The 283,128-nt window shown below is 40.8% G+C and overlaps 19 protein-coding genes and 1 non-coding gene across 32 annotated transcripts in view; 6 read left to right on the plus strand and 14 right to left on the minus strand.

Moving 5' to 3' along the window:
* Positions 1-1,335: 1,335 nt before the first annotated feature.
* LOC117543650 (very-long-chain enoyl-CoA reductase) lies at positions 1,336-10,294 on the plus strand. The gene is made up of 13 exons (XM_034212062.1): positions 1,336-1,846; positions 3,567-3,617; positions 3,859-3,910; positions 4,487-4,531; positions 7,365-7,468; positions 7,762-7,877; positions 8,428-8,533; positions 8,706-8,778; positions 9,015-9,058; positions 9,148-9,205; positions 9,435-9,523; positions 9,620-9,665; positions 9,754-10,294. Exons 1-13 carry the CDS (start codon positions 1,823-1,825, stop codon positions 9,879-9,881), a joined length of 936 nt encoding a protein of 311 aa, XP_034067953.1. The 5' UTR covers positions 1,336-1,822; the 3' UTR covers positions 9,882-10,294.
* A 240-nt stretch (positions 10,295-10,534) lies between these two features.
* Positions 10,535-38,181, minus strand: LOC117543675 (retinal-specific phospholipid-transporting ATPase ABCA4-like). Its single transcript, XM_034212116.1, has 50 exons — positions 38,116-38,181; positions 37,768-37,861; positions 37,477-37,618; positions 37,145-37,284; positions 35,580-35,707; positions 34,413-34,610; positions 31,661-31,750; positions 30,569-30,803; positions 30,165-30,304; positions 28,192-28,308; positions 27,783-27,980; positions 25,919-26,124; positions 25,659-25,835; positions 25,295-25,517; positions 23,375-23,596; positions 23,047-23,251; positions 22,884-22,955; positions 22,540-22,725; positions 21,761-21,938; positions 21,509-21,640; positions 20,765-20,904; positions 20,515-20,652; positions 20,150-20,328; positions 19,820-19,922; positions 19,503-19,708; positions 19,064-19,112; positions 18,834-18,911; positions 18,393-18,568; positions 18,104-18,228; positions 17,891-17,989; positions 17,619-17,808; positions 17,439-17,533; positions 17,156-17,188; positions 15,769-15,874; positions 15,590-15,664; positions 15,238-15,407; positions 14,875-15,052; positions 14,592-14,707; positions 14,268-14,415; positions 14,064-14,187; positions 13,625-13,754; positions 13,403-13,523; positions 13,263-13,325; positions 13,066-13,172; positions 12,837-12,978; positions 12,239-12,373; positions 12,038-12,141; positions 11,861-11,953; positions 11,484-11,733; positions 10,535-11,362 (listed from the first exon to the last, which is right to left on the minus strand). Exons 1-50 carry the CDS (start codon positions 38,179-38,181, stop codon positions 11,243-11,245), a joined length of 6,942 nt encoding a protein of 2,313 aa, XP_034068007.1. The 3' UTR covers positions 10,535-11,242.
* Positions 38,182-39,122: 941 nt separating this feature from the next.
* Positions 39,123-71,484, minus strand: arhgap29a (Rho GTPase activating protein 29a). 3 transcript variants are annotated; one of them, XM_034212027.1, is made up of 23 exons: positions 71,295-71,483; positions 69,791-70,207; positions 56,240-56,383; positions 52,976-53,072; positions 52,674-52,746; positions 52,139-52,199; positions 51,566-51,712; positions 50,489-50,553; positions 50,290-50,400; positions 50,098-50,178; positions 49,352-49,534; positions 48,708-48,845; positions 48,399-48,589; positions 46,205-46,374; positions 45,534-45,662; positions 44,366-44,464; positions 43,972-44,135; positions 43,171-43,359; positions 42,711-42,848; positions 42,207-42,442; positions 41,801-42,104; positions 41,126-41,234; positions 39,123-40,972 (listed from the first exon to the last, which is right to left on the minus strand). In XM_034212027.1, the coding sequence occupies exons 2-23, from the start codon at positions 70,107-70,109 to the stop codon at positions 40,026-40,028; spliced, it is 4,095 nt and encodes a 1,364-aa protein (XP_034067918.1). In that variant the 5' UTR covers positions 70,110-70,207; positions 71,295-71,483; the 3' UTR covers positions 39,123-40,025. The 3 variants fall into 3 exon arrangements, with proteins under 3 accessions (XP_034067918.1, XP_034067919.1, XP_034067920.1); XM_034212028.1 differs by lacking the exon at positions 45,534-45,662 and having other exon boundaries at positions 71,295-71,484; XM_034212029.1 differs by lacking the exons at positions 56,240-56,383; positions 69,791-70,207; positions 71,295-71,483 and adding an exon at positions 54,005-54,300.
* A 6,261-nt stretch (positions 71,485-77,745) lies between these two features.
* On the plus strand, positions 77,746-105,837 carry prkdc (protein kinase, DNA-activated, catalytic subunit). The gene is given in 88 exon segments (XM_034212011.1): positions 77,746-78,025; positions 78,818-78,894; positions 78,971-79,075; positions 79,176-79,250; positions 79,372-79,480; positions 79,588-79,700; positions 79,836-79,935; positions 80,036-80,091; positions 80,220-80,250; positions 80,326-80,483; positions 80,581-80,727; positions 80,836-81,000; positions 81,609-81,777; positions 81,956-82,005; positions 82,109-82,225; positions 82,434-82,583; positions 82,682-82,791; positions 82,879-83,038; positions 83,238-83,324; positions 83,436-83,555; positions 83,640-83,799; positions 83,927-84,036; positions 84,410-84,497; positions 84,655-84,818; positions 84,925-85,077; positions 85,334-85,441; positions 85,557-85,783; positions 85,872-85,966; positions 86,318-86,420; positions 86,507-86,640; positions 86,733-86,963; positions 87,099-87,325; positions 87,419-87,627; positions 87,766-87,898; positions 88,092-88,250; positions 88,369-88,572; positions 88,685-88,873; positions 89,026-89,130; positions 89,258-89,425; positions 89,581-89,708; positions 89,852-90,059; positions 90,675-90,853; positions 90,952-91,120; positions 91,232-91,297; positions 91,378-91,441; positions 91,520-91,668; positions 91,821-91,979; positions 92,109-92,228; positions 92,377-92,520; positions 92,709-92,860; positions 93,174-93,305; positions 93,514-93,625; positions 93,788-93,912; positions 94,079-94,228; positions 94,654-94,827; positions 95,260-95,358; positions 95,499-95,709; positions 95,809-95,983; positions 96,074-96,277; positions 96,454-96,569; positions 96,691-96,822; positions 96,918-97,097; positions 97,367-97,486; positions 97,488-97,579; positions 97,650-97,690; positions 97,693-97,787; positions 97,925-98,113; positions 98,495-98,719; positions 98,855-98,963; positions 99,149-99,251; positions 99,323-99,476; positions 99,563-99,737; positions 100,523-100,716; positions 100,826-101,009; positions 101,145-101,305; positions 101,477-101,688; positions 102,173-102,260; positions 102,340-102,483; positions 102,573-102,783; positions 102,875-102,942; positions 103,031-103,251; positions 103,504-103,596; positions 103,818-103,898; positions 104,001-104,072; positions 104,160-104,361; positions 104,462-104,650; positions 104,915-105,054; positions 105,238-105,837. Coding segments are annotated over 88 exon segments (12,342 nt in total). The 5' UTR covers positions 77,746-77,865; the 3' UTR covers positions 105,443-105,837.
* Positions 105,838-108,492: 2,655 nt separating this feature from the next.
* garem (GRB2 associated, regulator of MAPK1) lies at positions 108,493-115,702 on the minus strand. Of its 2 annotated transcripts, none has more exons than XM_034212071.1 (6): positions 115,334-115,702; positions 114,131-114,271; positions 113,767-113,897; positions 112,424-113,602; positions 112,115-112,269; positions 108,493-111,850 (listed from the first exon to the last, which is right to left on the minus strand). In XM_034212071.1, the coding sequence occupies exons 1-6, from the start codon at positions 115,452-115,454 to the stop codon at positions 110,995-110,997; spliced, it is 2,583 nt and encodes an 860-aa protein (XP_034067962.1). In that variant the 5' UTR covers positions 115,455-115,702; the 3' UTR covers positions 108,493-110,994. The 2 variants fall into 2 exon arrangements, with proteins under 2 accessions (XP_034067962.1, XP_034067961.1); XM_034212070.1 differs by having other exon boundaries at positions 108,493-111,853.
* A 602-nt stretch (positions 115,703-116,304) lies between these two features.
* Positions 116,305-120,673, plus strand: ncf2 (neutrophil cytosolic factor 2). Of its 2 annotated transcripts, XM_034212090.1 has the most exons (16): positions 116,305-116,570; positions 116,800-116,882; positions 117,065-117,173; positions 117,273-117,407; positions 117,546-117,653; positions 117,824-117,883; positions 118,076-118,119; positions 118,468-118,609; positions 118,756-118,818; positions 118,942-118,996; positions 119,135-119,175; positions 119,297-119,445; positions 119,542-119,653; positions 119,757-119,874; positions 119,970-120,072; positions 120,418-120,673. In XM_034212090.1, the coding sequence occupies exons 1-15, from the start codon at positions 116,397-116,399 to the stop codon at positions 120,059-120,061; spliced, it is 1,485 nt and encodes a 494-aa protein (XP_034067981.1). In that variant the 5' UTR covers positions 116,305-116,396; the 3' UTR covers positions 120,062-120,072; positions 120,418-120,673. The 2 variants fall into 2 exon arrangements, with proteins under 2 accessions (XP_034067981.1, XP_034067980.1); XM_034212089.1 differs by lacking the exon at positions 120,418-120,673 and having other exon boundaries at positions 119,970-120,233.
* On the minus strand, positions 120,275-123,122 carry dph2 (diphthamide biosynthesis 2). The gene is made up of 7 exons (XM_034212091.1): positions 123,006-123,122; positions 122,417-122,593; positions 122,163-122,275; positions 121,800-122,020; positions 120,989-121,678; positions 120,704-120,886; positions 120,275-120,517 (listed from the first exon to the last, which is right to left on the minus strand). Exons 2-7 carry the CDS (start codon positions 122,564-122,566, stop codon positions 120,399-120,401), a joined length of 1,476 nt encoding a protein of 491 aa, XP_034067982.1. The 5' UTR covers positions 122,567-122,593; positions 123,006-123,122; the 3' UTR covers positions 120,275-120,398.
* A 150-nt stretch (positions 123,123-123,272) lies between these two features.
* Positions 123,273-127,929, minus strand: mcur1 (mitochondrial calcium uniporter regulator 1). 2 transcript variants are annotated; one of them, XM_034211946.1, is made up of 9 exons: positions 127,512-127,929; positions 126,689-126,802; positions 126,458-126,579; positions 126,070-126,171; positions 124,823-124,864; positions 124,629-124,700; positions 124,407-124,460; positions 124,044-124,158; positions 123,273-123,941 (listed from the first exon to the last, which is right to left on the minus strand). In XM_034211946.1, the coding sequence occupies exons 1-9, from the start codon at positions 127,783-127,785 to the stop codon at positions 123,886-123,888; spliced, it is 951 nt and encodes a 316-aa protein (XP_034067837.1). In that variant the 5' UTR covers positions 127,786-127,929; the 3' UTR covers positions 123,273-123,885. The 2 variants fall into 2 exon arrangements, with proteins under 2 accessions (XP_034067837.1, XP_034067840.1); XM_034211949.1 differs by having other exon boundaries at positions 126,476-126,579; positions 127,512-127,785.
* A 673-nt stretch (positions 127,930-128,602) lies between these two features.
* Positions 128,603-131,454, minus strand: rgs9bp (regulator of G protein signaling 9 binding protein). The gene is made up of 3 exons (XM_034211936.1): positions 131,359-131,454; positions 129,622-129,928; positions 128,603-129,292 (listed from the first exon to the last, which is right to left on the minus strand). The coding sequence occupies exons 1-3, from the start codon at positions 131,452-131,454 to the stop codon at positions 128,922-128,924; spliced, it is 774 nt and encodes a 257-aa protein (XP_034067827.1). The 3' UTR covers positions 128,603-128,921.
* Positions 131,455-132,400: 946 nt separating this feature from the next.
* On the minus strand, positions 132,401-139,246 carry zgc:56231 (uncharacterized protein LOC406257 homolog). Of its 2 annotated transcripts, XM_034212127.1 has the most exons (18): positions 137,754-139,246; positions 137,572-137,667; positions 137,049-137,168; positions 136,825-136,963; positions 136,556-136,740; positions 136,393-136,435; positions 135,985-136,161; positions 135,742-135,853; positions 135,603-135,665; positions 135,324-135,470; positions 135,072-135,237; positions 134,809-134,988; positions 134,242-134,381; positions 133,564-133,729; positions 133,286-133,406; positions 133,064-133,134; positions 132,864-132,983; positions 132,401-132,712 (listed from the first exon to the last, which is right to left on the minus strand). In XM_034212127.1, exons 1-18 carry the CDS (start codon positions 137,841-137,843, stop codon positions 132,506-132,508), a joined length of 2,343 nt encoding a protein of 780 aa, XP_034068018.1. In that variant the 5' UTR covers positions 137,844-139,246; the 3' UTR covers positions 132,401-132,505. The 2 variants fall into 2 exon arrangements, with proteins under 2 accessions (XP_034068018.1, XP_034068019.1); XM_034212128.1 differs by lacking the exons at positions 137,572-137,667; positions 137,754-139,246 and having other exon boundaries at positions 132,506-132,712; positions 136,556-136,726.
* Positions 139,247-139,388: 142 nt separating this feature from the next.
* rps20 (ribosomal protein S20) lies at positions 139,389-140,921 on the minus strand. Its single transcript, XM_034212129.1, has 4 exons — positions 140,774-140,921; positions 139,975-140,074; positions 139,723-139,796; positions 139,389-139,611 (listed from the first exon to the last, which is right to left on the minus strand). The coding sequence occupies exons 1-4, from the start codon at positions 140,774-140,776 to the stop codon at positions 139,429-139,431; spliced, it is 360 nt and encodes a 119-aa protein (XP_034068020.1). The 5' UTR covers positions 140,777-140,921; the 3' UTR covers positions 139,389-139,428.
* On the minus strand, positions 139,863-139,930 carry LOC117543683. Its single transcript, XR_004568586.1, has one exon. It is a non-coding gene; the product is annotated as a small nucleolar RNA U54 (small nucleolar RNA).
* A 5,602-nt stretch (positions 140,922-146,523) lies between the features above and the next one.
* On the minus strand, positions 146,524-147,572 carry LOC117543617 (protein SPT2 homolog). The gene is made up of 3 exons (XM_034211989.1): positions 147,546-147,572; positions 147,413-147,471; positions 146,524-147,338 (listed from the first exon to the last, which is right to left on the minus strand). Coding segments are annotated over exons 1-3 (876 nt in total). The 5' UTR covers positions 147,548-147,572.
* Positions 147,573-156,596: 9,024 nt separating this feature from the next.
* LOC117543679 lies at positions 156,597-158,422 on the minus strand. The gene is made up of 6 exons (XM_034212126.1): positions 158,351-158,422; positions 158,192-158,254; positions 158,059-158,117; positions 157,550-157,984; positions 156,750-157,365; positions 156,597-156,670 (listed from the first exon to the last, which is right to left on the minus strand). Coding segments are annotated over exons 2-5 (1,101 nt in total). The 5' UTR covers positions 158,194-158,254; positions 158,351-158,422; the 3' UTR covers positions 156,597-156,670; positions 156,750-156,760.
* Positions 158,423-166,282: 7,860 nt separating this feature from the next.
* Positions 166,283-168,247, minus strand: LOC117543678. 2 transcript variants are annotated; one of them, XM_034212125.1, is made up of 6 exons: positions 168,219-168,247; positions 168,060-168,122; positions 167,927-167,985; positions 167,235-167,852; positions 166,436-167,051; positions 166,283-166,356 (listed from the first exon to the last, which is right to left on the minus strand). In XM_034212125.1, coding segments are annotated over exons 2-5 (1,284 nt in total). In that variant the 5' UTR covers positions 168,062-168,122; positions 168,219-168,247; the 3' UTR covers positions 166,283-166,356; positions 166,436-166,446. The 2 variants fall into 2 exon arrangements, with proteins under 2 accessions (XP_034068016.1, XP_034068015.1); XM_034212124.1 differs by having other exon boundaries at positions 166,436-167,852.
* Positions 168,248-169,049: 802 nt separating this feature from the next.
* Positions 169,050-177,051, plus strand: LOC117543586 (ankyrin repeat and SAM domain-containing protein 6-like). 2 transcript variants are annotated; one of them, XM_034211937.1, is made up of 18 exons: positions 169,050-169,647; positions 170,388-170,606; positions 170,738-170,939; positions 171,022-171,172; positions 171,859-171,903; positions 171,993-172,197; positions 172,312-172,418; positions 172,736-172,887; positions 172,985-173,222; positions 173,527-173,576; positions 173,687-173,881; positions 173,973-174,135; positions 174,213-174,433; positions 174,525-174,717; positions 175,017-175,084; positions 175,316-175,432; positions 175,609-175,705; positions 175,841-177,051. In XM_034211937.1, the coding sequence occupies exons 1-18, from the start codon at positions 169,319-169,321 to the stop codon at positions 175,888-175,890; spliced, it is 2,802 nt and encodes a 933-aa protein (XP_034067828.1). In that variant the 5' UTR covers positions 169,050-169,318; the 3' UTR covers positions 175,891-177,051. The 2 variants fall into 2 exon arrangements, with proteins under 2 accessions (XP_034067828.1, XP_034067829.1); XM_034211938.1 differs by having other exon boundaries at positions 175,609-175,693.
* A 24,528-nt stretch (positions 177,052-201,579) lies between these two features.
* On the plus strand, positions 201,580-255,711 carry ahrra (aryl-hydrocarbon receptor repressor a). Its single transcript, XM_034211935.1, has 9 exons — positions 201,580-201,841; positions 202,168-202,260; positions 204,196-204,377; positions 242,567-242,685; positions 246,638-246,727; positions 249,788-249,935; positions 250,176-250,309; positions 251,339-251,520; positions 252,794-255,711. Exons 2-9 carry the CDS (start codon positions 202,199-202,201, stop codon positions 253,935-253,937), a joined length of 2,061 nt encoding a protein of 686 aa, XP_034067826.1. The 5' UTR covers positions 201,580-201,841; positions 202,168-202,198; the 3' UTR covers positions 253,938-255,711.
* Positions 255,712-261,934: 6,223 nt separating this feature from the next.
* Positions 261,935-265,127, minus strand: pigm (phosphatidylinositol glycan anchor biosynthesis, class M). Its single transcript, XM_034212063.1, has 8 exons — positions 264,710-265,127; positions 264,009-264,182; positions 263,775-263,895; positions 263,413-263,653; positions 263,030-263,133; positions 262,769-262,923; positions 262,386-262,487; positions 261,935-262,168 (listed from the first exon to the last, which is right to left on the minus strand). Exons 1-8 carry the CDS (start codon positions 264,878-264,880, stop codon positions 262,001-262,003), a joined length of 1,236 nt encoding a protein of 411 aa, XP_034067954.1. The 5' UTR covers positions 264,881-265,127; the 3' UTR covers positions 261,935-262,000.
* Positions 265,128-266,236: 1,109 nt separating this feature from the next.
* LOC117543646 (leukocyte elastase inhibitor-like) lies at positions 266,237-272,888 on the minus strand. 2 transcript variants are annotated; one of them, XM_034212050.1, is made up of 10 exons: positions 272,704-272,888; positions 271,965-272,146; positions 269,798-269,914; positions 268,681-268,821; positions 268,314-268,431; positions 268,060-268,202; positions 267,878-267,955; positions 267,615-267,704; positions 267,355-267,535; positions 266,237-267,202 (listed from the first exon to the last, which is right to left on the minus strand). In XM_034212050.1, exons 2-10 carry the CDS (start codon positions 272,139-272,141, stop codon positions 266,973-266,975), a joined length of 1,275 nt encoding a protein of 424 aa, XP_034067941.1. In that variant the 5' UTR covers positions 272,142-272,146; positions 272,704-272,888; the 3' UTR covers positions 266,237-266,972. The 2 variants fall into 2 exon arrangements, with proteins under 2 accessions (XP_034067941.1, XP_034067942.1); XM_034212051.1 differs by lacking the exon at positions 269,798-269,914.
* Positions 269,547-283,128, plus strand: part of LOC117543645 — a 22,490-nt gene continuing 8,908 nt past the window's right edge. For 3 of the 4 annotated variants that reach the window (XM_034212046.1, XM_034212047.1, XM_034212043.1), the window contains exon 1: positions 281,918-282,027. The gene's annotated coding sequence lies outside the window, so the exon portion shown is untranslated. Of the gene's footprint in view, positions 269,740-281,917; positions 282,028-283,128 lie in introns of those variants that run through there. The other variant, XM_034212044.1, reaches the window with a different exon arrangement.

Consider the following 283,128-nt stretch of genomic DNA (forward strand, 5'->3'; position numbering starts at 1 on the left):
CGAGCGGCTTGTCTGCGTTTGCTTGGCATCGTCAAAAAACTTAAACTCTGTGGAGGAACGGGGGTCTATTTGCAAACTTTCTGGAGAGGCTCTGTGATGTCACCGATGATGTCATCACATTCCGCATGACATCATGGCTGATAACGTTGTCACTGATGAAGACATCCCATTCTGCATGATGTCATTTGATCCTCAGTGAGCAAAGGCTCTATGACATCACCGATGCAGACTGTGATGACATCCTCGGCAATGACATCATCGGCAACGTCATGCGTTATCAGCCATGATGTCATGCGGAATGTGATGACATCATCGGTGACATCACAGAGCCTCTCCAGAAAGTTTGCAAATAGACCCCCGTTCCTCCACAGAGTTTAAGTTTTTTGACGATGCCAAGCAAACGCAGACAAGCCGCTCGCCCCGTGCGCAGACGCAGGAGACCTCAGAAGTCCCACGCTGCTCGCAGACGCAAGAGAGTGAGTGGTCCGACGCAGACGCTAAGCAACGACAGGAAACGCAAACATTTTTAAATAAATCTTTTTTTTTTTGGATTTTTTTTTTTTTTGGATTTTTTTAATTTTTTAAAATGTGTGGAAAAGGGGGCAAAATGGCTCCTTTGGTCAAAAAGGTTGCAGCCATAGAGCCTCTCCTGAAAGTTTGCAATAGTCATAAAGACCATTAAAAATGTAGCACAAGCTTATAAAAAGGCACAACCTTTTTAAAAGCTTGTACTACATGTTTCCTGTCGTTGCTTAGCGTCTGCGTCGGACCACTCTCTTGCGTCTGTGAGCAGCGAGGGACTTCTGAGGTCTCCTGCGTCTGCGCACGGGGCGAGCGGCTTGTCTGCGTTTGCTTGGCATCGTCAAAAAACGTAAACTCTGTGGAGTAACGGGGGTCTATTTGCAAGCTTTCTGGAGAGGCTCTGTGATGTCACCGATGATGGTCTGCAACCTTTTTGACCAAAGGAGCCATTTTGCCCCCTTTTCCACACATTTTTTTGAAAAATAAAAAGTCTCGGAAGTTTAAAAGCCATTTTAGATGTATTAAAGCACCACAAAGCTACCGTTAAGTAAAACTCACAGGATTTAACGTGCCGTGGTGTGTTTGTGTGTGTTTCTCTCCCTCTCCACCCATGATTCTCTCCCTCTCCACCCATGATTCTCTCCCTCTCTACTCATGATTCTCTCCCTCCAGGTGCTGCCTCTCCCTCAGTTGTTCTCAATCCCCAGTCAGGGCCTGCCTAAGGCCTGAGGAAGGCTGGAGCACTCGCACTTCGTTCTCCTCTGAGCTGCATGTGGGACCAGTGCAGCCTGTGGGACGTGTTTAATAGTTGTTGCTAGTTTTTGGAGATGTGCTCCAGTGTATCTTTTTGCATTGTTTACGTTTATCACATTGACTTTTGGTTACGTAGATCAGTTTCCTCTATCTTTTTTTCTCCTGGTTATTTTATATGTTGTCACTTCCCTTTTACCCTAGACTATTAGGGAACGTAACAAAGGGAACAACAGGAGGAAGGAAAGAGACATGGGGGGGTGCAGGGCTTCAGGAGTGTCTCATGTGATTCTGTGTCCCAGCACCATCTCTGAGGAGAGAGAGAGAGAAAGAGAGAGAGAGAGAGAGAGAGAGAGAGAGAGAGAGAGAGAGAGAGAAAAGTAGGCTGTAAAGGATAAAGGGGTCAGTCCAGGGATTGTCCTCGAAAGGAGAGGAACTACTTCTGTATGTGTGTGAGGGTGATGAGTGTGCATGTTGTGTTTGCCTTCTCTGATGTTTGAGGTCGTTTGCTTCCCCCTGTACACAGAGGACATATTAATATTTCACCGCCATGAGTCGGACCACCTTTTTTGAGGTAAGCATAAATGTATGTAATTAAGGTACGTGCCAGAAATGTTGATTAACTGAAACTTGTCATGTCCACTTTGACAAATAATTTTAAATTGGTTTATTTGACAAGGCCTCAAGAGACTGACTTTAATGTTGCAGTGGTCAAGCAGAACTGGAGAAATCATGAGTAATGTTGCAAAGAAGTTTAAAGAGTCAGTGTTTGTGTCAATGTAAACTGAGGTGGATTTTCCTTTTGTATTCAGTGTCCTGTCTCAAGTTCATCAGCTTTTACTAAGTAGAGAAATGAATGCTAAGAGACGGATTTATAGACACCGTGAAGGGAGAAACTAGATAACCTTTGATGTTGAATGTCGGAAAAAATACCACTTTGAATATAAAGAGTTCATTTGAAAACCACTTTACCCCTCACCTACACAAATCCCTCTCAATCACGCATGCACATGTTCTGTATGACCTGTGCTGTCAGCAAAGCCTTCGGTTCCCATGAGAGGACAGGGGCGTCTGATAATCTGATTTACAAGGACACAGCACAACTGAGTGCACACGGTTCTACAACACACCACCCTAATGACATCCTTAGTCTCTCTGTGAACACGCAGATGCATCAACATGTGCTCCTAGAATGCATTTGGGAAAGGTATACCAGATGGAAAGCAAAACAAAGCCGTCTCCCAGGGTGCCCTTTACTGAAACATCAGCATGGCTTGTGCTCTGCTCACACCCTGCAAAGCATGAACACACTGCAAAGGCTTAGATACAAATGTGCAATACTCTAGGTGAGTGTCATTTCTATTTAAAGAGTGCAAGTCAATTTCTTTTTTGAAGATGTACAAATGAAGGGGAGGTTGCTACTGATACAAATCAAGAAAGAATCAATGACTAGGTTACGGTAAATTAGCATGGCAACAAGATTAAAAGACTTGCGAACATGTGTTATTTTTGCAATGCACATAGCAGATTGCATAACGCTCTCTCTTTACCTCATCTGTGCACTCAGCAGATCTTGAGGTATCCATTAGTGGGTTGTTACACTGTGCAATAAGGGAACCTATTTAGCTAGGACAGCTCTGCTGAGCAGCACAGTAGGGAGTGCTTTCAGAGCAAATTGTGGGATGCCACCCACCACCCTCCTAGCAAATGCTGTACATCACCACTGACATGGTTTAATTAAGAGGAAAAAGATGTGAGCAAGAGAGCAGCAGGACAACACTCATCCTTTTCCCTCTATCAGACTCCACCGGCCTTATTATTCAGATTGAGATGTTGTACTTGATCAGGAAAACTGGACACTTGGCAGCATACTCTAGGTCCCCTGATGAGAAGCAATATTGTAGTATTTTCATAGATATTTCTATGGTTGACTCAATCATACAAAGGTATATCAAATCATGCATGCTGCAAAGTACAAAGCTGATATGTATTGCAGTATATGTGTCAATAACATGAATGTTTTAAAGAGGCTGACATATAGATCCTTTGTATAAGAAGAAAAGTTCTACGTGGCTTATGAGAAAAACGTAACTACATAAATCAGCAGAAGGTGTTTGAAAACAATCTTTTATGGAGATACTTATTGTTATTACCGATTGAGTTGACTTTTAGGGTTACATCTCATTGCAATAAATACATCTAAGAAAAAAATGGAAATCTGTCAACAATTTGTGTGAAACTTACTACCTTGTTGTTGTGCATTTTAAAGGTGGTACATCTTGTGTTTCTCTTAGGTGAGGGTCCTGAATGGCAAGACCAAAGAGCATCTTTGTTTTTTAGATAAGGTATGATAACATATTGGCATGTATTCACTTTTTCCCCCCTCATGTAGATGTAAAGTAACAACTCTTTAATAAAACTACTTAAATATTCCATTTATATTCTATTTTTTTTAATTGAGCATACATTTGACACTTTGCGCACAATTCAGCCTGTGATCATGTCTGTGTCATCTTCTCTTCGGATGAAACTTTAAATAAGCTCATTGGTGTAATAAAATACTTTGTGTTTTTATATTCCATTCAGGTTGAGCCTTATTCAACAATAGGAGACATTAAAAGCCTCTTCCACAAATCATGTAAGTGTTCATATGCCGTTTTTGGTTTTAAACTATCATTTGTTTGTGTTATTTACTGGCGTTTATGTTTTAGCTGAGTCCTGGACAGGGAAATTCCCATTTGTTGTGTAGAGTATAGTGCAATTTCATTAACCCAGTAAGATTTGTAAAGATGCTTGTTATCCAAGAATTTAATTTCAATTGATTTTGTATTATTGCATTATTTGTGTATTTTATTGCACAAAACGGTTAACTACTAGTTGAATTCAATCGAGTAGCTTGCCGAGCTATTGATTGACATATTTACAGTGCATAATGTCCAACCACTTCCCCAAACAGATGTTTTGTTAAAAAGCTATTCCTTCTTTACTCCTCTAACGCCCACATTGGTAACATTGTTTACCCTCACTGTGCATCTGGTCAAAAACGTTACCAAATATTTGCCGAACCTGATGCAAACAAAATCTATCAGCAGTGCTCAATGAGACTCCTTTGTGATCCATTATTGTTGGGCTTGAGGCCAACAAATCTGTGAGTGCCAGTTATGTGCAATCCTGTGTATCTGTGTATGTGAGTGTGTGTGTTTGATCCTCTCAGATCCTCACTGGTATCCAGCAAGACAAGCCCTGAGCCTTGACCCCAGTAAGTAGCCATATTGTGTCATTTTCATTTTTCATTCTTAATATTACAATAGCTCTTTACTGTTTTAATGCTGTTCACAATCTGAACTTCATCAACCACAATAATTCAAAGTATGTTATCTTTAACATGAATTATATATTATGTCGAACGATATGGAAAAAAGTAATCGTATAGTATGTCTGAAATATGATGAAAACATAAAATGTGAAAAGAATACTTGTTATATTATATCCAAAACATTGAGAACATATATACTAGAGACTCTTGAACAAATCACAATATAGAATGTTGATGATTTTAAAGATCCTGAATTAATAATAATGAAAAAAGTCATAGTATAATGTGTCAGTTAATGTGTAAAAGTCGTAGTACTGTGTCGGAAAAAATATATTAAAAAAAGTACAGTTTGTCAAAATATAATGGATTAATTAAAATGTAAAAAAAGTTATAGTCTGTAGAAAATATATTTAAAAAACAACGTAGTATAGTCTGTAGAAAATATATTTAAAAAACAACGTAGTATAGTCTGTAGAAAATATATTTAAAAAACAACGTAGTATAGTCTGTAGAAAATATATTTAAAAAACAACGTAGTATAGTCTGTAGAAAATATATTTAAAAAACAACGTAGTATAGTCTGTAGAAAATATATTTAAAAAACAACGTAGTATATCTGTAGAAAATATGCAAAAAAACGGCATGTCAAACATTTTTGAAAAATAGAAAAAGCATTCTATTTTAATGCAAATTATTTTAATGCAATAATTTAACGACATACTATACCACGCCTGGTTTCTACACACTATACCGTGCCTTATTTAGACATAAAATACCATGTTTATTTTTTGCATTTTTTCGACATACTATGCCATGCATTTTTTCTACATAGTATATTATGTCGTTTTTTGCCATTTTTATTGACATACTATACTACGCCTTATTTCGACCATGCCTTATTTCGATTTTTGTTTTATTATAACATTTACAAATTAACTTTGCTTTGCATATGGAGGTGAATGAAAGCCTCAAAAAGCGCCCCTCATCTTTACCGTCACAGTCATGTTTCCTATCATCAAACCTACATTTTAAAAAGGACCTACCGTGAGTTGTGATATTGTAGAGCAGGGGTCCTCAAACTTTTTCCTGTGAGGGCCACATAACTTTTCCCTTCTCTGATGGGGGCCGGCTCAGTTTGTAACAGAACAAGTGTGATGATCGCATGGGTGTCTAAACGTAAACACTTATTGTTTTCTAGAAAGCCACACATAACCAAATATTAATAACCCTCTCTGGGTTCTTCACAGAAAAAAAGTCAGGAAATAAATAATAACACTATTAATGAAATAAATAACACTATTTATGAAATAAATAATAACTAAATAACCCTCTCTGGGTTCTTCACAGAAAAAAAGTCCATTGAAAATGACTGTAACTTTCTGTTGTGCCGTGCACAATCTTAACAGGTGAAAGTTTAGCTTAGTTGTCAGAGCAGAATCTCTCAAAAATAAACGTGGATTTACGTAAAAAACACTATTTTTTCGGTGTTCGGGTGTTTTGTTTGATTTTAAACAAACAAAGTCTTGGCTTTCAGAATATGAAACTTTTATTTCCAATTTATTTCTCACTCGCAATCTGCTCTTCCGCAGCGCCGCCCCCCCCCCCCCCCCTCACTCCGCTGAAATTATGAATGTAAGAGTAATCATAGATAACACGGCAGGGTCCGTTACAGTTTGTTTTCATCTGATTTCAATTAAACAAAGTCTTGGCTTTCAGAATATTAAACTTGTTTCGGCAAATTCAGATGATAAATACAACTTTGAAGCTTCGGCATAATTACAAGCGGAGAACGGAGTAAGTTAACGTCACAGCAGGCATAACAACAGCCGGTGTTTCTCGTGAGTGTTTTCCCCGGGAAACAAACACAATACACACAAACGCAAAATTACACAAGCACACACACTCACACACGTATACACACACACTCGCGAGCTTCCCCTCCAAACGAAAATATCTTCCCTCGGTAGTATTTTGATAATTTGCTAATAACCAATCAGATCGATGGATTCCAGAGAAGAGACAACTTTGAAGGCCTTTTTCTCAAAATGATGACTCGGTGACAGTCATTATATAATGTGACATATTTCGCTTCATATTTTAAGTACAAAAACAATCCTGATATCATTAGAAAGCTAGGAATATCCTCTTTCCAACAGTGTATACAACTCAAAAGGTGTCTTCGGGTCAATGCGACTGATTTCGATAGAGCAGGTCACAACATTTGGACAGGGGCTAGTCTAGGATTCGCGTGGCCAGACTGAAAAAAAAATTGTTTTACATTTAAAAAAAAAAAAAAAAAAGATCATAATGCGTCTCTGGTATTGTTCAGGGGGCCGGGCCAAATGTGGAGGCGGGGCGTACCCGGCCCGCGGGCCTTACTTTGGGGACCACTGTTGTAGAGCTTTAATTAAATGAGGGCTATCTTGTTACTAAAAATAACAGGGTGGAGACGTTGGTTTGAAAGCAATCTGGGCCAGTTCCCCTAATGGTATTCTAAAAATGTCATCCAATTAGAGCAACATATTATCTGTGGCCATGCCCCCTGTGAGCTTCCAGGTAGAGGGAATGTGTGCTGGAAATCTGAACCGACACTCTGAAACCTCAGTTTAAGCCACACAACTTCTTAGATGTACTTCGTAATAATTTATTTCAATGTGATTGTTATTGGTAATTCTGTCAATATGGTCATTCCAGATAAAGATGTTTTCAGATAAAGTTGAATTTGTGTGCATAAAATATAAAAAATGTTTTGTTCTTCTTCCTTTTGTTCTTATAGAGGACAAATCACTCAGAGATGAAGACATTTTACAGAATCTACCAGTCGGGACTACTGCTACCATGTACTTCAGAGATCTTGGTCCACAGATAGGTTGGACTATGGTAAGAAGAGCACACTCATATATTACTGAAAGTTGAAATATGTCAGTGTCTGACCTTTCAAGTTCAAATCGATAATTAAGGCCGACAAAGATATAATTCATTTCATTCAACTTCATGTATACAGCACATTTCACACAGGATAACATGCAACAACAATTTATTCAAATGAAAATGACAGCATAACAATAAAACGTGCAGGATATCCAAGTTCCAAATCATATAACTCACACTTACTCAGGCAAGTTCAATTTATTTTTGCATATTACCTTTGTTAATACTTGTTTTGTTTCCAGGTGTTTCTGGCAGAGTGCATCGGGCCCCTTCTCACCTACCTCCTCTTCTATTTTCGTGTGCCGTACATTTACTCTCACAGATATGCCTTAACCTCTAGTCCTCATCAGGTTGTCAGGTAGGTTGTGGGTTTGCCTTGGGCAGCCGTTATCTCCCTTAAGGAGGGGCTGCCCTAGCATTTTGTTGTTGTTACCAGTTTATGACCGGGCAACTCTCTGTCAGAAATAGTTATTGTTATGGGACACCTGGAACACATCCTTCTTGGGGTGTAGATGACCCCGAGCCATAAGCGACAACAAATGTGATTCAGTGTCCCTCAGCTGTGTAGTCTATCTATTGAAGAATGTTGATTATTACACTCTGAACTAGTTAAAACGTCGAACCACAGAACGGTTCTTCAGAATTGATTTGGCATCTCAACCGTGTGGTCAGATCGTGGCCCGTGACATGTCTTGTCAGTTCTCCGGCCGAAGCTCCAAATAAACCCTCAGTGTTTGCCATCAAAGCCATCGTGTCTCTCTGAGTCCTGTTTCCAATTGCTTCAGAAGTTTCCCCCACAATTCCTAGTCATGGTGTTTCATCCAATGATGTATGTTTGGCACTTAGGGCAATTATAATCTCAAATGATACTGGTACTTCTGACATCCTCCCACCTCTCTCTCCCCCAGACTAGCCTGTGCCTGTCACACCTGCCACTATATGAAGAAATTGATAGAGACTATCTTTGTGCATCGTTTCTCACATGGGACCATGCCTCTCAGGACGATAGTCAGGGTGAGGACATGACCACACATGAAAAGATGAGCCTCTGACCGCATAATGACAACCTCTGATACAGAATGTCATTATTATCGGTCTTTTTTTAGGTGTGTTTAGTAGTTAAACATTTGAATTGTAAGTACATTTTAATTTACATCGACCAGTTCAAAATTGTTTCCTCTCTTAGAACTGTTCCTATTACTGGGGTTGCTCTGCTTGGTTGGCCTACTATATCAACCATCCACTTTATACACCTCCATGTAAGTCAGCCTACACACACACACACACACACACACACACACACACACACACACACACACACACACACACACACACACACACACACACACACACACACACACACACACACACACACACACACACACACACACACACACACACACACACACACACACACACACACACACACACACACACACACACACACACACTTTGCAAGCAGCACCAATCAACACCAGCTTATATTTCTTCACAGCATATGGAGAACTACAAGTCAACTATGCATTATTCATATTTATGGTAAGTACAGTACACTGAAATTCCACATAAACTCAATAACATTTACAATGTGTTTGTCAGTAAGGGTGCAAAATGCTTTTCTCTGTTAGATGTGTGAACTGGGAAACTTCTCCATTCACTTGACTCTAAATAATGTCAGAGCAGAGGGTGAGTTGTTGCATTATTCTGTTGACGGTGTCTAATCCATCGATTTAGAATGTGTTTGTGATAAATATATTAAAACCATTAATTGTCCCTGTTTGAATAGTTGCTTACTTCATGCTGAAAATATGTTTGGTTGATTCACCATTAAAACATGCTGGTGTCTAGAGTATTTTTTAAATGCTTACATTTTAAATGGTAACAAAATATGTTTTTGTCACAAACTATTTCTCAGGATCCAGGTGCAGAAGATTTCCAGCACCAACAAAGAACCCCTTCACATGGCTATTTTTCTTTGTTTCCTGTCCAAATTACACATATGAGGTAATCAAGAGCCTTTCAAGTCGTTCATCATTGCAGATAGTATTGCCCAGGCTTGTGTGTTTACCTCTCTGCCTGTATTTTTGACACATACTCTAGGTTGGATCTTGGATGAGCTTTTCCATCATGACCCAGTGTCTGCCAGGTATGTTCAGTAGTATTGCAGCAGTACATTATGTTTTATTGGCCGAAATCCACTTGTGTATTCTCTACTTGTATGTTTTGTTTTCCAGTGGCATTGTACACATTACTGGGGTTCCTTCAGATGGCCATCTGGGCCAAAGGGAAGCACAGAGCCTACAGCAGGGAGTTCAAGGACTATCCCAGCGTCCGGATGGCCATTATCCCCCTGGTTCTCTGATTTTGATCAAAACGAACTATTGTAGCATACAGTAATGTATTTTCACAGTCCTCAAGGGTTTTGCACTAAAACGATGTTTGCTGCTGCTAAGGAAAATACTATGCAATATATTTTATATATCTATGTACTGAAAGGGGTAGGAATGTAAGCAATAATATTATAGCAATATACTGGAACATTGAAAAAATATAATATGTTCATTTTTTGTTAGTTTTTCCCAGTGAGTATTTATCATTACAAGCTGACTTATTAACCCACAGGTTGAGACACTTATTTTCAATGATACATGCTTGAAGCACTAAAAGCAGTTCAAACCGGAGAGATGTGATGTAAGGAATACATATTTATTGTTTACACGTCATATGAATGAAATGATTGCCATGATAATACAACAGGAGAATGTAATGGTGTTTGGCGATTAGGCCCCGGTTTGCAGGATAATCATTCAGGAGGGAAAGAACCGCTCCGATGAAATCCCCGGGGTCTAGACACTGGTGGTGGTGATGAGTTGGTGAGACCGGTCTGAAGAAGGAAGGTTTAGCTTTGTCCTGGAGGAGACGGGAGGCGAGAGGGGTGGAGGCGGGTTGCGTGTGGTCATCTGCAATGACCACATGTGCGTGTGGTCATCTACCATAGCAACAAGAGGATTGTAAGAAAAAAAAAAGAAAGCATTAGCTGTATTTCACTAGCAGAACATCTTGAAAATAATTGTGATGCTTCAATAAAAGCTGCATCAATAAAGTGCTAAGAATATTTAGTGCTTATTCTGCAAATCTGTAGAAGGCAAAACAAATATGGCGTCTGAAAGCAAATGAAAAAGAAACACGGAACCTTCATGCTTTCTCCACATTCCCATCACAACATGATATTGAACTTTTTTGTACACGTAAGCAATCAAAGTCACGGACCCTGTTATATAAATCAAGTTCTGTGTTTTAGTTTGCAAGGCCTACAAGGTGAGCAAGACTTGGAACATAAAGCACGCACATGCGCCACACTTTCCAAATTCCAAAGCCCATTTACTGCATTACTGGAAAATAAAAGTATTGCAACATGTCAAATCAACAGTCAAATATGACATATATGATCATGTCCTACATAGGGCTGCTTCAATCACAAACTGCATTTCAAGATCCAACCAGTACAGTAATGGATCAACAAGGACTGCCCCACTCAAAAGGCTCCTCCAATGATGTGATATACACCCTTTTTTTGCTCAAATATGAAGGCATAAGTCACTTGTCTCCAACAGACCCTGGCAGGAATGTAGAGATTCTTCTTTTGACTGTTTTATTTGAAAAGGAGGTTCAACTTTCATTCTTCCAAAGCATCGTCCTCTAGTTGAACTCATGAAAGTAAGTTCACTTCTTCAAAGGCTTGAAGGGTATTGCTTCAATATATCGCTGTGCCCCAGCAGCTTTTGGATGCAACACGATGGCTTCGTCCTCTCTAGACTGTTGCTTGGCGAAATTCACAAAAACCTACAGGGAAATACATAGAAAAAATATGATGAACCTATTTCCCTAAGACAAATAAACAGCTGCTGTGGGTTTTGGCAAATTTCCATTTCATAATTGATCATGTTTCAATATGCTCATTTACCTGGTCGAGAGTGGTTTGGGACACTGAGTAGTCCTCTATGTTGAGCTTGTCTTTGTTAGCTAGGACCATTTGAAAGATCTTAGCCAGGGAGGAGAAGGACATCTTGTACTGCAGAGTGTTGTGGTGTTTCTCTCTCTGTATGCAGCCGGGGAAGGTGCTCTCCATGAAGGCTTCAGCGGGGGTCAGGTCTGGGGAACAACCAGGTTTAGCTGCCCTTATCTTCATGGTCACCACGTAGCCGTCACCAAACCTACAGTAACATTGATGTAAAGAAACGAAAAAATCAAAACACTTTCCGAAAATTCTAATTGGTTCATTAATGTTTCAGGAATATAATTAGAAATGTTGATACATGATATGGAAGTATAATGACTAACTTGTATTTCAGATGCTGAATAGTTCCCAAACACTTAAAGGATCCATTAACCATAATTGCTAAGCGGGTACATAGCGCCTCACATTCCTCCATACTGTAAAGAAAGATGGTGGAATTAGAATTCAATGAAATGCATTCACACACACACACAGTCAGTTAGCCACACTAGATAGATTACCTATGTGAGGTGAGGACCACAGCACGTCCGTCTTGAATAACACTCATGATGGAGTTCCACAGGAAGCGTCTGGAGAGAGGGTCCATGCCTGTAGTGGGCTCATCCTTATGTGATTACAAAAAATACATTAACACACACATAGCATATTAACTACCACATCTCTTCGAATCCAAACAAAACAATGGCGAGCGTTGGTCTTACCAGTAGCACCAGCGCAGGGCAGCCTATCATGGCGATCGCTGTGGAGAGTTTTCTCTTGTTACCCCCGCTGTAGGTCCCAGCACTTTGGCTGGCATACTCTGACAGACCCAGTTTCTGAATGGCCCACTCTGCAACCTGCGCATGTGGAGGATACTATTAGTACCTTATTTTACAATTAGGTCAAGGACTACTTGTCAGGTTTAAATATTGAAAAGACATTATTCATACTTTGTAGTTTCTAATAACACAGGGTTTCTAACCTATCTTTCATTCTTTAAAACACTATAACATTATGATGATGATATTTAAATGCTTTATATAAGGGTAGCACAAGCTTGACAACACATATGTTCATATCTGTGGATCTATTTAGGCATTACTCAAAATATATACTCTAGCTTCTTTAATGCCCCACTACTGGTCTAATTCTTTCTCAAAATAGATGTACCTTTTTTGGTTTATCTTCATTATTTTAATAGTCTCTATTATAAGATATCGCTCTTTTTTTTTACTCATCATATTTCTCCTTTGCAGTGCTGCCTACAACTGTCAGGTGCAGCTTTAAATGATTTATTTCGTGGCAATAGCTGCGCCTCACCCTGCTTATCTCAGACTCTGGAACTCCACGCAGGCGAGCGTAGAGGTGGAGATGTTCTCTGCCTGTTAGCAGCTCATCTATGGCATCAAACTGTGGGCAGTACCCCATGTTCTGGTGGACATCCAGGATGTTGGTCAGAATGCTACAGATTTAGGAAGAAACACTTTGGGTGAAATGTTTGTTAAATTAAAATGTGTTCTTTCTATTTGTAAAAACAATTATTACAGACCTGTGACCAGCAACTGAGGCCTTTCCTGAGGTGACATCAATGTCTCCAGTCAACATTTTAAAGGTTGTTGTCTTCCCTGCTCCATTTACCCCAAGTAGACCAAAGCACTGGAGGAAAAAACATGAAAGATAAACAATGAATATACAGAATGCTTCCTCTGTGAAGTAAATTGCCTCAGTGTGTTTTATCACACAAACCTGTCCAGGTGACACTGCGACACAGATTCGATCCACTGCAGGGATGATTGTTCCTGTGTATGTCTGGCAAGGCAAAATGAAAACTTTTTAGACATAAATCCTTCGTTTAACATACATTTTAGCAACCAAACAAGTCTTACCTTGGACAGGTCTCGTACGCATAAGATGTCATTTGTTTTTTCACACTTATAGAGTCGATCTCGTTCCTCTGCCACATCTAGATCTTCATCCACAATAGGAGGCCTGGTGCAATCTGACATCCTGCCAATGGAAGAAGTGTTTTGTTATCACACTCAATGTAATATCAAAGAACAATTATCTTTGCTCTATCAGTTCCCCAATTTAAGCTCTACTACGCTTACCAGTGATCCAGGCGGAAGCGATACTGAAACAGAAGGTTCAAGATGAAATATAGAAATCCTTCAACAGCCATGCAGAATAGGTTCTTCCCCAAGAAGTCCCAGTTATAGGGGTCCGGCCTGTAGTCCTCACCTGAGGAAATACAAACCACATGCACACTTTTCAGTCATATTTTCTGCCATTCTGTTAACAAAAGTTACAATGCAAGGTAAAAAGAGGGATTGTATTTGTATTGGTATATTTCATATGTTGTCCTATTTGGTGCAAACGGAGGGTTTACGACTGCAGTTTGCTGGTCCTTGATGGCACATGTAAACTATCAGATTTGTTATGCAGCCATTTAGCCAGAATACATTCAGACTGTCGAACATTGGGAGGTTTTTGTTGCTATAAGTATTTGATGGATGTAACATGTACGTATGAGCATGTGTGTGTCCTTACCAAAGCGAGCATAGATATCAGTCACAGCCTGGTTCATGGCCATGTCTATGAGACCTCGGCCCAGGCAGTAATGTGGGAAGATGAGCAGCACAGTCTTTAACATCTGGTTGAACCTGTACAAGGCCTGTAAAAGAAATCCAAATTAGGGTGCTATGGAAGATGCATGCAAGATGGCATTTACAGTAACATGCCCTGTGTTCTTACTGTGGTGCCCTCAAAGAGGTCCAGGATGAAGGTGATGGCACTGCTGTTGATGCCAATGAAGAGGTTGATACATGACAAAGAGACGTATGCTGTGCTGGGGACGCTGAATGCAAAGGACATGGGGTACATCATGGGCGTCACAGACCAGCTGAGAGAGAAAGAGAGAGAGAGAGAGAGAGAGAGAGAGAGAGAGAGAGAGAGAGAGAGGAAAAAAGCATTAGGTAAGCCCAAAGAATGTCGCAAAAAGCAAAGCTACTAAGATTGAGATTTTAAAATGAGCCATTATTTTACATTCTTTGTTGTCAAAAGAATTCAAACACTTACCCATAAAGCATTAGCAAGGAAATAAGTGGCTGGATGTTGGTTGGTGAGGTGTAGCACTTCTTATCAAAAAATATGAATATTTCAACCACCAACGCTGCACTAATGGAGTAATTCAACTGTAAAAAACAATAAAACAATAAGGATATGCATGCTCCAGAAGATGGGTCAACAAAGTTCTCTTATGAGCAAACTGCAAAAAGCCAATTTACATTTGGGTGTCTTTAAATGTGTTGTTCTTAAAAAACATGATTGCACATCTTACAAGGTAAAAGGGTCACTGTACCATGTCCCAGAGGAAGTTGGCCATCCAGTACACCAATGGACTGACACCACTGACAAACTGCAGGTGTTTGGCCTGGGTAACCCTCTCCTGGATTAAATAGAGCACGAAGCTGGCAGGAACGAAGGACATGGCAAAGATGACACAGATGGCCACCACTGCATCCACTGAGGTGGTCAGGCTAGGGAAAGAAGAGAGGAAAGTTATTAGAGACACTTAAAGAAAACGGAATACTTGACCTGCTTCACAAGTATTACAACCTGGTGACACTATTTCTTAGAATAGTTTTTAGTTTTCCTAGCAAATACCCAGAAAGGTTTTACATTTTGAAATGTAATCTGATCTGTCCAGCCATTGGTGACTCACACAGTGATTTCAGACAGCTGTTCTTTGGTGAGGTTCAGAGGGTGGTTGATGGCAGTGATTCCATATGTATCCAGGTTAGCTCCTTTCGGCAGGTTTGCACGAAGGATGGCGTTGTTAGCCACATTCATAAAGGAAACCATGGCATGCCAGCCTTTATTGTTGTACCACACCTGTCGGAAGACAATGTACTTGAGCAGTGACGATTTATAATGTTTGACATGTCCCAAACTACATAATTTACTTGGTCTGTGAGACAATTATGTAAAGTCTATTAAATGTTTTTCCACAATGAGACAAGATGGTCACATTAAAGAAGGTTGTATGCTGCTGAAGAGGCATTATTGGAACTCACCTTGACATTGTTTTGAGTTTCCATAAATTTGAGGAAGGTTCCTATGTCCTTTAGCGTTTGCTTGGAGTATTTTCCCTGCAAACAAAAATTACAGTGGAGCAAATTAAGGTTAACAAAGAAACAATCGTAAAAGTGCGAAAGAAATAAGCAAGCACATAATGTTGAGTTTTAAAGCCTACCCCAGTGACATTGAGCAGTCGTCCCATCTGTGCTGCTACATCCTGGATGGTCTTTGGCTGCAGCTCTAAAAGAGGAAGCTGCCCTCCCACTGATATACCTCCATACCTGGACACAGAGCAAACCCTGCTGACATCTACAAAGCCTTAGACCCCGGCCACACGAGGACGAAAACGGCTAAACGCATAGGATTAACGCAAACGCAATCGCAAACAAGCTTCCGTCCACACGCAATAGTTATCCGGATAGTGTCCGTCCACACGAGACAGCTCCGTTTAGCTCCAACCGCTGGAGAAGCTGCAGTACATATGCAGGAGCCTGTACGTGGCGCTGTAACTTCCTCCACAAAAGCAGCGAAGAAGCATGGTTGTCATGGTTGCCCTTCTGTTTATTCTCCGCGGTGGGGGCCGAGGGAACCGGGCAGAGTTTTTCGCCAGTCAACGTGTATTAAAGTTTAAACCTTCCGACAAAATTATAAAAGTGCCGGTCAAAGGTCTTCTTTGTTATTTATTGAGCTTTAAAACAAATGAATAATGACTCTATATAATATAATAATAAAATACACGGAGCCTCTCTTTTTCCACCCTCTCTTCGGACAGTGCCAGTGTCTGTTTCATGCAGCAGCTGATCCAGTAATGAGCGACCCGGCCGACAGTAAAAATAAACATATTTATAACTAGGTAGTTTGAGAGGTGTCTCCGTCCTGTCAGATTAGACTTCACTCGCGTTTATGTCCATATCGAGAGAAAGATAAATAATCTGAATTCAGTGTGCAGTTTACTTTGACGCGGGGGTGAGCAGCAGAGGTGGGGAGAGGCGGGGCTATTGCGCAATCATTATCAGAAAATGATCGCTGAAGCTGCAGTACATATCCACAAAAGCAGCGAGTAAGATCCCCCCGGATGTGTAAGTCTGCTGTAGATGTTGCACAAAGAACTGTAGCATGGTCAGTAGCGTCCGGAGCACGATAGCAACTCTGCGATCCGCCATTGTTGTTGTTGTTGTTGGTGGCGAAACACATCAGCAATGGCGCGGGGTACGCGGAGGTGAGCAGCAGAGGTGGGGAGAGGCGGGGCTATTGCGCAATCATTATCAGAAAATGATCGTATAGGGCGTACACACGGAGCTGTTTGACCCCCCAGAGCGTTGCGTATGCCGTTCTATCCACCTTGGGACCCGTTATCGTTTCCTCAGTCGTTTAGTGCCGTATGCGGTCGTCCTCGTGTGGCCGAATGGTCTATATGACACTAAACAGTAACGCAAACGGCCGTTTTTGTCCTCGTGTGGCTGCAGCCTTACTCTACCTGGAACTACTGCAGCCCAAAAACATTATTGCACCACTAGATGGAGAACTGCATTACCAAGCATTTAGTCAAGTAATGAAATTACCTTTGTTCATTCACCCAATATTTGCTCTTCAAGCTGAAAGAGATGAAACATTTTGCACTTTAACATTAACATTACATAACATTAATATAATGTACTTTTTAAATTGAGGGTCACGCACACATCTTAAATCTTTTTGATTTAATACAGTAACGGTGTTTTGCTTTCTAAGTTTAGGTCAATCTAGAGGAGAGAAAATATATATATATATATTTTATAAGTACAGATAATGAATGCATTAAATAAGAAAGCTCTTCCTTTGGAAAGGGTGTACAGGGTCTTATACCTGGTTCTGATGAGGCTGGGGTAGGTCTTCACCAGGTAGTCAGAGATGCTCCTGCCTGTTAGGTCCATGAGAACATCTCCTGTTGACTGGATCCTCTGGTGCAAAAGATAAACAAAGACTTTATATTTAATATGATCAGCAATAGAAGTCATTTTTAACATAAATGACCCAACTCCATACCTGTGGAGGTGGCAGGCCTCCAGCTCCAGCAGGACACACAGGGAGCATGGTGAGTTTACTGGGAGTGCTGCACTGACAGTCAGGAGACGGTCTGAGGGAGGTCCATTCTGGGCCGGCCAGCATTTCTATCAGGACGGGGTTAATCAGGGGCATCTCCCACTCTGTAGTGATGTTGTGACATGGGAAATCTCTACCAGTGGAATACATTTAGTTAGTGAGAAAAACAAACAGTATAGAGGGAAAAATGATCAATATATGTGTAGGTGACTTACTCCAGTGGCTCATCCACCATGCAACGTGTCCCAAAGCCAGGCTTGTTCAACAGCACCTCACCAAAGTATCTCATCTGAGCATCCATAGGACGCTCATTGCTGCAATGGTAAAATCAGAAAATGACAATGAGCATTTTAAGTCAATAAGTATTGTTCTGATCTGATTGATTTGGCGAATCTTCTCTTTGGTGACATTGTGTCCATTTTGCCCACCGGAAGAAGGTGTACTGTCTCCCATACATCCAGGGACTGAGGGTCAGACTTGGATACTCTCCGAAAGGTGGAACGATCAGAGTGAACGTCAGTGCCACAAAAACAAAACTGGCTGGCAGCACAATCTACCAAAGACATAAACACATATGTCATGTAAAAAAACAGACACAATATGTAATGCTCTAATTAAGATGAAGGCCCTAGAACATATTGGGGTAACACCTAAAACATACAATTATATTTAGATTACTGCATTGAAATGTGGTTTGCTAGATGATGGTAAGGTTACCTGGGCGAAGAAGTCTTTGTAAGATCGCGTTGCATGATGCAATCTCTTGATCAGAAGTGCGAATAACTGTTTGATGGTGAGACGCACCCCTCTGACCTGGTAGGACCCCCGGCCTGCAGTGCCGTCCGAGACATCACACGGGCCCCGGCCATTGGTTTTCAAAGGCCCATCTGAATCTAGAATATAGAGCTCAAGTCAAGTTGCATGTGCGTTGCAAATTCTAAATTAAAAAGGATAGCCAGCAAGCAAAGCATTTGTAGAAACAAATATTTAACTGCACACTGAACTAGCCTAAGGGATATAGTTAATCTTCTTAACATGATACTGGTTTGTCATTAGGAACCAAAATAAAATCTAACCCTTCATAAATTATATTTATTTATATTTATGTTCGGCAACAGCAGCATTTGTCCAGAGCCGTCAACTAAAAACCATTGTCACCTTTCGGTGGTTCCATATCAACTGCCACTCTGTTGAATCCACAGAGTCTACGACAGATCTGTTGCAATGATTTCTTGTCTGAGGGAGTTAGAGAATTGAATACAAAGGATAAAGTACACACAATGAGTGGGCTACGAGAAATACAGCTACACATTCAGACTCACAACAACTCAACATGACAGGAAACAGAGGTTGGGGAATAGGCTACAAATATTATTTTATGTATTTACCTGGAATACATTTCCTGTTGGTCCCACTAGCAGTGACCTTTAGGAAGATCTACAAACAAATAGCTTGTTATTGTTAGAATCCAAGATGAACAGATGCTCTTTGTTAGATAGCGTAATCACTGTAAAGGTGAATGTCAGGCAGCGTCTGTATGACTGTATGTTTCAATAAAACACTCGTTTTTTTAATATTGGCATTACATTAAATTTAGCACTGGAAATGAAAACACCATTTGCATTTCAATGACTAAAATTAGGTTTGATTCAGCGGGCAGACATTGTCATGTTGATCTATAGTCTAATTTGATTTGATATAGTCTAAGTCCTGAGACTACAATGTAAATGTGTTAATGTAAATAACTTTTTTTATTTGACCAATAAATCACAACTGCATTCTCAAGATGACAACTGCTTCATTTTGTTTCCTATTATTTTCACACACCTCCTCGAGCGATGTGTCGGAGACCCCAAAGCTGCTCAGGCCGCTGTCCACCAGGGTTTCCTCCAGCTCTCTGAACAGGCTGGCGTACGCTCTGTGCTGGAAGTTTTGGTTTGGCAGCAGGTAGGTCAGCTCCTGGCCAATGGCCTCGATGAGCCGAGCCTGGGGCACGTGATGCTTGATCAGGGCTGTGATGCTTTCCATGTTACCTGGGGACAAGATTATTATTGCCTTATTTCAAAATCCTGCACAAGTTATTGGTCTGTTTGTTACACACAGACATCAGAAATAACAACACAAACACATTATTTGGAACTTACCATCCAGCTGTCTGTCTGAAGTCTGAATCTCCTCCTGGTCCACTTTAAACTTTGAACACATTGAACAGTTACAGGAGCAATCCTCTGTTAAGTGACAGCTGGCCTGCAGGACAACATTTACTTTATATCTCTCCTACATATATTGCTCACCCTCAGTCTCAGAGAGACTCGTTCAAATCACAAATGCTCTTTCATATGCTGTTCTAGCCAGACAAGAAATGTGGCAGTATATTTCAATCCACCTTCTTATTCATCATTTCACTTTTAAATCTACCCCTTTGTGCCATGCAAACAAAACACAAACAAGGCTTCATTCTCATTTGTTCTCACCTTTTGAGTATCATCTTTCATTTTTCTTACAAGAGTGAGGTAGAAACCTGCGCCAAAACAGTTCTTGAGGAAGATAGGGGAACCGGAGCAGCAGAGGCGGCCCTGAGAGATGATCGCCACCCTGTCACTCAGCAGGTCCGCCTCGTCCATGTGGTGGGTGGACATGATCACTGTGCGCCCTGTGACATGTGACAAAGAGGGGCAACATAGAAGGGGTAAATAAAGAGATATGAAAGAATGTTTGATGATTCTGTGGGGAAAGCCTTTTAGAAAATGTCCTCCAGTGGTGCCGGTGCAGACAACCTCCACAGCACCATCACATTAAGACTCTATCCCCTTTTCTAGCCACCAGGGGTTAGACTTACCTGCACGATATTTGAGCAGCAGGTCCCAAATGGAGCGTCTGGAGTAGGGGTCTACCCCTGAAGTGGGCTCATCCAGGATCACCACCTTGGCCCCACCAACAAACGCCAAAGCTACTGATAACTTCCTCTGCATTCCACCTGGATGAAAAAATAAAGTACACGACTCAGATGTGTGTTTGGCTTGTATGGTCCGTTTGTACAAGGATACTAAATGGGGACCATCTTTTTTGTTGTAAGTATCCAGACAGACCTGAGAGGTTCTGGGTCAGTTCATTTCTCTTGTGTGGAAGACCCAGATCCTGCAGCATGTTCTCCACCTCCTGCTCGGCCTCTGCTATTGAACGGCCTTTCAACTGCGAGTAGAAGAGGATATGTTCCGCTACAGTCATACTGAAAGAGGGGAAAGCAATAATCTAGTTACAACTTACAACTTACACTGAATCCATGTTTTTATTTGTATTACATTAAATTACATTACATTGCATTTAGCTGACGCTTTTATCCAAAGCGACCTACAATAAGTACATTCAACCAGGAAGACACAACCTTGAAGAAAACAGAATCATATAAGTACATCAGGTTTCATAGAGCCAAACATTTCAAGTGCTACTCAACTGGCTTTAGGTAAGCCAGTCCTTTATTAGTATATAAGTGCTTTGTTAATAGTTCTATCGCTCGAAGTGGAGTCGAAAGAGATGAGTTTTCAGTTTGCGCCGGAAGATGTGCAAGCTATCTGCTGTCCTGATGTCAATGGGGAGCTCATTCCACCATCTTGGAGCCAGGACAGCAAACCCACGTGTTTTTGCCGATGGGAACTTGGGTCCCCCTCGCAGCGAGGGCGCAACGAGTCGTTTGGCTGATGCAGAGCGTAGTGCACGCGCTGCACGCGCTGGGGTGTACGGTTTAACCATGTCCTGGATGTACGATGTACATTTTAATGTGGTACTATAAACCATGCAATCTATCAAAACTACTATCATGAAGAGTTACATACTGCTGAAAAAGAATGTTGTGTTGAGGGCACATTCCCAGAGACAGGCGGATGGTGTCCATGTCTGTGCGGATGTCCTTGCCGTAGATGGTGGCTGTCCCTGAGGTGGGAGGGAACATACCAGTCAAGATGGACCTGGGAAGAAGAGACAGAGAGAGAGAGAACAATCAGTAGGGTGGAACATTTTGTCCCCTGGCTACATAAGCCTTTTGGTTTATGTTTTTTTGTGTGTGAGAATGCATCGGTGTGACATACATGGTGGTGGTCTTCCCAGCCCCATTCTGTCCCAGAAAGGCAGTAATCTGGCTCTCATAAAAGCTGATGCTAAGTCCATCCACTGCTGGCGTAGGGTTACCACTGAACACCTTGACCAGGTCCTGAATACAAACACCCTTCACCAGGTCAGCTGGCTCTGCTTCAAAGAATGACTGACCTTCATACAACAAAGAGAACCACATGTATATTACAAATGTGTCTGGAAGTTAACCAAATCGTACAAAGTGACAATCACAACAACATATCATTTCCCTTTGACTTTTAGTAAACAAAAAAAAGGCTATTTTATTTCCAAATATGAGATCAGTGGTCTGGTATTCCAAACTGTGTGAAGAGAACAGTGTCCCTCACTCATTAACTAAGCAGGAAGCTGAGAAGCTAACAGTATGTTCACATATGCCAGCAAATGCAAACAAACACAAGGGCACTGAGTTCCCACACAATGAATGTGATAGGAAGAAAGAGAAAATGTGTGCAAATAGAGAAATGGCTCTAATCCTATAAAGAGATCATCTAGTTGGAGAAATATTGCATAATAACATAATCATTAAGCACTGTATTATGTGGAATTATGCTGTAATTTGCTCATGTGATCAGTCTTGAAAGACAAATGCAGGCAGCTGTAATGTGTAATAATAGAATGATAGATGATAATATGATAGAACTGTATCCTTAATACCCTGTGGTAGAATATGAGGAACAGTTATTTCAGGAAGGAATATCTCTCTGTGTAAGAAAACCAGTTTTGCACACATAACATGTAACTAGTATACCTTCTTTCTCCTGGTCCCCCTCTGCCTCAGCCTGGTTCTCCTGGTGTTCACATGAGGTCGTCTCCTCCTGAGTCTTGGCCTCCTCTTGACTTTGGTTTTCATTTTCCTCTTGCTTCTGCAGCTCTCCTTGCTCTTTGTTGGCCATGTTATCAAAGCTTTTTTTATCCAAATGTAGTTTGTCGTCACCTTTGAAGACAAAAGAAAGGATTTTTAAAATGGCTATGATTTACACATTATGTCGCTGAATGAATGTCTCTCCCGTAAGTATAACACTTTTCTTATGCACAATAATGAACAGGGTAAATGTAAGAAAGTAAGCTTACCTAAATCCGGCGACACACTGTTAAACCAATAACAGCGCAGGAAGGGGAAGTAAAACGGACGACTAATTCCATACTGGCCTATAATGAAAACAAAATACATATTACTTCAGCTACAGTTAACCTAGAAAAAGTTGTAACCTAAGCATTCATGTATTCCTGTTACACTGACCAGGGAAGACATTGTCCAGGTACCAGGCCAACACAGCATAAAGCACAGTGTCCAGGCCCATCATAGTGATGGAAGTAAGAAAGGAGAACTCATCCCCCTCCAAAGGGCTGGTTTGGATGTTGTCCCACTGCAGACCCAGGCCCTGCTCCTCATATCGCGACAGGTACTCTGTTCCAAAGCCAAACGCCACTTGGGACAGCAGACTCTAAGGGAAGAGACAATAATAAAATGGTATTTGTTCTACTTTATTAAACGTAACATTTAACCATGTAGTTAATTTAACATAGACTTTGTGAATGTGTGATGGGCATCTGAATGTGACACCAACCAGCAACAGCTTCGTGTCCTTTGTGATGCGGTCTTGCCATGCGAAGCAGAAGATATGCGGGAGGTAAAGGGTAAAGTAAACGATCCCACAGCAGGCTGCTGCTAGATTGGCCTGGTTGAAGAAGACGCTGAGGAGGAAGCATTGCATGATGGTAGCCATAGTGAAGCTGAGCAAAAAAAGGAAGAGGATGATGCCGTTGCTGTAGTTCAGGACCCTTCCTCCCTATGGAAACACAAAGAGGGATTTGTATTACATGCAATGCACTGAATCAGCATAGGACCATCAAACACACATACTGTGGATCCAAGAGACATAGTGATTCCTTTTCTCAATAACAGGGAGTAAGTTAAGGGGAAATCATTTTTATCATATCTGATTTAATTTAAATATATTTTGTATTGGCATTGCTATAAATATAATGCTTTAATTGAGCAAAAATATTAAAGGACACAGTGTTTTTACAATCAAATTGGAATAATTTGCATGTTTTTTGCATTGTCATTTGAACTTGTTTGTTTATTTGAGTTTGAAATATTTAGAAACCTTAAGATGTTAAACATAATCAAAAGGTATATTTAGCCAATTTTCCATGTTATGGGCTTATAAATACCATATTAATGACATGGATATTTTTTGGGTTAGTTTGGTATTAAAAATCTAATTACATATATCGTCCACTAGAGGTCACAACAGCACATCTTAAAAGAAGATGTTAGCTGACTACATGGGATGACTTGTGATTTTTACAACATAGATAAATTAATCATTGACCAGCCCATTCCTTGAAAGTTGTTGACAGAAATTCCCATGATGTCATGGTATTCACAGTTCTTTCATCAATGATTTATAGGTCTGCAATCAGCGAGGCCCTATTGGTAATTCATTTTGTCAAGGAAAAATAACTGTTAACTATTAGGCGCGTTCACACCGGAGTACTTTTCCCGTTTAGTCCCGTTAGTACCCCTTATGTCGCGTTCACACCAAAAAGAGTACTTAGTGCCGGGAACTTTTACCCCCATTTTTAGTGCCTGCTAGAGAGGTGGTACCAAAAAAGTACCAATTTCTATTGGCTGGGCGAATTGCAAACCACGCCCCGTAAAACAGTTTTACGGCACGTTTTTATTTTTTTGACTTGCAAAATTATCTTTTAAATTGACAAACATCATATGTGTAATTCGTTGCACAATTCAAACGGGATCAAAAGATAATCTTTCTCTCTCCATTGACTTCAATACATACTTTTTCCGAAATAAGGTCCCATGGAGATCCCCCGGAATGGGAGGGACTTCGCCACTCTATTTCGGAAAAAGTATGAATTGAAGTCAATGGAGAGAGAAACATTATCTTTTGATCCCGTGTGAAGCGCTCAATGAACTACAACTCTGGTCTTGCATACGTCACCAACACCAAGATGGCCGTCACGTTAGCACATTTCCCCTCTTTCCTTCAGAATGAAGCGAAAAGTATTAAAAGAGGTGAAAATCACTAAAAGTCTGGCCATGTTGAGAACTGTACATACACAAAAGGGGAGTTAGTCGGTTCCAGCATGCGGGACCGGCTTTACAAGGTTTCGGTGAGTAACACGAGTGTAATGTGTAACGTTAATGTCAGCTAGCTAAATTCACTTACGCGACTCTGGGATTTGTAGTCTTTCTAGTTGCGTATTTTTCATAGTCGTATATTTCAACAGTTTTAAGACTAACTGTGACTTTTTTGACATGGAAATGATTTTTTAAGATTGACAAACATCATATTCGTGGCACAATTGGCACAACGTGGCACAATTCAAACGGGATCGAAAGATACGTGTTCTCTCTCCATTGACTTCAATACATAATTTTTCAGAAATAAGGTCACATGGGGCGGAAGTAGATGGGCGTGACTTCGCCACTCTATTGTATTTCGAAAATCCATCCTCACCATGATGATGGCGGTTAGGAGCGCCGTGCTAGTGCCCATCATGAGGAAGCTGTCAATAAACCAAGTGGACCAGATGACTCCATTAGTGACCCCCATGGCCTTCATGGTCTCCTTCAGGCGTAGTTCCTTCTCCAGGACAATACTCTTGACAATCATGGACACAGAGTAGACCCAGGCCAGTACCATGAAGATTGGGAAACAGCGATTCAATGCGAGCATGAAGCTAAATAAAGGGGAGGAAGGAGAACAAGATAGAGGGGAATGACACAGTTACTGAACCAGTACACCATCATTTTGTGATTCTGGGAATATATAAGTTACACTGTTTTAAAAAAGTAGATGTGTTTTGATGTTTTTTACTCACAGGTCGTCCACATAACAAGGGTAGGGCATCTGCTGTAGGTAAATACCCATTGGCCACTCCTTTCCTGTCTGAGTCTTGATGATTCCATGCTCTATGATGTCCTGAAGGTAAGCAAAGCCTCCCCAAACATAGCGGAAGTCATCCATAGGATCAGCTCTGGGGCCCGGGTCCCAATACCTAAGCATTACAAATATATTTATTTGGCAAGTTTATTATTAATATACTAAACTCATAACTTCCACTTAACTGTTTGTTTATACCTGTCTTTGACCTTATTGGTACGCTCCACTGCATCAATATCCATCCGAATCTTGAACTTAACATGAGGTGGGACATCGGTGGTCCAAGAGTGCATATTAACAAAGACGAGGCCTGCCCAGAACTTGTTGTCCTCTAACAGGTCCAAGGCTCGATGAGTGATGATGTTCTCATCAGGCACAGCCACAAACTTATCCAGCAGTACACACTGAAGGAGGGAGAATAATCCATTTAAAAAGGTATACTGTTTGCCATATCATACACCATCTTATGCCATAACCACAATCTTAGATCTTAGTCATGGTACCGTTTTCTAAATAGCTCTAAAACAGTATAGCTTAGGCTGATGGGGATGACACTTGTTTTTCAGGTAAAAGTGTTGCTGTTCCGAGAGTGAAGTCAAATTATTTTACTGGACACGTGGAACGTGAATGGAAATGTTAAACCTACTGGCTTCAATCAGAGTAATCATGGATTCGTCCTCTGGAGAATGTTTATAGAATTTGTAATTCTATTATTGGTGAAAATGTACAGTCTGGACAAAAATGGTGAATCTACAGCACCTACTAACAGAGAATAACATTTGTAGAACCTGGTTGCTAACCTGGCCAAAAAATGTAAAGTCTGGAATTGCGAATGTTGGCTTTAATCCAAAATATCTGCCCCTATTTGCAGAGAAACTTCAGCAGTGGTTGCCTCTTCCATTCAAAGCGTGTCTAACAGAGCCATTCACTGTAAGCTAAAGCAAATAGGGACAGCGATGTTCCAAAAGAAACCCTAGAAAACAACAATCTACTCCTGAGATCCTATGCACAGTTACAACCCAAACACACATTGGCTACACACAATTTGCCATGCATCCAAATGTACGCATTTATACACTTAGAGACACAATGTACACCAAACACACCCAACTAATTATTTAAATCTCAAAGGCCGTCCCTTAATTGCCAAAGCATTCAGCTACTAACACTGCAGCCCTACTGTGTGATGTGATATGCCTGCATACCACCAACGTGCAGCCAACCAGCCTTCAAGCCCACGGTCATTGTTGGCCCTTTATAAAGGATGGTGGATGGAGTGACAGCTGTATCTAATCGGCCTCAATCGTTCCTTCTCTCCCTGTCACACTCAAGTGCTGTAAGCTTCAACTTGGACAAAAACAAAGAGCACCAACCATGCATCCAGCCAGGCTTCAAGGTGCCCCCCATGTCACCCCCCAGTGTGATAGGCCTCTCATCCCGATTAGCCTCCGTACGGAAAGGGGTGTTTTTAACTTTGTTCTAAAATGCATTCCTCAGTTAAATGTGGAGAGCTCACACAAGAGAAGGTTTGAGATGTTTTTCTGTTTTTTTTATTTTACCCTCCACTCCATCAACAGTAAACAAAAGGGACTCGACAGCTAGTTTGTTGCTTTGGCCCTCGCCCACCTGGGTAGATTTCAATGTCTTTGGATTGGCGGACAAATTGCAGAGCCCAAAGACAGCTTATCTAAATGCCCACATCACATCAACAGTGGTATTGAGCACATAATGGTTATCCAACCAGAGTATTGAAATCAACAAGTGACAACACCTGCGCTTGATTGGATTATACCATGAATAGGCCTGTCCTAGAACTTGACATCTCAGGTGGAGTGAAAGAAAACAGTCCACATTCTTGCCGTCAGAACCCAATGGGAGAAGTTAGCAAAAACAATCCTGGCACCTTAGTTTCATCTTGAAATGTGGATCCCCCTTTGACTGGTCAGTATAATTCTCCACGCTTACACATTTACCTCCAGGCTGTGGTATTTTAGATTCAAGTAAGGGCCAAAACAAAACAAAGGAAATGCTAGAAAGATAGATCAAAGTGATGTCCACTCACATCACCATATTGGTTTAGCATCTGAATGACCCGGTCAGTGATGTTGAAGATGTCTCGCCAGTCAAATTCAGGGGCGTCAGCTGGACGGTCCTCAGGTGGACCGTTGTACAGGAAGTTGAGGATGTGTTTGGAGGAGAGCGGAGACTCCTCTAGACTCCTGTCAATGAAATCCATCACTGATGGATTGTTGATGGTGTCCTGAAACGAAAGGCAGCTAGTATGTTGTCATTTATAACCACAATTAGGGTATTCAATTTAGTATTAAAGATTTTTGCTATATTTGGTTGCATAAAAAAGGAGTTTCCACTACAAACACATGATTTGACGAAACATCTTTAAAGGTTTTTTCATAACTTGTAGTTTGATGGTGTAAACGTAATTTTTCAGTCAGACTATATTGCTGTCCTACCCGGATCATCTTGACTTGGACGCCATCTTGGAAAAAAGCCCAGATCTGAGGAGCCACTTCCTCCCATGCCTTCCCCATCGTCCTCAGCCTCTCCAGCTCCTCAAATGTAGTGTTTGCCTACGGTAGGGATGTAAATGTGTGTGTGCATGTGAACGTGACAAAGTGGTTGGTGTTTCAGGAAATTGTTTTCAAAAATAAACATCTATTTTCACAAATGCCAATATCTAAGTGCACACCATACAGAAATATGGGAACACGTGCAAATACAGACATTTGGGGAAAACTTCAAATAACTCATGTACAGGATACACGTGCACATGTGTAAGACATTCAGAAACTCAAATGCAAACATTGTCACTGTTCTCCTAATCTCCTGCATACCATTCCCACATCAAACTCTCTGTGAAAACTGGCTTTGCAAAGACAACACACACATTCTCACAAAACGAATTCCCGCGGGCCAGTTCAGATAACCAGCAACTGTGAAACAAATGCACTCTCTGCCAAATTGTCAAATATTTACTGCACGCTTATCGTGAAAACCATGGATGTGTGTGGGTACAGTGCTTTGTGTGGCAAATACCAAAGACTGGCTATTTCAGTATGCAGTCATGTGCAGTGGGGGATGAAAGCGCTCAAGAGTACACCCAATTAAACGCCTTCCTCTTGTGTGTGTCTGATTTTGGGTGACAATGGGGACAATGGAGCTGGGGTGACAATGGAGGCTGTTGGTGACAACTGGCCGAATGCATTCAGCCTGCCCAGTGAATCCCAGTCAGGTTCCCACAAGTGAGTGCTTCCTCAATTCCCCGGGGCTGTTTAAAACAGAAAGGGGACTGGGGGATGTCTTGAGTTGATTTCTTCAAGATGGCAGTGGAGGAATGTTGTAACGTTCCTAGATGGTATGTTGTGCCTAACTCAGCATAAACCTTCAGTCAGCAAGCTTAGTTAAAAAGAATAGGGTCAACACCATCGCAAACATGGCGCCTACCAGTTATGCTTGACTTACTGATGTTGTTTGAGTTGACCTTAAGTGAAATTAAGTCATTACCATTTGCATATAGAAAAATTACAAAAATTAAATGAGGTAGTAAGAGTAAACAAGTTCAATCGTATTTTAAGTCGGATACAGATAAGACTTGCATAGTTTACCATTACACAAGAGCAGTCACATAAAGCGTAGAAACACATGTTTAAATGCATGGTGCCTCACTTGGGGTTTCTTCTGAAACAAACTGATGCATGACAGAGTTAAGAGGACGGAATCAAAGACCCTGTAGAGGCCATGTTATGGTCTCGTAAAGTAATGGATTAACCCCATAATCATTACTTTCTAAGTGCAATTAAGATACCAATCTGAAGGAAGAGGAAAACAAAGAGGGCATTAAAGGTCAGGAAAGAGGAAACATGATTGTGGGTGTCTCTTTGTGTGAATGATCACAAGACTTTAAGGACGAACTCTTACTGCTTACATAACATTGAAAAAGCTGTGGCGCCAGTAGACTCTGTGGTAGTCACCACAGCCGATCATTGCAACCAAGCCATCCATGACTGCCGCCCCTGAAGGGCTTTGACCAACACGTATCTACATCTAGATACAAAGGGCTGGACATGACATGAGGGAAGCTGATCCCCTTTGGAGGGAAAATGCATTGTCCCCTGCAGAAGGCTTGCTTGCTCCAAAGACAACGATATGGATGTCACTAGAAGGTGGTAATCTGGAAATAGTCTTTACTTTATTTCCAGACATTTTTCAATATCTCTTGTCTTAGTTTGTCTTGGTCAATGCCATACTTTCTTTTTAGTTTAATGATCCTGCCAACAACCCAGTGCTCCTGTTATCTATTCAAATTAAGCACAATGCATCAGGTGTTTCCACTGATTTCCTACAATATTGTATTAACAGTGTTCATAGTTACACTTCCACTCTCCACATTGATAAATCTATCCACTAAGTGGCCAATGGTGCTTACATTTTTTATGATCTGCCTGACAGCCGGCGAATCGGGTGCATAGAGGAGTTGTCCCATCACCATGGGCTTCACAGAGTTCCACACAATCCTGGTGACAGGGTTGGACTCCAGTTCTTCCATCAGTTCATTGCAGAAAGGAGCTGCAGGGAATGTGTTGTATAATTGTAACATTCTATGAAACGTAGATAATGAAATTAACGTTTTTTTATGGGTATAAAAAAAAAATGGATATAGAAAGAACCTAGTTACTCTGACAAAAAAAAAAGAGATCTGATGATATTCGACACAAATTAGAGTATGGTTACTCCAAGAACAAGGCCCGTGTTCTGTAGTAAAAACCAAAAGCTTGTGACTGTACCAATGCCTACTCTAATATCTGCCATAATGATATATGGTCTACTCACTGGTGCTGTTGTCGTATGTGTAGTGGCTCCGTGATTTGCCGCTGCCGATGCCTAGGAAGGCTTTGTAGTTATTGTCCTCATACCAATTAAAGGAGGTAACGCGGGAGAAAGCACCTTCACTGTAGCCACATACCAGGCTGGAGGCAGCAGCCATCGCCTGCCTGAAAGACAGATTGTTCTGGAAGAGAGGAGTCATGACCTGAAGAAGCTCCCTGGAGCTATTCCTCTGGGACAACTGTTGAAATATAAGAAAGAAGGAGCTTAAATTAGAACAGTTTTTACATGTTACTTAATACAAATCATAATAGCTCTTAAATATTAAAGATATGTTGAGCAACAATACCATTGGTCAATCAGTGCAGACAATGAGCAACTGCATGGACAAAAATCCTGTGCATTGATTCTGTTTTTTTAGTCTTGCTTGTTTGAAAAGAACATTCAAGGTTGTGCTTTCACGTCGTCTGTCTGGACTCTAGACTCTTGTGGTTTGAGACAAAGACAAGTGTCTTGCCAACAGGATGACAAATTGTCAGCTACTCTGAATATCCCATGGAAACTTCCACAACAAACAATAAAACATTTCCACACACCCATGACAGGTACACCACAAATTGAAACAGTTGCACAAATTCAGTATTTATCATATCATGAAAGTCAACATTTCTATGGACACTGAACCACGTCCATACAACATCTAATAGTGACCAAAATACAACCACGCAATGAGACACTTCACAGAGGTAAAAACACTGCTTAAAGTAATCCAAGCAAAATAAGTTGATTGTGCACAGACTCTATTTTAGGGAGAGAAAGACATAATCAAACAAAAACAGATCATTCAATCATCCCTGGTGTTTAACCTTTTCCATTTCTAAGGGGCTTCAGGTTTTCTTGCAGCCTCAGTGTTTCCATTGGGATGATCCCATAATGATGATATATCTGTTTTTGAGGCTGGATTTAGCCTTCCTCATACGCACTAAATGATATCCCCCTACTGTCTGTGTTTGTGTAAAAGCTCAGGCAAGAGGAAGCAACTGTTTCCTGGCAGCTAAAAAAAGCAAGCGGTGAACTTTTGGATGGAGCTAGACTTACCTCTCGCAGTTTTTCCGAGACAGCGGAGACGACCCGTACCCAGAGCTGAATTTCAATGCCCTTTGAGTGATTGTCCAGCACCATAGGAAGCTGGAGGGGGAAATAAATGTATTTTTTAATTAAACACATAAACCCAATTTCTTCCTAGCCCAGAGGAAGTTACTAATCCCTGGATCTTCTTTGTTTGTTTTGATCAGGAAGAGGAATAAGATGATACCTGTCCTTGATAACAGCCAGTCTGACGAGTTAGCATAATATGAAGTTAAAAGTATTTGGATACATGATATACTCAAATAAGTGTCTGTGGCAGACACAATAAAACTTTATTTTGTGCCATGAGGAAAATGTGTTTTTGTGCTATAAAGAAATCTAAGCTTATGCAGTGACATAAACACGTCTTAATGGACCAGAGATGAATACTTGGCTTTGCTATTAATAGGCCTATATAATATATTGTGAGCATTGCCTTCTCTTGAGGATCTGCTGCTGAGCCTAAAGATCCTCCAGGCAGCTTACAACACAATAGACTATAGATTCCAGGCAGCAACACAAGCCTAAGACACAAAATTGCCAGAGCAGACATCCTTCCCTGTCACATATTTAGATTCATCCTGTCAGAGATATGTCCGCACAGACAGACAATCCCCACTTCCTCAGAGTTAGCTTTTCAACTGTTTACAATCCTGCAACAACACAAACAATAAATATATCATTGGCACATCATACAACATTTTTGAGGGATATCTCTTCAGAACACCCGTTTACTTAATTCAGATGGGCAAAAGGTCATTTTGTCCATTCTTAAAAATGTATTAATTTAATCATTGGATTTAAAAAAAAAATATTCCAGTAATTTATAATCTGTGGTAGCATTGTCATTATGTATATCCCCCAGGGAAGGGGGTATTGCAAATAACTATTTTCCACACAGTGAGATTGGATTTTTACATGGAATTTATTTCAACCCTAAGAAAGTAAATAATTCATCTTGGGAAACAATGGTCCCAAAAAGCATTTTAGTTTATCGCTGCTATAGCACAAGGCAGACTCAGACAGACAGCTAAACACACTTGGCCCGGTCTTATGGGATTGTTCGGGATGAGGCAGAGGTCAGCCAGTGTTGCTGTCTATCTTATTGTAGCCTGTGTTGACTCTAAGTGCACTGTGGTTACTAAAGAGAGGAGTGTCTGTTCACTAAGCTAATTACAGACCAAGGCCACGTCTGCATGCTTAGCTAATGCCCATGGCTGTTTCACATCAGCCGTACCTATTTGGAGCATGTTCAGAGTGCTGCAACACACTCTAAATTAAGTGTGGCAGGTAAAAAAGAGCCCTGCTTATGTGTAATACGGAGGTAGTTTCTTCAGCCAATTATTTCAATAATTTTTAGAGGTAATTCTGTTGTTTGCTATATTTATAAAATTGGATTCAAACTACTTATACAGTAAATCCTGTGTTAACAACTTGAGTTTGACCTGCATTCTTTATCTAAATGCAATAACATGATCCATTATATTATATATTGTTTTTATAATTATATTTTTATAATTATTTCTATACATGATATTAATTTTGTAAGTATTCCAGCCTTTCAAAAATATTAATAAAATGTTACTTGAAATGTATCTTATATGCATACCTGTTGTACATTGTATATTGTGGCAGTTCTTTAACAGTCCTGGGTAATTGTGTACTGTAGTAGACTTTATTTACCCAACACAAAACCAACCTGCATTTCTTTAAGGAACATTTGTTCCACCCTGTGAGTCAGCCCTGTAAAAATACTACCAACTGTTTATCCATTGCTGCTCCTGACCTGAAATGCTGAATGCTATGCCTGTGTTGGCTTGTTAAGTTTTGCTCTGCCTCAACCATGAGATAATACAATTTGCAAAATACACAGTACATCTTACTGGAACAGAGCTGAAGCTGTGTGATGATGCAATTAGGGATATCATTACGTTTTGATGACTCTGAAATAGTTGAGTAAAATAAAAATGGCTATAAACTGCAGATCATAAAAAAGTATGATATCATTTAAGAACCTAAAAAGGTTTTCTATCATATACAGTATGTTTCTTTTTTTATTTCAAAAAAGGGAAAAACAAAAGCTCTTGATTAATTAACTTGTCAACAAGACTAATTCATTAATCAGACGCATACTGTGGTTAAAATTAAGCATTTACATGACAATGCTTGATTGATATTTTTCAAATGTCTCATCTTGCCAAAAACGTTATTGGCCTATGACAGATTAGCATCACGTCTTTCAGCCAGCAGTTGGCTCAGTCTTCTGTGAATAGCCATTGAAAATGTTTGCATATAAGCTAATAAACATGGCATCATCCCAGATGGGAGTCATCCAACCACAGCTCTATACAGGCCTTTTACTATGCCTAAAATGGAGCCAAATCCTGTTAAATGTATGCATATCCTTCGTTAAAAGGATTTTTATAGGAGCTTTATACAGTCTGACCACAATGGATTGGTCACTGGTGGTAAACAGTGTGTTAATGTATAGAAAGTACTGGGATTAATTATTGAAGATTGGTGTTTTGATTAAACAGCTTTCTTTTTAAAGTAAGTCAAATGTGTTTTAAAAATTAAATTAAATTAAAAGTTGTAGCTCTTAATGAGCCATGGCACATATCCACAACCTACTGAGGGTACAATTAAATGTATTATTTATCAATAATAGTTTTCAACAGTTCCTTGATATGTGCTGCTACTGTAACATTACAAAAGCACTGACCGTCCGAAAGAGCTTGAAAAAGTCGACATTTGCGTATAATTTGTCCTCAATGATCTGTAGCCGTTGAGGAGTAAGGATGCACATGGCGTTGCGAACAGCGTGGAGTCCTCTTTTGCTGGGGAAGATGAGGAATCTCTCCAGCAGGTTCAGACTGCATGCAATATCCTTTAAATGGAAGGCTGGAACCCCAGAAGCAAACTGGAGAAATCCAAAGATAGGTTAGGTTGGTTTTAAATTTGAACATTCACATTCTGATATTATTAATGTCTATTACTGAACTTCACAGGTCAATATGTTGTCTTCCTTACCTTAATCAAAATAGCTTTCAAATCAAAGCTTTAAACATTGAATTATAATGTAAAGCACCCCCTGAAACGAGGAATACTAAGCTAAAAATGTAGTATATGTGTTGATTTATATATAATGCATATTGCCTATGTATATTGACTTACTTTCAAATTAACAAGATATGTCAAGTGTAAACTCCAAACAGCCCATTTGTGTATCTATGGATGTGAATGTATACTCTGTGATATGTTCAGCTGTTCAGCTTCTTCTCTCTTGTGAAATGCATGTCGGTAAAGGAGCCCCCAATAATTAAAATAGGGGATTGATTAATGGATGAAATGTAACAACTAAGTCGCCGTAATTGTAAAGCCTGCATCACTACAGAAGTAAACACATATTATACGATCTTCAAATGCTTTTTTAAAGTTAGTGATTCATTTGTATTGTACATTGCCGTCAAGCAAGCAATGAATCAGTGAACGAAACCAAAGTAGGAGGAATCCAGATGGCCTCATGTGTCTGGACAAAGTGGCATATATGGATATATGTGTGTTTTCCTGTTTGTAGGTTGCCAAAGGGAGCTTTCTTCCAGCTGTTGTTCAGCCAGAACTACTGATACCAATGAATCACATTGTGAATGTTCCCAGACACACTAAAGCAAGTCTTTACTTGTAGAATATGTCCTCAACAAAAGCCTTGTTAACATCATCTTACACATGTTGCGCAAGGCTTTCATATGATAAGAGTCTTTACGTCAATGGTTGTGTTTCTGGCATTACATGAATATTTCAAAATTAATGATGAATTGAGGATGAAATGCTAAACATTATATCCTTAACTGTTCAACCCTATTATGTATGTGCATGTGTGCCTGTGTACCTGTTCAGGCCTGATTTGGGCATTTACTAGTTGATACACCACAGCCTGTGTCAGAGGAATGTCTCTCAGCAGGAATGATGTCAGCAGCTCATCGTCCTTTAGGATAGCCTCCACCTTTATTCCTCGGCCTACAAAGAGAGATCAGTAAAAAGAGGATAAACCCAAGCTATTGTAATCTGTGCTCCATTAACCCAGTGGATACCAGATAAGTAAAATAAAACTTCTTTGGCAAGTTGTGACAACTGTTTCATTAAAACAATAGGAACACAGGATGTAGACACTTCAACTCTGCACTGTCTCAGTATTTGTAGTGGCTTGTCTGTGCATGAATAAAGTGTGCTCTGCCAAATGAATTGTCACTGTGGCCTGCATCCAGATTCCGCCCTAAAGTGACTCGCCTTGTGTCCTCATGCACCACTAGAAACCACAAAGAGAACTGAAAGCAAGAAGGGGAGAAGAACTGGACGAAGGTATTCATTCGAAAAATCTAAATATACACTTTCATCCTATAGATTTTACAAATGAGATAAAACGTTAATTGCTGAATTTCACAAGTGGCGGTAGGCTAGCTATAACCCCTTGCTTTGGTCTTTGTGCTAAGCTAAGCTAACCAGCTGCTGGTTAAAGCTTTATGTAAACTGGACTAATAGGAGTGGACATAGATCTCGTCATCTCATTCTCCTTCATTAAGCAAATAAATATATTCCCAAAGTCCAACTATTTCTTATGTGTCTAATTATTAGTATCAAACACCTTTGTAAGGGTCTTGCACATGAAACATACGTGTCCACTCAAACGTTTTATGCTCTCTTTTTTAACAATTACATAACTTGGTTCTCAAAATGATTCAATTTTCTTTTCTAGGCCTCATGGGAAATTGTGTGGAATGTGGATCCATATCTGTGTTAGCCCATATACATGTTTCTCCCTGAGAGTGGCAGCACAAAAAGAACCAGGATGTAATCATTCACAGGCTGGAATGCACTTAGCTTCAGTCAGCTCCCCTCAGAAAGGTTTCTGTAGATTTAGCTGGGAAACCTACTGTTTGTATGTAGACAGTATAGCTGTACATATGTTGACATGAAGAGAGAATTGTTTGCATTGTGTCCCTTGAGATGGGATCAGTGTTTCTATGTTCTCTCATGGAGAGGAACATGGATGAAAGTTGTGTAAAATGCTTTCCCATCAAATAAACAACACACTGATGAAAGTAAGCAGCTTATGTGAAGAGCCTTCCATAAACCCTCGTGAAGTAAGCCTTTTAGCCTGCACAGGTACACAGAGGGATGGGAAATGAATGTGTGAGATATGATTTAGACCAAGGTATTTTTGAGTCAGAGGACATTGAGCTAAGAAGGACACTAAGAATATATTGCAATGCTAAGGCTGTATGTCAACATTTATATCACTTCTAACTGAAAACCGGTAAATCCAGAAAGATTATTTATTTTTCTGCCAGCTATAATTGCTCCCGTGAAACAAGCAACCAGAATGCCCGAACTGACGTTTGAACTGCTCCGACAGACAATTTCAGAGTATTTTTGATCTCCGGATGAAGCACTGACCTGAAATGTGTTCTGGATGTGTGCGCAGGGTGTCCATGAAGTTACTCATAGCATTCAGTTCCCCCCAGAGGCGGCCTAGCTGCAGGAACTCTGGGTCGCTAAAAAGAAGCTCCTGGGCATCCGTGTAGAACCGAGCAAATCTAAGGAAGTCAATGTTAAATCACACACAGTTATTCTTTTTACATACAATACAACTTCAAACATACACACAATGAGTTGATATTTCGATTTTTTTTTTAGTCCAATACATTCTGTTCTTTTATCTTAGATCAAACGTGGATATAATTTGATTCCCCTTATGACCTCCCCCTAAATCCCAGGGTGATACCAACATGGAGTTGTTGTAGTTGGAGACCACTCCAGGAGATTCACCACGGGTAGGGTCTTGAAAACAAGGGTTGTTGGCATTACAGAAGATTCCTTGAATCCATGGCAGGACCCCTGAAGACGGCATGGCCTTGTTGGGGAAGTGGCCTGAGGAAGAGGAGATACTGTTGTCTTCAGTTATTTACACAAGTCACCAATGAGGTATGTTTAAGGATGTCACACGACATTATATATTTGTCTCTGTGAAATGTGGATTTAAATGTTTGATATTTTTTAGTAAACAGTTCTTTGCTTACATTCATGTTGACGATAAAGTGGATTCACTCGTCTAAGCCACACCAGTCCCATGCACAGCATAACAGGCCACATGATCTCCATGAAGAAACGCATCTGGTATGAATTATAATATAAACTTTGTAAATCTGCAAGAATTCTAAACTAGTGCAGTTTCATAGTGTGCGTGTCTGGGCGACAACTTGGCCCATTTTTATGTAATAAACATATTGCAGTAGCTAGAAGAATACATAATGATTAGAAAAAACGTCAAATATTTGCTCAAATCTACAGACCTGAAGAAATTGTAGCTAACTACAACTCTCACAGGGATAAATGCAGTGTGTAAATGATGGATGGGGGGATTTTACCCTCTGCCTCCTGCGGATTGTCCAGTTCTTCCACAGCAGGAGTCTGACCTGTCTTCCTGCCCCCATGGTTTCTCCTTTTCAGCCCTGCAGGGGTTGGCACCAGCCCACAAACCTGCAATCAACCCGTCCACAGTGATCTTTTTAGCTAAGCCATTTCATGTTTTCTTAAAAACATTTCTGATTCAACAAATTAATTAGCATTTAGAAAAGCTACATATTTTTTGTTTCCATCACAGAGGTGTCTATCCTGAGTAACCCATACATGGCTGGAAACAGCTCTGTAATGAGGTTAATGAACTCAATACGCTTCACATGGTCATCATTACAGTAGCGCACGTTCTACAGCTCGTAACTCCTTCAGCACTGTCAATACCTCAAAACAATGAATTGCATATTCAAAGTGCATGTAATAAAAGTAACTTTAACTTATGTGAGTCGTTGCTATTGTGCAATTGTATTGCTACCAGATCACAAATTACAGATATATCAGCTAAATTCCAAAGCATGGTTATAGTCCAGAAGGACAAATAACTTACCTCAGGAGAACACTCGTACTGTAGAGTGAGAGTGAGACCCAATACATGAAGCATAACAGCACATTTTCTACCGAGCGCTCCTTAGGTTTGCTAGCACAGCTAGAATCCAGACCGTGTGAATACTTAAGCAGATTGATTTAATCTCCTTTCTGAAGGCTGTGAGACTGCTAACGCTCTCACCGATTTGTAGAGGCATATGACCTAACCACCTGCCCAAATTATACAGTGTAATCCTATTTATGTTATAATCCTACTTCTGTTTAAAACAAATGTATAAATGCACTTTTAAAAGATATAAGCAACTCTAAACCATGCTCTAAACACGCGTCATGCTACTTTTAGTAGGCTAATACAGATTTTTACTGTGTAATATTTAAAAAAACGTTTCATAACGGAACAGGTATAGGAATACTTCTTTAAATAAATAAAGATGCAGCAAGTTGTTAAGAAAAACATAAACAGACCACCATGTCAATTGGAAGTTGTCAAATATATTTTAATAAGTTACAAAAGGGTTTGTTTTCATGTACCTGTTCTTTTACACTGAACTTTTGAACATGCTGTCAACCTTATACATTACCATGCAAAACAGATACCATTTAAATAAATGATGCACTTCCTATTACTTACAAAAAACTTGTAAGATCTGGGTTATTGATAAAACTAATGCAGTTGTAAAAAGAGTAACAGCTTTGGCTATTAGAAAAAGTCATGTTATATCAAAAATAAGAAAGACAATGCCACCATACAATCCATTGGCATTTCCAAAAGCTTTTCAGGTCAGTGTAAGTTGACACCTTACAAGTTCAACGGTATAAAAACAAGTGGATGTATGCCCTTGCAACTGGTGCTTCATAACATTAGCAAATGACAATGCAGATACCCAGTACAGCATGTAACAAAAGCTCATTATATACATACATTTTTAGCAAAATGATTAATTTTAACCTAAATGTAACAGTTTAACACATTCTGACTCACAGTAGGTCGAAACACAACGAGTATTGATAAGTGCATCAAACTTTTTTTTCAGTGTTCTGGCTACATGCACTATTGTAACGATTCAAACATATTTTTTTGGTATAACATACATAGTGATCCTGTAAGAATGTGGTACAAAATATTCAAATAAACATGGAATTGCACAGTTTAAAAAAAAATAATTATAAATATTCTGACCAGGTGCCAGAGTGTACTGAACAAGTGATTGGTAAATGAAATATTGGTGAATCAAATATACAGCATTTTAAGTGCATCTCGTTTGTCTTTTAAGGACCAACAGCACTTTGAATTCAAACCGTGCTCACAATCATGTGGAAATTGTCATTTGAGCACTTTTGTTTAGATCTCTGCCAGCCCCTGACTCTAAGATGATCACACGAAATGAGCCTCTCGATGTTCTACCTCTTGGAGGCGTCTTGGCCTTAGTCTCTGGTATACTGGTTTGGCCTGGTTTGAGCCCAGTTCCTCAGGGCTAGAGCTGGGAGACATGGCTGCCTGCTCTGCCTCATCGTCTTCCTCAAGAGGCTCATCCACAGAAACCTCTATCTCAATGCCCAACTCCTCCTCCTCCTCCTCCTCTTCATCATCCTCCTCCTCCTCCTCATCTTCTTCCTCTGCGCTGTTGGCTAGTGTACAGTTCTTCAGCTCTTTAGATTTGCTCCCTGATGGGGGCTTGTAGAAAGTCCCTGGGGGAGGCTGCAGAGTTCTTGGAGCCCTGAAAGTTGTTGCGACAGGGTTAAACTTGATTACATTGTCCTCCCTTCTTAAAATCCTATTGGCTCGCACTGCAACAGTGAAAGGTCTATCAGAGAAAACAGTGCTGATAGTGCTCCCAAGGGATAAAGATGAGTTGGGCACAGAAGCTGATAAGTTGCTGGCATCCAGTGCTGTACCCTCTGTGGGCAAACTGGCCACAATTCTGACAGTTTTGGAGGCGACATCATGTTTGTACTGCTTGTCCCATGTCCTGCGTAACGTCTGGGTGTCAATAAATGTACTCCGGTAGTGTGTGCCAACCCGCAATTTTGTGTTCTCGGTTTCGTCAACCTCTTCGATGGACTGGTCAAAACGTCCTCCTTTCCTGTCCTCGTGGTCAGTGCTGTTCCGGGTGTTTTTCTCATCTACTTGGCCTCGGTTGAGTATCCGTTCAGCTGGCAGGCTCACTGGCCGTGAGGAGAGTTTGTTGCGAGGCTGTCGGAGCTGGACCCTGGCCACGGCGACGTGCTGAGAACGACAGAGGCCTCTCTCGCCGAGTTTCGGGGTCTCTGGGGAACTCGGAGACAAACCCTCACTGAAGCCCTCAAAATCCACTTCATCAACTTTAAACAGAGAGAATGACAAGAAGTTAAACATTGATCAACTAATATGTAGTGGACTGAAGAAAAGGCAGCCACAGCCCAGAGAAAGATTTTAACTCTGCAGTAATATGGGCAGAACAGTAATGCTTTCTATTGGTTTGTAACAACACTTACCAGGTTCAAAGTTGCTTCCATTGATGCTTGGCGTGTTCTCCTCAACCTCAGCCAGTAGGTGAGAAGAAGGAATGATGGAAGAATGCCTCTTATACACCTTCAAGCTCTGCTATAATAGCGAAATAGACAAGAATGAGTTTAGAAAACAAAAGAGTTAGCTGAATAGAATAGAATAGTTTAATGTCATTATACATGTGAGATAAATGCTTCTCCCTTTCAAGGGTGCCATCAAAACAAAAACATCACAACATAAGACAACAAAATACACGTAGCATACATACTTAGGAATAAGGGATAAAGGAATAAAGAGTAAAGTGCAGTAATTATTTCCAGGAGTATAAAATAAAATCTGTAATGTAATAAATAATAATAATAGTGTGTATTTATAATAATAATAATAGTAATGATATGTATGTATATGTATGTACAGAGTCACATTGATTCACATGATTTCAGGTGTTAAGAGCAATGATGGCTCTTGGGAAAAAACTGTCTTTGAGTCTGTTTGTTTTGGATGGGATACACCTGTAGCGCCTGCCGGAGGGCAGCAGGTTGAACAGGTGAAAGCCGGGGTGTGAGCTGTCCTTGATAATGTTTTTGGCTCTACTGAGGCAGCGGGAGGTGTGTGATATTGATACAATCTTAATACATGCTGTACGACTGTTTCCTAATTACCTCCTTAATGTCTCCCAGCGACTTTGAGTGCCTGCTCAGCTGCTGCTCCTTCTCCTGGTGCGTGAGGCGGTTTGGGCCATCAATTTCTATAGGCGAGGTCCGACTCAGTGGACTGAGGGGGGTGTCAAAGATCATCTGGTAGTGTCTGATCAGGAGCTCCACAATGAGCGCCTGATACGGATAATCCACCAGAGAGGAAAGGGAAACTTCGGCATCGGCTTGCCTTGGTTTGATGAGTGTTGGGCCAAAGATGATGCCCAGGTTACTTGCTGTCATCTTATTCTCATCCGACTGCTCTGTGACCCTGGAGAGAGGAAAGAGTATTGCTTAGAGTCACATCTCTACTTGTAAAATCACCAATTTAATAATGCAGAAATGTATATTATTGGTTATTTGAACGCCATACCGGTGCAGATGTTCTATGAGGAACTGCAGTGTCTTGTAATGAGCTGGTGGCAGATGCCTCAGCAGGTCTTTGATCTTGAAGAGGATCCGGTTCAGGTCCACGCTGACCTGGGGCTGGGTCACCGGGGTTGGACTCAGCCGAAAAGCCTCCAGTTCCTCCACAATAATACCCTGGCTCTCCTTGGCCAAACCGATAAAGTCATTATAATAGCGGAACAGGATGAGAGGCTCTGGGAGCTGCATAGGGAAGGGAAAAAAGAACCATAAAAACAAATGAAAGCAGGAAGTTAATAATAAACATAGGCAACTGAAAAATGGAGGTCAATAGGGACAGAATTAGAAATGAGATAAGCACCAAAGGGAAGTGGGAGTTGTACCAAAAAATAAACTAAGATAAATAAATAGCACAGCAGTGGTTTTGTTATGCAGAGCACACTTTTAGCAACATAATGAACAATACCCATTTACTAGTAAGTCAAGAACAAGTGTTTTAAAAGCAGCCAACCTGTCTCAGGTAGAGTTTGAGTACGTTGCTAATGTCGTGGGGATAAAGTTCCGAGAGCTCCACCAGGTCCTTGCCATTCTCAAATGCCTGGCAAAGCTTCTCTACCCGGGACTTGGCACCATTCACTCTGTAGATACCCTTCGCAGCACAAAACCAAAATACATTTAACACATGAAAATTAGATGCATGATCAACAGGGTAATCACTGCCGCAGAATATCAACAGGATACACCAGTAATCTAAACATCATGCAGTAAATACATGCAAAGTGTAGGTCAACAAATGTAATGGGGGTCATAGAATTTACAAAATGACTTGCAATGAGGTTAAATGATATTTACGACAGATTTTCTCTTAAATCTGAATATTTTGAGTGGAAATATAAAAGCATTAAAGCCTAAAAGGTTTTAAATGTGAGCAATAGCATGAACTCTTCTCTCTCATATTTGACTGAAAGTACCTTAATGTTGAGTGCTCTGTTCTCGATTTCGGATGTACACTTCCGTAAGATAAAGGGGACTCCATCTTGACTGTTCATGGCTGCCTGTGTGAAGTCGATGCCAAAGAGGTGGAGCTTCCCCTGGAGCTTCTTATGGCCACACTGGATGGCCAGGGTTTCCAGGCATTTCTTATGGCAGGCTAGCGAACACTGAAACAATGTTGAGAAGTATGTCAGTTTTTTTTACACACAAACAAATGTAAAGACAGGGATCAACATAGGATAGTTTTGGCTACTTCTTTAAAAAAACTAGGAAGGAATGCTTCATGTTTTGTAACCCTTGGAACCAATGCCATGGAAAGATGCAGAGGTAAATCCTACATTCTTGTCAATGTGTTTACTGCCATCATTACATAACTTTAAAAAAAAAAAACTTAAAACGTTGTGTTATTGTTTTTGTACGACTGTTGGATCTAATAAATATGGAAAGAAACTGGATCTAAAATAAACAGTGCGCAGGCGACTGTGTGAAGACGAACAAAAGGTCTTCAGTTTCCACAGTCCGTTCCCCACTGAGACCAGTTGATGGATTTGGTCTGTGAGGAGAGGGAAGCTGAGGTCTTTCTTTTTTTGTTAGATTTTTTGCTCACCATGAGTGACAAAGATGCCGTTGTGAAACGTTGGCAATGTTAATATAGAACTTGTAATACTCTGAATGTTGTGGAATCACTACAATTAGTGAAGGTCCAAATAGAGGCTCTTCGTTGGCATTTTGTTCCATTAGTTCTTAAACTAAATGTGAAGAAAAGAAACCAGGGTTACCTCCTCACACTCGGCTCCTTGAAACACCACCAGGCTGTCACACTCGCGACACTTGGATGGCGCTCTAAGCTTCCTCAGCTTGTGACTTTGGGCAGCTTTGGACATCTGGGTGTTTCTGAAGGGACCTGGGGAGCTGGCTGTTTCGATTATCATCTCACTTAAACCTGCAGAGTGGAGGGACAGAAAGAAGGAATTAATGGAAAATACAACAAAAACAAAATGTACGCTAATACTGTTGGAAAAAGGTAAACATATGTAGTATAATTTTGAAGATTTTCTCAAGAATTAGATTAGATCATTTCCCAAAATGTAATCTAATCAAATAATTAACAAAGAGACAAAAATATAGAGAATCAGTGGATGATTGTATCTAATGTTCAAGTAGTTGACTCACCATTATCAGAGGGTGAAGGAGGCTCCCTCTCATCCAGGTCATCAGCAGACGACATAGTGCCGGTGGAGGGGGTTCTGGGTAATCTCCTCTTGAAGTCTCCTGAGCAGTAAGGCATCACACACCAGTAAGTCCACATCTTCTAATCAAGTCAATTCTATTACATTCTCCTTGTTGTGTCTCCTGTGAGGTGTGTTACAGTGGTGGGACTGAGCAGAACTGAACCGGACAACTTCCTGAATTCAAAGCGCCACATAAAAAGGTGTGGCCAACTTCATGTCATTGATAATCAGATACCAGTAGGGGATTGTGGGTGATTAGCGCCTCCATCGACTCTTGAGTTGTTTTTAAAAAGGTCCCATCGTTAAAATAATTTTGTCGATTTTTTGATGGTCCAAATAAATAGGCTCATCAGGGATTAACTGTGACACCATTTACACTCTGGGGGTTGTATGTATGGTTGGTGAGTAGGGGTACTTTAGATTAACATGATTCATTTTCACAATCTTGATTGTATTGCTATTATGGTATTGACAACATACCATCCACCCCTAGCCAAGGATAGCACTGATCTTCCTGGTAAACTGTCCATCAGTGGCACACATTAATAGGAGAAAGGATAAACAGGGTTTGTTTGAATGTCGGAGGAGATCTGCCACATCCTTATGTTTAGGAAGAACATTTTGGAAAATTACACTACAACACATATGTATTGTTAGAGTAACAGAAGAAAAATAAACCTGCACCAACACTAATGTGTTTGTTTGTCTTGTAAACCCATAGAGTTGCATAATGTTCAACAAGAGGCACCAGTGTCAGAGGTTGCTAGGCCACTTGATTCTACGATAACACAACAATAAAGTTGGTTGAACATCAAGTCCATACAAAATAAAGGTCTGCAAGCCCCGCAGGCAGTTAAGATAGTCAGCGCTGAGGAATGCCTCTCCTTATACCTTCTGCAAGGTGTCTTTGTCATTGACAGAAGACTGGTACACCTGAACAAGGTGTTGCGAAACATCTTGGCTTTCTTGGCTGGGTAGCAATCATAACAGCCTGACAGTAAATGTCTTGTAATTTCATGATAACACGAAACCAAATTAGTTAATTCATTAAATGACTGGGTGTGGGTAATGAACTCTTGAACTGGGGATGGTTTCCTGACGGGCCGTACCTGGGCTTGCAGTGGGGGAGTCCATGGACCGGGACTCGCTGCTCCCTCCAGCACTCTCTGAGTCACTGCACATCCCTCCACCCTGACTGGCTGAGGCCCAAGGACGAAATGAGGCCTGAATCCGCAGAGCTGGATAAAAACATATTACAATTTGAAGTTGCTCATGAACTGTTCGCCGGGGACTCGCAGCGGAGTTACTGCGGAGTGCATGAAGCAGACGCTTTCACGCGATAGCGGAGCGAACAGGTACAGGAGGGGTAGTTAATCGATCGCAGATGGCGTCGTGCTCGCGGACGGATAACAAAAGATTAAACCTAAATGGGTCGCGCTATATATTTTGGCGGACGTTAATATACCTGGGCGGCCCGCCCAAGTAAAGTCTATGTGTGGGAAACCCTGCAATACATTTACATACAAATACAACAAGACTGTAGAGTGTAAAAGCCAATTGACACTCATCAACCTTTATTTGATTTTTGTTTTCAAAAACAAAGGGGGATATCACAAAGCTAGCTGTCTTTTATATTTGCTCCCCAACATTTTGTAGTGCTGAGTAGTGATAATGTAGGAGTTATTATCTTGGTCTGCTGCACAATGAAATCTTTCGCCCAAATCACAACATAAACTAAAAAAGTATTAAAAACCTGTAGGCTTAATGTTAACCTGCGTACCTTGGATATCAGTGCTGCTGTTGGAGCGCTTTTCTGTAATCTTGGCATGTTGGGAAGAGATGGGACTTTCTACTTCATCTGCGCCAATGATGTCAGAGGTCACAGATACCTGAGACAGGTTACTGTGGGACGAATGGCTGCCACTCAGCGAGCGCTTGGTGAAAAGCATCCTAGGGAGAAAAATTACAGAATAAAAATAATGAAGTTGTAACTGAAGGTTTTCCAGAGTAACATCATTGATCAGAATACATTATTAAGCAGTTTCATATCATCCTAAACCCGTTGTTCTTCATGTTCAATTGGATTATTACTCATAATAAAAGTCCACTCTATCTACACAGCCCAAAACTTATCTTTAAATACTACATTTGGATAAGGGTACACTCAATAAAATAACATAAATTAGCAAGAATAAGGAGAACCCTCAATAAGATTGGATTTCTTCCTGTTTTCCGTTAAACAGTGAGATGTATGTCTAACAATAACATTTGTTTTTAAATGATATCTATATCTGTACTTCAACATGATAAGAATATCTCCCAATTCCATCAGGACTTAACAGATACTTGAATAACCATGAGATCAGCCCAACCAACATCACCATCAAAGAGAGCAAATCATTTTAGTTTAACGATGATTAACTGAAAGACTAGTAAATGGCCTAATTGCAACTCGTGCCAACCATTGTTAACAAAAGTATCCTTACGATCTCACAATATAAAGTATGGGGCTCAGCAGGCTATATTTAACCTTTTGAAAGCCAATGCTGAGGATGTATCTGAGCATGTGTGTGTCCCTGAGTTTAATTTCCTGTCTCCCAAGCTGAATTATTTTGATCAGAGGAATCAGGGTTGAGGTTGGGGGGGGGGGTCTGAAGAAGAACAAAGCACTCTCTTATTTCCATCTGTCTGCGTGGGTGCGTGTGAGTGCAAATCTGTGTCAACAAAACCAGCTTTTTCTGACCAAAGCATTCCCAAGAACTTACTAAAGATGACTCAAATTTGAAATCACAGCAGTGTTTTTCATGTTAGTCGGAAACACTATAGATTTCTATTAAATCCTTCCCAGAGGTGAAGTGTAAGTGGTTGTAAGCCCACAGACCCAGCTCCTCTCTCCCGTGACCACAGTCATTTCCGCAGGAAGCCACCGCCAACCCAATTGTTTTAAGCTTTCCAAAACAAGCTTTCTCACTCAATCACTCCGTCGCTCACCACTGAGGTCCAACAGTAGCAAAGACTATTACAGTTACTCAATGTCCCTGCATCAACAACTATTTGTTTACCATAAATACAAAAACATGTTCCAACAGACCCATGAAGCAAGCTTTAGACTAGAAAAACTAATGCTGTAAAAATTATCGCGTTAACAGCGGTAATTCATTTTTTGAATTAATTGCGTTAAAATATTTAACGCATGTGCAGAATGGCCCGCCCCATACATCCCACCAGTGGCAGCGCCAGGGTATGGCTGGGGTAGGCTACACCCATACCAAGAAATGGCTTAGCCCCACCATGAAAAATGATGTTAAAGTAAGCTAAATAAAGTGCGCCAACTCGCGTCGAGTAAATTGCACAGACAGCAGTTAGTAGTAAGATTGATTTCAGTAGCCACTTGTCTGGAAATACCGAAGACCAGAAACGGTTTTGAAAACTTTTGTCACGTAGTGATCGTCTTCTCAATAGAACATCTTTGATAATGTCTTCTGGCCAATCAGAATCACGCGGCAACAATCTGAAATGCTTACCGTCACTTGTGTCACAAAGCGCATTTGCGTACCGACGTACTTGTGAAGCTTTTCCAGAAGGCGGTTAGATCACCGTGTTGATATAAATCAACACGTAATGAAATAAGACCCCACGGTTTGATGATAGGTGTGTGGGCCGACTTTCATTTTGACACACAGAACAATGTTATAATAAACATACATACATAGGCTACTGTATGTTAAATGGATATATCCGCCTTCTTTCATTTATCTTTCCATTCCCACAACAATATACATAAAGAAATGGCATTTTTGGACATAGTTCGAATGGTGATTAATCATGATTAATTCATCTTTAAGCTGTGATTAATCTGATTAAAAATGTTAATCGTTTGACAGCCCTAAAAAAAACAGTACATGTGGAGGGACTGAAATCTTTTCAAATTGATGAGAAATATAAATGTAATGGCAAAGAAATAGATGTCTCACCCTGTGTTTTGTGTGCCAGCTGAATCAAACGAGTGGGACTCCAGGCGAGGCCCATCAGTGGGTAGACTCCTGACAAAGTCGATATAGCGTTGGCCAGGCTCGTAAAGTTTGGCGTTCTCACACAGACTCTGGTGGTTAACAGGCAGCGATACCACCTGGGCTTGCTGAAGCTGGAACCAATTGACCGTCATCTGAAACAAGGAACAAGCGACATGAAGCTGGGAATCCTGATCAGTTTAAGACACAATACTTTATTTCTGTTATTTAAGTGGGTCCACATTTTAAATTAACGAGTAGAATGGAACTTACAGCCTTGAGGGTGAGGTCGCACTGGGAGACCACCTCTCGTATCTGAGTGATGATCTCACTCTTGTTGTTCGCCAGGTCGACTCTCTTGTCCCCGACATCAATCTGACACGCTTTGCAGTGCTCCCTTGCTTCCTCCGCCTGAAGAAAAAAAGGGAGAAAATAAATGTCTATCTGATTGATCACAATAACATGATTTAAACCTGGATTAACTTTAGTTACAACTGCTTCCAGCCACTTGGTCTGATGTTGACGAACCAAGATTGAAGCGCAAGAGATGATCTGCCATCCCTTATGTTTATTTATTTGCTGAACATAATGATTGCCATTTGTGTTCACTGGATTCCTGTGTTGTTTTTTGGCATTTATAAAAAGCAAGTTACAGTTTCATTGACAGTGTGCACGTTGAATAGGGCAACTAGGGAGCCTGCTTTGTGGCCATGGTATACATTTTTGATTCTGGCCCAGAATACTATTTATGCCTCTCCGCTTTCTCTGTCTTTCAAAGTCCAATAAATGTCCACAAAGTATAGGAACCCAGGAGTGTTTAGTACTTGAAAAAAGAAACACCTAATATGAGGGCCAACAGATATATATGATGCACTACTAAAAAAAGCGCTACAGGCCCAACAGCAGAGGGGACGTACCTTCTGCAGGGCCTCCTCCTCCAGCCTGCGCCTCTTCTCCAGCGGTTTGGCTGTTGCTGCTCCTCCTCCTCCTAAGATGTGCTCCTCCTCCAGGCGGCTGGTGGACACCTTGGCCTTCTCGTACTCTTCATGCCGCTGGGCCTGCAGCAGCCGAGCCTTCCTCAGAGCACTGTCTGCCTCATTCTGTAGACACGCACACATTTAGTTCATAGTACACAGACAAACATACATAATACCATGAATACCACACATACAGTATGTACAAGACAAACACTGATTACAGTGTACGAGTGGCTGACCTTGTAATTTTTATTTTATTTTTATTTTTCACAATGCATCTGAACACTGCTATCAGTCCAACAATGCTAACACAAATTATTCAATCCTCTTACAAATTAAAAACTAATATGAAATAATTACTTTATAACCATTGTAGTAGAATATTCCAAGATATGGAAGCTTAACTATTGGAACTTAACATAAACAAATTAATTATGAATTGATTTAAAAATTACGTATAATTTTCTTTTGGGGTGTTTCGTGTTATTAGCTTCGTTAAACATTCTTTTTCTGTCAAAATGTCAAAAATAATGATTATTCTGGTGCCAAAAAAAGCATTTGTTTTACTTTGCATGCTTAGACATTTCAAGAGCACCCTTGAACCGAGGCCCCAGGTCAGTAAAACATCTTTAGATTCTGTGTGCATGGCCCTCTACAGAATGCAGCCTTTCTGGCAATAGACTCACCATTTTCTTTTGCTCTCTTTGCCACTGCTCCTTGACCTCTTTTCGTAGTTTGTCCAGCTCGTTCTTTCTGGCTTGGAGAGGCTGGAAAGAAATGAATAATCCCCACACCACACACAGTCAGTGAGTCCTCTTGTCTCCATTATTCAAGGAAAGTCTCAGTAAAGAAGTGCATCTTTTGCTGAGTTGCATTACCTGTATGAATTTGTTGCTTTGGAGTACTGCTGCGGTGTGAAGTACCAGCTGGCTGTATTCAATATCATTTTTGAAAGCGGTCGTGTAGATCTCACGGAAGGGCATGAATTCCTTAAATGAGAAGGAGAACGTGTTATTGTCAATCCCTTACAGCCAAAATGTGGCAGCACATTTTTTGTGAGCTGCAACATCTACTCACCTGTTGACTCGCAAGCGTCTTGGCAGATTCGGCCATTTTGGCACAACTCTTTGCACACTCAATATCTGAAAATAGACAAAACCTCGGTTAAATATACTACATACAGTGCTCTCAGTGTATCAGCTGTTCAATCTTAAATAAAAACAACAGTAACTAAAAACAATTTAAGCATTTTCTGATGAAATCACACAATGTCCTTGAGTCATGGGAGAAATCTATCAGATTAATCAGTAGATAAAGTATTAACCAAAGTAAATGTGTTAAACAAATGTACTGTACAGCTTGACTGAGTGCTTTGTGTCACTGTGTTGACTGGAACCATTCATTAACCAGATCGCCAAACAAAAGCTTTCACACCGCACACTCAACCTTGAGCCTGTATAAGACTTCATTGTTTTAAGTCCAGATCAGGTGTTGAGAACAAAATGTTCAGGAAACAGGCGCTCTAATTAATCCTAAGCACAGCATTTTAGACTTATTTAGGAAATGTTTAGCCACCCTCTATCCCAGGTCAGCTATGTTTACATAAATTAACCATGAAAAGAATCAAATAAATCCTATTTCAACCTGAACAAAGCTTCAAAAAAAATTCTAAAACTAGAACTGGTCAACGAAGCCAAAAGAAAATACATAAGGGAACTAAATGTAAACTAAATTAAATTGTACTTTACATCAATTCGAAAGTTGTTGTTCAATAAGTGTACATAAGGACTACATGGAAACAGTAAAAACATTTGATTGTCTTATTTACAAATCATTTTTGACTGATTTTGATTTAAGCCTTTCAAAATATCTGGAGGACATCATTAAAACAATCTAACAATCATTGTTTCAATTAGTCATAAGAATAAACAACCTTAGTTGCTTTTTAAGACAAACAATGTGCATGACCAGTATAACAAAACGTCTCATTAGGATTCCTCGACATGACTAACCAGAAGTATGTAATGAAGTACTCAAGTTAAGTACATGGTCTATGACACTTAAGACCTGACAGCTGACTTTTGTCAGTGTGATAGGTGCTAATAATGTGCTTCCTCCCCTACATGTCAGAAATGCTGCTGTACCACAACTCACCCATACTGAGGCGCTTCTCCACCCACGCCAGCAGCTCTTTGGTGTACTTGGACCAGGCCTTGGCGTAGAGCAGCGCTGACTCCACCCCGCTGTCCTGTCGTTGCAGTGTCCTGTCCACTTCTTCTGCCCGGACTGGCGGAGACAGCCCTGTAAAAAATGTTAATTAAATATGACTGCCAGCGATCAAACAACCCCCAAGCATCAGGCTAATCACCCCTGTTGGACGTGCTACAAACGTAAGCTAACATCTGTGCCTGTGAGTCAGGAGAAAAGCCCACGCTGACCCTTGGGTGTTAGCTAATACCATTTGAGGATAGGTAATACTGACAGTAATTGCTGGATGTATTAATAAGTTGTTGAGGTGGGATGACTGGTAATCAAAGCTTTAAAGCAAGTTATGCTCTTACCTAAGATAACCCTACAATGGCAGTAGCACAGCAACACAGTAGATCAGCTGAGATTGATTTGTAAATTAGTTTTTTCCCCACAATCCTGGCAGGATAACGTTCCCCTCACACTTTCACCGAGCAGCACCAGAGTACAGTAGCTGTGTGTTAGAGAGAACCGTCTTACCTGGCGGATCATCTTTCTCAGGACCGGATCCTCCAGATTCCACGGAGAGGTTCTCAAAAGACTGAAAAACAGACATTTGAAAAATAATCCACAATGGGAAGGAGGAATTTCCTACTTAAAGCACAGTAGGCATTGCTACTTGAAGCATGCCTTATCGGATCCTTGACTTCCTCTTTAAAGCTGTTTTGAAATATTCTACCGGAAAACAGCAAATCATAGCATCAATTAATCATTTGCAGGAACCATTTTGGGAACATGCGTCAACCAGCAAGCACTCACTTAACCCCTGAACTCTGCTGGGTAATGTTGAACATATCGCTTTCAGGGGATGAAGGCCACATCCTGAAGCTTATGGTATGGTACAGACTAACAATACATTTATTTTTAAAGTATGGTGGCTACATAAATAATACCAATACCAGCCCTTTGATTTGTGATGCCTAGTGGAGTTCTCAAAGGTGGTTAGTGCCATTTTGATGCCATTTGTTTGGGGCCGGTGTCACAAAACACAACATGGATATTGTACTTTTCTTACCCTGCTTCTTTTAGTTAGGGGGAGCCCCAACACTGATCCATTCTCTACATCTCCCATAAGGAAGTCAGACACTCTGCAGGAAAACAGAAACACAAATGAATAAACTGGATTGGAAAAAGTGGAAATTGATCAGAGAAAACATCAAGGAATATGTTAATGTTACTAACTAGCAAAAGACAGATAACTTCAATAATGCAGCAAAGGCCAAGATGTACAAAGTTCTATTCTCCAGCATGGGTCAAGCTTTTTGGTAAGCCGTGTGTGTAAGATAGTGGACACATCAGTTATAACATTATACTTACACATTGCCAAATGTGAACGCCAATGTGTCAATAGCAGTGTAGATCTCTCCGAAAAGCTTCTGTTTGTTCTCGTCGTTCACCTCCTTAAAGTTCACCCCTGTCAAGAAGTGAATAAGTAGGATTGAGTAGGAGCAAACCTAAACCCATTATTGTGGAGACATCCTGCACTAGCACCACTGATGTAGCTGTAATTAAGGAATGATCTGCATGGTATGACTCATCATCCTGTGTGTATGAGTCAAGTATTGAGTCAGTGTCTCCTGAGTCATGCTGTGCTCTTCAAAACACTGGGAGCTAAGTCAATTCTCAAATTTAAAAAGTCCCTTGCAGACATCCAAAAACAACTTTGTAACTTAAAATCAGAACAGATAAGCAAAGACTGCAAGTGTATATATTTGGCTGTAATCGGCAAAGGCAGTAGTTTCCTGCTTTAAGTCTAAACACAGTAATGAGTGAGGACAGAAAGGGGGAAAACACCAGTGTAAATACGGCTGTAATCAGTCTTCACAATAAACTTCCTGTCCTGACTGAGCAAAGAGAAAATAAACTCGGAGAGAGATGCTCAGAAAATGAGCCTAAACACCAAGCCATAAATCAGTGATGTCACAGACCATTCCGCTGCCTCCATGATTTCCTCAGTCTTTCCTTTCCATTAGAACAATGGGGATTTCTCAAGTTCAAAGACTCACAGGGCAGACATTTTAAATCTGCTGTCTTAAGCTATTTTCATCAAGCTAAGCATAGACTATTTTTCAAATGTTTCTTTTTGTGAATCTTAAAAACCTCAAGCTGGGAAGAGTAAACCTTCAACTTGTCTTGAATACTTTCTTAAATCTTTGATGTACACTTTAAACAGTATCTGCGCTTACAACCATACATCTTTAGCCAAGTACTTGAAAGTTGAAATGCACTCAACAACCAACGCCTAACAAATACGAAGATTCTTCCTCAGTGGCTTTCAGATGTCGAGGAATGAGTTTTCTTGAAAAGTATACTGTGGCAAAAATTGACAAACTACCAATTACCCACCTCACAACTTCCTAATTTCTTCTGTTAAAGCTTAGCTGTCTTGTTAACTCAACAGTAGACCCTACTGTGAGGTGACTTTTCTGTCCAAACACCCAAAAGATGCCACCAGTAAAAAGGTAACTCGGCAAAAAGAAGTCCAACGTAAACGTATTCTTCTCTCAGTCACGGGCATAGGAAGTGTTAGGATTCTGTCAGAAAGATGTCAAAAAAGGGATCCAAAAAGGGGTCCAATGTCCATGGGGCCCTGGGAGCCTCTTTCAATCCCAGGACAGCTACTGTAGCGACCACTATTCAAAGCACAGAGCTCTCTTGTGTTGGTGCATCTCCCCTTCTGTCCAACCCCTACCCCCAACAGGACATCCTGAGGCTTGCTGGAATACAATGCCACTACTCGCTCAGGCCCCAACCAGTGGTCCAATCGTGGAAGTTACATCATCGTGGAAAAATGGTATTGTTTCAATGGAAAAGCACAACACTCTTGAAACACTCGTCAGCAGCAAGGTCCATGAAGAACTCAGGTATAGGAGGAACTTTTCCTCAGATAAAGAATAATTCTAGGATGTACCAACTACACTTACAAATTGATAGGAAGTGTCCCAGGGTGGAGGAAGTGACAAAACTCTGTATGAACAACTATTTAATCAAGTGTTTATGAGTCAGATGATTCAACATTTTTAGCATTAAAATCACCGTCAGAACAAAACAAAACCTCCTGATCAAATGACTGTCCTTCATTGATGACAGCATAACAACATTTTACATCTTCATGTTGTATCAAATCAGCAGCTTTGATATATGGCAGTGACTATTTATGGTGTGCACAGCTGATATCACATTGTCACTATGTGAGGGTCAAGAATAGAAGTGAGCAATTCTGGCCATCTAGTGGACAGTAACATTGCTTCACTGCACATTATCATAAGAAGACACTTCTTTAGATATAGCACTTTCACGGGTGTCCTTAAACCAGTCAATTAATAAGACTATTTAAAAAAGGCTGAAAACCTTGAATCTTAATTTCTGAGAATGTTTTCACCAAATCAAAGGCATCGATAGAACCACTATTGCATCGAAGACATCCTAATAAAAAAACCGTCTTCCTCTGTTTCTCTATTTTACAACAACATGTTAGAATGACACAAATGTTCACGTTCATGCACAAATGATATTGAAGTGTCTGTTATTATTCATTGTTGTGGGGCTTTTTATCTTAATGTGTGGATATGTGTAAATGTTTCTGTTGATTGTGTATATAGGATATACATATTTTTCATACATATCTGTATTACTGTATAATTTTACATTCGGGATTGTTGGAAACGTCATATCGATTTCTCTGTCTGTAAACACAAACTGACATTGACAAAGTCGGGATTTGCTTTCACACAATAGTTGTTTATGCCATACATGTCTGCACACAGCCATGTGTTTAAGGACTTATTTCCATTTTTACCTTGAAGGTGTACATTCATACAGTACACACAGCATCTTCAGGCATTCTTTCTTCAACATGTCACTGTTCCTTCTTAAGGGAAAGCTTTTCAAAGAACTAGGGAGCCCCTCTGTGCCCCTCTTTGCAATGCAAATTGAGACGAGGTATACTCAGGGGATTCTTGTGTGGCGGCCAAGTTAAGAATTGACCTGCATGCCAGATCATAATCTCAGAAAATGAGATTGAATAGGATTCCTCTGTGTAGTTCCCTCTGGACTGGCAGACAAAGCACAAAGGACACCCTTCTTGAATCATGTATCTGACTCCCAAATATTATTTTCTTACTCTCTGTATGGGGTTCGAAAACACATGCTGCTGCTTTCTAAGCCTTTGAGTGACTTCTGAAGGACTGCATTGCTTTGAAGCTTTAAGAAAAAGATTCACTAACACTCCCTGGGAAGTTCTTTTAAAGACTTGGAAAAGACAGTGTGAGAGAGAGGACATGGTAATACTGCATGGCCAGGAGAGAAAAAACGTCCACGGAAAAGGGGGGAATAGATAAGAAGAGACAGAAAACAGACCGAAGGAAGAGTGGAGGAGTGGCTGGTATGTTTTACAGGAAAGCTGTGTGTGTGTGTGTGTGTGTGTGTGTGTGTGTGTGTGTGTGTGTGTGTGTGTGTGTGTGTGTGTGTGTGTGTGTGTGTGTGTGTGTGTGTGTGTGTGTGTGTGTGTGTGTGTGTGTGTGTGTGTGTGTGTGTGTGTGTGTGTGTGTGTGTGTGTGAGATCTGTTCATCATCGCTCACCTTTGACCGTGGCGATGACGGTTCCAGCTGTACTGAGGATGTCCACTGAGTTGAGGCTCTGGTGTTTGCTGATAATAGCCTTCAGGACTCGCAGCAGCTCCCCGAGACGCTCGTGCGCCGCATGATGGAGGCAGTCCTGGTGCTCTGAAAAGTTATATACATTACAAACATACAATACACCAGTTGATGTATAATCAACTTCTGAGTAATAATGCTAATGATTTTCATTTATGTTGCATTTATTCCATGTTTTAATAAGCACAGTGTGGATGTATTGTGGAGGCAAATAATCTCAGAGGACCATTAACAACATTAAGTCACAATGTAATAATAGATCATTTGAGTGAAGGCTCATACTTTTGACTCATGTTGATGTAATTTACAACTCAGGTCAAGCCCCTACATGCAAACCATTGGGGAAATAAATGCTAGATGTAGTTTTAGGGTTACACCACAACTTCCAAACAAAAAGGACTCTGGTCACTTATTGTTTAAGATAGTCAGACACAACAACTGCATACAGTATCAAACACTGAAAGCTCATTGCCAGCTCCTAAATGATCCGTTAGCTTTGTTAACCTTTGAACAATAAGATTATAAACGATCAATTGTACAGTATTTCTATGCAACAGGTCATTGTTTAATAAGCTATACAACATGCTATTTAAAATGTCCAAATACTATTTGATGCTATGAATTGTGTCTTCAGTCTGATTAAACATATTAGGGGACTTGTACAGTGTTTCAACACTGAAGCACAGCAATGTATCTTGTGCTTTTAAACCTGAGCAAAATGGATTTAAAACCAACCATTTTTTTAAATCTTCCTGCTTTACATGAATCATGCAACATCACTGGAAACAAAATGATTACTCTATACATTCCAGCCTTGTTGGTTGAAAGAGTGACCATGGCAGCCATGTCAGTCTACTGTCTGTCTATGCAACTGCACCATAAAGCAGAGACGCTGAAGGGATTGCACACAACTCAGCAAACCTACACATAAAAGAGTGCTGACCTGAAAGCCCAGTGCAAAAAATAAACATAATTTACCATGGCTTGTTCTACAATTAGCAGTAAGTTAACCAGAGAAAACATGGCATGTCAGGAATGTGGTCTTGTGTACAAGAGGTGACTTTACTAACATTGAGTCACGGCCATTTCAAAAGGGACAAAATGCACTTTGCTATCAGGTAACATCTTGACATTGTTGAGGAATGAGGTAATGAAAAGGAAAATATAAATGATTACCTGAGATAAGGTGAAGGTGTTTTCTTTACTACGTATGGAAACATTTTTAGTGCTACAAGATATTGTGAAATGGTTCTGACAAAGCAAGAATGACTCGCTTAACAAAGATGACTAATAAAAGAGGAAAAGGGGACATACTCAAGAAATACACAAACAGACACACAATATTGACTAAAATATGTTCCTGTCCTAAACTGTAAGCACACTAATTACATAGTAGGCTGCTTGGCAGGTTGTTTTATTTGTGATTATTATATTCACATTTAAAAAGTATCACCTTCTAACTTCTGAGTAATGGTTGAATAACAAAGATACACACAAACACACACACACACATATATATATATACACACATACACACACACAAAGAATGGAACAGGCAGTCAAAGCCACATTTTGTGCTGACGATCACCCCTGGATTACCCCTTCATGAAAGGGGGATCAGAAAGACTAGCTGTCTCCCATTTTTCCTTTTATTCATTAGGCCTCTTTTTGGAGTGGGACAAATAGTGCCGCCAGTGGGGCTAATAATGGTGGGACTGTGTGACAATGCTTTTCTGAGTCCTGACCCGGAAATCCAGCCAACTGACCACAGAGTGACATGTTGACGTTGCCCAACAGGTCACAACAATAATCAAACAACATGGTATGAAGAACTGAAGAAAATTCACTCAGTAACTGTAAAGAAGAAGTTATAGAATGCCCAAGTCTCCATTGGAGTCTGGCCGACTCTGTTTTTCTTAATGAATGAGACACAACATTCATTATGTGCCAAATGGCCTTACTTTACTGACAACTACAATGCAGCCAATCAGCACACCCTGCAAATCAACAATGAACCACTTAACATAAACCCTGAGAGCTTGAGCGATTGACTAAGGGGCAATTCCGGGAAACAACACTGCAAGTAAAGTCACAAGGCAATTCCAGGTGAATATCAAGCACTTGTGAAATCTCCACAAACAAACCTGGTAAAACTGACTGCTTGGAATCCCAGGACACACCTTAATGATTACATAAAACAAGCACCAAATCCCAGCCAATCCCACTACCACATGAACTACTCCATGCCAACATGCCCTGTTGCTTCTAGCGTGCCAAACGCTTCAGGACCTGGAGAGTTCTATCCTTCACCATAGCAACCCTTTTAATCCATCTTCATCAAATGGCAGGCACAGTTCCTTCTATTGCCAAGAACCTAGTGGTTTTTGATGATGAAAGCTTCTCTGCCTTTTATTTCAGCTGCCCAAGTCCCCACGAGGCAGGAAAAGGGCCAGCGGTGTGCTCTTGGCGGAACATACCACAAACAGACTCAATACTTCTGTATAATCAATGCACATGGGTAAAGAGAAGGTCATTTCTTTGTTGGTCGTCTGGATTATTATGCAAGATTTGTTTTATATGGCTGTATTCATACTACCCTGAGTTTACCCGTAAAAGAGAAAGATTGAGCTTGAAAGTAATTGTGGTCATATCATCCATATGGAGTTAATGCAAACAAATCAGATCACCTTTATTCGTCCCACAGAGGGGACATTTACATTTGTTACAATAGAAAAGAGCAGCTTAATGTTTAACAAGAAGTATGCATAAAAAACTAAAACAAAATTAAATATAAAAAACCCCGGTACTTTAGATTTAAAATGTTAAAAAAAATCTATAAAACATAAATTCTGCGTTAACTATAGGTCTGCAATATGTTTGCATTAACTGTTTGTAGAACCAGTCCCCCTAAAGATATCTCTCTCTCTCTCTCATGAACCCTGACCCACAATAATTTGATAAGGGTCAAAGTTTACAATGAGCTGCTTCAATTAACTTAATCCCCTAATTGGTCCTGGTCAGTTTAGATCCCATTTATGGCCATAATCCTAATGACAAAATACACACATTGGCCTAAATCATCCCTACACAGGCTATACACCCCATTCATTAACAGAGTAACTGAATCAGGACTTTTGGATGCATCAAGCTTGGGCAAGCTAGAGGTTTATTAAGGACAAGCCTAAACCATGAATGCCCACGAGACAGAGGGTCTTCCTTTGCAAAGCTCCACGGGCTTCAATCTTCAATGGCAGTTGTGTGGCCTATTGGACCGTCCTAAACGGAGGCTAATTAGCAAGACATTATGGTTGCGTCCACCAGCCCAGCAGGACCAAGGGTAATGTACAGAAACGGATTATTTAACCCCTCAACTGCCATTCTGCGAGAGACACAGGAAGACTCGTTCCCACCAGGGAGGGGTGTTTAAAGGAACATCTGACTAGTGCATTTGGTTTCAGCTGTGGTATTGTCCTGTTTACGACGTGGGAAAATAAAATGAAACTTTAAAAAAAGGTTGTAATAACAGAAGATGTCTCATTTTCCAAATATTGTCAACCTGGAAACTGAAAAACAAACAAGCTGCTGGGAATATCTTTCTGTTTACCCCAGTGAATACCTCCAAGATTTGCAAGAGGACGTGTTTGAGTGCCGAAAACTCACTATTGTCCCTGAGGCCACTAGCAAACAGTGGGTTAGTGGCCTCATGGGCCTGCCACATGAAGCATTTACGGAACAATAAATCACAACGGCAGCTTTTCACTTTGCACGGGAAAGAGGGAATGGAGTGTGTGTGTGTGTGTGTGTGTGTGTGTGTGTGTGTGTGTGTGTGTGTCTTTGTCCATGCGAGATGGTTAGTGGTGGGAGGATTGTAGGGAGTGATAGGGGAGGAGTTTTGGTGGGGATGGGGGGTGGGGGTTGTGTGTTATTTGGGGTAGTACTCTCCCTTGGGATTTGTCCCAAATTTACCCCTGCACCCCACATCCCTGATTCTGTGGGGGTTATGAGAGAAGGAGCGAGTGAGAGACATTCCTGGGCATAATAAGCCCTGGTGAATGAAGGCTACAGGGGGATCAGACTCTGATCCTGATGAGAAGGAGGCCGCGGATCAGGAGCTGCTCTGAGGCTGCCAGTAACACATTGCCAGGTTTTTACTTCATTAGCGTCATGGAAACCCAACATTCCAGCCTCTTGTTTGGGAGTGGGGACAGAAGTTGCAGGAGCGAGGGGAGGAGGGGGATCCATAATGAAAACATTGTCAGATCATTCAACATCGAGATGACACCTTAATACGCTGTAATGCAATTATAGAGCGGGGCCTAGTCTCCAACATTGAAATGTTATGGACCTATACATATGCACGCATAAGTCTAAAGGCTCCCATATGGTAACATTGTATACTGATGATCTGGTATAGAAAGGGAATCAAATAGGTTACATTTTGCCTACACATTGTACACAGCCCAGGATGTGAAATTATTGATTTGGTACCCCACCAGTATAAGCATCTATGCAGGTCCAATGTTCACCTGCTTGGTGGAAGCAATGGACACGTTTTGTTATCTGAAGAACGGTTGAAAACACGCAGTGAAACAAAGTTTGATCTATTGGTGTCATGCAACAGTCGATTCTGACTTGTATAATGCGCAATACACAAACATAGTGTTATAATAGACCACACCTGGAATGTATTTACTGTCCTTACCAAAGGGAAACTGCTCATCTGTGTTCATAACCTTGTTATCCTTTATACTGTTGGGTTTGTTCAATGGATGTGTCATTTTGATTGCAGCAAAAGAATACTCAGAGGATATAATCAGGTATTTGTTGAGAGACACTAACTGAGTCTCTAGAATGCAATACATGTGAAGGCTACCATACAAGAAATAGTATGTTATTGTTGTGAGAGGCCATTGATTACAAATAATGCCGTTGCTTTAACTGATGTGTACCATGAGGAAACTATCAGTTGGAGGTCGTGGCATCAATGGCTTGACTCTTTGAAACAGGAAACTTCCATGAGGGTCTGACACAATATGACTTGGCAACATTCCTTTCGCTCTGGCCCTAGCTATGCTCAGTCATGCATCGCAAATCATGGGAGCGATGTATTATCTATGCTTCAAAACTTTGGAGGGAACGGAGGGGTGCTGATTGCCACAAAACAAGTGTGAAATCACTAAACATGTCACAACTGGGCCTGCAGAAGTCCGATCAAATGGAAGCGGCTCAAGGCAGAGGGGGCTAAAAAGGATGTTGGACAGGCTAGCCTTGAGCAATGTCAATCAAAACTTCTCATTGTGGCTTTTTGAATCAAACCACAGCTGGACATTCCAGCTACTTGGCCACAAATAACCAAACAGGACTCTCTAGTGGCAGTTGTTTCAAAGACATTTTCTATTCATCAAAAACGATGTTAAGGCCTGGTTTCAAGGGGCTTCTTTGAGGCTTGCCCCTATTTTCAAAAGACCAGCAACCAAATCTGGGTCTAATAATCAATCATGGTGTGACTCAATGACCTTTGTTTTGTTCAAGTGGATTCTCCTTTAATTGGTTACGGGGACATTTCATTTTCTTTCACATTACCCACTAAAGAGTACAGCATCGTTAGGGTATATATGGCAAAACATTACCTTATTGTTTCAATCAAAATGTAAACTATTTGCAACTATAAGGGGGTCCTTTAAAATACGTCCACTTAACCTTTAACACTTGGGCAGGGTCACTGAAATGGGTGGTCTGTACATCCCTTGATATAAATACTTCCTGTGGTCAGTGGCGCTGGTCCTCCTCTGTCGACAGACCACGGCGGTCCACTCTACGGATTAGCAGATTACATGCAGCTGGTAAAAGGCAGTGGAACTTGGCCTTCCCAGACTTCTATACTCATACCGAGGCATTCCCTGTTGCTTCACCTTTGAAGCTTTTCCCCATGAATTAATACACAAAGAGTTGGCGTTTAAAAAAGAGCCCTAGGCCAGACACAGCACCTACCGCCTAGGTGGGGGGCTTTTATGTTCCCACTCTGCGGGCTACTGCCTTAGTCAGGCTTGTTAGATGGTAAATCAGGACACCAAAAATAAATACTTAGATATAATATGCCTGCTATTAACTTTGACTTCTAATTTCGGGACACATGAGCCTGAACAATCAAAATCTGATAAGGAAAAGACAATTATCCTAATAATTAAAAGGTCAAACTGGTCAAATGTCCCATGATCCTTTCGGAGCAAACACATTCATACTTGGATTTTTCTTTCTTTAGTCGTTCGCATTTAAATGAGATTCCCAAAGCGGAGTGAAGAATTTGTTTTCCCCTCTTTTTCATTTATCTTTGGAGCTGTCAGTCGGAGTGAGGAAAGACAGGCAACCTTTCTCTCTAGATATCCCCCCCACATCCCCACCACTACCACCACCGCCTACTGTTGATGCAAAGCTCTGAAGGTTGGCATTCCAACTATGCTTTCTTTAAGAGAAACTGCCAATCCCCCCACCGTGCAACCTCGAGCTGGCAGCCAAACTGGTCAGGCATTAGGCTGTAGAGACTACATTTGCTCCACTAGCTGTGTATGTAGGCAAAGGAACATCAGCAGGCCAGAGAGGTGGGAGAGCTGTCCGACAAAGTACAAAGATGGGCCCCTTCAGTACACCTGTCAAGGGGCAGCACTGGGAGGTGAGGGGCTGAGGTTTGGGGGCAATCACAGCATTGAGAACAAGAGCACAGTGTTTAGCTTTACTAGCATCCTAATCCTGAGAGAATGGGCTTTGTGTGAAAGAAAGCTTGCATTAAAAAACGTATTCTCATAACTGTCAAAGCATTTTATTCTCTTAAATGTTCATAAGACGAGGAATTGAGACAAAATACACATCATAGCCTCTTAAGAATACCTCCTGTTAGAAGATATAAAGAACACCATCTCTAGAGTTCAAGAAAAACAAGTGCCTTCTTTGAGCACAAGGCACTGTTTAGTTTCTTACCATGGTTACAATTAACAGCACGAGTACACCGGCCATACATGGGGCTGAAGGTATTCATGGCTCTGGAAGTAATGCTGATTGACACCTGACAGAACTGTTGAAGGTACTTGATGTCTAATGCCAAGGGGCCTCCTGCATAGGGCCCCATCTTTGCCTTACAGTTTCAAAATACAATTTCCCCCATAGCAGTACTCGCTTCCTTTCATATCTTTAAACGTCTTTCACAAACTCTGACGTATGTGCACGTGGAACTGCTGTCCATGGCAGAAGAGATCTATCTCAATGGGAAATACTAATAAAGAAAAAGAGAGATGAAAAGGTATGGTTGCTCCTGTGCTGTATGCTTGGGAAGGTTCGATCACACCCCAGTCGCTACACTTTCTTCCCAATGGGACCTCGTTTGAGTCTCACAAGACAGAACAGTCTGCGATTGGTCCTGGCTATGCTTCACGCTCAGTCTGTCTCCACATCAAACAGGGTCTCTATTCCCTTCACTGAGCACAGCAACTGAGTTACTCAACTTCAGAATGTTGTGGACAAAGACAGTGTGAGGTTATCCTTCTCTCTCCCATCAGCTTCATTGGCCTTTAACAAGTTATGAGCTGCACCCACCATGGGGCTGACGCAGACACATGCAGACATGCCCTTAGGTGGGCTCTGGCAGGAAACACAAGGGCAAGCGCATTATGGAATTAAGACTAACCCTGAATACATTGATTTAAAAAATGGGTATAAGAATGAAAACTATTTTCTAACATCTCACTGAATGACTGGTGAACAGCGAGGGTGGGATACCTGCATCATGCCGTGAGTAAACAGTTCATGTCTGTGCTGTTGGAGTCGGTGAAGTGGTTTTCCATATGACAAGAACAGCATGCTAAAACCCATTACTTAGCGTGATGACATGCTGATACTGAGGAAAGCACCTGTCACCTGCACCCAATGACCAGTTATCTATGACTGACTCTTCTGTGCTCTTTGATGCAAAGCACACTCACTGAACGCAGTTACAAACAGACGGTGGATGTAGTGGATCTCTCTCTACAGATATACTCAACACACACCTGAGAAGGGATTGCCGAGTAACAACAGGCAGAACAAGATCCAGGAGAAATATTGGCTGCAAAAAACATTTTTCAAATCCATGTTTCAACCGCAAAAAGAGAACATATGCTCTTAATGAAAAATGTGTGATGGCCCATCATTTAATACAACATTTCATACATTTTGCATCCATACTTGCGGGTGTATCTCAAATGTATTGTTGGATGAATAATTTGTCCCACTTGCCTGATTCTAGAAGACCTTAATCCAACGCAGGGTTAGAGACCACATATTCTAGGGCTACTTAAGCTTATTTAGAGGATCAATTTGCCATCTTTGTTTCAAAGCCTTAATCCAAGAAGGATGAGGGTCTTCTGATCACGCACCCATATGGGAGTTAGTGAAATCTGCCATACTGAGTAATGAAGAAAACAGCTACATTGGAATAAAAGCTCCAACTTTGTATATCAAAGCCTCCAGTACAGAGTTGTTCTAAGTACAGCCCTTCCCCAGAGATCCTTGGCTTCTCATGTGTACTGTGTGGGAATCCTGAAGCTTTATCTCTGTGTGTGGCAGACATCGACAGCCTCCTGGAACAAAACTGCCCGAACAAAAACAGTGCACATAATCATAAATCTTAGCAGAGGGAAGGAAGGGGAGAAACACACAAGAGAGGGAGCTCCCTTGGGTTACAACTTGAAAACAACGTACAAATCTTCAAGTGGAGTTGGGCTATTAAACTTGACAAGTCAACATGGTTGTTCCACCTGTATACAAGCGTGACATAATTGCACATATTGCTAAAAAGCTGATGGCTGTCTTTGTACAATATATGATTTAATGTGCATTTCCTCAGGCAGAGGATAATTGGACCCGCCATATGTCACAGTACTCTGCTCTTTAATCCCAGGCAATAACCTTAGTAGTCCATCAACTAATGCTGACAATAGCTGTGCTTTTGAACAAAGATTGTCCGAAACAATTAAAGTAATGTAATTAATCCTGGTAGGCTGCTTAATTAGCGAGATAAGTGAACAATGTGATTAAAGATCTTTGGAAAATTAAATGTAGGGACCAGACTCTCAAACCGTGAATGTAACTTGATCTTCAAGAGGAAACTTTAAAGTAAGGAAGCCTAGTAGTCTTGTGCTTGGGATAATTGACAGTGGCTTTTACTATGGGCACAGTAAAAGAACCATAAAAGGAACTTTTTAGAGGCAAGAAGAAGCCTGCATTGCTTTACCGTGGACCCCCGACCCAGTGGGATAGACTGTCTAAACAGAGCACAGTTACAGCCATTACGAAGGTCTGGGATGGTTAGTGAAAAGCCCAAGTAGGGATAAAATTAGACTGGTATTTCACAAGGAGTGATTTGGAATACAAATCTCTAAAATAGAATTTAGGCTTTCTCTGAGGACCCAGACCAGAGTCACGTTCCCAAGCTTTAGCCTTAAGGCAGAATACTCAACAGGCTTTCAAAAAGGACAAAGCACTCATTCCCCCACATCTTCTTACAGCATATTTAAACTAATGCCAGTTATTTAAAGAAAAACATGTTTGTCTCTTTGACACAAAAGCTAACCTCGATTCATAGTCAGGTGCATTACAGTGTATCATTAAACATTACACAACACCTGAGAAACCTTTTTAGAAGCAACCTGTTAATCATTCAAACCCAAAACCATGAGTGTGAAGAGAGAGCCTCCAAAAGCCATGCTGATTAACTTTGGACACTTATGACACAGTGTTTACAACTGGAAGTAAAAAGAACACAGCTGACATCAGGGGATATGACTCATGTGCCCATACGAGTCAAATATGAACAGGGACAATTGAAAAACTATGAGTAATGACGATGGAGCTCTTACAAAACCTTGCTTTCTTGCATGGTTATCCCACAGCCATGCTTCTGAGACAGAATGCCTGGGATTGCGCAATATTAAGGAGATTCATTGGCAGGATGGATCTTTGCACTGAGGGGAGCGCCCATCAGGTTTGGGTAGTTTGACATGGGGGATAAATAATGGATCATTCAATACATCCAGTATTGTTTTCTACCTTGTGAGCCCGCGTGTGTCATCATGGCAAAATGTGCATCTTGAGCGCCTACTGTAGTAGAGAGTACCACAAAAGCAGTTTTGAAAACCTGCCAGGTATAATTGTTTCTGTCTGTGAATAGATTTTGTCGCCACGAAAACTTTACAGGCGTGTATTTGAGATCAAATGAGTTCGTACTAGATGGGTGTGATCCAAGCAAGGACTGCAGAAGTAGGGATGTAGACCCAAGACATGGAACCTATGTTAACCTCAGATGTTCAGTAACTAATAATACAAACAGTTACTAAAGATTTAGATCATTGTATACATGAAGTGTATCATTGCATTTAAAAAGCTTTCCTGTAATGCCCTGTCCTCAGCCTCACTGACTGTGAGGTGCCGTTTCATTCTTAAGCAGCTGACGCCGAACATTTGCCATCATCCTGCTTGACAACGTCAGAGCATGAACGCATTGATGACACACCTGACCAAGCCAGCCACAACAATAAACCCGCACGCTTGAAATGAGTTCTGAGATGCACAACAATGTTCGGCAGAGCTCTTTGAACACAGCAACAGTTATGCATTCTGTTGTTGGCAGGATGTTTGTTACACTGATCTTATCATGGAGCGCTTCAGAGGAGCCATTCACCGTCAAAGTCCAAAAGTCATCTGTTAAGACACATTTTTCCAAAATAATAATCCTTTCCAATTACTGACATCTCCTTCATAAGTGTCCACTTGACAAGGTTATAACTCTAAAGGAAGAATGTTATTATCCGTCACACTTTGACGGAGCTGTAAAGCACATAAACAATCTCTTCAGTCGTTGCCCCAGCCACAACTGAACAGCAGCTGCATTATAATTACCATTTAAGGTTGAAAAAAACCATTTGTGTTAAAGATAGAACATGCTTAATGGATTTGATGGAAGAAACCCCCAAGGGGTCAATCCCACAGGCCACAGCTATTCCTGACTTGGGAAAGTATCATTTCTGCAGAAGCTGCCCGTTAGCAGCAGCATGTTAGCCTGCAGATGCCTGCTGAGACAATGGGTGTCACACTCACATCATTGAGTGTGAATGCAGGCACTGCTGCGAAGGGGTACAAGGCTCCGAGCTGAATATTGCTTTGACTATTGGCCCTGCGTGGTATATAACAAGGGGGGAAAAGGAGGGTGCCCTTAGGTTTCAACGAGTGGCCAGGATAATGAGAGGTTTGAACCATTGTGAAGCACTGCAGAGATAATATGGCCATAAATTAGGGGGGGATTCAATCACATCCAATCACAGCACAAGTCAGTGACTCCCAACAATCTGCTAGCAAGCTGTGCGAAAGCCAGAGAGTGCTAAAGCCTAACAATGGCACTGTGAAGGCGTTTATTAACGACATAAACAATCCTGATACAAGCAACTAAACAATCCAAATAGCTGTGTTTGGATAAATGTTGTCCCGACTTGCTATTTGTTAAACATTTTCCTAATCCTGGAGTTTAAAATGACAAGTAGACACAATGGTCCCTTCCCTCGCCGCTCTTATTTCTACATCGTAAACAGCCTATTTTCCCAAATGAGCCTTTTCCTGTATTTATCCAGAATGAGCCTTCCTATGGGAATGCTTGGCTATCATGTGTTGGCATCTCTGTTTGCATAATTGACTTTGTGTGTACTGGACCTGTACATTGTGTGCAGTTACATTTAGGGCAGAGTCAGCTGAAAGTTGTTGAATTATGTTCGTCATGAGTTTATTTTTAAACCAATTCAACGTATTCTCTTCTACAGTTCGGCTCACAGTCTAATCCTTGTTATTGTTATTTGGAAAGAGCGCACATTTTAAACTGGTTTCTTAGTCAATAGAAGCAAGGGCAAAGTGTCTAGTATGACAGCTATGCAGCCTTGGCACACAGCAGGAACCTGTATGTGCATGCATTGTCGCTCATTAATCTGCTACTAAACTGAACAAAGTTTGTGATTGTTAACGCTCGAAACAGAAACGGTGGAGCCATGAAAGCGCAAGGTATATTTCTTGTTCAAACCAGAGCCTTCTTCTGTTCCACAAAGCTGCAGACGTCGATCTCTTGCACATGATGATTTACTGCTTTGATCCCTGGCATGCTGACAGGTCACTGAAAAGTCTCTCAAGCTTAAAAATGTGCACGCTGCAAGCCCTTCTCTCTATAATGCCGACATGTCCAGCCAGGTCAAGCACCTTTACTGACCCCTCGAGACAAAAAACAAAGCCTGGGATTCCTCTTCTTCAGGGCTAGGGTGTCATGGCACAGGGTGAAGGGGGAATAGAGGGAACCACCATGCACCTTCACCTCATCTTATTTAGACCTTTATGCCAGGTCTCGGGATTAACAAATCTGGGTTTGATCCAAAAGCCAACGCAAAAGCATACCAAGGCAGGAATGTAATAACCGCCCGGCCACACAAATATACACAGCAACACAGACAGGAGAAAGTCTCTAAAGTTCAAACTATGGTACAGGGAATTATCCATTTCATAACTGACAAAGGATGGCTTACGAATTACTGGCTTAAGAGGTTTTTTTAAGCTTGGGCGTTTAAAGTTCCTGCTGGAATGCTGTTGTTGTTTCATGGGGTTCAGTGTAGATCAATTAAAAGATGGACCGGTGATTTATTTGGTTTCAAAGTATTTCCTTCAGGCTATTTAACTCTAACTGATCACATAATTCTTGGCATGTCAATACTAACCAAAAATATATTTTTTGTTACCATGCAGGAATTCATCCTAACTCTTATAGCTTCTACAGGGACTGGTGAATGGCTGTGTTTTTCTACTGTCCCGATGGAAACAAGAAAGGGTAAGAACCCAACTCAAAGTGAGATAAGGCTGGTTGACTGACCGTGCAGCCAAGGCCGCGGCGGGACCAAACAGGCAGAGAGACCTGGCACTGTGTACATTGTGGTGAAAGCAACAAGGTGTGTACACAAGGGTTGAGTGACAGCTGTGTTCCGTTATAATTCCGTTTGGCTGTACTTACACTATTCCCCTTTTTACCGCTCTACACTGCCACAATTCAGTTCATTCTCAGAACGCATTCAATTATTTGTGAGCCTAAAATAATAATTAACCAACTGAGATAGCCAAGTGTCACCCCAGTGATGTGTTTATGTCATCACCAGTAACAGGAAAACAAGATGTTAGGGCATGTTAGTACATGGAAACACTCACAAGTGGAACTTATGAAAAGCACACATCCGTACAATCATTTGTTGTGGCAACAAAGCACAGTCACCTATAAACACTTCAAAAATATAGTATTTCAGGAGGTATGAGACATTACCTCAGAAGAGTATTGTTTAGTTACTTGAGCATGTGTGGCTGTTTCTCTATCATCAGCAGGATATCATAAATTAGTGTATTTGGGGACATTTCCCTTAATGCCAAACATACCATTGGAGTTGAACACTTCTTTGAGTTGCAGAAGCACATCAGCAAACTTGCGCACATCGCTGACGAGCTGCATGATGTACATCGGGTCTGAGGCGGGGGTATCTGGGCTTTCCGGGCTGACCGAGCCGCTCTTAGAGGCTCTGCCAGGCCCTGAGGGGCCCACGGTGGTAGGGCCTGCTGAACCCAGGCTGGAGCTGGAGAGTCGGGAGATACCTAGAGACATTTTGGGTCCACCACCACTGCTGCTGCTGCTGCTGCTGCCACCTCCACCTCCTGATCCTCCTCCACCAGAGCTCTGGCGCAGAATGGCAGCCAGCATGTCTTATACGTCCAACGGCCCTCAGGCCTGGTGACGGTTATCCTGCAGTACAGCTTCTTCTCAGACTCAACACTGCACCACTACAGTGAGGATGGAATCTGCCAAAGAGAGAGAAGACTATTAATCCTGAGAAGATCTTTTTGGACTACAAGCGCTGGCAGTTTGAAGTGTGACACATTACCAGGTGTGTGTTGGCAGGAATTACGCCCCCACATAAAAAAGTACAACTTGACTGATGTTTAACCTGCTTCAGTTTCACTACAAACGTCTTTTAGGTGTTGAGAAAAGGTGTTTCTCCTTTAATGTGGATTTCCTGTATTCCCTTGAAATGAGGTGTGTGTTCCTGGATAGTGCTGCCTTATTTCTAATACAAATAAGTAGTCGTTGTAGTTTTAGGCAAGTCTCAGCATTCTTGAACCTAATACAATAATGATAGCAATTACAAACCAAAACCTAATCTGATAAACCAGTCTTTAGCTGTGGTGGAACACAAACAGGTTGCCTAAATGATTCTGATGCAACTACAACGATGTTGTGTACAATTTAATCCACATTCAATAAAAAATCATTAAAGTGTCTGGAAGAAAACTAGGGTAGAGAAAACAGTAAGGTTAAGGTGGTCATTCAGTCCCCTGCACAGGTGACCAGTGGTCACAACACTGCTGGTTAAACATCGGGAAACGTATTAATTGTAGTTTATTGCTGAATAAAACGAGACAGAAGTAATCCTCATAAATATATATATGTTAGTTTATTCGGAATGTATAAAAAAAACGTTTTTGTCATAAAATATCATTCAGAATGCTAGTTCGCGGTCGGCATTTGCATTTAATGTTAGTTTATAAGACTCGAAGAACACTCAAAGTGTAAGTATGTTCTGTGGAAGTAGGCTAATACATGTGTTGTGTTTTGAAGTTATAACGTTGGTGTTTTAAAGTAATGTTCCCTCTAAAACAAGCAACGCTAGGCTATTTGCAAGCAAAAGTCCGCATTTAAATTAGCTGCTAAATGTGAACAGAGTTCGTGTAAAAGTTGATTAAAACAGATGAAACTAACGTTAGGCAGCGGGTTAAACTGTCTGTAGACTTTTCTTTCTTTGAACGTTGTGTAAACTTACTCATCAGCAACAAATTGCTGTTGTAGCAACCCAGACAAAATGTTAAAACATGAGACTACATTACACACCTGCAGTCGGGTCCTGTAACATTTCAGCCGGAAACAATCCTAAAGCGGAAAAGTGACCGAGGTTTAGTCTTGAAAAAGACAAAATAATCCACAATCACTGCGCTATCCTTTTGTTTCACGGCCGTACCCAAACCCCTCACTGTCTGCTCTGCTCACTGTGTTGAATCGCCTACTCTCTCCATGTGATTGTGGGCTGGAACATAGTGTGTGTGTGTGTGTGTGTGTGTGTGTGTGTGTGTGTGTGTGTGTGTGTGTGTGTGTGTGTGTGTGTGTGTGTGTGTGTGTGTGTGTGTGTGTGTGTTTGTGTGTGTGTGTGTGTGTGTGTGTGTGTGTGTGTGTGTGCGCGTGTTCGCGCGTTGCTGGGATTTTGTGTGGAGTCCTCCCTATGAGTCCTCCCTTAACAACAGGTGTCTGGAGTTTTAAAGTGTCAAGCTACCCACAGTAAAACGTCAACTTCCGGTTATGCCTTTTCAAAAATAATAGCTTCTCCATGTCAATGAGTTGGTGTGATTTTGAAAGTCATACTATAACCCAGACACAGAATATATCTGGGATTTTGATGTGTACAAAAAAAAGAATCCGGTGTGTAACCTCATGTCATAACTCATTATAGCATTCTCAACTCAAAGCCTATTAATTCCAATGTCAGAAAGTACCCTGGTGTTTAAATAAGTGTGTCAAGTTGTGATTGATATCTGAATAAAATTCCTATACATGCATATACTACTATACTAGAGTAAACCTATAGAGCAACAGTAAATAGAAACACGAAAGTAAAGTACAAGTACCTCAATATTGCACATGCTTGAGTACATTACCTTGGTTCACTGGCCACTGAAATCATAGACTGTAGGTAAAGTAATGTGTAATGTGTGCGTCCTCTGGTGGACAAAGGGAGGAACTGCAGTTACCAAACGGAAGTTCATAGACACTAGCTAAAAAACGATCATACAATTACAATGTTTATTGTTTCTTATTTCACACATAGATACTACAACAGTTTTTTTTCCAGCAGGGAATACTATGAAAATGATTTGTTATACTATTAATACATTATGTACATTATTTGGAATTACTTATTATGGAGCTCTTTGATAACCGGACTCCAACACTTTCCCCCTCAACAACCATAATTGACCAATCTAAATAGTATAGTGTCTTCACGCTGTGTTTATATTCAATTTAAAATGCAATTTCTTGCAAACTTAATGTAATCTTACTTTTACATTTTGTGAGAAGTAAGTTGGCCCTTCATAGTATACATTCTAAAGATATCTTTCACTGTCAATATGTATATATTTTACTTTTAAGTTTTGTTTTACTTTCTAATATTTAAATGTTTATATTTACTGTATGTGTTTTTTTTTCTACACTTTCATTGTCACATTATGCGAAATGCCTTGTTTACATGCTGCTGTAACACTTGAAGATAACACTTTGTTGCCAGACTAGTAAGGTTACTATACATTTAGACTAACTGCTCATTAGTATGCACTCATGACAATTACATTTTCCTGAAAAAGATACACAGTGGTGGACGATGTACCTATCTCTTTGACTTTAAAGGTAGTAATATCACTGTAATGTTGCATGGAAAGGGGGAGCATTGTATGTATTTCCTTGTTTTCCTTTTATTTTTTTAAGTAAAACAATGGCCTATTACTTTTAGTGGAGTCAACCTATAGAGCAGCAGGAAATTGAAAAAACGAAAGTAAAGTAAAAGTACCTCAATATTGTACATGCTTGAGTAAATTACCGTTCACTGGCCACTGAAATCATAGACTGTAGGTAAAGTAATGTGTGTAGGGCGCTCTCTGGTGGACAAAGGGAGGAACTGCAATGTATTCGTCAAGCTAGCGTAAATACAGAAAATATTAGTTGTATTTCCGGTGAATATTTTCAAAATACAGTTACCAAACGGAAGTCAATTGTCTGACGCTAGCTAAAAAACGATCATAAAACTACAATGTTTATTACTTCTTGTTGTAGGAAAAAATATTAAATGATTTTTATACTTACATAAATTAACTTTGTTCACTAGACACTGTGAGATATCTGATTCAACATGATTACGTACAGGGCCGGCCCTGACCAATTTGCTGCCCGAGGCAAGATTTTAGCTGGCGCATTAAAACCTATAATTGCACACTACCATTATTTAAAAAAAAGAACAATTTCACATAAACCTCTGCTGGGGCAGGCTCGGGCAGTTCAACTTCATTTTTTTTGGGGGGGGGGGGGGGGGTGTGCCATAGTTTATGGGCGCTGTACGCAATATAGGCGTAGTTCTGTTAGTATAAGATAATAAGATGTACTAATGCTGTACTAATCAGGTATTAGCTGAAATATTGAACTTTGAATCTCTCAACACCCATATGAAACAGAACTGTAAACAGATTAACTTTTTCTTTATGGATATTTTACAAATCACTCACCTTTTAAACTGTATTCTTGTTTTACTGTCATATAGTATTTCATACCTGTTTTTCATGTATTACTCTTATATTACTATCTGACATCACATATATCGTAGCATTAAAGTTCACAGTTTATTTTTATTTATTTTTTTTACATTTTTATAAATAAAAATAAAACAGCGCTGGTGTTGTGCTATGCACCCCCTCTGTGAAATGCACCCCTTGTCATGGGAACGCACATTTGAAAATGAAACGTTTACACCTTAAAACTATGCTTAAAACGAAAAGTAAACGTCCAGGTTTCAATGGTAGTTTTCAGACTGTGAGTCGTTTAGTGGTAGCTCATAGTCTTGATTCTTGTGGTTCAACTTTTCGCTCCGTATCTTGATGGTCGGGGTATTGCAATATACGTTTGTCAGGGGGACATTATTTGTTGAGCACAGGTGGCCCGAGGGGACGACATGAGCCGAGAGACCAGGCATGAGCGTCAGTTCTGAAGTTAGCACGGCTAGGATGTTGCATTGTATCTTATGGAACATTACAAGTAAAGTACGTGAGAGTAAGATAGAGTGTGTTGTTATTATCAGTATAGCACACAATACATTGAAACATGGGGTGTCGAATCCTGGATTTTGCATTCATTCATCACTTCTTTTTCAGTTTTTTAAAAAATTTGATATATGTTTTTATTTAATTGTGATGTCCTGTCTGTATACACGTGCTTTAAAATGTATTGTTTAATTTTACATATTTGTCATATAATAATCAAAATATATGTTTACAAATGTTACATAGTCTTTGTCAGCATATTTTTGCCACGTTATGGACCCCTTGCTATCTTACATAATAAAAGTGTCACATTCATGAAACTTGCTCCATGTATTGGTAATAGTCCTACTACTATACAATCAAAAGTGCTTGAGGGTGGGATTAATAGAAACGTCTTTTTTTGGGGGGGGTGCTTTTTACGACAGGCCTGGTTGTCACGGTATGCACCCCCTTGCTATCTTACATAATAATAGGGTCACATACATGAAACTTGCTCCATTTATTGGTACTAGTCCTACTACTATACCCTCAAAAAAGCTTGAGGGTGAGATTAATAGAAGCATCTTTTTTTTGGGGGGGAGTGCTTTTTACGACAGGCCTGGTTATCACGATATGCACCCCCCTTGCTATCTTACATAACCTTCAACACTTAATTTGAGAAATGCATACAAAAGGTCACTTATAGGGAACATTTATATAATTTATTCTAATTAAAACACCATAACATATTGGACATCACAACAAACAAGTGAACAAATAAACAAATAAATACTTTCAAAACTAAAAGTGCACTCAGTACCTTCATAAATTGTTGGTCATTCCTATTAATAAAACTTCAGGAATCCCACCTATGGTGTGAAAAGTCTAAAGCACCTACCCACCTTTTTGCTATTTCAAAGTGAAACAACTCACTGGTGAAAGCCTTTTTTGGATATAAATAGTTGAAGGTGCTGATTGTAAATGAGTTAAAGTGTAAATACTGCGAGTTTGTCTGTCAGAAGCCCCTCAAACATCATCATAATGATTTTAATAGAAATTACATGAACATAGAATATAAGTGATAAATCAACAGCTCTGCAATAATGCAAATTAAGAGCATTTTCTGAATTCCCCATTGTGTCGTTTACCCCAAAATACAGTACAAGTTGTAATCACAGTTATTTGGGCACCAATGAAAACCTCACTAACTTCCATGAATGTATTTTGAAATAACAGGATTTTAATTTCTCATTTGTTTTTAAATAGAGGTGTGTTTTTTTTATCTCACGTTCAGTTTACTGCAATAGTAAGACTTTTATCACTTGGCTAATGCCTGAATCACGATTCTGCTATATTTTATGTCGATAGAGACTCAACAGAAATGTATTCAAAGTTATTACATTAATTCGAAAGCTGGAAGACTAGTAATTTATGTATTTTGTATTACTCAAAAACTGAGTAGCCAATGGGGACGCACCCCTGAAGGTCCCGCCCACCTGGGACGTTTGTGTCAAAATCGAAAACAAAAAATGAGGGAGTGCAAACCATGGAGGTATAATAAGAACTGGATACAGCGTGGAAGGCGGGGCCTCATTCATGATGATAAAATGGCCCAACTTTTGAGAGAGCGAAACGTCACAGATTACCCGGCATGCCTGAGAAGTACCCGTATGTGCGCTCATAGCGCATGCGCAACTTTAACCAAAATGTTCGTTCACATCAAGCACGTCAATTTGCGTACACGTAACAGCACCGCGCGTTCATGACAGCATGGTAATGGATGTTGTTATCATGGATTTGATATTAAGGAGGCGGCAGTTAGCAGCTAGCGGCTAGCTAGTAATGATGCTAATGTGCACATCAATCGTTATTTATGTACTTATAACAGGATCTAGTGATATCCAAGCAACAGAGCTTCATTTAGCATGAAATAATTATTGCACTGTATATATATATATATATACACACACAGTGCAATAAGCTTCTTAGTGCAATAAGAAGCTACAGGGACGTTAATCCAACGTCGGTAATATTAACTTTATTTAATACAACATTTACGGTACAAGATTTAATCATACAGCCCATGTAGTATAATATTTTACAAATTATGAATTACAGCAAACATGTGCAATATATCCATTATTACAGCTCCGTGGGCTGGCAGTAAGGCGATATGGGTCCGTTGTTATTGTGCATCCATGAGTAAAGATAAACGCATGTAGTGCTGAACACGTAACATGAACGTGCCGGGCGGCGCGGTCCCGTGGGTTAGATGTGCGTTCATAATGCAGAGGGAAATAACTCTCAGAATAACGTTATTAGCAGATTATTACAACTTGAGGAACGAATGTTTTTAATAAGGGCTATACAAGTGTTCATACTGGGTAGTTTATTTAGTTTGAAAAAAATTATCCAACGATTTACAGACCACTCTTTCCCCATGTAAGTCAATGGGAAAAAGTGTTTCCGGGCCTGGCAACCAAACGGATGTGCAGTACCACCGTTTGGCCACCACGAATATTTTCATCTGAGTCCGGCGCACTTCCTGGGGGCTTGGTGCAAACGAGAAGAGCTGCAGCGAGAGCAAAAGTCTGATCATTGAAAAGGAAGCAAAGAGAACTGCAAACAAAAAGATATGTTAAAACAAAGAAACAATACTTATAGTTTACATGATTACACAAATGATTTGTTTGCAACTTGTAGTTTTATTTTTTAAATTTAATTTATTTTGCTTGACTCAGTTTTAGTGTTGCTTGATTCTGAGAGTGTTGCTTTATCTTTATGAAACAAAACTAATCCCATACTTTGCAGATCCGTTTGACATTTGCAAATGTATTTGTGAGTTTGCAAATCTTTTAAATGCATTTGTGGATGGTGTTTTACATTTACAAATCACATATTTACACACAAATAATTGTTATGTTCACACAAATAATGAGACAAATCTATGCCCATATACCCATATTAATTTTCAAATGCGCGTTCCCGTGACAAGGGGTGCATTTCACGGCGGGGGTGCATAATTTGGCACAACACATGTTCTGCTAGGTAACTCAAAAGAAGACACATAATGGAATTAAATGTTGCACGTTATATATATTATTAAACAGGTTCATAGTAGCAATTAAGGGATCTCTTCAAGATACAGCTGTGCAAACAGAATTGTACGTGTTACACCAAATGGAGAATTAAAGCTCTTTGGGATGCATGCACATTATAACAAACATCAAGGCCAGGTGCGTCAACGCAGAAATTATAGTTTTTAGTCGATCTATTTAACAATGGAAAAGTGAGCAGTTTAATCTTCCAAACTAGACAGAGGTTTAGGAGATATTTTAGATAATACTGTCAATTTGCAACAATAGCACTCATAGTTAAGTGGCCACCAGATGGTATGCTTGTCACTTATGTCACATAACGTCCTTTGAACCTTCACTGCCAGGGCTTTTATTTTGAAGGAAATATATCCCATCCTTCTTCCTGATGTGCGTGCTTCACAACTGGAGATTGCATGGCTGTGCATGCCTGACAGTGCTGTTCAGAGTTCTTTCTCACATTGTGTACTTGTGAGAGAAAGTAATGATGCTAATGTGATGCTAACGTTACCTTAGATCCAGTCTGCAGATATGTCTTCCGACAGCAACACTGCTGGAGGTATCCAGGGGCTTCTTCTGAAACTCCATGAGTCCCTTTCGGATGAAGACCCACGGGCTGCAGCTTTGAAATGTCACGATATTGTCGGTGACTTGGCACAGGACTGCATGCTAACAACCGATAATGAACTTGGTAAGACAATGAAGTCCATCAAGTATTCCCATAGATAGCAGAAACGCTTTGTGTCCGCGCCAAACTCCAATAACAATATGGCCATTTTGTGTTAATGATGCTACTGTTGTTAACCCGCGATGAACAACTTGTAGGATAAGGTCATTTAGGATGTATTATAAGGAACATAATCATTCGGCGTGCAGAAACAATTTCAATATTTTTCAGATTTCAGTTTGTATTAAGTTTGCCTGCATCACACAATGTTCTTCCGCCAAAACTCACTGTTGTGGGCGGTAACCTCATCATGAACACACTGTTAGTACCACGTGACATAAAGCAAAGCTTGCAGGTGGCTAACCATAACTCCATTGGAAGTATACACTAAGGAATTAATAAAACAATCTCCAAAAAATAAGTTTGTCAGTATTAAACCCAAGTGGATTTGCAACAGAAAGTAGTGCAGTCTGCAGGGAGTTGTTCCATCTGACCACAAATTACCTCCAAGGCAGCCTTTTGTCAGGGGGCTCATACATTATTCAACATATGGTTATATATTATCATATTGCATGGTAGATCTTGACCCTGGTAGTCTGTTTCTGGGCTGATATTAGTCACTCCCTATTTATCTAAGCTGTAGCAACAAAATCCATTGTACTTGCTTTATAATCCACCAAATGTATTCATTATTAAAATACAATTGGGCTAACAATTTGCATAGTTTAGTGTTGGTATTGTGATTTACACACTATAAGAAGAATGTAAAAACAAATATTAACATTTCCTTCTGATCCCATCCTCCTCGTCTTGAAGCCTTACAGACGTCCTTATTGTTCTCCAAAGACTATGGACTGCTCAGCTTCATCAGGAAGTCCCTGCCATCAGATGAGGTAGATATCATTGAACATCTCGTTAATAAAGTCACTGAAAAGTTCTCATGATGACCGAAAACATCCCTGTCATCAGTTCCGGGACACCCGAGTGGAGATCTTGGGGTTCTTGGAGAAGTTCTTGGACCGGGTCTCACCAAGAGTCAAAGGTTGGGAGAAGACTTACGCCATTGACATAAGAGTAAGTTCCCCATTTAAAACCAGATTAAAAGAGTGTTAGTATTTTCATGTGAATTCCAGAATCAAGTATGTTGTTTCTCTTCATTGCTTTGTTTGTGCAGAACACATGCATGGTTGTGTATACAAAGGAAAAACTGGCAAAGTGTAGGGCTCCAGTGCTGGATCTCCTCATAAAGGTTGGTTTCTCTTTGCATCTGGTACACTTTTCATACAGTACGGTTGATAAATGTGTGAGTATGAAAATAAGTTGTTTGGATAAGCTTCTTAGACATTGTTCTTGTCAAAAACTCTCCACAGGTTCTCCAAACAACAAAAGCTTCCAGTGTGGTCGCAGACCTTCGAATCTGTGAAATATTCAACAGATATTACAGCGAACTCTGTCAGAAGAGCAAACTAGCAGACTCTGGTGAGACTTCCTTTAATGCCTGAATCAAAGGCACCACCGTAATGAGAATAACTTTATACAGGCAAGGAATATGTACTAACATAAACGTTTTATATCTTTGATCGTAGTCCTCGGCAAAATCTATGAGTTGTTGGGAGTTCTCGCAGAGGTTCATCCCAGCGAGATGGTCCACAACTCCGACAAACTCTACAAAGCCTATCTCGGAGAGCTAAAGGAACAGGTATGCAAACAGATACAAGTGAATTGACATAGACCGAAACAAAAATCATGGTCAGATGTTTGAGAAAAATGACTATCTTTAAAAATCAGTGTGTTTACACAGCTTGTTTAATGTGGCTTTTCATTTGTGTTTTAGATGACCTCTTTAACTAAGGAACCAAAACTGTATGTTGTGGCTGGATGTTTGAGAGGAATCACTGCACTAATGGTCAACTTCCCCAAAACGATGGAAGAAGGTGTGAATGACCATATTTTTTTTGCAGTATCTATTTATCCAAAATGGAGGACAAACATTTTCAATACTACAATGATGTTGTTTGTGTCTCTGAATTGCAGACCCAGCAACATCTAAGGACATTTTTCAATATGCCATGAAGGCAATCAGTCCCCAGGTAAATGTCATTGTTGCTATAAAAAACCCTCTAAGATTATAGATTATGCATGTAATGTTATTACATCAAATGGGATACTATATAACATGACTCCTGTGATTGTTTGTTTTTCCTTATTTTTGTTGTAGGTGGAAATGAGCCGCTATGCTGTCACATTTGGTAAGACCTGCCATTTAAATAATACCTTGAAGATAAAACTCCCTGAAAACTAATACGTCTCTGTTTGTCAAACAGCCGGGCTCAGATTAATCGCCAGACATGCATCCCAGTTCAGCAGCTGCCTGATGGACAACTACAGAGCTTTGTTCGAGGTGATGTCCAAGCACTGCGGACACATCAATGCTGAGATGAAGAAGACCAGTTACTATGCACTCGAGGCCTTCCTCAAACAGGTACACGCTTGAAAGCTTTTCCACTTCATGATAAAAATAATGTATCTTTTGTCATTCCAACAACTTGGATTAACATTCATTTTATTATCATGTTCAGGTGGCTATTCTGGTGGCAGATAATATCGAGGAGCACAAAAGCAAGTTGAAGTTCTTCATGCAGAAGTTCTGCGGCATCATTAAGACCATGGACTCGACACATAAGGAGCTGTCCATTGCTATAAGAGGATATGGATTCTTTGCAGGCGTATGTTCATTGCCTTGTTTGGTTTGATTACAGTTGTAAAATCTCAAACTGGTTTCATCTACATTCTAGACTTAATACAAGACAAAATAATCATGTTTTCTTCTTTAGCCTTGCAAGAAAGTTTGCCCTCAAGACGTGGACCTGATGTACACAGAGCTGATCCAGCGCTGTAAGCAGATGTACCTGACGGAGTCTGATGATGAGGACGAGAGCTTCTACCAGCTGCCTAGCTTCCTGGACTCTATAGCGAGCGTCCTGATCCACCTGGACAAGGTAACACACTTGCAGTCAGTCCCTCACTTCGACCAAAGATTGCTGGATAAATCACAAATGTTACCGCGGAACATTTTGAATCGCCCCTCAGCAAATTCAAAAAGTATTATGAAATATGACCCACAACTGAAACTTGTTATATTGTACTTCTCAAATATATATGTAAACTTATATTACACAGTATTTCAATAAGCCAAATGTTTGAAATACATTCAGTCCATTAAAGTTGAAAACTATTTCTAACAAATCTAAGTTGATAAGAAAAAAGTGACTTATTTACATAACAAGCTTGAAATATACCCTTCCTATTTCCCCTTATTATAAGAAATCTGAGGCTCCTGTTTTAAGGAATGAGCTGCCAACAAAATAAAGGAAACCCCATGGAGAGCTGGGATGTAGGCTGTTTGTTTTCATAAAGCATATTCAAGTAACAAGCATAATTTACCTACATTTGATTGATTTTGCTGACTTATAACTTAACTTATGAGGCAATATTCCTCTAGTGAGCGGCCCAGCCCTTCGTATATCTTTATGTATGTGGCCCTCGGTGTGAAACGTTTGGACACCCCTGGCCTAAACTATCTAAACCATTGTGTTCAATGTGTCAGATTCCAGAGGTGTACACCCCCCTCCTGGAGCGCCTGATGGTGGTGCAGATCGACAACTTCCCTCAGTACAGCGAGAGGATGCAGAGCGTCTGCTGCAGGTCCATCCTGAAGGTGCTGGTGGCCATGGCCTCCAAAGGACCTGTGCTGTGGAGCTTTATTAGCTCCGTGGGTACGTTTATCACCAGCACGTTATACCAAAAGACCGTAATGAAATAGAAATGAGTGAAGAGACCCAGTAATAAAGTAAAAATAAACCTTTTTACTAAGATCATGATTTTAACAGCATTATCTGTAAAGGGATTGCACATAACATCGGCTAATGAATTTACTTTTTTATTATTTTACAGTGCACCAGGGCTTGATCCGTGTCTGTTCAAAACCCATCATGCTCTCTGAGGTCGGGTGCATGTTTCAGATGTTGTTGTCATAATTTGATTTAAAAAATAATTCCAAAAGTGTTTTACTGTGCTGATGTATGCTTTCTGTCCTTCCCTTCTCAGGACAAAGATGGTGGTCAATCTCAATCTTCCCAAATGCGTATAGGAAAGTGGAAAGTTCCATCCAGTCAGAACTATCTGGCCCTGTTCAAAAGCCTTCTGGACTGTGATCGGCTGAAGGTACAGCTATGTTAGTTTTTTATGATCACATGCTTGTGGCAACATGCTTTACAACGTTTTTCAGGATTTTACGTGTGCAGTTTTCATAAGCAAGTATATACCACGAAATAGATATAAGCATCGTTCTTGTCTACATTGTCTCCTGCCAGGTTAACTGTTTCTATATTCTTAAGCAGTGACTATTTTACATGTGTGTACTCCTCTGCAGGACTCAGGATTTTTGGATGGAGATTTTGAAAGTCAGAACGCTGCTCTCCTGTCGTTGAGCCGTCTGCTTTATGACGAGCTGGTGAAATCAATTCTCAGAATTCTTGAAAAATTGGACTTGTCTGTGCAGAAAGTTGCAACAGGGGAGGAGGTGAGGTCTCATTGAAAATGACGGTTGATGAGAGATGATGGATTCATCAAAAGCCTTTTTGTCCATTGAACCCTAATTCATGCCTCTTTGTCTGTCAGGCTCCAGATGATGCGGCCCACGTCCTGCCCTCTTCTGACCCCACAGCTCATCTGTTGCCCAACAAGATCAAAGATTTCACTGCCTTTATCAACCTGGTTGACTTCTGCAGGTAATGAAGACTACACACATAGAGGTGATCTTGATCTAGAAAGTGATTCGATTTGTTTGACAGTGTTTTTTTCTTCTTTTTTTGCAGCGAGTTGTTGCTGACAAAGCATGTGGAGTATTTTGACTCCTGGATGTATCCCTTAAGCCATGAACTTATCCTTCACTCCATACGGAATCCACTCGTCAGTGGCTTCTACAAGCTGCTCTCTGTCACCATGAAAATCGGCAAGAGAATCAAGTACTACCAGGTAATATTCCCACCAGTACAAGGCATCCTATTGTTTCATTTTTCAGGGCATTGGAAAAGGATCCAGACAGATCTCTACCAGTGGACCACGTTTAAGGAATATCAAAGTAGTATAGGATTCCCTTTGTATTACCTCTACATTACCTTTTCTCCTATATATTCAATGTAAGTGATCACTACTTTTCCTCTGTTTTCGACAGGGAGTTGGCACAAGAAGCTCTTCCTCCCCTCAGAGTGACGCTGTGAAAAGTTCTTGTTTTGCACTCTTCTCAAAGTTCGGAAAAGAGGTAACTTCGAGGTGTCTTCAAAATATTTCCTGGGAATGTCGCAAACTTAAATGCAGCATTACAGAGGAAATGTATATGCAGGAGATGAACATGACGTGTGTCTCTCTGTAGGTGTGTGTGAGAATGAAGCAGTACAAAGACGAGCTGCTGGCGTCCTGCTTGACCTTTGTCCTCTCGCTGCACCACAACATCGTAGCTCTGGACATCAAGGCCTACTGTCCTGCTCTGGAGGTGGGATTCTTTAATCTGTTTTATTGTATTTTTCTGAATTAGATAAGGATGTATGAATACAGCTTTTATTTTGGGTGTGTCTAGGTGGCCCTGAAGTTGGGTCTGAGCCACGTTCCTCTGGCCAACGCCGCCCTGGACGCCCTCGAAGACTGGTCCTCCTACATTCCTCTGGAGACCATGCAGCACTGCTACTCCAGCATCCTTCCTCTCCTGGATGGATACCTGAAAAGCACCTCCACTAACAGTAAGTCTGCAACAGTATGAAGAGAGGTCACACATATTTGTTTGGTTACATTTTTCCATTATTTCAGTTAAACAGATAAAGAAATCTGCCAAACAAAAAGTCTAATGCAGATTTTTGTTGATTTTAGACAAAGATGAGAGCAACTGGGAGGTGATGTCTTCTCTGTCTTCAAAAAGTGAAAAAGGATACAAACGAGTGTTGACACGGCTCATGAAAAAATCCAACCAGCTCAACATGGTACTGAACGAGAAAGTGGGAAGACATCTTTTAGTATTCTGGAGGGACTGTTTGTTTTTTTGTCTATCTACAATCCATCAGAATTTGGCTGCAGTTGTTGTATAACAAGATTAATTTACTGTTTACTTAATTCCTTGGAGTAGTTTGTTCACTGCATAAATAGAAACAGTTAAACATGCTTTGTCCAATTTAAAGACCCCCACAATTACTAAGAGTTCCTGCAGTCATTTAATTTCCATTTTTACCTCTTATAAAGCTAAATTACTTTATAACTATTACAAATCATAGTTAACGACTTGTCGTCATGCAGAACAGAAATGGATACGAGTACAACTGAACTTGTGAACATGAAATTAATTCTATGTTAATGCAGGAAGATGCTCCGCTTGACATTGTGAGGCTCAGGGTGGTGAAGCTGCTCGGTCATCTGGGAGGAAAGCTGAACAGGAACCTTGTAACTGGTGAGGATTTTCAGAATTTACCTGCCATTGCATTATATTTTACACTATAAATGTGTTATTTCCTCAAGAATGATGATTTGAGAACACTTTACACATGACTGTAAATAGACAATTGCTATTTCTGTCGATCATTGGCCTTTCTTTTTTGTACATTTAGTGGTCTCATCAGAGGAAACGATGAAGAAATTTGTCGCCTGGGATTCTGAGAAACGGCTCAGCTTTGCCGTGCCGTTCGCCGATATGAAGCCGGTCATCTACCTCGACCCCTTTCTGCCTCACATCAGTGAACTGGCTCTGTCCACCAGTGACAGACAGACCAAGGTGTGTCCTGTAACATCAAAGAATTCCCACAAGCTAGTTTGATGACAAAGGAATTACCAAACAGAAAATAAGATGTTATTTTAATCCAGTTTCTCTTGTGATGCAGGTAGCAGCCTGTGAGCTTCTCCACAGCTTGGTGGTGTACATGGTGGGGAAGAGTGCTCAGATGGTGGAGGGGGAGAATAAACTGTCTCCCATGTACAAGCTGCACAAGAGGCTGTTTCCTGTGCTGCTGCGGCTAGCCTGTGATGTCGATCAGGTATGTTCCCCCAGAAAATCCTTGAATATGTTGGAGTTTAAGGATATAATTAATATTTGTTTGACTAATGTATTTTAATTAACTATACTGTCAAGCAAGCTGTATTCTTTAAACCTTTTTACAAATTAATGACTGCCTAAAAAGCTGTCTGATTGCGTAAAGGCAATTGAGGGAGCCTGGTTCTTACAGAAGAGCTCGGGTTGTTATTTTTTATTATGTCGCCAGTGATGTTTGGGAATTGACATTTCTTCACCAGGTGACCAGACAGCTCTTTGAACCGCTGGTAATGCAGCTGATTCATTGGTTCACAAACAACAAGAAGTTTGAGAGCCAAGATACAGTAGCTGTCCTAGACGCCATTATGGTAAGTGTTTTATATACTATAAAGGGCTTCATAGGCAATTGTGCATCAGTAAAAGTTACATAAACCCTAAGAAGACACTTAGACCTTTGCTTACATTGTTTGTTTTTGTATTCAGAATGGTGTGGTTGACCCAATGGATAGCACTCTCAGAGACTTCTGTGGCCGCTGCATTGAGGAGTTTGTCAAATGGTCGATCAAACAAACCACCCCAAAGCAGCAGGAGAGGAGCCCGACTAACATGAAGTCCTTGTTTAAGCGGATCTACAGCTTGGCTCTCCACCCCAATGGATTCAAAAGACTGGGTGCAGCCCTGGCATTTAATAGTATCTACAGACAATTCAGGTACATTACCTTTTTCTGGTTTTACATTTCCAAAATGACGGATTGTGTACTGTATCATCTCATTTCTGTTGTGTATGTGTCCCTCCAGGGAGGAAAAGTCCTTGGTGGAGCAATTCATCTTTGAAGTTCTCGTCATATTTGTCGAAAGCCTGGCTCTTGCACACTCAGATGAGAGATCTTTGGGTAATTGATCTTCCACTTTAGCAATGTATGAACAATAATTAGTAATGTATGCTTTAAAAGCAGCGTTTTTTCTTAGAAGCAAAAAAAGCAAACTGTTTCAAGACACGTGTTTGTAATTGGATTTAGAATGGTATTAAGAACCTTTTTATGCACTCGTGTTGTGTTAAACAAGGCTCTGTTGCACTTAACAGTAACATTATAATTTAAAATATAGCTAATCAAAAACAAAAGTAAACCCTAGGCAAATAAACAAGTAAATAATAAATGTAGCAATTTGAATTTAAAAGCAAATGAATCAACCAAAACAAATTTTAAATATGCAAAAAACTGAGGCTGTCCCTCCGTCCTCAGGTACAGTGCAGCAGTGTTGCACTGCCATTGATCACCTGAAAAGAATCATCAATCAAAAGGCGCCCAGTCTCAATCAGCACAATGCTAAGACGCGCGTCCCAAGGTTAGTATTCTGTGTACAAGCTGCGTTCTAGTACATTATACTACATGTTCCATTATAATCTTTTTTTCCTCTTTCTACTCACATAGGGGCTTTCCTCCTGATGGAAAGCTGTGCCTCTCTGATGTGCTTTTATGGCTTCTGGAGCAATGTGGCAGACCTCAGACCGAGTGCCGCCACAAATGCATGGAACTCTTCTATGAGTTAATTCCTCTCCTCTCAGGTGAGCAATCCTACCACATGAAGACATTCTGATTATTTTAAGAATTGTAATTTTGAATTCAACTAACATAAAGTTTGTGTGATTGAACTTAGAGAAGAAGTCTCCACCTCAGTGGGTGGATGGCATGCTGAAGGATCATGGCAAAGGCTTCCTGATCCCACGATTTGAGGGTGGAGGTCTCCTCTCTCAGCCCACTCTCAGGGACCTGACGGGGCCTTTCAGTGTCAGAGCCACCCTGCAGTGGATGGACCTGCTGTTGGCTACCCTCGACTGCTACAACACCTTCATCCACTTACAAATCATCAAGCCTCATCAGATGCTTAGTAAGTCGTCAGGACATCCCTCTCTCTGACATCAACTGCACAACATATACACTTACAATCTTACAAGTACTTAAATAATATGTCTGTTGTTGACAACGCTATAAATACTGTATTTTTTTCAATTTCCCTGTCAAGGCTCTGAGGAGAAATCAAGTTTTCTTAAAGCGATACGCTTCTTTGTGACCGAGCTGTCAACTCAAGAACTGGCAGCGGCGGAGAGCTGTTTCCCTCTCGCCAAGAAGACCTCTCACTTCAGCCCCAGAGAAGTGGACCAGTTCAACTTCAGCAAGTGCACCATCACTGTCCGCCTGCTGGAGTTTACCACCATGATTCTTGTCAAAGGAGACCAGGAGTTTTGGAAGGTGTTGCTGAATTTAAATCACTCTGACGTTAAAAAAAAAAAGAACCTTGATTTTCCCTTTCGTTGACTCACAATTTCCTTCATTTGTTCACAGCTTCTGGAGCAAGACCTTTTTGTCTCGGATTTCTTTAAGCTGACTGCGCTTGTGGTGTGTGAGCCGTCTGCTGTAGGTTTCAACATGGCAGATGTTGAGGTAATGAAGAACCTACCAGAAGTGTGCGTTCCTCTCCTGAAGGCCCTGCTGGCTTCACCTTATCGCTCTTGTCTTGAAAGCAGTTTGCGGGTAAAAATCTCCCGTAACAGGTATGTCGATCATCTTTCACTAGTATTATTTTAGGCACACAACACAAGAAATAAATATATAATATGATGGATTAAGTTGAAAATAAATTGGAATGATCAACACCAGGATTACTTTCTTTCCAAATGTAATGTATCTAGTGTGGAGGAGTTGTGTTCTGTAGACCTCTACCAGTCCAGCACTGTGAGCCGCCACGACCAGATGGAGATGGTTCTGTCTTCCTGTACGCAGATCCTCAAAGCCGACTTCCTCAGCTCTATCCTGCACAGTCAGGTATTTGGCCTGGGTCATATTCATATTTTATCATGTGACTATTAACCTAGCTTTATACATGCAGCACCATTTATTCAAGTTTTTCAGATGGCTATGCAATTCTGTTTTCATAATCATTAAACACTCAGAACATCTTCTAACTCAACTTAATGAACATGCACTTATTTTCTTTGTGTTTCTTGTGGTGTGAAAGGATGCCACCTATGCCCAATCCCTTGGGTCCAGACTTCTGATGACAGTGTATAAAGGTATAGCACCCGGTGAGGACAGGAAGGCACTTCCATCTTTGGACATAAATACCAAGAGGCTGGCGGATAGCCTGCTTCAGCTCTCATTCTCTCTAAGTCAACAGGTCAGATCTATCTCTCTTTGGGTTACATTTGATCATACATTGAAACTACTTACACTGAGTTATTGAAGCTGCAGCCAAGTGACTACAATAATGACACATGCTTACTGTTTCCCTGCAGAGTGAGCAACTGGTGGACTTGTTGTTGAACACCATCATGCTTTCTGTGCCAATATCTGGATGTCGCAGCAATAGATTCCTGAGCTTCTCACACGGCGAGTACTTCTACAGTCTCTTCCAGGTGACCATCAACACTGAGCTGCTGAGAAGTCTGAACACCACAGTGCCACGCCTCATGAAAGCTTCCTCTCTAAACCCCAGCATGGTAGCTCATTCATTTGTTCTTCCCCATTTTGAATTAGATTCAGAAAAGCTTTCTACTATAGACAATTTATTGTTTCTCTGCATTTGAGTTTGTTTGTTCCATTTTTCACCAGGTGAGTGTGCTGCTGAACGGCATGCTGGACCACAGCTTTAAAGAGCGCGCTGTGAGGAAGACTCAGGGAAAACAGCTGGTTGAAGAGGTGCTGGGAAGATGGAACAGTCTGCAGTCCTGGTGGGAAGGACACGCCTCAACTCCAGAGAGCAAAACGGCCACTCTGCTGCTCCTCTCTAAACTCCTACAGGTAATGTGAAGTTAATACTGTTAGTCCCTGAGAAACATATCCTAGGTCCAGGAAAGAACAACACAAGCATGCAAGACTATCTTACCCGGTATTCTTTCTTATTTTTTCTAAATGTAATTTATTTCATGAAAACGTTTTCCCACTCTAATCAGATTGACTCCTCTGTCTGCTCTGATACAAACCATGAAGCGTTCAGACCGGTGTTTTCCACGTTCACTATGCTGCTGGTTGACATGACTCTGCCTCTGAATCTCAAGGTAATGGAAATGGGATGGGTATATGTTAAAGTCACTGTGGTGCATTGTTAAAAACAACTAAGATTTGTACCTTTTCTGTTTGAGCTGATTATGTTTTTTTTTTTGTTGAATTGTCTCAACTCTTCAGAGTCAGGCTCTGTTGGTGTTGCCCTTCTTCACCACCCTCCCAGAGGAGCCATTAACTGAGTTGCAGAGAGCTCTTGACTCCCTGGTAGTGTCCCACTTCCCCATGCAGTCTGATGAGTTTGCGAAGGGCTCGCTTCACCGCAACAACTACATGGACTGTATCCGAAAGGTAAAGTCAGCAAAGATTTATTTAAACAAGCAGACTCTTATGTTTTCAAAGACTCTCATGTGGCAAGTTTCTCTTGGTGGTTTAACAATATAAGACAGGGTGTACTTGGTGCTCGGGAATGATCCACCAATTTAACCTGTCTTTCTGTCTTTTAGATGCTGGATGCTCTAGAGCTTTCCCAGAGCCCACTCCTGCTAAAACTGATGGCAGGGATTCTGTGTCGAGATAGAAAACACATCATGGAGGAGCCCTTCCAAGCCTGCTTCCAAAGAATTGCAAAGCGGTAAGTAAAGCCTTCACAACCATTCATCATTGATGGGGAAACAACTTCCCACTTTCGGAATGGGACCAGACAAGGAGCGTCGCCTTAGGTTGTACAGGAGTTGCTTATTTTGCGTCCATTCTGTGTTCATCATGTCTGACCAGGTCGAGCAGTGAGCGGCAGCTGCAGCTGCTGTGCACAGTGTACGGGGTGATCCAGCAGGCGGAGGTGCCGATGAGCTCCGTGCTGCAGGCCATGATGGAGAGGGTTCTGCTGCCTCTCGCGTCTCACTGTGGCACCAAAGCCCTGAGTGACTTCTTCGTGGCAAATGTCTCCGACATAATAGTTTTGCTCCTTAGCCGCTTTACTAAGGTTTGCCTCTTAACTTTAAAATATTTGTCAATGCTTGTTTTTCAATCAATCAACAACTTTATTAATCCCGCAAGGGGCAATTGGTTATGAGCAGCAGCTTATGTCATGTACACAGGCAGGAACATACAAGAAGAAAACACACAGACACACCCGGGAGCACAGATGTGGATAATTCCAATTTACACTATAAATAGTTCAAAGCATCACAATAATAAATAAATAAATAAATAATCAAGTTAAAAGCCTTTTCAAGAATTTAAAAGTTTGAGTGCAGAAGGGATGAATGATTTAGAAAAGCGATTAGTCCTTTGATCAGGTAGAGCATATCTTCGCCCTGATGGCAACAGACGAAATTCATGTGAAAGTACATGACCTGGAGAGTTCAGAATGCTCTCTGCTTTCCGCAGAATCTGATGGTTACAGAAGGAATTTAAGTCTCTCTGTTTCACGCCGATGATCTTGGAGCAGGTTTTAACAATGCTGTTCAGGCTGTTTTTGATGTTCTCCAAGGATATTTGGTCATTAAGCTTGTGTTTTAAATGTTTATGTCCTCACAGCCTATTTAGAACGGAGGATCACATTTGAAATCGGTTTAAACGTATGTTTTGATTTTAGTCAAATGAGACAGAATTCGAGATCCAGTTGATGAAGAAGAACGGCTGCTACAAGCTGATGGAGCTCCTGTATTCCCGCCTTTCCAAAGATGAGGTTTACTCCAAGGAGTCCCGCATTAATCAAGCCTACTGTCGCTCAGACAAAGCGGAGGGGAATGAGATGTCCAAGACCTTGATCAAGTAACACTTTTTACGATTCGAGAATCAACATAACAGTGATGTAAAATGAACCAATTCTTCCAGGGATACATGATGAATATTGATTTTATTTCATTTAGGTCATGTTTTGAAGCATTCACTGAGAATATGGCTGGTGAGACTCAGCTCCTTAAACTTAGGAGACAGTATCACTGTGCCACATACAACTGTGCCATTGCTGTCATCAGCTGCAGCTTCAATGAGCCCAAGTTCTACCATGGCTTTCTCTTCAGTGAGAAACCAGAGAAGGTAACAACCAGCTTTAATAAATATATTCAACTGTAGTCTAATCCATGGGAAGACAGTTCTCTTTGAGTAGTTAGAGGACTTCAAAGATTGTGGTTTTCTTTCCTTGTGCAGAATCAGTTCATTCTGGAGAATATCATTGACATTGAAAGGACCTACAACTTTCCAATTGAAATTGAGGTATGTTTTTTATTTTACCCATTTGAACACCACTGTTATTTGAGTTGCCTTCATGGTTTAATACATACAAAAATCATCAGGTCCCACTTGAGAGAAAGAAGAAATACGTCATGATTCGAAGTGAAGTGAGCGAGGAGAACGGAGGTATTTACTGCTGCCAACATTATAGTTTGTTCTCCGTAAGTAGATAGTGTTTGATCATGAGTTTTATGTTTTCCACAGAAGCACCAGTGTACCTGTCCTCCCAGTCTTACATGGCCGACAGCAGCCTGAGTGAGGAGATGAGTCAGTTTGACTTCTCCACCGGAGTCCAAAGCTTTTCCCTGAGCTCCCAGAACCCAGAAGGGCAGAGACGCACCGTTGCAAAGAGGGTGAGTTCTTTAGATTGTTCTTCTATCTTTTATGAAACAGATTACAGCCAGTATCGTGGCTAAGTGTTATATGGTGGTTTTGGCAGTTTGTCCCCAGATGATTGAAGGAAAACTTATTGCATTATAATCTGTTTTTTATGTTGATAAGGAAGTTTGTTGGTTTTGGACAGGAGACAGAAGAGGCAAATACTTCCCAGGATGCAATGGTGGATCTAGAAATGGATGAGCTAAATCAGCATGAATGCATGGCGACCATGACTGGTCTTATTGGACACATGCTGAGGAACAACATAACCCCCAAAATTGAACAGGTCAGTGGCACTGAAGAAGCGTTAATAAACTATTATTTCCATCTGAACCAGTCACACTATGCACAGCTGCACATCATGTGTATAATTATTGTGTTGTTGAAAATGCTCTCTCCTTTGCTAATCAAACAGGGAAACATGCCTAATGAACTTCCGCCATGGATGAAATTTCTACATGGAAAACTCTCAAATCCAGCAACACCTCTGAATATCAGACTCTTCATCTCAAAGCTCATCATCAACACAGAGGAGGTAAATGTCCCTCGATACAAATCCATTCATTTTCTTTCTTTGTAAATAAATAAATATGATGATTTTTTTTAATCCACCCGTTTGTGACACCCCATGAAAATGTTTTGCTCGCTATTGTTTTGTCGACAAATTGCGCTGATATTTCCAGGTTTTTCGACCATACGCCAAGCACTGGTTGGGGCCGCTCCTGCAGGTCGTGGTTTCTGGAAACAACGGAGGAGGGGGGATCCATTTCATGGTGGTGGATATTGTTGTCACGGTGCTCTCTTGGACAAGCCTGGCCAGCCCCAAGGTGGCATATGTTTACATTTATATAAATCATTAATACATTGTCATTTCAGGGTATAAGAATGATTATAGAGTTTAATGTTACTTTTTAAACTTCGTGAGAGTATTCCCATTTATTTTCTTGCTATTGTTACCTTTTATTATCATGTAAAATCTATTAATATTATTAGTAACAGGATTCTTTTGTCGCAGGGTAACCCCAGAGATGAAGTCCTTGCCAACCGGCTGTTAGAGTTCCTGATGAAGCATTGTTTCCACTCCAAGAGGCCCGTTTTCCGCCACAATCTGGAGATCATTCGCACTCTCGTAGAGTGCTGGAAAGACTGTCTGCATGTGCCCTACAGGTAGAACTTGCACACTTACTGAACAGTTAATTTTCATGTGAAACAACCTGGGCTCAGTGGAAATGTCCAAGACACAGACACCGTTTAAACTATGCATGTTCCCTGAAGGTTGCACGCTCTGCATGAAGGAGATCGAGAAATGTCTTTTGAAAATCAATATAGTTGAAATTGGTTTATGATTTTTTTTATTTGGCAACTCACAGAAAGTCTCAATAGATCAGGTAGTACTTATGGTAGTGTTCTAGCATCATTACTGTGTTTTTCAAACAAATTATAATTGAACCAGTCCTTGACTTTTTCTCTTTTCTTGCAGTCTGATATACGACCGATTTCGTGGCACCGACCCAAATAGCAAAGACAACTCTGTTGGACTTCAGCTGCTGGGAATCATCCTGGCCAACAACCTCCCTGCCCACGAGGCCTCCTGTGGAATTGAATATGATGGGTAAAATAAATAGTGTAGCTAAATGACAACATAAGCATACCGTGTCACCTGTCAAAACCATGATTACATTTGCTCATATACTGTAAATGTTACCTTTTGAGTTGTAGCTGGCACATTTAGATGAAATAAATCAATGTGTTTACATGTTTGTTATACCTCACATATTGCAGTGTCTTTTAACCATTTCTGTCCTGTGTATTCTTTTCAGGTACATTCAGTCTCTCACCAACAACGTTACCTTTGTAAGGTACAAAGAAGTCTACGCAGCTGCTGCTGAAATTATCGGCCTCGTCCTGAAGAATATGACTGAAATGGACAATGTATGAGACCTTCCGAGTTTTGTTGAATGACAGTTACTTTATATTTACATTGATGTCTGAGGATAGCCCAGAGCACCTCAATAGCAAAGATCACAGATGAAAAATAATGATTGTTTTCACAATTGATGCAGATGATAAATCCCTCCTCTTTTTATTCTTTAGCATCGTCAAGAGCTTCTCAGTCTTGCTGCAAGTAAGATAACAAATCTGAAGAAAAAAGACATGGATGACAAGTTCATTATTTGCTTGAACAAAGTGTCAAAGCACTTTCCTCCATTCATGGATCGGTGAGTTTGTATTTCTAATCTGTTTATGCTATTTCAGCGTAATGCAAATAATGTCATAAATAAACAAGGAATTTTACCTTACCAAAATCCTTTACTCTGAAAGTAAATAGTTTTTCGAACTTGTCTGGGGCTTTTTGTAACGGCAGTTTTATTTAAACTTTTTCAGATTTGTCAACTTTGTGTTCTCCCTTCTGCCGAAGCTGCACGGCATCTTAAAGACTCAATGTTTGGAGTGTGTGCTGAGCCGAGCTGATGTCATCCCAGACATCTTTCTTCATCTAAAGACCACAGGCTTCATTCAGATGATGAGCCATAGGTAATCCTAACCATACGGCTCTCCATGATTTGCATGTTTATTGTTTTTCTGTTTTAATAAAGCCTGATTGCCTATTATTATAAGTATTCAGTGATTCTAATGATTCTGGGAATTTAAACGGGTACAGGAGGCAATATGTATAGTATTCATACAGTGCAGCAATGTGTTGTCATTTTGTTTAGTTATCACTTATTTAGACATTTGTTTTTTTATGATTTATTAACAGAGCTCTCTCAATAACCTAAATACTTTTTAAATAACCGGCTTCACACAAAAACAGTACATCCAGTTCCTTTGTGAGAATCAAATACAGAGACTCCAAAGAGATGTACCATTCAGGGAGTCCTTTATTTAGCTGATGTGACACAAATGTGAATGGTTTTTATTTCTTTTTTGCTGACCCATGTGTCTGCACATCTCTCCAGGGATGAATCGAGGCAGAGAGTTTGTCTGGATATCATCCACAAGATCACGGCCCGCCTGACTCCAGTTGAGCTTCAGGAGCTCCTGGGAGCCGTGACAGCTTTTGTGTCCCACCCTTCCCCAGTGTGCAGAGAGAGGATGTATGACATCCTCATGTGGATCCAGGACAACTACAGGTACTGTGAGCCTTTTTGGCTTCAAACTAAATGTGGGTAAAAATGCATTCCAGGTGGCAAAACTAGTCAAATGTGCAAATCCTCCATGATGACTCGTGTTATATTGCTCTATGCTCTTAAACTGCATTAGTGTGTGTGTGTGTGTGTGTGTGTGTGTGTGTGTGTGTGTGTGTGTGTGTGTGTGTGTGTGTGTGTGTGTGTGTGTGTGTGTGTGTGTGTGTGTGTGTGTGTGTGTGTGTGTGTGTGTGTGTGTGTGTGTGTGTGTGTGTGTGTGTGTGTGTGTGTGTTGTGTGTGTGTGTGTGTGTGTGTGTGTGTGGTGTGTGTGTGTGTGTGTGTGTGTGTGTTGTGTGTGTGTGTGTGTGTGTGTGTGTGTGTGTGTGTACAGAGTTCATGTGGTCTTTAATGATATACTGTTTTTCTTATCCGTCCAGTGATGCAGAGAGCATGGAAGACAACACCTCGGTTGAGGTCTTGAATGCAGCTAAAGAAACTTTACTTCAGGGACTATCTGAAGAAAACCAAGGCCTTCAGTAAGTCCCCAATATTTCTCACTTGCCTTAATTGTATGTTATCATTTCTTATATAACCCAGAAGAAGTGTGTCCTGAACCCTCCACCATACAGTATTGAGTGTTTTTTTAACAAACACCCCTCTTCCATTCTGTTTTCAGGCTTTATGTTCGGAACTTCTGGAGCCAGGAGAAGCGCCTTCCCACTGCGACCCTTGAGCGAATGATGGCAGTGCTTGGTTCTCTGTACTCCTGTCAAATAGAAAAGTGTTTCTTAAGCCTGGCTACCAATCTGCTGCTGGAAACGACCAGCCAGAGTCCCGACTTTAAACGAAACATGTTTGAGTATCCACTGTCAGAGTGTACCTTCCAGGTCCGTAGAAATCTGCAGCATTCATGTCTCTCAAAGATTTCCATTTTAAGATTGAATTTGTTTGTAACTGATGAGTGTGATGGGTTTTTCACTCTCTAGGACTATGTGATTGATTCCAACTGGCGCTTCAGGAGTACAGTAATGACTCCCATGTTTGTTGAAACCCAAAGCTCTCAAATCCCTGAGAGTGTGTCAGCGACGCAGTCTGGAAGCATAAAGGGGAAGGTCCGAGCCACTCAGACTTCATTGGAGTTCAGCCAAACTCAAACAGCAGGTACATAGAGTTGAATATCCTGGTATTGAAGCATAACTCATGATCGAGGCATGCGAGGTACCAGATATATTTGAATTGATTTTTCCCCAGGTCGACGTACAGCATATAACTGGCTGACGGGCAGCAGTGTGGATACACTAGCAGACTACACCCTTGGCTCTGAGTCTCTGTCGTCATTGATCGTGTTTGATAAGAAATCAGAGAGGCAGGCTGCAGCGAGGAGGCCAGTAGGAGAAGGATTTGGCCTCAGGCGGCTCACTGCATCAACAGATGAGGTGGACAGCCGCACACAAGGTTAGTCTTTTAAAAGGATAAACCCACCTTTTTAAATACGTAACATAAGTATGTTCTAATATAGAAATATTGGGTCATATAATCAAGTTGAAATAACTTGTGTCGAAAACCTCATGAGCAGTATGAGTATTTATGTTGATAGAAATTCTATTTATGAGAATCTTTTTTGTCAACAGCTGCAAACGAGCAACGTAATAACATCCTGAGATTGAGACGCCGATTTCTCAAGGATCAGGAGAAAGTCAGCTTGAATTTTGCACAAAAAGAGATCCGACATCAAAGACAGAAAAAGGTAATAAACCTGCAACCTTTGTGGAAGATTGAATGGCACCACAAATTCATTGTACTACTACTACTCATTTTAATACAGCCAGTGTCTATAACCATCAATGGTTCTGTTTGGTGTCCTACAGGAAGACAAAGCTGATCAGAGGCTAAAAAAAGAGGCTCAGGTGACTCTCTACCGTAACTACAGAGTGGGAGACTTTCCAGACGTCCAGATCCCGTACAGCAGCCTCATCGCCCCTCTCCAAGCACTAGCCCAGGTTAGACTGCCAGAGGTCTCTGTGCCCTTGCCCGGAAAAAGGACAACTTTAACCACAGCTAATTGACTTTTCCCTTTCTTTGTGTGGTCCTACAGAGAGATCCGATTTTAGCCAAGCAGCTGTTCAGCTCCCTGTTTGCTGGAATCCTTCAAGAAATGGAAACACTCAAACCAAGAGAGGAGAGCGGGAGGATTAAAGAGGAGCTGCGGTGCAACATGAATACATTCCTGAGCAAAAGCTCCCTCTGCTTCCCTCCATTTATAGCATGTGTGCAGGTAAGACATTGAGAATAATTAATCATTTAAATATGTTAACTCTTATGGCAGTCTTAAATCTGAAAAATGACATTTAAAAGGCTAAAATGGAAGATCTATTGGTCATAATTACACTGTATTAATGACCAATGAGAACAAAGCTAGAAAATTCCCTTGCAAGTTCTCATACTGAAGGTATTTTGAAACTTGATTATCAATGTCAACCCTAAAACGACATCCCTAAGGCCGAAAGCTGATGGGTTGAGTTTAAATCCTGCTTGTGTTGTTAGGACATGTGCCACCAGCATAAGGAGCTCCATCAGCTGGATCCAGCAGCCATCAGCTCCACCTGCCTGATGAGCCTCCAGCAGCCGTCGGGCATCCTGCTGCTGGAGGAGAGCTTGTTGCAGGGTGGGGGGGGGCCACGAAGAGCCTTCTGCCAAGCGCTCCCGAGGACGCAAAGAAATCCCCCCAGATACCAACAAATGGATCCACCTTGCAAGGTAATACATTGTTGTAATTAATGGTCTTAGGTGATTTGGTTAAGTGCTAAAAATGCTTTTTGTTTTCCAGGCTTTACAGATCCTTGGAGGATTTTGATGTTGTGCGTGGCATCTTGGTGGTAAAGTTGGGACCAAGTCCATCACCTGTGATGCACTTCAAGCTGAAGCCAACAATGACTATGCAGAAGCTGTTAAGCTTTACAATGAGGTATAGTTTTTCCCAATACAATACATCTATAGTGGTTATTTAACATGTCTAGGCACGTGGATTGGTTCAGTTTTACCTTGATTACCTGCTGTGTGTGAAACGTATTGATCATTTGTACACTCGCTCCATACTGGCAGGCTCTCAACACTGAGCTGTGGAGTGATAATGAGCCCACGGACTCCGAGAAGGACTTCTGGGAGATCGCTGCAATGGAGGCCTACAGTCATCTGACTGAGTGGAAGTCTCTCCAGTACTGCTCCACTGTGTACATAGATGAAAGCTCCCCGCCCAACCTGGAGAAGATGTGGTCTGAGCCGCTCTACCAGGTAATACATCTGACCTTTCAAATTCAAGGAATGTACCAAGAAGTTGACATCCTGCAAGTTTGACTCTGACCAAAATGCTATTCTTCTTCTCTTGTTTAAATTGCAGCGAGGGAGTGTTTGAAATGAAAACCTACATTACAGATACACCTCTTAGAATCTTTAGTCCTTTTTAGTAATACAATTATGCGATGGTAATCAAAGGTTACATTTGACCCCAAAAGAAGAAAGATTTCTTTAGCAAATCGGAGGATTATGAAATCAATGGTATTCAGATGTCATTTAAGTTTATGCAAAGCACAATGACAATGTCGTTAAACTACATGTGAGTACCAAATCTATGCACCACAGCTTTTCTTAATAGTATCTTTGCTTTGGTGCCAGGACATGTACCTGCAGCACATGATCCGCAGCATGTTGAAGCAGCTGCAGCTGGGCGAGACGGACCAAACTCTTCTCACCTTCATCGACAAAGCTATGAAGGTGGAGGAGCGCAAAAAGCTGCTGGAAAGTCATTACAGCCAAGAGCTCAGCTTACTTTACATCCTGCAGGAGGACTATGACCGCGCAAAATACTACACCAACTACGCCATGCAGCTCTTCATGCAGGTCGGCTGTTATTCATTCTTACTTCAAAAGCAACACAAAACGTTTTTACTGAACAGTATAATGTGTATGTATTTAGAATTCATACTTCGAAAATATTGGAAGTGGCAGTGCATTCAATGTCTTTGCCTCTTACAGAACTACTCCAGTGTGGATACACTGTTGACTCAAAGTCGGCTGACCATCCTGCAGTCAGTGCAGGCTTTGACTGAAATCCAGGACTTCCTACTGTTCATTAGAGAAGAGGGTGAGCAGATGCTACCTTTTTTAAAACAAAAAAAACTGCGAATATCCCCAAAAAACGACCCCTCAGGCTTATTATTTAATCCAAAGTAATACCCTGTAGTATAATCTCACTACAGCTGACCTCGTTACATACTTTGAAAACAATCTTCCACACTCTTCAATACCTTATTCATTTTCATTCATTAGTGTCTGTGAGCTCCCTAAAGCGGCTCATCCGACTGTGGACTGAGCGGTACCCTGATGCTAAAGCGGATCCAATTAACTTATGGGATGATATCATCACATCTCGGTAAGAAAGGAACATTTTGTGTAAATGATCAGAAAACAAATGATGTGTAACATTTGATCTCCACATTTCAGATGTTTCTTCTTGGACAAGATCAGGGAAAAGCTAAGGGTCCACGCTCCCAGTGACAGCATGGAGGTGGACGACTCAGAAGGTGACATTGACACATTAGTTAATGAGTGCAAGTTCAACATGAAGCTACAAATGGCCGACAGCGCGTGGAAGCAGGTGAGGAACCAGCTGTGGAGGTTATTCTTCTTGTGCTATCACGTGTTTACCATACACTCAATTTGGAACATGTATGTTGTTTTCAGAATAACTTTCCTGTGGCCACCAAGCTGCTGAAGGAACTTCACGGAGAGGCCAAAGCAAACAGAGGCTGGTTGCTGCGGTGGGTCCACAGCTATAGCCGTTGCAACCATAAACACAGCCTGGCCCAGGGTCCTGTGGAGCAAATCAGTACAGTGCTGAAGATTGTCCCACTCCTGGGTAAGCAAGGGAAATAACTCCTGCGTGAAGTCTTTGCCATAACACAACTGAGAATCAACAGCATTCAAGCATTTTATTTTTAGCATTTGTTCCTGTTTAAAACATTGTAGTAATTGAACAAGTCAGGGTGTCTACTTATTAATATCAGCATTTCAAGTTTGTAAGGCCATTCCTTGGAGGCATTCAACTAAAAGACACTTTTTTATTTTAGTTTTACACTTTTTGACGCTATTTATAGTTTGTGCGTTAGTTAGTCAGTTGTAGTAACGCATATAAAGTAATCAGCGTATGACATTGTTGAGATTATTTCAATGACACTCAAGTATAACTTCACTTAAAGGTGGGGTAGGTAAGTTTGAGAAACCGGCTCGAGATACACTTTTTGTTATATTCCATGGAATGCTCTTAACATCCCGATAGCAATGAATATCTGAAGTGCTTTGACCAAAAATCCATAAAAAAATGTCATCTGTGGAAGCTGTGGCGCTGTAAAAAGCACGACCAATCATTTGAGCCGGCCCGGCTAAAGTAACTGGATGGCCTACCTGCCTGTCAGCTTTCCATCTGTGCACAAACTTATCTCGTGCCCTCATTGGTCATGTGCGCGTTCGTGTGCGTTGGAGGAGGGGCTCTGTGAGGAAGTGGCAGATTTGTTCCGGTTGTGTATTTTCAAATTCTAGCGCACTCGAGCTGGTTTCTCCAAAATCACCTACCCCACCTTTAAGTTGCTGTGAAATGCTGAAAAGTGTGCCTGTATTTTAATGTCAGCTCTTTTGTTTCTGCAGAGGACCTTCAGGATGACTGTCAGAACGCCACAGCTAAAATATTCAGATTCCAAAAGATACTCCAGGGTACGTCTTTCGACATCCTGGCAACGGCTGTAAGCAAGAGCCCCTCTGTGCTGGGAACTATTGAAGCTGAGAAGGCAGAGAGAATTGCGCAGCTCTCTGGATATGCTTGGCCCAGTGCAGATCCAAAGGTAGGTATCCTTCTTATATGTTTTAAAACATATAATGTACAGTATGTCTTGTGCAAAAATGTGTTGTATGTTAAAAATAATGATTTGCTAAAAACTGTTTTTCCTGCAGAAAGTGGAAGTGGGGCTGCAGCTAAAAGCATTGCAGTTGCTGTGTGATGCTACCAGAAAGGCTGATGAAGAGCTCCAGTCTTATACTCAGGACTGTGTGGAGAGCAGCAGCATCATTGAGACATACATGGCTTTGGCTAACTTCTGTGACAAGCTGCTGCGGGAGGAGGAGCAGAAAGATACTGGTGCGACATAATACTAGCTTAATGGTTTGCAAAGGATACTCTGAGGACACTTTATTTACTGTTTACGTTTTTTCATGCCCTCATGCAACCGTAACCCAGTGATCGAACTTGTAATGTTTTTGCGTTTCGTTACAGAAAGCCAATTTCCAGACCTGCTGTCGCTGCCTGTTCATGTAGTGGAGAGCATGATGAAAGCACTGAAGATGAACTCAGAGGAAGCTCGACTCAAGTTCCCACGTCTGCTGCAGATCATAGAGTTGTACCCCTCTGAGACACTGGACCTCATAACAAAAGAGGTAAGAATCTTAAAACCAGGGATGTCATGTTGTGTGAAAACAAAATTATCATTTAAAAATCAATAATTTGACTCTGTTATCTTGAATTTGTGAAGAAAGGTTGTTTTTCCCCGCATGATTTCAAACAGAATTGAAGTAAAGCCATATTAAAACATCTGTTTCTGTGTGTAGATGATGTCTATTCCATGCTGGATGCTGATTGGCTGGATTAGCCAAATGGTTGCCCTACTGGACAAGCCCGAAGCAGTGGCCGTGCAGCATTGCATTGGGCAGATAGCAGAGTGCTACCCTCAGGCACTGGTTTACGCTCTGATGATCAGCAGAGAATGTTACCAGTTTGAGGACTCTGCTACAGGCTTCAGGCAGCAGGAATTTGTCAACAGGTAAACTACCAAAAATAAATTCTGGGGAAGAATTAAAAAAGACACTTTAATATACATAAATTACTATTGTGTGTGTGTGTGTGTGTGTGTGTGTGTGTGTGTGTGTGTGTGTGTGTGTGTGTGTGTGTGTGTGTGTGTGTGTGTGTGTGTGTGTGTGTGTGTGTGTGTGTGTGTGTGTGTGTGTGTGTGTGTGTGTGTGTGTGTGTGTGTGTGTGTGTGTGTGTGTGTGTGTGTGTGTGTGTGTGTGTGTGTGTGTGTGTGTGTGTGTGTGTGTGTGTGTGTGTGTGTGTGTGTGTGTGTGTGTGTGTGGTGTGTGTGTGTGTGTGTGTGTGTGTGTGTGTGTGTGTGTGTGGTGTGTGTGTGTGTGTGTGTGTGTGTGTGTGTGTGTGTGTGTGTGTGTGTGTGTGTGTGTGTGTGTGTGTGTGTGTGTGTGTGTGTGTGTGTGTGTGTGTGTGTGTGTGTGTGTGTGTACTTACACTTACAGGCTCATGAGCATGCTTGATAAAGGAGAAGCTGTGAAAAACTTTGTGGATGCACTGCAGCAGCTAACAAACCCTGATATGCTTTTTAAGGTAAGTGACGATGAATTAACCAAACGGCCCCTGGTTATTAACCTGTCTTTACCTGATGATTGTCATTTGGCCCACACAGGATTGGTGGGACTATGTGAAAAATGAATTGGAAGGACCAAGCTTTGACAAGAAGCAGATGGCCAACATGTATGACGAGATGCTCTCTTCCCTCGGGGATCGTGACATGGGCCGTCATGGAAAGTTTCGCACAAGATTCATCAAGGCTTGTTTTCTTTGATCCCTTTCGTATAGCAAAAGTGTTTACTCTACACAAATGCACTATTCAACGTCATTTGTTTGTTTATTTCACAGAAATTTTCCAAAGAGGTGGAGAAACTACTGGGACCTAACGGCAGCAAACTGTTTGAGAAGAGGAAAGAGAAGAATTTTGTGCGGCAGGTGGAGGAACTCGCATCATCCATGCGTCAATTCCCAAATGACCCACCAGGGAATCTGAAGGAATACTCGCCCTTGCTGAGTAGATTTAAAGCAGACACATTCAACAATGAGCTAGAGATACCAGGTCAGTTTAAACTTGCAATCTGAGCTCTCTAAATGTAGGTGTTGATTAATCTGTTGGCTGATAAAGCTGTTTTTCTTTCCTGTCGTTATAGGACAATATGATGGCAGATCCAAACCTTTGCCAGAGTATCATGCAAAAATAACAGGCTTTGACGAAAGGGTATGTTTATTTTGACATTTACTGTAAAATAATAGTTTTCTAACCCTTTTTTAAGGTCGGTACATTAGCTTGATTTTATGCCCCGCAGGTAAAGGTGATGTCCTCTCTTCGCAAACCCAAACGTCTGATCATCCGTGGGGATGATGAACGGGACCACCCCTTCCTGGTGAAGGGTGGAGAGGACCTTCGTCAGGACCAACGCATCGAGCAGCTGTTTGTTGTCATGAACATTCTTCTGAGTCACGATGCGGCCTGCACCAACAGAGGCATGCAGCTGCGCACCTATCAAGTCATTCCCATCACCAGAAGGTAGTGGGCTTCTCTGCTTATCCATTACTCTGTTCTTCCAGTTGAATTGAATGCATGTAATCTTTACATAAATTGAAGTAGGACTAGATCATGGTTGTTTTCATGTTCTTTGGTAGCGGGGTCGAGCAAGGAAGAGATTAAAAACAGCACAAAGTCTAGATATACAAAAACGATTATATTTTCTAATACAAATTGAAATAATACTAGTATTGTTCAGTGAAGTTTAATTTGCCATCCTCACTGCCTTTACAGAATTGGCCTCATTGAATGGATGGAGAATACCTGTACTCTGAAAGACTTCTTGCAGAACACAATGACTGACGCTGAACGGGACACAGCAGGAAGGTACAGTATTTATATTTCACTCTTATAACTTAGATGTCTTGAGTGATTAAGTTGAAATTAAATCTTCAGAGCTATTAAACTTTCCACATTATATATATTTGTATCAAATATTATGAATTTGAGATCCAAGATACTGTATATCGTAATTAAGGTTTTAAGGTCTAAAGAAAATATAAAATACAATAACACTAAACTAAACTATTGTCTTTCTTCTTTTAAAGGTGTGCCGAAGATTACAATAAATGGCTTCAAACCATGAGTAAAGATAAAAGTGGTATAGCACTATATGGTTTAGCTTACAAGTAAGTTTCCTGAGTGTTCATTTTTTATCCTGAAACTTAAAAGTTTTGTCAAATGTGAAATATCAGACAACCATGATCTACAGCATATTTATCCTTTGTCAGGAAAGCCAAACGTAATGAGACGGTCAACAACTTTTCCAAAGTGCTGAAGCATGTACCCAGCGATCTCCTGAAGTAAGTTTCATTTGTATTAAATAAAACTGCTCATTATAACATCATTTCACAACATAACTCAATTTCTTCTCTTTTTCAATTTCGCAGGAGAGCTTTCCTGAAGATGTGCAACAGCCCTGAGGCCTTTCTTTCCTTGCGCTCACACTTCATCAGCTCGCATGCCTTGCTCTGTGTGAGCCACTGGATTCTAGGTATTGGAGACCGCCATCTCTCCAACTTCATGATCAACATGGAAACAGGAGGCATGATCGGCATCGACTTTGGTCATGCATTCGGTTCAGCCACACAGGTTATTCTTGTTTGTTGCATTTCAAATGAATGTTGAAATATTTCAGTCGGTACCAAAGTGGTGACCTGACCTATTATAAATAAATTGTATTTCCTCACAGTTCCTCCCTGTGCCTGAGCTCATGCCATTCCGGCTGACACAGCAGTTTGTGAATCTAATGCAACCATTGAAGGAGTCGGGTTTGATCCAGAGCATCATGGTACACTCCCTCCGAGCCTACAGAGCTGAGCCAGACCTTTTGCTGAACACCATGGATGTGTTCGTCAAGGAGCCCTCGCTGGACTGGAAGGTAACCAATCACTCCTCCCTCGAAAAGATCCTATTAAACATTGAATTTCTGATTTGTCACTGTGCAACAAGTGAACTGCAGATTATAAGGCATTAGTATAGGAGATCATCTCTGGGGTTGTTTGGGAACTTAAATGTGTGATAGACAGAATATGTGGGGTGATCGTCTCTAGAGTTGTAATATTTGACACAAACATGAAATGGAGACCTTTTTCTAATACTTCACACTTAACAAACTGAACTACAAATGATGTTTCTCTTACAGAACTTTGAGTTGAAACAGCTGAAGAAAGGAGGCACATGGACAGAAGACGTGAACACCAAAGAAATCAACTGGTACCCCCTGCAGAAGGTGAACTTTGCCAGAAGAAAACTAGAAGGAGCAAATCCAGCTGCTATAACCAGGTATATAATCATATACAGTATCATCACAATACGTTAGACCACTTAATAGGATTTCATTCATGTTAGACCAAATTAATTACATTTTATTATCTAAGTTCTGTTTCAGAGGCTTTTTTGAGCCTTCAAAATGGCATAATTTGAATTGGACATGTGTGTGATTGGATGTTGTTTTGTTATTGTCAGTGAGGAGCTGAAGCTGGGCTTTGAGAAGGACGCTTCTTTCCCAGGGCTCCAGTCTGTGGCCCTGGGGAGTGAGGAGCACAACATCCGTGCTAAGCTTCCAGCTGCAGGCTTGTCAGTGGAGAAGCAGGTGGACTGTCTGCTGGACCAAGCCATGGACCCAAATGTGCTTGGCAGAGTTTGGCAGGGCTGGGAACCATGGATGTGATTGGTTTTCACAACTCATTGCTGGATAGTCGCACAGACTTTGGAAAATGTGTAGGAAAAGGAAATTGGGGAACATTGTTTAAAAAAATATCCTTGTAAGGTCAAATGTTTTGTCTTTTGTACCTGTGAAAGATACTTTTTGAAATATGAAAAGGATTTGGCAGTATCAGCATATTATTGGCCACTTTCATAACATTTCAAAATGTTTGTGTGGTAATGTAATTTGAGAATAGTACAATTAAAGATTCTTGTTTTAACATAAGGGCATATTTTGATGTTGGCAATTCCTTGCACTTAAATTCTACTGGAACAGAACCAATCTTTACTATCCTTTATTTCTGTCTTGTAACTTCAGTTTGAACAAAAAAATAAATGTGAGATGCTGATGTAAAAAAATATACTATCACTTGGGTTGTCTATTTTTAAACTTTTATAATATTGTGAACTTGGGAAAATACATAATATTTTAGATTTGTACGATACAACAAATGCATTCATTTTTCATTGCACGAAAAACTTTAACCATCATTTTAAAAAGCATTTTAAAGAAGCTAAGGGAGCAGTGACTTTGTAACAATATTTTATTGGCTAGCAATTCAAGGCTCAAGCTCAAAACTTGTGCAAGTCTACACAATATTTGTATGGACAATAATGACATCAACATAGGTCACACAAAGACCTATGTTACATATCGCCTTTACACATAAGTTCATTCAAACACAAAAACTTGACTTTGATATATTTTTCATGATTTTAAACTATCAGCCAGAACATCCCCAAGGTTTTGAGTTAGGGAGGATGGTTTAGCTGTCAAAAGATGGTGCAAGTCCAAAGTGCTGTCTGCGTACTGGCTATAATGTGTGAGAAAAGTCTCTTTGAGTGCCTCCTTTTCTGAGCTAGTAGTTTTAGAATAACCAGACACTAACTCTGTGTATGTATACCAGGCTTTCTCTATGTTGTTCACTGGAATTTGGTAGACACCAGCTGCCCATTTCATTTCCGCACGAAAGTAGTCAAGCTTAACATCAAGAGCTTTAATGTCAGAGTAAACAACATGAATTGGGTCTGCTTGTGGTGCTAGCAACAGCATGGATTTAATCCCTCCAGCAATCTGTCCCCCAACTATTGGTACAGGTTCTATATTAGCAACAAGTACCTCTCCAATTATTAATAATTGTTCTTAAACCAATTTTTTATCTTTTCACACTTCCCTTCTCTGCCTCCACTTTCATGCCCTCCATCAGAGTGTCTGGTGGATCGCTAAGGACAGGGAGGAAGGAGGACATCAACAGCAGTAACAGCAGGCCAGGAGTTCACATGACTGACAACATACAAACAATATGACAATAACTGTAATTAACTTTTATGTGTATAAGTACATATCGATGATTATAAACCAACATCTGAAATATTTCTAGCGTTCTCCTTTGTCCGTCCATGCTTCAATAGTCACATTTTCAGATTAGGAGCTTCACTTATAGACACAACAACATGACACTCAACATTTTAACAAAATGTTTAATCTCTCAACATAGACAACAGACCTGGAAGGAGGCTTAGAGCGCTGATCTGCCCGTGGAATGGATGCTCAGAAGGCTGATGGCTGGTGCTGCGCTGGGCCCTCGGAATGGTCGGAGAGTTGAGTTGTTGGTTATTTAGGAGCTCAATTAAGTTTTGGAGATGGTTTCAGATCTGGAGTCTTTATAGAAAACTGACCAGTCCCACCTCATTGATAAGGCAGTTTGTATCCATATTTGGCCTGATGGAGTTGGAGGGGTGGCTTTGCCTTATACAGTGGAACAGAAGGAGGGACGTTATTAATTCATGGTATTTATTTTAGTGCTTTTCCAAGTGTTCAAAGAGCTTTACATTACATATTACATATATTAATACATGCAATTTAGGGTGAAGTGTCTTGCCCAAGGACACAATGGCATGTTTTCTGCAGTGGCGGTCAGGGTGGGATTGAACCTGTGATCAGCGGTCCAAACCACTGCGCCACACCCTTATTGACCTGAAATAATCCTATTCCTGATCCTAATCCGTATACAATAAAGTGAAATAATAAAACGCATTCTGAATTCAACTATAATAAACACCTAAATGTTTTGCTACAGGACACAAAATACTTTCTAAATGCCAGACAGGGTTTTTATGACATCCCTTTACCATGATAGCATTACAGAAAGTGTCCATTAACTGTCCCCAACTGTCTACAAAAGTATTGAAGTGGAACAAACTGTACAAAAGCAAATTGTCCTTCCATGTACTAGTAATTAGCATTTGTTTTGTAACGCTTGGCTGTGTGAAATGGGAAGCATTTGTTGTACTTCTGCTGAGGTGCATTAGGTCAGTGACATTGCACTAGAGCCAACAGATAGCTAATCTCTTCACACAAGATTGGGAGTCCAAAAAGAATACACATAAAGCCACAGGGGGTATGTGTGAGAGTACATTTGCCCTGAAATCAGATGTAAATGTAAAACTATAAATAAATCCTTGTAAGGCAAAGTAAAACATCTAAAAGGAAAACTCGAAATGTATAGGACTAATTGATATCATTGTCTGTGATTATGAGACAAGTTACCGCCGTAGGTCATCTGGATCAACCTCTAGGACTCTCTAAGGCTTCAAATATAAACTTCTGTAAAGTTGAGCCATACAAAAAGCAGAACTGGTGTTACCTTTAACTGAGACGTTAACCTGCTTGATGTAAGGCAGGAAACAGCGGGGGAGGGAAAGCAGAACTGATGAAGCACTAACTGATTTCGAATTTCGTCAGATAGGATCTGCAATAAGTTACTCAAATCCTCCAGAGTTCTGCTGAGGGCTTTCTGCAATATGTTATGAGATGTAATATCTTTGAGGCCATTTGGAATGCAACTGTTTTAAGAGATTACAGAGAACACCTTGTACAGTTTATGATTATGTAATTAAAGCATTAATACTTTATCCAGGTCTGGTAGCTATATCAAAGGTGCAATCTTGAACTTATTTCACATGAACTGTGCTAAACTGAACAGGCCTAAAAACCCACGCACACACACAAACGTCAGTTAATCAATTTTTTTAATAGATAATACCATTTTTAAAATAGGGAAACAGTATAATTGAAATATAACTATTAAACTCAATATTTCAGTAATGTTGACCTTTACTTTTCCAAATTTGATCAAAACAAGTGTTAGTTATTTTGTTTGTGCACAGAGATGGTAATCATTCATACATCCCCGATCGAGGGGGACAGACGTTATTATTATCAGATAGCTATTAGTGTTAAAAGCTTGATGATGGTGTATTTACAGAGCTAGGTCATTTGTTGTAGTGTGTTCACAGTTTACTCAGAATTATTCAAGTACAAATTGGACTTTCTCTGGAATTACCGCTGTGGTAATTCAATGTGCATAATACTCCATTTCTTTGTGTCACTCACTTGTTGTTACTACCATGGTCGACATGGCTATCGCATAAGACATCAATCACCATAGAATAATAAGGTCATGGGACACATTCCAATCCCATTCGAATAAGGGGACAAAGTAACAAGGAAATCTGGAAAATCACCTGAAAACTTTGCTCATTCAAATTGTTAGTCATTTTCTATGTAGTCGAACTGAGGCTTGCAGGGTTTTTCCTCCCTGCGTTGCCATGTGTTATTTAAATACATGGATTTACAAACCAAAGTAGAACGTAAATGGTACAGAATAAAAAAAGGAAATTTGAACAAAAGCTTTTTTCTCAATACAAATCATTTCACCGTTAGTTATTACTTTTTTTTATATAAAAATCACATTTGTACTAACATAACAAATACAAAATATCAAGTAAAATATGTAACAACCCACTGCAAAAAGTGACAGAGGGGAAAAAACAACAGCCAACAGGACCTGGGTTGCAGACATGCTGTTTTTGCTGAGGCACCTTCATATATCAGCACTACCAACAGTCTGATAACAATAACTCTTCTGCATATTTGTGTTAAATACTGCATAAATACAATACAACTCTGAATCAAGGCTAAATAAAACAAAGATTGGTACCAATAAAAACAAAATGTCATTTTATCAGATCATTTTCAATTTGACCTATGCCTCTCAGGCTATGGGGAAAATACATACATGTTAAGAGTATATTCCTAAGACAAGAGACTGACTTAAAAAAATGTTAAGCCAAAGGTAAATATAATATATTTTAAGGTCTCTGGGTTAAGGCGCAGCAAAGTTATCTTCTTTCTAGCATTAGAGGACACTTATAATGCATACAATGAGAATAAAGGAGACGTACCATTTTAGTTTTGAATAGGCGTGTAGTGCATTCACTTTCTACAAAGACACTATTTTATAGGTTTATATATTTAATTTTCTTAACAGCAATTAATTAGGCTGAGAGCTACCAAAGTGCATGATGCATATTTTCTATTTTAATGTAGAATGTCATGGCCCATTACCAGTCAGTTGTTTCCATTTTAGATTTAAAGTAAGGACATCATATTGTTAAGGTCTCTGCCATTTTTAGTAGAGAGGTTTAAGGTTTAAGGAAAGAGCCATATAGGTCAATTAAACTTTAGATTAGAAAAGCATCAAATAGAAACAACATCTTGTTTCACATAAGAGAACATGAGAACCCTTTGATGAGAGCTAACTTCGCAAAGAAGAATATCACAACAAGAATGCAGATGCCATTAACACTAAATTAACACTTTCTCTTAAAAAAAGACTCTTACCTGATTGACATTAAAAGCTGATGTATTTGGTTTTATCCAACATAAAAGGTATTAAAAAACTTAAAGGGTCATACAGCTGCAAAATCAACTCCTTTAATTCTTTTAAAACTGTGCATCAGTATGATACTACAGGGTGAAATGTAACATCATTGAGTATTTCTTGCCAATTGGAAAATAAATGAATTTTCAAAGATTCTGATGAAATGTACAGCTTAAGACCTCTCTACCTTTCTTTTAAAAGATGAAAAAGTTAAATTCAAGTTAAGTATCTTTACTTGTTGGGTTTTGAGTTCATTCAACAGAAGTGAATTAAATCAACTGTTTTGATTTTTGTTTAGAAATGTTTGAACAGCAGAATTCTCTATCATATCCCTGAACTCATGCATAACTATAATTGCAAGCTTGGGATCATGCAAGCTTTATGTTGTGTGGTACCAAATGTCAAAATGTGTCTCCGCAAAGACATCAAAATATTGTTTAACTTTTGTTTAAATGTGAAAATAGAACATCTGTTTTTCGTGCTGTTTTTTAAATCCTGGAAATAGCAATGTTGTGATATTCCTCTTTAAGGACAGAGGGATATATATTTATCAATATCATTATTAAGATAATAGCGCCACATCAGTGCTTTACAATTGTTGGCCTAATAAAGAATTGGTGTGATAACATGAACACTTACGGAAAATAACTAAGTAGCTGACGTGAAAATGTCTACAAGGAAATAAATTCATGTTATACGAAAAGAAACTCTTTGTGACCTGGTGTGCATAGCATATATACTGAAGGCTTGATGTTCCCTGCTTTACGACAGGACCTAGTGTCATACACTGTTATATCTTGGGTCTCCACCCACTTATGAACTGCATGAGTTTCTTTACCTGCAGTTTGCTTAGCTTGAAATCCTCTGACAAAATCTCCTCAGTGAGCTGCAGGAGTAAACTCCCATCGATCTTCTCAGTCACGAAAAAAGAAACAATGTCATCCGGCAGGCCAATAAACCTTAGAGATCTGGACACCTCTTCAATAGAAAGATTAGCCAGACTGGAGGGTGGCTGCCACTGTGCATTGGGAGATAATGATGGAGAGTTAGGAGTTAATGAAGTAGAGATGAGAGGTATCTCTTTTGTGCCCTTCTCAAGTTTAGGTAGTGAGCAATTTGACGTTTCCTGCTCACTGTCACCATCGAATCCTGACAGTAAATCCGTGCCCTTCTTTATAGCATTTGATTTTGGTGTTCTCGGCGGCAGGATGGGGCAAGAGAGGCTCTGCTTTGTGTCAGATTCTTCTATTGGCTTGTTTCTGTACATTTCTGAATGGTAACTTGAAGATTTGGTGCAGAAGTGATTCACGGAGGCTTTCTGCGACCTGAAGTTCTTACTGCTGTGAGCATGCTCTCCATCAAAGTCAACAAAGCTGGCTGTGCAGGCTTTCTGGCTGCTCTGGGATCTTTTTCTGGGGTAGCTGTAGTAACTTCGACAGCCAGATGGTAGAAACTCCTCCATGCTGTGCGATTCTCCTCCGCTGAGGTTATTTGGCCACGACAACCTGGAGGACATCCCATCTGATGGCAGGCTACTGCTTGGCCACGTCACATTCGGCTCAATGCTGTGGGATCTAACCCAGTTGCAGGGGTTGCACACATGGCTTGGTTCTTGTGGATCATCGGCCTCCTGCTCAGATGCTCCACTACTGATGGAAAAACAAAAATATTTTGGGGTATAAGAGCAGACCTCATAACAAATATTTCAAAAACAGAAATGTGGGTGAATAAAAATGTATGTCTGTCAAGGATTAGCATAAAGTTTCCATTTAAACAAATATGTGTAATTGTCTAAATGTATTAAATCTTACTTTTGTCAAAGTGATTTTATTTTCCTGATATTTTCTTTCTTATTCTCATTGGTTGTGATTAGTGTCACATGATTGCTATGAAATGGTGCCAATTCTTACATGTTGTGGAGTCCAGAAGAATAGTAGGAGAGGGTCGGACTTGGAGACCGAGTGTCTTGCTGCCGTGGCTTAGACAGGATGGGCAGTGATGCCATCTGTTTCAAGCTTCGTGGAGGAATTGGTGGGGCATTCAAAAGACGGCATTCTTCCTTCACCTAGAAGGGTAAAACATTTTTTTAGAGGGTGAAATTTAGTGAAATGAGAAGGAATTAATTCAATGTTATATGAATAGATTGGGCAACATTGAGAAACCACCGGTGTAACCAAATCTTAAGGATTACCACTGTAAGCAAAATATATTATACTCACAGCTTGAGACTTGGGCGGAACCGGTGGTGGAGTAAGAGACGAATCTGTAGTGACTGGGTATGACAGGGCTGTTGTTGTGCTGCAGCCATTGTTGATGCCTCGAAGTCCCTCACTCACAGAAGGTTTTGGGATCTGACCTCTCAATTGGTCCAACCACAGCTCCTCATAGGGGACGTCAGACTTGTTGGGGGATGGTTGTGAGTTTGTGCTATCCATCAGTCCGGGGTAAAAGTGTTCATTTTCTCCAGATTCTGAAGGGATGCTATCCGAGGGCAGAAGAGCCCAATCTCCACACAGTGTCATACAGCCTTGCAAATTGACCTCACTGTTACCGTGCAGGTTGCTGCCGTACACGCACACAGATAGACGGTGGAAGGACTGGGTGAGTTCCTCCCGGGCATAGGTTAAAGAACTGGGAATCTGCATTTGGTTGGGACAACCGTTGGAGCTGCTGCTGCATCCGCTGCTTCCACCGCAACTGCCATTCCCGCTGGTTTTCTTGGGGCTCTTACCGTCGTCGTTCCAGTCTGTCCGCACATCCCGAACAGCACGAGAATAGTCATCTATGTCAAACTGATCCTGGCAGAAGGAGAACCAGCGATGTACCATAGTTTCTAGCCACAGCTCTCCTTGCAAGAGCTCTTCTGGAATAATACATCTAGGCATGGCCATATGAAAGGGAAAATGGATGGGGATAATTTTGTTGCTTCGCAGGATGCAGCACACAACCACCGTCTTTGTCTGAATGTTGACTAACTTGTAGCGATGACCCTCACGAATGAGGTGGAGGTCATAATGGTTGCGGGGTGGACTGTTGGGGACTGATACATTGACAGGGAGACGGGTTTTCTCCACAATGTTCCTGATGATGTGCTCGCCGTCCTGCATCTGGAGCTCCAATGGGCTACAGGTGCTGAACCTGCCTTTGCACTGGAAAGGCAGGCTGATGCTCTCGTTGGTGCGATGGTTCATGCAGATCAAGCAGGGCATCTTGCCTCGACCGATCTTACTGATGGAGTTTAGCTTCCCAATCTTCTTAAAAATTGTGTTGAATCTTGATTTTTCTTTGGAGGTCTTGGCATATAGAATCTCAGCCTGGCCCATTAATGTCAGTTCATCACCGGTGCAAAGTGTTATGTTGTACACTTCGGTATCTTCATTGCATTCGCCTGAAGCCATCTGTGAAAAGATGAGATTTGAGAAAGATCAGAAGGGCTGACGAAATGAAGGAGAGCTTTACCACCTTGTCATTTTTAAACATTTTGATTTAGTTTATACATTTGAATAGACACTACCGAATTCAGAAGGAGTCATAACAATCGATTATAAGAAATGAGATATACCTTAACATTGAACGTGATTTCTTCCATAACGTATACCCTTTCAGGGAATGCTTTAGCCACCTCCTCCACACTGTTGAAGTACTGCACAGGCTCCTTGACATCTCTGTCCTGCTCCAGTAGCTTAAACTGACCTGAAGTAGGAAAAGTCGTATCAATGCAACTGAAAGGTTTAGGAACCTATTGTTGATAGATTTTTTTATTAAACACTGATACATCAAAAAAAACTTAAAATGTAAAATGCATTTAATCATTCAAGAAGCCCACAATTCCAACCCTGTGTGTTGGTTTTGACATATACAAAGATACCAAAAGACAATGTCAAGCAAATTCAAAAGCCTCGAGCATCCAAGCAGAAGCAGCTCACCTTCATAGTGCACCGGGATCTCTATTTTGGGCCCAATGACATAGTGTCCCTCCTCCAGACTGTGAGCAGTAATAGTTGTCCACTGACGGCAGGAATGAATCAAGAGGTAGTCATTGTCTCTGAGCCCTTCAACCATCTGACCTGACAGAATTAAACCAACAGACAAAACTGATTATCCCTCAAAATCCATGCTAGATTGGAATACTGTAAAACGTACACCTTCTTTAATAAACATTTAGAATATCTTCTGATGCTGCCCCTTTGAACAATCAAAATCTGTCATAAAAGTGCCATGACCTCTAGAGATCAATAAAGGCCTATCTTATAAAACACCAACACACTTCATGTATCCCGTGAAACACAATGTAAATGTTGCATAATTCGGCTTGCAAAATGTGAAATTCCTGGTATAAAGTTGTTGAAATATTAAATATTATATCTCTAACACAGATGGCCATAGCTTTGTTTGAAGTTGTTTAACATGTCTTTTTTTCTATTAATAGGCCTGATTAGAATGTGGTACAAGGAAGGAAAATGTGTTTGAGACAAATATTAAAGGATTATCCCAAACATTAAACAATATGCCATAAATACCACTTTTGAGCCTGACATGCTTTTTCGACTCAATCCAAGGCATTACACTCAGTACAATACAATCATTATCCTCCATGGACAATGACAAATGCATTAATCCATACCTCTATCAAAAGCACGCATTGTCGAATATCTGTGTCTAAATCAGGCATCACGCTACCTTTACAGTTTATGATATGCACACATGTCCATGTAATCACTGTGTTGCACACCTAACAGTCTCCTCGGGCCTTAATGCATTGTACCTAACATGAAACATTATCGCTGTTATTACATTAAATGTTTATACTCTAACTTTCTGCATGTACTTGCATTGCTGCAGCGTGACAGCAGAGAGGTTACAGGACATATAAAGTAACACTGACAAAAGTCGTTATTTGTTGTAACTGCACGATATATAATAGCGCAGAAAAAGACAGTGAAGCCACTTTCATCATTAAACATTACAGTTCTAATACCAATATGACACTTCTGACATGAATTAAGACGATACGCTGACAAAACCAAGAGGAACTATTTGTCTTTCAAATAGTTATGGTAGGTTTAGCTGCTAATTAGCAATGTAGCAGCTAGCAAAAGACAACTTAGAAGTGACAGCAAGTTACTAACCGTTATCCAGCTTGGCCATTTGAGGCAACCTATAAGCACTCACAAGTTGATCTAATGGTAAAGACGTAGTGCTCCATGTAACATCTTTTAAATTGTTGTATAACATTGTTCCAAGGTCCATTTTGCTAGCTTATTAGCCAGCTGGAAAGCTAGCTAGCAATGTGTAAACACGGTCACAAAAGGCTACACTAAGCTAACCAACTGAATAATATATCAACTCTCCATCGACAGTTTTATGTTTGGCACGTATCTTATTAATCGTCGCATATTTCCCTTTGCATTTGCCTACGTATCTTTAAGGTCCGTAGTCTTATAATGTAGCAAAGACATGTTTGTTTAGCTCGCGACGTCTGCACCAGGGCAACTAGTCTGAAGTTAAGTGAATAACGGAAATACGTTTTGGTTTCTTTTAAAATAAAAGCTTTATTTACATTGGGGTACATATGAGGGTGAATAACACAAAACACATGTCAAACTTTCTCAGTGAAGTTGTTCTAATCCTTTAGAATATAAAACATAGCGCGCTAGAGGGAATTGTATTTGAAAATGGGTCAATTTGAGAGCAATTTATTTATTAAAGTATGTACCGGAAGTTGTAATGTTGTACATCTAACTGTGTTGCGCATGCTGGTAAATTCAAGACAAAGGGGCAAAAATAAAGACAACCTGGTGCTCCATTAAGGCTTGTAAATTAATTATAATGACAAAAACCGACACTTAAATAGTTCCAATTGCTTGTCTCTGTACTTTAAAAGCCACTCCTTAAATATTTCAGCAACCCATCCCCCTTAGCATAGGCTACCTGTATATATTATGCAAAACCATTACATTCAAGTAAAAGTAGTATGGGAATGTAATGGGCCTACCAACACACGTCAGCCTATATAATTGCCATATAATCACATGGGAGGAAGGACTAAATCAATTGGGCCTTCAAACTTGCATAGGCTATATAAATGTGCCAACAATGACACCATCATCACACTTCCTGGTGCAGCTGGTACAAATAAGAAAAACTTCCCTATTTTTGGTCTTTAGCGAAGTGTACTCCTACCCAGCAACTATGTCTTTTGTTGCCACTCTGCGCCAGTGGGACATGGCTATAACTTGTGTTGACAGACAGGATTTGTCAGAGGCACTCAAGATTTTCCTGTCTATCCAAGATCCAAACTCTAAAATTAGTTTTGACATTGGCTGTCTCCATTTTCTCAACAAAGACCTGGATGCTGCTGAAAAGGTACGATTGACCTTTGTTCGTAGATTAATGTAAGCCAAAACATTTCCCACAAAGTTTTATTTATTTATAATATTACTTAAATCTTGTTCAGGGATGTAAACTGATTAGGCTGAAATGAAATGATGTGATATTTCTGAGTGTGAAATCGCAAGTCACTGAGAAAGAAGAAGTAGAGTTTACCATTTCTCTTTTCTAATAGGAAGTAACTGTGTTGTCTTGTGTTTCTCAGGCGTTTGATTGCAGCATCCGTAAAGATGAGCATTTGGCTGTTGCCTTCTTTCAAAGAGGAATGACATTTTACAAAAAGAAGAGGCAAGAAACACTAGTCATCTTAATTCAATGGCCACAATTTGTTTTCATATTTAACACTATAATTAAAAAATACTACACACAGTATGTTTTCGTTATCATACATTTAGGTACTTTTTTTGTAATTGTTTTGGTTTATTGCAAAAATAATTAGATTTTATGTTTGGATTTTTTTATATTCAAAGGTATGAGGAGAGTTTAGCTGATTTCCAGCAAGCTTTCAAAGCACTAAGAGGCAACCAGCTGATAGATTACAAAGCGCTTGGTCTCAGATACAAATTATATGCATGTGAGGTAAGTATTTAAAAGCCTCCAATCATGTTTATATGTTCTTGTGAAGCCTCCTTATTAGTGGAAAGCAAGGTTCTATAATAACAATGTTTACTGCAATAGGTTCTTATCAATATGGCTCTGTCTGAGGCTCAGCTGGGTAACTGGGAAGAAGCCCACAAAAACCTTGTGAAGGCTCTCAATTACAAGACAGACGCCAAGCTCAACATCATCGATAAAGCTCTGGATTCCGCCCTGGTCAGTTAACATACTGTAAAGTAATCACTATTTAATGATTATACACAGTGGTATTAGTGATGTAATTAAAATGTTCTTTCATGTCAGAATTACTTGACAAATATTATAATATCCATTGCAATGCATTATCACCAACAGAAACAGAAACTTTTCAAACCAGTCGAGTTCCCATCAAAAGTGCTTTTCAAACCAAATAAGCACTATGTTGCTGAGCTGGAGAAGAAGGACTACCTGGGCAAAGCAAAGGTAATACTTATGTGATACGTTTAGTTACCATGTGTACTACATTATTATTTAGTGTGGCATTTAACTGTATTTGAATACAGCTCATCTAGTTCACTAAAATCATAATGTCAATGACTTAACGCTATAACAATGTGCTATAACAAGCTACATTTTTTCTCTGCTATCTTCAGGTGGTTGCCTCTGTCGTTCCTCAGGATGCCTTCTCTGGATTTGCTCCATTACAGCCACAGGTGAAATATGGGTTATTCTATAGCGCTTTACAAATAATTATCAGATGACAAAGATATAATTTGTTATTAGCAGCTGATTGTGTTACATTATATTTAAAAAACAAATGACATGGAATATTTTTTTCAACTTAATTGCTGCTTTGAGTCAGCACTAATGATTGGATGCTTTGTGTTTCTGTTTACATCTGACAGGTACAAGACGGTCCAACTAGTCCAAAGGAGCCGGAGGTTCTAAGGTAGTTTCGTGTATGCTTAACTGTAAAAAAATATGATTACTTTTCAGTTGTTCTAATTCAGCCTTGTCGAATGCGAAAATAATTGTAAATGACCTTAATACTTGTCAATATTTTTGCAATAGAAGATACATTTTCCACCGCATGTGGATGTGTTAAAGGAAATAAATCAGCCCTCTATTTGGAAAGGAAAGAGGGAAACATTTATGAAGTGTTATGCTTTCATTGGAGGGGATATTATATATAACTCTGTGAATGTAAACAATAGAGAAGCAATTGTTATCCGGTAAAAAATAGACTGGTGTGCCAGCAGCTCTCTTGATGCCATGTGGATTTCTCCTGTCTTCACAGGGCTTTGGAAGGAGAAGCCCACACTGTCCTGTTTCAGTTTGTTCCTGAGACAAGCGATGAGTTGGCTGTCATGCCAGGCAATGTTGTGTTTGTGCTGCAGAAGGGAGCCGATAACTGGGCATCTGTGATCTTTAATGGAAGAGTAAGGCCACTACTGTACATCTGCAACCAATTTGTTAGTGTTTTTTCCCATAACTTTTGTTGTTTCTTTTATATGAAATATGTGTAGAGAACGTAACAGAATTCTTACATGTTTATTGATAGTATTAAGCATGTTGTTCATTATAGAGGGGACTTGTTCCTTACAATTACCTGGAGCGTTTGATGTCCATGGCTTCCAAACAGAACGAGGTAAGGAATTAAATATCTCATATTTAATTTTGAAGATTGCTTTGCAGTATTTTAAGAAGTGATGTATTCTTTGCTATAGGACTTTTTATAACATTACCAGTATTATTGTTTAACGGTGGACAGGGAATACCTCAGCCTCCGAGTCAGGAACCACCGACCAGACCTAAAAGAAAACCAGGTACACTCATCTGATTAAGAAAACTGCAATAGAGAAATTGCCTATGACTAACTAAATCCATTGGTCAAAGCACATATTGTAACATAAGAGAAAGTATTTGAGCAAATGCAATTTGTATCCCCCTTCTTTGTATTTAAGCGATAACTCCAAGGAGCGACAGCAGCGACTCAGAGAGAAAGGTATGCTGAGTCAAATCCTTGACTATATTACACCAGTATATCCCAAAATGTGCCAACATGTGAAGTGTTCATTTTCTTTCTTATTTAAAATTCCATCAACATGTCCTTTCATTAATGCCAGGAAGAACAGCCTCCTGACAATTCACTTATTGTCAAAGTCCATTTCACATTCACCTTTGCTGTCTCAGTACCACCTGGATCACCTTATGCAATACTGATTGAAAAGATCAGTAGGAAACTGAATCTCCCTATGACTGCAATCACTTTGAGGTAAGGTGTACATTTAAAAAAAAAAAATCATCTTATAGTTTGATTGATATGTGTTAGTGGTAAGAGTACAACATTAAAACCTTTTGTTCCATATAGTCTAACCCCTGAAGCTACGGGACAAAGTGTTATCAATGACAGCACAGACATGGAAAGTGTGTGGAGTCGTGCCAGTGGTGTGCACATCACTTTGTGGTGTTACGCAAAAGAGGTAAGGAAGTGCTCATCTTTTCCTGTTTATGCTGGCTTCACAAAATACAGATACTGGTTGAAAGTGCTATTAGTATTGTGACAATTACCGTTTGTGTATTTAGCAAACAGATCACAGTCCAAATATCGAGGTTCCCTTGGTGGCACTTTACTCGTATGAGTCATCAAATCCAGAGGATCTCAAGTTTCATCGAGGCGATACAATCACAATAATCTCTAGAGGTGAGGGTCCATTCTTTTTAATCAAATTTGCTTAAAAACTCAATAATTTATCCAAAAATGTCATTCTAATTCATACGTTTCTTCTTTTCCTTTAGTTAACCAGGATTGGTTGGAAGGGCAATGCAACGGGGATACTGGTATATTTCCTGCATCCTTTGTGGAAGAAGTTCCTGTCAATGGCCAGTAATTTAAATGAAAGTAAGCAGCAAAAATAATAAAGGATAATCTGATCATTGGTCAGGTACTCTCTATCGAAACAATTTTAGAATCAACCACATTTGATTAATTTGTACCTATAAATACTTAATATTTACATTTTTAAACACCTGTTCATTCAAATAAACTCATCTTCAAGTGTGTCAAGTTGTTATGTTTGGATAAATGCGATAACAAAAACTAGTGATATCTGATATACATTTTATGAAAAAAACATTTAATTATTTCTTACATTGAGTAATTCAATTCAGCAATATACATCTAAATGCCTCAGGCATGATTAAATAGTCTTGTGTGCTACTGGTAAGTTATCCTTCCTCTTCATAGGCAATAGCTATGCCTCTCCTGCCCTCTACTGCCTTCACCACAGGTGTCGCTCCCAAATTCTGCTCCAAGCCACGCCAGCTTCGTTCCGCCAGAAAAGACGCTGAGAAGAGAAAGCAAAAATATGTAACGTAATATGATATTTAAAAGTATATTTGTATACAAAAAACACTGGTTGATTGTTTTCTCACATGCACAAGCTGCGATAATTGTATGAGTGCAAAGTCTACAATAAACTCATGGATGTACAGAAATTAAAGCAAGCAAGACTTTTTGGATGGTCTCATACCAGCTGAGTTGGTGTTGGCCACAGTGAGCATCTGGTTCCTGAGGACCACTGAAGAGCCGAACGAGGAAACTTCAGGCTCACTGCTCATCAGATTCTGACTCCGCAGAGCTCCAGTGATTAAAGACACATCAGTCTCACTGCCCTCCTCCTGCTGATCAGCCAAAGGCACGTGACTCTGTCCACCTGGTGTAAGTTTGGGGGAAAAATATTATAAATTAGCTATAGGCATATATAAATAAGAATTTAGGAGTAGGTTTGTCCGATGTGAATATATCAAGATCTAACCTGGCAGGAGATGTCGAAAGTCTGTGACATATTCCTCTGACCACTCCCTCTTCCTGTTGCAGGCCACCTCCATCTCAAATGGTGTTACCACAGGTTTATAGAACTCACTTGAGTCCAGCAGTGAGTTCTCAGGACACGCGATTAACACGAAAATGTCAATTTCAAGAAAGTTTGCCAGTTTGGGCACGTTCAATTTCCCCATGGCAAACAAATAGCTCTTCTTGCCAGCTCCATGAATTGCCTCCTTCAACTGCTGGATGATTTGGAGGTAGTCAGACACTCCTAATGTGCCAACTAGAATGCCAACAACATTGGCATCTTTGGCCCTTTCTATAGCGTAATAACGCTTCATTAGGGCACGGTTGATACTGACTGACTCTGTCCTCCCTGTCATTTTTATGGGGTCAAAAGAACAAAATGAGCAGCGATTCCAAGTCATCATGAAGTTTGTCAGAATTGCTCCTTCTTGGCCTACATAGAACATACTGTAATCCGTGATGCTTAAACCACTTGTCAGGGAGAACTGCCTTCCAAACTGATAAATAAGCTGGTTGTTATCTCCCTCTGATAGACATGTGTCATCATGTAGTCTCTTTATCCGACCATGGCTGTAACACTGCTCCCCTTCCACAACAAGTTCTGAGACGACTAGGTTTGGATACTCTGGTGAAAGGAGTGCCACAAGGTCATCTGAAAACAAATTAAAACAATGTTGTGTGAAAAGAAATGCTTGAATCTAAAGCTGTTCTATAAAATGGCATACATATGTATTATCTCTTTCATATAGCAGGGCTCTTTTAGAAAAGCTTACCAATAGCATGAACATAGTTGACATCATAGAGGATGATGATGTGACTGTGTGTGTCTGGGTAGAGTTCTCTGAAGGCAGAAGTGCATTTCTCAAGATCCACCGGTCGTCTCTCAAACACATACATCAATGGCAGCCTTTTAGACGGGCTGAGGCAAGCACTGCCATAGTGCACAATGCAGTCGGCTCCAACATGTTCTGCAGCTACCTCGTCCACACAGCAACTGCCAAAAAAAGAATCAATGCATCCATTAAAACTCACGGTAGAGCAGTGACTTTGCAGGAAGGATCCAAACACTTACAAATAGATCATGTACGCATTATTAGACCAAGTAAGACTTTTCTAATTTAAACCTGGTGTGTTACCTGCCGTAGGATGTATCTCCCAGAATGAATGGCTTGGCATTGCTGTTTCTCTCAATCTCCAATGCTACTGCAACTGCATCCACCAGCAGCTCATCAGGAAACTGCAGAGCAACCTGTAAATATTATCCATGATTTAACTTTAGTTGCTTTCACTGGCTAGTGTGTCAAACAGCCTTTTGACAATAATTGTGTTGTCCCTTCAGGATTCAATTTACAAATGTCTATGTGACGAAAAGTACATTTTAAGTACTCACCTTTTCAAATTGATGCTCAGTGATAAAGCCACAAATGTCCTTAATCTGATACAACTCTTCAAGTTTTTCCACAGGATTGCTTTCCCCCACCGTAACATCCACGACACGCTGAATTACGTTCTCCGAGCTGCTACTAAATGCGTCAGCCATTGTTGCATAGAAAACGCGGAACAGTGCCTGCAAAATGAGTAATAATACACATTTCAGGACATCATTTGGACACAATTCAAACAATTACAATCCTGTTCTGCCAGGAAAGTGTGTGATAAACTCCATTAAATTGTACTTAATTTAGATATTTGACAATATTGTTAACGTTATATTGGCAAATAGCTCAATGAAGCAACAATGTATCCAACTACTTCACAACATTGTCACGTTGACGTAATGGTATTTTCCTTTTGTAAAACATATATCAAATATAGCCTAGTCACAGTTAACCATCCCATACCTTACATTACCTACTTTTAGCTTAACGTTACTTTGGTTCCGTATGCTAGGTGTGTCGCTAGCTAGTCTTTTTTCACAATATGAAGTGTAATAACGATAATTTACGAATTACATTTACAACACATACATGTAAACTTACATAGAGAAGTCATGTGGAAAGTTGTTGACGAATAAACACTTATTTGACAGCTACACACGTGTCGGCAGCAGTAAAGTACACTACAGCAGCTCTACCATAAGCACTTCCGGTTCAAACGTTTCAAAGTAAAAGCTAGGATACACTGAGCAGTGAGCAATGACATGCATTATCGTCGATTATCATCCGTTTATATTCCTGGAATTTACACAAACTAACTCACACTTTCAGATGACTGAGTTAAAAATATTTGAGACACATGAGACAGTAAATCATGCATATAATACATATTTTAATGTAGTGCAGAGTAAAAGCAGAATGACATTGCCATGGCAGAGCTGACCTCTTTGACAATGGCCAGCTCATTTCAACAGTAGCCTACATTAAATATACTAATAACCATAATAATAACCATAATCTTCAATAGAAAGATAAACTAACATTTTGACAATGAATTTGATTAAAAAAAAGTATTCATGTTAAAACTGAAATATCACAAAGCAAATACAAGTCAGACACAATTTAAATACCAACAGCTTCTGCTGAGCATCTCTCCAACATCTACAACTCAATATATACATATTAAAAAATAAATACACATAATGTTTTACTTCTGTTTCAATCAAGCTTATCTGGATAAGTGGTCAGACACCATAAATCATTAAATAGTCTTAATTGCATTACTTCTAAGAGTCACATCAGTGATCTGTTGAAAGAGCCATTTGTCAATAACTCCCCCTTCTGAAAAAAGATTGCACCGACAATTGTGAAATCCCATAATTTAAGAGACTATAGTTGTCTCTCTTTCATTGTCGAATTTAGTTGCTGCATTGAAGGTCCACTGTCACGAGACGTTATATGAAAATCGTATTCATAATCCTGCTTACATCCAAATACGATAGAATCCCAGGACCACAGTAAGACAGGTGAAGACTGAACCTTTGAGGATAAAGTGATCAAGCATTAGTCTACTATTTGACAGCTTAAGTTCTCAAGGCTATCATTGGTTATTCTACATAGCAACAATGCACAATATCTTACCTGCAAGGTATTTTATAGTATCCAGTTTATGAGATTCTAACATTGTTTTCAAACCGGCCACTTCAGTGTCTATTTTCATGTTGGTCTGAGTTAAATGGCGATCTTGCTCTGCAGTCTGTAAAAAAAGCAATAGGACAAAGGCATAAAGATAAGCCCCACCAAAGACCTACACTAGTTCATATTTATAACTGAGAAGAGCAAAGGCTTTTTAAAAGTAGCAAAGCAATCAGTGACAGCCATTATAAAAAACAATTGAATTGATATGTTTTTGGCTTCTATTTCTACTTTTAGAAACAACCATTTACAGATTAGCTGTTAAAAGATAGGAAACATGTTCTGTAGGTGTACTGGAAAAATACAAACCATTTCCATTATCTCAGTTCGCGTTTCTAGGAGCAACTTCTCATTCTCTATTTTCTAGAAAAAACATTAAAAAAAGGTTTTAGTAATTAAAGATATACCAATAACAAGAACCGACTATTTGACAAGTCATTATCTTTATGTACAAGTTAAGATTGAAAAAATACAAATTAAAAAGGGCACTTGAGGATCTTCAAAACACATGTATTATTCTCAAACACTTACCAATTCTTTTGAACGACTTTTCTCCAAATTCATGTCCATAATTGTGTCCGAGCGCAGTTTATTCATGACATCCTGCAAGGTGGCATTGGAGATGAAAAAAACGTAAATCATCTTTGATGAAAACAAGATGAGGAAATACTTCTTAATACTTAGACTACAATTTGGACATAAAGGTAATAAGAATAACCACTTACAGCCAGTTGGATCTTGATGTGCAGTAACTCGTTCTTGAGTTTCTGGGAGAAATGTTAAAATTGTGAAAATCATATAGTCATCCATGTTCCTATTTAGGGCAACATTGGCAAACATGAAGCAAAAACATCATACATTCTTCCACTCATATATTTGCTGACATGACATTTTTTTTTATCTATCTAGATTTCTAAATGTGTGCTTTTTGTTTTTTTATATACAATTTATTTGACAAGGTATTTGCAGGTAAAAAGTCAGTTATGCATATCATTTGAATTCCAGGATCACTTAAACAACCAAGGGCACAGATAATGCAACAATTACTTTTGGGAAACAGCTTAAGACCCCGGCCACACGACGACGAAAACGGCTAAACGCATAGGATTAATGCAAACGCAATCGCAAAAAAGCTTCCGTCCACACGCAATAGTCATCCGGATAGTGTCTGTCCACACGAGACCGCTCCGTTTAGCTCCAACCGCTGGAGAAGCTGCAGTACATATGCAGGAGCCTGTACGTGGCGCTGTAACTTCCTCCACAAAAGCAGCGAAGAAGCATGGTTGTCATGGTTGCCCTTCTGTTTATTCTCCGCGGTGGGGGCCGAGGGAACCGGGCAGAGTTTTTCGCCAGTCAACGTGTATTAAAGTTTAAACCTTCCGGACAAAATTATAAAAGTGCCGGTCAAAGGTCTTCTTTGTTATTTATTGAGCTTTAAAACAAATGAATAACGACTCTATATAATATAATAATAAAATACACGGAGCCTCTCTTTGGACAGCGTCAGTGTCTGTTTCATGCAGCAGCTGATCCAGTAATGAGTGACCCGGCCGACAGTAAAAATAAACATATTTATAACTAGGTAGTTTGAGAGGTGTCTCCGTCCTGTCAGATTAGACTTCACTCGCGTTTATGTCCATATCGAGAGAAAGATAAATAATCTGAATTCAGTGTGCAGTTTACTTTGACACGGGGGTGAGCAGCAGAGGTGGGGAGAGGCGGGGCTATTGCCTCATCATTATCAGAAAATTATCTTATAGGGCGTACACACGGAGCCGTTTGACCCCCCAGAACGTTGCGTATGCCGTTCTATCCACCTTGGGACCTGTTATCGTTTCCGCAGTCGTTTAGTGCCGTATGCGGTCGTCCTCGTGTGGCCGAACGGTCTATATGACACTAAACAGTAACGCAAACGACCGTTTTCGTCCTCGTGTGGCCGGGGCCTAAGTCTGCTCATCATAAACATACTCACCTCATTTTCTGCCAGTAAAGTAGAGAACTCACTCTTCTCTAGGATTAACATGTCCTTCTTTACAGATGCTATTTGAGACATCAAACGCTGCAACATGATCTCCTGCCAAAATCACACAACACAAAAGTTCATTTTTAAAACCATATAAAGAACAAGTAAACAAATGAAAGAAATACAGAATGTGTATTCAGGTGTTTCTTTTATATTACAATTTGACATTACATATACATTATTTAATCATTTACACCATGCGCTCTGGAATATAAAAACAATACTGGTATGGTGACCTTTACAGCACTAAAGGCACAGCCTGAATGAAACACAGAGAAGAAACAAAAAGGGCTGACATAATGCTTACTTTTGTTTTGACAGTATAAAATAAACAAACCTCCTCCGACAGCCTCACCTGCTGCACTTTGGTCACCATGTCACTATAAATGACATCCATGTTAGAAGTTGTCATCTTCACCAGTATTTTTACAATCACCTCAGCTTGCTGAGTTGTGAAGCCTGTTCAAAGAAAAATATATTCATTTTTGGGGGGAAATTCAACAGCTTCTTAATAATAGAAGAAGCTTAAATATTGTGACGTTTTTTTAAATAACAAAAGCATTCAAACCATTTTCCTCAAAGAGTCGTACCACTGCATGGGTGTCAAAAAGCAGCTTCCCACCTTCAGACTTTGGTACAGATCGATCTAAATGCTGGAGAGCTGGGATGGACGTACTCAGCCCTGAAATCAATGATAAGAAGATATAAGTGAAGAAACTAAGCATGACCTGGAGACCAAAACTGTAAATGTCCTAAATGTCATGGACATTTCAGGTGTGATGACACACCTGAACAATTGGAGGCCAGGTTGGATATTATGTAAATACAGTCAGTGTGTGATGTGGGTACATGTTTCTATTGAAAACTTTGCAGATTTAGCATCAGGGTTTTGCTTATGCACCACGGATGAGTTGTTACTGGAGAAGTTTGTATTTGGTGCACTTCAATTAAACAATGAATGCGTTTTTAAAAATTAATGACAGCTGTGCAATTAAGCCCTTAATTTGTGTTTGACTTAGCGTTTTAATTCAAATTACCAGAGCAGACAGGAAGTCGACTTTTATAAAAGCACCATTAAAAAAACAGAAGAGAACTTTTATTTTGAAACTCAACAAAGAGGTCCAAGTCATGATAAATCCCATGAAGTGAACAGTGACGACTTATTTTACAGTCCCATTATCTGAGAATAATTTATGCAAAGTTTCGCATTGGGGGTTTCAAAATGGGCACACCCTTTCTTTGAGGTATTTAAATGCGCCTGCACTGCATTCAAGCACAACCTAGGACTGTGTTATATGTGAAGTAGAGTTACCGGTGTTTGAGAGTTAACAGCGAGGTGCCATACTTCAACTGTTGGTAAACAGACCATGAACTGTAGTGAGTTAACTTACCTCTTGCAGTCATGTATGTCCCTGCAGAAAGATGTACAATCTTTTGCCCCGCGTGTCTCCCTCTCCATACCGGCTTCTCAAAGCTCCTGAAAGGTTGAGTGATGATACACCGGACACACGGTAGTGTGTTGGCAGCAGTCAAACAAGACATGTTTGAGGAAATGGTCGCTGTCATAACACTGTTAACTCTGCCTTGATTGAAAGAAAGGTCATACCACTTTTCTTGGTGGTTAACACCGAGTTTGAGTCGCGAATGGCACTGTTTTAGCACCATTGTCAAAGTTAGTGTTCAGCCAGCAGCTGGCCTGTACTTCAGTTTGTTAATATCGTCAGCATATCATTAACCTCTCTATCGGGGCTGTATTGCAACTTTTCACCCAGCTATTACCGCCGCACTACAAACCCGCACAATGACCAAAGACAGGCAGAGGACGGGAAACTTCCACATTTCCGGTCACACATTTCAAAATAAAACTCACTTTTCACAAACGCTACCTAAATCACTTTGGACTGGAGACATCATAGACTTATCAAAAAGAAAATCAACCATTTCAACGGTTTATTTTATCATCTCACAATTTTAAGCTCTGTTTGTAAATAATAAGGTATGAGAAGTTTTGACCATGCAGTATCTACAGTATCTCAGAATCTATAAGGCTCACACTCACAGACTGGTTCAGATCTTATTGTAGCTTATTGACCTGTTAAGAAGGAAAATAAAACAAAAAATATATACATTTATATATATATCTATATATAGATATATCTATATCTATACGTATATTTGGTGATTACGGTTCAAGTCAATGAGAATGAATGGAAAACAGCAGGGTGTGATATTACATCAGTTCTCTACTGCTCATTATGTTAAAAGTTATACTGAATCAAAAAAAGCTTTAGTCATTGTAAGTGAATATTCTGCTTGTTACAGTATATAATCTACAAAGCATAACAGCCTATACATTTTCTCAATGGCAACAAGATACAAAATGTGACACAGGTAGGCCTATTTTAGGAAAGGTGGGTGTACTAGAACAAAGGGAATCCATCTTCAGACGATTGGGTATGTAAAATCAAACACCTGTCTTATACTTTACTAGTTATATTTGAAACCAATTTTAACTGGCAGTCTTGTATTTTTTTGTCACTTCATGTTCACCATGACAGTATGGTAACTGAGTATTTACTTCTATTAATCGCAAACTGGTTTGCATCCAGATTAATTTCAGTGTATATTTAGACAAATTGTCCTATGCATAACAAGCAAATTGAGTTGCTTATACAAAAGTTAACCTTTTTTAAAGGAACTTGTTAGGAAATAACTACTGTACTTGCAGTGGATATTTTTCAGCAATTTTTTTGTTGCTGAGGTTTAACAGAAAAAACAAGTAGAGCTTATTGAGGTTTTGCTCATGAGAAAAAGACAATACAAATAGATAAAGTGGCTCCCACCAAAACAACAGCAACCAGCAATAAGAGCACAAATAATTTTCTGCGCTGGTGTAGAGGCTGGTGTCCAGGCTGCTCCTCATCGACTGAGAGCAGGGAGGCGCTGTCCGTGCTGCTCAGCGGGTCTGGATACTGTGGCCCATGGGGCTCCACCATCCAGCGCAAAACGTTGACTTTCATCTCCATGTCATCGATCATGTGGTCAAGTTGGCTGATATCCTTCTCCATGGTGCTGCGCTCATGGCTCTCAAACTCAGCAGGAAGGGATGTGCTCTGAGGTTGGTTCAGGTCTGGCACACTGAGCGCCCGGGCTGCTACCTCACTGCCTCCTCCTGCATTACCAACATTTAAAATTGGTAAATACTTCAGTTTTATTTCAGTAAAAGAAGGCATTGGTAGGCTACTGTGTCACAAGTAAATACTGTTTTTTACAACAGTCATTCAATAAATCCTACCCTCATGGAGGTTATAATGTTCAGATTTTGTTAAAACTGTTTTGGAGTAGGATTTAGTGCACGACTGCTGTATTAAAATGCATTCATTTTAGCTTACTTTGCATTACTATTTTGCTAGCCGATTATTTGCACATCAAAGTGTTTTCACATTGATATATAATTCAATACAATGGTTTGATCAGTGTCAGGGCTATACTTTAATTTACCTTGTAGGCCATTTTGCACCCGTGTCTCCTTTTTGGACAGAGAGAAGATGTCACCCATGTTGAAAACTTTGCACATGTCAACATGGAGGAGCTCTAGGCTGGAGGAGAAGCCCACCCAAAGGATCTCCATCTCCTTACGTTGCTCTTCAGGCAGGCTCTTGTCTCGGAGATGTGAGGTCAGATGACTACGGATGGCCATGGCCAACCTTTGGGCCTTTTCTCGCGTTTGTCGCAACTCATCCCGCAGCTGCAAGCTGTCTGTGCATCCACCAACACATGTGGCCAACACGCGGTAACATGCTACAACCTGTTTGAAGAAAAAAACAAAGATTTCGTTTTTGCTAATTAATAAATTAAAGGGACAGAGTGAATTTGAAGCTGTGTGCTACTTAATTAAGGTGATTATATATATTAAGCAGTGTATATATAATTACCTTCTGGTAGCTTGGGGTTGAAAAACGTCAACAACTCAGACCTGAATACTGTCTAATCTACTGGCTTTGGAAGCTTGAATATTTTCTCTGTAACTCAAAGTTTGTTTGTAACCGCAACATCCAATTTGTTTTGTATCAGTATACATGCTCCTGCTTAGCCCAGCACCTGATTGAGTATACAGACCACTAATCACTTGTTATAAAAAGGTACGTCTGCGCTCTTAATAACTCCCCGCTTATGTTGATGTTTAAAAGTCAATGTTAACTAAACAAATCTTGCTAGAAGTTTTTTATTATAAGAAAAAATACTTATTTTAGGATTGGTAACAGTTATTATAAATATTCTTATGTGATTCAAAGCCAAATGTATCAATAACTGGGAAATGTGAAAAGTCGGACAGTTCCTCTTTTATGACCAAATTCATATCATATGTTAACAGTGTTTTATTAACAGGCATGAGATAAATCCTGATGGATTAGCAGGAGTGGTTCCAGTGAAAAATATTAAAATTAATCTCATTATCATTGATCTATTTCTAGATAAGCCATAACAACCTTGTGTACTCAAGAGCGAGGATAGATGAGACGGGGAGACACAAAGATGACTACAATTATGCCATTTGTAAAATGTGGATACTGTAAGTATTCATTTCCAGACAGTATTTTTACCATTTGTATTTTAATATACCCTATACAGTATATTGCCTCATCTTGTCTGAATTGCCCACTTTGAGTCCTTGTATATAATTTCAATTGTTCACAGCATGCAACACTGTACCTATAAGGGCAAGCTAAAATAAATAAATTAACTACATGCTGACGACAGTGAAAAAAAGGTCATGGTAAAATAGAGTTAAAACAACTGCATTCATATCTATGAAGGCATTGCCATTGCATTATCCAACATACTGGAATAGTCACAAAGATTCAGTGGACCAAGACATCCTTTTCATGGAGAGTGCTTTTTTAGCCATAGGGTGAAAAGAAGATTCTTAGATGTCTTGTGCAGGGTATATTCAGTCTAACACAAGTACAAAAAAATACCATTATAAAGAGTGAGTAACTGCTGGCGAAAACATTTAAATTGTCAACTCAGTTGAAATAACTATTATTTTGTAAAGTAAGACGTAACAAATAATTGCTTATAACGAACAGTGGATGATTAATGTGTACAAATATTCCATATGTCCTTTTTGACATTAATTACATTTTTTAAAGCAGAACTTAATTACAACATTCTTTTTGTCTTATGTCAACAGTCAAAGCTGAAATGAAAAAACAGTTGAAATTTGGAGACGTTTACCTTTATTAAAGAATCCACCAGAGCCTTTCCATCAACCAAAGCCTTGTCTTTGCCAACTGTGCCATCATCACCTACTTTGTTATTTATAAGTGGCATGAGGATGACTTGTCCAGAGTCTCAGACTCTGGCCAGATTTTATTCCAAGTTGCCCTCTATTTCTCCGGCTGCCCCTGCACCTCTTCTTCCCCTGGATGATGCTTCATTCAATGGCTGAGGGTTGAGTTAAAATCCCAAATCTGCATCATGCACAACAAAACTCCACTCCCATGACAAGTTGCAATTACGGATGACAAAACATATTTCGGATGCTAAAAAGTGTCCCAAAAGAGAAGCCAGAAAAGTAGAAAAAAAAAAGTAATATAGTGATGCGACTCTTAAGCAAGATGCTAAGCCTGTGATTGACCCCCTTGCACTGACGCAGGTCAAGACGAAGAGCTAATCTCATTAAATACCACTGAGACAAGAGAGAGAGAAGAGCAGCTGTCTCTACCACAATGCCACTCTCACTAACTGAGAGGAGGCTACGCTCAGTTACCTCAAGCACATAACACTGCTTACAACTCAGTCACTTATAAAAAGGTCCACATGGTATATAAAAGATTTAGGAAGTGTTACTCCTATTGGTTAAGAATGAAGGTATCTTACTGACAAAGTGTAAAGATAGACCAATAGGCAAATTAAATAGTGATGCACTTAAGAAATTGAACATAGTATAGGCCTACATGGTTTCTTTGTCCCTTCGCAACCTTTTGTGGTTCATTTCCCCCTCAGGCTGTAGATAATGTATGGCCTCATTTTGAACAGATTGATAAAAGGTTTGGCATGTTCAAAGCATAAATTCCCTGGCGTGACATTTCTTTAGTGTAACATGATTTCTATGTCAAAAAGCACAGCTTGTGGCCATGCAGGACTATATTTAAATGGTGCTGAGAAGTTAAGTTGTCCATATTATGAGAGGAAAATATATTGTAAATGATAAGACAAAGGACTTCATTCTTAGCAATTACATTTTTATTGAAAACTAAAAACACAGAATCTGAATAAAATAATGTTATGCTTGCCGTTTCCTTTCCAGGTACCCTAAAGCTGTCCATGTATAGTTTTTTAAAACCCAAATTATAAAATCTGTATCCAGATACTGGGCTTTTTAGGGGTGTGCAGTTTTTCTCGGCGTTTGGGTAGTTGAAGTCTTTCGTGGAGAAGTCACAGCGTCCCTGATGTTGGCGAGCAGGCCTCTTTTGGGTCTGAGCTGCATATGGGAATTCTGGGAAAGCTTCGCCAGTTCTGATTTCAGTGAGGCGATCTCCCGATCCTTTTCAACGTTCTGCCATAGAATTTCCTCCATTGATTCGGTCTAAAAAAAAAAAAAAAATCCAAATTATATTCAGCAATCATTTCCATTCAGGTGAAGTCTTATGTTGGATCTGGTCACTGCTGAAATGTATTATTCTTAAAATGCATTATAAGTGCAATTTGCCATACGTTGTATTTTCTTATCACCTCACCTGATCCTTGGACGTTCTCTGTAAATCATCCAATTCAGACGATTTCTCCAGGTAGGCATCTCTGGTGTTCTGAAGTGTTACATTGATATCCTTCAGCCTTTTCTCTAGGCAAAGGATCAACTGACCCAAAATAATGTGAAAATTATCACACAACCAAATCAACATTTAATTGGGATGCAGAATTATTGTATTCTTGTTACCTGTTGTTTATCCTCACAAATGCTGTCAATGGCACATTTTTCTTTGTAGAGATGTTTGCATCGATCATCCCCTGTGGGAAAAGAAAGTGTGACATGTATATCCCTTAAAACAAAAGTTAAATGAAAGAAGATGGACAGGAGAGCATACAACCAATATTCATACCAGAGGGCATTTCCTAAGAAAGGACAGTGCGGAGACATCTTTATGAATAATATACCAACCTGCTGCTTCTGTCGATTTATATGGATGAGTCTGGCACGACTGGTCCACTGTTGGAAATGCACACAATCCTCCGATACTGGACGTTAAACCCTCCAACTCAGAAACTTTGCGCTTCAGGGTCTTCACAGGAAGTAAGACAGAAATGTGAAGTTTTATTGACAACCCAAAAAAAAAAAATCTGACTGCTTGTCAGGGGATATACCATACATAGCCAATTTGACAAACATTTCAACGCCTGAATATCGGAATTTAAGCAGTGCATGATTGCATTACATACCTCTACTTTATCCTGTTCAGCAGTAAACTCATCAAAAGGTACGTAGTCATCTTCCAGATTGTTCATCGCACTCTGGTAGGCATGCTCTCTGATAGCATCCTTGTAAATCTCAAAAGTGTTCTCCAGCTTTTCTTCAAAGCTCTCCTTCAGCTCTTCTATCTGTCGACTACACATTCCAAGCAAACCTTGATTCATAAGTTTAGTTTCATTTTTACTTTGACAAAGGTTCACTAAGTGAAGTTGTTGCTGACCAAGGACTTTAGTTGCATATATGAGAGGGTTATGCATTTAGAACAAATATGCCGAAACAATTATAAATACAAAAAATGAAATCTGTAGTATTGATGCAATACCAGAACTGAATCAAATCAGGTTTTATAGAGCACATTTAAAAACGATTTTTGGTCGAGCCAAAGTGCTGTAAATGTAATAAAAACACTACAATAGCAACAGAAGACAATAATTTACAACAGCAATTATAAAAACAAAAACACAGGGAAATGTCAGGGGTCGTACTCCGCTCTGACTAGAAGGACCTCACATGCAGGGGCAGACTGTTCCAGAGCCTAGGGCCAGCTGATGCGAAGGCTCGGTCCTCTTGGGTTTTGAGCCTGGTCTTGGGCACTATCAGCAGCAGCTGAATAACTAGCCTTCTCTTGCAAATGAAAAATAACATACCTGCGGAGTTCCTCACTCTCCATGAGCTGCTGTAACATAGCATCCCCCATTTCATTTCGGATCTCCATTTCCTGAACAAGGTTTCTTTTTCGCTCTGCTAGTAGTTTTGTTCGCAGGCTCTCAATCATATTTGCAAGCTCCTAGAAGATTCAAAATGAAACAGTTACTTGAGATAGTGAAGGTTAAACATTCCAAGACTGCTGTATTTATATTGGTCCTTTATAGGTGTTTTGTGCTAGCTTGCAAACTAGTACTAAACTAAAACCACAAGCATCAATTTCATGGTGAGACTTTATGAGAAAGGTCAGGGGATCACTTAAGTCAGTAGGATCACCCTCTGGGGACCATGAATGTCTACAGAAGACTTGTTATTAGAGACATAGTTGAGATGTTTTAGTGCAGTGCTAGACTGACCCTTACAAATGTTATAGATAACAGTTAGGATTTGTCCTATGATGTAAATGGAATGGGACTGACTAGAGACATAATCAAAGATTTTCTGACATACCGGATCTCCGACACATTTAGGGAACAGTTTTTGAATGTGATATGGAAAAGATATTGTACATTCTCCGTCGCCAAAGACATGTTTGCCTCGTCTTCCTCGTCCAGCAGCTCCTCCTCAGATAGGAAGCTCTCCAGGGCCTGGGTGTCTATCACCCCATTCTTCACCAGGGGCTTGCCATCACGGCCAACTAAACAAGGGGCAAGAGATTTCAGAGGCTTGTCTGGGATCACCTGCACCACCTACAGAGAGCACAGGTAGGATTAGGACTGAAGTGAATTCAGCTCATTGTACCACTCCCTCTCACATCATTATGTACCCAGACCTGTTTGGCAACAGCAGAGAATTTCATAACATGGAGAGTCTCATCGTAGGTGGAAGCACACTGGTTAATGTTCACGATCATGGACGCTCTTCCTTTGCCGCAGAACACGGCCTGGAAGAGCTTGGTTAGCTTACTCTCTCTGAAAGGGATGTAGCTGTTCTTCATTCTGATGAACACAGGAGAAAGAAAACTTAAACAAATGTCTAAGTTGTAAAGGGTCAATGCTGACTTTCTTCACTTAAGCAGCTGTACCCCTCAGTCTGATTGTTGCGTAGAGCAGTGAGGCACTTCCCCAGAATAAGCAGGGAGTTGTTGATGTTCCCTGCCTCCTTCAGCCTCTCGCCAAATGTCTTGGTTTTGTTGCATCTTTCAGAGCCAGCCAGGTCACACAGAGAAAACCTGAAGAACAAGAAATCAATTAATTGATTTTCTGTAGCTCATCCCATGGTGGTGGAGCTATCAGAGTGGTAATTCAGGATGCCAGTACAAACAACACAAAAGCAGCGTCTGAATGTCAATGACGTCACTTACTCTGAGATCCGTGTAACTGTACTGTCCTCGATCTTCAGTAACTTTATGGTAAATATGCTGTGGCTGTAAGGAAAGCTGGTGTAAGTTATGAAGACAGATAATGATGCAGAGTAAAAATGTGATGAAATGGAAAGATTGCCTTCTGCTGGATGACTGGTTCAACTTTGTGGCTGCGGCACTTCTGTTTTTGTTTCCAAACTGTAATACTTTGGAAGCTTCATCCAGGGTGAGGATGTTTATCCACCTGAGATCTGAAATCATTTAAAAACACACATTGTTCACCTTCAATGCCATCATAAGCTACACAAAGACTACTAATGATATATATTTACAGATATATAATCTGCCAATTTAAGAACACATGATTAAGTTGTGCACAAACCTTTGACATAACAATTTCCAGCACCATCGTCGCACACTCGAAGAGAAGACCGTTTCTTAGACTTGGAGCACAGGGAAGCTTGAAGCAGATCATACACACACTCATTGTAGATTTCAAAGAATGCTACCCATAATGCAAACTGGCTGCTGTCTGCTTCTGGTGGGTTGCTTGTCAACGCTAAAAAGAGAAGAACAAGAGAGCAAAAGACAAAACTAAAACTTCTGAGAAAGAACCGGAAGCATTGTTCTGACCTTATTTGTTCCACTTGTGACAACACTCACCAGAGTCTACAGTGGGACAACTTAAATGGTTTATAAATGGCCAGACAATTAATGTTTAGTGAGTAGAATTAAAAAGGGCTACCAGTTTGAGTGTAGGATAAAGAAGAGGATGACAGTCGTCACTCACCAGAGCAGGACTCTAAACCGCTGGATCTAAGAGGTTCACACTCCTAGATGGGAGAAAATAGATATACATGTTAAAGCATTTCTGGTTTAATTCATTTTAAATTCCGAGGAATATTTTTAGCAAAGGCTGAGAAAGCATCTCAGGTCTGATATAACTCTCTCACTTCTTTGACTGAAGCAAAAATGGCCGCTTTAGCACTCTTCTCCTGCTTGACTTGGTCAGGGTCCAGATATTGGGCATCATTCCTGAGGTAGGGCTTCAGGTCCATCCCATCATACAGATGGCCTCCTATGTACTGAAAGGTGGCATCCAGCACCCGAGGGAGTATTCCCGGCTGTTTTGGAGTTCCTAAAACATATTATGTTCAAACTGGCATAGGACATGTGAAACTGATACACGTGCATTCCATTGTTGGTGTGTTTCCATCTTTACCTTGGATTGTGTAGGTTTTCCCAGCATTTGTTACACCATAACTGAATAGCAGTGCATTCTTCCCATCCAAGAAATCAGACATCTGGCTTTTGACTGTGGCCTCAAATATCTCAGACTGCATCATTTCTGGCCCAAAAATCTAAAAGCCAGCAGAAAAACAGTCGGTTGGATATGAATGAGAGTGCAGATAGGTAAATGTTCATACAATTTAAAATGCTGCAGACCTGTGAGAAGGAGAATTTGTGCAGCGACATGCCAATGCCCTTTTCACTGCTCTTCATGTTGGCAGAACCCTTTGGTGCATTCAGTGTCACAGTCTGGCTGTTTTCAATCCCTACACAGTCCTGAATGGGGAAAAAAGCTAAATTATGCACAGTAGTTCATAAAAAGGTACATTTTGACAACTTTTAACTTTCTATAACTGAGCTTAATTTCCCAAATAAGACATTCAGATCATAGGACCAATATGTTATTTTTGAAAAACACAATGGTCATGGATATTTATAATCACAGGTTATGTTTGAAGTTAGCCTTTTATTTCAATTACGTGGATTCAAATGTAGTTAGAGGTACAGGGGATGTATATTGCAGTTAGGGACAGTGTCCAAATAAAATATAAATAATGTGGAGGATGAGGCTCTCCCAAAGTAGATTCCCTGGGTTGAAAAACCCTCTGGTCATATTCATCGTGTTGCTTTTTAGCTACTGTATTTAACACTACATGGACTGCTTGGCACCGTGCTGTACCTGATCCTCCTTGTCAGAGAGTTCCTCTTTAGAGAAAGGTCTGACTCTGAGGTAAACTCTCATGGTCTGCTGCTCAGCTCCACCTGGCAGCTCAGTCTACAAACAAAGAAGACAATCACACTACAAATTAAACCTGAAAATATGAAGTGGATCACTGTTAGATAAAAAGGGAAAAACCTTACCTGCTGGGATGAAGTTGAAATATAAGTCATGTCCATGTCACCAGTTTGCATATATTCGCTGTCTACATTGGTTACATTAACTGTACTCATTTTGAGACAAAGCAGCTCTAACAAGCCTAATGTACTGAACAAAGTGGTGATCACTTTTCTACAAACATGAAGATTTAGCCAAATGTATTTTTGGAAGACGATAGACAGGAAAATGGGCCCTTTGAAATGACTTATTTCACCCACATGTAGGTCGGCAGATGGAGGCGGAGCTTGTAGGCCTAATCAGTTTGAATTGAAAGCAGGTCTGAAGTCAAGCAAATCACCTAAGAGATCAACCAGCTTCCAGGACTCCACTCAAGCTTAAATTCACAGGTATATGTCAAATCATCATTTGAGGATGATTTTCTGAATATCTCAGTAGAGTTATAGGGGATGAAAAATAGTGGTATTTAAGTCATATGTGTTAACTTTCCTTTAACGGTCTCCTATTATACTGTTTTTCATCAATATATTATAGGTCTCAGATATATACAAAACATGTCTCTGAAGGGTTATTTTCGAAATACCAAACAAATCCCATAATCCCCTGTTTCAAAAGTGCTGATTCTCTGTGTTACTTTAGATGAAAATAAGTAGCCACTCCCCACGCCCCTGAGAGATATTTGGTTAAAAATAACAAAATGGTGCTCTAGGAGGAGATTCAGGTGATAAGGTGTTACAAGGTGTTGGTGGTTGGTTATTCGCTAATGGTTACACAAGCCCAAAAATCGTATGACATAAAGTGGCCAACATTTTATCAGCTCATTTTCAGGTTTTTATATAAATGGATCAGGACACAAAGTGAGCGAATCTCTTTACACATGCTCATGTGTAAAAGACATGAAAAAGTGGATTTGCATAATAGACAACCTTTAATAGGCCAAATAGTAACAAGACTGTTTTTCTGTTAGTCACCTAAAGTTATAGCAATATCCTTGCAGATATTTCTAGACTGTTTATGTAAAAATAAACAAATTATTTTTAAACGGATGCTTCATTATTTTGAAAATGCCATTTTGGAAAAGGATACCATACAGTTAAATATACGATTTCCAAGCAGAAACAACATTCGTCCACAACAGCCATATAGCATATACGCAGGATAATTTAATACAAATGACTGCTATTTGCTATATGTTTTGCTATTTAGTCATTTTGTATTAATCACTTGGTTTTATTCCTAAAAATGGTCTGTACCTTTCAGATCTGAGCTATAAACAAGCAAAGGATGATGACTTTATAAAAAAAGGGCGGTGAACATTCTTATTTTTGGTATGTCAACTCTAACGCAGCTTTGATATGCAATGGTCAACTTCATTCCCATTGAAGTGGGCAGTCAGCTAATGAGAATGCATTAAATTCTTTTGAAAGACTCATAATACAATCCACCGAATGAGCGAGGAATTAGTTGTGGAAGTGTGGAGAATCTGCTGCCTGAGTGTAGTAAACAGTTAGTTCAATTAAAGTACATCAGTCAGGTGGACCTAAAAAAAACATGTTTACTAGTTTATTATTTTCAAAATACCGGTCGCACAAACTGCCATTTAAGGGCACTTGAGCGTTAAATATAGTAATATGCTTCAGAAAGTAACAGCAGTCAATAAATACAGTTTTTTTTATTTCTTTATTCAGTCAGCTGCATCATTTATGCATCAGCGATGGTTACTTCAACCTCTACACCAGGTTCGATGCTGATGGAGGTGATCTGCTTAACGATTTCAGATGGACTGTGCAGATCAATCAGGCGCTTGTGGATCCTCATCTGGAAGCGATCCCAGGTTTTGGATCCTTCACCACAGGGAGTTTTCCTGGTGGTGATGCGCAGGGTCTGAGGGGGGAGAAAACCGTTTTAGCTTGAATCCAAATTGCCACATCGAAGTGACAGGGAGCCTATATTCGATTTAATATAAATACATTTCAGGTGCATGTATATCAGTACCTTGGTTGGCATGCGGACTGGTCCCTTCACCTTCAGGCTCTTCTCCTTAGCCCCACGGATCAAGTCTGCACAGACTGATACAAAAAAAAGACTACTTTAAAAACACGAGCAAACAAAAATGTCTCATGATATTTTTAAAGCAATGGCTCAGAATAGCGTATATCACATCGTCATGAATTATCAGATGGAAGTGTGTCTTCATCGCTCACATACAGGTTGCATTTCCACAAAGTATATTATGAGATTATTTACCTTTCTCCAGAGACTTTACATTGCGGCTGGTGAGGGTGATGCGGATGCGGTGAATGGCAACCTCAGTCTCAACAGGTGCCTTGCCAGTGTCCTTGAAAGCCTGAAAAAAATGGGGGGGAAAAAAACCCATAAAAACACTAGTCTTGAAATACCATTTTGATTAAAAGGATATGAAACATTAATATAGGGCTTAATCCATGAAGAAATAGCATATGATGATGTAAGTTAAATAAGCCAGGATAGAACTTCAAATGGTTACGGATTTCAAACACGCTGGAGATGTACGTGGAGCACCTAAATGCATCACGACGAACTAGCACGTGGAATTCCGAATATTAAACTATTAAAAAGTATTTACTACAAACATTGTCGTTTAAGATAACCCATGGACTAGTTCCACCGTCGATGCATGCAACCAATTTGTTAATAAGCGGCCATGTGATTTTCTCTTTTTCCAACTATATGACACAATGGGAGCACTGCACTAACATGATTCAACTGCAAGCAATGGATGCTGGAGCACTTTTAAGTAGGCCGAATTATAGTGAGTGTCTTGATTTAAGATATACAATATTTCTTATGTACCAACAGGTTTATAATTGTGTTAAACCGAGGATTATTATTACGCAGTCCAGTTAGCGAATGATATCTGGCGGGACATCTACTTCGGGTAGCTTAAGCTGTAGCTAACATTAGCAAGTAGCCTTCATTAAAATCGTTTAGGTTAAGCAATGAAACACAAATTCACTACAAGGGCACTATGCTTACAAGAGAATAGTTATATTCAAACAACACATACCATTTTGAGTATCCCTGACCGACTTATTCGGAAGAAATTCAGACGAACAGCGGTGAGCCAGGAAAATGAGCTACCAACGTGGTTTAGCTCTTGAGAAAAAGGAACGAGTAGAGGCCCGTTTCCTGGTTATGTACTGCTCACCCGGAAGTCAGACACTTCTTCGTTAGTGTTAATTCTATATTCAACAGTGGCATCTAGTGGATTCAATGTTGTAGTTTTTTTTTGGGGGCAGTGACTGTTTTGTGTTTATCTTTTTGACAAAGTCTATAGGCCTACTGAAGTATTATAGCTTTATTCATTACCAATTTGATGTCGTTTTCTTGATTATTTCCCTTGTGTGCTTCTTTATTTTTCTTCTCAAATACATCTCAGGGGTTAATATTGTACTTTCTTACTCTGCTTGGCTAAATTTTTCTGGCAGTCAGATTCAATTGTTTAATTAACAGGTAACAATTTATAATCCTCTTTCAGTCCAGTGGATCCATCTGAAGATGTTTTAATTTTTATTGTTTTCTTTAACAAAAACTAAACTAAAGGATAAAGGATTCTTGTATGTTTTGAGAAAACCCTCCCAAAAAACTCATGCATCATCAATAGGCTAAAGATGATGAACATGGTGGCACAATGTAATGATCTTATAGAATGCAGCCTAGGTTATTTAGGTTAATTTAACATATATTTGGAAACAAAGAGCATAAAGAGACAGGTCAAACATTGGTCTTTAAATGGCCTTACGTTAAGGTATTTGAGACTGTCAACATTTTCCTTGATTTCATAGAAGGCTTCTCAATTCTCTAATTTCCCCTCCTCGACTCCTATCCTTGTGTCTTAGTCCCGCCCACAGGAGATGTGAGCGGAGGAGTCGAGGAGGGGAACCGTGGAGAGAGGAGTGGAAGCAGCAGGCGTTTAGAGAAATGAGAAATCCTCTCCTCTGAGCAGACATTTTAAAGATACGTCCATTAATGATGACAGGAGGCACAGCAGCAGCTGTCTGATGGACAGATGTGTTCATGCTGATACAGCATTCCAACTATCTGTTATGCTACGCACAAAATTATTTATTATTCCGCCGGGTTATTTTGCACTTCTTCAGATTTTAGAGGGCGTGATGTCACAGAGTGGAGGACATATTTAATTTTGCCTTCATATTTTCTTTTAAACCTGCCATAATTCCCACACCCTACATTCCTGAGACATACTTCTTCATGAGAAACGTAGGAAAACATCTCGTAGCTTGAAAAATAAAAAATAATTGAGCAAAATAATTAAACAAAATGCCTCTTGAGGGCATGAAGTGACGAAAACTTTCAACATGTCTCCATTAAACCCCATTGTAAGCTCACCTTTCCCCACCACAGCAGCCGCACACCTTTAGTTAATCTGCCAAAAAGGCCACATTATTAACCTGAAAGTACACCAAAAGTACACTTCAGCTCAACTTCCTTGACATGCTTCACGCTTTGAAATTTCACCGATATCTGTTACGGTTCTTCAACAAAACGTTCACATGTAAGAGGTTTATCTCTCATTCAGAACAATGAAAATGCTCTCCTCTCAATGGAAACCTTTGATCTCTGGACACGTCGTTATCTCAAATATAAACACCTGTGTCACGATGAAGTCATAACTCCAACTGACATGCTCAGAGCAGCAGACTTCAGATAATGGTTAACACAGATACATCAAATCTGATGTAATGTACGCATCCCTCGCCATGAAACACCGTTTTCTCATAACTTCAGTGAAAATGCTCCAAACGGCCCAAAAGTTCACAGGTTTGGTAACGATGCAGCCATCAACACATCAAAGCGTATTATGGGATGTCATCAAATGCCGTCGGCATGGCGACAGATCATTCGCCATCAAGTTAGTTCAAAAGTTTGCAGTTCAAATATTCTGCTTTTTTTCCAAGCCTTTTTATTTTATTTTATTCTCTTATCACACATTCAAGCCCCCAGTGTTCTAAATTATTCACTTTCTTCTTACACATTACATTTCAGCATAGCAGTTTAGCGTCAGCTTTTCAGCATAAAGCATTCCCACAAGCAATTTCTTCAGGAATTGCATTCTCTAGTTTTAATGTTCCCCATAAATACTCATCTGTGGGAGTATTTGCAAATGATGTGAGTGACCACTGTGTTGTAGCCACAATTAAGGACACAAAGGTCCAAAAGGGAAAACCTCGCATTGTCATAAGAGAGACACAAAACATTTTGTGGAGCAGGGTTTTGTACATGATGTGTTTGGTTTTGATTGGGGAAAAATCGATCTGTGTGATGATGTTAAAACTGCATGGTCTTATTTTTATCTTGGTTTTATGGAAATTATTGATAGACATGCACCCCTGCGTACATTTAGAGTGAAGGGACGAGACAATCCTTGGTTCTCTGCTGAATTGTCTATTCTCCTACATGAGAGAAACAAGGCCTGGGCAAAGGCTAGGCAATCAGGCTCAGAGGTAGAATGGCTACGCTTTAGGCAGCTAAGAAATAGCTTCACATCGCAAATCAAAAGTGCTGAGTCTAAGTATTATCTGTCAGTTACCACAAAAAAGCCTAAATAATCCTTGAAAATGTTGGAAAGCCATTAAATCGTTATCCACCGGTGAAATCCGTAATGAGCTACCTCCTTGCCTTGCCACAGCATCTGGCTCTATATCGGACAGGGCCAATATGTTAAATTAATTTAATGAACATTCTGTGTCCTGTGGCTCTCTGTTTGATTCTGTTACTAACTCTGCTTCTTTGAACACCACAGTCTGTGACTCTGAACAATGTGGTTTGGAAAATCCTTTCAGTTTTTCTCCTTTTATTGATGTTGTTCATGAAGCCTTAACCAAGTTAGATCCTAAGAAACCGGCTGGCCCGGACAACGTAGAACTTTTCTTTTTAAAAATAGCTGCAGATTATATTGCACCACCTCTCACTACTCTTTTTAACCTCTCCCTCAGCACAATTCCAAAAGTATGGAAGTCAGCTTATGTCCTGCCTTTACTAAAAGGAGGGGAGGCCACTTTATTAAATAATTATAGGCCCATCTCTAAATTGTCAGTTCTGGCTAAGGTTCTTGAACGCCTAGTGAGGGAACAGGTAAAGGAGTGTTTATGTATAAATGACATCCTATGTAAACATTAGTCAGGTTTCAGAAAGCAACATAGCACCATCACTGCGACAATGAAAGTAGTGAAGGATATTGCTGGTATTTTAGACAATAAGCAGAGTTGTGCAGCTCTGTTTATTGATATTTCCAAAGCGTTCGATACCGTCGATCATCACATCTTGAAGCAGAGGCTGGCCAGTATTGGCATATCCAGACATGCAGTGGGGTGGTTTGTGAACTACCTCTCTGAAAGCTCCCAATGCGTTCAATTTGATGGGCTCACATCTGAGTGGTTAAACATTACTAATGGTGTACCACAAGGCAGGGCCGGCCCTCGGCATAGGCAGTATAGGCGAATGCTAAGGGCGCATCAACCCATAGGGAGCGCTGGAAATTGGGGAGAAAAAAAAAAAAAAAGTTAGAAAAAAAAAAAAAAAAGTTTTTATTTCATAACACAATTTCCCGATTTTGGATCAACAAAGTACATATTATTATCTTATACTAACAGAACTACGCCTATATTAAGTACAGCGCCCATAAACTATGGCACACACACCCCCCCCAAAAAAAATCAAGTTGAACTGCCCCAGCTTGCCCCAGCAGAGGTTTATGTGAAATTGTTCTTTTTTAAAAAAAATAATGGTAGTGTGCAATTATAGGTTTTAATTTTATATTTGTGTTAATTTAAAATAAATCAAACTCCCCAAAAACGTACACAGCTTCTGTGTGCTTTTATTAACATTGGAATTTACTGTGTAAACGGCCGCGGGGGGGGGGGGGGGGGGGGGGGGGGAGAGCTTTAGAGAGCTCTCTCCTGAAAGACTGAGAGGCTCTGATAACCTCAGCTCAGTGAGGTAAAGGCACACCTTTATATGATCATTATAGTTATACAAAAATAAGAGAATAGGTGAAAAACAGGTATAAAATACTATATGACAGTACAAAAAAATTGTTATTAATAAACAAGAATACAGTTTGAAAGGGGAGTGATTTGTAAAGTATCCATAAAGAAAAAGAAAATCTACTTACAGTTCTGTGTTGAGAGATGTATCCATAGATTTCCTAATGTTGTTCTCAAAGTGCACCAGATTGATGCTTTGAACTTCAATATTACACAATATACACCACAACCATGCACGCGCGAGTCATAGTAAGTGTCTGCCTTTGGGGGGGGGCGCGCCAGCTAAAATCTTGCCTAGGGCAGCAAATTGGTCAAGGCCGGCCCTGCCACAAGGTTCTGTTTTAGGTCCACTATTATTCTCCATCTACATCAACAGTTTAGGTCAAAATGTGGATGGAGTAACTTTACATTTTCACGCGGACGATACCGGGATGTATTGTGTAGGCCCCTCCATTAAGGAGGCTGTTGTTAATTGCAGGCTGTTTTTAATATTATTCAGACTCAGCTCTAACTAAAGCTTCTTTTAAATGTTGATAAAAACTAAGGTAATGCTATTTTCAAAAGCCAAAAAGACACCAGGGACCGCTTTGGATATTTTTACTGCGCAAGGAAAAATACTTGAAGTGGTTGCCTGTTATAAATACCTTGGTATCTGGCTTGATGATTGTCTCTTTTAAACTTCAGGTCAATAATCTGCTTCAAAAAGCTGAGGGTTAGGCTAAGTTTCTTTTTCAGAAACAAGTCCTGTTTCTCACTTGAGGCCAGGAAAAGGCTAGTCACTGTGACCTTTTTACCTGTGCTGGACTATGGTGATCTGGTTTATATGAATGCACCTACCCATTACCTGAACAAGTTATATGCTGCCTATCACAGTGCACTGAGATTTGTTATAAATTGGAAAGCACTTACTCATCACTGTACCCTGTTTGCCATCACTTACTGTGGAGGCTCACTCATTGGTACATGTTCATATATAAAGCCATGTTGGGTAAACTCCTGTCTTATATCTGCTCTCTGATCACACAGAGTTGCAAGTAGCGATTAACTGAGATCTCATGATGTGGTTTTGTTACATGTGCCAAGTGCTAGGACTGACATAGGGACGAAAGCTTTTATGTGCGCAGCTCCTCTTGCTTGGAACAGTCTACAAAAATAATGGAAACTGAGCAATTTGGTTCCACTGCACGGATAAATGCTATGCAATCTGATACTTTACCTGCAAATGTTGATAGGTATGTAAATTGTAAACCTGTAACTGTGTTGTATGATGTCCTTTTTGTTTTTCTGTCGTCATGTGTAACCTACTGCAGGTCTCTTGAAAAAGAGATCGATGATCTAAATGGGATTCACCTGGTTAAATAAAGATTTGAAATGAAAACATGTTTTGTGTCCCATGGCTAAAAGTGATAATACTTCTGTAAACAAGCATTTAAAAAAAGCTAAATCCAAACCAACGCCATCTCCTTTTCACAGTTTCTACAGAGCAGTTGGATGGCTGCAGTTTAAGTTGAAAGCATTTGTAAAAGTTTTGCAATTTCAGTCATATGCTGTGCCAACATTCCAAAAATAAAGACAGATTTACAAAAGCCTTTATGAAAGCACAGTTTATTGGTATATTGACATTAAGAAAAGCAGCAGTCAGTCATCTGGAACTAAAGACCTGCAAAAGCAAAAACATTTGTGAATCATCAGTTGGATGATGGATACAGAAACAGGGCATTTAGCAAATTGTGTCTTACCAGCAAGGTCTTTAGAAGACATATTTGCTTGGAGCGTGCCAGGGAACAGGCTCTCCTGGGATGTAGCGGGTTTGAGCAACTTGTGACCTTTTGCGTTGGTATCTCGAACGCGAGCTAAAGGAGGAGACTGGCTCCAGACCAGCCACCTCGCTGAAGACTGGCTCAGGTTCTTCTTCACCAGCAGGTTCAGAGCTCAAACCAGGCCTAGCTGAGCTACCATAGTCGACAACTTGAATATTGCTGTTATAACCATTCCCTGCATATGCAGGAGCCCTGTAATTGCCAGGGCCAGCACTGGAACTGGCCTCTAGAAGAGCGGGACCAGCCACCTCGCTGAAGACTGGCTTAGGTTCCTCTTCACCAGCAGGTTCAGAGCTCAAACCAGGCCTAGCTGAGCTACCATAGTCGACAACTTGAATATTGCTGTTATAACCATTCCCTGCATATGCAGGAGCCCTGTAATTGCCAGGGCCAGCACTGGAACTGGCCTCTAGAAGAGCGGGACCAGCCACCTCGCTGAAGACTGGCTTAGGTTCCTCTTCACCAGCAGGTTCAGAGCTCAAACCAGGCCTAGCTGAGCTACCATAGTCGACAACTTGAATATTGCTGTTATAACCATTCCCTGCATATGCAGGAGCCCTGTAATTGCCAGGGCCAGCACTGGAACTGGCCTCTTGAAGAGCGGGAAGTTCAGGAGCTTTGTTAGATCTCAGTACGGGTACAACTGGTAGATAGGAGCTGCTGCCCGGGTCCGAACTGGCCCTTCTTTCCCAATACCGATAGCTAGAAGGGGGTGGCCAATGCATGAAGCGTGGAGCAGCAGTTTCTGTTTCAAAAGGAAAAACATGTTAGCACTTTACTCTATTTTATTGTAAAAATCTTAAGGCAATATCGTCTCACCTTGTTGTATAGGATGACAGGTTATGTAGCCAATAAGCAAGCAGGAAATCCACAATATCCTGCAAAGAGATTTCATTTTAGATTAGGTTTCAATCTTACCAATCAATAAGCTACAAGTCAGTTGTCTACGTACATGATTTTAGTTAGAGATCCAGGTACATTCAGGATATGTATGCTGTGTGATTTCTTCAAGCAACTGTAGAGGTAAAGCATAGACAAAAGTGGTCATATTAACAATTAGGTAGCACAAAGTACAAATAAAAAAATGAAACACCCAAACCACAGTTAATACCTGCTAACTGCAACAAGCGTCTCCAACAAGCAGCTTTCCACAATGTCTTCAGAATCCAAAGAAGCTTCTTTTAAAGGATCCTCAAGGCTGTGTTAATGACTGTTTAAGTGGGAACACCTGCCAACAAGGACACCTGAGGTGTGTTCAATGTGAAAAGGTCCAGCTCCCTTTCATTGACACTACATTGTATGAATCATGAATACAACATTGAAAAGACACAAGTGTCGGCCGGGAGCAACCTACATTTATATATTATATGTTTGTACAGTAAGTGCGGCTAAAGTATAAAAATACTAAGTGTTCAAAAAATGTATTGGTTGTTGAATTGTCTTTGTTTTAATTTGTATATAATGCACACCCTGCCGTGGTGCCCTTGAGCAAGGCACCGGACATACCCCTTCCCCCCCCACTCCCATTGCTCCCCGGGCGCTGTACCAGTGGCGTAGCTGTGTAACCACGTTGGTTTCCAAATCAGTAAGCAACTCACATTTTTAGTCTTGAATATTGAAGTGGCAAAGGGTCAACAGGTCATGGTGCTGGGCTGTTACAGACCCCCCTCAGCAGTCAAGGCAAGGCAAGGCAAGGCAATTCAAAGTGTTTTACAAAAAATGAAAGACATTAAGAAAATGGCATTTAAAATCAGTCATTAAAAAGCAAAGATAATAAAATAAACATTAAAAGAAAAAATACATGGATAAAAGTTACAGTGCAATTTAAGATATGAATAGTTCAATTAAAAGCAGCGGCAAAAAGAAAAGTCTTCAGCCTGGATTTAAAAGTAGTCAGAGTTGCAGCGGACCTGCAGGTTTCTGGGAGTTTGTTCCAGATATTTGGAGCATAATAACTGAACGCTGCTTCTCCATGTTTAGTTCTGACTCTGGGGTCAGAAAGCTGACCAGTCCCAGAAGACCTGAGAGATCTGGGTGGTTCATAATTTAGCAGCAGTTCAGAAATGTATTTTGGGCCTAAACCATTCAGTGCTTTATAAACCATCAGCAATATTTTTGAAATCTATTCTTTGACACACAGGAAGCCAGTGTAAAGACTTCAGAACAGGAGTGATATGATCCACTTTCTTAGTGTTAGTGAGGACTCGAGCAGCGGCGTTCTGAATCAGCTGCAGCTTTCTAATAGATTTTTTAGTGAGACCTGTAAAGACACCATTACAGTAGTCGAGTCTACTGAAGATAAAAGCATGGACAAGTTTTTCCAAATCCTGCTGTGACATTAGTCTTTTAATCCTAGAAATATTCTTTAGGTGATAGTAGGCTGATTTAGTAACTGTTTTAATGTGACTGTTGAAACTCAGGTCAGAGTCCATGACTACACCTAGATTTCTGGCTTTATCTGTTGTTTTGAACATTGCAGACTGAAGCTCAGCGCTAACTTTTATACGTTCTGACTTGGCTCCAAAAACCATTACCTCAGTTTTATCTTTGTTTAATTGGAGAAAGTTCTGACACATCCAGTCATTGATTTGTGCAATGCACTTACTCAGTGTTTGAATTGGAGCATAGTCTCCTGGTGAAATTGTTACGTAAATGTGTGTGTCATCTGCATAGCTATGGTAACTTATTTTGTTGTTTTTCGTTAACTCGTTAATAACGCGTTAACGCAAAAAATAATTAACGCCACTAATTATTTTAACGCGATTAACGCATGTGTATTTTTTTTCCTCGGCCGCCCCGTAGTTTCAGAGCGCTTCGAGTTTAAAATACCATCTACAAGCTGATGCTGACAGCCCCGCTCCTGCCGCCCGCTTGTGGCAGACCACACTTCCACGCTCACCGGCAGGCACCGACTGGCTATTGGGAGGACCGGGAGGGTGTGTATGTGTGGCCCGAGCGAGCGAGAGAGAGACCTTGCGTGCATTGTTGTTGTTAGCATCTGGTGCTAGCTAGCTGCGCTAACGGATCTAAGGAGCTGTTTAAATGAAAACAGAGGAGCGACATTTCGCCACAACTGCGCCGAGCACTTGACTTTATGCAGGAAGCCAGACAGTGGGACATTGTACGAAAAGTCAGCACACTCAGCACGGATAGTGCGCGCAACATGATTGCAGCGTCCAGGCAGCTCCCGTTCGAGCATATGCCTTGAGTTGCACATAGCTCCAGCACACACACACACACACACACACACACACACACACACACACACACACACACACACACACACACACACACACACACACACACACACACACACACACACACACACACCACACACACACACACACACACACACACACACACACACACACACACACACACACACACACACACACACACACACACACACACACACACACACACACACACACACACACACACACACACATACCATTTGTATTGTATTATTGTATGAGAGAGGTTCCAGGTTGAATTGAGGCGAATATTTGTAATGTTCAGAGGTTGTTGTGTTTAATATTCATGGAAATATTTGTCATTGTTCAAATGATAATAAACATTAGCATAAAGCATATTTGTCCACTCATATGTTGATAAGAATATTAAAAACTTGAAAAATATTCCTCTAAGGTACATTTAGAACAGATCAAAAATGTGCGATTAATTTGCGATTAATCGCGATTAACTATGGACAATCATGCGATTAATCGCGATTCAATATTTTAGTCGACTGACAGCCCTAGTATTTACCTATAGAAACAACGTTTTTTCTGTCCTTTAAGTAGGATTCAAACCAATTTAGAACTGTTTCCGAAAGTCCCACCCGGTTTTCCAGTCGGTCTAGTAATATGCTGTGGTCAACAGTGTCAAACGCAGCACTGAGATCTAAAAATACTAACACTGAAGTTCTGCCACTGTCTGTGTTTAAGTGGATGTCATTGAAGACCTTTACAAGAGCAGTCTCGGCGCTGTGGTTTGGACGAAAGCCTGACTGGAACACATCAAAACAGTTATTTAAATGCAAGAAATTACTCAACTGTTGAAAAACAACTTTTTCAATGATTTTACCTAGAAATGGCAGGTTTGATATGGGCCTGTAATTGTTCATTACTGAAGCATCTAGATTATTCTTTTTTAAGAGCGGTTTAATGACTTCAGTTTTCAGGGCCTGTGGAAAAACACCTGAGTGAAGAGACTTGTTTACTATGTGAAGTAGATCTGAGGCCATGCAATGAAAAACATCTTTGAAAAATCCTGTTGGAATAATATCAAGGCAGCAGGAGGAGGATTTCAGAAGTTGAATAATGTCCTCTAGGTTGTTATCATTAATCTGATGGAATTGTGTCGTGGTGTTTGAATTGATATTAGGTGGACACAGGGACAACACATTTGCTGTACCTGATGCAGAGGCACTGGCCGTTTCTCAATCGCGAGGATGCTGGCTTGGTAGTCGCGTACTTCCAAGTCACTTCCTTCAGAAACGAAGCAAGTATGCTTCCAAGCCAAGGCTTCGGAAAACGAAGAAGAATGGAACAGACTAACAAGTGTGCCACTCTCTCTAACGGTTTCAACATAAACTGTACCGAAAATAAATACCTCACGATGTCTATCTAATTATGAACTTGCTTTACTTTCACGGAACACATTTTTGGTGATAACAAACAAATGTAACATATTTACCAACACATGTTCTACGCCACTATACTTACATTTAAATGTGTGCTGCATTGGTTCAGCAATTCTCCGCAAGGGTTTTTGAAATTGGTCCTTGCGCAAAGCATTGTGGGGATTCTAAGGACGCAACGTCTACCCATGTGCAGCCTCGAAATTTCCCCCAAACCAAGGACGCGGCCTCGGTGGAATTCCAAGTATGCTGGAGATTGGAACAGTCCTTCGGCGGCACTCGATGACGTAGCGTCCTTGAAATATTGGCTTGGAAGCCAGAATCCTCGAGATTGAGAAACGGCCAGTGACTGCTTGTCTGATTTTCTGAATTTTGTCAGTGAAGAAGAAGACAAAATCATTGCAGTCCCTGGTGGATACAATTTCAGAGGCTACTGACACTGGGGGGTTTGTTAGTCTGTCGACGGTAGCAAACAAGGCACGTGCGTTGTTTTTGTTTATGGTAATGATGTCAGAGAAGAAAGACTGTCGTGCGCTTTTCAAATCCAAATTATAAAGGCCAAGTCTCTCTTTCTAGATTTCAGAATGAACCTGGAGATTTGTTTTTCGCCACCTACGTTCAGCTTTTCGACACTCTCTTTTTTCTGTTTTCACGGTCATGGCCTTTCTCCATGGAGATATTTTCTTGCCAGTCACTTCCTTTACCTTAGTTGGAGTAATGGCATCTATAACATTTTTAATTGTTTTATTAAAATGATCTACTAGCTCATTTACTGAGATGTTAGCAGGGGCAAGTGTGGAAGAAAAACTCTGAGTAAACATTTCCCTAGTATTTTCAGTTAAATGTCGCTTTGTGGTTACCTCTTTTTGAACAATTTTGTGAACAGAAATAGAGCTCTCAAAGAAAACACAGGAATGGTCAGAGAGTGCAACATCAGTCACCATAACCTTAGAGATATTCAGACCCTTTGAGATAATTAAGTCCAGAGTGTGCCCCTTATTGTGTGTGGGCTCCGTCACATGCTGAGTCTGTCCATAGTTATCAAGAACACAAAACAGTCCTGGGGGTTGTCAACATGGATGTTAAAATCACCAACAATGACTAGACGGTAAAAGTTAATACACACTATAGTTAATACAGTTAATACACACTATAGTTCAGTAAAGTCATCAAAAAAGCTCGCACAGTATTTGGGTGGACTATAGATATTTAGGAACAGAGCTCGAGAGGAGCATTTCAGCTGAAGGGCCACATATTCAAAAGAAGCAAAGTTCCCATAAGATGTCTTCCTGCATTGAATGGAATCATTGAACAAAATAGCAACTCCACCCCATTTCTTATGCATTCTTTCCTGACTCATAAAACTAAAGTTGGGAGGGGTTGATTAAATAAGAACAGCTGCACTGTGATTTTGTTCAATCCAAGTTTCCGTTAAAAACATAAAATCGAGATTGTGCTCAGTGATAAAATCATTGATTAAAAATGTTTTTCCTGCCAAAGACCTGACATTTAATAAAGCTAGTTTAAGTTTGTTGAATACACAATCAGTAAGATTTTTGTGACAAGCTGTGGCTGACATGGAATCACTGCTAAATTTGATAAACTCACACAAACATTTGAGCACTTCCTGTTTCCAAGCTGATTCATCGCTCTTAATTTATTACCTATCAACACAGATATCGGCAAAGCTACTGGCAGGCAGGGCCCCGGTATGTCCTGGAAAGAGTTGAGAGTGCCATACGCCGTTGAGCCTGGACCCAACACATATCAGTTAGAGTTTGTTGCGTTTTGTACACACACATCCTTATCAGGCTTCGGAGACCGCAGATGCTTTCTTGAAGGTGGGGGAGGTGGTTGACGTAGGCACGGTGATGAAGACGGGGGAGATGGTGTGCGTCTCTGCTTCGGTGAATTTGGTGGGCGTCGTAGAAGGGCGGGGGTAAAGGACATGCTGCCAGGGGGGGGAGGTGGTTGACGTAGGCACAGTGATGAAGACGGGGGAGATGGTGCGCGTCTCTGCTTCGGTGATTTAGATGGGCGTCGTTGAGGAGCGGGGTTAAAGGACATGCTGCCAACCCTGCGTATCGCCTTAGTTTGGTCATGGAGGGTGGGCAGGGTGAAAGGGTGAACGGAGAGTAGAGAGAGCTGTGGGGTGAAGGAACAGTATCCTCAGAGGTGATAGTGGGGGTGAAGGGCGGGGGAGACTCCTCTATTTGTCTCCCATAATCAAGATATTCCTCAGGTGGGTGCAGTGATTTTCAAGGTTTTCTGAGCGATGTGTTGTGTCTTTCTCTTGCTTTGATTCCTCTTCTTGGTTGTCCTTGGCAGAGGGAACAGATTGATGACGCAGGCAGTTGAATATGTTAGAGATAAACAATTTCACTCCTGACTTGTTCAGGCAAAATCCATTTGCCTTAAAAAGATGTCTGCGGTCCCAGAAAAAGTTAAAGTTGTCAATAAAATGGACAGAATGGTCAGTACAGGCAGTTGAAAGCCAGGTGTTCAGTGCAAACAATTTGCTGAATCTCTCCACTCCTCTTCTGACTGGCGGTAGAGGGCCACTGATGAACACCTTTGCATTTAGAGAGCTGACAGTTTCCAACAAACATTTAAAGTCTTCTTTCAGCACTTCTGACTGTTGTTTCACAACATCATTTGTCCCAATGTGCGGTACCACATTTTTTACAGTCGGATGTTCAGCCCCAATATGCAGGATCTTCACAGGAAAGTCAGAGGCCATATCCTTGGGAAAGTACTTTGGTGTTGTTCTTACTACACAGACTTTTTACATCTCTTAAAGCAGTCGCCCACAATCAGAGTTTCAGGCCCAGTCGTTAGCTTTCCCTCTAGTCTTTTACTTTTGGAGTAGCTATTCGTTCTTACCCTGCTGTGTGAAGAGGACAGGTTATCCAGGTCATCAGAAAGAGATCTCCGGTTCTGGGTCAGTGGATCGTATCTGTTCTGGATTGGCACACTCTGTGGTTTAGGAGGATTGTTTGTAGTTCTCCCTTTAGCAGCTGTCCACGGCTGTTTAGTATGAATAGGGTTTGAAGAGGCGCTTTTCCTGGGCTCTGCCTGTTGTTCGTCCTCCCAAATCCCATGGAAATGATTTACTCTTAGGCCTTGCACCCAGACATTTCCAGGGAGGACTACCACTTGTAGATTTATTACCCGGTACACAGCCCTCCTGTTCCTTGGAATCCTTATAGCTGCTAACTAGCTTTGAGTTAGCCTGCCTTTGTCCATTCTTTTGCAAGAAGGACTCTTTGTCTTCGTTAGCAAATCTTTTATCTCAACTTGACTACAAGGAAATAGTGCCACTTGGCGATTTTAACTGGGACTGGTTAACTACAGTGTCAGAGGATTTTAAAAACCTTTGTATCTCATTAAATGTTACTCAGATTGTAGACAGTCCTACTCGCCCAAATATTAAGTCCCCAAATAAGTCATCCTTAATAGATCTCATTTTAACTAATGTTCCCCATAAATACTCATCTGTGGGAGTATTTGAAAATGATGTGAGTGACCACTGTGTTGTAGCCACAATTAGGGACACAAAGGTCCAACACGGTAAACCTCGCATTGTCATAAAGAGAGACACAAAACATTTTGTGGAGCAGGGTTTTGTACATGATCTGTATGGTTTTGATTGGGGAAAAATCGATCTGTGTGATGATGTTAAAACTGCATGGTCTTATTTTTATCTTGGTTTTTTTGATCCTCAAGGCCTGGGCAAAGGCTAGGCAATCAGGCTCAGAGGTAGAATGGCTACGCTTTAGGCAGCTAAGAAATAGCTTCACATCGCAAATCAAAAGTGCTGAGTCTAAGTATTATCTGTCAGTTACCACAAAAAAGCCTAAATAATCCTAGAAAATGTTGGAAAGCCATTAAATCGTTATCCACCAGGGAAAGCCGTAATGAGCTACCTCCTTGCCTTGCCACAGCATCTGGCTCTATATCGGACAGGGCCACTATGTTAATTTGTTTTAATGAACATTTTGTGTCCTGTGGCTCTCTGTTTGATTCTGTTACTAACTCTGCTTCTTTGAACACCACAGTCTGTGACTCTGAACAATGTGGTTTGGAAAACCCTTTCAGTTTTTCTCCTTTTACTATTGATGTTGTTCATGAAGCCTTAACCAAGTTAGATCCTAAGAAACCGGCTGGCCCGGACAACGTAGAACCTTTCTTTTTAAAGATAGCTGCAGATTTTATTGTACCACCTCTCACTACTCTTTTTAACCTCTCCCTCAGCAAAATTCCAAAAATATGGAAGTCAGCTTATGTCCTGCCTTTACTAAAAAGAGGGGAGGCCACTTTATTAAATAATTATAGGCCCTTCTCTAAATTGTCAGTTCTGGCTAAGGTTCTTGAACGCCTAGTGAGGGAACAGGTAAAGGAGTGTTTATGTATAAATGACATCCTATGTAAACATTAGTCAGGTTTCAGAAAGCAACATAGCACCATCACTGCGACAATGAAAGTAGTGAATGATATTGCTGGTATTTTAGACAATAAGCAGAGTTGTGCAGCTCTGTTTATTGATATTTCCAAAGCGTTCAATGCCGTCGATCATCATATCTTGAAGCAGAGGCTGGCCAGTATTGGCATATCCAGCCATGCAGTGGGGTGGTTTGTGAACTACCTCTCTGAAAGCTCCCAATGCGTTCAATTTGATGGGCTCACATCTGAGTGGTTAAACATTACTAATGGTGTACCACAAGGTTCTGTTTTAGGTCCACTATTATTCTCCATCTACAACAGTTTAGGTCGACGATACCGGGATGTATTGTGTAGGTCCCTCCATTAAGGAGGCTGTTGTTAAATTGCAGGCTGTTTTATTATTCAGACTCAGCTCTAACTAAAGCTTCTTTTAAATGTTGATAAAACGAAGGTAATGCTATTTTCAAAAGCCAAAAAGACACCAGGGACCGCTTTGGATTTGTTTACTGCACAAGAAAAAATACTTGAAGTGGTTGCCACTTCAAATGTTGATAAGTATGTAAATCTGTAACTGTGTTGTATGATGTCCTTTTTGTGTTTGTCTTCATGTGTAACCTACTGCTGCAGGTCTCTTGAAAAAGAGATTGATGATCTCATGAGATTCACCTGATTAAATAAAGATTTGAAAGGAAATGAAAACGTGTTTTGTGTCCCATTGCTAAATGTGATAATACTTCTGTAAACACAAGCATTTAAAAAAAAAAAAACGAAATCCAAACCAACGCCATCCCCTTTTCACAGTTTCTACAGAGCAGTTGGATGGCTGCAGTTTAAGTTGAAGGCATTTGTAAAAGTTTTGCAATTTCACCAAAGTCATATGCTGTGCCAACATTCCAAAATAAAGACAGATTTACAAAAGCCTTTGTGAAAGCACAGTTTATTGGTATATTGACATTAAGAAAAGCAGCAGTCAGTCATCTGGAACTAAAGACCTGCAAAAGCAAAAACATTTGTGAATCATCAGTTGGATGATGGATACAGAAACAGGGCATTTAGCAAATTGTGTCTTACCAGCAAGGTCTTTAGAAGACATATTTGCTTGGAGCGTGCCAGGGAACAGGCTCTCCTGGGATGTAGCGGGTTTGAGCAACTTGTGACCTTTTGCGTTGGTATCTCGAACGCGAGCTAAAGGAGGAGACTGGCTCCAGACCAGCCACCTCGCTGAAGACTGGCTCAGGTTCCTCTTCACCAGCAGGTTCAGAGCTCAAACCAGGCCTAGCTGAGCTACCATAGTCGACAACTTGAATATTGCTGTTATAACCATTCCCTGCATATGCAGGAGCCCTGTAATTGCCAGGGCCAGCACTGGAACTGGCCTCTAGAAGAGCGGGACCAGCCACCTCGCTGAAGACTGGCTTAGGTTCCTCTTCACCAGCAGGTTCAGAGCTCAAACCAGGCCTAGCTGAGCTACCATAGTCGACAACTTGAATATTGCTGTTATAACCATTCCCTGCATATGCAGGAGCCCTGTAATTGCCAGGGCCAGCACTGGAACTGGCCTCTAGAAGAGCGGGACCAGCCACCTCGCTGAAGACTGGCTTAGGTTCCTCTTCACCAGCAGGTTCAGAGCTCAAACCAGGCCTAGCTGAGCTACCATAGTCGACAACTTGAATATTGCTGTTATAACCATTCCCTGCATATGCAGGAAGCCCTGTAATTGCCAGGGCCAGCACTGGAACTGGCCTCTAGAAGAGCGGGACCAGCCACCTCGCTGAAGACTGGCTTAGGTTCCTCTTCACCAGCAGGTTCAGAGCTCAAACCAGGCCTAGCTGAGCTACCATAGTCGACAACTTGAATATTGCTGTTATAACCATTCCCTGCATATGCAACCTCAGGCTCACTGACCTGAGGGTTGTTATAGCGCCCATCCATCCAACTAGCATCTTTAAAATTATAATAGCTACCAACATTGCCCTCTGGAGCACTGGTGTCATATCTAGACGCTGCATAAGCAACCTCAGGTTCACGAACCACAAGGCTGTTATAGCGTTCATCCCTTAAACTAGCATTGTCATCTTTAACCACAGCCATGTTAGGGCTGCGGTAGAAATCTGGAGCCCTGTAATTGCCAGGGCCAGCACTGGAACTGGCCTCTAGAAGAGCGGGAAGTTCAGGAGCGTTGTTAGATCTCAGTACGGGTACAACTGGTAGATAGGAGCTGCTGCCCGGATCAGAACTGGCCCTTCTTTCCCAATACCGATAGCTAGAAGGGGGTGGCCAATGCATGAAGCGTGGAGCAGCAGTTTCTGTTTCAAAAGGAAAAACATGTTAGCACTTTACTCTATTTTATTGTAAAAATCTTAAGGCAATATCGTCTCACCTTGTTGTATAGGATGACAGGTTATGTAGCCAATAAGCAAGCAGGAAATCCACAACATCCTGCAAAGAGATTTCATTTTAGATTAGGTTTCAATCTTACCAATCAATAAGCTACAAGTCAGTTGTCTACGTACATGATTTTAGTTAGAGATCCAGGTACATTCAGGATATGTATGCTGTGTGATTTCTTCAAGCAACTGTAGAGGTAAAGCATAGACAAAAGTGGTCATATTAACAATTAGGTAGCACAAAGTACAAATAAAAAAATGAAACACCCAAACCACAGTTAATACCTGCTAACTGCAACAAGCGTCTCCAACAAGCAGCTTTCCACAATGTCTTCAGAATCCAAAGAAGCTTCTTTTAAAGGATCCTCAAGGCTGTGTTAATTACTGTTTAAGTGGGAACACCTGCCAACAAGGACACCTGAGGTGTGTTCAATGTGAAAAGGTCCAGGCAGCTCCCTTTCATTGACACTACATTGTATGAATCATGAATACAAAATTGAAAAGACACAAGTGTCGGCCGGGAGCAACCTACATTTATATATTATATGTTTGTACAGTAAGTGCGGCTAAAGTATAAAAATACTAAGTGTTCAAATAATGTATTGGTTGTTGAATTGTCTTTGTTTTAATTTTTATATAATGCACACCCTGCCGTGGTGCCCTTGAGCAAGGCACCGGACATACCCCTTCCCCCCCACTTTCATTGCTCCCCGGGCGCTGTACCAGTGGCGTAGCTGTTTAACCACGTTGGTTTCCAAATCAGTAAGCAACTCACATTTTTAGCCTTGAATATTGAAGTGGCAAAGGGTCAACAGGTCATGGTGCTGGGCTGTTACAGACCCCCCTCAGCAGTCAAGGCAAGGCAAGGCAAGGCAATTCAAAGTGCTTTACAAAAAATGAAAGACATTAAGAAAATGGCATTTAAAGTCAGTCATTAAAAAGCAAAGATAATAAAATAAACATTAAAAGAAAAAATACATGGATAAAAGTTACAGTGCAGTTTAAGATATGAATAGTTCAATTAAAAGTAGCGGCAAAAAAAAAGAGTCTTCAGCCTGGATTTAAAAGTAGTCAGAGTTGCAGCGGACCTGCAGGTTTCTGGGAGTTTGTTCCAAATATTTGGAGCATAATAACTGAATGCTGCTTTACCATGTTTAGTTCTGACTCTGGGGACAGAAAGTTAACCAGTCCCAGAAAACCTGAGAGATCTGGATGGTTCATAATTTAGCAGCAGGTCAGAAATGTATTTTGGGCTTAAACCATTCAAAGCTTTATAAACCAGCAGCAATATTTTTTTGAAATCAATTCTTTGACACACAGGAAGCCAGTGTAAAGACTTCAGAACAGGAGTGATATGATCCACTTTCTTAGTGTTAGTGAGGACTCGAGCAGCGGCGGTCTGAATTAGCTTCAGCTTTCTAATAGATTTATTAGTGAGACCTGTGAAGACACCATTGCAGTAGTCGAGTCTACTGAAGATAAAAGCATGGACAAGTTTTTCCAAATCCTGCTGTGACATTACTCTTTTAATCCTAGAAATATTCTTTAGGTGATTGTAGGCTGATTTAGTAATTGTTTTAATGTGACTGTTGAAACTCAGGTCAGAGTCCATGACTACACCTAGATTTCTGGCTTTATCTGTTGTTTTGAACATTGCAGACTGAAGCTCAGCGCTAACTTTTATACGTTGTGCCTTGGCTCCAAAAACCATTACCTCAGTTTTATCTTTGTTTAATTGGAGAAAGTTCTGACACATCCAGTCATTGATTTGTTCAATGCACTTACTCAGTGTTTGAATTGGAGCATAGTCTCCTGGTGAAATTGTTACGTAAATGTGTGTGTCATCTGCATAGCTATGGTAACTTATTTTGTTGTTCTTCATTATCTGAGCCAGTGGTAGCATGTATATGTTAAAGAGAAGAGGCCCCAAGATGGAGCCTTGAGGAACCCCACATGTCATATTTGTCAACTCAGATGTGTATTTACCTATAGAAACAAAGTTGTTTCTGTCCTTTAAGTAGGATTCAAACCAATTTAGAACTGTTTCCGAAAGTCCCACCCGGTTTTCCAGTCGGTCTAGTAATATGCTGTGGTCAACAGTGTCAAACGCAGCACTGAGATCTAAAAATACTAACACTGAAGTTCTGCCACTGTCTGTGTTTAAGTGGATGTCATTGAAGACCTTTACAAGAGCAGTCTCGGCGCTGTGGTTTGGACGAAAGCCTGACTGGAACACATCGAAACAGTTATTTAAATGCAAGAAATTACTCAACTGTTGAAAAACAACTTTTTCAATGATTTTACCTAGAAATGGCAGGTTTGATATGGGCCTGTAATTGTTCATTACTGAAGCATCTAGATTATTCTTTTTTAAGAGCGGTTTAATGACTTCAGTTTTCAGGGCCTGTGGAAAAACACCTGAGTAAAGAGACTTGTTTACTATGTGAAGTAGATCTGAGGCCATGCAATGAAAAACATCTTTGAAAAATCCTGTTGGAATAATATCAAGGCAGCAGGAGGAGGATTTCAGAAGTTGAATAATGTCCTCTAGGTTTTTATCATTAATCTGATGGAATTGTGTCATGGTGTTTGAATTGATATTAGGTGGACACAGGGACAACACATTTGCTGTACCTGATGCAGAGGCACTGGCCGTTTCTCAATCGCGAGGATGCTGGCTTGGTAGTCGCGTACTTCCAAGTCACTTCCTTCAGAAACGAAGCAAGTATGCTTCCAAGCCACGGCTTCGGAAAACGAAGAAGAATGGAACAGACTAACAAGTGTGCCACTCTCTCTAACGGTTTCAACATAAACTGTACCGAAAATAAATACCTCACGATGTCTATCTAATTATGAACTTGCTTTACTTTCACGGAACACATTTTTGGTGATAACAAACAAATGTAACAAAGTAACATATTTACCAACACATGTTCTACGCCACTATACTTACATTTAAATGTGTGCTGCATCGGTTCAGCAATTCTCCACAAGGGTTTTTGAAATTGGTCCTTGCGCAAAGCATTGTGGGGATTTTAAGGACGCAAAGTCTACCCATGTGCAGCCTCGAAATTTCCCCCAAACCAAGGACGCGGCCTCGGTGGAATTCCAAGTATGCTGGAGATTGGAACAGTCCTTCGGCGGCACTCGATGACGTAGCATCCTTGAAATATTGGCTTGGAAGCCAGAATCCTCGAGATTGAGAAACGGCCAGTGACTGCTTGTCTGATTTTCTGAATTTTGTCAGTGAAGAAGAAGACAAAATCATTGCAGTCCCTGGTGGATACAATTTCAGAGGCTACTGACACTGGGGGGTTTGTTAGTCTGTCGACTGTAGCAAACAAGGCACGTGCGTTGTTTTTGTTTATGGTAATGATGTCAGAGAAGAAAGACTGTCGTGCGCTTTTCAAATCCAAATTATAAAGGCCAAGTCTCTCTTTCTAGATTTCAAAATGAACCTGGAGATTTGTTTTTCGCCACCTACGTTCAGCTTTTCGACACTCTCTTTTTTCTGTTTTCACGGTCATGGCCTTTCTCCATGGAGATATTTTCTTGCCAGACACTTCCTTTACCTTAGTTGGAGCAATGGCATCTATAACATTTTTAATTTTTTAATTAAAATGATCTACTAGCTCATTTACTGAGATGTTAGCAGGGGCAAGTGTGGAAGAAAAATTCTGAGTAAACATTTCCCTAGTATTTTCAGTTAAATATCGCTTTGTGGTTACCTCTTTTTGAACAATTTTGTGAACAGAAATAGAGCTCTCAAAGAAAACACAGGAATGGTCAGAGACTGCAACATCAGTCACCATAACCTTAGAGATATTCAGACCCTTTGAGATAATTAAGTCCAGAGTGTGCCCCTTATTGTGCGTGGGCTCCGTCACATGCTGAGTCTGTCCATAGTTATCAAGAACACAAAACAGTCCTGGGGGTTGTCAACATGGATGTTAAAATCACCAACAATGACTAGACGGTAAAAGTTAATACACACTATAGACAGCAGTTCAGTAAAGTCATCAAAAAAGCTCGCACAGTATTTGGGTGGACTATAGATATTTAGGAACAGAGCTCGAGAGGAGCATTTCAGCTGAAGGGCCACATATTCAAAAGAAGCAAAGTTCCCATAAGATGTCTTCCTGCATTGAATGGAATCATTGAACAAAATAGCAACTCCACCCCATTTCTTATGCATTCTTTCCTGACTCATAAAACTAAAGTTGGGAGGGGTTGATTCGATAAGAACAGCTGCACTGTGATTTTGTTCAATCCAAGTTTCCGTTAAAAACATAAAATCGAGATTGTGCTCAGTGATAAAATCATTGATTAAAAATGTTTTTCCTGCCAAAGACCTGACATTTAATAAAGCTAGTTTAAGTTTGTTGAATACACAATCAGTAAGATTTTTGTGACAAGCTGTGGCTGACATGGAATCACTGCTAAATTTGATAAACTCACACAAACATTTGAGCACTTCCTGTTTCCAAGCTGATTCATCGCTCTTAATTTATTACCTATCAACACAGATATCGGCAAAGCTACTGGCAGGCAGGGCCCCGGTATGTCCTGGAAAGAGTTGAGAGTGCCATACGCCGTTGAGCCTGGACCCAACACATATCAGTTAGAGTTTGTTGCGTTTTGTACACACACATCCTTATCAGGCTTCGGAGACCGCAGATGCTTTCTTGAAGGTGGGGGAGGTGGTTGACGTAGGCACGGTGATGAAGACGGGGGAGATGGTGTGCGTCTCTGCTTCGGTGAATTTGGTGGGCGTCGTAGAAGGGCGGGGGTAAAGGACATGCTGCCAGGGGGGGGGGAGGTGGTTGACGTAGGCACAGTGATGAAGACGGGGGAGATGGTGCGCGTCTCTGCTTCGGTGATTTAGATGGGCGTCGTTGAGGAGCGGGGTTAAAGGACATGCTGCCAACCCTGCGTATCGCCTTAGTTTGGTCATGGAGGGTGGGCAGGGTGAAAGGGTGAACGGAGAGTAGAGAGAGCTGTGGGGTGAAGGAAACAGTATCCTCAGAGGTGATAGTGGGGGTGAAGGGCGGGGGAGACTCCTCTATTTGTCTCCCATAATCAAGATATTCCTCAGGTGGGTGCAGTGATTTTCAAGGTTTTCTGAGCGATGTGTTGTGTCTTTCTCTTGCTTTGATTCCTCTTCTTGGTTGTCCTTGGCAGAGGGAACAGATTGATGACGCAGGCAGTTGAATATGTTAGAGATAAACAATTTCACTCCTGACTTGTTCAGGCAAAATCCATTTGCCTTAAAAAGATGTCTGCGGGTCCCAGAAAAAGTTAAAGTTGTCAATAAAATGGACAGAATGGTCAGTACAGGCAGTTGAAAGCCAGGTGTTCAGTGCAAACAATTTGCTGAATCTCTCCACTCCTCTTCTGACTGGCGGTAGAGGGCCACTGATGAACACCTCTGCATTTAGAGAGCTGACAGTTTCCAACAAACATTTAAAGTCTTCTTTCAGCACTTCTGACTGTTGTTTCACAACATCATTTGTCCCAATGTGCGGTACCACATTTTTTACAGTCGGATGTTCAGCCCCAATATGCAGGATCTTCACAGGAAAGTCAGAGGCCATATCCTTGGGAAAGTACTTTGGTGTTGTTCTTACTACACAGACTTTTTACATCTCTTAAAGCAGTCGCCCACAATCAGAGTTTCAGGCCCAGTCGTTAGCTTTCCCTCTAGTCTTTTACTTTTGGAGTAGCTATTCGTTCTTACCCTGCTGTGTGAAGAGGACAGGTTATCCAGGTCATCAGAAAGAGATCTCCGGTTCTGGGTCAGTGGATTGTATCTGTTCTGGATTGGCACACTCTGTGGTTTAGGAGGATTGTTTGTAGTTCTCCCTTTAGCAGCTGTCCACGGCTGTTTAGTATGAATAGGGTTTGAAGAGGCGCTTTTCCTGGGCTCTGCCTGTTGTTCGTCCTCCCAAATCCCATGGAAATGATTTACTCTTAGGCCTTGCACCCAGACATTTCCAGGGAGGACTACCACTTGTAGATTTATTACCCGGTACACAGCCCTCCTGTTCCTTGGAATCCTTATAGCTGCTAACTAGCTTTGAGTTAGCCTGCCTTTGTCCATTCTTTTGCAAGAAGGACTCTTTGTCTTCGTTAGCAAATCTTTTATCTCAACTTGACTACAAGGAAATAGTGCCACTTGGCGATTTTAACTGGGACTGGTTAACTACAGTGTCAGAGGATTTTTAAAAACCTTTGTATCTCATTAAATGTTACTCAGATTGTAGACAGTCCTACTCGCCCAAATATTAAGTCCCCAAATAAGTCATCCTTAATAGATCTCATTTTAACTAATGTTCCCCATAAATACTCATCTGTGGGAGTATTTGAAAATGATGTGAGTGACCACTGTGTTGTAGCCACAATTAGGGACACAAAGGTCCAACACGGTAAACCTTGCATTGTCATAAAGAGAGACACAAAACATTTTGTGGAGCAGGGTTTTGTACATGATCTGTATGGTTTTGATTGGGGAAAAATCGATCTGTGTGATGATGTTAAAACTGCATGGTCTTATTTTTATCTTGGTTTTTTTGATCCTCAAGGCCTGGGCAAAGGCTAGGCAATCAGGCTCAGAGGTAGAATGGCTACGCTTTAGGCAGCTAAGAAATAGCTTCACATCGCAAATCAAAAGTGCTGAGTCTAAGTATTATCTGTCAGTTACCACAAAAAAGCCTAAATAATCCTAGAAAATGTTGGAAAGCCATTAAATCGTTATCCACCAGGGAAAGCCGTAATGAGCTACCTCCTTGCCTTGCCACAGCATCTGGCTCTATATCGGACAGGGCCACTATGTTAATTTGTTTTAATGAACATTTTGTGTCCTGTGGCTCTCTGTTTGATTCTGTTACTAACTCTGCTTCTTTGAACACCACAGTCTGTGACTCTGAACAATGTGGTTTGGAAAACCCTTTCAGTTTTTCTCCTTTTACTATTGATGTTGTTCATGAAGCCTTAACCAAGTTAGATCCTAAGAAACCGGCTGGCCCGGACAACGTAGAACCTTTCTTTTTAAAGATAGCTGCAGATTTTATTGTACCACCTCTCACTACTCTTTTTAACCTCTCCCTCAGCAAAATTCCCAAAATATGGAAGTCAGCTTATGTCCTGCCTTTACTAAAAAGATGGGAGGCCACTTTATTAAATAATTATAGGCCCTTCTCTAAATTGTCAGTTCTGGCTAAGGTTCTTGAACGCCTAGTGAGGGAACAGGTAAAGGAGTGTTTATGTATAAATGACATCCTATGTAAACATTAGTCAGGTTTCAGAAAGCAACATAGCACCATCACTGCGACAATGAAAGTAGTGAATGATATTGCTGGTATTTTAGACAATAAGCAGAGTTGTGCAGCTCTGTTTATTGATATTTCCAAAGCGTTCAATGCCGTCGATCATCATATCTTGAAGCAGAGGCTGGCCAGTATTGGCATATCCAGCCATGCAGTGGGGTGGTTTGTGAACTACCTCTCTGAAAGCTCCCAATGCGTTCAATTTGATGGGCTCACATCTGAGTGGTTAAACATTACTAATGGTGTACCACAAGGTTCTGTTTTAGGTCCACTATTATTCTCCATCTACAACAGTTTAGGTCGACGATACCGGGATGTATTGTGTAGGTCCCTCCATTAAGGAGGCTGTTGTTAAATTGCAGGCTGTTTTATTATTCAGACTCAGCTCTAACTAAAGCTTCTTTTAAATGTTGATAAAACTAAGGTAATGCTATTTTCAAAAGCCAAAAAGACACCAGGGACCGCTTTGGATTTGTTTACTGCACAAGAAAAAATACTTGAAGTGGTTGCCACTTCAAATGTTGATAAGTATGTAAATCTGTAACTGTGTTGTATGATGTCCTTTTTGTGTTTGTCTTCATGTGTAACCTACTGCTGCAGGTCTCTTGAAAAAGAGATTGATGATCTCATGAGATTCACCTGATTAAATAAAGATTTGAAAGGAAATGAAAACGTGTTTTGTGTCCCATTGCTAAATGTGATAATACTTCTGTAAACACAAGCATTTAAAAAAAAAAAAAACGAAATCCAAACCAACGCCATCCCCTTTTCACAGTTTCTACAGAGCAGTTGGATGGCTGCAGTTTAAGTTGAAGGCATTTGTAAAAGTTTTGCAATTTCACCAAAGTCATATGCTGTGCCAACATTCCAAAATAAAGACAGATTTACAAAAGCCTTTGTGAAAGCACAGTTTATTGGTATATTGACATTAAGAAAAGCAGCAGTCAGTCATCTGGAACTAAAGACCTGCAAAAGCAAAAACATTTGTGAATCATCAGTTGGATGATGGATACAGAAACAGGGCATTTAGCAAATTGTGTCTTACCAGCAAGGTCTTTAGAAGACATATTTGCTTGGAGCGTGCCAGGGAACAGGCTCTCCTGGGATGTAGCGGGTTTGAGCAACTTGTGACCTTTTGCGTTGGTATCTCGAACGCGAGCTAAAGGAGGAGACTGGCTCCAGACCAGCCACCTCGCTGAAGACTGGCTCAGGTTCCTCTTCACCAGCAGGTTCAGAGCTCAAACCAGGCCTAGCTGAGCTACCATAGTCGACAACTTGAATATTGCTGTTATAACCATTCCCTGCATATGCAGGAGCCCTGTAATTGCCAGGGCCAGCACTGGAACTGGCCTCTAGAAGAGCGGGACCAGCCACCTCGCTGAAGACTGGCTTAGGTTCCTCTTCACCAGCAGGTTCAGAGCTCAAACCAGGCCTAGCTGAGCTACCATAGTCGACAACTTGAATATTGCTGTTATAACCATTCCCTGCATATGCAGGAGCCCTGTAATTGCCAGGGCCAGCACTGGAACTGGCCTCTAGAAGAGCGGGACCAGCCACCTCGCTGAAGACTGGCTTAGGTTCCTCTTCACCAGCAGGTTCAGAGCTCAAACCAGGCCTAGCTGAGCTACCATAGTCGACAACTTGAATATTGCTGTTATAACCATTCCCTGCATATGCAGGAGCCCTGTAATTGCCAGGGCCAGCACTGGAACTGGCCTCTAGAAGAGCGGGACCAGCCACCTCGCTGAAGACTGGCTTAGGTTCCTCTTCACCAGCAGGTTCAGAGCTCAAACCAGGCCTAGCTGAGCTACCATAGTCGACAACTTGAATATTGCTGTTATAACCATTCCCTGCATATGCAACCTCAGGCTCACTGACCTGAGGGTTGTTATAGTGCCCATCCATCCAACTAGCATCTTTAAAATTATAATAGCTACCAACATTGTCCTCTGGAGCACTGGTGTCATATCTAGACGCTGCATAAGCAACCTCAGGTTCACGAACCACAAGGCTGTTATAGCGTTCATCCCTTAAACTAGCATTGTCATCTTTAACCACAGCCATGTTAGGGCTGCGGTAGAAATTTGGAGCCCTGTAATTGCCAGGGCCAGCACTGGAACTGGCCTCTAGAAGAGCGGGACCAGCCACCTCGCTGAAGACTGGCTCAGGTTCCTCTTCACCAGCAGGTTCAGAGCTCAAACCAAGCCTAGCTGAGCTACCATAGTCGACAACTTGAATATTGCCGTTATAACCATTCCCTGCATATGCAGGAGCCCTGTAATTGCCAGGGCCAGCACTGGAACTGGCCTCTAGAAGAGCGGGAAGTTCAGGAGCGTTGTTAGATCTCAGTACGGGTACAACTGGTAGATAGGAGCTGCTGCCCGGGTCAGAACGGGCCCTTCTTTCCCAATACCGATAGCTAGAAGGGGGTGGCCAATGCATGAAGCGTGGAGCAGCAGTTTCTGTTTCAAAAGGAAAAACATGTTAGCACTTTACTCTATTTTATTGTAAAAATCTTAAGGCAATATCGTCTCACCTTGTTGTATAGGATGACAGGTTATGTAGCCAATAAGTATGCAGGAAATCCACAACAACCTGCAAAGAGATTTCATTTTAGATTAGGTTTAAATCTTACCAATCAATAAGCTACAAGTCAGTTGTCTACTTACATGATTTTAGTTAGAGATCCAGGTACATTCAGGATATGTATGCTGTGTGATTTCTTCAAGCAACTGTAGAGGTAAAGCATAGACAAAAGTGGTCATATTAACAATTAGGTAGCACAAAGTACAAATAAAAAAATGAAACACCCAAACCACAGTTAATACCTGCTAACTGCAACAAGTGTCTCCAACAAGCAGCTTTCCACAATGTCTTCAGAATCCAAAGAAGCTTCTTTTAAAGGATCCTCAAGGCTGTGTTAATTACTGTTTAAGTGGGAACACCTGCCAACAAGGACACCTGAGGTGTGTTCAATGTGAAAAGGTCCAGGCAGCTCCCTTTCATTGACACTACATTGTATGAATCATGAATACAAAATTGAAAAGACACAAGTGTCGGCCGGGAGCAACCTACATTTATATATTATATGTTTGTAAGTGCGGCTAAAGAATACAAATACTAAGTGTTAAAATGATTAGTTGTTGAATTGTCTTTGTTTTAATTTTGATATAATGCATCCGGAAAGACAGACTAGTCTCAATTAAATTACATATTAGATGCTGTTTGTTTGAAGCGGCATTCATTCATTCATTTATTTTGTGTGGTATTTGATGGAAAGCCTTGGTACCTTTATATAATATACAGTAGATGCCATGCTTGGTAAAGGAGATTTCATTTGCACTGACCCAAGAGAGGCAGACACTTACATCCGGTAGAAATGTAAAAAAATAAAACAAGTATATTATCCTGATTACTAACTTGGCTACACTCAAACTTGATCCACGTATGAAAAGCAATAATAGCATTTAAAACATTGAAAAGCGTGTATTAATGACATGAGTGTAGCCTACAGTAGGTTATGAATATTACATTCCTGGCATTGTATGAAGAACACGTGATTGACTGTTCTTGGGCAAATACAAATTCCATTGCATAAATAATGAGGCTTTTATTTTGAAAGATAAAAGCGGAAGTCAAGTGTGTCGGTTAAACAAATAACGGAACTGGGGATAATTGCCAGAAGTTGTTTTGTTGAAACCCGTTAAGTAAGGACGAAAGTGTTTTTATCGTAAAGATGGTTGTGTGGTTCTAGTTTTCGAGAAAAAGAAGGGTAGTCATTGTCACGACGTCTAAACTTTATTTTGCTGTGCGTCATGATTTCCAATCACAGGCCGCCGCCAAATGACCGAGGAAAAGTTATAGACCGTTACCGTCGATGCAACTAACTGGAGTTGAATGGGAACGGAGACACACTTTAAATTAGAAGATGAATTTCGGTGTCCCCGCTAATTCGCTGCTGCTTTTCCGTGCCTGCGACGAGGGGGACTATGAAACAGCCCGAGGTATCCTGGAGCCCGGAGCCCCAAAAGAGTCTGGGAGGCAGAGCAGGCTGCGGTCAGAAGTGGGGTCGGAGTGCAATACCGTGGACATGTTGTCTCTGGTACCGGTGGACTCTACAGACGAGGAGGGGAACACCGCCCTACAGTTTGCCTCAGCCAGCGGTCATGAGAACCTGGTCCGGTTTTTGCTACGAAAGGGGGCATCGGTGGATAGCCGCAACAACTACGGCTGGACCCCGCTGATGCAGGCTGCTAGGTGGGGCTGCGGGCTGGAGTTCATTACACTGTTATAAAGTCATAGGAGAAGGACTCACCAACCTTCATTAAAACTCTGGTGATCTTAAGTTTGTCATTTCATGCCGGTGTTGGTAAAAACTTCACAATACCGTGAAGACATTGTCAGGAGCCACTCTTTAATTTGTCAACTAGAAACGGCCACATTTCTTCCTTTTTTTTGGTTGCATGGAGTTTGGCGGAGCATCATGTGTTTACTATCTTATTTTTACAATTAAATAAGTTTTATTCTAATTATTCAGTTCAATTTGAATGTTTTTAGCCCTTTTCTTGGTGCATTTTGTTGTCTGATGCCAAATCGTGTTCATATCTTTACTAATCTTTTCATCATAGTGCCAAGTGTACAGTTAAGTGCACACACAAGGAACACCATTTAGTAAAGACCCTGAGATTGGGTAAAAGGGATAGATAATTAATATCTACTAGCATTGTTATTAATGCAAAAATTGCATGTGTTTGCTCCAATGGGTCACCGCAAAGGTCTGATGAACAACACCTGTCTAGCTGTCTATGTAGAGTTCTCATGTGTGTGTGCCAATCTATAAGATGCTCACATTTCCTTTAAAAATTGTGACATAACTTAATTGACATAATGAAAGTAGGACTGTGCCTTGTCAACTTCCTGAGAGTTGATTCTTAAGCTAGGAAGAAATGTTTACTTAAACCGCATTTCTTATTCTCTGTCCCTTATTCTCCACCCAGGTTTGGTCACCTGACTGTTGCCCACATCCTGTTGGAGAACGGGGCAGAGATTAACGGACGGAACCGGCTCGGTGCAAGTGTTCTGACTATGGCCGCTCGTGGGGGACACACGCATGTAGTCAAGCTACTCCTGGAGAGCGGGGCCTACGCTGATGACTACGATCATCTTGCTATTGCTGCAGAGGCAGTATCCAACGGCAACAACAACAACAGCTGCAGGTAGGGGCTGTTTATGCCAAACAAACTAAAACAAAACTACATTTAGATTACCTTTTTATAAAAAAAAATGTGTAGTCTTCAACTTTTGTTTATCAGTTTCTTCCAAACTAATGTGGCTTTCTCTTTTACAGTGGGAACGGTTTTGGAGGAAGTGAAAGCTGTCTAGGAGATGGTGGCGGTAGAGAATTCATGGACATCATAGCCTTGATGGTCGCGTCTCAGCATGGCCACGAGGCCACGGTGCGCCTGCTGCTAGAATGGGGCTCTGATGTCAACTTTTCTCAGAAGACCACTGGCTGGGGACCACTGATGGTGGCCACCCTCGGCGGGAAGGTGGGTTCAATGGATAGATAAACCAGATGGACGGATTGTGTGTGATGTGTATCTTTGGAATATCTTGATGTGTGTTTCGTAGGTGGCTGTGGCTCAGCAGCTGGTGGAGCGAGGAGCGGACCCAGACAGGATCAATGTTCTGTCCAAGACGGCCTTTGAACTAGCCATGCAGCTTAAACAGAGAGACATCAAGGCGTATCTGGACTCCATCACCACTGTGCGACCACAGACAGGTAAGGCTTCCTTCCCAGATAGTCTGAAAATGAGTTGAATTCTTGGAACGTATTTTTGTGTTTTTATTAAGTTTAATAGAGAATTTAAATCTGACTGCTCTTTTTCAACATGTTGCTGTTTTGCAATGCAATTATCACTGATGTGTGAACAATGGCAGCTGTCAGCCTCTTTGATGTTCAATAGCTTCTCACCGGCAGCTCTTAGCTCAGTTTTCCTTTCTACATACGAGCCTTTTATTTTAATTTTAAAGGACATTGCATATGATGTCGTTCTGAAACTAAACATTAACATGAGCTCACTTCTGGCTACACTGTTTGACACTTACATGTAAGCTACCAATCAATAACGATACATTTGGCTCATACTTTAATGTAAAAGCAGTGCCATTGGCAGAGCTACAAATTATAGGTAAAACATCATTTAGTGGTTTTACCCTAAATGTATTAAACAATCGTGGCAGCACTGAACATTTTAATTTTACAGCATGTTTTAAATATATCTTTAAGTGTAATGTGTTTCTTCTTTCTCTATTTTTAAAGTACACTTGTGAGTGGGGAGCTCAGCAGTGATTAATATTTATTTACATAACCCTCCTCACACACACTTACACACAGATGATGCTGAGCTATGTGGAGTCAGGCCAAGTAGAACTGTTGTTTCAGTATATCACTGACTTTCTCCACAGACGATGAGAGAAGAAGACCAGATGTGTTCAGTGCTCTCAAGTTGGGTGAGTTAAATTGAACATTCAAAGATTTATCAAAACTAAACACATTAAATTAGGATTTGTACTAAAAACATGTGTGTTTCTTTACTCAGGAAATTCACAGCTGGTCAAGGAGATCTTGGAGGAGGATCCTACTCAGGTGAACTCATCCAATCAGGAGGGAGCGTCACCTCTCATGATCGCGGCAGTGAGTGGTCAGCTAGAGGTGGTGCAGCTGATGGTGGATAAGAAGGCCGACATAGACAAACAAGACGGTGTCCATGGGTGGACCGCTTTAATGCAGGCCACCTATCATGGGTAAGAAGGAAATAATTGTAGGTAAATTGATCAAAGGTCATTTTTTTATGATTGCTGACCTTATCCTACTTTCCCACTCTTCTTTTGTGTTCTCCGTCTCCCTCCTCCTTTCAGTAATAAAGACATTGTCAAGTACCTGTTGAGTCAAGGGGCTGATGTCAACCTCCGAGCTAAGAATGGATACACAGCCTTTGATTTGGTCATGTTGCTGAACGACCCAGGTACCCCCCACTTTTATCACTTTACTCTAACACCTCTTTGAGAAAATGTGCTCTTGTTTAAAAACACTTCCCTTCCAAATAAAACGTTATAAATAGCAGAACTATTTCAAAATCATAAATCCACCATTTGTGAAAACAGCAGAACCCATTTGAAAAAATAATAGCAGGTATTTGTCTCTTTTATCAAGTAAGCTTAAGAATGTTTAGTTAGGACATAGTGTGGAGGTACTTGTGATTAAAAAAAAAAATAAAAAAAAAATGTTTTTACTCAGTGAATCCTTATTTATTTTCTCTCTTCCTATTTTGGATATTTTTAGATACAGAGTTGGTGCGTCTGTTGGCATCAGTTTGTATGCAAGTAGACAAGGACAAGTCGAAACACCGTGGCAAAGCATTAATAACTCGCTCCAAAAGCCGACAGTCCCTCAACAACGTCCCTGTGCCACCTGACGAGAAGGGAGGCCTAAAGGTAAAAGACAAGTCCTGTGAATACAAATCCAAACCATCTAACACTGATAAATTATATTAAACTAAAAATCACATTAACATGTCGGACTTCCTTCCAGTCCTGGTGGAGCCGCATGTCCAATCGGTTCCGTCGGCTTAAGTTGACTCACACCCTGAGGCACAGTCTTTCGTCCAACCGACTGGCTCCATTTCCAGACGATGCTGAAGCTTCATTGGATGCCACAATGAAGGCGGATAGGAAGCAGGCTGCTGTGTCTAATGAGGCGCTGGCATCAACTTCTGCCATGGGGGGGAACGACAACAACACTGCTTGGGCTGTCAAGAGCAAAGATTCTGGTGAGACAGAGAATAATATGAATTCTTCATCTGTTTTAGAGCACAATTACTGTAGTCTCTAACAAATAAGATGTTTAGATTATCAGGGGAACTCTACCAATTTCACACATCAAGTCTATTTGTGCCTTGTGTAGCTCCGGAGTGATCTGCTGCTTTTAAATGTTGGCATTATTTTTCACGGGTGGGGAGTGACTGCATATCTTCATGTGTTGATCCTTGAATTCGGAAAGATGTCATACAGTCGTTGTATATCAAAAGACAAGGAGGTCAAATGTGTAAATGTAATTAATTGTTCCCTTTTCAGGTCTTGGCAGGGCAAACTCAGAAAAGGAGGACTTTCTAATAACCACAATGGTAGGAGGGTTGGATTTGATTTAAACTTTTTAAGCTTGTTGTGAATAAATGACCCTACCTAGACCAAGAGCATTAATTGGTTATTAAACAATGTTTTCTATGCCCTCTAGCTCAGGAGTGGTGCGCCCTTAACCCGTCTGCCCAATGACAAACTCAAAGCGGTGATCCCTCCCTTCCTGCCTCCGTCCAACTTTGAACCGTGGAACTCTGACCGCTCGCGTCTCCTCGGGGAGGGGAAGAGCGAAACACCCCGCCTGCCCATGCCACCCCAGAGGAAGCTGAACAGCAGTGGAAACTCAGATATTGTGAGTGTTTGTGTGTCCGAGGACTGGTGCTTGTCTAAAACCATGTTTGATGTCATTCACATGTCTTTTTTCCTATATTCTCCTCTCTCAGACATCTATCAGTCGTGTGGTTAGCAGGTCCATAAAGTTTCCCAGCATCCCTAAAGGCCCTTCCTCATCCTCTCCTTCAAACTCTGGTCACTACCACTCCCCCCACTCTTCAGGAGGCTCCAATGGGGTGGCAGGAATCAACCGAGACTCGCACAACCGTTCAGGTTTACACAAATTAATAAACATACGGTGACACTTAGTTAACTGTAGCCACCTGGTAACATACTCTTTTGTCCACCAGGGGGCAGCGCAGACAGTGTTCTCTCCCAGATAGCAGCCCAAAGGAAGCGAGCAGCGGGCCTGATAGATGTGAAGGCACAAGCTCCAGAAAAGCCGCCCAGCCAGACCCACAGCCAACCCTCAGTGCCCCCCCCAGCTGACCGCCTGCCGCTGCCTGATATCAGCCTCCCTGAAATCCACTCACACCAAAGCCTGGTCGCTCCTGACATCCACTCCAGAAGGGTCTGTGTGTTCTCTTCTGTCATAACAGTGTCAAAAAAGTGTTTCAAAGTGTATTCTATAGTGTCAGTGAATCCACCCTTCTCCTTTGTAGAAGATGGATTTAAAGAAGAGACCTCAGTCTGGTAACTCCTCCACATCCAAGAGCACGTCGCCCACTCTGACTCCGTCTCCCTCCCAAACGCCAAAGCCCCCCAGCGGGCCGGGAGATTCTCTGTCCTCAGCCTCCTCCCATCCTCGCTCCAAGAGCAGTGGTGGCTCGAGCAGTGGAACCATAACGGATGAAGGTGATACCATCGTTCTGTTTGCAACATGTTTGGCCACCGCACAAGCATTAATTCCACACTTATTTAGCAAGTAGGCTGATGTTTAAGGGAAAGCAGAAACCAATGTTCATTTATGTGCATAAGCATTGATTGCTTTTATTATTTACGCAGTAATTAGTTGTTGGCAACTCATTCTTGATCACTTATGATGGACCATTAGATCTTGACATATAATAATGAACACACATGAGGTTACAAGTGTCAACCCCTTTATCTTCGAATCATAAATTATTATTTTTTTATGTTCTTGCCTTTTCCAGACGAGTTGTCGGGTATTTTGAAGAAACTGTCCCTGGAGAAATACCAGCCCATATTTGAGGAACAGGAGGTATTTGTCAAAATGGAATTCCAATACATTTTTCCTTCAAATATAAAGTCTGTCTCTGTCTTTCGATTTTGATTGTTCTGTTCTCAAAGCAAATGGACCGCCTTTCCCATAACATCATTTTTTTTAAAGGAATGCATGGACTGAACAGTTTTGCACTCATATTGAGGTGAAAGTTGTAGATATCTAATTTATTGCACATGGTTCATACAGTGTTTTTTTCTCGTCTTTTAGGTGGACATGGAGGCGTTCCTGACTCTAACAGATGGAGACCTGAGGGAGCTGGGCATTAAAACAGACGGACCCAGACAACAGATCTTGGCTGCCATATCAGAGCTCAATGCTGGGAAGGTGCATACCTTTGAAAAAAAACGTTTTCTCTCCAGGAAAACTTTGTTTCCAGCAATCTCTGTAATCTAACTATAGACAGCAGAGATAGGCAGAAATGCTTTGAATAAGTACAGAATTAGTATCATCTTTGCCTGAGAATGTTAAGTTGTTCTAATACTGCTGTTGGTTGTCAACAGGGCCGTGAAAGGCAGATCCTTCAAGAGACCATCCATAACTTCCAGTCTTCCTTTGGTAGCAGCGCCAGTAACACAAGACAACCAGGTGAATCACGCTGTGAGTGTCAAAAAACTAAGCTATCAAATCCAGTGGAGAAATTTGAGCACGTAAACATGCAAAGACAACATCATAATCTGTCTCCCTATCACTTTATCTGACTTATTTTCTCTTGCTCCACCTTTTTTCCCCTAGCACCAACAGGTTGGATGAGACACCAGGTTCGTTCCTCCAACAAAAGGTAGCCTAGCAGCCCAGATGTGCAACAGGAAGTACATCAAAGGTACTTAGAATAAGACTAAAACGCTGGCAACCTACAGCCAAGGTACGACTTAAATGGAGTCTTCTGGACGTTTCCCAGACTACTCGTGCAATGGGATGCTGCAGCAAAACAACCAACAAGACCCTGACCCTGCTTATAGGATCAATCCCATTAAATAATTCGTCTTATGGATCCTAAAGCAGGAAAGGTATGACAGGGCTGGTTGAGTCCAAAGCAGAATAATTTGCAACGCACAAATGTCGCAAAATCTACTGCCAATGCAGCGAAAAGGGTTACGCAAAGGGGTTTGAGAGTAGAGAGTATCCGAACAAATGTGAGAGACACAGCCTATGTATTGTTAAAACGGAAAGGTAAGTCAGGAGAAAGAAAGAGACAGATTATGAGTATAACAAATACTTACAGGTACTGTATTAGTGATACTGTGATTGAGACTTAAAAGGTGCACTGATGAGAAAAGAATATGAAGTGAGGAAAAAAAGGGATATAAGCAAAGGTTTATTATAGTCATCCATTCTCTGGGACAGTTTGTGTGTTTATGTCTTTTATGTCTTCATTTTATAATATGTTTCTTAATGTCTTCCATTTTTGTAAAGCACTTTGAATTGCCTTGTGTTGAAAGGTGCTATATAAATAAACTTGCCTTGCCTTATAGGCCACTATGTACAAAAAGAGGATTTTTATTTAGTAGATATATTATGATAATGCATAAGGTTTTTTTTTTTGTACGGTTCAAGGTTTTATTTGACTTAGAATGAGGGGACATTGTTTTATGAGCAGTATACATTAAGATTTAAAGACAGGCATTGTGCAAAAGTTTCCACTGAGCCTGTTCTATGTTTTTGCATCTGGCTCTGTCCTTACGAAGCACTACATCATTCCAAAATATTCGATACTTAAAATCCAAGATTTAAATCCACCGGATGGTTTGTGTTCACATGGGTCGGATCAATATGAGATGAAACCGATATCATATCCTGTTTAGTATCGTTCTGAGCCTGTGGAAAGATGAATAAACATTATGTACGCTTTCAATGAAGAATCTGGATGATGAATTGAATCGTTAAAAACAGGAATGAAATCTGTGAAATGCTCCAGAACAAAAATAAACTGAATACAAACTCTATTTATTGGTGTTTGGGTTTAATAGTTGGAAACCAGGTTCCAGCTTTGCGTATGTAAAGCTTCCACAAGATGGCAGTGACCTTCTATTAATGTGTGATGGTTATGTTAAGCTCTCATGATCATAACACCAGAGGGAGCTCCACAAATCATGTGAAACCCAGATTTGGCACAAAAAAGGGGGAATACACGTTTCGCAATTATGCCACATCAAGGTGGAACGCTCTTCCCACAACTGTAAAGGAAAGTAAAACTATACTTACCTTCAAAACCTCTCTTAAAGAGCACCTTCGGGGGAGAGCATTGCAAAACTGGCCCCGGTAATGGTACAAATCTCAACCTGTCGTTCAATGGACAGCTTCCAAATTGTCATTACACCTGGGTAAAACAGAGTCCATTCTCTTCGGTTCGAAACATAATCTCAGCAAATCTGACGACTTCTCAGTTGCAGTGGGCGACATTATTGTCACAAGTAAGAAGGAAATTACATCCCTAGGATCTATTCTTGAGGCAAACCTCTCCTGTGACAAAATGGCATCCAATGTAATAAAAAAAGTCAATCAAAGAACTAGATTCCTATACCGGATCTCCTCTCTGGTAAACAAAAACACCCTGAAAACTCTGGCAGGAGCACTCATTCAAGGGTACTATGACTATGCTTGCCCGTCATGGTACCATAGCACCTCCAAGGCGCTAAAAATAAAACTTCAAACATCGCAAAATAAACTGGTCAGACTACTGCTTGACCTTTCATCTAGAACCCACCTCACCTCTGCCCACTTTGACAACCTAGGATGGCTTAGAGTAGACGACAGAGTACAGGCAATGGGCCTGGTCTACAAGATCCACTACACCTCTATGGTACCCATGTACATGTCAAAATTCTTCCCAAAGGTCAAGGAATACCATGATCATAACACCAGAGGGATCTCCACAAATCATGTGAAACCCAGATTTGGCACAAAAAAGGGGGAATACACGTTTCGCAATTATGCCACATCAAGGTGGAACGCTCTTCCCACAACTGTAAAGGAAAGTAAAACTATACTTACCTTCAAAACCTCTTAAAGAGCACCTTCGGGGGAGAGCATTGCAAAACTGGCCCCGGTAACGGTACAAATCTCAACCTGTCGTTCAATGGACAGCTTCCCCCCCCATCTATGTATATACTCGCATTTTAGACTCTGTTACTAACTGTATATCTGTAGACTTGGTATGTCTTAAATGTCCGGTTAGGATGTATTAGAACGAAATCTAAAATGAAAATTGTAAATAAGCAATCTGTATGTAAAAAAAACCACCTGTATGTAAATTGTAAATAAGCCATCTGTATGTCTTAAATGACATGATGAATTGGAAATGGGGGACCCTGATGTAAACAAGACGAAAGTCTTTCTCTGGTCTGCATCCCCGTAAGGCCCTGTCACACTGTCCCGAAATTGACACCCGATGGACACACGATAAAGGAAATGTTCAAATTCGGCTGTGATCGTAGCAACATCGGGCCATCCGTGAGGGCATCGTAAGCCATCGTATGACCGCCGGTGGAGTTTCTCAGGCTCCGGCAGCAACTTAGTGAGCGGCAACTTCGTAAGGCACTCGTGAGGGCATCTTGTCAAATCGTGTCATCTTCGTGTTATCATCGGTGCATTCACCCTCACTCTGATCGGGGCGAATGCCCGATGGCACCGATGATAACACGATGCCCTCACGATGGCCTTACGAAGGGCACAATTGACACACGAATTCAACATGAAAATGAACCTTCGCAAGGTCCTTCGGCAATTTTTTAGCATGCCAAAGATTTTGCCACCGCTCACGAAGTTGCTGCCGGAGCCTGAGAAACTCCACCGGCGGTCATACGATGGCTTAAGATGCCCTCACGAATGGCCCGATGTTGCTACGATCACAGCCGAATTTGAACATTTCCTTTATCGTGTGTCCATCGGGTTGGTTTATTGCACAACAAAATCATGTAAATATATTATGTAAATAACCCAATTTGTGTTTTGTGAAACTAAAAAGGATATAATATATTATTTTGAAGGACAGTTGACAGGAAGTTGTTGTTGTTATGGAAACAACATTACAGAGAAAACGTAATATTTTCTACATATAACGACGGATAAAGTAAAGAACAAAGTCTGAAGATATCAGTACAGTATCATAGTACTGTAACACAATTGTTTTTGGTACTTTCATTGCAGTTGTATGTCTTAAATGTAATGTAAATGTTGCCTTCGTGTGTGGTTCGGGGCCATCTTCGTGCGAAATTCACAATTCCATATTCGTGTGTCCATCGGGTGTCAATTTCGGGACAGTGTGACAGGGCCTGTAACAATTGTATGTTTTGAGCTGTACTGTACTGTACCCAATATACAAGCTGTTAATAAACTTTTCAATCAATCAATCAATCAATTCCCCCCCATCTATGTATATACTCGCATTTTAGACTCTGTTACTAACTGTATATCTGTAGACTTGGTATGTCTTAAATGTCCGGTTAGGATGTATTGGAACGAAATCTAAAATGAAAATTGTAAATAAGCAATCTGTATGTAAAAAACCACCTGTATGTAAATTGTAAATAAGCCATCTATATGTCTTAAATGATATGATGAATTGGAAATGGAGGACCCTGATGTAAACAAGACGAAAGTCTTTCTCTGGTCTGCATCCCCTTAACAATTGTATGTTTTGAGCTGAACTGTACTGTACCCAATATACAAGCTGTTAATAAACTTTTCAATCAATCAATCAATCCCTAAAATGCGTCCTTGCTCATTTGTACTTGAATGTCTAAGTGATTTTACTCACCTTGTGATTCTTTTACTTTTGTGAAAAGCTATGTTTTAGCATTTACCATTATGCTGTAATTTTCACTTTTAGGTTCTCCTTAAAACCACTGTAACCAATGTAAAAAAGAAAGTGTTCTACGACTGAAACTAATGCGGCTTTCACACCAGCGCTTTCCCCTTTCTAGCTCCGAGCGGGAGCTTTTCTGGTTCAGCTCCGGTTTCCCTTTTCTGCTCCCGCTCTGTTCACACCCAGTGTTGCCAACTCCATAGTAAGGAAAGTAGCTATTGGCTGTCCGAAAAGTCACCAGAAGTCGCTAAATGACGTCATCGCCTAATTTGCATATCATGTAATGGCGGCTGTAGGCAAAAAACGTTCCCAACCCTTCAAGGATCAACACTTGAAACCACCGGAGTTAAATCCAGACGACAGTAGGTCAGAAATGTCTTTGCCTTTTGAGTATGTTTTGGGGTTTTAACATGACAGTTTGGCATAGAAATCCCCCTTACAATAAAGGCAGTATGCCCGTGTGTCATCTCCAATAAATGGCTTCAACAATGGCCGATTGTATTGAAGCGCTGTTCGCTTTGGTTATCCTCTTACGATACGAAATGGAAGGCATCGGACGACTTTACAAGGGACGACTTTACTTGGAACTTTACAAACATCACATGCGAAATGCAAGACTTCTTTGTGGTCTTCAGCATCTACTTCTCTGCCCCCGCCTCGACGTACGTAAGCGACGCCACCTGCGGTGTGAACAGGAAAAAGCGGTACTTTTCAGGCTCCAGCTCCGAGCCGGAGCTGAAAACGCGTTGGTGTGAAAGGGGCATAAGAGATCTTTTTCCAGAGAAGTTTAAGAAGCATTCAAATACTCTGCTTCAAATATTTCAATAAGGTCTGATATGGTTCTATTATTATTTAACTTTTTTTTCAATTCCCTTCTTATAAAAACGAGTTTATAAATATGCAAAACAATTTTTTAAAGGCAATCTGCTGGATACCTGAGAAATCAGTTCTCTTTGTATCTGCATTGGACACTCATCATACTTGTGCAAGTCCAATTCTGGATCATGAATTGCTTCCAAACCTTTTGTCACAAAATCCTGCCTGTACATTTATGTTTTACACTAAGGTTTATGTTTCAAAGTGAAGCTCAAAGTGAAGTTAGTTTAGTTAAGTTTTCATTAGACACTGTGAGCAAGATCAGCTAAGTGAATGTGTTTTTAAATTAGACACAGACCGACTCCAAAACATGACCAAATAATGACACTGGGGTTGTCGAAATAATTTTTGATGACCTGGATAAAGACTGGCCCGACAGACAGGGGACATGGTTCCTGTAGAGCAGGGGTGCCCAACCAGTCGATCGACCGGTCGATCGCGGGGAGATTCCCAGTCAATCGCGAGATGTGTCTAAAAATAGAACAACAATATTCTGTTTTATCGTTAATGTCCTATAACATAATCTTCCTGTGCCAGAATAATGCACATGAACGCATCAAAGCTTTGTGATTGGCCGGCGTGACCCCATGTGTCGGGGCGTGGCTAGTGGGCAGTGCACTAGTTTGCTAACGTTGTCCGTGTCAACCTTATATATACAGTCTATGGTGTCAACCAGAGCCCTAGAGAGATAAGAGTTACGACACTCCCATAGACCTCCGTTGTAAAAAATGGCGGCGCCTACTTCCGGGGTATGGACATCGAAATAGTTCAAAATATTGTCATTTGGGCGTAACGGCCCGTCCACACAGTGGCGTGCGTTGAAGCTTCCAACGCTTCTGCCCATTCACTTTGAATGGGGTGACGTCACTTTTAGCCGAACTGCATTTTGGGAAGCGACGTGGAGCGTTGCTGGCGTAGCTGGCGTCAAAAGTTGAGCAATGTTCAACTTTTGACGCCTCGACGGAGGCGTCAGCCAATGAAATCCCGTTTATGCAAACCTGCCAGTACAAGCGCTAGCCAATCAAACCGCGTGTATGCTGGGAGAGATTACGCAGGTCATTTCCTCATATTCAAAAAAATGGAGGGAAAATTCATTATAGCGGTAGTGAATCACCCGGTGCTGTATGATCAGTCTCTGTTGATCTACCGGGATACAAACCGGAGGAGCGAGGCATGGAGGGAGGTGGCAGAGACAGTGGGTGAAACTTGTAGGTTTTCGTCTGTTTGGGGATTTTATATCCAGTTTACTTCGTTTTAACATTGCTATTGCTTTGTATGTCGGGGGCGGGAGATGTGTGGACGCTCCGTAACAGAGCGTCCACACAGCAGCGTGCGTTGACGCTTGGAGGTGGGCGTATCTGAAGCTTGGGGATTTTTTGCGAGCAACATGACCAACAACCAATCACATGAATCTCCCGCCCCCGACATACAAAGCAATAGCAATGTTAAAACGAAGTAAACTGGATATAAAATCCCCAAACAGGCGAAAACCTACCAGTTTCACCCACTGTCTCTGCCTCCTCCCTCCATGCCTCGCTCCTCCGGTTTGTATCCCGGTAGATGAACATAGACTGATCATACAGCACCGGGTGATTCACTACCGCTACAATGAATTTCCCCTCAATTTTTTTGAATATGAGGAAATGACCTGCGTAGTCTCTCCCAGCATACACGCGGTTTGATTGGCTATGCGATTGTACTGGCAGATTTGAATAAACGGGATTTCATTGGCTGACGCCTCCGTCGAGGCGTCAAAAGTTGAACATTGCTCAACTTTTGACGCCAGCAACGCTCCACGTCGCTTCCCAAAATGCATTTCGGCTAAAAGTGACGTCACCCCATTCAAAGTGAATGGGCAGAAGCGTTGGAAGCTTCAACGCACGCCGCTGTGTGGACGGGCCGTAACGGAGCGTCCACACAGCAGCGTGCGTTGACGCTTGGAGGTGGGCGTATCTGAAGCTTGGGGATTTTTTGCGAGCAACACGACCAACAACCAATCACATGAATCTCCCGCCCCCGACATACAAAGCAATAGCAATGTTAAAACGAAGTAAACTGGATATAAAATCCCCAAACAGGCGAAAACCTACCAGTTTCACCCACTGTCTCTGCCTCCTCCCTCCATGCCTCGCTCCTCCGGTTTGTATCCCGGTAGATGAACATAGACTGATCATACAGCACCGGGTGATTCACTACCGCTACAATGAATTTCCCCTCAATTTTTTTGAATATGAGGAAATGACCTGCGTAGTCTCTCCCAGCATACACGCGGTTTGATTGGCTATGCGATTGTACTGGCAGATTTGAATAAACGGGATTTCATTGGCTGACGCCTCCGTCGAGGCGTCAAAAGTTGAACATTGCTCAACTTTTGACGCCAGCTACGCCAGCAACGCTCCACGTCGCTTCCCAAAATGCATTTCGGCTAAAAGTGACGTCACCCCATTCAAAGTGAATGGGCAGAAGCGTTGGAAGCTTCAACGCACGCCGCTGTGTGGACGGGCCGTAACGGAGCGTCCACACAGCAGCGTGCGTTGACGCTTGGAGGTGGGCGTATCTGAAGCTTGGGGATTTTTTGCGAGCAACACGACCAACAACCAATCACATGAATCTCCCGCCCCCGACATACAAAGCAATAGCAATGTTAAAACGAAGTAAACTGGATATAAAATCCCCAAACAGGCGAAAACCTACCAGTTTCACCCACTGTCTCTGCCTCCTCCCTCCATGCCTCGCTCCTCCGGTTTGTATCCCGGTAGATTAACATAGACTGATCATACAGCACCGGGTGATTCACTACCGCTACAATGAATTTCCCCTCAATTTTTTTGAATATGAGGAAATGACCTGCGTAGTCTCTCCCAGCATACACGCGGTTTGATTGGCTATGCGATTGTACTGGCAGATTTGAATAAACGGGATTTCATTGGCTGACGCCTCCGTCGAGGCGTCAAAAGTTGAACATTGCTCAACTTTTGACGCCAGCTACGCCAGCTACGCCAGCAACGCTCCACGTCGCTTCCCAAAATGCATTTCGGCTAAAAGTGACGTCACCCCATTCAAAGTGAATGGGCAGAAGCGTTGGAAGCTTCAACGCACGCCGCTGTGTGGACGGGCCGTAACGGAGCGTCCACACAGCAGCGTGCGTTGACGCTTGGAGGTGGGCGTATCTGAAGCTTGGGGATTTTTTGCGAGCAACACGACCAACAACCAATCACATGAATCTCCCGCCCCCGACATACAAAGCAATAGCAATGTTAAAACGAAGTAAACTGGATATAAAATCCCCAAACAGGCGAAAACCTACCAGTTTTCACCCACTGTCTCTGCCTCCTCCCTCCATGCCTCGCTCCTCCGGTTTGTATCCCGGTAGATGAACATAGACTGATCATACAGCACCGGGTGATTCACTACCGCTACAATGAATTTCCCCTCAATTTTTTTGAATATGAGGAAATGACCTGCGTAGTCTCTCCCAGCATACACGCGGTTTGATTGGCTATGCGATTGTACTGGCAGATTTGAATAAACGGGATTTCATTGGCTGACGCCTCCGTCGAGGCGTCAAAAGTTGAACATTGCTCAACTTTTGACGCCAGCTACGCCAGCAACGCTCCACGTCGCTTCCCAAAATGCATTTCGGCTAAAAGTGACGTCACCCCATTCAAAGTGAATGGGCAGAAGCGTTGGAAGCTTCAACGCACGCCGCTGTGTGGACGGGCCGTAACGGAGCGTCCACACAGCAGCGTGCGTTGACGCTTGGAGGTGGGCGTATCTGAAGCTTGGGGATTTTTTGCGAGCAACACGACCAACAACCAATCACATGAATCTCCCGCCCCCCGACATACAAAGCAATAGCAATGTTAAAACGAAGTAAACTGGATATAAAATCCCCAAACAGGCGAAAACCTACCAGTTTCACCCACTGTCTCTGCCTCCTCCCTCCATGCCTCGCTCCTCCGGTTTGTATCCCGGTAGATTAACATAGACTGATCATACAGCACCGGGTGATTCACTACCGCTACAATGAATTTCCCCTCAATTTTTTTGAATATGAGGAAATGACCTGCGTAGTCTCTCCCAGCATACACGCGGTTTGATTGGCTATGCGATTGTACTGGCAGATTTGAATAAACGGGATTTCATTGGCTGACGCCTCCGTCGAGGCGTCAAAAGTTGAACATTGCTCAACTTTTGACGCCAGCTACGCCAGCTACGCCAGCAACGCTCCACGTCGCTTCCCAAAATGCATTTCGGCTAAAAGTGACGTCACCCCATTCAAAGTGAATGGGCAGAAGCGTTGGAAGCTTCAACGCACGCCGCTGTGTGGACGGGCCGTAACGGAGCGTCCACACAGCAGCGTGCGGTTGACGCTTGGAGGTGGGCGTATCTGAAGCTTGGGGATTTTTTGCGAGCAACACGACCAACAACCAATCACATGAATCTCCCGCCCCCGACATACAAAGCAATAGCAATGTTAAAACGAAGTAAACTGGATATAAAATCCCCAAACAGGCGAAAACCTACCAGTTTCACCCACTGTCTCTGCCTCCTCCCTCCATGCCTCGCTCCTCCGGTTTGTATCCCGGTAGATTAACATAGACTGATCATACAGCACCGGGTGATTCACTACCGCTACAATGAATTTCCCCTCAATTTTTTGAATATGAGGAAATGACCTGCGTAGTCTCTCCCAGCATACACGCGGTTTGATTGGCTATGCGATTGTACTGGCAGATTTGAATAAACGGGATTTCATTGGCTGACGCCTCCGTCGAGGCGTCAAAAGTTGAACATTGCTCAACTTTTGACGCCAGCTACGCCAGCAACGCTCCACGTCGCTTCCCAAAATGCATTTCGGCTAAAAGTGACGTCACCCCATTCAAAGTGAATGGGCAGAAGCGTTGGAAGCTTCAACGCACGCCGCTGTGTGGACGGGCCGTAACGGAGCGTCCACACAGCAGCGTGCGTTGACGCTTGGAGGTGGGCGTATCTGAAGCTTGGGGATTTTTTGCGAGCAACACGACCAACAACCAATCACATGAATCTCCCGCCCCCGACATACAAAGCAATAGCAATGTTAAAACGAAGTAAACTGGATATAAAATCCCCAAACAGGCGAAAACCTACCAGTTTCACCGACTGTCTCTGCCTCCTCCCTCCATGCCTCGCTCCTCCGGTTTGTATCCCGGTAGATGAACATAGACTGATCATACAGCACCGGGTGATTCACTACCGCTACAATGAATTTCCCCTCAATTTTTTGGAATATGAGGAAATGACCTGCGTAGTCTCTCCCAGCATACACGCGGTTTGATTGGCTATGCGATTGTACTGGCAGATTTGAATAAACGGGATTTCATTGGCTGACGCCTCCGTCGAGGCGTCAAAAGTTGAACATTGCTCAACTTTTGACGCCAGCTACGCCAGCAACGCTCCACGTCGCTTCCCAAAATGCATTTCGGCTAAAAGTGACGTCACCCCTATTCAAAGTGAATGGGCAGAAGCGTTGGAAGCTTCAACGCACGCCGCTGTGTGGACGGGCCGTAACAGAGCGTCCACACAGCAGCGTGCGTTGACGCTTGGAGGTGGGCGTATCTGAAGCTTGGGGATTTTTTGCGAGCAACACGACCAACAACCAATCACATGAATCTCCCGCCCCCGACATACAAAGCAATAGCAATGTTAAAACGAAGTAAACTGGATATAAAATCCCCAAACAGGCGAAAACCTACCAGTTTCACCCACTGTCTCTGCCTCCTCCCTCCATGCCTCGCTCCTCCGGTTTGTATCCCGGTAGATGAACATAGACTGATCATACAGCACCGGGTGAGGACGGGCTGTTACGGCCCGTCCACACAGCGGCGTGCGTTGAAGCTTCCAACGCTTCTGCCCATTCACTTTGAATGGGGTGACGTAACTTTTAGCCGAACTGCATGTTGGGAAGCGACGTGGAGCGTTGCTGGCGTAGCTGGCGTCAAAAGTTTAGCAATGTTCAACTTTTGACGCCTCGACGGAGGCGTCAGCCAATGAAATCCCGTTTATTCAAATCTGCCAGTACAATCGCTAGCCAATCAAACCGCGTGTATGCTGGGAGAGACTACGCAGGTCATTTCCTCATATTCCAAAAAATTGAGGGAAAATACATTATAGCGGTAGTGAATCACCCGGTGCTGTATGATCAGTCTCTGTTCATCTACCGGGATACAAACCGGAGCGAGGCATGGAGGGAGGAGGCAGAGACAGTGGGTGAAACTGGTAGGTTTTCGCCTGTTTGGGGATTTTATATCCAGTTTACTTCGTTTTAACATTGCTATTGCTTTGTATGTCGGGGGCGGGAGATTCATGTGATTGGTTGTTGGTCGTGTTGCTCGCAAAAAATCCCCAAGCTTCAGATACGCCCACCTCCAAGCGTCAATGCACGCTGCTGTGTGGACGCTCCGTTACATTACGGCGCGTCGATTAGTTCCAGAGGTAAGTCTCTGAAATATCGAACTCTTTTGACTTGTCAACTGTCTATATTGTATCAGAGGCCCTTTATGATGCGTATACTGGTCTTCATTTGTATATGCACAGCGTAATTATCTATATTTTATCTTGGTTGTTACAACCAATTTAGCTAGCATTGCCTGCTAGTTAGCTAGCGCGACTTCGTCAGCCTTGAAGGTAAGATTTCAGTAATGAATCGCTAGCAGCTTATATATCAATGATGCTGGGTAACTAACAAGCAGGATTTAGATTGATTATGTGTTTTTATTGTTATTTTGGTTTTTATCCGCTGAACCTGACCGTGTTAGCCATCCTTAGTCGGCTTTTTCTGTATGATATGACTTAACTGCTAGCACTAGTAGAAATGAGGTGGCGTTTGTGATAAATATTTCATTTAATATTTCATTGAATTTTGGGATATACTAACATTTCATTATGTGACATGTTGACTGTACTTTGTTTTTGTTGGTACTGTTCCGTGTTAACTCATCTGTACTGTACAACTAGCCTAGCGCTACTTTTTAATGCTTGATGGCATGGATAGATTCCTTTGTATTGTAATATACACACTAGTTTAATGATTGTTCTTCAAAGGTATTATTCAGTCTTAAACAAATAATAGCCTACTGAATAGGCTACTCTACAGCAGTGAATGAAGGATGAGCCTTTTAGCAACTATACTACGGACGTGACTGCCCTGGCAGTGACAGCAACATAGCCTGCTTGTGATACCACACTTTCCCCTCAACATATCGTTAAATAACGACTTATAAATAGTGCCAATCCATACAAAGTGTAACCACATCATGTAAATATGAAAGCAATCTTTAAAAAATAACAGCGTTGGTTTAATCTATGACTATTTTGACCATGTTTGTGCTGTTTTAGCCATAGAGAAGCATTGCAACGGAAGTGCGTTTTGAACTATCCCGGCATACATAAACCACGTGACCGGCTGGCGGCGATATCAAAGAGTGTCGTAACTCTTATCTCTCTAGGGCTCTGGTGTCAACCATAGACTGTATATATAAATGGACGTAGGGTCCGGCGGAGTCGGCCACTAACGGTGTGTCCACACAGCAGCTTTGACCAAATCTTGAAAATCCTGGAGCTGGGCGTGTCTGACAGCTTGGGGATTTCGCGACCAACAACCAATCACATGAATATCACATGAATATCCCGCCCCCGACATACAAAGCAAAAAAACCCGGTTCTTCTACACTATTGTCAAATAGGAAGGCTATGATGAACATTTATTGTTTTAACATTTTGAACATTTATGAGATTAATGTTTATGGTGCTATTTTATGCTACATTCCATGCTGGCTAATGATACTGTCTATGCTTGCTAGCAACGAAGTGAACTAGCAACGAAGTAAACTGGATATAAAATCCCCAAACGAGCGAAAACCTACCAGTTTCCCCCACTGTCTCTGCCACCTCCCTCCATGCCTGGTTCCTCCGGTTTGTATCCCGGTAAGTAAATAGGGACTGGTCATAAAGAACCGGGTGATTTGCTACCGCAATAACTAAGTTCTCCTCCATTTTTGTGGAATATAGAAATGAACTGCGGGTCTCGTTCTCCCAGCTTGCACGCGGTTTGATTGGCTAGCGCTTGAACTGTCAGATTTGCATAAACGGATCTGATTGGCTGTCGCTTCCAGCTCAGCCTCAAAGTTGAACAATGTTCAACTTTGGAATCCTGAACATCCTGGAAATCCTGGAAATCTTCGCCTCGCCCCCCCACAATGCAGTTCGGCGACAAGCGAGGGAAAGTGACGTCATCCCCATTCAAAGTCAATGGGCGGAGACGCGCTGGAAGCGGTGGACAAATCGCCAAAAGCTGCTGTGTGTACGGGCCGTAACGGCTCGACAGTCACGCCAGAGTTCAACTCCCGCCTTCTCCAACCTGCTCCAAATAAGGGCAAAGCGGCGGAGCTGAGGCGGGACCTGCTGCCACCGAGCTGGAAGTTCCAGAGCTAGCTGAAGCTACGAAGCTAAGCTAACATGCTCCCCATCGGCACGCTGCCGTCGCATTTTACGTTTCTAAGGTAAGCGGACATGAAACTATTCAGCAAAACTATAAATAATAATCTAAGTTATTGAGCTTTTAGCATAATACTTCAGAATCTTAAAACCCCTTAACGTTTGTATGCAATTGTGCTAAATTCAACACTGGAATCAAGCAAATATTAATGTTTGCATGACATTAGTTATTTATATTTTGATATCACTTAACTATACGTTTAATACATTTAAGTCAAGCTAAGGTACATGTGATGGAAGCTAGTTAGCGCTCTTACCTGGGAGGCCTCCTCCAAACAGCATAATAACCAGACTATCATTAAAACTAAGTACCAGTTATAGATCCTTGACTTTAGACAAACAATTCAAAAGACAAAATGTATTTAAAGACCAATCTTTATTTGAATGTGCCTCTTAACCTGAGATATTAGTTATACAGTAATAGTATTGACAATCTAACAAAACTGAGCAACTCAACAGTCAACTTTATGTTTCTTATTGTCTAAAGCATTTATTATTTTCATTTTCCCAATCTCATATTCAGTGTGGACGGATTGAGACAGTCTGGTGTCCAGAGAGCTGCAGAGACTTCAGGGAGAAACCTCCGTGTGATGGACGTCCTGTCTGTTGGTTTGGAGAGGACTGAGGGTCTTTCCTCTGCGAGGAGGACCAGGGCTGATGAAGGAGCCCATGCTGGGCAAAGCTGATACCAACTGCACAGGCCTAGTCGGTCACTTTATTTGACTATATGTGTTTAATACATTTAATAGGTTTACACCTTCTGTCCATATGTGCTTTTTATTTAAAACATTTGATTAACTTTTGGTTCACATTTCAATAAATTGTATTTATATTTGCACTCCTTTTGTCCATTATTCTTATTGAAAATGTTAGATTACACATTCACATCTGACTGAAGATTGGCCCCATTTATTTGCGACGTTGCAAAACAAGGTACATGTTGTGAAGCTCATAAAGTGAGGCAAATATAAATAATCAGCTGATGGAGTGTAGATGTGGAAATAGCTGCATTCGATCAGCTGACTGTTTTTACAATAAAAGTAGTTTCTTAGTGAATGTCCTGTACTGGTCTTAAAATCTCATAACATCAGCTTTTAATGTTTCTCTTGGATGTTCTTCTTGACCCTCAGAGAAGGAGAAAATGTTGTGTCTTTCAGGCATGTCCTTTCCTAACAAAAATGACAGGAAACATAAAACATATTATTGCAGAACAAATGTGTTATTTATGAAAGTGGTGTGTTTGTGTGTTTAGGGGCTGTAGATATAATTATTTTGTAATTGTAATGTTTTTTTTTTATTTCAACAATGAGCTACAAAGACAATCAGATTATGAATGAACAGTATGAAGTTCATCAACATTGAAATATGTTATTATCAAAATAATATTGAACTGTTATCAAAATGTAGTGCAGCTGTAGAAGCTTGCTCTGTTGTCTCACTGAAAGAATAACTTTTACCACGTTTTTTCAGACAATATTGAGAGATAAATAGTAGCAGTTCTCACTATGTGTTAAATATCTTTGCCTTCAATACATTAAATTAGAAAGCTGACAAAGTCATATTGCTTGTTAACAATAACATCTAAATGTAACTTTTTGCATGGATAAAACCCTCAACTTAACTGATGTGTAGGTGATCTAGTATTTAGTATTGTTTAATGGAATGTATATCAGTGTATTCAAGTCAATACTTCATTCATTTAAACCAATATCTTTCTTGATTCTTTGTACAGTATGAAAAAAAGAGTCTTTGTACCTGTGCTGAAGTTCACTGCTGTGAGGAGTCCAGTTCTGTCTCTCACTCTCTGGTCCAGCCTGTCTGCATCACCTGGACACCTTAAACAAACAGATATATATATATATATGTAAAGTACCATGTGTACAAACAATATAACTGATTCTCTTCTGTTGAACATGTTGGATTGTGTATTGTCCGAGTCAGGGTCCTTTTTATTTTACTGTAACTTTGGAAGTTGTGTTACCAATGCTTACTGTTTATTTGATACCCATTTGGTAATGAAATTAATAAAAACAACAAGGTTTGGGTTCGTTCTTCAGATGACTGTGACGTTAACGTGTAAGCTCAATAATGCTCCAGCTCAACCAACCATATTGTAATATCTAACTAATCATCTTGAAATATGACATTAATTGTAATATACACACATCTTATTGTGAGGTTGATTTCACATACACTACTTCGACGTTAGCTTGTCTACATACTTGAGCATAGCCAATTTAAATTAACCTTAGCGATGCATACAGTTCTACCTACATAATAAAATATATCTCTAAGTTACAAGGATGACCTTATTTTATCAACCTCAAGCAGAAGCCGTTTGTTCTACAGTATTATCCCACTTAACGCTTAACACTTGTCTATTTCGTTCTAACCTTTATATACAGTCTATGATTTTAACTTGTAGGCTACGATTAGCATCGTTAGTACCGATGTAGCTATCAATCAATCAATCAATGTTTATTTATATAGCCCAATATCACAAATGTTACATTTGTCTCAGTGGACTTTACAGTTTGTACAAAATATCAGTATGACAATACGACACCCTCTGTCCTTAGACCCTCACATCGTACAAGGAAAAACTTCCGAAGAAAACCCACAGTTTAAAGGGAAAAATGGGAGAAACCTCAGGGAGAGCAACAGAGGAGGGATCCCTCTCCCAGGACGGACAGAGCTACCACTCGCTTACAACTAAACCAAGCCTTAACATTCATTACGTAGCCGATTAAAATCATTAACACATAAATAAGTACTCGAATTTCACTTACCGCAAAACCGCATTCATGCACCGTCTGTTTTAACCGCAGAGCGAGTCACAATAGTCCGATATATAAGCATGAAGAACAAACAACCACGGCCGGCTTCAAGTTGTGTTCCCTGGATGAACTGAGCAGGCAGAGTCCCTGTAGCTTCACGGAGCAGGTAGCAGAGAGACAAGAAGCTAGCAGCAGCAGTCACTTGACAGAGCCGTCACTCAATGTGACCACGCCCTAATTTATGCAAAAACGTTAAGACCTAATATAAATAAAAGGGTCGTGTTAGAAAACAATTCACTCACAGATCCATAATCATGAAGGTTGAACCTAACTATATTCATAATAATATTTATTGCATCCATGGGTAGAAACATGTTTTTTTCTGCTGTAAAGTTGGGCATTTTAACATGGGGGTCTATGGAAATTGCTCCTTTCTGCAGTCAGTCCCTATCGGTCAATATATGAACTGCAGTGTGTGGCACTTCCGTATTGGCGTCCCGGCTCTTCCCCAGAGTTTGCCGCTTGGTGTCAACAGGAGTGACAGTCCGCACACACACAAGACCGCAATTATGGCAGAAGCAAAACATATATAATTTTCACTCCGAGTGGGAGGATGATTACATTTGTATCTATTCCAATTCAAAGTCCATCTGTCTCATCTGCAATACGATCAATCAATCAATCAATGTTTATTTATATAGCCCAATATCACAAATGTTACATTTGTCTCAGTGGACTTTACAGTTTGTATAAAATATCAGTATGACAATACGACACCCTCTGTCCTTAGACCCTCACATCGTACAAGGAAAAACTTCCGGAGAAAACCCACAGTTTAAAGGGAAAAATGGGAGAAACCTCAGGGAGAGCAACAGAGGAGGGATCCCTCTCCCAGGACGGACAGACGTGCAATAGATGCCGTGTGTAAATTGAAAAGATAATACATTTGCAACATAGGTAGTCCAAATGTTTGGAAATGCATGTGTGTATAATAGGAAGATGAATCCACGAGGATATCCATCCAGGGCCTATGATCCAGGACCACAGCCACGACTCAAGATCCAGGACAGAGGAGCGCAGGATCATCCATGACTCCGGATCCCGGCGTATATAGACACCAAAAAGAAAGACATTTGGGGAAGCTGGGTTAATCGGAACATGAGAGTACACAGGTATAGACAGAGAGAAGGAAGAAGTAAGATGTCCCCCGACAAACTAAGCCTATATCAGCAAAACTAGGGGCTGGATCTAATCAGCCCTAACTATAAGCTTTATCAAAAAGGAAGGTCTTAAGCGCACTCTTAAAAACGGATAGGGTGTCTGCCGCCCGAACACAAACTGGAAGCTGATTCCACAAATGTGGAGCTTGATAAGAAAAGGCTCTGGCTCCCATTGTACTTTTAGAGACTCTAGGAACAACCAACAACCCTGCATTCTTGGAACGCAATGCCCTAGTAGGACCGTAGGGTATAATGAGTTCTTTAAGGTAAGATGGCGCCTGCCCATTAAGGGCTTTGTAGGCGAGAAGAAGAATTTTAAATTCTATCCTGTGTTCTATAGGGAGCCAGTGTAAGGCAGCCAGAACAGGAGTAATGTGGTCCCTTTTCCTAACTCTGGTTAGTACACGAGCTGCAGCATTTTGAATCAGCTGAAGCGACTTGACTGACTTCTTGGTACACCCTGATAATAAAGAGTTACAATAATCCAGCCTTGAAGTAACAAATGCATGGACTAGTTTCTCTGCATCGTTTTGAGGCAAGATATGCGATATACGAGCGTGGCTTTATCGAAGAAGGGTAATTTAGGAGCGGCATTTCAAAACAGTGCACAAACGCTACGAGACGGAATTCCCTCCTAATTCTGCCCTACACTCTAGTGATGTGTCGGTCGCGAACGAGCCGGCTCAAAGAGCCGCCCGCGAACGAGCCGGTTTTTTGTTTTTTTTGCGGAGGGATCTAGATCGGCATGAAGGCACGTTATGCAATGTGCACATTATCCCGCTTATTACATGGCCACATTCTCAACAAAGTAACGACATGACTCCCAATATTAATTGAAATGCTTTTATGGATTTAGAAAATCATTTTATTGATTTAAAAAATAGTTGTATGTATTTATTTAAATTGACATGCATCCGCTAAGAAAAATAGTCCGTTGTTACTATTTGAACTAACGTAGCAACGGCAGGAACTGCTTCGATAGTGTTTTTGAGGAGCTTTTTGATTACAGATTTGAAAACATCGTTGCTTGCTTTAAAAGTAGCACAATTCATTATGTCAAACTTTGGAAAGTATCTAGATATCCCTGCCCTAATGTCAAAGTAACTGGCAACTGAATATGTGTCGCCGTTTGATGTCTATGTCTGAACCGCTGCGTAAAAAAGAGGGTTTCTGCCCCGTTACTTCTCTTCTTACTTCTATAAGAATAAAACACGGTGGACGGAGATCTCTTTTTCTCCCCCTCTTCTGAGAGCCCAGCAGCTGATCTCAGAGCACGCTTCCCTCTCCTGCAGGGGGGCGTGGTCAGCTGCAGCTCACAGAATCATATATATACTTTATATAGATATGGCCCTACAATATATTGTTCAAATATAGCATGATAGGTCCACTTTAAGTAATACAAGACAGAATGATGATGATCTCCGCGCTACAGCTGCTCCGTGCATGCATGCAGGTGACATGTAATATCCAAGGATTAGAGACGGTTGGATGCTGCTGTTTTGAGCATTGCAATATATTTATTTTCACTATGTTATTTATTTATGATTATCCTTGGGCTCAGCAAAGATTTGATGTCAGCTGTTGCTGTCTTTTTTTCTATAGCTAATAGTTACTGAAATAGAGCCCTGCTGTTTTGTCAGGGCCTTTTCTTTAAATATAATTTTAAAATGTCGATACAGTAGCCCCTTTTTTAAAATAGTTTTTATAGGTGTTGCTATCTGTTTTGTGTAGCGTGGTTCGACAAGCAAGTCAGTGCATTCATTGGGTGCTATCAGAGAGTTACACGGGTCTGTAAATGCAATGAAAACATTTGGCCACAGCAAATCATTTATATTAAACATGTAATTTTTACTTTTGAATACTTCAGTACAAAGGATGTATTGAATAATTCAAGTGATATATGTGTACACATATACATCATTCATTAGTCAAAACAGGGCTACATTTGATTTAATTAAAAGGTATAATATGTGGTAAACTGAAGAGCCGTTTGGGAGCCGAAAGAGCCGGCTCTTCTTGGTGAGCCGAGCCAAATGATCCGGTTCACCAAGAAGAGCCGGAATTCCCATCACTACTACACTCCCAAAAGGGGAGGGGCCTGAAAGGACAGCTAAATGCACAGCAGTCCATTTTCACCCGGCCCAACAACAAGAGCAAGGCTGCTAGCATAGCATCTTATCGTGTCAATCACGTTCTTGCGTAACACATGAAGTCTTTCAAAGACGGCGAAGTTGTGAAAGAAGCATTCCTGGAGGCTGCGACGCGCTTTTTGGTGACACTAAAAATAACAGTAGCATTCAAAAAGGTTTTTGATATGATAAAAACTCAAGTTAGATACCGTTATTAATCAGCTGTAAGTTTGAGTTTGTTTGAACTTATTCATTATAATTATTGTACAAAATGGTATAAGAATGCAAACTTAAATGTATTATAGTCATCAATTCAGGTTAAGAAACTAGTGTTGCTTGCATCCTATTTTAAAAGGCATTTCTTTTTATACTCTAATAAAATGCAACAAAAAAAGGGTTTGATTCTATTAATTTTGTCTTTTTTATTGCACTTTGGCAGCAGATTCCTGTAGCTTCAGATCTGAGTTGTCTTATTAGTAAGCCTAATTTATACTTTTGTATATAATGTCAAAGAAAGGGTTCAGAGTCTTTTCTTTTTTCCCTGTGTCATATGTGGCAGCACTGTTCAATGTTTCTTGAAAACATTACCCACTGTAGTATGTGACGTGTGAATAAACTCCAACTCCGTATCAACAACACTGTTGTGTAACTTCAGTTACATACTTGTATGTGTGTAGATTAGAAAGAGGTAAAGGATCTGCAGTATTTTATGAAGTATTAATCGTACAAAGGTCAGTTTTATACAAGTAGAAGTGTGTATTTACCTGGTAGTAGGCTGTCAGTAATGGCTACGCCTCTCTATTTGGACTGGTAGATCTCTGCAGTCTGGCAACTTTAAAAGTAGCTCTCGGTTCAAAAAAGGTTGGGCACCCCTGCTGTAGAGTTTAATGCAAAGCATCACTCAATGTAGAAAAGCTTTCCTCTCCGGGGCTGTGGCAGATTGAGTGTTCAGATGTTAGCTGTAAAAAAAGCAGGAGAGAAATACATTTGGAATATATTAACATTGCTGTGGCATGTGGGCAGCAAATGGAGTGACTCATTCAATTTCTTCCCAATTGAATTCATTCACATATGGTTTTGATTGGGTTCTAATACCATTTAATAATATTATTGTCAAAACAGTAGTCATGCAGTAGTTAAATTAACAACACATACAGATCATGGGTCCCTTAAAGAAGTCACAAATGTAAATACTCACCATTTCTTTGATTTGATAAATTATTTTCTTTAAAACTCTATTTGTAACTCTTCTGCTACTGGGAAGATTCCGACAGTCTTAGCCAAGATATCTGCCTCATCAGCTGAAAATGGTCTCCTGTCTGTGGTAAAAACGGCTGACTGAAGAACCCTGAGTTAAGATCTCCAGAAGACATACATTTTCATTAAGGGCCAGTTTTCCGATCTTCATTGCCTGTCACAGTACATATTGTACTTCTAAAAGGACACACTAAGGATAGACAAAACTAAACCTTACCGGTGTATTGTACATGTGTAAGAAAATATACAATACTGTCAAGATTTAAGGAAGCTTTGAAGATTCACGCATGCAAATGTGCTGCAAAAGTCTATTTTAAGATAATTTAACTATGGTCAGCACTCAGCACAATCATTTACATGTTCAAATCTACTCTAATCTACCTGTTAAAAGAAATGCAAGATATATTAAACCCAATGAGTTGTGATGGTGCTGTCCTCCCACAGGTGTGTGTGTGTGCAGGTGTTTGGGACTCCGTTGCCCAACATGGATTAGTGTCCTGTCATTTGTGAATCTTCCCTAAAAGCTTGGACGTCATTACAATGAAATTCACTTTGTGGCCTCTGGCTGTACAAGCCTGCGCAAATATAGCCGTGTGTGTGTGTGTGTGTGTGTGTGTGTGTGTGTGTGTGTGTGTGTGTGTGTGTGTACGAACTCTCATATTTTAGATTGGGACCTGTCGGCTCTATAACAAGTCAGTCAAACTGTACAAGTGTTAGCTATTGTTAATTAAGGCTACAAGTGCATGTAATAAACAGCATGCACATCTATTGTTTATCTAAAAAATATTGCTGACTGTCAGCGTTCATTCTAGCAACATTTACTAATTCGGATTTCCCAGAATCCTCTGTGTTACACAACACTTTGGCCCTTTCCCTGTATCTCTGCCCCCCTTTCTTTTGGTGTGTACTTCACAATCTCACACAGATACAAACGGATTCACTAAAACAGGATGTTGCAGTGACATAATAATAAACCTCAACCTCCCTCTGACACTGGTGCTGAACATAAAATGACCTCCGAAATACTCAAATCCAAATATCAACCAAAGATTATCCCCACAAAAACTGAAACACAATTTCCCCTCTCAAACGAATCGGCAGCCCTGGACACGTGGCAGGAAAGCACCAGTTTGAAGTGTCCTGTATCTTGTAGCATTTGGGGATATTACCTTGTCTGTAGCCAGGGAAAAACTGATTTGGAGATAAAAAACACTAATATAGCTGCACTATTGTTGATATTGGGATGAATAAGTCCTGTATATGCCTGTCTTTACATAACAAATTAGATCAGCAAGATAAATTAAGTGATTTTTCTGACCATTTTGCTTGACTCAAAAATCTCACATATAGTTTTGATTAACACCTTTTTTCCAGAGCATATTTGAATCTTAGAATTTTCTTGAAGATAAGAGCAGCCTTTTGGATCCCTAACAATCTGTAATGACTGCTTTACGTATCTCAGAATTGTGAATTTTCTCTGTTTTGTAGTTATATTCATGCCATGCAGTTCACTCATTGCTTTTCAGTTAATTGTCTAATTTTGTCCTGGATTTCAGTCTCATAGTCTTATGCGATCAAGGCAGATCTATTCCTTGTCCTTATAAAACCTTCAATCTGGTCAAATGTGGTATTAAACACATCAGGGTTAGGGTTTGTTCCAGTATTTGTGAAAGCAAATGGATTCAAATTAGTTGAAACGGCACTATTGTTTCTTGCATGCTGGAGTGTTTCTGCACTGTACGGCTCAGAACATGTGTCCTGTTTGACCTAGCAGGACCTCTTCAGCTGGTCATGTCCATTAAACATTATCTGCTGTCATGGATTATACTCCACAAATCCTGACAACACAATTCCTACTTTGCAACAGCGTTTTTCCAGATCTCTTCTGATTTCAGGCTCATCTATGGGTCATCACATACATCCGCATCGTTGTTAAAATGGACAACATTTGGACCAACAACTTAAATTCCACTGTATTTAGTGTTACATGTTAATTATGTTATGTTTGGTTTGTTTTTCTGATATCGACCATCTCATCCATTATGAATGTCCATTAGAATCAGACTTGTCATGTCCCTGCTCTGCACGCCTCCTGAAATCCCCTGGTGACGCTAACACAGACATTATAATCAATGAAAGCCATATTATTGCAGCTGGCAGATGGCTTTCAGGAAGTCCTACTTGGCTCCGTGGTCATTGTTCTGAAATGTGTATCAAACCACACACCTGCTTTAAGCGCACACACACACAGACATGCACTCACAGGCACCCAGGGTCGCGTGCTAAGGTCTGTCCCTGCGGTGTTAGCGGAGCTTTAAGTCTGAGCTAATCTGGAAGGCAGCTTGGATAGTGTTGCCAGTGGATTTGCATTGATACTAAAGGCCCCAGTGACTTTATTGGCAGCCTCTGGCAGCCTTAAAAGGACCTCAGGACCTCTTCAACCTCATCTCAACCCCTGATGGATACTTTAATACAACGAGTTTTTCTGAAAATAATCTTAGATGGAGCATCATAAAAGCACCACATATTGGCTATGTTACTATAGACTCCCTTGCTATCTTTATAAGTATTTTTGATTGAATAGAAATTAAGTCTTCGAGAGATTTCATTTGCTTAATGTGTGTTTCTGCAGTGCAGGATATGTTTAAAATTGAATTTAAAGTGACTTCATGAATTGACCATTATGTTACACTTTTCTTGTGCAAGCCTTCTAGATATTTAAGAAATACTATAAGTAAAGGATATTTTATTTGTTTCTTTTTGCTGTACTCTCAAGAGATTATATAACAGCCAATATGTATTTGCCTTCATTATGTCATAATGTTTATTAATTTTATTGGGTAATAAGGACATTTTTGTAAAATGCATAGATAGAATCAAACCCACCGCCACCCTTAAGCATAGTTGCCTATTTCTGGTTGCATGTGTGATCACATATGGCACTACGTCACCAAATTGGTTCTCCTCTACCATGTCATCTTTATTTAAAGACAAAAAGTGTTTATTTAAGCATGCATGATACGCATAAATACAAAAGCAGCAATGTGTGTTGTATTGACTGTGTGTAGTGCTTGAATGTGTACACTAGGGTGCAGTACAGTAGACTGTCTTACAAACTAAAACATACTTTGCATTTATTCTCAGACTATTCCTGGGTTTTATTCAGTGACAAGACACAACATATTACAGTGGTATACTTCATTAGGTTAACGTTTTCCAAGCAGAAAAAACATTTAAACCTTTTTCAAAAGCTCTGAAACGTGTTTTAAAAACACCTGATTTGACATGCCATGCTTCCTTTTTCTACATTACACATCTTCAGTGTAGAATCACAAAGCATGGAGAAAGGACCCTGTCCTGGTGGTTTTTCTCTGATAACAACCAGAGCAGTATCAAAAAGTCAGTATCATTTGTTGCTAGTGTTTTTTTTCTTGCAGGCATTTTTCCAGATGGGATCCAACATTTATCCAAAGTTCAAGCATGTGTGCATTTAATTGCTTATCGCAACCACATAAGCCTTTTTGATGACTAAAATAGTTGTAAACCGATGCAAGAATAAACTGTTTGTATCATGTAAATCCACATGCATTTGAGGAAGTCTGCTGATGCATAGCATAAAGCCAAGTTTACACGACGTCTCCCATTCTATTTACCATAGACCGTATAATCGCTTTATCGATGAATGAATAATTACATTACGTTGCCATATTCAACATACATTGAATTACTTGGTGATTTCAACCAGATTGCAATAGCATTTCCGGTTTAGAATTCCAAAATAAAACTACACACAACAATATCGCTATCGAGGATGTGTTCCAATTATAATTAAGAAAATGATATACAGGGCAAAGTGCAACATTGGCACCATCAACACTACAACTATACCGGCAACAACACACTATACAAATACAATGTTACTCCTCCACAGATGAACTACATCAGGTAGTTAGATCGGTGACAACGTGATGCTTTTGTTTTGAAGGCATTAGTGTATTTCCGGTATAAACTTGTTGTTAGTACCGAGCTTGACGCAGCTGCCAAATCTGTCCCAGAAAGCCAACTTGAATTTAAAAGTCCACAGAATAAATTGGTCGGTAAAAAGAAACCCGGTCCCGTCCAACGCACCATAACCGTATATTCAAGTATAGCAGGTTTCGCTTTTAACTGTTTGTTTGTTTTCTAAAGGGTTGTAAAAGCCTCAGGTCCCTGACTGCCGTCGACCGCGGAAAGCCTCGAAGTGAATCTGGAGGTTTGTGCTTCTGCAGCCCTTCGCTTGTGATCCCTCCCCTCGCGCTGCTCCGAAAATGTGTGTGTGCTGCGCGCGGCTGCGCTCGGGTCGAGTTGGGCTTCTGCTACTTTCATGTGCTCCTCGTAAATATAAAAACCAACCAAGAATTCCATTTTATTTAACAAAAAAATGCACATTATTTAGTCAATACAGCACATTAATAGGCTACACCGTTTTCGGTGAAGTATATACATATGTTAGTAAGCCAAACAGATGATGTGGCCACAAAATAAAGAGAACATGCTTTTGGACAATCAAATTCATAATTTTGCTTATAAAATTATGCAAAAACGTATATAAGCCTCAATGATACAACGTATATAAGCCTCAATGATACAATATAGCAGTTATTGTTGTTATACTAAGTATTACAGTAGCGTAATTGCAACACTACATGAAACTGGAAAGCTATATTGAAAGACCGAAATGCACATAAGCAGACAGTACTTGAAAGCAGCGAGGAGGACTAAGCCCGTGTGTGCGTGTGTGTGTGTGCGCGAAAGTGTGTGCGCTGGCGCTCTGTTTGTGAGGCAGAGAGTTGCGTGCGAAGAGCTCGACATGTCATTCAGAGGAATCCGCCACCTGAAACGCGAGGAAGTGAAGGCGACTCAATTGGGTATAAAGCATCAGCCAACATCTGCCCCGAGCAGTGCAAAGCTGATGAAAACATCAGTTCGGAGCTCATACAGGACCTCTGCGATTTATTTTATTTCCTTTGGATTTATCATTTGGCATTACCGAGTCGGTGCATCCAAGGAGACGCATCTCTTTTTGGCACTTTAAGTGAATGTGACTCCACAGCCATCACTATACTGGAATTAATTGACATCCCCAGGGATTTTTGGTCAGTGCTTTCATTATTTTTATGTCATTTTTTTGTCTTAAAAAGCATTATTATTGTATTCTTTATTTTAAACGACGCGGCATGTCTTCCGTTGCTAATGATTGATTGGATGAGTTGCACCTGTGTGTTTTGTCATTTGTAACTACTGGCCATTATTTGTGAGCCGTTAACCTCAGATGCCTCATATTTGACTAATTAAGACATATAGTTAGCGTAATTAGTATTACAAGCAGGGATTTGATCCATTTCACCTGGAATGATTTGCATGTGTAAAGTTTCTCGCACCAGGCATATTTAAGTTAACGTCTTTTCTGTCTCCTTCGCAGCGCACCTGTTACCTCCACAGAGCGCAAGATCATGATCCCTCCGGGAGACTGCATGTATGCGGGCAGAAAGAGGAGGAAGCCCGTCCAAAAACAGTTAAGAAGCTCTTTTGAATAAGTTGCATTTAAGTCAATGTTTGCCTACACATGGTTGCACATATGTTTAGTGCTTTTTCTGCTGACCTGCAGGGAAAACGTCACTCTACCCGTATGATAAAAGTAGCTAATGAATCAGGAAGTTAGAGGAACAACATCTTAAAGGTGTGAATATAACGGTATTTGCCTTATTTGGTATTGACTGCCTTAATGATCAATTCTATAATCATAGCATTGTTTTTGTAAAAATGATATTAATGAATAATATAGCATTTATTATTATACGGCTATGCACGTAAGCTTAATGTTTGCTACAGATTTCTATCTTATAAGAAATGGGGGAAAACAAACCTCTTGATCACTAATTATTATTGTATTAATTATTATAGTTGTTGTTTTTGTTGACTCGTTTACTTTGCATGTTCCACGTCTTTACCCACAGGCATAGAAGTCACGGCATGTGTTTGGTTGGCAGTGTTTTAGGTACATATCCTTTTGAATGTAGGTTACAACAGTTTTTAGGCCATCTTGTCAGCTGATGTCATGAATAGTGAATCTAAGTTATATAAGAATTTTTGAGGGGGGAAGTGGTAATTTCAGAAGGCCTGTGGCATTTATAAAGTTTTCATGTATTGCGCTGCATAGCTGAAAGAAAGTCTTTGCCATATCAAAATAATACATAATACTTACATTTGTAGTCTGCTAAATGTGCGATTAGATAGGATTTCAATTATAAGTGCCTCCAGTTATCAATTACATTTCCTTGTTTAATCATGAATAATGATGTTGTTTTGGTACTCGGCTGAATAATCGGCTTATACCTTGATAGTTATAGGTTTTTCTTTGTATATTTTGCAATATTGGGATTGGAGAATATGTATTTATATATTCACCAAAATACAGCACTTTTCAAAGTTTTCATGTAAAGTATTCTTTCGCTTTGGGGATGATCAGAAACTGTCAGCTGTGGAAATTGGAGCTGACCATTACATATGGGATCATGCTAAGTTCAGCCCGTAACTCTGTCGTAGCCCATACTAAAATACACAAATAACTCTGTGCCCAAGGAGCATTTTACTTTCCCTGCAGCACTGAGGAGGACATTGAAATATGTATAGTACTTTTAATATCAAGAGTTAAACTGTCGCAATACATTTATTTAACCAGCCTACGGGATTTATGTCAGTTAGGAAAGGTTTTCTGCAGGGGTAAAGACAACTTTCAACTCATTGAGATTCGCTCACTTTTAACTAGTGTTGTGAAGAAACACATCTAACAGCAAATTAAAAAGACTTGTCATTGGTGGTTACACAAATGAGTGTGGTGCGTTGTGCTCATAAGCAAATACAGGATAGAATTAGGGACTTGCTGAATGTGGTTTATTTGATCATATGTCTCTTCTTGGGTCGGTGCAGTGCTTGCCATTCTTAACCACACAAAACATGATTTAAGGAGAAAACATATTAAACAAAAATGACAGCTATCTTTTTGGAAACAATTTATTTAAAATACATTTGTTTGGTGCAAGTAAAATAGTCTGAGTAAAACATCCCTGCACTTTTGAGTGAGTGCATATGAGTTTGTTTTTGCTGAAATAAGAGTTTAAATTAGGAAATATAAATCACTCATAATTACAATACATTTAAACTAAATAAAAATGTCGAGTGGATGAGATTTAAAGTAACTTTGTCATTCACTGTAGCATGTCTCCAACTAGTGCAGTTAGTCCCTGCCTGTGTGCTGCTGTCATGCACTGCCTGGAGCTTCTCAGTGTAGTCAAGTATGTCCCAACTAAACACATGACTTAGTCAAAGCCATGTAGCTGTAACTATTCTTATTTTACAGCTGAATGCATGACTTTGAAAGAAAACATGTCTATACAAACACACGTCCATTTAACCCCGTCTATCTCTCTTCACTCTGTCTCGTCATCAGGAAGCAGTCCTCTACCAATGAGAAAACCAACCCGTCCAAGCGGCACAGAGACAGGCTGAACGCTGAGCTGGACCGGCTGGCCAGCCTGCTGCCCTTCCCCCCGGATGTCATCTCCAAGCTGGACAAGCTGTCCGTGCTGCGCCTCGCAGTGTCCTACCTCCGCGTCAAGAGTTTCTTCCAAGGTAAGAAAAAAGGTAAAAAGTCTACATTTACAGTGGCAGGTAAAGGAGGTGTGTGTGTGTGTGTGTGTGGTGTGTGTGTGTGTGTGTGTGTGTGTGGTGTGTGTGTGTGTGTGTGTGTGTGTGTGTGTGTGTGTGTGTGTGTGTGTGTGTGTGTGTGTGTGTGTGTGTGTGTGTGTGAGTGTGTGTGTGGTGTGTGTGTGTGTGTGTGTGTGTGTGTGTGTTGTGTGTGTGTGTGTGTGTGTGTGTGTGTGTGTGTGTGTGTGGTGTGTGTGTGTGTGTGTGTGTGTGTGTGTGTGTGTGTGTGTGTGTGTGTGTGGGGCTCGCCATTACTATACTTGTGGGGCCCTACATCTGTTTACATAGTCACGTGTGGGGACTGGCTTCCCTTATGGGGACAAATTGGAGGTCCCCATGAGGGGAATCATTAATTTTAGGGTGAAGACTTGGTTAGGATTAGGGTAAGGGTAAGGTTAAGGGTAAGGGTTAGGGTTAGGGTTAGGCATGTGTTGGTTATGGTTAAGGTTAGGATAAGTCTCCAGGAAATGCATGTAAGTCAATGTAATGTCCCCTGAAGTGATGTATACATGGTGTGTGTGTGTGTGTGTGTCAAGAGTTTCTGGGATATGTGCTGCTGTAAACTGGTATAGGTCAAAAGAGGTTATTCAACTTTTTTATAAGATTGACACAGATGTGAAGTTAATATAAGGTAAGATGCTACATAAACATATATATTATTTGTTTTATTTAATATTTTGAAGCGTTATTATCCCTAGAAATAGATATACCCTGGTCCAACAGAAAACACACATGAATACGATTTTGCAACATTTTGGAAATTGTCACTTTAAATCTTGCCGTTTAGAAGATGAAAAATCTTCCATGCCCCCAAACTATGTTAGTCAAGCCCTTGTCCTGAGAGGGTAGAAATCCCCTAGGCTCCATGATATGACCTAATGAGAGAGATATTAACTGACATAAACAGCACAGCTTGTATTATAGAAGGCCTACTTTTCTGTGTTAGCTCAATACATTGTCTTTTGGGAAATATTTGTTTCCATTTCTTTTTATGCTCAATTAACTGACATATATGATAACGTGTTTCCATCCCCTTGTGTTTTAATACATTTATGTGCATGATTTATGATGATTTGGAGGTGTCTGTGATAGCATCACTGCATATATTAGCATTGTTTGTCTATTCACCCACTCCAAATCCCTATTTCCCCCCGCTGTGTTTTGTAGTCACATTTAATTATAGGTACTTTGTGGAACACTTTTTATCCCATCCACTGAACGCCTCATCTTCTCAACTTGCATTGCTCCACAATCCACTTCAAATATTCAACGTATTTTTTTGCCGGTGGCCTCGGCTGCCTTATCCGCTCAGAGACTACTGGCACAGCTGGATGTGACAGCCCTAAGACAAGAGGTAGTTTTTGTTGAAGAAGGATTAAACAAGTTCCCTCTGTATTGTCAGGGAAAAGGCTTGTAATAAAGTAGTGGGAGGATGAAGGGAAGAAAAAGGCTCACTGGCTGCAGAAAGTCCTCTTGAAAAGCTGTTTCTTTGATAAGTTGGCGAGGGACTGAAACTTTGTCACACATCCATTCTCTGACACATGTGGCTCTCGTCTTTCACCCTCTGCCCCTCTGATCCATGCAGTAACTTTAATCTCCATCATCTGCTGCTTTGGTTTGGCGTGGCACCCAACAACTGGTATCCTGTTTGCCTGAGTCACGCAACTAAACGCACACACTTGTTTCACCCCGAATGCTCTTGTAGCTTAGCCATCACGCAAAGTTGCAGTACAGGTGCTAATTGGACTTATCAAAGGTACCTTTTTCAGGATGATGGATCACGCAGAGATAAAGGCTGCAAACTGCTGCCTCAGTGAAGGAATGTTGGTGCCAAGCAGAAGCATCTATAGAGAATAGAGAAGGCTCAGTAATGTGTTGGAAGGTGTGTTAAGAGTTAGTGCTTGTGTATTATCTAACAGTAATGCTTCTGTGCTCACCTCCGAAAGTAACCGCACGTTTAAGGCACTGATATAAACAGTAAAGGTGGAATTTATAAGAAAGTTTCAAAGGTCTTCTCTTATGAAATCAGCACTTACATCAAAGCATCGGTTTACTACACCTCTGCTGGGTGCCTTGTTAATAGTGGCAGTGTAGCTGGCTTTAATGCTACGCTAATGAGCTTAACCAGAGTGGAACATGAGAGATTTGGCTCTGTGTGCATCTGCAATCCCTGCATTCGCTCTCCATGGTCAACTCACTTGACTCTCACAGTCAAAGTTCTTCCACTGATATTTAAACACAGAGTGTGGCCAGAGCCCTTCTAGATACATGTCAAATGAGCAGCACATATTTCCACATCCTTCCTGTGGTTTGGAAGAACAGACATAATCATTTCTTCCTAATCTTCTTTTTTGAGCAATGAGTCATTCACATGCTTTAAACCCACAAAGCATGCAACTCTAAGTTTCATTTATATTTATAAGCATCTTAATAGAGCAGGAATGAAGGTGCTTCTACTTATGCTTATGCAGTTCTCCTTTTTGTCCACTGGGGGGACTCTGTGAAGTTGATACCAAGTCTTGACTTGATGTCCACTTCAGTTAGTTGTGATGAAGTGACTACGGGATTTGGCTTTGGGTGGGACTGTATCATTTGTTGTGTCCTGTTGAAACATAGATGATCTGACTTTATCATAACATGATAAGACAGCTAAAAGTTTAAATCCAGAAGAGTTGAAGAAGAAAATAGTGTGGCAGGTGGTTCTGGGAGGGCACTGAGATTCTACCGTTGTCTCTGTTGCGTGACTGCTCAAGGGTGGAGCTCAGTGAACACTATGTACCTATGTTCTTTATGCAAATATAGCCTTAGGGTGTGTGTGTGTGTGTGTGTGTGTGTGTGTGTGTGTGTGTGTGTGTGTGTGTGTGTGTATGTGTGTGTGGGTGTGTGTGTGTGTGTGTGTGTGTGTGTGTGTGTGTGTGTGTGTGTGTGTGTGCGTGTGCGTGTGTGTGTGTAAAAACAAAATGCAATATCAGAGAGAGTTTCCCTTATTTATCATATTCCACGAGATGTAGCTGTGATGTTGTCACGGACACGGTGAGATCCATGACCTGAGTTGACTTCATGCTTGGTTTCATTCATTTCTGAAAAAAACGTGAATCAACAGTCATAAATATTATAAAATAAATACAAATGTTCTCTCATTTTAAACAGAGTTGTGAAAAGCCTTAACTTTGAGACTGGACAAGTATGTGTGCTTTATGTCTGCTCCTGCTGCCACAGTTATCTCCAGTTTAAAAAATAGGCCGCTAGTCCAGAGTGGCCCCTTTACATGTTTTTTAATAATAATATAAAAAAAATAGAATTCATCAGTTGGTAGTGCGTGCGTGCGTGTGTGTGTGTGTGGACAGCCAGCAGGCTGTAATTCCCTTCTCCTCTATGCTAGGTCTCTGTCCTGACTGTAATTGCTGAGCTTGTTAAATATTTACCCTAAGGATGAACTATCCCTCCTCCTTTGTCTTTCTGCCCGATTGCCTTTAATTGTCCTCCGGTGTCTATATGTTCATTGGAACTGTCTGTTTTGCGCGATTGTATTTGGATGCTTGTGATCTCATTATTTGAACCACGACATTTGCTTTGTTTCAAATATGAAATCAGGTTACGACCATACATTTAGAAAGGATTAGGTCATTTAAGGCAAACGCTTCAAGGGAATATTCCCTTTTTAAATTATTTGTTTTATTACTTCGATTAAATGCCATAAAAGCAATCATAATTTCTTGTAAATTGTAATGAGAATCAGACGGCGTTTTAGAATTTAGAAGGACTTTTTAAGGAGACTTAATAAAGTACTGTCCCTCTTCCTTAATGTTCAGCTTTCCCTCCTGTTTGTAATCCTAGCATATTGCACTGCTATAGACTTGATATCACTTAATTCATGCTAATGCTTTAATATGAGCTTCTGGCATTTGTCACAATACATTTAAAGCGATGTTGGCACTCCTTTTACGTTTTTTTGCGTGTTATGTGGTCACATTTCTGGTCGGTATGAAGCCTCATTCCCTATCAGACTGTCTTTGTCTATAATAAAAACCATGGAACAACCAGGAGCGACACATTAGTGGATTCAGAGGGATATAGTGCACTTAATGGTTTTTAAAACAACTATAGGAGCAATGCCTCTCAGAGCTTTCTAAGTAATAAATAAACTCTAAAATATGAAACAAAATTGTGGATTAGCTGGAGGCATATAAATTGCAGAAATGTAATTGACTAGTTATAAAGTCATGGGTGACTGTTTCAGATTTGTATGGCACATTCCTTGATGAATGATGAAAGCAGGATAGATCCATTGATTTAACATGTTTATCTGGGCTGAGGTTTTGATTGTTAAAGTCATCAGGATTTCTTCAATGTTGAGATATTTGGGTGATGGCATCTTGTTATTTCTGTATAATCAGCATTTAGCTGCAGAAAAAGTTGTGATCCTGAAGGCTGTGTATCAGGTTGACAGCTTACATACTGTAGACCGTTTCTGCATTAAAAAGAGAAACTGATATTATGTCTACATATACGTGGTCAAGTGGGATCATACACATGGAAAAGGGAACTGAACCAGCCAAGATCCTTGGGGCATGAAATATGCATAAATATAGACCTGCACACTGACCTTTATGAGAAATGAACAACCTGTAAAGCATCTATATGACTTTACTGATGTTTTGCCTTGCTTTCACTAAATGATCTGCCCTAAAAATGATCAATGTCTTGCAGTATATCATGACAACCCATGAAGGAACCACCACAACAAATATCCTGCCCGAATATAAATTCCTGTGTTGTAAACGTATCCAAGGTGTATTTATAAGTGAGTGTCTGGAAGCCCTCAATTAAAGCCCCACCTTCCGTCATAGCTGTCAGTCCAGTCAGGGTGTTGACAGGAACACAGAGACACACAGAGACACACACAATGTGAGGAGAGATTCAAGTGCAAGTATATCTATCTCTGCCAAGTTAGGAAACATCACATACAACAGTTTTTAGATCCGCTCTGTGTATCTGTGCTGCTAATCTCTGTATGTGTGCCAGTCACTTTCAGTATGTGTTTTGTCTGCTTCTAAATGCTGTTTGAGCTATAATAAAAGAGGAACAGAAAGGCCACAGAACCCGCAGACTCACGGCAGCCAAACGCCTCTCGTGACGTCGGCAAGCAGACTGGAGACAGTTTTGTAACTATCATCGTGCAATAGAGGAAGGAGGCAACAACAATCAGTCCAGATCTGTATTCCCTCATCAACACATTTTAGGAGAATTCCATGGTTGTAAGCCTCCTCTCCCAGATTATTTGGGGTAATCCCTTTCATGTCGAATCTGTGTGAAATCGCATCCATACACACGAGTGCAGATCATTTGATTTCCCTAAGAAGGAAGTGCTGCAGCGTGATAGCTGTTTCTCAATGGAGTCTTTGCTCAGGGGTGTACATGTGTATCAGGTCACATCATAGACGGACTTTGTGTTTACTAAACTCTCAGTGACCCCCGCACTTTTTTACTTCCGTATGCTCTGAAATCCAAAGGCGGAGGAGACTGCAGGGCAGAGGCCAAGACAAATCAGCAAGCCGCATGGACTATAAATGCAGGGAAAAGGTTCAGCATTAGAAAGGTCAGGATGTGGTCGAATCACTGATGCTTTGAGTTTTTGAAACAAATATCCATGCTCTCGAAATGTCCTATGAATTATAGACTGCAACCCCCACAGTTGCTCACATTTAAAAAATGTAGCCTGAGCTTGTTCCAGCACTTATGCATGTTATTACTGATACTTCAGTCCATCAAGTTTTAAACAACATATAGTATGGCAATGAGTGTGCATGGTAGGTTGTGCTAGGTGCTTTTTATCACCTTTAGACAGAGCAAAGCTAGCTGTTTTACTGTTTTTATTCATTACATTAAGCTAAAGCGAACTGGCTGAATTGATGTAGATCACATTTCCAGAGGGCAGAGTTAGCAGCTATATTCTCTACCAAAAACAATACAATTTCCATGAAAAGTTGAAAAGATGTATTATCTTTTTGTTTGAGATATGGCTATAGACACTTGTTTTCTGACCATGTCTTCAGAATCCAAAAAGAAACTCTCAAGGGACTTATTCAGGGTGACCTGTGACACTATTATCAAACGCTCCCAGGTTGTGACAATGAACTAAGTGCACAGCCGATTAACCCATTTGTTACAACTGTCTATACCTTTTTTGAAGTGAATACTCAAACTCACTGAAGGTCAAACCCTTTGACCTTTTCATTCGCCCCTGTTGTTTGAACCAATCACTGTGTTAGAGGGATAAGGAGGTAAAAATCACTAGGAATCAGTTCAACTTCTTGGGTAATTAGTATCAACCTGACGAGCTGCGAACCATTGCTCACATGCTGGTTTCTTGATGCCTTAGCTGCGAAGGGCGATTGCACATTTGAGTCCTCCAGCACGCAACGCTTTAAAACCCCAAAGGGTGCAAGGACTTCAAGCCACCAGCCCATCATATCAATGTCACATGTCACAACAAGCCGGCAGACAGATACAAGCAGACTGGCCAGCACTGTTCGGGCCTTTGTGACACAAAGTCTCCAGTTCACCCTAAGCCATTACATTACAAGACTTGTATCAAAGGTGAAACTATGAATAACATACAAGTGGCATTTGCGCTTTTGTGTTTTTTTCAAGTACCAGCACACCAGCGGGATATATTCTCACATAGATCATTTGATGTCGTTTCTGATTCACGGTCATAGTAATCAACAAACAACACTTATAAGACCTAATGATGCCTTTTAATTCAGCAGAGAAAGTCAACCACATTTTTTTTATTTGACCATGATTTGCATATCTGTCTCTCTGTCCTCCTCCCTATGCGGTTCTGCCCTCTGGTTTATTTCACTGACCTCTGTGAAAGAGATCAGCTCTCATCTTCATGTGCTCCACGAGAAGTGCGTGATCAGGCTAAATGCCAGTGCTCAGGCTTTTCTCCTTCCTCTTTCTTCCACATGCGATGTCTGTAATTCCGTGCGACGGGTTCTATATACAAACGCAAATGTATAGCCGCTTAATACATTTCCAGTGTAAATGTTTTCGCTGTTATGACTAACTTAATGCCAGTGCTCAGGGTCTTATCATTCGCGTCCTTTATTTTGGCAAGCTTAAACCCTGTTCATTTATTGTGAATAGGGGTTGGACTGAAAAACGTTTATACACTCAAGTACTATAATTACTCATTGTCATTGTCCCTTAGCAATCAAACCCAAAACTAAAGGTTTGACATCTCTACATAAACGTGATTATTTACTCTAACTAACGTAGTATGGTTGCAAACTGTATTAAGCTCTTATCCAATCAATATGTTACAGTTTTAAGATACAAGTTTTTTTGAGGCTAACTTTTGGGAAAATTAACCATTTTAGGTCAGGAAATAACCCAACACTAATATATCAAATACCACAGTCATAAACAAACATAATCGTGTTTCTTTTGTTGCAAATCCCATTGGTACTAGTTGCTTTGATATTTGTAATCAAACATATTCATACATATATTTCCTTTCTTAGGGCTAACGTATAGTCATTACCCGCCCAATGGTTACATGCTAAATTGCACATTATTAGTTGTATGTCGGCTCACTCTCCCACCCTCTTGCATGTGTGTTTGCCCCCTCTGCAATAATCAGCCACACAATAGCTGTTAACTAATGTGACAGACCAGCCATGCTAATCCCTTGTATATGTCGAGAACCATGAATGGAGAAGCCGCCTTCTGCATTTAGCATCCTCACAGCTAACTCATTAGTTGCTTGAATCAAAGGCATGACACTGGCTTTGTCCCTGCCTGGCCTCTCGTGCCACAGACACTGAACTCGCTTGAGTGGAGTTGGACTCTGTTGGCCTGGAGGGCCAACCGAGCCCCCTGGGATTACAAAAGGCCATAAGTGAATTACTCAAAACGGTGCCGAGGGGGGCTCCGTTAGACGCTAACTGTAACAGCTAATGGCGGCGATGGGAGTTGTGTTTGTGTGGAAGTTTGTGTGCGCGAACAGACGGGTAGAGTGTGAATCGACAGCCAGGACTCATGCAGAGGGAGCAGAAGCCGTTGTTGGCCCAACACTATTGTTGGAAGCTGTCTTGTGTAATTACTGCCACAGCTACCGCCTAGCGCGCTAGTCTGCCTAAACAAGGGAAGCTCAGAGGGACAAGGAAAGAAGCAACAAGCACACTGAAGCCCCTGCAGTTTGAGTTGATAATTATATTATGGGTGCACTTCAAGCATTCAGCGGTGCTACAAACAAAGACAAATCCAAGCTGTTGTTTTGTGCAGTTTATTATATCATTGCATTCAATTAGAAATGCCTATACTGTAGTCAAGTTTATTTTGAGTTAATTGGGTGTGCGAACTGTAGTTAATCTGCAGTTATTGGATGGTAATGTTATTGGCAGGCATGTTTCTTATCACAAACATTTGTTCATTCTTTGGTTTGTAGTGGAGCTGTACTATCATAAGCATGCCACTGTTGCATGCTTAACCCCAACTGCAACCCTTTTGGCTTGGACTAACTCATTTCACATTGCCAATTTATATTCATCCCCTTACACAACAAGTACAGAGACTTTGTTCATCTCCATGCAAACATGAATTACGGCTACAGGCTCAGTACCGCCCAAAGCCACATGTTGAGAGCCCATTTGGTAGCTCATTAAGCCTCGTAACAATCATGTTTTCATTTGTTGTGGCATGTGGGCAGTTTTGCAAAGAAACAGCTCCCTCAGTGCTAGAAAGAAGTTGTGTGAATGTTTATTGTGAGTTCAAACTGAATATATTTTGAAACGATGCTGGAATGCATATGCCCAGAGAAAAAGTCCTACATGTGGCCTTGATTGGAATTTGTAGGAATGACAAAATAAATAGAAGAATCCAAAAATCCTTATTTGTCATTGTCACGCTTGTCTGTGTATCTCCGTTGTCTTGTTCGCATGCTTTGCAGACAGCCCTCAAGCAAAGGAACGGACACATATGTCTTATATAAGCATTATTACTGATACGAATCAGGATCGTGTAGAAGACTCGCGTGGCATGAATTCCACATGTACTACATGTCATCGGGTTGTGTCTGCATGCTGGCTGTTCAGGCATACTGTACATCAGAACGTTTGTTTTGTCTGTCACCTCCATTTATCTTAATTGACGCATGCTTCAGTGTGCAACAGTGGCCAGGCCCAGGTCCCTGCTGTTGTTGCCTAATGTAAATCGATATGTTTCCATGTGGTTGGAAAGATCACTAACCAAAGGTGGCATCTGACCCGATTAATCTCAATCCGCTAACTACCGTCAGCCAGATGAGGTCTCCTTTCATCAGCATTTGATATGGGAAAACAGGAGCACGTTGCTCGCCCGAGTAAAAATAGTTCTTCAGATCATGTCAAATAAAGTTAGGGTTATTTGGAGAAGCTTCGGGGGGGAATAGCTTTTTTTCAATCTCAAACCGAGTTTGTTGTGAGTTCACCACACAAATGTAACTGACCTAAGACGTATTGCTGTGCATGCCGTACATTGCAAAACATATATTTCAGTGAGAAAGGGGCCAAAGTACGCTCTTATTTAAAAAAATGCCAAAATTGTGATGCATGAGGATTTTTAAAAGGGTCTTTGTGTTTTTTATTTGTTTATTTGTTGGCAGGTATTTTCTGCACTCGGTGCACCCAGAGCAGTCTGAACTCTGCATGAACTTCTGCCGAATTATGATTGAATGAGGGAGCCTGACAAAATATTAGGATGGGTACAGACGCAAGCAGAGGGTACAGCTAGAGGGAGAGAGGCTAAAAACAATCCTTCCTTGCCACAGACACATTTGTACTTGGGCGGTGCAAAGCAAGACAAAGTGAAGTCAAACATCAGTTAACAGCAGCAGGAAGGTCTCTGACTTGACAGCGTCCAGGCACATTGTTAAAGAAGAACAGCTCTGCAGGGGCAAGTGTGTGTGTGTGTGTGTGTGTGTGTGTGTGTGTGGTGTGTGTGTGTGTGTGTGTGTGTGTGTGTGTGTGTGTGTGTGTGTGTGTGTGTGTGTGTGTGTGTGTGTGTGTGTGTGTGTGTGTGTGTGTGTGTGTGTGTGTGTGTGTGTGTGTGTGTGTGTGTGTGTGTGTGTGTGTGTGTGTGTGTGTGTGTGTGTGTGTGTGTGTGTGAGTGAGTGACTGAGTGACTGAGAGAGAGAGAAAGGCAGTTGCGTGACTTGTACTTGGCTCAGCTCTTCAGCCCCCCAGGCGTTATTTGTTAGCAAGGAGAAACGAAGGTATCTCTTAAGTGTTCAAGAGTAAACAGAGGGCCCTAATGCTTACTGGGATTTATTTGTGCATGTGTGCGTGCATGTGTGCACAGCAAAAAATGGGCAGGGCAAGGGACTGCTGTAGCGCTTTCTATGACGCCTATGATGCATTATAAACATACTTGTTGTGATTCAGTGTAACCATGCAAGTGTATGTATAAACACAAACTAAAGACACTATTGGCTCAAGACACTCATCTTAGATGTGTTTCCTTTATTTATAAATGTGTTTATTCTACAAAACATTTGTTAACCAACAAAGTTTCCCAGATAAAATATCTGGCTGTTTTGTCTGTACTCTACATTCTTTGAATTTAAGGCACTTTTGGTGAAATCAGCCATTTGAATTCCTTTCAGTGCTTATATTTAGACTGCCAGCTTCAGCCCTTGCAGGGTGCAGATCTTTTGCAGATTTGAAGCAACAGCTTTCAGTGCTTACACTTCACACACAACTCTGTTGGCTGAGTCTTTAAATGTATACACCTGGGGTTGCACTAATCTCTTCTCAGGCTCTCACTTTGACTGACACCTCCAATTCACGCCCTACACCTTGTCTGACATTTCCACTACTACTTTGTTAACAACTTTATAAGCACTTAATCTAACACTAATCTGACAAATTATTCTAGTATTTACATTCCTAAAACTTAAACAGTTTGAGTATTTTAAATACAACATTTCAACTTGTTACATTATAGCAACACGCTCAGAACAGCCTTTTCTAGTTAAATATGACCTTTTAATCTCCAAATGTCCAAGAGATTTATTTGATCTGCAAATATCATGGGCCGAGTCGTTGTCTTTTCACGGAGGTTCCTTTGTGTTTGTGACCTCATTAGAAATGAAGCCACAGGCACCAAGCCTCTGGACCTTTTCAGGGACGAACTCAGCGCAGATCTAATGACTTATTCATCAGACACAAAGACACGACCTCTTAGAGACGGTACATGACAGAGAGCAAAGGGATCAAGTCAGATCATCATATCAGGTGCAGGAGCTCATCATAGCTAATGCAGCGAGATAAGTGAGGAGTACAGTACGGGCCGGAGTGATAGACATTGTTGAATTTACATTCAAAGTAATCTCAGATCCAACCGAGCGGATATTACAACCAAAAGAAGAAGAAGGAGAAAAGTGGGAGTTAAAAAAGGAGAAAATGACAGGAAGAGGTGGTGTAGAGAAGTGTCAGACTGTGTTTCTGTCCCTGAGGATCCTGTTTAAATTGGCATGTTGCAGAGAGAGCACAGTTAGACTGAATTTAAACAGCTGCCGGCTTCACCCACAGCAACACACACACTGGGGCCCTCCCCTGCTCTAAGTTCGCGTGCGGAGCTTGGGAAATTCTACATGCTAATGTGCCAGGGTTTGTTTTCATCATCAAATTGCAAATGTTTTAAATATGCATCACACATGCATACACACACTTGCACATATCCACACATGTATCCAGTCAGAACCCTGACAGCCTAATCCTTGTTTTCATTCAGTGACATCTGTCAAACACAGAGCTGGAAGTGGCTTCCACCCCCGTGTTTATTTTTCATACACCACTCCCATAATTTTTCAATCATATTTGATTTCTAACGCAGTATTTCTTGACCTGTAATGGATCTTGACAGCTTTCCCTGCCTGCATCTCCAGATTAAGACATGCAAGAGATTTTCACTGTGCGGGACAACAATTAGCTTGAGAGCAGGGAGATTAAAGAGTGAACTAAGTGCAGTCCCAGCATGTTTACATATTGACTGTGCAGCCTGGAATATAAAGCCCTTAAACATCCAATTATCACAAAGCTTTACATTTTAATTAGTAACTTTACTTGATTCCTATAAATCTGTTTTTCTTTCAAAACAAAAAAAGTCAGAAAATAATTATGCTTTTTTTTTTATCTTAGTCTTTAATAATATATTCATACCCTACAAATCTATTATGTAAGGAACTACCAAATGTGTTGGGATAGTCTTACAGTGTACATTGGAGCAGAATTAGGTAATATAACCTCAGTTTCCCTAAACTTACAAAACAAAATAAGTTGTTTGCATTTTTTTGAAAGATGACTTCACATTTAAATGTGATAGAATTGTCAATCTGAAGTCCAACCCAGTTTCTTTCTGTCAAAAGCAAAACATCTGACACTGGAAGGATGTTGATATGACATCCTGCACCATTGTTGAAAGCACGTGTAAATATATCACATACTGTATATCAAAACTGAGTCACATCTACTCGCCGTCCATAGATGCCACCTGCGTCAAATTGTGAAACAAGGACTGATGTTCAAATATAAGCTTTATTCCTGGTTTTTTCACCTTGCAATACCATTATATCGTAAAAAACGGAGTTTGCTCAGGATAATGTTGAACTTTCTACCTCTTGCATTTTACCGCCATGTTTGCTGGAGGGTCTTTTTATTTTCTGGGGAAAAATAGCAAATCTTGGCTTAAAGATATGGATAACCCAGTTAAGAAAAGGGTGTAAAATACTTTGCCCAAAGTAAGGAGTAAAGTCAGTGTAAAAAATATATATTAGTCCATTGATTATAATGTTATTGGAAGAGTTGTTACACCACACAAAATGATCTTCTGTTACCTTTAAACACAAGGATAATTTCCTTTTTTACCTATACCCAAAAAAAACACAGTTACTGTATTATGTCAAATATACTAGTCATCCATTTGTTCGATAAAATAAACATTGTGAAAGCCAACTACATTTTAAACTGTGTAAATAGAGATAATGATAATAGCTATTGGAACATTTAACTTAAATCTTCCTTCGAGGGGGTTAATAACAATAAAAACATTATTTAAAATAAAATGGAACCAGTGATTAAACCCATCATGAGTAATACGAAGGACAACAACATATTGCTGGAAACTCCTTCCTTGTGACTCATAAGCAACAAGTGCTCAGAAGGGAGAGAGAAAGGCTTGGGAAGGAAGGGGGGGGGGGGGCACCATAATAACATCATTGTGGCTGTTTGAAGTCGCATCAGGGCTATTTCCCAGATACAGTAAGTACAGGCTGTCTGCATGTCTACTGGCCTCTCGCCACTCAAAGGCCACATTCATGGAGGCGCTGCCGCCCTCACAGAGGGCAATTGGATTCACCGGATATACCCTTCCCTTCTCACGCAATGTCGTGTAAACCCGGGGAAAATGACCTCAATGTGTCCTAAACGAGTTAAGGATGAAGATGCCGCTGCCGCTCACATGTCTCGGGCATGATAATGTGGTGATACTTTTATAAATACCCACTCTCATGCACGCACAGAAGCAGCAAATACTGTGGATGTTAGTTGCTTGAGCTGATGTGCTGTTGGGTCACTTTTAACAGATCATCCATACCATCTGTTCATATCTCAATCCTTTGTATTTCATGTTGGCCTAAACAAAATAATTATCCGTGGCTTCTTATGGAAACACTCTAAAGAATTAACAACAACATAATTATGTTCCAAGCTCACCAGGGCAGTCTCCCTCGTGAGTTTGAACTGATGATGATACATAATGAAATAGCACTACAGAACAGCAGTATAGACATTATTTTCAATTTCCTTTAAACTATGTGGGCTTTTGTTATTGTAGCTATGTTCTCCTAGACCTTTTACTTTCATTGCCATTGTATTCCAATGTCAAGGCAGTTGTTTTGCCATCTCTGAGTTTGTTAATCTGCCATTTAATCCTTCCTCTCTTGTGGTGCCACCACTCCTTTGCCTGGAGACCTGCACAACTTCAACCAGACTGCTCTCTCACACTCTCTTTCCCTCTCAAACGTACTTACTCGCTTTTGATTGTTTCCAACTTTGTGAAAGTTGCTTTTCATCGTCTTACTTTTCACACTTGTCCACTTCATGTCATCTGGCTCCCATTCTGTCTTTCCTTTGACCACGACTTTGACACGAAATGGACATTTAATGCCTCAGTAAAAGCGTTGCGGCTACTAAACCAGAGGACTAAATGCAATGAGGTCAACATGTCACGAGAGGTGATGCCAGGAAGGATTTTACCCCAGTGCCGTGTGAAGAGCTGGGCGGTGGTTGCAAAAAGGAAGAAAGGAGGCATAATGTAGAAGTAGGCAACTCCTTTTGCATAATTCATTTGACCATCACAATACCAATTTCCCACCCATCCATCCATCCATTCATCCTTGGTCCAGCATCTATGTTAAAATGTCAGATGGGCCAATTCAGGTAGAAAACTCTCCGACTTGACCTAATTGGCAGACCGTATGATCATTGGAAGTGGTTGAGGCTGATGGATATAATTCATTGTGATTCAGTTTTACCAGAAAAAGTATTTCAACATTTTAGTTTTGTTCAGATACCATAGGATTGATTCTTCTGCATTTATTTCATTGGAGTCAGACAAGCGTTTTGCCACATTAGCAGGGGTCGTAGATATTAGTAAAGATTACTGAGCTTGGAGTATGTCTGTCCAGCTAATAGATTCTCCTGTAACACCTCCCATGTTTTTAGTCAGCAGCTGGATGGATAGCAGAGTCAAAACACCTGCCAGAAGCCTTCAGGACGGAGCCTTTACTCTTGGCAAGCCTCTCCTCCCTGCTACTTCAAGTCCTTTCCTTCTCATGCAATCTCTCCACGGCCAAATTCTCCGTCAATTTCCAGGCCATATTGAGGCTGTTTTGTGGCCTCCCCCCCCCCCTCCCCTGCCAGTGATGTCATGACAAAAAACACAAACGGCGATTTGATGAGCTGGAAAATCTCATTTCAGCTTGTAAAGAATTATTGTCCACTCTGTGTAGAGTAAGTGTCAAAATGTCAACGTTGGTTATACAGCTAGAGTGCAGGTAATTATATTTGAAACCAGGAAGGTTTATGTGTGCACTAATATGTACATCCATTAATTTACACGGCATATGCTCGCACTGCATGCAACAAATAAACATTGTTGAACTGTTCAGACATACCTAAGACTATTGACCCAATTACAGCTAATTTGGCTAGAAATGTGAAGTTTGCTAATTTCCTCTCTATGGAAACTTTTGTTTAGAAATAACCGTGAATTTTGATTGTTATAACGGCCATTGTTATTGTTAAATGAATGACTTAACAGGTTAAGCAACAATAACTAAGAGGGGCGGGGCTTAGTGGAGGTCAATTAGCAGCAGAATAATAGATAGTCTCCCATTGTCCATTAATGCTAATCACTACAACTGATGAGTGAGGATGGCTTCAAATGGCAAGAGGCCCTTGGTAATTAAAGATGCAAAATTATGTGAAAGACAACTGACAGGACTGACGTCATTTTTGCATGTGTAAACAAAACTGAGCAACGGAAAGAAAGTAAAGTGCCAACGAAATGAGTATTTGGAAAAGCGCCTGTATTTAGTCGACAAACCAGATATTTGTAGGAATCTGCAAGTCTTTTAGAGGGCCTGCAATGTGAGCTTTCCCTTTGTCTCTCTGTTTTCCTCAACCCTGTCAAGTCACTGGCACTCACTTTCTCTCTGCCCACTGTCTTTTCCTCTGTCATCCCCTGTTACCGTATATTCCTCCTTGGGCTATTTGGTGGTAGAAAGGTGATGAGAGGATAGAGAGGTGTTGGGAGAAGCAAGACGGAAACAAGAGGACAGGGATGTATAGACCCAGTCAGGACTATTCAATAAGAGGCTCTGTCACAGACAAGAAAATCAGGATAAAGATAAACTGTTGCTTTGTATTTGACTTACCTACGTTAGCAACTGCCAACATTCATTCACATGTGGCAATTGCTTCCTAAGTATGCACCAACCACATAAAGAGATTGTTGCTTTTTAACCTCCTAAAGCAGAATGTCACCAGAGCATGCGTTTCACCACAATGCTTAAGTCCCTAATGTTCAATGAAATAAATGGTTATAATGTACCATTTTCCTAAAATCAGAGGTTTAATCTGAGAATCAGCTTTAGCCTGTGCTGCATTTGCGCTCCGCAGCCACAGGTTGCATGTGTGTTGCCAGCAGCGGAGGAATGTTTGAGCGCAGAGGGCCAAAAATAGACACGCTGACCCTTTAAAGCGGAGCCTGTAACATGTTGTGGCTGCTGGGAGAGAGCCGCACACTGTCTCTTTAAGACGGCTTTTGTGTAATGTAGTATTGCTGTAGTAGTGTGTGTGTGCACATATGTGTACATTTAGGGTGTGTGTGTGAGAGGCATGTAAAGCTGACTGAGCAAGCGAGGGATTGCGTGACTACTGCAGACGAGGCTGTGACCTCAGAAAAGTGGTTATGAAAACGATCTGTCAAAGCAAGCGGAGAGAGAGAGTGAGGGAGTGAGTGAATGAAAGAGAAACGGAGGAAGCGAGCAACAGAGACAGAGAGAGAGAGACCAGCCCTGCAGACATGAGTTCATTACTTCCCATAGCAGCATACTATCACTGAATGACTCTGGAGAGCTGCAACACACAAGGAATTCAATGTAAATGCACATCTACTGAAACACATACCAGCTGGTCTAATCCACATTGTCGAGATAGTTTCTATGTAATGGCCAGTTCAAACCATGAGAGGATATTACGCTTCATACAAAAATTCCAAAAAAAAAACCGATAGATGGAGAAACAAAATCAGGTATCATATTCCTGCTGTGGCAGTGGTATGCCCTGAATTTCCAGGAGAGATTCCTGAGGCCGAGCACATGGAAACAATTGGAGACGGACAAAAGATAGGAAGGACTTGCAGCATACTGTTGAATAACATCTTTTTTTGCAAAGAAAACATCAGGCATCAATCATTAACATCTGTGTACACATTAATGTACATATAAATGCTACAATGCAGTAACTGATTCAATCTTAATCAAATTCACGAGTGGTTACATTTTTCTACTTTCTATTTTGCTACTTAAATACAGAGTGACATTACTGGTTTTATGTTTCCGGTGCTTTTGAAATAGGAAGAACATCAGGTTAGTTTCCCATAATGCGATTGTGGTGAGACCAGTGGCTGCTTATGCTTATAGCTCGGCGAGCAACAGGAGAAGCAGACCTGTAATCAAAGAAAGATGGAAGCGAGCGGTTCCATTACAGCATGTGTTTTGAACCAAGCCAGCACAAATAACTGTAAATGTGCCCAAGAACGTTGGTGGGTGTGTCCGTAAATATAAGCTCAAAAACATTTCTTATTAAAGTATAATTATAGGATGCAGTAGGTAATACCTTCGCTAAAAAAACAATAAAAGAGGTATTTAAAACCCAATTCTTAATGTTTCTCAAAAGGTATCTAGCTCTCTCTTGGAACAGTGGTAAAAAAATGAAAGAAGGGATAAAAGAGAGGAAGAAGGAGAACCGTATCGGTGCTCCGTGCAGATTGCGTGTGAACAGTAAAGCTAGCCTTCAAAGAGCACAGTGGAGCACATTGTATCCATGCATGAGTCGCTCAACAGGGACAGCGGCATGGCGGACGGAGGGAGGGAGGGCATACTAGGACAAGAGCCGGGAGAGGGATGGGAGAACAAGTCTGTGTCACGACAATTGTGATCTTTGTTGTGAACAGTGTAAGAATCCGCTTTTTACGCTCTGTCCTAGGCTTCACTTACATATGTGTTTCTGTATTATATCCCGCAGGTTCTCTGTATACTGTTCAGCAGTTTGTCGAGCGTGAAATACAGGGCCTCAGCAAAGGCAACGACCAAACTAAAAGGTTTTGAGGCCTCTTTTTAAGTATACAAATGTGTGTAGTGTTGCAGATGGTGGGGGATAGTTGAGCTGCAGGCCTGATCTGCAATAGCATGAGGATTAGGCATGGGGGGCAAGAGGTCATCTGATATGAGGTTGTTCAATGAGCAGTTCTTTTGGCTGTCATGTTTTTTTATACATTAAAGTCTCAGAAAAAGAATAAGAGAACAAAATGTGAGGTTGGTTTGTTCTAAAACCGTTTTGTAGAATTTCCCATGTTTTAAAAGTTCTCGGATAAATCTTAAAATCTGTTAAAACTATACACCACTGAAACGGATTCTCAAACCAGCGTGGCGTTTATCTCCTCTCAATAAGATTCATAGCTACAACATTTTCCAGACCAGTGAATAACTTGAACTGTGTGTGTGTGTGTGTGTGTTCTTATAGGGATCTCATTTCTCTGTACCAGCAGGGAAACAACATCACACACGCATCTTGCACACACATATTGCCCTCCTCTCCAGGGTCAATATTTACAGTTCATCCTCTTCTGCAAAATCACTCTGTCACACTGTCTTACCATCTCCCCCTCCCTCCCTTTCTCTCTCCCTCTCTCTCCAGTGCCAGTCACTTTTAATGTATGTCTCAATGGCTGAGCGTGATCAAGGCCAATTATGGTTTCTGTTGAGCGTGCAGGGCATCCTGTGGAAGCAATACATTACAGGCAACTCGTGCCAATCCGTCTCTCCCTCCATATGTGTACCCCTCCCCTCCATCCCTCGTGCTAGTACTACATGTAGTAATTCATTCTCCACACAGCTGTTGCATCCAGTTGGAATGTGGGTAAATGTGAATTTAATGGTGTGTCATTCGTTATGTATATAGAGGGGTTTCTCTCTTCTCCCAGGGCATACCAGAGGATGTTCGATACCCAACTCGTGCTCTTTTCCAAAGAGGATTGTTGTGTTCACTTTACTTGCACGACAGTAAGCGGATCTGTTGACCAGACCTGATAGAGTTGCACATTTTGTAGATTTTCTCCTTGGATTATGCTGGGAAATAAAAATGAAAGTCACATGAGACAAATGTAGTTCCAAAGAAAAATATTCAACATCGTGAACACCTGGCTTTTGATCCCTTCATCCTATTGTTGTTGCATTCTCAGACACCAGATGTTAGAAAGCAACATGGTGTAAACATTCATATTGGAAAAGACAGCAATGCACATTTAGGCTTCTAAATAACTGGTTCCTAACCTTTTCTATCTGCTGAACCCATACAGACCTGTTGGATCAACTCAAGTGTATTTAGGAGTTGTTTATTATCAAAGAATCATGTGATTATTTCTCATATTATACTTTCCATCTATTACTTTGTTCTTTTGCAATAAAGCAATATTGATCTACCTATTATTAGTATTACAAAGCATAGACCTTCAAAAGGTAGTGTAAAGGTTCAAAAGAAAAAAACACTTTCTATTGTTGTTCGTGCGCTTCTGTTGAATTGTTGGTGAAGCAAGGGTAGGAAGGAGGTGTTGACACACACCAACACAATGGTATGGTTTCCCTCTGTGTCTCCGCAGGATGCTGACTGCATACACAGACATGCAATACACATTCACTGACACAAACGGACACAGAACAATGGATCCACACATGCTGTTCTTATTTGATTTACTGCTGCTGCCTCTTCTCTCGTAAAAACAAAAAAGGATTCAGATCACCTGTTGAATCAATTCTCAAATCCCCCATCAAATGCAGCTTGCCTAAAAAGACACAACAGGCCATGATATGAAATATAAGTGGAGGAATCTTGTCTGTTCAGTGTTTTCACACTTAAACAAAATAAAATATGTTCATATTTGCGCCATATTTCCTGAACTTTATTCCTATTTTAAATCATTTCCATGTGACCTTCATTAAGTGATCTTTATACTTTACTTGATATGAATTTATATCAGGCCAGAAAGTCAAGCAAACCCTTTGCATCCCATATAACGACCAAACTTTACTCTTATTTCTTTTGGCTGTCATCTACTTTCATTTTACTTTTTTATTTTAGTGTTATGATTCGTGCCAATTTCAAGATGTAATGCCCTATAACGTCTGAATTGCATAATAATATCGGAGATTGGTAATCAAATGATGAAAACACAGGTTTAACAGCAGTTGGTTTTCCAACAAGAGATGAATTTTGGCATCTTATTGACCAATAGTTTGGTTAGGTATATTGAGTGTGGTTTTAAAATCTGCAAAACAACCACTTTGTTGGCTTCTTGCCACTCCAGTGTGGAAGCGATTACATGAAAATTAACCAGCATGCAGTTCCTCAAAGAAGCCGTCACATGTTTCTTATCAACCATTAAGTACACGCTTTAGTTCAGTTGTCTCGGATGATGACCACATCATCCGGATTGGTGCCATTTAATTGAGTTAAATCGTCATTTTTAAGTTCTCTTTTCCAATTGATTTGCTTCTATTTTGTCCTATTGCTCTGACAGTAGAAGACATCGCGTGTCCCTGCGGCAGTGTTAAGTCTATTTAGGGCTTCAACGTATGTCAGGAAAAACTCAGTGGCATGTTGCTGAGCTAATAATGTCTGACCGCTTTCTCTGTGAGCTTTACAAATGCTCCTTGGGGAATAAGAGAGAGGGAGTGAGCAGGTTGAAAGAGATTCAGAAAGAGAGGAGGGAGAGGGCAGAGGAAGCAGTAATACACTCACCAGTGTATAAAATGACCTCGCTGCCGTTGCGTGCCACGGTTTGTTTTCAGAACTGGCCACATGTTTGAACATTGCATAACTTCTCAGATGTGGTTTGTAAATCATGAAGTATTTTGGTCTATGAAGGTGTGTGTGCAGCTCACCTAACAGCTTATTTTACAACTTAAGTAAATATCCTTTTTTGTTAAGAGACTCTGTGTCATAATGCATGCAGTGCTCATACCTGCTGATCACACCATTGAAAATGACTGATTACTGACTGGTTGATGTAGGGAAAAGCAATTTTTTCCAGCAATTCATACCCTTAATCTGTAGCCTCTGCTTCTCTTCGTTCCACAGTCTCTCTCTGTCTTAACTGTGGGAGCCGGGGCCCAATTAAAGGCTAATTAAAGGTCCAGTCCATGAAAACAGGGAAGTCTTTGTAGTCCTGTTTGCACAGGTGGTGTGCATCACATGTTGTAATGGTGTCAGGTTTACGCATCAAGGCTGCACACATGGATAGGGATTAGCGCGTATGCACTGTACACTTATGTACAGAGTCAAATGCTGCGACTACAATCTGCAGATAGCATGATTTCTCTTTTTTTAAAAGTGTTAGTTTGCACGCAATGGGGCTTAGACACCAACCGTTAAACTAATCAGTGAAACTCTTTGCTGTGAACTTCAGAGCAAGAGTACTGTTTACATAAAGTGGTAAATCTGTCCGAGGAGCCCTTATTTGACCTCGTACCTGTTACTGTGTAGTTCAACAGATAAGGGAAAATGTCTACATTGATAAAAATGCCATGAAGCTGTTTTGAAGCTGTATTTGTAGTTGTTATAAACCAGACGTTACACTGTAATGTTCCTCAGAGAGCCGGCATAAGTTGGTCCGACGGACCCATCCCAAAATAAAAATACTTAACCACAGCATTTCAGACATGACAGAAGAAATATGTCGACATTTAAAAGGCTTGTTTCCAGAACAGCTGCCCGTGCTTGTCAAGATTTACAACCTGAAGCATGACCAGCAAATAGTGCAATCGTCTAGTTTGATATAGGATGAGGTTTTCAAGATGTGGGAGTGTAAAAAGTACTGTCAAACTTCTATTGTGCAGAGCATTCGAAAATAAAGCTTGTGCTGAGACTTGCCAAACGATAAAGCAACATTCGGTAGCTAACTGCAATTGCATTTATGTCTCAGATGCTGCTCAGTCTTTTCCACATAAACCTAAAGCTTTGAGCGTTCCGTTATCCTGCTGTTGAAAGATGGTTCTTCTATACAGTATAGGTCACCTTGATGCCAACAAATCCACCCACACATCAACAGAGAATTAGATTTTGAACACTCTCAATTCAAGATTTAGCTTCAACTGTTAATATTCCAACAACACAAGGAGGAAGCACACTTTGTGTATCTGCACTTTTTGCGGTATAATAAAAATAATGTTCAAAACAAAGCGTTTCCCCAAAATAGTTTGGAGGTGGAGAACCAACCATTTCTCAGCAATGACATGTTTTGGGTAAAGTCGACCATAATAGGCTGTAGTCTGTACCCTGCAACCTCCCGCGAACACACTCTCACACACACACACACACACACACACACACACACACACACACACACACACACACACACACACACACACACTCACTCAACTGGTTTTTCCTGTCAGTGCTTTGATCTATTGTGGACTGACCACCCACATCGCAACCAAAACCTCCAACATGTGAGACTCATCAGCCGAACCCGCTCTTTAACGACCCAACGGCATTTGTCTTAAGGTGTTATTACAGCCACGGCAAAATCACAATATGGACTCGCTATTGCTCGCATATTTACGCGAGATGAGTATAATTCTGTGCTTCTGCGAGGGCTGCTGCTAGCATACAGGGGATATGCATTCCCACTGACACACACCGTAGAGAGAAGCGGGGTTGAGTTTAACCAGATGAGGGCTGTTACAGAGATAAGAGGTCTCATTTGGTCACGAAAGGACCAGCTATGGATTTAATGGGGATGACAAGTGAATAAATGGTTGAAGTCCATTAACCCTCCCACGACACCAGCTTAAGCCTTGCACCTAACATTACACTGGCCTCTGTTAGGAGCTGTTGTCTCTACTGTATGTGCATGTGTCTGGGTATATGTGTGTGTATATGCATGTGTGGGGGGGCGGGGCTTAGCTGTGCAGTCCCACCCTGCTGCACGCGATGCCTGGGAATCCGTGCCGGTTGAGGATTTACTGAACACGCTTTAGGGAATCCCAGCTCTCTTTCTCTTTCTCCCTCACCCTCCCTCCCTCCCTCCCTCCCTCACCCTCCCTCCCTCACACACACACACACACACACACACACACACACACACACACACACACACACACACACACACACACACACCTTTAGGATATAGAGCTGACATCGTTAGCTAACACTGATCAGGTGGAATTACAGTCGTACAAGTAAAGGCAACTCGCATGCTGCACACACACACACACACACACACACACACACACACACACACACACACACACACACACACACACACACCTAAACGCCTTCAGGTTGCAGAGCTGTCATACCTTTTTCCCTCCTCCGCTGCCCTTTCTTTTAAAGTCTTTAATTCGGCTCCTCGTAAGAACACCGAAGCTTATCATGCTGTGTGATTATGTGCCAGATAAAAAACGTACCTTCAGCTCATATGTGATTTAAAAAAAAAGAAGATCTATATACTGCATGAAAGATGCCAAAACAGTTTATGTTCCACTTGACGCATATCAACCAACTCGTTGGGCTTGGTGTCAGTTTGAGATCATGGCAGCTATGGCATGTTGGCTAAAGCTCCTTTCAGCCATTGTTTAAAAGATCACAGGAAAATTATGGCTAGATATAAATCTGAATAAATGACCTCCCAGAACAGCAAAAAAGGAAGTCCTAATTGTGTTTAATTTGAGACCCGCTTAAACTATTCAACGCGTAATTCATATGCGAAGTATACCTTCATCAAATCTATATTTCATTATTCTTATTATGATTTTCTATGATTATTTAAATAAAAATCAGCAGAGATTAGTCATCCTTTCTGCTCAACAATAGTGCAAAGATGGTCTTATCACGATGTGTTTCTCTCTTTCTTTCCTCCATCCCCCTTGCTGTCTTGACCTTTCTCCTGCCTCGGTGATTCTCCCCTGGTGATTGGAAGTGAATTTCTCCATTGTGGCATAATTAGCCCAAATGTTTAGACAGGGAGAAGCTGTGACCGTCGTGAGTGGGGAAGAGGAGAAGGGTAAAGGAGAGGTGATGTCAGCCTTTCACATCGGGTTGTGGAAGTGTTGAAATGAGGGAGGTGTTACAACATCCGTTGCATTAGCTGGAAATGAGTTTTCCTCAAATACATTGTACAGATATTCGATGAAGATTTATACCTGCAAGTGAAGCAAAAGTAAAGTTCTTTAGAGTAGCAAAAAATCCATAACTTTTAAATTTGCCGCAATGCTAAGGACTCAAATCCTCTAAAGTATTGCAAATAGATCATTCAAGACAGCGATGGTGGTGCAGCAGGATGGTGTTAATCATCTTGTATGAAGCTATACAATACGTCTAATCTACTAAGCAATTTGCCGTGTGGCGTGTACAATTATCTTAGAGGTAGCTGTACAATTAAGGTCAGATCTGTTGCTATGTCTCATGTGCTAACCATCTGGTCTTGCATGAACATGGGCCAGACTGGATTGGGTTTAATACAAAACCCCGGGTCCGCTTCACTAAGACCCACTAAGTATCTCAATGAAACTTGAAGCATGTTTGAGACACATCTGGAGATCTCTCTGACTCTCCTTCACAGTACAGTGCAGCCACAATGGATTTCTCCTTCCTTCTAACACATACTTTTTCTTGTTTTATTGTCCGCTGGGAAAAAGACTTTGAATCTCTTTCTCGGTTCATTTTATGACAGTTCCCACCCCGGCTTTGCTTCATCCTTTCCTCTCTTTCTGCCTCTTTTTTATCATGCACAAAAGATTCCATTCTTTGTCAGTCAGATTTTAAGCATGGGAATTGGTTGTTGACTTGCAACACCCTATAGAGCCAAGCTTGAGTTCACACTCAAATGCTTTTGTATAAACAAGTGAATGGTGAGTATTAGCCCACACCCTAACAGTTTAACTCATTATCCAAGAGTAACATCAAATAAATGTGTTCTGTGCAAACAAATACAAAGCTATAGCAGAAAGCTGCCTATCATCCGTAACCATTTATTGTTTTTCAGTGGATTTTTTAGGAAACCGCATGGCGTTTATATTCATTTCACACCAGTTAGATCCTTTTCCACCGATTTTAAGCCTGCAACATCAGATCTGGTGCTCAAATCTTCCAGTCTGTGAATTTGCAAGCTGCACAGCGCACTATAAAATATGGTCTGAAACTAGATGTGTCTGTGCTTGAATGGACAGATTATAGCAGCCTATTTAAAGAGGAGAGGCCACAGTGGAAAGGAAGCCTAAATGACAAGACCACACACTTTCATGGGTAAAGTGGTAAAGCGTGCTGTGTGTGTGTGTGTGTGTGTGTGTGTGTGTGTGTGTGTGTGTGTGTGTGTAGTGTGTGATGTGGTGTAGTGTGTGGTGTGTGTGTTGTGTGTGTGTGTGTGTGTGTGTGTGTGTGTGTGTGTGTGTGTGTGTGTGTGTGGTGTGTGTGTGTGTGTGTGTGTGTGTGTGTGTGTGTGTGTGTGTGTGTGTGTGGTGTGTGTGTGTGCCATGGCCAATATCTGCATGTTTGTGGCCAATATCTGCATGTGTGTGCAAATGCAAGCATGCATGGGTGTGATTTGCCACCGATAATGTGGCCCTTCTCTTATCTCGGAGCCTTATTTCTCCAGAGGCAGTGATATAATCGGCTTCATTTAAACATCCCTACTGTGAACGCATTAGGAAGGCCTCGGTCTGAAGTGGTGCACCAGGTGTCCTTGCGGCTCATCCTAACCCCTTTGGACGGAGACAAAGTTGTCCTGCCAGCCCTAAAAGGCTTTGCGGTGCTGCTAATAATCACTGGTGTCAGTGAGAAAATGGATCGGCTGACCGCGAGGCATTTGCTGAGCACATCCTGCTGTACTAAAATGTGGATTCAGGAGGATAGACAAAGCTTGAGGGTGTCCCATGACCCCTAACATCTAGTGGAGTTAACCTATTCCAAAGTTTCCATGAAATGCCCTGATGTTAGAAAGCAGCCGTTTTTGCTACATGCTTCTAACTGGCCTCCACTCTGATTTTCTCTCCTTAACATCCGTTTTTCTTTTCTCTTCCACAATGGAAAAACAGCTACAGTAATTAATAATTATAAGCTGTGGCAGGCAATAAAAAGAAGCATGGGGGTGAGAAGAAACTGATTCCTCTCTTTTCCCTGTGCTGTCCCTCTTGACATGTAAAGCAGGGCCACATTTGTTGATTGTGGGCTACTGATGTGACCCATCTGGGGTTGAAACATTGTATTAGGTCTTCGCACGCTATTCCCCGCCACTCCCTCGGCTCACCAGCTCACCCCCCCTCTGTCACATGAGAAACAGTTGCAGTACTGTTGTCGGGTGAGGAGGATGTGGGTATTTGGTGTGTTTATTCTGTGTGTGTAACGGGAGACCAGCCCCCAAATGGACGGTCCAAAGCTGCGTCCTGTTGAAGTATTTTTGAGCAAGACGCCATATCCCTTACTGACTTAGATCGCAAACCTTCCTTGTTTGCATTTATTTTCTGTGTATGTTGTTAAGTGATCTAAAACAGTGCTGTCTCTCTTTCTCTTTCTCCTCTTCTGTGCTGAAGATACAGACATAAGATTACAGGGTAATACAATCAGTTGATATCCATGAAATTCAATCTAACTCTATGCCATTTTAGAATCCTCAAAATAATGTATTATAAACAATATTAGCCAAATACTTGTCTTATTAGATTCAATTTAAAACAAGCCACAATTTACGATGTAAATGCAATAAAGGGTGAAAGAGGCCTCGCGTGAGTAGGTCGCAGTGTCACAGCAGTGTGTTGAGCTGCTAATACTTTCCCAAATCAGAGATATTACTGTTATTCCGGAGACATCCTGAAGCTATTGCAAAGGAATGTATGTGGTCCTGCTCATAAAGAATTCAGCTGCAAGCAGAAAATATTAGAGGACAGGCCTGCATAGTTGCTTACAGTACAGTGCAGAGCAGCTCCAGATAAACAGCTTTCAGAAACACATGTGTTCAACTCCACACACGTTTGGTTTGAGGTGTCTCGGTCGCGGTTTCTCTGCCTGGAAATCACAAAAAAAAAGTATAATCAATCTTCAAATCACTTAAAATCTTCTACACAATTAAAGTTTTCTCTCAGCAAGAACGCAGAGTTATACAATGTGATTTACAAAGACGGGTTAAATGTCGGTTAAGCAATGATACTGAAGTTGGCTTTGGGGCTCCCAGTGGGCAAAGCAGCTACTTGAGTTTCTGGGTCTTGGTTTGAAACCACAAGACTCATAAAAGCCGCCATGGCACATCTCGCTCTGTGTGGCAGATTAGATTTGATAAGATGAAACGTTGATGATTTCTGGTGAGTTAATGTAGTCATTGCAACGTCAGAGATGAGAAGAGATAAGTACCTAAGTAGAAGACTGAAGTAGGTGCCACTTTGGTGGGTGCACAAGTGTTAGATATACCTTACTACTACAGGCAAAATCTTTAATATATCTATTTATCAGTCTTTATTTGTATTTAATACCAGAGGATTCCTCCCCCAAAGATGAGGAACATATAAGCTTTATGAATTAACTAAAAGCATGGAAATTGTCAGAACTGGGGGTTTAAGTTATGGAGTTTGGGCCCTAGTCCAGCGGTGTTACCCACAAGTCTCAGCTGTATAGCAACACTAAAGAGCCAAAGTGGAAGTTTATATGTTGCTGCGCCCAAATGTTGGTTTACTGACACATGGGGTAATGTGTATTAGTATGGTGGTGATAATTGCAAGGCTATAGTTTGTGGCGCACATTACATTCTATGATATATTGTGAAGTACCAAACTCCCAGAAGTCACATCAGGACTCCAAGCCCTAACCATTGTTGGTTTTGAAGAGTTGACAGATACACGCATGCATTTCTGTTTGATTAAATGTCTACCTCCAACTCGAAAACCAATATCAGATGCACATGATCTCATCTCGCATTTCGTCCAGCAGCTGTCTCAATAAGTAATGTAAATGCTAACAAATCAAATTATATAATGACTGGATGTTGCCTACTATTTACATAAATCAAATCAGCTTTCGAAATGTTGCCTGAAACTTTTTCCACATTTATCTCTTGCCTCCATCAACTGCAGAGTTCAACACATTGCAGGACCATGACGCCACGATTTAACATCTCAAAAGTTGTATTTTCTTATTATGTTTTAAATTCTGTTTCAAATGCTAAACAATCATTATTGTTCATGAAAATTGAAAAATTACAATGTAATTCATATATTTGCCAACCAATATTGGACCAGCTTCCAGATCAGAAAATGCATTTTAGACTGCAAGTCAGGGTCTTTGTCCGTGTGTGTCATTCAGGGACAGGGAGGCTTTTGGGTCAGTGGATGATGACACTCAGTCCGCTCTGCTGACCCGGCTCTGCCCTTCTGTGCTCTGCCTAGCTGTCCCAAACAATCGCTCTTTTTCTCTGATCCAAATACACACTTAAGCACACACAAACTCACTCACTGACCACTGCTTCCAACTTCGCTTCCGTGAGAAGAGTATCGTCATCTGAGGAGAAGAGATTTAGACACATGTTGATGAGATCATCACCACGGCACACAAACAATTCATGTGTCATAAGCGTGCTCACACACAAAGAGCGGAGTTTAGCCTGACCTAACAATTGTCACAACACCAGAAACACATGCACCCTAACCTTTTTGCTTTAAGGAAAGATTCAGGCACTCTAAAGACATATTTAAAGACAGAATATGTCAAGATATTCTGACTTGTTGTCCATAATCTACGCCAAGAGATTATAACGCAGGATTTGTTAAGTCTCAGGACAGTGCTCCTCCAGAATAATTTCACCACAGTTTTACTGGCTGAGTAGCGTATCATATATTCCCCTCGAAAGTGAACATGCTAGTGTGCGCTGCAGTTGGCAGCTTCGCATGAACAGTGAGAAAATAGTCTTCCAATTCACAGTGACAGCCTGTTTGGAGAGGGCAGACAAGTCGGTGTTTATTTACACTCCGAAAATCCCTTAACTTGTTGGAAACTCGACACAACAGACACACACATACATACATACACCCGTGGCATCACGCTAACACCAGATGCCAGGAAGTACAGTGGCGACTGAGTGGCATCCACAGCAAAGCCCTATGCGTGACTCTCTCCTGACTTTGCCTCTTTTAGCAAGCTTGCGTGATCCCACCATCACTCCCCATCATGCCCTCCACCCCCTTATATCCTTACTACACACACACACACACACACACACACACACACACACACACACACACACACACACACACACACACACACACACACACGCACACACATACCCGTATCGCCTGCTGGGCAATAGCACATGGGGTGTATGTCCTCCCTCCCTGAGCCAAATGAAGTGATAGGAGCACACACTGTTATTATAAACAGGCTTGGATTAGAGTGTTGTGATGACATGCAAGGGGCACAGATGGGAACATGTGAAGTGGACAGCCACAATATGTCCAGACTTGACAAAAGATATGTACAACAGTCAGTTATGTTATACACCTGGAGCAAATGTACAAGGAAAGCTGATACTATGGTTGTTGGATTAAAGCTTTTATTTTGTTTTAGTGTTCAATACTTGTATACACACAGGTATTATTAGAACATCTTAAACACTAGGTAAGCTAGAATGTTTTGCCTGTTCGGTCCTCACTTAGACAGTAGTTGCCATTTTCTCAAAAGTCTTAGGCTGGGTTTAATCACAAATGGGGCGAAGCCTGCGAGCTAGTTCAGGCAGTCAACTCGAGCACCAATCATAAGTTAACATGTGACGCACCTCGTCCCTCTGACAACCAACCAAACACTTTCTCCTAAACATGCCGCTCTATTTAAGCCGCCAGGTCTTCCTGCCTCTGCCTCGCTATGCTCCTGCTGCCACTGCTGCGTTCATGTTCCTGCTGCTACTCGTCTGCCCCACCACCACCCCAGCTTCCACCTGTAGGCTCGGGGGATAGTTATCTAATCATCACTCAATGTTCTTTGTAAATCTGTGGAGTGATGAGGCCCGAGCCTAGACGCCAAACTCAAACTATATGCTGCTTATAATAAACATATTAAGAAACACGTGAGTTGTCTGACTGAACAACATTTTACAGGCAACATCATTTTTTAGATAAAACGCCTCTGGATGTTTTTGGTGTTTGCCTGATGTCCCAGTTTTAATAGCCTACAACACAGGGACAAGGTGTTAGGAGAAGGATAATCAGATTATTGTAGGGTTAGCCTAATGAATTAGCTCTGTCAGAGGCCACATTGTTGTGATATTGTTGGTGAGAAAAGCAGGTGATGGGTCACTCACGGTAAAGCGAAGCTGACAGGTGGGGCTGAAACTGCTAGGCCTCGCACCACAAAAGGATTTTTTTTAATGACTTATTGTAATAAAAAAATAGTTTTTTAACTCCATGAAGGGCTGTGGCGGGATGGCAGCTGCAAATATAACGTTATGATTAGAGAGATAAAGGGAAGGAAACTTTACGTAATGCAATCAGTATAGCTCTAGAATCTAGATGACCCGATTCACTCACACACACACACACACACACACACACACACACACACAGAATCACATTGGACACATAACACCTCTGAGAGTCGACTGACTGACAACGTAATGGCTTTCATGCATAAAGCATGATCAGCATCATGGCTATCACTTGATCCCCCTCAACCCTTGACAAACTAACCACCTCACACTAATTTAATTACACACTAGCCGGCATTTCTGGGCATGTGTGTGTGGTGTTTTGATGTAGGTTCTGCAAGGGACATACTACATTTGTCAACACATTACTTAATTTATTGTTCCTGTTTAAAGAAAACCGTGTATTGCCTGACTTTGTGGTTTTGTTTTTGACTAAGTAAACCATTTAAAACCACATTTAATTAGCTAAAGAACAGTTTAACAATGTTTAAAAACAAGTGTGTTTTCTTAGTTTATAAAACGCTTTTGTGATGGATGTTTTTTTTACCAGACATTTTGCCCCAGCAGAGATTCAGCAAATTACGGTAAAAGTACTTTAAGTCAGTCAAACTTCCTAATTAGAACATTATGTAAGCCACTTTGTATACATTTCCTCCAATACAATGATTTCTTAAAGTGGTATAAGCTGAGCAAATGAACCCAACATGTTGATATCCTGAAGAACTCCGTGGTTAGCATTGGTTTAGCATTGCGTGCTGCAGCAGCATTAGTGTAGTTTCTCATCCATATGGATTCAGCCTGAGGAACCATCTGCCCATTATTATTTGCCTCAATGGGCCGAAACGACACTATAATCTTTTTAACAGATTACCCCCTTGTTATGGAGAGGCTGCATGGATAAAAGAAAATACTAACAGGATCAGATCAAATGAACTTTTCATGAAAGATGTGGTTCTTTTCCAGACAACCTGCTGTGCTGTTGAGACCGCAGAACAAGTGATGGTGGCCTTCCAGTGGCCAACAGGGAGGAGAACAGGAGAGGGATAATCTGAGGCTTGTTGTGCTTCTTTCTCCCTGTTATTTTCAATAATGCGAGGGACACTAGTTGGCACGCAACACAAACAACCAGCAGTTTGCTAAAGCGGAGGTGCATGTGGTACTCCAGACTGTAAACTTCTTTTTTCGTGTCACGCAGGAATGCTCACACTGAACACTAATAATTATTCCCGCAGTTGTTGTTAACATGTTCCTCTTTCAGCATCAATAAGCAGGAGCTCAGTGGTAAAAATGAGTGGGCTACTGTATATAGTGAACACTTTGTTTATTTTATACATTTTGAACCAACAGCCCTGTGTTCTGCACTACATTAATGGTCGAGATTTTTATTTGGTTTACTTACTTTAGAGTTTTTTGACGAGGCCTGCACCTAAATAAATCAATTTGAGGAAATACCAACAAAGAATGGCCCCTCCTCTGCAGCTTAAACCCCTGTCCCCCTGCAATTCAAACATATTTAACCAATTTACAACATTCACCTCTTAAAGCACATCTGTTTCAAGATTCTGTTTGTTTATAAAGCATGAAAGGTTTTCATTTCAAATGTATCTCTAATTAAACTCAGAATCAGTGAGAGGGGCTTTACAGCAACTAGCAAATACACTTTACAGTTTAGGAGAACATGCTGTGTACGTTAATTTTGGAGCTCTTGAATCGTGACTGCTGTAAAAATGGAGATTGTGTGAGTACAGCAATAGATGGCTGGTGCTTTATTGTGGCCAGGTGGGGTTCCTGAATGCAACTTTTATTAACCGCCAGCTCCTTGAGAGAGCAACAAGCAATCCTCATCAAAGCAGGGATCCAGGGGAAAACTACTTATAGAGTCACCACGCATACATGCATGCAAGGGATGATGTCTTTTACAGTTTATCTCAGAGAAGAGCGTTACACTCTAAGGATTTCATACATCTTTTCTATTAGAAATGTATAAGTTGTTACTATTCATTTCACAGTAGGCTGAAAACTACTATAATATACGCCAATAATGTAGAAAAGCGTACCCTTTGCGTCTTTATTTTTCCTACAAAAGTCCAAGTATGTCCCCAAAATGAAATGTTTTATGTCTCTATTTGAATGAGGCAATTAGAGGGGGTTTGAGATAAACAGATAGCAAATGAGACAAGCTGAAGAGAGTGGAAAGCAGGCCTAACAATGGCGTTTCCCCTCCACTCCTGCAAATATACTCCCATTATGTGTGTTTGTTTGTGCGATCTTCAGAGTTTGTCCACTTGTGTTGCCGTTCTCCCTCCAGGCAGGGTTATATGTGACTCATGCGGGACTGATATCCTCAGCTCACCCCCGCTGAGCAGACTGAGGTTCAGGTCCTCGGCATTGGCAGGAAATCTGCAGCGTCTTGTTGTCTTCAATTAGAAAATACACTGTTGCCTTCATTTGGGTACAGTCAAATTAAAAGCTTTCCTGCGTAACTGGCCCGTCTCACGCAACTCATGCCTGAATGCGGCCTGTGAGTGGAGAGCACATCATTTCAGGCTGAAGCACATTCTCCTTGGGCCTGCGTCCATTTGCATTTTGTTAGTTTTTCTAATTCTCTGTATAAATATTGCACCACGGCCTTATGTTGCGGTTAATTCTCCCGTGGCTTGACAAGGCAGATTTCAGAGTGTTTAGACAGCCTTTTAAGCTTACTCTGCATGCTCCTTCAACGGGTTCATCAGGAAAAAACTATTTTCTCAACCGACAAACATTAAACATGTGCTCCACAATCAGTCATGTTCTCTATTTATAGAAGCAATTACATTACTTTCATATTATGATCGCTGTAAAACTCCTCCAGCGTTGTGTATGCAGAGAGTGCATGGCGCCTCTTTTATGAAGTCAAGCCACACACAGTTAGCAGTACACTGTGGAGCAGGCTATACAAGTCTGTTTTGTCCGAGGGCTCATGTGTGGAGACATATCACTCTTTTACAGCATGGTGACGACTTGTGTGTCTGCTTGCCAACCAAAACAGAGAAGTGGAAACAATTGAGTTTACCTCCGCTCTATGTGATCTCATTTGCTTTGTCATAATATCACTTCCCCTTTACATCAGTATCAAGGCTATTATTTTGTTCTTCTCAAGGTTTTTTTTCTAGAGATAGACTTCCCCTAGCAACGCCACATACACACCCCCTTCAAACTAAATCTCTCACTCACGTTATAATCTCCTCTGAAAGACACATATTTGTGATTCCAAGAAAAGTATTTTTGTACATGTTGTTTTGTTCACAGGCAAAGGGAATTGCTCTAAATCCCTGCAGTCAATCCCTTGAAATGTAATCTTATATGTCAGAGTGGAAACAAAACAATCTCATCCAAAACAGAATCAGAAAGATTATACACCGATTCAACGTTTGTATCAAGGTTTATTGATGATTGTAGTTTAATGCATTCTTTATATATCCACCAACTGGAACAGAGTTAAACAAAAGCTCCTGTTTGTCTTCAAACAAAACTATGAAAGTGCTTTAAACTTTCTTTCAGTGAATCCCCTTCTCTGCCACATTGCAAAAACAAGAAAAAAGTTGTAATGGTACGAGTTGGATTTGGACAGGCCGAGATCCGGACATTTGATCTGTGGCATAATGAAGTATTAGCTTCCATTACAGCGCAGGCTTAACCTTTTTGCGAAGCACCATTGAGCGCTTGCCAGCAGTCATCAATATTTAACAGCTGTTGCTATTATGAAATTCTTTATGGGCTAATGCGGCTGGCCGGCTTGCACGCAAGGCCTTGGCCAGCCGCCAGCACCCTGTCAGGAGGAAGGGGGGGAGATTGACAGACGGCTCGCTCGCGTGACAACCAGCCCTTGATCAGCCAGCTTCTCTCTCTCTTTCTCTCTCTCTCTCCCCCCCCTCTCTCTCTCTCTCTCTCTCTGTGTGTGTGTGTTGGTGCTGCTCTCTCTGCTGTGGATTTCCTGTGCCTGCGGAGAGAGAGAGAGAGACAGACAAGAAGAGCGCTGAGGAAAGGGGGCGGGAATAGGCAAAGGAAGTGGCTGTAAGCCAACCCAACCTCAACACACACATATGCACACACACACAGTTTTCTCTACTCACGCAAGCCTTGTGGGAGGGGAGGGGCTGCTGTGCTGCACAGTGTTCACATGTTCAAGTCCGGAGCTCTTTACAAGCCGAACACACAGCAGAGGATCAGCTGCCAAAAGATGGCCCCCATGCTGCTGAAATCAGGCAGAACGAGAGCATGGATGTGTCACTCAGACATGTTAGACATTTAATAGAAAATAAATACATTTCTCCTATAAGTTTGGATTTTCCATTGATGAAAAAAGTATTAAGGACAAAAAGTCAAGTTTCAAAAGTGTTGCTTGAATAAAACTATGGATGTAGTATAAAAAAAAATGTATATCACAATGCAGTAAAATAGCACTTGCAAGTGTAACTTAATTTGACTAATGCATAAGACTGTTTGACTGTTATATTTGGTAAATGTGGAGCTAATGACAACTACTTTATATAATACTAATACTAACTAAATTAATACTAATTTATGGTTTGGTAGCTTCACAAGTGCTTCATATTTTTGGAGGTTGTCTTGTGTTTTTTTCTATAAATGACTTTGCAGGGTATGAGCGATGAAATGTGTAGAAATAGTAAAAAGATAAAGCAGCATAACCACCTGTTTGAATGGATTTGGAGTATGCATGCAGGTGGAGAGGTCCCGTGCAGCAGCTGGTGTTGTGACTATGAGCAGCCATGTATGAACACTTACCTGCTGCACATTGTTCTGGATAGGAGCATGATCTAAAGAATGGGCCTGGAGTATCAGCTACCATTCGGTTCAAAACGCATGCTACTCTTGTACTCACGATTTATAAAGCGCTCCGAGTCATGCAACACTTTTCAGCAGTGCTCTGCAACATAATGTCATGCCATGCCAACTCTAAATCGAATGTACAGGACTGTATTGAAATATTAATTTCTTATCATTTTGTGAGACATTCCTTTGTGTTTGATCTCCATTATCCTCAGAATAAAAGCATGTCGGTGACACTACAGGTCCACAGAGACCCCCCTTTCAGCGCTCTCTCCCCATATGGAGGTTTCTTCTTTCTCTTCACATGTTTTGACTGTTATCAGTGCAGTGGGAGGAAGTGGCTTTAAAGGAGACAGTGTTGAAAACAGAAGAACACACCCAGACTGTGCTCTACACAATCCATATGCCCAAGGGCCACCTCACCCCCTAGCGGTTGCAAGAATAAACTCCTGATTGATGTGGAATGTGTCCTAAACTCACACTTAGATACACTCACACACTTTTTTTCTCATGTGCTCATTCCTAGTCTCTGACCACAAGCACCAGCTGAAGTTTTTAAATGAGGGACAACCCTAACAGGAACACTTGATGTAATAATTCAGCCACATAACTTTCCTATCACGTTTAACAAGCCGTCTTTAAGACTTTTCTCCTGTTTTCTATTTAATTCCATCTCAATCCCTTTTTGTAATATCAGATTATCTCTTCATTTCAACGACTCAAACCCAACTCATGTCATCACACGCTCCATAGTCCCTCATCCAAGGCATTGTGCAGATTGAATGACACTCCAGCTTGCTGTTTGGCGGGTGGTCCTAACCTTTCGTGTTCTCAGTGGAAGTGGAAAGACAGACCTGGCCGGCAGAAGGAGCTAGACACTTTCAGCCTCACCCTTTGGCAGCATCTACATCCCGCTTCTTGTCACTTTTTACTTAACACCCTGTCTTTACGCAGAGCACATAAACGCCTCACCATTACCTTCTCTGTTTTCCTTTATGGGCCAGAGAGAGAGGGAGAAAATAGAGGCAAAGAAAAGCAAACCCGAAGACACGAGCGGGGATGAATAAAGGCCGTACTGTCGGCAGGGGAAGTGCCTGTGCCGATAATTAATCATCCCGTCTGTTTGTCTTTCCTGACGCTGCATCCTCTCCAAAAGCTGCCGTAAGAGAGAAAACAAAAATACATGAGGCGTTGAAGGAGGAAAATAAAGAGGCTTATTAGCCTCTGCATTAGTTTCCACCGGTTGGATGATATTGCAGTAATGGAAGAGAATGGTTGTGTGTGTGTGTGGCTGTCTGAGTCTGTTTATTTGTGTGTGTTTGCACCTAGCGGAGGTGATGACAAAATACTTAACGTTATGATTGGCCGTTATGAGTTTACTAAGCTGCCTGTCAGTGTAGACATCAACCCGTACCCTGATTTTAAGCAGAGGAACACATTGCAGCCTTTATTTTCACTCATAAAACAGATGTAGCTACTGCTGGAAAAAAAGTGATTACAAAGTTAATCCAGAGGAAATGTATGGATGGGAAATTAAACGGGGGCATCGCGTGATTCGGAGTGGATTTAAGAGAAGGGGAACTCTTTCAGCATCACGAAATCGTGGCTTGCGATGCCGATTGAAACAAAGAAGGGGCGGAGATATGAGGAGGAGGGTAGATGAAGGGTTGATGGGGGAGGGATGGACAAGGAGATAGGAGATGGTAGAAGGTTAAAGGGGGATGTAGGGGAAGCCGTAATGGGGTTATCCGATGGGGGTGGGGACTATACGAAGCATCGGAAGATACATGCATACATACTTAGATCGTTTTTCGTAATGAGGCAGTGGTGTGTGTGTTGCGTGACTAATCTCTGCCTGCTACAATGAGTGATGGAGAAAAAAGGGCTGATCTCTGGTAGTGAGCCACATGCCCCCTGACAGCACACCCATAAGAGCAACACGCAAACATGCATCCAACACGCAACGCACACGTCACCGATGCACATGTGACAGTTCTGCACGCCACAGTCGTGTAGGCTAATTGCACGTGTACACACTCTGGCATGATAGTAGGTAGTAGTGCTTACTCTGCACGGAAAGAGCACAGGATATGTAAAGTAATAGATGGAGCGTGACTTACTCTACTCTGCGGTATTTTTATAACTTTAGTGGATATTTCTTATTTTTTCAATATCAGATGGCACAATAGAGCAGGTGGGCTGTGAATTGCGGTGCAGTGTGCAAAGAGCTTAGGATACAATTCTTTATATTAGATTTAACTATAGTAAAATGAAGTCATCTTCATCTAGCGTTGAAGGACTCTTTAGAGGACCTGTCTTTGAAATTCAAAGAAGAATGTTCCTTTGTTCTGGACTGCTCCACAAAGAGGTCAGACTCGGCCCAAAAAGTTGGACCAAGAAAGCTTTCACTGTTTTGCGGATGAAGCCCATCTTAACAGCATTATATTTATTTATGCAGACCCTTTTTTCAGTTTGAATAAGTCAATTTTAACATTTCAAAAATCATCCCAAAACGCACCAAAATGCTGTGCTCTACCTCACCCTCTTAGTGAGCTTTACATGTGCGTGTTGCTATATCGTGTGGGGAGAATCCTGTAAAGTCGTGAAATCCTCTAATGTTTGGTCTTGTTAGCCCCAGCACACAGACTAATACCTGGTGTTACAGTTAATGTGTCGGCCACATGTCCGAGTGCCGGTCCAATTCTCTTCCTGCCATATCATAAAGGTTATGGGAGAATTGACGAGTGTACGTTTGGACATTGTTGTTATCATACTCAACTTTCCCGTGTTGACAGGACTCTGTATTAGGTGTGCTTGATATAACTTCCCAGCATATATCAGCACATATCCCTGCTTGTATAAGGTTAATAAAAACAGTTTATGTTTGTGGCTGCTCTTTTATTTGCACTGACTGAAAAACTGATTGCGGTTCATTGTTTCAACACAAACAAGTCACTCTTTAAGCCAATTGACCGGTTTATTTTATTCTTTTATAGGGAACAATGAGAAGCCCTCCAGGAAGCAAAGTATCAGCACAGCGTCCTCTAACCCTGAACCCAGGAAAGACAGCACTCTACCGGGCACCACCATCCATGAAAGCAGCCTCCTCCTGGAAGTAAGAATCCACATGGCTTTTGTCTTTGTGTGTGCAATTATGTGTCTGCCTTTTTAAAGTAAATGAGTACAGTAGAACCATAGTGCTAGCGATATGATTGACGTCGCCTTTCGATGATATTTTTGATCTTTTGTATACACACCAATCAGGAGACCAATTGTGTCTGAGTGTGAGTAAGTGAGAGTGAATTGGGAACGATGGGAGGAAAGGTTTTATTTGAATGCGTGTGTGCCCTTCGCCCTTTGCCCTGACCCCCTTTGCGGGGAGCTGTGGTGTTGCGTGACACCAGGGTGAGACGGGAGTGTCAGAGCTGATGGAGGAGTTGGGGACTCACACATGCTGCCGGCTTGAGCAACCAGTGATGTGTGTGTGTGTGTGTGTGTGTGTGTGTGTGTGTGTGTGTGTGTGTGTGTGTGTGTGTGTGTGTGTGTGTGTGTGTGTGTGTGTGTGTGTGTGTGTGTGTGTGTGTGTGTGTGTGTGTGTGTGTGTGTGTGTGTGTGTGTGTGTGTGTGTGTGTGTGTGTGTGTGTGTGTGTGTGTGTGGAAGAGAGTGAGAAGAACACACCAAGCCTGTCAACAGTAATCAGAGCAAATGGGAGATTTGTTTTTTGTCAGTTGACCTCGGAGCTTTAATCAGATTTAGACACAGATTTAATAAATGTTGACAAGTCATTTCTAGGTTTTTTTTCATAGACACAATACATGTTTTGAATATAGTTTACATTTTTTGTTTAATTCCTAGAAAGGCAAATGTTTCTATTGAAGGCATGAGAGCAGACAGAAGGTCATAATCGGACAAACACAGCAGCTACACGCTCAATATCCTGGCTATCCGTCGAACAACAAGTGACTGATCTGCTGCCAACAACTACGTGCTCACACTCAGTGTGGAGCTGATCCACTGATGCTTCTGTTAACGTGTTAGGTTGTCTCAATGGGGCGCGTAACAAAAGGATAGATTGAGCGTAGTGATGTGCTGCCTCCCGTTGCGTGACTCAACCTGCAGCGGGCCTCACAGCTAACTGTGAGTTACTGGTGATGGTGATGGGACCCAGGAGAGGAAGAGGAGGAAGTGTGTGTGTGTGTGTGTGTGTGTGTGTGTGTGTGTGTGTGTGTGTGTGTGTGTGTGTGTGTGTGTGTGTGTGTGTGTGTGTGTGTGTGTGTGTGTGTGTGTGTGTGTGTGTGTGTGTGTGTGTGTGGTGTGGGCAAGTGTTGACCAATAGGAATGTTCAACATATCATTTATTGTATATATTTAAAGTACAATATAAATGTATTTAAATGAAGAGACTTAAACTCCAAAGACCTACGGATTAAAAAAACTTTTTTTATGAAAAAGTTAAAATACCATGAATTTACAACAAATATGGATTATTTAAATGCTTGGTTAAAGTGCCTTAGTTGGTGTGTCAACAAAAGAATCATAAAACATTTTTCAATACTGACTAGTACAGATGAGAGACCTGATGTAGTCAATCACTTGGCCAAAGCCCTGGACTTACCAACTGATAGAAAGACTCACTGTAATGTATTTCTAATGTGTGAGTGTGGTTTCCCTCATTGGCTGATATCCAACTTTCATAAATATCCGTACCCCTATTATTCTAACCTCAGTCAGTGTGTGTAGGATGTGAATGTGTTCCTGATGGCAGAGGGTCTCCATGTTTGTCATGATCCCATCATCTCTGCTTTCATCTCCCTCTGACAGCTAGAAACAAGCCCCCCCCCCCCCCAATCCAAACTCTCCTCTCACTTGCTTCCAAATCTAGCGAACCAATATTTTATTTTGGGCTCTGCGTGCAAAGCACCTCTTAAGATGTGTAAGTCAAAGCTTCTGTCTCCCAGGGGCGGTTATGGGAGCCGGGGGTTTAGTGGGTGCAGATATGTGGCGGAGCAGGCCAGCAGCAGGTGCCTGTTTCCATTACCTAAACTGGCTTCAGTATGCAGGAGAGAAAGGGAAATATGTATCGGGAAAACACACAAAAACAGTTTGCCGTACAGTGCAGCCAATATTAATTCAATATATATATATGTCATGGTTTTATGCCTGGTTGTTATATAAAGGAAAGAAGTATAGCTGATAGACATTTTGCCTGTCCTATTCCAAACTAAAAGATCCCATTATAGTTTTGGACACGTCAAAAAGAAATCCACTGTATTCATCTATAATATAATTGCTAAGATTTTCAATTTTGAAAGCCATTACAATAATCATCCTACAAAATATAGTTTTTGCCTTAACACACTTTTTCAGGTCTCAAGTCCAAGGCTTTTTCGTTCTAGAAGAATACAAATGTCAAAGAAATTGGGTTGCATACATTTACTGTGGCATTTCAGTGGCTTTGTAGAGCCAAGGATAAAGGTGAACTCTCTGAAAAAACCTAAATAAACTCAACATGTAAATGTTGGCCTTTGTTTATGTCCTTGAATCATTTTTAAGGCCTTTTTTAGTCCATTGTTTGGACAAATTCTCAGAATCACAGATAACTGAGTCATTTAAAAAAGCTTTTTCATATTCCCCACGTTGACATGTTGGATTAAGACATAAAGCCGTGTTTTCATACAAATATTTGATTTTCCAAAACATTCTGTTACCAGATGTTTGTAAAGCCCCAACTGACTAATATATTGAGAATATTGGAGATTATATTAATCTATGTTGATACCTCATGTCCATTTCAAAAGCTTCAGAGCCGTCCAAAAGGAGCTGCATGTCTTTTGTTGCCTAATACTGTTTATTTCTGAGGGCTTACGGCAGAAAGCTGTGTGTCTGTGGGGGGTCGCCCTCCACATGGATGTCACGAACATGTAGTAGTTGAACTTGTCAAACAACATCTGTATCTACACTGCTCAAGAACCTGAGTCATCTTCCCCTCTCCTGCCCATCCACATATTGTCATGTCGTAGTCCAGTTGCGTTGTCACAGTATGACTCAAGCACCTCTGGGAACAATCGCTGTGCTCACAGGTATCAGAATGTATTATGTAGTTCGGATGGAGCATGTGCAGAGAGCATTACACTGCTAGCTAAAGCAATCAGATCAGTGTTCGGAGGGAGCAAGGGAGTGAGTGTGAATTTAGACGCCACGGGGATATACACCACACACACACACACACCCGCGAGGGAAAGACCTGCATAGTCTCGCAGTAAAATAGAGATGACAGACTCTGGCAGCAGCAGTCGCGCAAGTCAAGTAGCCTTGCAGTTGTCACGCTATCACAGCTGTGCACATACACACACACACTGAAAGAGCTCTCCCCCTCGTCCACCTCTCCCTTTCCTTTCTTTTTTCACACTTTAGCCACAATCTCCAGCTGTCCATCACTCCTTATTTGACTGAAGCGAGTTACGTTATTTATTTAAATGTTCCTTTTAATCAACACTTGTTTCCGTAAGCCGTGTCGGCCAAACACATTTTTCCCCCCTTGTGTGTGAAAAGAGGGAAAGTGGGAACGCGGTCTGGAGTTTTGCTGCTTTTAATCAAAGTGTTTGGGATCACAAAGCAAAGGATGTTACCTGTCAAACAGACTTAATAATCAAAGTTGAAAACAATATTTTGCATTACAAATCTGCCAGCTTTATTGTTCCCACTTAGTTACATACCATCTGTCTTTCAATCATTTTACAGTGTGCAGCATTATTACAGTTATTTTTTGTTTTCTTATTTGCCCTTCTGAGAGTTATGGTAAGATATCAATTCAACATTGTGCTATAAAATGGTCCAATTGGAAAAAAGCTTTGCTTGGAGAAAAACAGCATTAACTGTTGTCCGTTGAGTCTTAAATAAAAAATATTGGACTTGTTGCAGTGTGTCACGACTCGGTGCAATCATGCTCTCTAAAGTCAGCTTTGCAAAAACTGCACCGATTAAAACAACTGTTGGTTGTGTTTGTTTACTGCATGAATTGCTCTGAGTCACCACTTATTCCTCTCTCTCTCTGTGTGTGTGTGTAGTCTCTTACAGGCTTTGCCTTGGTGGTGAGCAGTGATGGGATGGTATTTTATGCCTCTTCAACCATCGTGGACTATCTGGGATTTCATCAGGTAAGTCTCATTCATATTTTAGATGCTGTATAATGAAGGTTTGATATACTCTATGATGAACATATCAGCAACAGAGTTCCACCTCCTCTGTTTTCAGTTCCTCACTTATTACTCAACTGCTCACATTACAAGCACAGATTTTCAGTCGATAAATGGACTCCTGCCTTAGGTCAAGGTAAGCTGAATCCATAAAACTATTTCAGGAATTTAGACATCTCACAAGAAACAATATGTTTGCTATTTGCCAAGATGAGAAGATTGATAATGCTCACAAGAAGTGGAAAGAACAGCTAATCTGGCTCTGTTCAACTGGCATCTCTAAAGTTCCCTAGCTCCGGGAGATTAGTGTCCCTGCAAAGAAAAAATCTGGCACGTACTGTAACCATGCAACAATTGTGTTTTTGTACGGATTAAACCCATTAGACATAAAAAAACGAGTTCATTAGTGAGCTTTAGAGATGCTAGTATAGGTGAATGGTGTTACCTTTGGAGATGTAGCCCCTTGTTTCTGGTCTTTATGCTGAGCTAAGCTAACCAGGTCTACATATTTGCAATACAGACGTGAGAGTGGTATTTATCTTCCCAGCTGACTCTTGGCAAGAAAAACAAACAAGCTCATTTCCCAAAATGTTGAGCTATTTTTAATCAAACAGATCATCACCGTTGGAGTTGGTAGCCTCTCAGACGGCCCATACTCACAAGTTGTACCTCCAACCAATCTATTATTTTCCATCCAACTCTTTCTATTTTCTTTTCTTTCATCCTACGGCTAATGATATAGAGTCAAAGTATCTCTTTCAGTCTGCTGCTTCATAATTCTCAATCTAGAGGGCTCGCTAACAGCTAAGAGGCCAGAGGAAGGTGAAGAACTCTGTTACACTCTGTGTATGTGTGTGTTTGTGTGTGTTTGTGTGCGTGCACTGATAAGTCACCAGCGGTTTAGCTTCCTTCCTCTCCGGCGGCTTTACCAGCCATTAATTATGGATGATATCAACACACGGGCTTGCCTGTCCTGCGATGCTAAAATCATCTCGCTTCTTCAAAACCATGAATAAAGTGCTTTTCACTGTTAGAATCCCTCCTTTGCACCCAGCTCTGCTCGCACACACAAAAACACACACACTTTGGGGTAAGAATTATTCTGCTAGAGCGCTCCCACTTGGCTTACAAGCAGACTGGGACCCATCGCCATGAAATCGACAGGTAAACCAAAGCGGTCTGAAAGATCCTGCCACTGCGTGTGTGTGTGTGTGTGTGTGTGTGTGTGTGTGTGTGTGTGTGTGTGTGTGTGTGTGTGTGTGTGTGTGTGTGTGTGTGTGTGTGTGTGTGTGTGTGTGTGTGTGTGTGTGTGTGTGTGTGTGTGTGTGTGTGTGTGTGTGTGTGTGTGTGTGTGTGTGTGTGTGTGTGTGTGTGTGTGTGGAGAGACAGACAAAGGGAATTAAAACTGTAAGGTGCATGGAATATTTGTATGCGTTTAAACAAACAAAGAACAATTTTCGATTCGTAACACTCCACACAACGCTCAAATGGTGAAGATAAACAGTATATACCATGTTTAGCACCTTAGTTATTTTTTGTTGTAGAGCAAGAGGCAACGAAATGCAATACCTTGTGCCAAGATAAATGCAAAAACATATTTAAAATGCCTAATATAGGCGAAAGATTAAAATGATCCCAGCATGCAAAGCAGCCAATGTTATGTAATCATGTGACATTTGATCTGGCAGAAAATCACTGCTTATCTATACGCAAATTCAAATGTAATTCTTCGTACCAGTCAGTGTTGTCGATACTGAGAACTATGGACTAAAATACAGAGGATTTTCATTACATAATACATAGCACTCTAAATGAGGAACTTAAGAAAGAATGTGAAGTTAAAATGTGTCCTGAATCATCATGTTATATTTCAGTGCCACCAAAGCATTGCATTAGCTGTGCCACATGTTCAATTGTTGCAAAAATAAACTATTGGTTCTTTTTAAGTCACATTCTTTGCCTCCAACATGTCCCATCATTTGGAACCCACAATTGCAGTCAGAACAACACTTATCCCTAATATACCACAGGAAAAAGAACAAAAGAAAACGCTTCACTAAGTAGCACCACAAGAAAGCTCTGGAGAAGAGCAGAAGACCTCCACTGGCCTTTCATCCCATTTGTTACTGGGGCAGTTAGCCTTGGAAGGATCACACAAATATCACTTATTCTCTTTTTCCCCTTCTTCTTTTGCTCTGTGTTTTTTATGGGAAACATAAACAATAGTCACTCGATCCGTCTGCCTGACTGCCGGTAGGGAACCAAACCACAGGACGAAGCGCCCGCCGAAGACGGTGGGAACAGATTGTGTTTTCAGAGGCAGGCGATCAAAAACCCTCGCGTGCCACCAGTGTGGAAATTATGGAGAGAGTGCCGGGAGGAGGGAGAGAGGGAGAGAGGGAGAGAGGGAAGGGGAGTAGGTTGAACATTTTAGTGGGAATCTGTCATGGAATGACAGAAAGCAAAGCTATCGCTGGAAAAGAAAGCGAGGCATGACGAGAGTGGGCTGGAACCCGGCTCATTTTTTGTGTGTGTGGATGGGGAGGGCAAACTGGGCTGGACTGCTGTTCGGGAGCCGGTGTCACGCGATGTTTGACAAACACAGCTGCCCTCTTTGGCCCTTCAGCAGCCCTTAGACTGTTACTGCACTGAGGAAAGGCTCCTGTGTTTGTGTATGTGACGACGTATATCTTTATAAGTGTGTATGTTTGTTTCTGCAAACTTCAGTGACTTTGTGTGTACAGTATGGTCCTTATGTGTGTACTGGGGGGAAATAAGCACGCTTCCTTGGAATCCTGAGGCAGCAACAACAGGAATCCCCTCTCCAAACTGGCGCTACCAGCAGCACTTATGGCAGCAAAACACAGTGGTTTAGAGTCAGTCTGCGGACATTGCTGCGAACATGCTATCTCATGTTTCTTAAGCCTTCTGGAAGAAGACAGGAGTCCAACACTTAAATAAATGCCTGATTCTCATAGCGTACACATTTCCATACTGAAATCCATTACATTTTCTCCACAGACTGACGTGATGCACCAGAATGTGTTTGACTACATTCACATAGACGATCGCCAGGAGTTCAAACGCCAGCTCCACTGGGCCATGTGCCCTCCACAGGGGTCACAGGCCCACCAGGACCACCAGGACCACCAGCAGGCTGCAGGGAATGGTGGGTAGCTCACTGTGAAGGGAACACATACAAACTGTTGCTTAGGTGTGGATTTGGTGGTGATCCTGTCATTCTTTGTCATATATTTACCTATGAGGCATATCACAGTATGTCCTCGGGGTAGTGATTCACACACTGCCATAAATCATTAGATACATGTGAAAGTAGATGCAGCTTTTGTATGTATATTTACTTCCCTTAAGATTAAAATCTCCTCCATCTTTCTCTATTCCCATCCAGGTGAGGAGTTTGTAGTGAGCAGCCTCTTCCATTCTCCGGAGGCCGGGGGGATTCCTTCCGAGCTCTCCTGCTTTCTCAACAGATGCTTCCTTGCCAGAGTACGATGCCTCTTGGACAGCACCTCTGGATTCTTGGTGAGTTGTCTGAACAGTGCAATTTCTGTTTTCAATGCACTAAAGTTTACACAGAAAAGTGCTGAATACGCAACATAAATTAAGCTTGGAATAAATGTTGCCCACGTTCTTGGAGAAGACCCAGGCCTATAATAAAATGATGACCCCTTTGGTACGGCAACACTTTTAATGCAGTGTGTACAGTTATAGTTGTGTTGCAAGGCATTATGAGGTAATTGGGAGCCTGGACACAGCAGAATAGAAGCCTGGTTTATCCCTCATGGCTGTGACTAGAGTGGTTTGGAGAACAGCAGTGGAAAAGCTAGGGGCCCTGATGACAGAGCAATAAGGGTTTGGACCATTTAATCAGGGTCATTATGTTCACTGTCATCAAGTCCGCTCTGGCTGCAATGACATTGGCTGCACAACAGAAACTGTACATGGCAGTTTTATACTGGAAGCACTTGTAGCCTAGTAGTGAACAAAAACTGGTGAGGTGCTTGTCTGACCAGTCAGCATAATGCAGTCAAGACAAACACATTGGAATGCAAAGTCCTCATTCTGCCAGTAAAATATTTTAACAACAAATGAAATTCTCCAAAATCTTAACCATGCTTTGGTCCTATAGTAAATGTTAACAATGCTAAAAAAATAAAGTAAGATCTCAGACCTGGTTAGCTATATCCAAATACCTGCTAAAAAGATAGATTTTCTGCTAAACATAAGCATGATAGCATTGGAACTGTTGATATTTTAGCATGCTAATCTTAGCATTCAGCTCAAGGCAGATCTTTATTCTTATCATTACATAGACACAGTTTAGTGTTTCAGGAGGCACATTTACACTATCCAATGGTTACTGAAATAAAATGTAAAAAAGACTGTTTGAATACAAAAGAAGTAGAATTTAACTTTCTAGGACTTGTAATGTTCTATGTTAATCTAGGAGTGGACACGCACAGAGAGATTTAATGTCAGGCTTTCAAAGAGCATTGGATGTAAATATAATTGGATATCCAATCAGTACATTCCTATTTTATTTTCTCACAGACTGTGCAGTTCCAGGGACGTTTGAAGTTCCTCAACGGTCAGAAAAAGAAGTCCGGCTCCGGGGCTCTGCTGCCCCCTCAGCTGGCTCTATTCTGCATAGGTGTACCCCTCCTACTGCCATCCATCACCGAGATGAAAATGAAGAACATGTTAATGCGGGGAAAGAACAAAGGAGGAGTTGGGTAAGAGACCTTATACATGAGCAACATCTCACAACTTGTACTAAAGTTGTGATGATGTACTGTACAGTGTCCTAGTGTAAATGTTACGGGGGTGCTATAGTGTAATTAAAGGTCAAGTTTTATTTTTGTTCACAAACTTGAGGTTTGATGCATCTTGGCAACGTGTTATCTCTTCTGGAGATTTCACTGAATTGCCTCACGGAGTAAAGGTCAGACCTTGAAAGGCCACAGCAACTAAACTGGCAACAAAGTAAAGTTAAATGTTACACAACGATTCACCTATAGAATAAAGTAGTGACCTAAGTAGTAGCCTAGACTAAGACCCATGAGGCAATGGTACACAAAAAAGTATTCAAAACAGTAGAAAAAAAACACATGCGCATCAGTCCATGTATTATTGTTTATTATATATACCAGTTTATTGCCCAGCAACAGCCTTATGAACACCCAAAGCATTTACCCTTAGACTCAGTTACCAACACAAACATTAGCTCTCTCCTCACCCAGCAGCCTCTCACAGCAAACCAAATAAATGCTGGACGCCTTACCTGTGGCCAATTAGGAGCAAATGCATGCATCTGCTTGGAAAGGGCCCTCTGTGCTTCATGCATCATTAACAACGTTGGGAGGCTGACAGGCCAAGAGTTGAGCTGTAGTCAGAGAGCAGAGCCCTACCACCCCCTCTGCTGTTCAATCCTTCAAAACATCATCCAGCTTTCTTTAGAAAAATAGCAATTACTTATAAGTGGACAGCATGTTGGTTAGCATGTTGGCCATTACGTTTAATGGCTTGGAGTCTTCCTGTCCTTTAAGGGAAAAGTACTGCAGGTCAGCTTAAACAAAGAACACCTTCTCATGTAATGCAATGTGCAATAGTTGAAGGCAAATGCTGCATTGTTTTGCTTATAAACTAGAGTGCGGGTCATCATTGATCCTCGGGTTATGGTTGTTGACTCTGTTCTCAATTTTCACATGAGATGTATCCTGGAAAAGATGAGTCACTTTTGGAATGATTCTCTCATGAACCAAACCTAGACATTTGGGCTGTGAGTCATTATTCAATCAGCAGAAAAAGACACTCAGTTTATGGACATTCCCAAACGGGTATCTGAGCAGACCAATTAGGATCAGGAGACCACCTCTTTATCAAGGACTACAACAACTTTGTATAATCTAAACTGATTGGTTTGCCTTTTTTATTTTGTGATTTTTAATCTCTTATTTCTTTTCCTGACCTCTCTTTCCTCCCCCGCCTTTTCTCATGCCCTCACAGTGAGCCTGGAGACCCCCTGCGGAGGCACTCTTTCAGTGGAGGAATGGGTGACATAGCAGACCCTCTCCTCCTGTCCTGTCCCACTCCTGGTGGAACCCAACGGGGTCAGCACACTCCTTGGACCCCGCTCTCCAAAGACAACCTCAAGTACCGCGCTGATGGTTACTACAACCAGGATGAGCCCCTCAACTACTGCAAGTCCACCATGGCTCCCCATAAAGGGGTCAGCCCGGGCCTTGGCGGGGGCTGGCCTCTGCGGCCGAACTCCGGCCCCCTCAGATCGGGCCAGGGTGTCGGCTACATCCCCTCTAACCGCATGAACAAGGCCGGGCAGTATGGGAAGCCATATCGTCTTTCCCCAAACTGCCACAGCGGCAGAAATGGCGAGGTGTTTGTGTCCAAGCTCTACGGGAACGTCCAGATCCCCTCGGACCCAGATGCCTACTGCGTGGATCTGGTGAAGAACGAGAACGGCTACGGGGAGTGCTACGATGGCCATATGATGCCCGAGATGCAACCTATCAAGATAGAGCACGACTCTGACTCAGAGAACGGCTGCGATGCCTTCGGGCGACCCTGGGGGTGCCGCGACCCGGAAGCTATCGACCGCCGCTATGGTAACGGGGTGTACGACCAGAACGCCCATCTCAAAACAGAAGCAGAATATTACGATCCGCAGTACTCGCCCTGTCAGCGAGGGAAAGCGGGAATCAGCCCGCCGTACAACAACGGCAACTATCAGAACTATGCAATGAACAACGGCGGGAACGCAACCGCACGTCTGTTGAAATGTGACAAAGACATGGGCAATAACAACGACAACAACCAGTTCAGTCCTCAGAGACTCTCTCACTCAAACTCTGTATGCAGCAACCAATCCGTCAACCTCATGGACACACACGTCTACCCACAGGACCCTCACAAGGCCTACATGCACCCGGACTACAACAAGCATGGCAATTACGAGTTCAAAGGTCACGGCATCGTCCACTCCATCAAGCGGGAGCCCATGGACTCCCCCCCGTGGTCTGAGAGCACTCACGACATCAGCCAGTCCATGATGATGGTCGGTCAGAGGAACGTTATGCCATGTGTGATGAGCACAGGCCACCAAAAGTCCAGTCCTTACACTTATATGCCATAAAAGTGTAAACACAGAAGATAATCTCACACACATACACTCAGCGTGCATCAAAGTTCTTTGTATGGCGCCACACGCACCAGCATAACATTAGGATTCCCAGGATGTCAACATTACGACGATCTCTCTGCTGAAGAGGTCACAATCAAGGCTCAGGTTCTAGCGTCAGTGTTGTGACAATCAAAAATAATACTTTAAATCCACTTTATGGATAGATTATTTTGTTTGTAAGGAATACATTTTTGTTGTCGGCTCCTAGCACTTTTGCAGTTTCGTGACAGTGAGACGAATTATGTCTAGAAACACAATTTCATTTTTGTTTTATGTGTTGTGTACACCTGGTTTATGTGGGAGAAACAAAGATTTTGTTGTAAAAAGAGACTTTGTACACAGGAGATGACTCACTGCCGGGTTCATCAGGTGGGGGGGGGGGGGGGGACTGATAATGAGAGCATACTTAGTTATAGTTATTTAGGATAATCTGCCCTGATGGAGGTTTTTTGCATGTTTTAGTGCTTTAACTATACATCGTCTACCTTTTTCATTACTGCCCTTAGTGATGTATGAGTGGAATCTAGTGGTTTCTTTGCATTTCAGACTTGTGTTAAGTGCACTTTCAGAGTTTTGAAACAATGTTGCATACAGTCTTTCAATGCACGACACAACAAAGTTCCCATTATCTTTGTTCACTCAAAATGTGTGTCCTGAATCACATTTTTCTTGAGCATAGTATGTAATGCTATGCTTTTGTCAGAGAATGCCTGAAAACACCATGAAGGACAGTTTAAAAAATGGCAGAACACGTGTGCAATTTGTAGTTAATGGGCCAAAACATGTGAAACTATTGGCTTTAGTCACCACATCGGATTATTAAACTAAACGCTGATTTCACAAATGAAGGCATACATACATTTGGAGAAGGAAAAAAAACTGAACATCAGCTGTGGTCTAAGTTTGTACTCCTCGGTTCTGACCCCCGGTGGAAGAGATCCCCACACTAGAATTACCCTTTAAATGATGGACCTAAGAAAATACGACAAATATCATTATCAGTTGAAGTGTTCGTTTGAGTTGAAGGGGAAAAAAATACTATTTATTGTTCAAACGTTCTTTAACGCACACAATAATGTTATCCTTTTAAGTCGTGCAACCCCTGTCGGACATACAAGTGATCATTAATGTTGTACAGTTTGGATTAGTGTTTACGCCAGGATCAGCATTTCAGCATATACACTTTCCGTGTTGTCTTTTGAGTCCGAAAAGGCGTCATCTTCACAATCAATATTTTTGCACAAATGAATTCAAAGCACCAAAATTGATTCAATGTTAAAGTCTCAGTTATGTGAAGCTGCTGTTGTAGTTTCTAAGTTGCACTACTGGGAGTAGTTCAGTTGAAGTCCCGCCTACCCAGACAAGTTTTTGAGTCGACACGCACAACGTTACATGGTGTCACTGTTTTTAAAATGGTCTTTTTCTCTTTGTGTGTGTGTTCATTTCAATAAATGTTTGATGATTCGTATTTATTGTAAGAGGAAAACGTGTATAATTTAAAATCTACAGTTTTGAAGGCTTTTCTGTTTCACTAAGGTAATTAAATATGGCTTTTATTTTCTTGCTATCTTTTTGATAATTGTTCAGAAGACTGTGATACTTGTCTCATGGAGGAGGTAGCTGCAAGGTAGCGAACACAGTGTACATATGCAGTGTCTTCCAATGTTTCTACGTGTTTTTTGCAAATGGGACTTATCTATTAAAATACTTTTTCTTTAAATGGAAATACGGAGTGAAGTGTGTTTTTTTTGGACATTAGACGGATAATAAAGAGCAACAAATTAATGCTAGCTTGATGGATAACACAAACATGTCACATTTGATGGTATTCTGGAATACCAAAAAATACTTTTACAGAGTAATCAGATTACACACGGTTGATTCGAATATTACTATTACACAGATTTGAAATAGATGAGCGGAAGTTAACGGCAACTCAGCTTTGTGAAAGAAACTGTACTTTGCAAAACAATGTCATAGTATAATGTAGGTGCACCAAAAGTAAATAAAAATGTCATATTAAAATAATAGAGCGAAAAAATGCTTTACAGAATGAAAGATCGCCTAATTCTATTGTTCCGTTACCGTCCCCGCCTCTTTAGTATCTTCTGAATTTTTCACGTACCTCGAATGTGGTCTCATCCTTCAGATTTGTGTCCTTATTAATAATAAATACTCAGCAGAACAGGATACAGAGTATCTCTAGCCACATTGCCTGTATGATTAATGCGCTGTAAAGTTGGCATGACAGCTCCTTCACACGATCTAGGTAATTCTACGCCAGTCTCTCACCACTGTCTAGGACTAGGGCTACAGCCAGGGGAATATGAGCGTCCACAGGGATGTATAGGGCAAGGATAGAAGCAGGTTAGAGATGTTACCTCAAATGTGTGGTAAAGTCCATGTCCTCAGGCTGCCGGAAGAGCCGGACCTCTATCCTACTTGGTAGTTATTTCTATTTCCTCTGCACATCAGGTTTAAAACAGTCCAAGAACATAGATTATCTTTTTTATCCAATGTTGCTCCAACTGAACTGGGGAGCGATTTCAGGTAGTATAAAATGTGTTATCGTATGTCCTGCTTAAGAATCTTTGAATGAAATACATTGGCCTACATTCGTAGTTAGCCTGACCTTTGACCTCTATAGGTACATAAGAATAACTAAGTACTAATGAAGCTAGAGGCTCAAACTCTTGTTTTAAAGAGGCCTTATTATGATTTTGGGGGTTTTCCCTTCCTTTGCTGTAGTGTGTTCTATAGGTTTTTGTGCAAGTAAATGGTCTGCAAAGGCTAAAATCTCTGTGTTTTCTCCAGAGGGAGTTTCTCTCCCATGTATCATATGTCCTCACCTCACACCAGAAACAAACATTGGTGATGAAGTAGATGTCACAGAATAATCAGATTTTTATAGTTGTGCAGCCATCACCTCTTGATCGTATATGACCTTTACCTGCAATGGGACCCTTTTTGTTTGTTCTGATTTAAAGGACCAAGCATCTCCTACTGATAGTTCAGCTATCTCCGCTCTCTAATCCCTGTTCCGAAGCTTATGTTTGTTTCACTACAGTCAGAGTATGGTTTATCGGGAATTACAGGACACACAAGGATTAGTTAGTGAGGGGATTGTACTTATTGGGTCGGGAGTCTATGTGCATGAGCGGCAGTTGGTGCGTTTGAATACTATACTTACTATAGCGAGTAAGTACCAGATAGCCACATCTAATTACAGGACATCCTGTCATGATCTTCACATCTTTAACTATATTACACAAATATAATCCACTATGTGATTAAAAATAGATCATATAATATCATACCATGTCAAATAATTAAGCATTTTGATTCAGTTTTGATTATGTAAAGGGAAGCAATAGAACAACCAAATCCTGTGAAAAGGACAGTGATTACTGCATGTAAATAATAATGTTTTAACTTTTAAATGCTGTCAATAAAGTTTAAATAAAAATAACTTTAAGGAGATCTACATATGGAGGCAATGCAGTTGCTGATGGTTCACAAAATGATTGGTATCCTCAAAGCCAGTATTTCTCCATTTTAAAGTAAACTTCCTATCAGTATAATCTCCCTTTTCAATTCATCTGATGAGTTTACCGTGGCCACTCCCGTGACAGTTGAGAGGTCTTGTACTTCCTCTTGGCTTAAAAAAGACTCAATTAAAATCCTACTTCCTCCTCTGGTTGCAGACCTATAATGGAACACTGCAAGCATTCAAATACTTTTCAGAAGAAGTATGATGTTCATTGCTTGAAGTACTGTACATACCTGGAGCTAAAGGCTGAATGATCTCCATAAGTGATTGATACAGTTAACAATCAATAAATGACCCACATAGAGTCCAGTTTTACTACATATACCGACTACTATCTGTTTGCTAACTAGACTTGCACTCAAACTGTGGACACTAAATATTAAAAGGTATAATGGCATATGTAATACATCAGTCTGAACAATGGTGAAGCACGTATCCGTGGCCTTACAGGAATCAAGGCCTGAAACATTAATTACATATGTGATTGTGAGTGTCTTTCATACATACACACACACACACACCATTTTCTTTACAAGTGAGTACAATCATCTCATGCGATACTGTGTACTCTTTAACATCCCCCCCAAAGGAGTACTTTGCTTTTATCTACTGTATGTTCATGATTGTTGATGTGACAATGATGGCCGGGATGCGGCTGATTTTAAATGATTAATATTTGTTAGCATGCACGCAACCTTCCTTCACGCTATCTCGCCATATGACACTTGTTCTGTACGGAGAGGGGAAGAGGTGAGAATGACAAAGAGTGGGACGGAGATGGAGGTGCCGAGGCAAAACCTAGAGGTGAGAAAAGAGAAGTTCGCTTGGGAAAAGGGGTGAAAACAATGAAAAGAGCACATCCAATCAAGAGGGAGGAGTGACTGCTTAGGGCTACTGTAGTGTAAGCAAAGTGTTTGATGCTTGTTGACAGCTGTATCTGCGGGGGGGGGGGGGGGGGGGGGGGGGGAGAGAGTGTGTGTGTGCGTTGGTGTGCAGACCAAGACCTATAATCCTATACCATGCAAGGTTGCGTGACCGTTCATACCCCACTCTTTGCTGCTCCGCACACCATTTGCACTAATTGGTCACACCCACTCTCTCTCTCTCACACACACACACACACACACACACACACACACACACACACACACACACACACACACACACACACACACACACACACACACACTAATACACGCACATATAGGCAGATGCACCAATGCATACATAGACACAACAATGTCCGCATCTCCTCTCCCCATGTCCCCTGCTGACAATGAGGGGAATCCTTGAGGGTATATCACAGACACGCATGTCCATACACTTATGCATGCACATTAGCATGCACATATACACACACCCTACTAAGCATATGGAAGATAGTCACGCAATCCCCTGCCCTAACCCCCACAACCTTGCTACTTCTGAGTTAGCTATAATGAACAATAAACAGCACCTTGCATCATTGCTTACTTAGCCGTGTTAATATATCTTAACAGTAGCCTTTTGATGTACCCCTAAATCACCAGTAATGTTCCATATACATTTAAAATTACTTCACTCCACTGATTTTATAAAAGTAGTTGGTAAAAAGACTATTCTTTCATACAATTTAAGTATCAATGTTTGGTCAAGTTTTCCTTCGTAGCCTACTACTAGCCTACTACGCGCCATTTTCCAACCCTTTTATCGTCTAAATATAAAAGTATTTTCACTGTTTTTCATTACTTCTAGCTCACTTGTTCAACTGTAAATGCTACTTTTGGCCAGTTTATTCTACAATTTCAACAGTAAATCCATCACCTTTTACTAGTGTTTGTGCTATTTTAAGCTAATTGTTTGAAATGTTTGCCTGCGTTTAGCTATCTATTTTCAATTGTTTATTTATAACTATTAGCTAACTATCAGCCAGGTATCTACTATACAGTACATTGACTGTACCTAAATATAACATGTTGAGACTTTTTAGCCATTCATTTGAGTTATTTACACATGTATACGTTAGCTGACTGAGCTTGCCTGCTAGCTTGCAAACTACTTTTAAAGTGCTATAAACTGGTACTTGTTCATGTGTTAGCGCTGACTTTTGTACGTAGATATTGAATATTATAATATTAAATATCTACGTAGTAGTATTTTTACATTCATGTTCCTTTTATTTGAAATTAAACAGATACTATACATACGCATCAAACTATAAAAAACGCATGCACAAAAGCAAACAAAGGAATATTAGAAAAGGGGGGGGGGGGGGTTTAGGGTCAACCCATCAGAGTTCAAATATGACCTTAATGTATACCACAATCAGTCTAACAAGAGAACCAAGTGTTTCAAATCTAATTGTCTTTACAGATTAGCAATCTATTTTGTCACATGGAAGGACATCTAGGGACATCAACCTGGACATGGGCATTCGTTTTACTGCAGGGCACTCCCACAGATAGGGAAACGGGGTGCCTCTTTTTACGCAGCCATGCCAGGGTTTGTCTGTTTGACCATAGTTGATTCTATATTAGATATACTTTGACATGATTGAGGTGCTATAATATTTGCCTATTGGCTGGGGAAAGGGGGCTCCTATGTCCTTCGTCAACTAAGTTGTAGTGACTTAATTAGAACTGAAGAGAGGCTCACAAGTTTATATATACTACACAGTACACACCAATCCTTTCCTGGCAACAACACACTGTAACTTAACATCTATACCCTTATCTGTTGCCGTTGATTATGTCATCAAATACATTAAAGCATTTTTGGTTTTACCAGCCCCCAGGCAACGGGAGAGAGAACCCCTGGGGTACAAGTATCATTGGGTGGGAAAGCCTGCTCTAAAAACAAGATGAAAGGAAGGAGTTGAAGAAGAAACAACATTCATATTTTCAGTCGTAGGGATGTAAAAATAAACTGCTGAATGTGATGGAATTCAGTGGGATGCAATGTTAAAATGAAATTGTGCATGTATGTGCCCAGGGGCGACGAGCCAGTTGAAAGGTTACTGAGTGCAACTGGGTGATTCATAAAATAGACATGCAGGCCGCAGCTGACCGTGACTCATACACACACGCACGCACATACACAACACACAAGCAAGCCAGCTCTTTCTCTCACACACACAACATGCTTCATAACAAAATTCAACCCTCTACTGTGTGTATCTACCATCCATCCACAAATATTTATATATTTGTATACACTTCCGCAATCAATCCCGCAGAGCAGGGCCAGCAAACATGATGTGAACCTACAGGACTAGTGAATGCTCTAATAATTCCCATGTGAGATTAGGGGGAGAGTACAGTGAGATTATGGAGCCACTGCCAGCACTGCCTGTTTTGTGCTCATGCTCCAGTTGACTGATTAATCTGTGAGGGTTACCCAAGGATAGAGGCCAAGGCTTTCTCTTCTGCTGGTAAACACTTCTACCTACTGGTCACAACTGCACACTACTCCTGAGGAGAAGTCTTATTATTAGAGTAATGTTAGTGAAGCATTCCTTTGCCCATATTTTCGCTGATCTAAAGCCTGTATTGTATAATTGACAGCAAGTAAAACCTTGTCTTGTGGCATTGTGACACTGCCACATATGTGAGGAAATATATGGTTTATTTCTCCTGTTGCAGTGTCCCTCTCTCCCCGGCTTTAACTTGTCGTCTCCCACTAGTCACTAATCAGGTGTGCAGTTCCCCCAGGTGCAAGGGGGCGTGGCTTGGGAACAAATGGAGAAATAATTGTTTGGAAGAGGAGTTTGTTTGGAGAAAGATGAGGAAGACTGGCAACTCTACAAAGTGAATTAAGAGGGATTTTTCTAATGTGTACGGTGTTACCTCCATCTGCTGAAGGAACATCAAGACAAGTGGAGTCTGAGGACCATATGGGTGAGTTCGATTCCTTTTTGGGACGTTTTTCTTCTTTTTGCACTGCAGTTTTTCTCCATTTTTACTGGATTATTCAGATGCATTAAGAATACTTTTTCTTCTGAGATGTGATTGTTTGGGGCAGGTAATTCATATTAAAGTTGACATTAAGGTTCCCTCTATAGTGTTCTTCCTTTGTTTGGGTAATTAGATTTTAAGAGGACCCAAATCATTATCTTAAAAAGGTTAGTAACACAGTAGCCATTGAACCTTTTTTTTTTTTTTTAAATACAACAAGGCTTAAAAGTTAAGCTGATTGTTAAAATGTGGCCGCAGGCGGAACTGACTTTAAAGTTTGAAACTAGAAAGGCAGTGCAGCAGCTGTTTTCTGCCTTATGTGACTCATTGAGATGTTGTGGCATGCATTTAATCTAAGGGTTTCAGAATGAGGATATTAAACAGTAGATTTAGACACCACGAAAATTGGACTTTATGAATATATTCTGTGGGGAACTGATTTAGATAACAGAAAATAATTCAGTCACTGACCATAAAAAAAATATACACTTTATTTGTTAACAACGTGGAACATCGTCTTTCGTATCTTAATTTCATTCAACTTTCAGTCTCTGTGGGGTTTGTGTTGGCTTGTAATGGGAAACTATCTGAATCAAGATGAAGGAGTTGATGATCAAGAAGAGCAATCCAGCAAGCCAGATCCACAGGAAGGTGTTGTAGCCTTCAAACTCCAGGAAGTAGGCCGGGCCCAACCACAGACCCTGACAGTGGGGAGAAAACATACATTTCTTTATAACAGTCAATTCTGGTTGATTCAATCAAAAATATTGAAAAGAAAGTTATAAAGAATAAAATAATCTGTGAAGTTGAAGACCCTGTTTTTGATTACCATTTTAGAGCTAGTTTGATTTGTTATATGTTAAGGTTCATATCTGAAGTCCTATTTAATACAACATCAACTGCAATCAAGTGAATTACCTGTCCAGCAAACCAGAGGATCAGCAGTCCCACTCCCTGTTTTAGTGACAGACTCAGGTGAGGGATGACCAGAGGGAGTAGACAAAGGTACCACAGGAAGTACTATGACAAGGGAAAACACAGAACTTGTTAAAGGCTTTAAAGAAATCTTATTTATAAATGCATATTATTGTACAATTCCCTCGCAGGCACTGTGGTTAGCCCCATGGCTGTCAAAGTGGTGCAGCAATTAACTACAAATATACACTCTTTTCTAACTTAATTGACAGTGGAATGTGTAAAAACAAAGGGTGGGACGACTAGTCTCTTGAGGACAACTTAATCTGACAATGACCGCAACACAATGCATTGTCTGATCTCTTAGACCCTGTTTTATGATGTACCTGTGAAGTGCAGACTTTGTTGAAAGAGACAAAGATGGAGGTGTGCAGGAAACAGCAGAAAGACAGGTCGGAGTGAAAGGCCCATGATGCGACCAGCAGCAGGATGAGCTGAGGCAGGAAGGCTGCCAGGCCCAGCCACTGGCTCCACCCGCTGTCTGCACCAACAGAGGAGAAAATCATTTGACCAGACATAAGGCTGAGGAGAATGGCTAATAAACATACTTTTAGAGTTATAACTAATTTATGAATGGCTACAAATACCTGCGGTGAGGTAGAGCATGTAGAAATATGGAGAGAAATTGTGTCGGATGTCCCTTCTGGTCAGATGGTACAAGTAGGTCTCATGAAAGAACTCCCATCCATACCTGACAAGAAAGGGGAGGATTATTAATAGAAGACAAGGGATGATGCGGATTATTTCGTATTTAGAAATACTTCAAATCAGACTTTTGGTTCGCTGTTTCTATTACCTTCTTAAGACTTTAGGGGGAGGTTTAATATATATAAAATAGCATGACTAACAAGATATGGGATAAATTACAGAAAAATCTTAATATTTACCACTCAGTATGCAGATTTAAAAAAAACACAGTCACAATAAGCACCTTTTTTTTTACTGTGTGTAATTTGTTTGCATATCTCACATGTAATAGAAGAGTGCCGTCAGCATACAGAAAACTCCTGCTGCTACACTTGCAAAGAGAAATAGCTCCCGGTTGAGGAAGCTTCTAATAAACCGCATTAAGCTCTTCATCCCCTTGTTGTCCTCTGATCTGGTCTCTGTTGTGCGCAGGGACAGAGCAATTGGAAGAGCATATGTCACCGGGTAGATCTTCATATGGACTGACAGACCATAGAGTATGGCTCCCCACATCAGATGACGGGCTAGAAGAGCACAGGTAAAGAATATTGGCACAAGAGCTGTGTATATTACAAACAAGCAGTATCTATATCATTTTTACAGCGCTAATGTATTTTTGAAGCTGCAAGGCTTCCACACCCTTACCTTCCATACAGAGTAATGTCCCCAGCACCAGTGCAGCTAAGATTGACTCTGCATTCCCTCGGCTGGATACTCCAATGGGCAGTGGGTTGAGGAGCCACAGAGCACAAACACGCAGCGCAGCCTAAAAGAAAATCCCCCCAAAACACAACTTAGAATACATTTCCAAAAAGTGTTGCATTACAGGGCAAAATGAATACTATAACTTAACAAAAGTACAAAATGCTGAAAACATACCTCAGTGCCAAGACCTTTGAGAAGAAGGATTTTGTAGATGAGCAGTCCAGAGAGCACATCACACACAATGAAGAGGATCTTTCCAAACACCATGTTGAGGTAGATGTTAGGGGTGAGCAGCCAGGCGAGGAGAGGGGTGTAGCGGTATGTTGATCTGTTGTAAGGGGACTGCCCCTGTGCAAAATAAGTATTAGAAACAAGAATTAAAGTATCAAAAATACTTATCGTGCAGAATGACCCAATTCAGTGTTGTACTTTCATATTATTGGATTATAATAATAGATGGATTGATAATTAACGATGCAGTAGGAAGAACTTCGATTACATTTCTTAGTTTTGTTGTGACTGGTCAAGCTGGAGCTGGACTTTAATGTAATAATGCCTCATATTGCACTCCAAACTCATCATTTATGTTGTATGTAAAATCCTCATCTGGAGGGACATTAACTATAGTTGTTATTGAGTGTAAGGAATAAAGTCATATTTCACTCTAAAATAGTTTTGAACGTTATTGTACATGTTTGAAGATTGAAAGGTAGTATAGTAGAAGTAGCATAGCACAATATTTGTATTATATGTCAATCAAAAAAGGGACATAACACTTGATAAATTCCCTTTCCAGTATTTTATTAATTGACTTATAACCGTTTTATCTGGCTACTTTACACTTGTCACATGAGTTATAATAACAATGCTCTTACCTCAGTAATGAATCTTGCAGCGTCTGTGAACACATGGTAGTCAATGTCAGTGTACTTCACCACCATAGTCTTATCCTGGTAGTCTCCATAAGCGACCAGGGCCAGTCGTATAACGAAGGAAGCCGTGAAAAGGACATGTTTTTCTGTTAGCTTTGTTATTAGCCGCTCCATCACCAGCCAAGCAGGGCAAACCAGATCAGCAGGCAGCACCTGGAGCTAAAGCTGCCACTCTGTCGTCTTTAAGCGGGGAAACGTTAGCCGAATTGCCCGTCTCTTATCATTTCATCTTGGCTTTAAAAAAATAAAGAATGGATAACACTGCCGTCCTGTGTTGTCAATAAGCGATTTGTTTTAAATATTTGACTTCAAAAATTACATCCAGGAAGTTAACCGGAAGTGCCTTTCCTAATTTGTTCTTCTTCTTGGATTTTTACCAACGTAGCGACAAATTAACGCCTCCTAACGTTCAGGAGTGAGATGCGTTTATTGACAACGACAATTCATCCTTTCCCCCCTGTATGGTGTATTTAACACACTAAACATGTCCCATTGCTTTTATTTTGCTGCATAATTCTACGACTACCTGCTATGAAGAATTAAAAAGGGTGTGTCCAACATAGCAAGCCTTTCCTCCTGTTTCTACATGCAAAATATATTTTTTAAACCGGTCAGACAAGACACTAATTTGATCTACTTGAAAATGTTATCTTCTTAGAAAACGCAAATTCATGTTTTCAAACTGGCAGTTAAAGGGTTAAAATCCTAAACATAATTTAACATTTGGTGTTTTTGATCAGGACTGAAGTTGATTGAAAGATTGAACCCCAAAAAGCTTTTAAAAATATTAATCTGTTGTCATTTTAGAGCAGTTTTTGGAAGTGGACATTTTTGTCCCGAATGACTAATGTCTGACTTTTTTGTTCAATCTGATTTTGTGCAAAAACTAATAATGCAAAAAAAAAATCAATTTTATTGCTAATCTTTGACATATCCAAGACTGTTATAAAAAAAAAGAGCCAGTCCCCAGATATGTATTTTTTGGAAAATAACTAATTTTCTGTTTTCATCATGAAAAAAACAAGCGGTTTCATGTATTCAAAATGGCATTTAAAGGGTTAAAATCCTGAAAATTATTACATTTTTGGTATTTTCTATTAGGACGGAAGTTGCTTTAAAGATTGAACCCAAAACAGTTGTGAAAAAAACCTTTTAATATAATGTTTTTATCAAAGTCTTTTGCAGTGGATATTTTTGTCTCGAATGACTAATTTGCGTAGTCCAATCGAATGATACCGGAGGGTTAAGAAAACCTGTTACTGTTGTACTTTTTATGACAAAGGCAGCCTGTAGAAATAGGATTCCAAAAGTAGTACTGCCTCATACAGAAAGCATTATACTACAGTCAGTTTGGGTTAAACATTAACAGTGTAGTGTAGTATTAGTACTTGTACAAGGACAGGTCAAACTACAGGGTTTCATCACACATGACTGTTTCAAATCTGAGAAAAAATATCAATGACAACCAAGATTTGGAAACGGCACACTTTTATTTTTTTTATTTCATTTGTAAAACCCAAGTATACATAAAAAGGACATGGATTTGACACCAGTTTAAACCCTCATGTAAGCTTTTGCTTTTTATAGAATATATTTAGAATTTGCATACGTATCTATCTGAAAATATGCTGTAATCCCTTTCTTTCTTTGGTTAACTGAACATATACAATGCTGAAAGTGTATTTTCTGTAGATAAAGTGCCAAGAATCTTGCAGAATTACGTGTTAAGTATAGTTCGGGCCTGGCAGTTAAAAAACGAACAACATGGAAATTGTGATAAAGGCAATTCTTGCAAGGGGTGTTTTAGATGATATAGACGCGATTGGTATAGATTAATAGGGTAAGGTGTAAGGCTGCAGCAAAAAGGGCCATACTTCCATTACAAACATAAGGTAATCAAGGTCTTAAGGCTGAAGATATTAGGTGCAAAACACAAACTGTGTACAAACCTAATAATCAGGATTAACACAGAATATTTAATTCACTCATAAGGAATGATGGCGACCAGAAGCAACAGTTTAAAAAAAAAGCAGCTCATCGTTCTACATTATGAAAACATAGGAGGGAAACTTGATTGTGAATAGCTATAGGAAACCCTTGAAGTGATTCTCAATAACCTTCTAGTAATATAAAATAAATGTGATACTGTTGCAATGCATTGTAAACCCCCTTTAGTTGAGAACCACTGCTCTTAACTATGTAGAGCTCACTCAGGGGAGCAGTATCTGCCAGCAAAGAGGACGCTCATGGAAGGGTTATGTCGGATGAAGAAGAGGAAGGGGTGGTCTGCAACGAAGCGCTCTGGCCGCATCGCGGCACATCGCAGCATCATGATCGCAGCAGTGGCAGCAGCAGCCTCAGTTCCCTCCTCGTTGACCTCCACAAAAGCCTTGTGGACAACTTTTGACAGAACCAGGTCGTTTCTAGGGGACATGCCTGTCACAGACCAGAATGAGACAAAAATATTTTAAACAAATATGTCTGGTCTCATATGATGGAAATAATGTGAGTGTGAGAAAGAAAGGAGCAAGATCAGGTTTTTTTAATCACAAGTGTTATTCTAATATTATCCAGGGACCATGTTTTACCTGAGAAGTCACTCATTGCCATGTCGAAGGCATCTGCCATGCCCATGCTGATCAGGACACTTTTCAGATCATACAACTCCTCCATCTTAAAACGAGGCAGCCCCACCATGACCTCAACATTATCCATCATCTCTGGAAGAGTCCACTTGGTAAAGTTCTCATAGGTCAGCTGTTTCTCCAGCTGTAGGTGGACACAAATCAATAATTAGTTTTTGTCTGTATTATTTGGGTTCCTTAATGTGTGCAAGTGCATGTCCTACCTTCTCCAGACCTGTTGTACTGTCCTCTATATCTTTGGGCAAAAAGATGAGCATGCTGAGCTCCTTTCCTTTGTAAGGCATCTCAAGGATCTGTCAAACAAAAGGTTTCAAACATTATAGTAGATACACTGGTCTGACAACTATTGTTTTTTTCGGTAGATTACAAGGAATAAATACATTGTCTGCTAGTTAGTCACAGTTATAATCAAATAGATTGTTACTAAAAACCCAATAAATTCTCCTTTGACTAAATTGTGAATCACCTGGCAGCTGGCTTCAGAGATGTAGGTGAAAGGGAACTTTGATTTTATGTTCATCATCTTCACTGGTTTGGTGCCATTCTGAAAAAACAAATATACATTAAAATTATTATTAAATACAATTACATTTAAAAAAACTCATATTTACTGACTTTCAATTGACTATTTGCTTAAAGCAGTGTTACCTTGTTGAGTCTAAACTGAGAATCCACAGTTTTGCTCTCCTCAAACTGTTTGTCCCAGTTGCCTTTGAAGTAGATGGCGTTGACCAGCACCATCCTGGTCATGCTGTCCACCACTCCATTGGCCAACAGATCCTTAATTTTACCTTGTAAACAAAATTAACACATTTGTGAAGCAATGTTAGACTACTTAAAGAATGTGTGCAGCTTTGAAAAATGGCAAGCCCAGGTGACATGTTTCAGTGTGTGTGATGCACCTTGTGTCATCTGCTCCACCCAGTTGTTGATGTTGCCTCTCGCCACTTCTGAGCTGTTCACAAAGTCCGTAGACTCCAGCTCTGCACTGTAGTGCTTCTTGGTTTTCCCTAAGAAATCCTAGAATCAACACCATCAAATGTACTAATTCTGCTCACCGGAACAAAAATCTTTTTTCTTAACTTAAGCAAATGGAACATATCACAATCACTGTTTTACTTGCTCATATACTGGCTACTCTCTTCATTCTTTCTTACAAAGCTCACATATTCCTATGTGGGCCTCTCATTTTGTCCAGCCTAATCATTTGTAAACAGAACCACACCTATTCATGAAGATGGGCGCACAAACATGCTGAAACACACTCACCTCTACAAACTGGTAGGACTGCTCCCCGTACAGCCTGTTGGCGACACTGAGGGCAAACGGAGCGTTTTCCCTGTTCAGCTCTGACAGCAGTTCGGCGAAGCTCGTATGGACCTCATCCTGCAAGTCCTTAGTTTTCAGGCACTGTGGAGAAAGTAGACAAGTGTTATAGAGATGCACTAAAGCATGTGACGGATTGGTCTATTATAAACGGTATCAGACTAGTTATCTTGCCTATTAAGTGATGAGATAAGAGAAAATAAAGCAAGTTTTCAAGGTAAATTGCAGATTTTTGTTGCTTTGTTCTACTCATTTTCATACATTGTGTTAAATGATTGTTGGTTACTAGAGTATGCAGTCACTCACCTGACAGACCCTTTATTGTATATATTGTATATATATATATATGAGAACAACTTAATCATTTACAAAGGTTACAAATATAACAAGGAAAAATTAAAAATAAATTAAAAAATTGACATGGAAAAAAAAAAAACACACCTTAAACACTGACTTTAAAAAAGCATTGAAACCCCAGCCCAAGCTTTGACGAGCCTTTCCAGACACATTCACATAAAGAGATCCCTCCACCATGTTGTTATTTACATTGTTACATGCAGAGAAAACTGTCCAAACCCTTTAGTCGACTGAATTCAGGATGGTATGTGTTGGTGTGCATACAAATTCCGTATAATTAATTTTGACATTTGGTGTTTCCCACATACAGGAGTGTTCTCTGAGTAATACACTAGAATAAGGCATGTATACAAAATTATCTTTTTATTTGTTTGTACTCTTCTAAAGAATTTGTGTCTAGTGTTGGTTTTCAGCAGCTGGTTGTAGGAGATAAAAAACATGACTACATTCCTGAGTATTATGTAACACTTTGGAGTGTTGAGCTGTTGGAACACCAACCTTCAGTAAACAAAAGACAACTAAAAGCGTCTGTTTTGTATTGTTCTTCTAAATTCAGTTGGATACGGCAGCACATTGCAGCAAAGAAGAGTAAAAAGTATCATCTTGAACCACCCGCTCTTCCCCTGCACCATATGACACCAGACCGTAAGTAAAATGCCCTTAAAATGTTAGTTCTTCATTCCTTTACTCTTGTCTTTGTTACCATCTTCCGCAGATATGGTGGCAGCATGGCGTTGACTTTCTGCTGCTGCTCCATTCCCATTTGCATCTGCTCTCCTCCACAATGCTGCGACTTATCTGCCTCAGTAAAGCAGAGCACCTATGGGTGGTAGTGTTCACTGTTGAGTTAGACACTATGTGTGCTTTGGTCTGGAAAACAACGTTTTTATATCTGCCTAGCAGTGATGTGTGGGCTGAGTAGTATTCAGCAAAGATAGAAAAGTTCATAACCCTTCCAACGGGAAGCTGGATGAAAGAAGATACCAAGTTAAAAAATTGCTAAAACAGAAGTGAGGATTTTTTTTGTGCAACTGAGATATACCACTCTTAAGCATAAAGAAATCGAGAGATGATTGCAGCTATATAATACATCAGAATATACAGGTTTTACACAGTCCAGACACCATCTTCAAACTATTGACCCATGTGTTTACATTACTTTCCTACATACATTTCCTGAATTATTATGACTTGAAAATAGTTAAATTGCATTGGCATCTTTTTGTCTTCTATCTCCATGTATTGATGAGTAGAGGTCGTAAAGGGTAACCACAGCCAACAATATTGTCAGGGTGAACTCATTACACCCTGAACGTTTGTGGAAGGAGAATCGCCCCATGGACGGCTGTGGGGATGTGTCCGACAAAATCACTGGTTTGGGAACCACTGGATTACATTCATTTAACAAGACAGTTGTAAAGCACAAGTGATACTGCACTTCCAGAAATATATAAAGAAAACCTTATTTAAATAACTGTAACAGTCTTAATTCTTAAAAAGTATATTATACTGGTTTCCATTTTATATGTTTTTTTACTTTTGAGTTGGTTTGAATAATAATGGTTGTCAAGAAGATGACTGACAAATTGGGCAGTGTCATTGCTGGCCCACACATTTGTTTTCCAAGCAACCATCAGCAGGAATTGCAAAGCAAATCCCTGCTAACTAATGACTAACTTCCTAAATATGGTTTACACAACTAGTTTATTTTGTAACTGGCTGCCAGGAAGAACGTCTTGCAGCAGCCACATGTTACTCTCACCTCTGTTCTTCTTGATTCATGCAGAAACACACACCCACTCTCTGTCATTGAGCAGCCATGCATGCACACACAGGTGTATCATCTGCACTCATGACACAGGAACCTGCTTTGATAAGCCATCAATCACATCAATGTCCCACACAATTCTAAATCATAATGATAAATGATCGTATCCATTTGGCTTTCACCTTGCTCTTACCAGAAGAAACATGTAGGCTTTATTTTGAAGCCCTGCCTTTCCCACATACCCATGAGTCCTCAAGGTGTGGCTTTAATTTGGCAATTCTTTAGAAAAATCTCACAAAAGGTTCTTGTTTGACATAATTCCTTCTAAACGTTGAGCTTCTGCTGTGTCGCCTACAGAATGCCACTATGTGAAGGCTTTCTTTCTTTCACAGTGTAAAGGTATACATCAGTCCTTTTTCCATTAAACAAAGTATATTTCTGAAAACCGTTGCACTAAGCTTTGACAATGCTTTTGGGTCCCATACTTTTTAATAACCTAGTAGGAATTCCTTCTTTATTGTATGTATCTACATTGAAAATAGCAGTATAGTAAGAGTGAAAGTCATTTTAGATTTTTTGGGAATACATTTTTTTATATAAAAAAGGAACGCAACTATTCTTTTAGCAGGCATTTATTGAGCAACTCCCTTTGAGGATTACTCAGTAAACATAACGATAAGGTGTACAGATAACTTAACCTATATCTTTATTGCCTTTAATGTACACTTCCATGTTACCTTTCACGTACCTATGGCAACACAACAAAGAGCCACCCCTCATAAAACCTAGTCAGAGTCTGAACAGAATAGTTTTTTTGTCATTCCTGCTGACACTCTAAGAAAAAACTCGTGATTCATCGAGACTGACGGCCGACACCCTGCCCTTCATTCTTATCAATTTCTCCCCCCCTCTCTATCTTTTTTAGTTTCAAACAATGCTGGGCTAACTGTAAGATCAGTTAAAAGACACAGTTTGTGGAGGTTTAATCAGTTACAGCAGATGTTGCTTTACAACTTTACAAAATGACACCAAACGAGGTGCACCGACCTCTTACTTTTCAGAAAACATTTTTTTTGGCTGTGTGTCTATATGTTTACTGTACCTCTGACATCTGTGTGGATGTGTTGCCCCTGGTCCCCAGCATCACCATAGCCAGGGCTGAGGAGATGCTGAAGGGGGAGTAGAAGACATTCGCGGCATTGTCGTTATCGCCTAGCTGTTTGAGCAAAGCCAGAGCGAAGGTGGTGTTGGCCTTGGATAGAGGGGTTGGTGATGCCATGGTGTCTGATGGAAGAAAGAAAAGGAAAGTGTGTTAATATACCTGATAGATCTAAAGACAATTAAATGAAAACCGGTTAGATGCAGTCTTTAGTTCAGAAAGGATTTGAGAGACTAAGCAGGATTAATTGAACATTAAACAATTGGGAAGGTGGAGGATTGGGAATTACCATTGATAGCATTTCTTGTAAAATAACCTCACCCTATGTATGCACATTCACAAATGGATAGAAACATATATTTAAAACATATTACATAATCACAATGTACACTACTTCTACATAATGATTACAATTGCTCTAAGATGGCAACAAAAACTATTTATAATGCTACATTAAGACACTTTCTTTAACATTATAATTAGATTACACAGCAGTACTTCAATCTATTCATAACGCCATATTTCTTTCACCTGCAATCAGTAACACCTGTCCTGTCTAACCTGTCTGGTAACACTGTTAAGAATCAATGTGATTGTAGCCTGGATAAACTTAATGCTGTACACAAACCAAATAAATAAATTCGCCCCGTCACAAACTAAACGAAATTAATTTCCAACTTACTGACAGACACTTTTCTGATGGACTTCGAGTATTCAGGAGTCTTTCCGTCACATGAAGTCTCGTGTTTGAAGCTTCAGTTTTTATTATTTACTGGTTAGCTGACACGCCCCGAAATCCTTCCTGTCTGTTCTTATTATACCCGTATTATACATCCATGTTCCTGTCAGATGAGCTTCCGCATTCTCATATGTCATTGTACGGAGGCCGAAAGGACAAAACGAGCTTTCATTCGCTTTTTTTCTTAGCTCACAGAAAACGGCAGAGGTGGGAAAGTACTCAGATCTCTTAATTAAAAGTTGATGTACCGGAGTTTATGAATACTTTTTGTACAAGTAAAAGTCCTGCAATGAAAATGTTACTCAAGTAAAAGTACACAAGTATTGGCATCTAAATATTAGACATGGTATAATACATGTAAGTCCCAAAAGTAAAAGTACTCATTGTGCAGATTGGCCCATTCAGAATCATATGTATTCTATGTTTTGATTATAATGATTAATGTATTAAAGTGTTATCAAAGGTAAAGGTGCAGCTAGCTATGACTTTGTATACTGCAGGGTAGCTTCCGGTTATACTCCAGGTGTAACTAAAGTCGGATTTAAGTGTTGATTATATGCAGGGTTGCCAACTTTGGGTACCTGGCTGGAGTGAGATTTTGATATCATGGGTTTAATTACATATGCGCACGAAATGACTGCTATCGTGTCAGCAGCAGGACCTTAGCATAGCCTATATATAGGATATATATATACAATATATACAAATACACAATATTGGACACAGACTATAAAAGGCACAAAGTTTCATTCACTATTGAAAGTCAAACACATGTTTGTTTCCACTGTTTTATTGTGTGCCTGTATAAGCAATTAATTGACGTATCGTACGATAAATAAAAATGAACTCGATACATTTCCATTTACATGAGGATGTGACTAGCAGTTTGAAAGGATGTACTTGAATTATTATTATATATTATCATTATGTCAGTGGTCTAAAATGGTCATACAACGGTGCCGACAATATTATCGTTTATCGCAATAATTTCCGGGAAAATGTATCCAACAAAATTAATTATCGTGAGAGCTATACATGAAACACACACAAACAAATCTACAGACTTACTCCAAACTGCCAAACATATTAATTAACACACTCTCACTCTCATATACTCTTTGACTCTATTTTGGCCTAGTAGAACAATAAGCAGCAGACTTTTACTTTTTTATCATTTCTACTGGTTCTTAGATCTGAGCATGCGCAATACGGGTTGGCAGTTGCGAGAGAGTATTTTTGTTGGGTAATCTATGGTAGGGCTAACCCATACAGTGGTGGGGCTCATGTCAGTATTTGCAATGTAATTACATACACGCTCCCCTTGACAGTGAAACGCCACGCGTGAGGTTTAGATTATTTCCCTGTCTCAATCCAAATTGAACTGTATGAAATAAAAAGGCACATTTGTCTTGTAGTAAATAAAAAGGGCGACCTGGGGCCAATCCTGCAATCTCTCCACAGGTGAAAGAGTTGACATGCTGAAAACCCAACCCCTGCAGGGGGGTCTGGGGGGATTCGCCCCCAGGAGATTTTTTTTGTTTTAGTTTTGAAATAGGCTACTAACATAAAATACACATTCTGGTACTCTCTTGAGAAGAAAAATAAATAAATCTATTACTACACGACATATTAAAAAAATTAATGCCATTTTACTTTGTTCTGAAAGCTGAACCTGCTGCTCCTCACAGAGAGAAGAGGGAAGAGGCTGTGAATTACTTTACATTGTGGATAAGGGTGGATAGGCCCCATTGTTCTTTGTGTCAAAATGAAAGACAGCCCACACACCTATCCAGGGACGTGCACAGACATTTGGAGGGGCTATTGCTCTAAACTGGAAAAAGGGCCTCCCCCCGAAAAAAAAACATAAGACCTTTTTTTAATGTAAAAGAAACCAAATGATTATTACATCAACTAAATTGAACAGTAATTCACATCTCATAACAAAATAAGCTAAGGCGACTTGCATTCGGTGACTTAATTTAAAAAATGAAAATCAGGGAACATTTTTGTTTTGCGGTCCATATCTCATTAAAATATCTAATGTTAGTAACTATTAAAGACAACATGGAGACAATTCTGTTCTAATGTAGTTTGACCATTGTAACTGCTGTGCAGTCCAGACATACTGATAAAATAGGGCATCTAACCAGGGGTTAAATTGTGCCGGGGCTGTCCAGGGCTGTCCGGGGCTCAGCCCCGGCACATAGGACGATGCTTTGACATCATCGCCCTCGCTTATTTGTCATTTGTTTAAGCCATAATGTCAAAACATCTCTCGTTCTTAATATAGACTTTATTTAGGGTCGATATGTGTTGACTTTAAAATTTAAAATAGCAGATCTCTGTGACAGGATATCGTGTTTCCGCTTAGTGAACGTGTGTCTCTGCTCCGATCAGGAGCTGCAGCACCGTGGCTCCTTCGTGCAGAGAGTCTGCAGCGGTGTGTGTGTGTGCAGAGAGTCTGCAGTGGTACCGCCAAACCCCCGACCCGTCTTGTAACACGGAGCCCGTTTCCTACACCATCAGGGCCGGTTCTAACCAATTTGCTGCCCTAGGCGAGATTTTAGCTGGCGCCCCCCCCCTGCCAGAAAATCGTTCAGTAGAACAAATAAAAGTATCCAAGGAATACACAATAGAATATATAAAAAATAAATGAAAAATCTCTACAAAAGACCAATGCACTACAAAAACAGAAACGTATTGACATAAGTCATATACATCAAAGGCTTCAAATGTATTCAGTATTATATGAACATGTTTTAATTGGGGTGAGGACATCACATCCTCTAGGGGGGTCCGGGGGTATGCCCCCCCGGGAAGAAATGTTTGAACATTTAAAGTAAAATGCTTCAATCGGGTGCACTTTGAGCACACATTACTAGAGACCTGACCTAGGGGTACAACTCTAAACACCCATATGAAAAAGATTGGTTTACATTTTAATAATCAAATAAGTATGTGAACATAACCAATAACCTACCATAGCCAATAGCAAATAAATGCAACTTATTTTATTTGTGTTGTTCATTCATATCTTATTTTACCTAGTTAACGTTTATTTATGCATATTTTTGTATCTCTCAAGTTTTAAACGATATTTTTGGTTTTCTGTCCTATAGTATACATTGAAATGATTTCAAACCTGTTTATCCCAATAATTATAAAAGAGTGCCTTGGAAATATTAGTTTACATAAATTGCATTTATCTCTCTCGCTCGATCCCACACCCACTTTGGCTGTGAGCTGCGGACGCCTGATAAGCCAACACCCCCCACTTTCATCACTTACAGCGCCCATCGTACAGGGCAAATGAAAAGTGTAACCCGGGGTGAAAAGGGTGTTACCTTGACTTAATTATGAATGCTGTTACATCAAGGCCGAAAATTAGGATGAGCGCAAACAGTCAAAATGTTTATTTCCCTCCCAGAGCTGCCAGCGCAGCGCCCCCCCCCCCTCCCCAGATCTGGCGCCCTAGGCGACCACCTATGTCGCCTATGCCAAAAACCGGCCCTGACTTAACCTAACAACTTATTTAATTTGTTTTCACAATTACTAATGTCATGTTTTTTTTTATTCTTGAAGAAAATGCCTTTTTTTCTGGCATTCTTCCAGGATTAACAAAAATAAGAATAACATTGCGAACTATCTTTGAAGTAAATGGCTGTTGTTAAACGCTTCCCACATTTACTTCAATCGTACAATAGAAAAGCTAAAAGTACCCAAGGAATACACAATAGAATATATAAAGAATAAATGAAAAATCTCTACAACAGACCAATATACTACAAAAACAGAAACGTATTGACATGTTGGTAATATACATCAAAAAGGCTTCAAATGTATTCGGTATTGTATGAACATGTTTGAATTGGAGTGTGGACGTCACATCCTCTAGCGGGGACCGGGGGTATGCCCCCCCAGGAAGAAATGTTTGAACATTTAAAGTAAAATGCTTCAATCGGGTGCACTTTGAGCACACATTACTAGAGACCTGACCTAGGGGTACAACTCTAAACACCCATATGAAAAAGATTGGTTTACATTTTAATAATCAAATAAGTATGTGAACATAACCAATAACCTACCATAGCCAATAGCAAATAAATGCAACTTATTTTATTTTTGTTGTTCATTTATATCTTATTTTACCTAGTTAACGTTTATTTATGCATATTTTTGTATATCTCAAGTTTTAAACGATATTTTTGGTTTTCTGTCCTATAGTATACATTGAAATGATTTCAAACCTGTTTATCCCAATAATTATAAAAGAGTGCCTTGGAAATATTAGTTTACATAAATTGCATTTATCTCTCTCGCTCGATCCCACACCCACTTTGGCTGTGAGCTGCGGACGCCTGATAAGCCAACACCCCCCACTTTCATCACTTACAGCGCCCATCGTACAGGGCAAATGAAAAGTGTAACCGGGGTGAAAAGGGTGTTACCTGTGAAGTAAAAACTTCTTTGCAGCAATGTTGAGCGCATCATCAAATGAGGGAAACTGGATTCACCTGTCAATACACTGATATTTATTGAGAGACAGACAATTACATACGGCCGGGAGATCATCCTAGTTTCACACTGTCCTTGTGCTCCACCAAGGTAATCTCTGCCCCAAAAGACACAAAACATCTAACCAACACGAGGAGAGGCGGGCTCCCAGAAAGCCCGCGTATACCTAATTAGTAGCAGATGTGAGACAATAGTCTACTTGTCTCAAAGAGATCCAGACAAGCCTCAACCTACACAGGAGTCTTTGAGTGACTACAAGCAGATGTTTGCAGTATCACAGATTCTATAAAACAATAAGAAACTCTATAAACAGATCAGATGAAAATATTCTCTTACAGATTCACTCTTTTTATCAATCTATTGATAACCAATTAACATTAGTCTAAGAATATTTCAGTCAATACTTAAAATCAATAGGCGTCCTCAGAGTTGGGTGGGCTCAGATACATTCATTACATTAAAAATAGAACAAGATTGAAAAACACTTCAATCACCATGATTGAACACAGTCAATCATAATAAAAATCATCTCTCTTCAGTGCTTGGCATCTTTTGGCAAAAGGCACAATAATAAACACGTGGGATACAAAATATTATAGCAAAATATATGTTTCAAAAATAAGATATTTTATCATTTATCACTCAGTTAATCTCATTCATCAAACACAAACTCTAAATCATCTTACATCTCAAAGATTTACTTTAAGGCAATTACTTATTAAAACACAATTAGAATTTAGGATTTATAATAAATCCAATTGAGGTATAAATCAGAATCATGAGAGATCCAGCTAAGGTTCCTAGTTAAGGTATAAATTCACAGTGATGAATCGATCAATCTGTAATCTGTAAAGTTACAGTGTCCTCAATCTTTAACATTACTTTACGTTTACTTCATTACGCTTTATTCAAGAGTAAGACATGATATTTAATTAATTACATTACTTCAACTATCAATCATTATGTCATTTCAAAATCTGAAGGGAAAGCTAAACAATTCTCAAAATGTTTAACAATCTGAAGAATCAAACATTTTATTGTATAACAACCTGAAAAGGAAAAAATCAAAACATCTGTTCTTTATTCAGAGCATCACTGTAATCAATATCAAAACATCTGTTCTTTATTCAGAGCATCAACTGTAATCAACATCAAAACATCTGTTTTACCTGGTAATGATTAAGGATAGTAACATTGTCTGTTATAATATTAGAAATATCTTATTGTTCAATACCTTATAAATCTGAAAATATCAATTAATTAATTAGTTTAGTGTGAAAGTGTAATCTGATAAAATATATTTATCACCACTATTTAACACATATCTGTTCATTGGGAATACAAAAACAATCATTAATTGTACATCTGTAATCATCTGGTCATTCAATTCAAATGTTATCTTTGTACGAGAGCTAGAAGACATGTTTTCCTCCTCTCTTTATGACACAGAATGTCTGGTGTGTAAAGGCATCCTGATACTGTAGATTAGCACTGAGGTGCTGATTGGCTCAAAACTCTTCTTCATCAGAGCGCCATAACTCAATTATCTGTAGATTAGCACTGAGGTGCTGATTGGCTCAAAACTCTTCTTCATCAGAGCGCCATATCTCAATCCCCCCCAATTGCTCTGCTTTTGTGGCTCAATTCAGTGAGCACTTTATGATCTCCCAGTGAAACAGAGGCTCATCTGCCTGCATTCCTTCTGCTATCTGCTTGAGAGCAGTGCACCTGCCTATTCCAAGTGGCACATCCAGATGCCCCCCCCTGTGATGGGAGAGGTTATGAAAACATCTTCTCCTCCAAGAAACATGAACCTTGTATGAAGCCTCTGAAGCCATCGCTCGTCCTGCGAGCGAAAATGAAGAAGCATCCCATCTCATCAGAAAGTTGAAGATTAGAATCCTCTCATCTCGAACGACCTCCTTGCCCGTGGATAAGTTGCTCTCTGCAGCCGCAGAGTGTGATCCTCTCTCTCTGACCCTTGGCCTTCAGAGCTGTCCTAGTTATTGGGTTAACACTTGATAGGGATGTTTTCCTGAGTGCAGACAACTCAAGGTAATGGATTAGCACATTATCATTCAATTACAAAAATAGGATAGGCCCCCTCAGAATGATTTGGGAGCCTTCCTGAGACATGCACATTATAAATGTAAGGTTTGTGTTAGTCATTTAACATGCAAGAATCATATACTCATCAGTCCAAAGCAGATAAATGTTATTTTAAGTTAAATGTGAGCTAGTCCCTGTGGAATAACCCTTTCTCAATGATTCTAGATGTTATATTAATTCACCATTTACCGTTTGATCAAGGATTAGTTTATCAGAAGTACATTTCCTCTTCCATAAAACATAGGTTTGAGAAATTAATGTTCCAATATGAAATCAATTGCTCAATATAATTTGACTCTTCCCTCCCTTTTCTTACATATTGTCACATATGAAATAATAACTTAGGAGTCTATCTAAGCATGGTATTGTCTATATAAGCTATTAATCGAGAAAACTCAGTCAGTATGCAACTCGCAAATATCTCTCCTCCTTCCTATCCCTCTTTACTCACTTTCCCATCTCTTTCTCTCTTATTTCTGTTAGATATGAAGGAAAAAAACATACAAGTCCATGTAAGCATCTGAGTTACCACCGTTACCAAACGGTGTGCCGCGGCACACTGGTGTGCCGTGAGGCAAGTCCGGGTGTGCCGTGGGATTTTGTGACAACCATACATTATTTTTTCAATATACAACTACACAAAAATAATCATTTATTTTTCAATTTACTATATCAGTACTTTGTAGGTTTATGTACGTAATCTGCGCGACTTGCGCGTCCACATCTCCACGTGCAGTGCTGCATAAACATGGCTGAGTCAGCGATAACTATCGAGGGGTGGAGGTATGCCCATTATTTTTTATATCACGCAGTCTATTCTTCTTCTCTGTCTTCCGGTTGTTGCCTGTATTAAATGACAAATACACACTACCGCCATGGATTTGATATGAACGAGGCGGCAGTTAGCAGCTAGCGGCTAGCTAGTAATGATGTAGTGATATCGGTAATATTAACTCCATTTAATACAACATTTACGGTACAAGATTCAATCATACAGCCCATGTAGTATGACAATGAATTACAGCAAACATGTGCAATATATCCATTATTACAGCTCCGTGGGATGGCAGTAAGATGATATGGATCCGTTCCCATTGTGCATCCATGGGTAAAGATAAACGCAACTCACATTGGTTCCTCATACAGCATCTCTGTAAACTACGTGTATTCACTGAATTTCACTCTCTGTCTTTAACGGCTCGTTGTAGCTCCAAAAACTCCAGCCAGAGCCTGGCTCCAGCACCCTCCCTGTGAGCACAGTGTGCTCTGATTGGTCGGGACACGTAACATGAACGTGCCGGGCGGCGCGGTCCCGTGGGTTAGATGCGCGTTCATAATGCCGAGGGAAATAACTCTAAGAATAACGTTATTAGCACATTTTACAACTTGAGGAACGAATGTTTTTAATAAGGGCTATACAAGTGTTCCTACTGGGTAGTTTATTTAGTTTAAAAAAAATTATCCAATGAGTTACAGACCACTCTTTCCCCATGTAAGTCAATGGGAAAAGTGTTTCCGGGCGCAGCAACCTAACGGAAGTGTAGTACCGCCGTTTGGCCACAGTGAATATTCTCCTCAGAGTCCGGCGCACTTCCTGGGGGCTTGGTAAATACCATAGAGGTAAATACCTGTCAATTTGTGCTTCCGTGCATCTCATCTGTAATGGAGTCACCAGGGGCGTCGCCTGGACCTGGAAACATTCGGGGCTTAGCCCACAGTGGCGGCGCTACAGTCACATTTTCTACTGCAAGACTCCCCACACGCACATACACAATTGCGCCATCTGGTGTCACAAACGTGTGCCTGCATTAGCTTTGTTTCGGCAATGGATTGTGGGAGATTCTCATAGCACGTGAGGATCTCTTGAGGGTAAAGTGCCTGTATTATCTCGGTGGACAAAATGTATGTTTTTATTTTATAAGGACAATAACGTACTGTTGTGTTTGTTTAGTTTAATGTTAATTGTTTAATGCTCACGCAGTCACAGCAACATGTTTTTTGTGTGATTGGCTATTTGTTTTATATGATTTATCAACGTGATCATCAATAGCTAATCTGAGCACTAGAACCCAGCTCACGTGTCCTTTTATGCTGTCCATTGAAATGCAGGTATGTGAGTTTTGTACACCAGTTTATTTATGTTTAATGTTTCACATTGCTCCACATGATGCCTTGACTACAAAGTCTTCCATGTTTCTACGCTTCTTCCTCTGTGTCACAGTTTCGGGAATATCAAGATCATTGCACAGGGCCTTGGTCTTGTCATAGACCTCATGTGCTTTCTCGTTACTACGGTAACTTTTCAGTGTGTTCTCAACTGCCGTTTTGTAATCTACAGCCTGCACCAAGTCAATTGTTTCTTTCTGCAGGTATTTGTGCAGGCCCTGAGTGGTTGAGAGCAGTGTCTGGAACATGACAGCATGTAGATGGTACTGCATTTTCAAAGCTTGCTTTCCAGTCCCTTTGCTAGAGGGGCTGAAAGGCTCCCTAAAGTCTTGATCAAAGCAGGGAGGTTTTTGACATGCCCAGCGAACAAGTTGTTTGTCCCCTACCTCTAGCTGTTTCTGAAATGTTTGCAATCTCTGATGGTGGACAAGAGATGTGGAGAAGAAAGAGTAGAGACACTCCAGGAGATCAACGCAGGTATGTGAGTTTTGTACACCAGTTTGTATAAGTTTAATGTTTCACATTGGGCCTTTAGGGTCAGTTAAGCCCCTGTCACACTGTCCCGAAATTGACACCCGATGGACACACGATAAAGGAAATGTTCAAATTCGGCTGTGATCGTAGCAACATCGGGCCATTCGTGAGGGCATCTAAGCCATCGTATGACCGCCGGTGGAGTTTCTCAGGCTCCGGCAGCAACTTTGTGAGCGGCAACTTCGTAAGGCACTCGTGAGGGCATCTTGTCAAATCGTGTCATCTTCGTGTTATCATCGGTGCATTCACCCTCACTCTGATCGGGGCGAATGCCCGATGGCACCGATGATAACAAGATGCCCTCACGATGGCCTTACGAAGGGCACAATTGACACACGAATTCAACACGAAAATGAACCTTCGCAAGGTTCTTCGGCAATTTTTTGGCATGCCAAAGATTTTGCCACCGCTCACGAAGTTGCTGCCGGAGCCTGAGAAACTCCACCGGCGGTCATATGATGGCTTTAGATGCCCTCACGAATGGCCCGATGTTGCTACGATCACAGCCGAATTTGAACATTTCCTTTATCGTGTGTCCATCGGGTTGTTTTATTGCACAACAAAATCATGTAAATATATTATGTAAATAACCCAATTTGTGTTCTGTGAAACTAAAAAGGATATAATATATTATTTTGAAGGACAGTTGACAGGAAGTTGTTGTTGTTATGGAAACAACATTACGGAGAAAACGTAATATTTTCTACATATAACGACGGATAAAGTAAAGAACAAAGTCTGAAGATATCAGTACAGTGTCATAGTACTGTAACATAATTGTTTTTGGTACTTTCATTGCAGTTGTATGTGTTAAATGTAATGTAAATGTTGCCTTCGTGTGTGGTTCGGGGCCATCTTCGTGCGAAATTCACAATTCCATATTCGTGTGTCAATTTCGGGACAGTGTGACAGGGCCTTTAAGCCGGGTAAATCGAACATATCCAGGTCCAGGGTCTGTTGAACTGGCTTCGTCGTACAGGGCACTGGAGGCAGTAACGTGTAACTCAGCAGAATCTGAGAAGAGCAGCATCAGCTGCAAAGAGC

This window comes from Gymnodraco acuticeps, unplaced genomic scaffold (assembly GCF_902827175.1).
Source record: "Gymnodraco acuticeps unplaced genomic scaffold, fGymAcu1.1, whole genome shotgun sequence".
NCBI classification, from domain to species: domain Eukaryota; kingdom Metazoa; phylum Chordata; class Actinopteri; order Perciformes; family Bathydraconidae; genus Gymnodraco; species Gymnodraco acuticeps.

What these genes read in the sequence shown, in the direction of transcription:
- LOC117543679 (XM_034212126.1), bottom strand. An exon ending in CTGTCATCCTATACAACAAG is followed by an intron (nt 157,985 to 158,058) that starts GTGAGACGATAT and finishes CTTTTGAAACAG; the next exon opens with AAACTGCTGCTCCACGCTTC. An exon ending in GGTTGCATATGCAGGGAATG is followed by an intron (nt 157,366 to 157,549) that starts GTTATAACAGCA and finishes ATGCAGGGAATG; the next exon opens with GTTATAACAGCAATATTCAA.
- rps20 (XM_034212129.1), bottom strand. An exon ending in TGTAAAGTCTCTGGAGAAAG is followed by an intron (nt 139,797 to 139,974) that starts GTAAATAATCTC and finishes TTTTTGTATCAG; the next exon opens with TCTGTGCAGACTTGATCCGT. An exon ending in CAGTCCGCATGCCAACCAAG is followed by an intron (nt 139,612 to 139,722) that starts GTACTGATATAC and finishes CTCCCCCCTCAG; the next exon opens with ACCCTGCGCATCACCACCAG.
- rgs9bp (XM_034211936.1), bottom strand. Translation starts at nt 131,454, where the DNA reads ATGCCACTTATAAATAACAAAGTAGGTGATGATGGCACAGTTGGCAAA. An exon ending in TGGTGGATTCTTTAATAAAG is followed by an intron (nt 129,929 to 131,358) that starts GTAAACGTCTCC and finishes TTCTTCAAACAG; the next exon opens with GTTGTAGCATGTTACCGCGT. An exon ending in GGTGCAAAATGGCCTACAAG is followed by an intron (nt 129,293 to 129,621) that starts GTAAATTAAAGT and finishes TTGGTAATGCAG; the next exon opens with GAGGAGGCAGTGAGGTAGCA.
- LOC117543675 (XM_034212116.1), bottom strand. Translation starts at nt 38,181, where the DNA reads ATGGGGGCAGGAAGACAGGTCAGACTCCTGCTGTGGAAGAACTGGACA. An exon ending in TCCAACTACAACAACTCCAT is followed by an intron (nt 37,285 to 37,476) that starts GTTGGTATCACC and finishes TGACTTCCTTAG; the next exon opens with ATTTGCTCGGTTCTACACGG. An exon ending in TGAAAGATGATACTCAAAAG is followed by an intron (nt 19,923 to 20,149) that starts GTGAGAACAAAT and finishes GTTGTCCTGCAG; the next exon opens with GCCAGCTGTCACTTAACAGA.
- LOC117543586 (XM_034211937.1), top strand. Translation starts at nt 169,319, where the DNA reads ATGAATTTCGGTGTCCCCGCTAATTCGCTGCTGCTTTTCCGTGCCTGC. An exon ending in ACGAGAAGGGAGGCCTAAAG is followed by an intron (nt 172,888 to 172,984) that starts GTAAAAGACAAG and finishes ACTTCCTTCCAG; the next exon opens with TCCTGGTGGAGCCGCATGTC. An exon ending in GCAGTGGAAACTCAGATATT is followed by an intron (nt 173,882 to 173,972) that starts GTGAGTGTTTGT and finishes CTCCTCTCTCAG; the next exon opens with ACATCTATCAGTCGTGTGGT.
- mcur1 (XM_034211946.1), bottom strand. Translation starts at nt 127,785, where the DNA reads ATGGTGCTAAAACAGTGCCATTCGCGACTCAAACTCGGTGTTAACCAC. An exon ending in CTTTACTGGCAGAAAATGAG is followed by an intron (nt 124,865 to 126,069) that starts GTGAGTATGTTT and finishes CATTTCTCCCAG; the next exon opens with AAACTCAAGAACGAGTTACT. An exon ending in AAAGTCGTTCAAAAGAATTG is followed by an intron (nt 124,461 to 124,628) that starts GTAAGTGTTTGA and finishes TGTTTTTTCTAG; the next exon opens with AAAATAGAGAATGAGAAGTT.
- LOC117543650 (XM_034212062.1), top strand. Translation starts at nt 1,823, where the DNA reads ATGAGTCGGACCACCTTTTTTGAG. An exon ending in AGCCCTGAGCCTTGACCCCA is followed by an intron (nt 4,532 to 7,364) that starts GTAAGTAGCCAT and finishes TTGTTCTTATAG; the next exon opens with AGGACAAATCACTCAGAGAT. An exon ending in AGTCCTCATCAGGTTGTCAG is followed by an intron (nt 7,878 to 8,427) that starts GTAGGTTGTGGG and finishes TCTCTCCCCCAG; the next exon opens with ACTAGCCTGTGCCTGTCACA.
- pigm (XM_034212063.1), bottom strand. Translation starts at nt 264,880, where the DNA reads ATGGAGCGGCTAATAACAAAGCTAACAGAAAAACATGTCCTTTTCACG. An exon ending in ACAAAGTCTGCACTTCACAG is followed by an intron (nt 262,488 to 262,768) that starts GTACATCATAAA and finishes CCCTTGTCATAG; the next exon opens with TACTTCCTGTGGTACCTTTG. An exon ending in TCCTCTGGTTTGCTGGACAG is followed by an intron (nt 262,169 to 262,385) that starts GTAATTCACTTG and finishes CCCCACTGTCAG; the next exon opens with GGTCTGTGGTTGGGCCCGGC.
- LOC117543678 (XM_034212124.1), bottom strand. An exon ending in CTGTCATCCTATACAACAAG is followed by an intron (nt 167,853 to 167,926) that starts GTGAGACGATAT and finishes CTTTTGAAACAG; the next exon opens with AAACTGCTGCTCCACGCTTC.
- LOC117543646 (XM_034212050.1), bottom strand. Translation starts at nt 272,141, where the DNA reads ATGGCATCACCAACCCCTCTATCCAAGGCCAACACCACCTTCGCTCTG. An exon ending in CACCATATCTGCGGAAGATG is followed by an intron (nt 268,822 to 269,797) that starts GTAACAAAGACA and finishes CTTTCTCCACAG; the next exon opens with TGCCTGAAAACTAAGGACTT. An exon ending in TCTCTGAAGCCAGCTGCCAG is followed by an intron (nt 267,705 to 267,877) that starts GTGATTCACAAT and finishes TTTGTTTGACAG; the next exon opens with ATCCTTGAGATGCCTTACAA.
- garem (XM_034212070.1), bottom strand. Translation starts at nt 115,454, where the DNA reads ATGGACCTTGGAACAATGTTATACAACAATTTAAAAGATGTTACATGG. An exon ending in AATGGCCAAGCTGGATAACG is followed by an intron (nt 114,272 to 115,333) that starts GTTAGTAACTTG and finishes TAATTCTGTCAG; the next exon opens with GTCAGATGGTTGAAGGGCTC. An exon ending in TCTTCTGGACTCCACAACAT is followed by an intron (nt 111,854 to 112,114) that starts GTAAGAATTGGC and finishes TTTTTCCATCAG; the next exon opens with TAGTGGAGCATCTGAGCAGG.
- ahrra (XM_034211935.1), top strand. Translation starts at nt 202,199, where the DNA reads ATGATCCCTCCGGGAGACTGCATGTATGCGGGCAGAAAGAGGAGGAAG. An exon ending in AAAGCAGCCTCCTCCTGGAA is followed by an intron (nt 242,686 to 246,637) that starts GTAAGAATCCAC and finishes GTGTGTGTGTAG; the next exon opens with TCTCTTACAGGCTTTGCCTT. An exon ending in ACTATCTGGGATTTCATCAG is followed by an intron (nt 246,728 to 249,787) that starts GTAAGTCTCATT and finishes TTTTCTCCACAG; the next exon opens with ACTGACGTGATGCACCAGAA.
- arhgap29a (XM_034212027.1), bottom strand. Translation starts at nt 70,109, where the DNA reads ATGCTGGCTGCCATTCTGCGCCAGAGCTCTGGTGGAGGAGGATCAGGA. An exon ending in AGAAGTGTTCAACTCCAATG is followed by an intron (nt 56,384 to 69,790) that starts GTATGTTTGGCA and finishes ATAACTTTTCAG; the next exon opens with AGCACCAGGACTGCCTCCAT. An exon ending in TCAAACTCTACCTGAGACAG is followed by an intron (nt 42,443 to 42,710) that starts GTTGGCTGCTTT and finishes TTCCCTATGCAG; the next exon opens with CTCCCAGAGCCTCTCATCCT.
- LOC117543617 (XM_034211989.1), bottom strand. An exon ending in CTGTCATCCTATACAACAAG is followed by an intron (nt 147,339 to 147,412) that starts GTGAGACGATAT and finishes CTTTTGAAACAG; the next exon opens with AAACTGCTGCTCCACGCTTC.
- dph2 (XM_034212091.1), bottom strand. Translation starts at nt 122,566, where the DNA reads ATGGCTGACGCATTTAGTAGCAGCTCGGAGAACGTAATTCAGCGTGTC. An exon ending in CTGAGCATCAATTTGAAAAG is followed by an intron (nt 122,276 to 122,416) that starts GTGAGTACTTAA and finishes TAATATTTACAG; the next exon opens with GTTGCTCTGCAGTTTCCTGA. An exon ending in GGAGATACATCCTACGGCAG is followed by an intron (nt 122,021 to 122,162) that starts GTAACACACCAG and finishes TTTTTTTGGCAG; the next exon opens with TTGCTGTGTGGACGAGGTAG.
- zgc:56231 (XM_034212127.1), bottom strand. Translation starts at nt 137,843, where the DNA reads ATGAGTACAGTTAATGTAACCAATGTAGACAGCGAATATATGCAAACT. An exon ending in TCTCTGACAAGGAGGATCAG is followed by an intron (nt 137,169 to 137,571) that starts GTACAGCACGGT and finishes TTCCCCATTCAG; the next exon opens with GACTGTGTAGGGATTGAAAA. An exon ending in TGGAAATTGTTATGTCAAAG is followed by an intron (nt 135,854 to 135,984) that starts GTTTGTGCACAA and finishes AAATGATTTCAG; the next exon opens with ATCTCAGGTGGATAAACATC.
- ncf2 (XM_034212090.1), top strand. Translation starts at nt 116,397, where the DNA reads ATGTCTTTTGTTGCCACTCTGCGCCAGTGGGACATGGCTATAACTTGT. An exon ending in AAGCTCTGGATTCCGCCCTG is followed by an intron (nt 117,408 to 117,545) that starts GTCAGTTAACAT and finishes TATCACCAACAG; the next exon opens with AAACAGAAACTTTTCAAACC. An exon ending in GCAGCGACTCAGAGAGAAAG is followed by an intron (nt 119,176 to 119,296) that starts GTATGCTGAGTC and finishes CATTAATGCCAG; the next exon opens with GAAGAACAGCCTCCTGACAA.